Genomic DNA, 288,358 nt, shown 5'->3' with positions numbered 1-288,358 from the left:
AGGTGCTTGGAAACTATCTTCCAGATACAATAAGACTGACACACAGATGGACTCACAGAGACTGAGATGGCATGCATACCACCTGTACACCAGACAAAAAGTCCAGAACTGAAAAAAAGAAGTTGACATAAAGTCCCACTTCTACCCAAGAAGTTTTTGTGCAATTGATAGCTGCTGGAAAAGGGAAAATCATTTTTCTCCATGAAGTTTCACTGGGTCTATCAACTCATTCTGGGCAGGCCCTATGCTTAGCAGTAGTTGGCCAACACAAAGCATATTTCATGTTTTTTTTCCCTGTGGGATTTTTGTTTCCTTTTGGTAATTTTTGTTTAACTAATTTTTTGTTTTGACTTTTGCCGTTTTGTTTTTTGAGAGAAAGCACATCAAATTAGGTGGATAAGGAGGTAAGGGAAACTATGGGAGGAATTGTGAAAAGGAAAATAACATGATTGAAATATATGAAATGAAAATATATGTATGAAAAAAATTAAATAAAATTGTCTGATTATCTAGTTTAACAATTTTCTCACCTTTTTTCTTACATCATCTCCCTTACTCACTAGTAAGAATGACACAGTGTGTAGTCTGTGCTCAGTTGTCTGTGATCAAGCCTGGTGCTTCTTAGTACGTACAGAGCTGCTCTTTGGACAAATGTTGACTGTCAATGTATTAGGCACTTTCCCATTACTGGACCCTAGCACTTATGATCTTAAAAAAAAGGAAGGGAAAATGAGCTTCCGCTCCCAAATGCCAGCAACTAAAACATGACCACATAAATTTCTAAGGACAGATTTTTTTTTTCAGCTTCTTAGTCTTTGCTTTATCTGTCAAGATTTTCAAACCTCTGACAAGAAGCCACACCCTAAAGGATGATGGAAAGTCATGGCAGAGTCCAGTAACAACTCTCCCCCTAAATCCCTGGACTTCTCTCCTGTCTCTAGTTTTTCAGAGACATCAGCTTGATACACTTTAAACATGGCTAAGAACCAAAACTGGGGCCTGCTGGTGGATTTCTCATAGCTCCAGGCTAAACATCTTTAGTTATCTGACAATCAATATGCACGAATGTAATTATTTGTTTTCTAGGAGTTAGATGAGCAAGATCATTCTAAATTCCTGTTATTAATACATGGTAATGAAAGTGAAATATTAATGACTTAGTCAAGTGTATTAAGAATTTGAAGTGCTGTGCAAACTGAAAACTTGCATCTTAGAGGGGGGAAAAGCTCAAATGCACCAGATGGCTTGGTGACAGCCATTTTATGTAGTGCAGCCTCAGCAGATATGTTGATAGCCTTCAGGAAAGGCCAGCAACTGTGCAAGCGAGGGTGCTGGACCTGATTATCTGAGAGGGCTGTGCCCCAAAAAAAATCAAGTGGTTGGAGCTGAGCTTGCTTCTTTGTGTCCCTAGCCTTTGGTCCTGAATGAGATATGAAGGTGTCTCAAGCCATCAACAAAAGACATCTCACTACCTGATGTTTCACCTCTCCTATGAACTGAGATGTCCTGTAGCTGGCCCTAGGGCAATGATCTTCATATATCCTAGTATGTGATGGAGTCGAAAGTGTCCTTGACTGGCCATCAGCAGAACTGAGAGAGCTTCAGGCAGCCCAAATGTGGAGTAGCTAAATGGCCTTGAACAAGCAAGATCATAGCTTTGGGTCAAGTTTCTTCGTCTGTGACCTAAAGACAATCCCAACCATCTCTCCGCCTTTCTGAAACTACTGGGAAGGTTATGAGAGATAATATTTTATGAATAATAATAAACAGACTTGCAAAAAGCAGAAGATCCAATTGTTCGTGGCTAGATTTACTGCCCCAATTAAATTGTATTTATGCATTTGCTTTTGTCACACGGGAGAGAAGAATGCCATTCAATAATAGTTTCTTCTTTTAATCAATATTTACTCAAAAGCTGTAATCTTTGAATGACCTATACCAGGCACATATGTATTCAGATGTGTGTGTGTGAATTCTAACATTTTGATGCATTAGCCTTAATTATTCTGCCTTACAATTTTAATATTAAGAGTATAGAAGTACAATAACAAAAAATAAAAGGAAGATGATGTATACATGCATATATATGATAATCATTTTCCTCCCACTAAAGGAAAAAAGTTAATTAAGATATACATATTCCACTACTCACATCTGAGGCCACAATTGGCACCATCCTCAAACCACCTATAATGTTGGGTTTCCCTACTGCAAATGGAAAGAATTGGCCTCAGACATAGGACAGAGAATGGAACGTAAGAATGTTTGGAAAAATAATTTCCATTTTTTTCCCAATGAGCAACTGTGCCCTTTCCTTATACTCTTTATTATACTACCAACTCCATGGAGCAAAGCCATTGAATATCACAGCCATGAAGTTTCAGATATGAGACCCTCCCCCCCAAAGAGCTGACTTGATTGGGGATTCTTCAGTGGATGAAACCTAGTGAGTTCATGAGAAGATCCTGACAAATTCTTGTTTAAATACACATGCATATCCTAATTCTAAGAAACCACAGAACCAATTTAGCATTGGTTATTAATAAGCACATTTGAAAAATAGTATTTCTGCTTGTTCAACAGCTTTCATTTCCTAACTTGGGATTAAAGGTGTGCCACCTTACCTGGATCATTTTGCTAGCCTTTAATTCCCTTCTCTTCAATGAAATCTGCTTTTCACTCTGAGTGTATTTTATGTATTTCTGTATTTTGTTATCAGTTATTTCCACTGGTGCTGTTCTGCTGTGGATATCACTCTATATAAATAAAACACTGATGGCCAGTGACCAGGCAGGAAGTATAGGCGGGACAAAGAGAGAGGAGAATTGGGGAAACAGGAAACAGGAAACAGGAGGAGACACTGCAGCTACCGCCAGGACAAGCAGCATGTAAAGATGCCGGTAAGCCACCAGCCACGTGGCAAGGTATAAATTTATAGAAATGGGTTAATTTAAGATATAAGAACAGTTAGCAAGAAGCCTACCATGGCCATACAGTTTGAAGGAATATAAGTTTCTGTGTTTACTTGGTTGGGTCTGAGTGGCTGTGGGACTGGCGGGTGATAAGGATTTGTCCTGACTGTGGGCAAAGCAGAAAAACTCTAGCTACACTGTTCTAATTGTTTCTTTCTGTGACTGTCTCTACTTCCCTTATTTATCCACTCAGTAAATAGTTATGCAGAGCCCAAGACATATCAGTATGTTGGTCTTGGTACTGAGATAGACATGAGTTCAAAACCCATACTCTTAAAGATTTAATAATTAAGTCAGGATTGATATAGTTCAAACAGCTTTAATGGCCTATCTTCTCATCAACATATACAAATAAAATCAGTGTTCTGCAATAATCGCTATAAAAGTGTGTTTCAGGAGCTAGCAAAGCAGGAAATCAAGGTGACTTAACACAGTGAAGAATGTTCATTCATGTCACAATATGATACAGGTTTCATGGCCTCTGATGTCAATACCATAAAATAGACACAGGTTTCTTGTGATTTAACGGCATTGTCTCACAGTCCTTCATTCAAACCATGGAGCTATAATCTCTCTCTTGCTTCCAAGAAGAATGAGGCATTGTTCTTTCTCATATTCTATTAGTGTTAATTATTCACACTTCATATTACCCAACTAAGATGTACGGAGCCTTGGAAATACTGAGGATCACATAGATCTTCCTTGATGTTAACATTTCCTGATGGAGTCTTCTAGGAAAAATATGAACAAGCCACAGACTACCAACTTACTTCATATTTTGCAATATATTTAAAATATTAACTTACATTTATGAACTAATTAATAGCATAATATATGACATATATGAGGAGTTCAACAAATTTTTATGGAATATAAAAAATAATAAAGTAATAAATAATGGCAGTCGACTAATATTTTATATAAATATCAAGATATATGCCACAACAAAATGTCCCAAAATACAAGGGAAAAAAATTACATTATGTTAGAGCTCCCTTATTCTAAAAGCAAGTTGTAAAGATACTTACAAGACAGGAGCAATTACCCAGGGCTAGCATAGGCAAACATGTTATTATGTTTTGTTTTAAAATGATAGGAGCTGGTTGAAGGAGGAGTGAAGATTTAGAGAAAAAAAAAGATGATATCTACTGGAGAACTTTGTAAACAAAGTAGCAAATATAAGCAATGATAAAGTCTATATGAGAATGAGTAGGCCAAAACTTCTGATTTGGAGGTTGTGACATGACTGTAAAGACTTATTGAAAGAGATTCTAAAATTTAAGAGTAAATGACTGCCACACAAGGGTTTGGAGTAGAACAATTGCAAGCTGGAGATGACAGGATGTTCTAGCTCCTAACTTGCCATCAAACCCTTTCTAAATGTAGTCTTCATACCCAAGTCTTGTCTTCAAACAAAGCTTGAACCTAAGTGCAATGAAAGCAGAAGAAGCCCTGCACTCACATAGCAGAGGGTTTGCACATATGAAATTTATGGGAGCTGGTAGAAGGAGTAAAGACTTAGCCAAGGAAAAGGGGTTCTGACAGCAAACTCAAGATCTGAGTAAAATCAAGCCAAACCTATCATGGATGAGAAAGATGGTCATAAAGTTCCCCTCCTAGCTGAGAAGCTATTAGTGATGGCCACTGAAATAGGGAAATTTGATTTTCTTCATGGATGAACCCCTAGATTCTACCTATGCTCCAGTCAAAGTTTTATACCCATACAAATACTGGCAGTGCTGAGTGGACTTGCTAGGTGAGAACAACACAATTAAAATAACAAAACAAAACAACAATAAAAAATATCATGAAGTTAGAATGGAATAGTAGAGTGTTGGTTCTCTCCTTTCACCATGTGGATCCTGGGGAGCTCAGGTCATAATGCTTGGTGGCAAGTGCCTTTACCCAAATGAGATATCTTGGAGGCAACATTTCTTCTTAAATATGATGGGTTGAATTTGAAAACCTGTGTTCCCTAGCCATTTGTTGGAGCCGGATACATGGTTTAGTGGTTAAGACCACTTGCTGTTCCTCAGAGGCCCAGTGTTCAATTTCCAGTACCCACGTGGTTGGTGATAACTTTGTGAAATTCTGGTTCTGTGGGATCTGATGCCCTCTTCTGGCCTCTACTGGCAGTACATGCGGTGAATCCATACACATAAAATTAAATTTTAGAAAAAGAGGAAGAAATTTCTCTCTGAACTCTGTTAGATCTACCTATTCCTTCTTGACAGAAAAAGCAAAGTTGGGGTCAGTTTCACTTCATTTGTTAGACTTACTCTATTTGTTCCCCCAAAAAGAAAGATGTCTTTGATATTTTTCTTGTATGGAGTACAACTGAAACTCAGTTCTTTTTGGACACTGCCATCCTCAACTGGCTTCCCTCTCTTGACCTTAACTTCCCTGGTCCCATTCTGAATCATTTGTTCTACTCTCTGATTTCCTCCTGAGTCCTAGAACTTTTTTCTGATTTTTTTTTTGCTAATGATTGGGAGAGAGATGGATTCATTTAAGACCTTTGCAGAGGTAGTAAATGAGTTAACTGTCTCCCTTCTTTACTCTCTGTCATTTACAATGTGACACCAGCAGAGAGTTTCACTCATTGTTAGTCATCTCTTCCAGGGTTCTTTCACTAAGGAGTCTTGAATCTAACTTTCTCAACCTCTCACCTCCCCTACTTTATATTCCTATCTACTCTGCTGGAACAATTCTCTTTCTACGCTGTTCCAATTCATTCTTCACTGACCCCTGATCTAATTCATTCTCTCTAAATGTCCATTCTCTCTTAGTTCTCAAGGATACTCTTGGCCTTTTGGTAAATCCTTCATGTTCTCTTGCCTCACTTGACCTTTCTCCTTGGCATCTGTTCATGATTCTTGATTCTTCAATTTGAGAATGAAAGCCCTGTAGCTATCCTCCTTCATAAGTCCCTTCAGATTTCAGCAGAGTATACATTTTTTCTTTACATTATTCTCTATCAACCCCTTCCCTGCCAAAAAAATAGTGACCCAGTTTAAGCAGGGTTTTTATTAAGACAGCGTTTTTTTTTTCAGTTGTTGAAATATTAGCTACTTTCTTAGCAGTTATTTCGCTTTTTACAAAGTACTGAGCAAGATAGTATAATATGATAAATATGAATTCTCACACTATGATAATGAATTAAATGATGATTTGACCCAGCGAATTTTGGCATTCATAAATTTTTTTATTTATAAAAGGTAAACAATATTAGTTAGTAACTTAGAAGTTTTGTTACTCTTCTGGGCACTCAATGATTAGGTTTTGGCTATTTCTCCATTTCTGGGGGGTGTGGGGGATATGCCATAGCACCCTGATTACAAAGTAGGTCCATGACACTCAGAAAAGAATCACAGCCAAGCAAAAACAAGACAGAGACTTTTCAAATTCTTAAATTGTTGACTATACTTTCTTTCTCTCTACATGAGCTTTATTTCTCCCTTGTCTGTGTGCTATTTCCTTAAAGGTAGCCCTCTCATGTAACCCAGATCACTATTGACCTGGCAAAGACACATCTGGTAGCTTATTGGCTACCAGTGTGTTAATGACTTCAAAGTGTTACTGCTCTAGAGATGCTGATGGGAAACAGAGAGTAATGTTTAATTCGAATGTGTTACCTTTACTAGAAAAGTCAAGAAATGCATCAGTAAAAATAACAGAAGCAGGGGAGACTTGCATTGTGTGATGCATGAAGTTGATGTGTGTAAGATCACATAAATATGACCAAGAGTCCAATTTGCAAAGAGCTTCATTCATTTGCCTCTACCAAGATAGCCATATTCTAGAGAGTTTGCATTTCTTATTAGACATGAACATCCTATTTCCTGTTACAATTTACCCCTCTACAAAAATCCAAGAGTTACACTAATCCTATACCTTGGGTATAGTGGAATGCCGACAACAATCATTTACAGGATTTGACTAACATGTATTCTAATTATCAATTTTGTCATGTTCAATTATTCAAAAAATGTAATAAAATAGACAAAAGTGAAAAGGACATGAATTCTACATAGAAAGAAAGCAACAGAGGTTTGTAGGGTTTTGCAATATCCATGTACCATTAACAGTCAAGATATAATTTTACTGATGTAAGAAATTCTCAAAAAATAAATTAAAATACACTTAAAAAAATCAAGAACTGAATTTGTATGTTGTGATGGCTGGTTGGAATGTCAGTTTGCCACAAAATGGAATCATCTGAATAGGGAAACTCAGTTGAGGAACTGTCTTAATTTCCTCATTTGATGTGGGATGATCACCCCAAAGGTGGATAGTACCTTCCGGTAGCCAAGAATAAAAAGGGTATGGCAGAAGAAAGATTATTCACATATTGTTCATTTGGCCTTCCCTCTCAGGACCAAGTGAGTTTAGGCTGCTGCTGTTGCTGCTTCTTTCACTGATATCAGAACCAGTGTTTCAATGCTTCCACCATAGGTAGACTGAGGACCAGCTTTTGGCACCATTAAAAAACTGCTGAAAGCAACCAGCACTGATTTTAAAATTTATATATATATATATCAGTTCTGATCCTCTGGAGAACACTGACTAATGCACATGCCCTTAAGCTTATGCCAGAATGGCATCAGAAAGTGTACCTGGGATTACTAGTTTTAAATTCTGGGTGAATCACGGGTGCTAGCTGTACCATACTATTATTCCTCTTTAATAGAAAGTTTTAAGTATCTAGAATTCACAGGAGTCTGGCTGGCTTCTGTCCAGGACGAGAATGTAGAGGAGAGGTAATCAATATGCCCTAGCCTGTCCTGCAAGGTTTATTTTAAAGATTACTTTGAATTATGGTGGCGTCTTTGTGAAATAGATCATCCTTACAGGGTAAAGCATATCTATGGAGGTGTCCTGCATAGGTCTTCAGGGAACCAGAGCAAAATGTCAAGAAGCTCTCGAAGTCTCTGTTTTTATTTTGTGAGGGGTAGTGGGTCGATAGCAGTGATTGATAGAGCCCAGATGATGAAAAAGGTCTATAACATGGAGGATGCTCCTAGCCATGATTGGCAGAGGGACCAGACTGCAGCTTAGAGGCAAGAATTAAAGTTGCATAAGCAACAGGGGCTAAGCACAAACACTGGATAATCTAGAAATAGCTTTCAGATCAATTTCGGTTGCAAGCAAAACCTTGTTTAAAATTTCAACTTGCTATATACTAAACTATGATAGATTCTTCAATTTTAGAAAATTGGAGGCAAATTCATAGGAATACTCTTGTGTAATTGGCATGGTTGACTCCCAGGAAAGTAATGTATTGTCTGTGTAATGATGTGGAGGAAATTTACCTATAGTGCTACACTACGGTAGATTTCTATCATTACTCTAAAGGTTACTATTGTTAGGTAATGTCCACATTCTTACAAAGGTTTTTAAATAAACTCTGAAGCAGTTACCTTTCTGAGTAGTACAATATCTACTATAATAACAATTAATTCTCTCAGAATTTAGAGTTTTAGTAGATTAGAGCTTTTGATAGACGAGACGATATTCTGTGACAACTGAACTAACAAAACAATTATAATAGTTCTGCTTCAGGTGGTGAGAGAAGCAGATGGAGACTATTCAAATTCTATTAGATTCGTGATCCTGACCCCATACATATAAGGGATATGTATACAAACTTAATTTGAAACTATCAAAGTAACTGCCTCATGGAGAAAGTGTTTTGGTTCCATTGTATCTCTCATAGCATTTCAACTTGAATTTCAATGCTTCTTCTTTTCTGTTATATTAAAACATTTTATATATGTAAAGTATATTTACCCCTCTTATTCTCCTCTCTCCTACTTCTCCTGCATCCCCTTCATTCTCTCTTCTCTCAAATCCATGGCCTCTTATCTTATTATCAGTATTTCTTAATATAACACGCACATATCCATGCATATACATAACCTAATAATTACATATATGTATTTTTTAGACCTAGCACTTGCTATTGGATAAACAATTAACCAGTTGGTGGCTCATCCATAAGGAAAACAGATTCTCCCCTCTCTGTAGCCATTAACTGTCTGTAGCTCCTCATCTATGGGTGGGGCCTTGTGAGATTTGTCCTATCCATGTTGACACGCTAACTGGTGGTCTTGTTTAGGCAGTCATATTGTTGAGATTTCATGTATGCCTTTTTTTCTGTCATATATAGAAAACAATGTCACAGAAATGTCCTGGTCCTCTGGCCTTTAAAATTTTTCCATAGCCTTTTTTTTATGATGTTCCTTGAGCCTTAGGTATGAGTTGTGTTATGGATGTATCAGCTGGGGTTGGACATCTCCTGGTCAATTGTTCTTTGCATTTTGGTCAGTTGTGGCTTTCTATAATGGACTCCCATCTGCTGCAAAAAGAAACTTCTTCAATAATGGGTGAGAACTACATTGATCTGTAAGTACAAGGAAAGGTACTAATAATGCAGTTAGAGATTATACTGATTTAGGAAAGTGGAAGTAGCAGGTTCTCTTCTAGGTTTTATGGCACAGGTTTCCTCTTACAGAGCTGGCCTTAAGTCAAATTAGATAGCTGTTGGTTGCAGCCAAGATAGAAGTGCCACTATTGCATCACTGCGGCTCTCTTGCTGTGTTGAGTCATAGCTGAGTCAGAATATTAATTACTTTTCTGCATTGGAAGCTTAATAGCCTCTTCCTGTACTGTGAAAGGTGGACCTCAGAGAGGAAGGGGAGGAGCTTGTTTTTATCTCTCATTTTGCAAACTCCTGCCAGATCCTGCCACTCCTTCTTTGCAGGGGTCTAACTCACAATCTAGCTTGCTCTGATTTCAATTTCATCTGCAGTATAATTGCTACTCCCCTTTGCAACTCTCCTTCACCTCCATTGTTCCACAGTAACTAAAGCTCTCTAAGCTCACTAATCATTCCCTCATACCAATCTTTGAAAGTTTGTGTGATATGTAATGTTATGCTCATCCGACTCACTATTGAGAGCTGGTTCTTTTTTTTTTTTTTGAGACAGGGTTTCTCTATGTAGCTTTATGCCTTTCCTGGAACTCATTCTGTAGCCAGGCTGGCCTTGAACTCACAGACATCCCCTTGCCTCTACCTCCCAAGTGCTGGAATTAAAGGCATGTGCCACCACCACCTGGAGACAGCTGGTTCTTATCTAACCTCTACAATTACCTTTTCTGTTCCTTGCATAAGGCTTTAAGATGTCTTTCTATCCTTAAACCCCAGATATCAATCATGGGTTAGTCATTGACTCTATGAGAATTGCATTCTACCTTTTATTCTTCACAAAGTTCATCTAATCTTCAGCTGTAAACACCACCTTCATCTCCAAAATACTATATGCAAAACAACACATTGCATATGCCACTATAGTTAACCTGTAAGAAACCACTGATCATGTTCTAGGCTTACACACCACCAAAGGTGCCAAAATTCTTGCCTTCTAATCACTCTATTCTCATTTCCTTATTCTGTACTATTTTATACAAATACAAGAGGTTTTATTTCTTGTACACATGACCTGTTCCATGAAACACATTGTGTCCAATCTCTGAACAACAAGGTTTTCTGTTATTTTTCTGTGTCCTAGAATCTAGAATGTGCATTTAGGATTTATTATCTATGTGAGTCATCAGCCTCCAAAGACAGCTCCTTGTATGATTACACTCAAACAACATTTTCACAAAGACAAAACTGTCATATCAGTGTCTTCCAAGTGTGAGGTGAGAAGATGCTATAAAAACACAACACAGAGGGCATTTAGAGCTATTAGAACTGTTCTATGTTCCTACTATAGGGGCCATTACACAAAATAATCCATGTGTTAAAATGCACAGGCTTTCATGAATACAGTGATCTTGTGCTATGAATGCATGAAAATAAAACATAGGGTAATGATTTGACTCCTATAATCAATTTTGAAACTTTGGAATCAAAGCTATTAGCCTAACAGAGTTGTTCTGTATATAATGTGTTTAAAAATTACCATTTACCTCATCCATGTTTCTGTGAGGGTGTGAGCACATATACATTGGCCATAAACATCAAGAAGCATGAAGTGAATCTGAGTGCTGTGTTAAATGCTATTTAGCCTATTTAGCAAGCAGGCAAAAGCCGAACCTCTACCAAAGCCTTCCCATGGACTGCATGTATATGTTAATATGCCAGTCAAAAGCTGAAGACAAAGCAAAAGGAACAAATTATCAACTCTAGGAGTGATTACACTTGGGAAGTATCAAGAGTCTAAGTTCAGATTCTGTAGCTTTCCTGTGCTTTTATTTCCTAGCTTGTTAGAAAAAATTGCAATAGTTTTACACTACCACAGAGCAAATCCAGCAATGACTTGCATCATAGTTTAAGTGGTTGGTAGTCACTATTTGACACCTTGTCTTGTTTCAGGGTTCTAATTGATTACTTCTACAATTTAGGTTCTAATAGGGTGGGGTCTATGCCCAATGTATCTTCTGTGACTTCCTTATGATGCTATATCTAGGGCTAATTGCCTGACTCTGGCTGAGTTTTGCCAAAACCTCTCCATCCTCAGTTGCCTTGTCCTAGTCTCTCATAATTTTCATTAATCAAAAGTTACTACTTCAGGGACCATGCTTTCTTATCAGGTAGCTAGAATATGTACTTTTTGTTTGGTGGGATTATTTTGACCTTGGGCTTGATGGAACTACCTTCAAGGCAGAGGCAGTCCTCTTTACTAAAGTTATCTGCAACAGATTCTTTTATTGCTGAACACAGATGGGTATTTTCTTTCTGAAATGTAATCAGCACTGTAATAGCTTTGGCACAGTCATTGCTCCAGTGAACTCTTTAGAGGCTTGCAGCCCTTCTCCTTGGAGAAGAGTGGATTAAGAATAAGAGTTTATAAAACATCTACTACAATGTTCCTAGGCTTTCTTTGGGACACTTCAGATATTATGTGATAGGCACTTATTCATCCCCAAGCATGCCACCCAAGGATGTTATTTAAGCTTCAAATGCTTCCTTCCTAGGAACAAAAACCAGCCTTAAACATAATGCATTTGTGTGGAAATAGCATTCAATCAGAGAGCTAAGACTTGCAGAATGCCCTGTTCCAAAGCTTTGGCCATGGCAATCATGGTATTAAGGAATACTAAAGAGGTCCAATATAGCAACACTGCTTCCTTCTACCTCCAGTAGTACTATTGCTACATTTACACGTGGACACCATCTCTAAACCATCTTTTTCATCAGGTCTGTGTCAGTTGCTGAAGGATGACTTAACCACCTCCAGGGCATCTATGGCAGAGTTTAGCTCTACAAACCTGTTAGAGATTTGTTTTTTGATAGAAAAGACAGACAGCACAAATCTTTGGTAAGTTTTGGGATTACCCTTGACATCCCATTTTCATGGTGAATACTTTTTTACATTTGTCATACAGCAGCTTTCTGGTTCTACAGTGAGAAAAAGGAGCTTAGCAGTCATGGAACAGAAAGACTCTCAAATAGACTCAACTGGGGTAATAACTCCTGGGCAATTTCTGACTAACAAAAAATGGATACTTGGGCATACCATTTGTAGGGTCAGTTCTGAAGCATTCATAGACTCTCCTGGATTTCCCAGCTGCCTATGGTGGAAACCCACTTGTTTACTTATTGGTATCTGCTCTTCCATCTCTTATTTCCTCACTCCATTGCATCACTTCCTGAAGTAACAGACTGCTTGTACCCAGTTATTGCCATGGAACTATTTGAAGACTACCTGAAGTAATAGTGTTTGTGTAGCATTCACAATTGTATTATTTCAACCTGTCTGGTTTTCTTCAGGGTACACTTGTTTGAGTTATATTAAAAAATTATATATTAATTGTCTATTACATACCAGTCCTCTTTTTATTGTGAAGAGCATTGCATTCATGGAATTCTTAGACTAGAGAGATACATATAGATTTATCTTTGTACATGTGAATAAATATTATATATTTATGATTTCTATGTAGAAAGAGGAAGTCAAAGAACCATGATAGTGTTGAAGGAAGAAATTCTGAAGCTTTGCCTTGCAGTGTTAAAGACAATGGTGTTCTCAGACATGAGGAGGTGCATGCTAAGTAAAAAAGAATGATAAGAGATGATTAAACTGAGAAACCAGCATGTATAAAAAAGCAGTAGTAATTCCATCTGTTCAAAGTACAATATGGACCTGTAGAGATAGCTCAGTGTTTAAGAGCACTAGACATTCTTCCAGAGAACTGGGGTTCAATTTCCAGGACCCACATAGTGGTTCTCACAACCAACTGTAACTCCAAAGGCAGGCACTCTGACACCCTCTTCTGACCTCCTTGTGTACCTCGTGTATAGACATGCATACAGGTAAAACAGTCATATACATAAAAATAAATGACTAAATAAAAAATTCTTTATAAGTGTAATGCATATTGTAAAGAAAGATAAAGGTGAAAGGTTGACTATTGTCAGACCATTGGTTTTTCAGTCTATGTAATTTTCTGTGAAAGTTAAGCCATATGTTTGAAAACATTGAGGAGAAAATAGAAAGACATTGTGTTTCATGACTCAAGGTATTATCCGTCAAATCCACATCCCTTTACTTATTTCTCTCACTGTCCTACCTCTCACTGTATGAAGGCTACTAGCTTTGTTTACATCTAGGCATTATTTTGTGTTTGGCTAGTTTTATGTCAACTTGACACAAGCTAGAGTCATCTGAAATGAGGGAATCTCAACTGAGAAAATGCCTCCATAATATCCAGCTGTAGGGCATTTTCTTAATTAGTGATTGATGGAGGATGGCCCATCCCACGGTGGGTGATGATATCCCTGGGCTGGTGGTCCTAGGTTCTGTAAGGAAGTGAGCAAGCCATTAAGCAACACCCCTACATGGTTTCTGCATCAGTCCTTGCCTCCATGTTCCTGCCTTGTTTGAGTTCCTGTCTTGGCTTCCTTCAATGTTGGACTACAATGTGGAAGTGAAAGCCAAATAAACCCTTTTCTCTCCAACCTGCTTTTTTAATCTTGTTTCATTATAGCAATAGAAACCCTAAGACATTTTGAAATAATGTTTTTATTAATTTCTGTACTTAATTTTCTCTCCTTCAGTGATGTGAACTTCCAGACAATCTATTCAATATTATATATCCAGAGCTTTGTAAACAGTGTCCTCTAAAGAGTATGTGCTCAATTTAGGTTTGGTGAATAAATGAAGGCATGATCTTGTTTTCTTAAGGCTCAGATTCTTTATCTGGTATTTCTCTGACATAATAAAGCACATTCAATTGTCTCCTCCTTTGATACAATGTAGTCAAGTGCAAATAGAAACCCACAAGAGCTGTGATGCTGCACAGTTTCCAGAGCCACACAAACAGGTATGACTTTAATTGTGAGTATATATGACTTAAGAGTACACAAAAGACCTAAACAATTGGCTCTCATAGTCTAATCAAGTGAGACAGAGAAATTGGCTATTGACACTCTCTGTTTATCTAAAGCTCCCAACCTGAAAGTTCATGGCTATTGAACATGCAGAGTAGACCCTTCTAACTGGTAATGTTTCCCTTCAACCTCACAGGTGAACTTGAGTGAGGGAGGAAGCAGGGCAGAATCCTTCTAATACTTACATGCTTTTGGCTGCTATAGCCAAGCCTTTGGACCTATGAGTCCATATACTCCTTGAGTTAGATGCCAATGTTTGTGGTTGTCATACCAGTTTTTAATGCTAGAGACCGAGTGTGCATGGTGGACTGTGCATCCCATCTCTGAAATAAAGGATCTGAGTCAACCCAGAGAATAGCATCCCAAGCTTCTCCACAAAAGGAAGAAACTCTTGAGAGGACAGATGGTGATATGATCTGTGTTGCTCAATTTTCTTTTACTCTAGCCCCATGTTGGGCACCAAAATGTTGTTGGTTGTTTTTACTCTTTTGAGGGGCCCTCTACCCCGCTCCCAAATAAATCACACAAGGAGGCTTATTCTGAATTGTAAATGCCAAGCCTTAGCTTGGCTTGTTTCTTGCCAGTTTTCCTTAACTTTAAATTATCCCATCTACCCTCTGCCTCTAGCTTTTTTCCTTTCCTGGTTTCTGTATATCTTACGTTCACTCTTACTCCATGGCTGGCTGTGTGGCTATGTGCCTGGCCCCTAGCATCCTCCTTTCCTGTTGTCTTACTCTTTTCTTCTTTTTTTCCCCAGATTTTGCCTTCTATTTATTCTCTCTGCCTGCTAGCCCCACCTGTCCTTTCTCCTACCTCGCTACTGGCCATTCAGCCCTTTATTAGACCATCAGGTATTTTACTTAGGCACAGTAACACAGCTTCTCAGAGTTAAACAAATGCAATATAAACAAAAGTAATACATCTTAAAATAATATTCTATAGAGGTGAGCACAGGTCATTCCCCCATCATGCTGGATTGCCTATGACAAATTATTATATCATTTTTAGCCACCAGAATATGTCAAAAGTGGCAGCCCACAGACTGTTATCTAGAAATGTGACATGTAGAAGATGATGATCATCTCTACTCAGACCCAGAGTGACATGAACAGGAACTCAGAAGACAACCAGGATAAATATCAGCAGCGTTTAACAATGGGCATGAAAGAGAAAAGAAAAGATGAAGAAAAGCCCTCAAAAGACATGCTTAAATCACAGGAAAAGGACTAGAGAAAGGGGAAGGAAGAAGTAAAACCTTGACTTCATTCTGAAAATGCTCAACTTTGAGTCTCTCTGAAGCATTCCATCCTTGTCAGTTTCCAATTGTTCTGGCCCAGTTTTCAACTGGTTCCAATACTGTTTCTGATCTTCATTATTTTGAGTTCATAGTCCCAAGTGCTTCCCTATTTATCTGGTATCTTTCTCTCCTCCCTTCTATAGTCTGCATCCTCTCTCCCTTCGCTTCTTTTTTTCCTCCCTGTCACACCACACTTGTTAAAATTGTCATTTGCATATAGCATTCATAATAACTTCATATTCTAGCAAAGTGACTTGCCTGGGAAGGCTTTTGATAAATATTCATCGGAGTTGACTTTTCCCTGTCTCCTTTTGCTCCCAGCTCTTCACCCCACTGAGCCACAGAGCCATCGGTCTTTTCATAGGTAGCAAAATAAATGAAGTGCGAGGATTTCACTTCAAGAAGAAACAGAAACGAGGACTTTTGTCACTGACTTCCATGAACTGGGCTTCCAACTTTTAAATGTGGTGCATAATTGACACTTTGATACTTTTAGGCTATGGTGTATTCTCACACTCTCATAGGGAAAAAATACTTGCTGACACAATCAGGAAACAGATGGTGACAAAGATCTTATACTTTGGTGCCAATCAATATGTTTTACTTGCCACTACTAAAAATCTCATTTGTGGGACCCAGGAATTTAAAGGAATTTTTCTGTTCTTTTCCCCCCTATCCTTTACAGACTATTTTTAAGAATCTTCAAAGCTTGAAAGTTTTACTTCATTTTTCATATTCAGTTCTATCAATGCAGTCTTATGAAGGTTTTGGCTTCTATCTGTCAGAAAAAAAATAGTGAATTTAAGTATTTTGCTCTTCACCGACAGTGACAGAATTTGTTTTCCACACTCGCCCTTCAACATGCAAACACTATTATCGAGCATGGGCTACTCTGGCCTTGGGAAAGTAATATGGAGGATGAGGAGATTTGCAAATGTACAGTTAAGCTGGTGGCAGGAAACATTTTCCCCGTCCCTTCAAACCTTATCATTTACCTGACAGTATTATCAACTAAGCAAACAAAGAAATGTGTTTTAGAAAGAATAAATGGTAGGATTATTAAACAGGGTAAAAAAAAATGATGCATTCGAAGTTTACATGGGGAGAGAGTCAGATAATGGCTTCTGACTGAGAAAACCTCCACCAGACAAGAAGTGTCTGAGTGTCAGGGAGCACTCCTGCAGTCTACTTCAATGTTCCTACTGCTTGTCTACAAATACTGGCTGAACTAAGTCTCTTTCAATCAGGCAGATTGTTCTACACCTAAAAACTACCTTCATGTTTCTGTGGCCCTAATACATTTAGCTTGTGTTGATTTATAGTTTATATGGCCTAGAATGGATAAGTGAGCCATCTCATCCCATCTCTCTTGGCAACTAGAGAAGCCTACTTCATCAGTTGTCTTTTCTTTTATTGTACTTTTCATCCTCATGTTGAAAACTCCCTCAGCTCTTTCTCAAATAACTCAAAAATCACTGCTGAGTATGAATTCAGAGGGAGATATAGAGAAAAAATATATAATGTGTACTTTATGCCAAGAAGAGATAAGTGTTGTTTGTTTTTGACTCTTTGGCTCTTTTGAGGGGCCAGCCACCCAGCTCTGAAATAAATACATGGATGCTTTTTCTTACTTGTGAATGCCTTGCCTTGGCTTTTTTCTAACCAGCTTTTCTTATCTTAAATCATCCCCTCTACCTTTTGCCTTTGGGCTTTTGCTTTTCTCCATTTCTCTATGTCTTTTCTTTCTATCTTACTGGTTGTGTAGCTGGGACCTTAATTCCTCCTCATTTTCTCACTCCTGGATCTCTCTTGCATTTCGACCCCTCTTTTCTCCTTCCATTTATTCTTTCTGCCTTCCAGCCCCTCCTATCCTTTCTTCTGCTTCACTATTGGCCATTCAGCTCTTTATTAGACCAATCAGGTGTTTTAGGCAGGCAAAGTAACACAGCTTCACAGGGTTAAAGAAGTGCAACATAAAAGAATTCAGCACATCTTTGCATCATTAAAACAAATGTTTTGCAACATAAACAAATATAACATCTTAAAAATAATATTCCACAACAGATAAGGTATGTATAACCCCTGAAACATTTGTACTTGGAGATGTTATTATTAATCATATTTCACAAAGAGAAACCAAGAATCAGATGTATTAGCTGCCTAAACCCATGCAGATTAGTGTATCTGAGGTATATAATTCTAAAACTGGTGAGAGGCAATGTAGCTTTTCAATGTAGATTTTCATTCTGATTTCCTTGAGGAAATACCAAACCTGTGTAGTGTTTCTATGATCATAAACAAATTATTTCTGCAAAATTCTATTGGTTCTCCAGAAAGTTTCTCAACAAAGCTTTTGCATCTGACATCCTAAAACAGCTCTTTTGATGCAGATATTTTTTTTTAAAGTAGCAATCCTTTATAGAAGTTCACAGAGGGTCCAATTTAACTCTCATACATCAGACTTCTTGGGAAAATTTCTAAATCAAAAACTGGCTACAAACTTCACAGAAACAGATGCATTCTGTAAGTCTCACACTGTTCCTCTATTCAAAACCTTCTGGAATCCCTTTTGGATCAGAGGGTACATTCTCTGGCCTTCCACTGGCCCTTCAGGTGCTGCATTTTTGGGACTCTCCCCTCTTACCTCCCTGATACCCCTTCTGTAATTTTCTCCTTGAGCTATGCTTCTCTAGCCACACTGAGACCCCAAGTGTGTTCTCACATACGACTATGTACTGCTGTCCTCCTTCCAGATGTATAGTAACTCTCTCCTCCATCATGTCTATTTATTCATGTCCCTCTGTCTAACATAGCAACCAAATCTGAATTGGAACTATTCACTTTGGCCCCATGAAGCTCCTTATTTTATAGACTTTTTCATTTAATATCTCTCCTGCTCTCAACCTCCCTGCCTATCTATCTATCTATCTATCTATCTATCTATCTATCTATCTACCTACCTACCTACTTACCAACCTCTCTACCTATCTATCTATCTAATCTCCCCTTCTCCCCCCACATTACTTTTTATTTCAGGGCCAGAAATGGAACCTAGGGCCTTATGCATGTTAGGCAAATAGCCTATCACCAAGTCATATCTCCAGCCTCTTTATTTTTATTTTTAATCAGCTGTATGTGTGTGTTTGTGGGTGGGTATATGTTTGTACATGCGAGTGTTCACCTAAGCAAGAACAACTTTTTGGATCTGCTGAAACTAGAGTTACAGGTGACTGTGAGCAGCATGGTGTGGATACCAAGGATTGAACTCAGGTCTCCCATAAGATCTATCTCTTCATTCCCAGCATCATTTTATTGTAGATTTTATACTAGAATTATTTTTAGGTTTGTTATTTAGTGTCTATGTGCCATACTGGAATATAAACTTCTCAAAGAAACAGATTGTTTTATAGTTTGCACATGGCTAGGACTTGGAATGGTGTATCTAGATGCTCTACTCAGTGGGTCAATGTCCATGTCATACATTATATACTCTTAAATTCTAGAATTCTATACAGGCATAAAACCATATTAAAACTTACAGTAATTATATGGTTTATGAGTCTGTTTTCAATCCACTCTACTCTATATTTCTTTTGAGACAATAATCCAATGAGAATGCCTGTCAATTCAGTCAAAGATTGATCTCGCACACATTTTTTTTTTTTACTTTTTCTCAAAATTCATTCCAACACTATATACATTCTGGTTTTAGGAAGAAAATGACTTCTTTAAATGAGAGCCCTCAAGGCCCATATATCAGGGGAAAATGTTTTCAGTTAAACTTCTCAGAATTGTAAATGTAAATAGGTCACACAAAATTACTAGCCAAGCTGTAGTTTGTCTTTTCTCTGTCTATCTTGAGTCACAGCTAAGATTCCTGCCTCTTTAAGTCAATGGCTTTCTTTAAGATGCAGTGTTCTATCTCTCCTAGCTCACAAGGAAAACAGTCTTCCATCAAACATGGTGCTCTAGCTCAGACTTCCTTAAGCACTGCATCAGATTTATTGCTGGCTTCGTTACTTATCAATAAAACTGGCTTACACACCTTGCTCTATCTCGACAGCCGTCTCTCCAGATGTCAGCAACCAAGGTTTACATAGACTGCTGACTTTATCTGTGCACTGTGATGTACAATATCACAGCAACGACACATTTTCTCTTTGTTCTGAGGAAGCCTGAGCCACAATGTGCCAGACTGGTGTTCATGCGGATTGTGATAGAGAGCAGCATAGTCGAACATTTTCTCCCTTTTTTCTATTCTCTCTTTCTTCTCTCCCCTCTCCCTCTTTTAAAGAAACAGGTGTTGGCATGGATTAGAGAAGAATTACATCATCTCAAAGAGAAGAGGAAGAATGGAAAGGAGGGAAAAAATAGGGGGAAAAGTGGCAACCAGACCCAAATACATTTGCACATATAAAGCTGTTCTAATGAGAGCCAAATTGATTTGACATTCAGTGGCAGTTTGAAGCCAAGAAAAGCAAAACAGCCTACAAAAGGCCTAGCTCATTGTTTATGGAGTGTCATACTCTATCATCTGTGAGACCAATAACAGGGGTAGGAAGACCTTTAAAGGCAGGGTGTGTGCTGGGAAGGGCTGTGTAGATACCACTAATGTCAGATCTGATAGACGGATTGTACACAGCCCCCTGAGCTGAGACATTTGTCAGAAGTCAAATACTCTCTGCAGATTACACATTAGCCAGCAAATTCACAAAGTGTTAGCATTCTTTGAGCATGTGTGCTGTGCAGAGGAAGGCATATTTTGTGTTGGTCTGGGAGAATAATCTTCATAAAAATATTAGCCCATAAAAGAGCATAATAAATTATATGTCATTTGAATTGAACCACACGCATGATGTTATGAAGGCATCATTACCATCATGAATAAAGGATGTTTCTCCCACAGTGGGTAGCACACATTGCAGGTGTGCGCATGTACACAGTGCAGAAAATGAAGAAACTCATATTAAAATAGAAAAATTTTCCATTAAACTTATTTTTCAAGAGGAGCTGTATAAATGTTTAGTCATTTCAATAACATTAACTGGCCGGGGATTTACTATTCCTGCAGCTCCCTGTTTAAAATACCTGGAAAGGAATGAGGTGTTTATTAAATGTCAGCACATGACAAGATGGATTAAATAAGCCTTCCTAGAAATATGTAAAACTCTAGAGTGTTGCAAGCTAGATAGAAGGAATTTCCCTCCCTCCTCATCCTCTAGTCTCAAGCCTAGTCCAAGTATTCTTTTGATTTTAGAGTCTGTATAAAATTCAGTGTTTACTTTGGATTTTATGAAGGAGAACTGATTCTGTGGGAGGTTACTGCAGAACGAATTGTCCAAAATTTCATCCTCTTTCATTTCAATTTTGTAAGAATTCACAGGACAAATGATAGAATGTAAGTTTAAGTAATGTAGATCTCTGTGTCTCTCTCCACTGCAGATTTTACAGGAACAAATAAAGTCAGAGTGAATACCAATATGCAACATATCAATGCAAGGAATGACAGATATCTTATAAATTTAAAGATACACACTTTTAATAAAATTAGTAAAGATAAATGCAAAATTGTTTTTTAAATAGTGAAAATAATTGTGAAGATTGAAATTTATTGTTCACATTTATCTTATATAACTATAAAATCATAACTAAGTAATGTTTGGGTCTTTTCAATATATGTTAATGCCTTTATCCCACATGATGCAGAGGGTAAAACTTGAGGAAGCCCAATTACCTGTAGTAGTTCTTACATTCTCTATAGTGCCTTGAATGGACCATAGACACTTGCTCTGACCCTGAAGAGAATGTCTTGCCTCTGTACCCTGTGAAGGATGCAAGAATCTAGTGTCAGTCTGAATGGGACATACTGTTTGACTCATGATTTATCCCTTTCTATGCTACCACCATGATAAAGTCATCATCAATAACCAATTCTGAAAACATTCATTGCACTTACAAAGGCTTCACCTCCGTAAACAAAGCTAGTGCTTATGCTCAAGAAATTCAGTTGCAGCACCTCAAGCAGTCTTTGGGCATGTGATACCCCCACACTAATATCTGCCCTAGTGCTATGTGGGGAGATCACTCAATGCCTATGATCAGAATATCCTTAGTAGCTTTCTGATAGAACTGAAGATTCTTTGAGGAATCTAAGAAGAAGGTACAGAAGCTAACTTAAAATTCAGCCATTTTACCTATTGGTCATGTGGTCAAGGACAAGGAATCCAAATAGTAAGTTGTAATTAGTCTTGCACAGTGTTTGTTTTCTAAATTCTTTCACATATGAATTTGGTCATTTGTTGGGACAGCTAGAATAAGGATCAGAGGGATGAATTACATTACAACCAACCTAAGAGAAAAATTTGGCATGATTTGCCCCAACCCTCATAAAGAGCTCATCCAAATGCTGAAGACTGTGCAGAAAGCTCCCCGGAACTTTGGATGAGGTTTGTGTCATTTTTATATGAGAGCATAATTTCTGTTAAGAGAAATAACAAATTAGATGTTAAGTAAATTCTTGTCCACATGGATATTCTGGCAAAAATGTGATGAAAATCATAAAGATACTTATTAAAGCCCACTGATCTTACCAGAAATGGGAAATTTTTAATTTTTATTAGTATTTGTTTTCAGTGGATATTTCATGTAATTAAATATTTACATCTATTATAAATACTAAGTTTGGTTGTTTTATGCTGTTTTGCTTTTGGTTTTTATGTTTTGTTTGTTTGCAGTACTGGAGATTGAATAGAAAGCTCTACAACTGAGCTACATTCCCAGACCATCTAAACAAAATTATAAACTAATAGAGCTGAGGAGTTGGCAAAGTTCTTTTGTCATCATTTATACCTCTATCGTTGTCCCTGATACTGTTTATAGAATGCCATGGAGCATACTACAGAAAGAGGCAGAGTTTTAAATTCATGCATGAGCTTAGTGCTCTAGAAGAGAACGTTGAATTTGAATTAGCTGAGAGGCTTATGGCCTCCTAGCTGCACCACTCCTGTTTAGCAAGCCGAAACAGGCCCATCACTCCCGAGGAAGTGAAGGGGAAATCGAAATAGGTTACATTTAAACTATTTGAAATTTTTGTTCTCTGATAAACAATTTTATAACCCATATTTCATAGCACAAGACAAAATATGCATGTGTGTGAGCTGGGCATGGCAAACTCAGCAACTGGGAGGTGAGGGCAGGAAGATTTTTAAGTTTGAAGTCAGCTGCTGTATAATAAGATCCTACCTCAGAACAAAAGCCATAGGTTAGGGCTATAGCTCAGTGGTCCAAGGCTTGCTTGGCCATCCCCTGCACTGAAAAACAAATCCATTATTGTAACTTACACATTGGGAGGACATCAGAATATATTTATACTTGCCGTTTCTCTAAAGATCCTGGTTTCATTCTTTGTCCTAACTTCTAATTTTATAGTAGATTAGATTCAACAAAGTGTTAGGCGAAGACTGATATGAAAAGGAACACTGAGAGCACAAAAAAATATAGAGAAATAGGGAAATACACATAGCCTGATACAGTCTCACATGAGACTCTTTAGTGTTGGAGCAAACAAGTCTCTCATGAGTCAAGCTCCACAATGGTGCACGGACTGTGCAGTTATTCCTGACAAATTATGATCCGTACTTACAATGGCTATACTGCTTAAATACAATGTCTCAAAGTATGTTAACTGTGTTCTGAATAAGAAGGCAGTTTTTTTCCTAATTTATCTCAAGAAATGTTTATTCATGAAATACTTCAAATTTTGTTTTAGTTTCGATATTTAAGGAATAAGCAACAAAATAAGCAGTGAACTCACACACGAAAAGTTATATACTCCCACAAGGCTCCAGACTATTGCAGGTTTATTAAATATAATTGTTTTTGAAGAACCATACTGGCACATATGAACTGGCTCATGCCCTTAACAGCTCCCTCTCCACCCACAAACAAAGCTCAGGGCTTTCTGTAACTGCAGCTCTAATACACATTCCAGAAAATATCTCAAAGCTCCATTTCCCAGCTATCCTTCCAAATTTGTTAGCTTTGCCTTGGTGTCCCCAATCACTATTCTGTTGCTTCGTGCCTGTGTTGTGTTCCAATGACCTGCTCTGTTCATTCCAAAATTCTAGCTTCAGCACTGATACAATTCAGAATACTCTAGCCTCGTATTTTAGTAGTGTCTGATAAATAGAAGGTAAATGACACATGTGATATCTAGTAGCCACATTAAAGGTAAAGAGATAACAGACAACACGTTTTGTAGCACATTGCTTTTAAATCAATATGCTGAAAACAAGCATCAGAAAAGTATTGAGATGCCTTATTTTATGGTAGCATGGAATCTTTTCTATTTTAAACATAGAGCATAGCTACTTTTGGGCGAATTACAATTCAAGTACTCCTGGTTTACAGGGCAGCTCCACAGGCCTTCAACCATCACCTCTCCCAGCTAGTTCCCAGAACTCTAACCCTGGCTGACACATTGGATGCCCACAAAATTATTTGCTAGAGGTTCTTTATATTCATTTATGTGTATCTCATAATATCAATTTAAACAACTTTGCCATGTATACCTTTCCTGCCTTGACACTTTCAAACCTTCATTGCTTCTTTCTCCAATTAATACCCACATAAATTATTTAAGGTAGAGTGTAGAAAGAAAACAATAACCACATTGTATAGATGCAGAACCTAAAACTCAACAAAAGTTAGTGAGTTATTGAGGCTTGTCCACAAAGATGTAAGTTCAGTGGAACTTTTGAGATTTTTGGCTTATAGCTTTCATATGGCACCTTGTTATCCCTCAAAAATATAGAGAAGAAATCTATTTAGTCACTGCTGAATACAAGCTTAATAAGAGTGGTAAGTCTGGCCAGCAGTCCTGGTCACTCTTTTGAGCAATGACATCAGATAAAAAATGAAGCATGCAACTTCAATGTACAGATATCAAGGATAATAAAGTTCACATGAGATGTGGGAAAGAGGTTTTTCTTCACATGAAAGCAGAACTAACACTTGGGCAATGATTAAATCATATTGAGAAACCTCAAAGACACATAAAAAGGGAAATTCTTTGGGGGCTTGCAGCTTGTTTATTTTTTAGAAATGAAGTGATCTAAAAAGAGGACAAGCTAGTTCAGTTCGAGCTTTCATATAATTACCACAAACCCTAATGCAAATTAGACTGTAGGTCTGTTCAATGTACACTTCTGTGCTTGCCAAATTATGTTTGGCAATGTGGTCAAGCAAGAACAGATGCACACTGGGCCGAATTTTCTTGGGCTGTTCAATAATTAGGAGGACCATGTATTATAATAAACCACATCCCCTTGGCTAAGATTTGGATGCAATTTGCACACTAATTCACTTCCAAGTTTTTTGGAAGCTTACCAAGAGAGATGAAAATCAGGCATATATACTGTTTACTTCAGGAAATTTGTTTAAAACTAAATATGGTTCATTTATAAGAGGCATGGGGGAACTCCATAAGAAATGTAACAATAGCTTTTTCAGGTTCCACTCAGCAGGAATAAGGAAGTGTTAACATGCTGCTTTGAAGAGCTTTCCTGTGTTGTGTGCCAAATCTAACCATCTCCTTATGAATGCACTGGGAGAGCCTAAGTGGAGGATAAACAGCTTCCCATATCTGTAAAATATCACATTACTCAAATGGAGGGTGAAATCAGTTCAGTAAGTGAGACTTTGTCAACATTTTCACAACTGACAAGCAAGTAGCAGGCTGCCCCGTGGATCAGAGAGCAAATAGATTGAGACTGTTCACAGCAATGCCAAGATGCTCCTTATAATATGAGCCTTTGCATCAGTTTAACTGGTATTACTTAGTAATTCAAATACTGGAATATTATAATAGTAATACGACTACTTAGAATGAGCTATTAAAAAAATGTTGAGAGTGAGACCTGAAAAGTTCACAACACATGCTAGACTAATTGCATGTCTTCATTGACCTGTAGTTCATAGCCAGCCTTTTAGCTTCATTCTATTCTTAAATGGATAGTTTTGTAGACTTGTTTTGTTAGAAAGACCTGCACATTTTATCTCGGGCTTCCTCAAAATTCCATTTGTTTTACATTTATTCAGCTATGTTTGTATATGTATATAATCCCATGTAATTTTATACCTTGTATAAAGTCATGTGATCATTTTAAAAGGAAAGGTACAAAATAGTTACAAGAGAAGGACTCCAGTGCTACCTGACAGAGCAACAGCAACAATGCTTCCAGCTCCTCTACTGGATCCCTTTAAAACTCTAGAATGTCCTCCCTTGCTACAATTTTGTCACTTCAAGGCTGTAGATAACATGATATAACCTTCTGAGAGGACTTGTTTGCTCAGTTCAAGCACCCTGAGAGTTATTACCTGCTTACTTGCCCATCCACTGAAGAACATTTAGTCTTCTTGGTTTGGGCAACAAAGATAAACATGGTCTAAGCGCATGCTTTTCCTTTGTTATTGGCCAAAACTGTTTATACTGGGCCATGTGGTAAGCACATGCTTAGCTTTGTCAGAAAAAATACTCTACCATTCTACATTGACATCAACAATATTCAAGTTATCAAATTTTCCATTACCTCATCAAGGCTTGGTATTACTGCAAATTTTTGTTTAGCTAAATTTTGATTTTTAAAAGATTTTATTTTATGTGCACGGGTGTTTTGTCTACATGTATGTCAATGTACCAAGAGCTCACAGTGCCCACAGAAGCCAGTAGAAGGTATTAGATGCCCTGGAATTAGAGATATAGAAAATTGTGAGTTATTATGTAGGTGCTGGAATTGAACTCAGGTCTTCTTGGCCACTAAACCATGTCTCCAACACATAATTTAACATTTTGATAGGAATACATGGTAGACCATTGTTTTAGCTTGTCCTTCCCTGATGGTTAATGGTGCTGAGAACCTTTTCATGTGCTTGTATATTGTGGTATGACAAAATGTCTGCTTGTGTTGCTTTGATTGTTGTTTGTAATTTCCCCTCTTTCCAGTTAGAACATTTTGTCTTTTACAGTTAGATTTTAGGAATCTTTTCTGGTTTCTATACACAAGTTCTTTTGGCTTGTAAGCATATTCTCCACCTTGAGAACTTATATCTTTATCATCAAGTGAGTCCTTAACAGAACAAAGGGTTTAAATTTTTATAAGGTCTTATTTATCAGTTTTCCCAACATAAATTATACTTTTGGTGTTGAGCAATCAATTTTTCAATGTAACTTTCATTTCTAGAAAAATTTTACTTCTTAGTAAAGGACACATATATGACTAAATTAATTCAGTCTTAGATTAAAGAGAATTCATGAATTATTTTTAAAATGAAAAGCATCTAGCTTTATATATACATTTGCAAGTTAGGAAACATTAGCAAAGATAGCCAGAGTATGGCAGTAAACATAAACAAATACTTTATTATGGAATATTTATAGATTGTTGATTTCTTCCAAATTCAAAGAAATATATAGTCACTTTAGAAATGAAGGTATCCTTTATTGCATATTTTGAATAAATATTGATTTGTATATTTGTTCAAGTAATAGTGGAGTAGTTCCTGCTTGTTGTCAATCTTCTCATTTACCTTACTTACCAAGCCTGTGTGCTAGTGGTATTACTATTGTATTGAGCTACATCTCTCAAAAAGACATTAAGTTACAAACATCTAAGTTTTAATACATTAAAGACAGAGAACAATGTCTAGTTTGTAGTACAAAGTAGTGCTAAGTGTCAACTGATGAAATTATTTACAGCAAGGGCAATTCATATGTTATGTATGCATTTAACTAACTATTCTAATGTGGAAATTATTGTTTCATAGTCTATAACTGTTTGCAAGTAAGTTTTCTGTAAAGGAAAGTACACAAAGAAGAAGTTTGTCCAAGTGACTAAAACATGGCAGTTTTGAGATGGACAGAGTGAAGAGTGTATCCTAGAGCAAAATCATTTGTAAACACTGACAAAAAAAAATGAAGGGATAAGAAATAAAAAAAAATATTTCCCAAGTAGTTGAATGTTACAAATTTCTTATTCCTAAGGTCATCTATTCCTGCCTTTGAGTTTGTGATACGTCCTTTTATCGTTACAGTACATTGCTTAGTCATTCCTTATTAATTTAGTTTAGTAATACAAACTCTGGCCATGATGAAGTAGTAGATTTAGTAGTCTGGTTTCATAAGCATCAGAAAATTAAAAAGAATAAACTAGGAATTGGACACAGGAAGCACTGGACAATAATGATCCCCAAGGGAAAGAAGCAGAAGCTTCAATCCATCAGAAACATTATATTTACTGCTTAAAAACATTTTCCAGGTCATAGCAAAGGGAGAAGAACTAAACAAAGACTGGGGTTTTGATGAGTTTAGGGTAGAGAATTCATTGCAGAGGTCAAACTGGCTGAATGTTTGAAAGTAGAGTACCAGAGAAGAGAGAGCACTGTTTCTAAAGTAAAGAATGTACAGAAACGTAGCTCTTGATTCCTTGATTGTGAACTGGCCTATACTAGAGTGAAGCCAAGAATGGAACACCAGAAAAGAAGAGGCAGATCAATCTTGGAAGGTCTTACTGTTCCATAAATAGGCTTTATTCTTGCCAACAGGAGTAGAGAGACTCCTGATACATAGATAATGGAATAAAATTGTATTGCTTCACAAATGTATGATCTCTATAATCTCAGCAAATTGTTCCAGAGTAAAGATATTTAGATCATCGCTAACAAAACTGGAAATGATACTAATTTTATACCCAGCAAAGATATCTCTTATAAAAGGAAAGTGAAATAAAGGCTTATTCAAACTTACAAAACATGAAAGCTTTCACCTCTGTGAGACCAAATCTATAATAAAGATGATGGGAAATCAATCCTTAATGCAGAAAGAAAATAAAAACACACCTACAGAAGGAAATTACAATCACAAGTACAGTATGTCAAAATATGTAATTTTTCACTTTCATTTCACTTTCATTTTTCACTTTCAACTCTTTAAAACAAACAGATTGTGTAGCTTGTGGATTTAGAAGTAAAATTTATGACAAATACAATTAAAAGTCTTGGAGAAACAAAATGAAAACACAATTATATGTGAAATGATGAATTATTTGCAGCTAGACTGTGATATATTGAAAAATGTATAATTTAAATTGTATAATGATTATAGAAAATGAAAATATTACAAAATAAATTGGAAAATGCTCAGCTACCCAGACACAGAAATATGCAATTATCTATAAAATGTAGGAGGAACAATGCTTGGGGGAAAAAATGGAGCATTAAAATGGACATTATGATTAACTCAAGCTACTTTTCTAAGTTTCTACACAAGGAAGAAACTATTAAGCTGAAGTAAGCAGAATAAATGGCATACTAAGGATATAAAACCAATGCACAAATAACACAGAAAACAATAAAACAAACAATAAAATCCAGCAAAGAATGAAAAGAATATTGAATGATGCTTCCTGGACTCAGGACCTAGCTGAGAGAGAGAGTACTGGCCAAGCACTAAAAACATAAGTAAAGACTTCAGATGGCATCTCAGCATAACAATTAATTAATTAATCTCAAATAAGATGATCAGTGAGAAGGTTAAGAAATAAATATCCAATATCACAAATGAAAGATATCATTACAAATTCTACAGGCATTCAAAAACTAAGAAGACATTTAATGAGCTATATGCAAAAAAAGTTGACAACGAATGTAATATGAGAAATTGCTTTGAGTGATTTGACCTCAAATAAAAATGGTTAAGATGATTTGGGCCGGGCGGTGGTGGCGCACGCCTTTAATCCCAGCACTCGAGAGGCAGAGGCAGGCGGATCTCTGTGAGTTCGAGGCCAGCCTGGGCTACCAAGTGAGTTCCAGGAAAGGTGCAAAAAGCTACACAGAGAAACCCTGTCTCGAAAAACCAAAAAAAAAAAAAAAAAAAAAAAAAAAAAAAAAAAAAAAAAAAAAAAAAAAGGTTAAGATGAATGGATGACTGTTCTATCATTAGTGAAAATTAATTTGCAGTTTAAAAAAGTCATAACATAAATAAAGCATTATGCACATGCAGCTTTATAGTGAATTTTACCAAACATATAAGAAGAAATAAAATCAATTCTACATAAATGTATCAAAAAGATAGGAAGAAAGTGAATATATATTCAAATACATGCATGCATATATATTTTATTTCTCTCTATATATGTAGGTATACATGTATATTTTATTTCTATCTATCTATACAAATATATATCTATAGTGTGTGTGTGTGTGTGTGTGTGCATGCACATATGCACTCACACATGCATCTGGCTGAGTGTGTACATGTGTGCTATGGCTAGATTTGAAGGTAGACTGTCTCCTCTACCACCTCCCATCTTATTTTTTGAATCAGTGTGTCTCACTGATCCTTGAGCTCACAGATTGTCTACTATCTAGTCAGTGAACTCCTAGGATCTCACTGTTTGTTCCATTGCTGAGTTCTGAAAATCCAAACTCAAGTTCTTGTGTTACACTGAAAGCATTTTGTTGATCTAAAAGAATTCTCCATCAGATAACTTCTCTCTCTCTCTCTCTCTCTCTCTCTCTCTCTCTCTCTCTCTCTCTCTCTCTCTCACACACACACACACACACACACACACACACACACAAACACACACACGCACACACAAACAAACAAACAAACAAACAAACAAAAAACAGAAAAATGTAAAATTCTCCCAGACCTTTGGTTGCAGTAAAAATTTACTACACCAACACCTTTATCATGAAGGGGTGTTGGATTTGTCAAATTCCTTTTCAGCATCTAGTGAGATGATCATGTGGGTTTTTTTCTTTCAGTTTTTTTATATGGTATATTACATTGACAGACTTTTGTATGTTGAACCACCCTTGCATCCCTGAGATGAAGCCTACTTGATCATGGTGGATAATTGTCTTGATGTGTTCTTGGAGTCTGTTTGCCAGTATTTCATTATTTTTTGCATCAATGTTCATGAGGGAGATTTGTCTGTAGTTCTCTTTTCTTGTTGCATCTTTGTTTGGCTTGGGAATCAGGGTAATTGTAACCTCATAGAAAGAGTTTGGTAATGTTCCTTCTGTTTCTATTGTGTGGAACAATTGAAAGAGTATTGGTGTTAACTCTTCTTTGAAGATCTGGTAGAATTCTGCGCTTATTCATAGCATGTTTCCAAGGGAGGCCCTGAAAATGCGCAGTGTCTATTATAATAACTTAGCTTATAAAACAAGTTCTCCAAGCACAAGAAAATAACTCTCAAAACTTAAATTATTCTTCTGGAGAATGACCCTTAAGTGGTCACTTTGAAGTTGATAATAGTCACTTCAAAGTGCATTTGTTATGAAACTATCTGTTCATAGGTAGGATGCTAAAAAAATTCCTGGACACAAACAAATCATCTCCTTTACTCCCTTGAAAAGTTGTTCAATGTTGAAAAATGATAGCACCACAGTTTCCTTTTTGACAGAGTATTTACAACCTAAGAGTAGTAAACCATAATATTAGAATTCATGTCCCTGACCATATTTCAAAAATGTGTTTTTTACTTTATTAGGTTGAAGGATGCTACTCACAGATTAAGGAAAAATCAGAATGATAACCATCTCTTAAAAGCATTGTGATAGGGGATTTTTTTATATTGTGTATTCTAATCTCTAATTGAATATTAGAGACTGAAATGTGTATGTCAGAAAAAATAACTCAAAACAAGGAGTTAACAATTATTTTATTGCTGCAACATTGACTCTTGCTTATCTTTAAAAGAAGAGCTAAACATATAAGTTTTCATAGTTTTATGGCCCAAAGTTAATTATACTCAATATTTATATATAATACAGCTATTTATGCACCTACACACCAACACCAAAATGGAATATGTAGCATTTTTGTTCCTGAGAAGTAAACTAACTCAATATATGCCTACCACTGCTTGCCCAGCTGTTATGAAGACTAAGCCTCAACATGGTGGAAATAAATGTGTACTCCATAAGCAACATGAATGTAAAGTCCTGGCTGGAAAAGATTTCACATACATCAAGTCTGTAATTTGCAAATTTGGAAACCTGATTTATCTAACTACAACAATCAACAATCTGTCTCTTCTTATTGACAACATATCTAAACATGGAGACACCATCTTTAATGAAATGTCCTGATTTTACCCACAATTATCCACACTCAAAATTTAGAATTTCTATTTAATTGCAAAACAGATTATTAACTAGTGAGATGGAGGCAAGAGGTCTAAATGAGTCTTTATGTAGATTATTCAGATTCCTCATTTTGTTCTGAAACTCTTGCAAGACCTCAGTTGCTTGTGAGAAAATTCCATACAAAAAGCAACTATTATCATGGCTTTCTCTTGCAGTCCCTTTTCCAGGTCTGCAGAGATTCAAAGAATTAATAATTGCTAATTCTTTATTGGATCTGCCATTGAAAGTGTTGCCAATGTGGAATTGGAAAGAGAAAACAATAGAGCTTCCTAAGTGGAGCACTGAGTACAAATCCTGGAATTAGCCCTAATAATTAAGGCATCTTGTGAAGGGATTCAATGGTAGGATAAACTCATCTGTCCCTAGCCCAGGACCCATATCAATTACCATGAGCATGTAGGATGCTGGTCCACAACAAAGGAATCAAAACACAGACTGACAGTCCAGACAAAGCCTGACACTGGTCAAGGGCAAGCTCTCAGGTGTTATCTTTAAGCAAAGTAGTTTTAAATAAGTTTAAATACCAACAGGGGGTTAACTGGAAATAAATTTGATTCTATTTCTGAATTAATGCCTTTTAAAATCTGCTTTTGTAATTCCTACTTATCAAGGATTGCCCTTCTGGCATAAAAACGGAGCCAAGACTCAGTTATCAAATACTATGAAGGGTTCTGTTAATTAGATAGTTTATCAGTGATGAGCTGTTGACACTGAGATGCCGTGTGTTAAGTAATTTTAAAATATTCTGTGGGGCACTAACTTGGTGGCTCATAGCATTATTTTCCAATTTTTCAGACCCTGCTTTAAGTCAAGCTAGAATCTCTTAGTAAAAATTAATGTGATGGCTGTAGCATATTTCTTAAATAAAAAAATCATTAATATCTCAGAATTTTCTGTTTGGAAGAATAAATCTCCTGGCTCGTTATTAGGCTGCTATAGACCATTTTTGCTAATCCAGCCTCTATAACATGCTGGTTGGTCTTTAACTGCTCGGTACAGACTGCCAGGAAACTCATCATTGCTGTTATTAAACATAATTCTCGGGGTTTGCTCTTTTCATAGCATTTCTTACAAAAAGCTTTTGCTGATGTTTTTCCTTAGGGTTCTCTTTATTCCCCTTCATAGGAGAAACCCCAGAAAATGCAATGTTTTCCCCATGGGGTAAATGAAATCTCTTGCTCTGAATGGTTTTTCTGTCAATTTTCCTTTTCAAGTTATGTTTGTAAAAACAGAGGCCAAGAACCAATGGCTTGAAGCCTTAGGGCAAGCTGGTACCTTTGTATTTCTCCAGGAAAAATGTAGGTAACTATTTTTGACAAGACAAAAGCCTCTAATTTGCTATTTCTTTTTAAATTTCTTTCTGTCTTCCTTCCTTCCTCCCTTCCTTCCTCCCTTCCTTCCTTCCTTCCCTCCACCCTCCTTTGCTTACCTCCCCTCTTTCTTCTTTTAACATTATGGGGCTTTTTAAACACAGAGCTTTTCAAATGTTGGGGAAGCACTCTCACATTAAGGTGACTTCCTTACCTTTTCGGGTTTTTTTCTTGTTGGTTGGTTGGTTGGTTGGTTGGTTGGTTTTACATCCTGGGCTAGCTTCAAACTTATGATTCTTTCTCATTTTCTTAAAATCATACCCTACTTCATTATTTTTGTCTCATAGACTATGATCTTAAGACTTTAGTGTTTAATTAATATCAATACAGATAGTAGGAACATAATTTAGAAAAGATGATTCAGGGCAGTGAGCTCTCTGCAAAGATCCTCAAACACACCAACATAGTGCATTCACACCTAGTGTTATTCTACCTGTGTCCCCAAACACGTTGGCTGCATGGGTTTCTATATCTGTATTTCTAAGGTGCAGAAATCTGAATATATATATATATCTTTCCCATCCCCAGTACTACTATTGTCTCCATTGAAAGAACTTGCTTTAAGAAAAAACAAAAAATGTTCACATGCAGATATACTTGGCAAGTAGCTATACTGAACTCTTTTTCCTAAAGGGAAATTCTGTAGAAAACTAAAACTGAGTAGAGACTATAGGATGAAACTAAAGGAGAGAACACTGACTAAGGAGTGAGGGCTGGTGCTAGTCACAACATGAACAACTTGGTAATGAGGAAATAGCAATGACATTTCTGAATCCAAAGACTGGAGTTACAACTGAAGAAGTTTGATTTGGGAGTTAATCCACTATCCATCACAGTTAGACAAACAACTTAAAAAGAAGAAAGATGTATTGTAATTCAAATTTTCAGAGAGTTCAGCCCATAGTCCATGGACTCTGTTGTTTCTGTATAGAGCAGTTATTACAGTGTGGGGGAGCACAGGTGCTCATGTGATGATGGGCATAAAGCAGAAGCACAGTAGAAGGAAGAGGAACATGATAGCATCCAAGGATGTGCCACCAATGGCCCACCTCCTCTAATTAGGCTTCACTTCCTAAAGATTTCACAAGATCCAATATATGATCTTTATAAAACATACAAGGTTCAAACTATAATGATGTGTTTACTTTTAGTCCCTTTCAGTATAGAGGAGTTATGATCCCATAAAATGCCCCAAAGTGTATGGAGAACGACACTAGAAAACATCCTTTTACTAACCCTGGAATCTGCATTTTCATCCTGAATGGAGAAGGATGCAAAGAATACCTTGACCCAAACTACTAACTCAGAAACAAACTTACTCTTAGTGACTCTAAGCAAACACTAACAGAAGGCAACTTTCTGTGTCTGTAACTTGTTAGTTCTCATGGTGGCAAGCTCCCTGGTACCCACCGTGAGAGTGGAGCATTATAAATGGAAGATTTCCACATATTTCTTTTGTTCCTATTCTTGATTTATCATGTCAATCATGTAACAAAGAACAAAATTAAAACAGCTAATGAAAGTCAACCTATTGTGGATTTGAATGTTAGCCTTGAAAAATAAACATATAATTTAAAAACTCGGCCCCCTACTAAGAATGTACATTCTATTACTGCAACTCAGAATTATTAGAATATATGAAATTACTTCTTCTTACCCTTCAGGATACACTTCTAGGTCCTTTTGGCACACTATATCAGAACTGAAATTTTGCAAGCTTTCAATTCTCATGTATCATAGACCTGTAGTAGAAGAAATATTTTTGTTACTTTTCAAGCTCTGCTTGATTTAATAAAATTGAAAGGTCCAAGTTTCAAAGTGGGTAAATGGTGCCAAAGTTAAAGATACTAGGTAGGGTATTTTCCAGATTTTAATGATTTAGCAAATTAAAATATTAAAGTTGTTTTTTTTCCCCTTTTAGGACATCAAGTACTGGATACTACCCAAGGTATAAGTGCAAAAGCAGATGTTACAAACATATACTTCAGAGAATCAGTTCTCCTGCCTCTTTTCTGCCTTCTTGGATTAAAGCCAGAAGTCTCCCCTTTTCCTCTGGGATGCTGAACCTTCCCCCAGGCTGGACTTCTAATTTCTGCAAACCCTACCTAAAGAAGCAGCATATCCCAATATTCTTTGATTTAAGCCACAAGACAAAATATGTAGAGTCTGTTCCCAGTTGTTTCGTGGCCCTGATCTACTACCAGGGTCAAATGCTTTACCCTTAGCCCTTGCTTTGGGTTTCCTTTGATTTGTAAGAGAATAAAGGGTGATATTTAAATGTACTTATAGATACATTAGTAATTATAACCCATTATATTTAGGTCACTTAATTTATACTCAAGGCTTTTAAAATGAATAAACAAGAAATGTGTATTTTAATTTTCATTCACAGAAGTCTTGGTTCATAGCAACCAAATAACTTCCTGTAGCCTCCTACATAACCATTCCTTTTGAAATGAGAAACCAGAATAGAGGTTAAGGGAATTTCCTTAGGCTACATTCCAAATGTAGAGAATAAATTATGAATTCTTTGCAAAGCATAAGTCACTCACTTGCTATACATCTCTGAAAACCAAAAGATTTCCATTGTAAATTACTAAAATACATATTGCATCTACCAAGCATGGGGAATTTTTTTCAAACTGCTTATTATTTGGAAATAAATCATAACAGACTATGCTTTAAGGCCTAAAAGGCTCAAGAATTTCAAAACTATTCCTGCAAAATAGGCTCCCATGTTGAATGTTGAATGTTGTTTTCATGCCATACTCCCAGGGCCTGATACAGAATAAAGACTACAATTACGTATTACATGAATGATGAATTGTGGATTGCAATAAGGTAGCACCAGGAAGATGTGGAATAAAGTGAAATGGATCATCTTCAGAAATATTACAAAGGTCAAAATAAAATCTGATAAAAAAGAAGATGTGGAAAATACCTGGAAGAAGGGATGAGCCATGACTTATTTAGGAGACGAGATGATGTTATTCAATGAGATGAGAAACATGAGTGAGGGAAAGGTAGATGGATGAGTAGAAAATGAGCTCAAGATTTTATGTGATAAATAAAAAAGATGAGACACAGCAGGAAATTTACCTGGTGAGATGCTATATATGAGGATTTGAGCTTAACAGAGGTATTTGTGATGGGGGGGGCTCATTATCTTTTATATGATAAAGTTACATCAGTGAATAGGATTAACAGTGAGATGGTTAATTTAAATATTAGCCTGATGAGGTTAAGTGGGATTAGAGTAACTAAACAACAACAACAAAACGAAACTTGTTCTGGGAATGTTTGCAAGGGTGTTTTTACAAGAGATTGGCACTTGTTTTGGGTTCTTTTCACTAATGTCATCAAACACATTGAGAGTCTGAGTAGAAAATGAAAAACAGAAGAAAAGCTAACCATCATCTTGGGGCTGAGACATCCACCTTAAGCTCTCAAACAATACCAGTTCTTAGACATTGGACTTTTGAAACGGAAGAGTAAGGTCTCAGGGTTTAGAGCTTTGGGCTGAATATTACAGCTCTGTCCAAGTTTGCTTCTCTAGTCATGAAAGGGTTTATTTGGCTTAAAGATTACAGCCTATCATCTAAAGAAGTCAAGGCAGGAGCTCAAAGCAAGAACTGAAGAGAGACCATGGACAAATGCTGTTTACTGGCTTATTTCTACCTGGTTTGCTCAGCTGCCTTTCTAATGCATCCCAGACCACCTACGAAAGGATGCCACACCCCACATCAATCAGCAATCAAGAAACCCACAAACATTTCCACAGCCCTCTAGTTTGCAGATATTACACTTTAGACTTCTTAGCCTCCATAATTATATGAGCTGATTCCCATAAGAAATCCCTTCTTCAAATATATCTATTTTTCTATCTATCTATCTATCTATCCGTCTATCTATCTATCTATCCATCGTCTATCTATCTATCTATCTATCTATCTATCTATCTATCATCTATCTATCATCTATCATCTATCTATCTATCTGCCTACCTAATCTATATTCCATGTGTGTATCTACCTCAATCACATATATCTTAATTCATAGAATGTGTACAAATCCTCCTATATGTAACACTCTGGGTTTTTTGTTTGTTTTGTTTTTGAGGCATTGTTCACTATGTAGCCTTGGCTATCCTGGAACTCACTCTGTAGACCAGGCTGGCCTTGAATTCAGAGATACACCTGCCTCTGCTTCCAAAGTGCTAGAATTAAAGGCATGCACCACCACTGCCCAGAAATGTAACATTCATAATCATCCTAAATTTCTTATACTACCTGAAACTATGTAAATAAAACATGAATTATTTTCATAAAGCATTTATTAGAGAGTCATGACAACAAAACACTACACATGTTCAGTGCAGATGCTTTTTTCATAGTTATTGTCAATCTGTTGTTGGTTGAATCTTTGAATATAAAACTCACAAATACAGAGGGTCAAATGCGTGTCAGTATAATTTTAAATCAGGAGATATGATGACTCTAATTTTTGCTTTTCTTTTCAAGAGTGCTTTGATATTCAGTGTCATTCATACTTTCAAGTACATTTTAAAAATTATTTTTATTTTTATGAAGGTGTCATGAAAATTTTAGCAAGGATTTCATCGCTATATATTGTGTTGGATACTATGTACCTTTAACATTCTCTTTTTTCCATTTGCGATGGTTTGAATGAAATGTCCTTCATAAGTCCAAGCCATTTGAAAACTTAGTTCACATTTAATGGCTGTCTTGAGAGGATTATGAGGTATGGCCTTGTTGGAAGAGGTGTATCACTGGGGTGGGCTTTAAGGTTTCAAAAGCCTCTGGCCATCCCTAGAAGGTTCTGTTACATTCCTGTTTGTGAGCTGGGATTTGAGATCTCAGATACTATTCCAGCTTCATGCTTGCTTGCCTGCTGCCATATTCCCTGCCATGAAAGTGATAAATTTCTACCCCTTTGGAGAGCAACATGAGAGGTATGAAAGCCAAGTGTTTTCCAACCAAGACCATGCTGAGGAACTATCCCCATCCACACTTCAACTGCAATATTCTGAGAACTTAAATTGACCCGGGTTAGCCATGCTCAGACTCCACAGAACTTAGACAAGAAACATGGTTAAGTCTGTGGCACATTTGTATTTACTATTGTAAAAGTAACACAGCCTTCAAGAAGCCTATCATCTAAAACAGACAAGAAAACACATAGTTATTCAAACAAGAAAAACTTCAAGTATGTTTCTATTGGCTTTTTAAATTCTCTCTGTAGAGAAAAAAACTAGAAAGAAAAACTGCATTTTTACCAGTTATAGAACATAGGTATATAAATTGTATTAATGTAAGAATTATATCTGAGTGGATAATTTAAGTGATTTTTGTCAAGATTTTTATGCCCCTGTTTCTCCCCAACACAATCATGGAATTCACTCTTCATCATTTTAGCCTAATACTCTAATTTCTGGACATATGCAAATATTCATGAGAAGAAGAACAGTTTAAACTATTGCCAAACATGTTCATGTATAGAAAATAAAATTCTATTTGAGGACTGGAAAGGAGTGTAAAACTCTGTTAGTTTAGCTAGCATCATCCTTTTAAATCTCTACTCTTAACTCCATAAAGCTCCACGATTGCCTTACACTAGTGCTGATTCTGATACTCCAGTGGTAAATAGCTACTTATCAGGGACTTGTCCTGAAAACAGTGAAATTTTTCAGTGAACATCTCACAGAGTCAAGCTCATCATTATAATCCCTAAAAAGGAACTAGTACTCAGAAAAGAAAAGGCAAATTCAGGAAGACAATTCAATTTAATTTATAATGTTCTTTAAATCTGTGTGGTTCCTACTACATACACAAGCATATATTTGAATTTATGTTATCTAGTTTCTCTCCACAAAATCAACAGTAATAGCTGTGGGGAAAGAATTCAAACATAAAGTTCTTACTTTCTCATAATTTATATCAAAATTTATATAAAAATGACAATTTTATGGAAAATATTTTAAAAAATACTACAGGATAGCTCTGCTATATTCCAGGGAGAGGAAGGATTAGGTAGATAAGGCATAAAATACAATTGTATGATAGAAACACAGAATAAGAAGAGAGAAAGATTATTGGCTAAAGTAATCAAAGAATTGTTGGGAAAGGAGTTGAAACATTTCCTATGACCCAGTCCTTCTTCAGAACCACAAAAAATGCTTCTAGAAAAATGAAGAAGATAGTGATTCAGTCTAACATTCTTCAAATAAGATAATTAGACCTCTGGGTAGATAGACCAATGGTGACTTTAGATTCCATTGTTAGATAGTCCATTAGTTTGTGGAATTATTACATTTTTTAAGATGGTGGAATCAGTTATACACACATGAAATGGGGATGTTTTCTAATTTAATGGTTTCAACTATTGGAGATGACTTTCAATATCCACTAGCAACATGACACAAAGGGTACATGTCTACTACAACTTGAGCATGAAGTTCTTGCTCTGTATCTATTGAAAACTGGTATCCTTAAAATTACTGGGGTACTTGATACTGGATAAGTCTCTGATTTGTGTGAATCTGACCTGACAATCAGTAAGTTGGTGGAAAGTCAGTCTGTTTGGAGGTAATGCATATGCCATGTAGAGAAAAGACGGTAATAGGGATGAGGACGTAGAAATGGGTCATGTCAATATTCTTGGTCTAAAGCACTTCTCATTTGACTTCAGTTCACACACATCTAAAAGAACAATAGTAGATGATAAAACTCAGCAACTAAGTTGAGGACTTTGATTCCAGGTTTAGTCCTTGTCTTAGTTAGTATTCGTTGGTTGGAAAGAGACATCATAACCAAGGAAACTTATAAAAGAAAGCATTTAACTAGGGGCTTGCTTACATTTTCACAGGGTGAGCCCATGATCAATATAGCATGGGATGTACGGCAACAGGCAGGCAGTCATACCACTAGAACAGTAGCTGAGAGCTTACATCTTCATTTTCAGAAAAGAGGCAGAGAAAGAGCTTGTGACTGGACCTGACAAAGACTTATGAAACATCAAAGCCCACCTCCAGTGATACCTCTTCACCAACAAGGCTGCACTACCTAATCTTTCTAAAATAGTTTCACCCACTAGGCACCAAGTGTTCTAATATATGAGCCTACTGGGGGTGGGGCATTCTCATTCAAACCACTAAAGGCCTTATACTTAGATCTTTATGTGATGAGCAATTATGAATGAATATTTATGAAGAGAATTGCTGTGAATTACAGTGAAGGCTTGGGTAGATTGCTCCAACAGCTATGTCTAAGTAGCTTGGGAGCACAAAGAACTTCACATGTTGAAGCAAGAAACAGTCTATCACAAGGATTTTCAAACAAGATCCGTGCCCTCAGGTAGATCTGCTGGTCTAGTTCAAAATCTCTGGCAGGATTTTTGTTCTACTACTGTTTGCTCGTTTTTGCTTTACTATTTAAGAACTATTTTAAAGTCATCCTGCTCACAATTTTTAATGGATGTTAAGGATAAGCTAAGTAGACATATTATAATTGAATATTAATAAAATTTTCAGAGCTCTTATCCTATTTATATTTTGTATTGTTGTTATACTAATAACAATTTACCCTTTTGTGAACTAATAATGATGAGCTAGAAGAAATTTTAAATGTAAATATGTATTCATGCTAAAGTAAAGGCAAACATTTGTGTATTCATTTGGACATTTTTAAGTGTTGAGGGATCATAAGAACACAATATATCTCAGAGCATTTAGCCCAAAGTACAAATGAGTATTGCTCTTTTCCTTTTTACACAACCCTCCTCTGTTCCCTCTGCTTTGTGCTCAGGACCTATTGCTTCCTTGGTCTCTTGGTTTTTGTGGCTACATTCACCAAACGTGAGTCGGTAGGTTATTTTGCTGGCTTTCTCCCAGCAAGATTCCTGTGAGTTAATTATATCCCTCTAAAAACTCATAGTTTTCCTAAATTGTTCCTGTCCTATAACAAAAGCCATATTTTCTAAATTCTGATCATTATTTCATACACCTCTATGTTCTCACATAACGGTTCTTCACTATTATAATTCCTCCACTTTAAAGTCTTCTAACCTAGTATACACCTTGTCACATATTTACTTTATCAAATTATTGCCACATAATTCTTAAAAGTCATTATTTTTAGTTAATCCATCAAAACTCAACACACTTTACTATGCTCATATTTTAAGCATCAGTATGATTTAGCAAAGCAACACCATCTTTCATGTAAAATAAATGTGTTATTTTAAATCTTTTTAGTTTTACAATTATATTTGTAGTCAATTTAGATTTTTTTTAAAATTTTATACCAATACCTGTGATTTACTCAGAAATAATTTATGCTTAGCTTTGTGCTTTTATGTTTAAATAAGGAAATAATAATTAATAATGATAACAATTCCCTTCAACATTAAGTATGTCTTTAAAAGACTGTACTTTGAGGCAATGTTATATTCAAGTTTGTGAATCACCATTCTAGTATATTGCTTCCAATATGGATTCCAAAATATCTTTGACAAGCATCATAAAAGTTGTCAGTGTGTGAAATGAACAAATGATGGTTAATGCATATCAAATACCAGGAACTTCATAAAGTCTGTTAGGACTTCAGGAATCAGTGGGGAACATTTGCATACACTCCCACGAGCAGAGGGTTATTGAAAGATCTGTGTGAGACTGCAGCTTTTCGTAACGGCTTTCATTGAAATTCAAGATGGTAGAACTTCATTTAAAAATGTTCAAGGAAGTTGGTGAAGTACATTCATGACTGGACAAAGTGTAGGCACTTTGGACACAGCAAGTACAAGGAGGAAGTAGGGAGACACAGCTGAAGAGATTTTTTTAAAAACATGTAAAATGCTAACAAGGATATTCAGAATTTAAAATAATGAATTAGTTGACCCAAATTCATTAGAGTGAGTTAAGGCCTTCAGGTTGCCAAATATCAGATTAAGAGCAGACTAACAGTACGTTCAATTTTAGAAGCACATATACCCCACCCACATGAGGACCCAGAACCGCTTTCACAAACTGTTGCCAAAATCAGGAGAACATATACTGATAGACGCTAAAGAAGGTCTTAAGTCTAAGAATTAGGAGGGAAATAGCCTCATAATACCTGAAGAAACTGTCTTCCATCTTCAGGGATTAATTTTCAGTATTACAAAGCATTGTTAGGGTATTGTCTTTTGGAGATTAGTGGATATGGGAGGAGATGGGCAGCATGGTATGTTAGGGCAGGAGGTGACAAACAAACCTAAAACATCAGCAAATACAGTTAACAGAGTTTTATTCTACATTTACATCACAAGGCCACATGCTTCTCCTTGGCACCTGTTGTCCAAACATGATTTTGAAATGTATTATGATTTCAGCACTTTCTTAGTTCAGTATTCCCTACATTCATGGATAAGACAGAAAACATGTTTTCTACTCTGTCCTTACTAATTTGGGGGTGAATAATGGTGTGTGTGTGTGTGTGTGTGTGTGTGTGTGTGTGTGTGTGTGCCTGTGTGTGCTATATTAAATATTAAAATAAAACAGCAATGTATTGATGAAAGTACCTCAGGTGTCATTGAGGACAGAATTTTATTAATTAATTATTTTATTAATTAATTAATTAATTAATGTTTTTTGAGAAAGGGTTTCTCTGTGTAGTTTTGGTGCCTGTCCTGGACCTCGCTCTGTAGACCAGGCTGGCCTCAAACTCACAGAGATCTGCCTGGCTCTGCCTCATGAGTGCTGAGATTAAAGGCCACCCAGCAAGGACAGAATTTTTGATAGTAGGAAAAAAGGTTAAAAGTCCACTCAGTATTCCAGGAAAAAAATGGCTTTAAAAAAAAAAAAAAGGAATAAAGAGCAGTTTTTTTTAAAGTAAGACAAATCAAGACCCTCCTACATCAGTCTAATGAAGTTCCAGTGCAAATAAACCAGCAGGAGCAAAAGAGGGGCACTTAGTAGAAGGGATTTTGCTAAGAATTTTGTAGAACTTAAGAAAGGTGTTAAATATTGCATTCCAAACCTCATGATGATAAGTGTGAGCCCAGGTGAAAACCAACACTGAACTGACAAATATCAAAGTTTAGAAAGTCACATTTGAAAGTATAATAGAAATATTTTAGCTGCAGATGAATTTTAAAAAATTTTTAAAAATTTCACATCTAAAGCAACAAAAACCAAGAGATAATGGAACAATGTGTATGAAACACGAGAGAAAGATATTCACTTCATCTATTATATACTCTGAAATTATTGTATAAAAATGAGAACAAATATACACATTACAAGTCTGGAAATTAGAATTTCTGCAAACACACTCTACTTATGAAAAAATATTAAGGGACATGCTTCAGTTCAAAGAAGGTAATTATGCTACAAAAATGTGTGTAAACAAATCTAATAAAATTTGAATAAAGAAAAATATCTATTGGTCATAGACAAATAAAAATAATTACTTATGCTTTAAACAAATAAAAGTTTGGCTACTTTAACAAATGAAATAGATTGGTTAAGAACAATTAATGTATAGATGGTTCCTTACTTTGTTTTCAGTTCATACCTTGACATTTCAGTATTAGATAATATTAGAAGGTGGGGCTTGGATGCAGCACAGTAGTAGACAGCATTGTCTAGTGTCACAACTGCACACACACACACACACACACACACACACACACACACACTATTTATTTACAATAAAGCACAAATAGTAGTATATAAAAGGGACAGGGATGATAGTCTTATATGAAGAGCCAAAGAGGTGACTATGCTCAACTTTGAAAAAAGGTTGTTTTTATATTTGCCATGATATATTCCCTCAATCCTATTTGTTTTCCAAACATTGAAAGAGGAAAGGTATGACATGCTCTACAATATTGGAATCTTTATAAATGTTTACTACTAATAATATTTTAGCTTTTCATAGAAGGTATAAAGTATAAATGGATTTGAGTTCACATATAGGTTCTATGCTTCTTTTGTTAGGGAGAAAAACAGCTTCATTGCCAAGTTTGCTTCTTGAAACACACACACACACACACACACACACACACACACACACACACACACACACACACTGGACTCTATTGCCTGTTCACTATTGGTTGAAGGTCTTATAGAAACTGCCTGAGTCATGCAGGGTATCTTACTCAAAAATGATTTTACTATCGTAAGTAGTGATGAAAAGAGTCTAAGAGAATCCTTTTCCTGATTTAGCTTCTAAGGGGAAAAGAGTGTGTTGTTTTCAGGAAAGGTGGGGACTGCTGTTTGATATCGTCAGCTCATTATGAGCTTTAGTTTCCATGGTTTCTAGGATGAGTAATATCAAACTCTGGGTGTGGGTTTTTTTCCCTTGGCAAGGTGCTAGTGGTGATTAAAGAGAAACATCTTTTGTAGTCTCTCTCTCTCTCTCTCTCTCTCTCTCTCTCTCTCTCTCTCTCTCTCTCTCTCTGTATGTTTATAGAGGGCTAGAGCAATTGCATTGCATTCATCTGTAGCTCATTATAATAAGTAACAAATAAATCTATTACTTAGTGATAAGGAAAGACAAAATAATTTTTACATAAAAATAGTCCACATAGAGATTATTATGAGAGCATGCCTTCACCTAGACGCTCATTGAAAGTGGTAAGATTTGTCATACAGAAGGCCTTTTGTTGTAGAACTAGATATTATGACTATTTTAGTCCTCTCTGCCATATTTTAAGCTCAAATTAAGTAAGATGCAATAGTCAATTTCCTATAGTTATGTGGCCTGGGTCACAAGAAAAATGAAAAAAGTAATAAATTATTGAGCATATCAAAGAAATAGAGAACTCGTGGTCTGACAATGTAAAACACTTGGGAGACAAGATTTCTAAAAAGAACATGACTTACAAAAGTTGGGAACTTCTGGACTGATATCCTGAAGTTGGAAAAAATAGTATGTGCAGATTTTAATTCGTCTTTCCATCAAAGGATGTTCTTTTTTTTTTTAACAGAATAGAAATAGGATTTAAAGTATCTATGTAATTGATCATTGCCCTTGGAGTCATAATGTGGTTTCTTCTTGTGCTTATAATTTAAATTTAACACTGCCTAAGTGTTGAATTTTTGAGACTCAAAATTCTTAGTCATGTAGGAAGAAAGCAAATATCAGATTTTACTTTTCCCTTGATCAGTTAAAAAAACATCTCAACCAAATTAAGCTCATTCTAGTCTTCTCCTACTCACCCTATAAAACTGTCATAGGAGAGATTAACAGTATCTATCTTTAGTTGATAAGTGACTGCTTTTGCATTTAATGTTCTAAGGCATAAAGTGACCAACAGAAGACCACAAAACATACTGAGACCAGAAGAGAAGCCACATCTACACACCAGTAGGAACTGTAAGAAGATATCACAAGTCTATGGAAGAGAAAGCTAAGAATCCAAGAAAACATGGAGTTTAGACTCCAACACAAACATGCCAAACACCACCGGGTAGACTGGACTCACTCTTCAGCAGGCCTGTTGCCTTCATGCTTCTGCTTTCTGTTAAGATTTTATATGACTGTAGGCAGACGTAGAGAGAAACACAGTGCAAATTAAACACTTTGTGTAAATATAGTGTAATAGCAAGCAAGGTACTATGCAGTTAAATACTAGATCATGGGATTCAAAATACAGACCTGAACCTGTTTCACTTTCAAGAAAGGGTAAATGTTTGTTCTTTGGGCCCACCTGAAGCATACAATAAATTATGTTGTTTGGGGTATTGTTTCTTAGGAGGTAGGTATTATGTACAGACCAAAATTATGGTCAATATACCCTTGAGTTCTTGTCTCACCAGAGTCTGTTTACAATAGCAGAGTTTATAGATTTGTCTCATTTGCAATTATTTTTTATATTTAAAATTTTTGTATTTTACTGAGTATATCTTATCTAATTATATGTGTTTTTGCAGATAATCAGGAAAAACTTAAGGATCATCTTTAGTGACTTTCATTTCAGAATAGAAGAAACAATTGATGGGCATATTGGTAGTATAGTTTCACCTTTGAGACATGACTTTCTGTCTGTGCATGATCAAAAGCAAAACCAGCATTCTGATATTAATATAGGGCATTTTTCTAACTCAGCCTTAAGCTATTTCAGGCTGAAGATTCCTATTTTCAAAGACACAGAGTCTTAAGGGAAATGTATTTTAATCTACTAAGTCACATTGATTAATTTAAAATATATCTACCTAGGATGCACATCTGAAGCAAAATGCAAGGTAAAAAAAAAGATAGTATTTGTTGGAATCCAGATAAATAAACCCATTAGAATAACATTTTGAACTAAAATATAGGACTTCAATGAAATTTTTCTTTTCTTTAGAAGTCATTAAGCAGGAATAATAGAAAAGAAACTTTTTTCCCTTTCTCCTTTCCTTCTTTACCCCTCCTTCTCTTTTTCCTAAGTCAGCTTTTTTTTTCCTAACTAGCGTTTGTGTATTTATGGTTAAAATTGAAAATGTTAGCATTTTGAGTTATTATGTAATATCTGAACATTTTACTGAAGATAAAGAGGACTTCTGCTCACTGGCCCTTTAATTGCCTGTGATATAATATGTATTAAGTATTCATTACCAGTTTTGAAAAGGAAACATAATGCCTAATTACCTGGCACATAATGGCGTGGATCCTGGAATGAGTAAATTTTGTGTTAGTAAAACCACCTCCCTCTCTGCCTCATCACCTCTGCTCTCTTTTCCCCAAGTGTACACCCTACCTGTAATAATGACAATTTTCACTCAGCTAGAAAATGATACACCAGCAAAAATGAGTAGCAAACATACAACAGAGTGACCAGAAAAGTTAAGTCAGGTTTAGGTTACTCCTCAGTGGTTAACCTATAGAAAATAAGCTACTCAATAAATTCATTATAGAGTTTAACTTGTGTGTGTGAACACATATGTTTGTGTGAGTGTTTGTTTTTCTGTGTGTGTGCATACAAATGTTTGTGTGGATATTTCTGTGTATGTGTGCATACACATTTGTGTGTGTGTGTGTGTGTGTGTGTGTGTGTGTGTGTGTGTGTGTGTGTGTGTGTGTGTGTGTGTGTGTGTGTGTGTGTGTGTGTAGCTAGAGTTTTCCTGCCTTTCCCACAGTCAGGACAAATATTTGTCACCTGCCAGTCCCACAGCCACTCAGACCCAGCCAAGTAAACACAGAAACTTATATTGCTTACAAACTGTATGGCCATGGCAGGCTTCTTGCTAACTGTTCTTATAGCTTAAATTAATCCATTTCCATATTTCTATACCTTGCCACGTGGCTCGTGGCTTACCGGCATCTTCACATGCTGCTTGTCCTGGCAGCAGCTGGCAGTGACTCCTTCTGCCTTCCTGTTCTTTCTTTTCTCCTCTCTGTTAGTCCCGCCTATACTTCCTGCCTAGCCACTGGCCAATCAGTATTTTATTTATTGACCAATCAGAGCAATACATTTGCCATACAGAACATCCCACAGCATGTGTGTGTTTGTGTGTGTGTGTGTTGTGTATGTGTGTGTGTGTGTGTGTTTGTGTGTGTGTTTCTGTGTGCGCCTATGCACATAGATGGACAGACAAGGGTGCTTGGTGTCCCCCTCTAATTTTCTCTGCCTAACTTTTCTAAGCATTTTCTCCCCTAAACCTGGAGCTCACTCTTTCTTGATTGTGATGAAAGGCAGAAATCCTCAGTGATCCTCCTGCTTCTGCCTGCCTCAGAACTGAGGTTAAGGCCTGAGCCAGATGCCTAGTTTGTAACATGGCTGCTGGGATCTAAACCTCAGTCTATATTGTTGAATAGTGAACATTCATGGGCGCGGAGCCATCTTTGAGCCCCAATTTTAAATTTTTACCACATTAAAATGAGTTTTAAATTAAGTAAATCCCTAAAAATGCACACCACACTGACATATAAATGTCATCTTCAGAAAGCTCTTTTTAGAATTTGGACACATGTATAATCCTGTATTTTATAAAACTATATACAATCCAGAAGCAGAATTTGTTGTTTTCTATATCTCATGCTAGCATAATATACTTATTTGTTACAATGGGTGCATTATATTTCATTGGCTTTTGATTTACATTTTAAAATAATTCTTTTTAGAAATATTTGTTTTAAATTTTGCTGCACATCTGCATTGTAAATTATATACTGACTGATTTTTTTTACGTTTTATTTTGGGCTTAAGTTATTTTTTTAAAACTGCTATTTTTAAACATTTCTTTTGTTTGTTTGTTTGTTTGTTTTTGTTTTTCGAGACAGGGTTTCTCTGTGTAGCTTTGTGCCTTTCCTGGAACTCACTTGGTAGCCCAGGCTGGCCTCGAACTCACAGAGATCCACCTGCCTCTGCCTCCCGAGTGCTGGGATTAAAGGCGTGCGCCACCACCGCCTGGCTTATTTTTAAACATTTCTTATTTAGTCTATGACAATTTCATACATGTATCTAAGGTATTTTGATAATATCTGCCACTCGTCACCACCTTCTATTCCTTTCCCTTGGAAACTCATCTTCTCAAAAGTTTCTGTCTTACTTTCAGGTCCTTTGAAAAATTACTCCTGAAGTTTAGGTAGAGAGGCTTGCATGGTTCTTGCTGGGAAATTATTTACCAGAGCACAGTAGCACACCAGCAGCTACACTGCTCCAGTCAGAGGACTTAGCTTCCTCCAGCAGCCGCCAATCGCCAGGAGCTCCTCAGCCACAGGTGAGATTTTTTTCAAGACTTTGGATGATATAAATTCATGGAATTTTTTTCCAACCTTTTTATAACTGCATAAATGCACATATCACATTCTCCACAATTTCATCACTATTACATATTGTCATTTTAATATTTTGACTACTTTAAGAGATATAAAATGAGTTCTTATTGGAGGAATATGCATGTTTAAGATTCTTCATAAGGGGTTTTATTTTCTCTTTGTAAATTTCTTCTTTTTATCCTTTTCCCTATATGAGATCATCAGAGCATTGCATGTATTTAAATGAACTTTCTATAGGTTGTGATTATTAATTCTATCCTACCTTGAAGCTGGTTCTATTTTTCTAGATCTAACTCTACCTTACCATGTGCACGTATAAGAGCACAGGTATGGCCAGCCTCTTGTATTTCATCATTTTTGCCTTCAAGATTATTCAAGAACTGGGGAGATGTCTCAGAATGTAAGCACACTTGTTGCTCTTTTAGAGGATCTGGGTTCAATTCCAAACACCCACATAATAGCTCACAACCACCTGTAACTACTGTCATGGGAGATCTGAGACTCTCCTCTGGCTTCCACAGGCACTAGGCACGCACATGGTGCAGACATACATACAGGCAGAACACTCATAGGCACACACAAGAAAATTATTATTTAACTAAATAATTCAATAGTTCATATCATTTGAAGATACGGAGAAGAGGATCATTATCTAGTACACAATTCTTACTCAAGCAATTACATTCTGCTAGTACACAATTCTTAAGCAATTACATTCTGTTAATTGGGCCTAGCTACTACTGTAACAATCCTGAAGGATTCTACAGGACTGAGGAGCTTATTTGGAGGCAGGTAAGGACGATATGCTCCATATGGGGACAAAGACCTTTCTGTGAAATTCCTTATCCCTTAAGAAGTATTGGGAAAAACCTATTTATATGTACTATATTCATACTCACAGTTGTCCTAGGGAAGAAAGTTGGAAACTCTTACTAGTCTCTGGGGAAAACCTTACACCTGTACTTCTGTGGGAAGTAATAGGAAGACCAGAAGTGGTTAACCTATAGAAAATAAGTCAGACAGGCCAGGCAGTAGTGGCGTGTGCCTTGAATCCCAGCACTTGGAGGCAGAGCCAGGCGGATCTCTTTGAGTTCGAGGCCAGCCTGGCATGCAGAGCAAGATCCAGACAGGCACCAAAACTACACAGAGAAACTCTGTCTCGAAAAACCAAAAGAGAAAAAAAAAAAGTAAAAGAAAGAAATGAGACATTTCCCTTTCTGACACCCCTAGTCTAAAGATGCACAGAACCCAGGCTGACTTCTCAAGAGTTAGATCCTCTTTGAGCAGCATGAGGAAAGGGGGACTCAGATTACATGTGAGTCTGTGAGACCTTAGAGCAGGGCTTTCTGTTCCTGTGGCTGAATGATAAGGTCTCTCAGAGCCCTTCTTGTGAAAATCAAGGAAATTTGTCTGGGATCGGAGCTGCACACCCCAGTTGTCTCCCAGAAACTTCATTGTTGGGACGGGAGGCTAACAAACATTTCCCAGTAGCTTTCTACTGTGCCAAGAATGTTGGACCTGCAGGCAGCAAGGGAGGAACATAGATGACTGGTGTAGTCAATGTGTGTTAAAGCGTGTACTTTGCAGGTGAAGACAAATTGTTTTGGAGAGTATAAAGGCCTTCTAGGCACTTACAACATCCATGAACACCTACAACAACAGCCTGTATTGTTTCATTCAGAAACACCTTAGTCCATCCTCTTTTTAGTTTCTTAGTTTACAAAGGATCGGTTTCATTATACCTTTCTGCCAAACATCTTCCTACATTCTGTTTATGAAAGCTTTGTCAAAATGAAGAAATGATGAATCTGGGAAAAAGTCCAGAAGCTTATTAAAGGTTGAAGTATTTCCAACTCTTAACCACTACTAAATTGCTTACACTTCTCTGAACAGAGAAGTGCGCTCTTTCCTTATTCTCACAGGTCATCTGTTAAAGGGATCATTGTTCCACAGTATGTTGTCAGAATCCAAGACATTTGTGCTTCTCGCTTATGCCACTTGTGGTAAGTAAGAGAAAGCTAAGGTTCTTTGTTAAGAAAGACAGCTGACCACTGAGTGTCTTAAATGCTAAAGCTAAGATTCTATTGCTTTCTGGGTGTGGAACTCCATAATTTGAATTTGAGCACTCTGAAAGCAGAGACAAGATTGAGAATTCCAGGATAGGCTGGGGTAAGGAGCCAAACAAAATGTTTTCTTGCTCAAGATTATCTCCTTTAGGCATTCTGTACTTCCTGAAATCAGAGACTGGCTTTTTGCCAGTTATCTTATTAAAAGGTAAAAGAGTCCCCAGATGGGGCAATACATAAAATGTCAACTTTGCACATTTCAGTAATAACTTCTTGTTTCATAACATTTATGACAACTATTTATAAAAAAAAAATAGTTTTGAAAGGAGAAGTGAATAGAAATTCTCTCAGTAACAAGATGTCTCTAAGTTCAGGGCCACATGAAGGCAGTGACTTTCTCAACCCTCTAAGTTGTGAACATATCAAGAATATCCATGTATTTGTTAATCTTCTTTTAAATTATCATTTTTTTATTTATTTTGTGTATGTGTGTGTGTACAGGTGCCCATGGAGGCCAGGGGTATCAGATCCCTGGGAACTGGGGTTATAGACATTTGAGAGTGGCTGGATGTGGGTGCTAGGACCCAAACTCAAGACCTCTGCAAAAGCAGTATGTGTTCTTTATCCATAGCCATATCTCTAGCCCTGTTAACCTTATGAAAACTATAACTTCTGATTTAATTCCATCATGAGTAAAAGTTCTACCTTATAGAAACATTCTACGTTTGAACTTATTTTTAAAAAGAGTGCAAAGGAGCCCCACTCAGATTTGTGACCTACTAATTAAACGATCTCTCCTTAGTCCTAGAGCAGGCACAGAGAGTTGCCTGCACAGTATCTTCCTTCACTTTTGCTTTGTCAATAGGACTCTGGCTTTTTGGAGAGGCAGCAATCTGTCCAGCTAAAAATACTTGTTTTCCCAGACTCCCTTGCATCCTAATCAGGTGGCACAGTCCTGCTCTATGAGATGCAAGCAGACATCTGCTAGGATTGATGGGAAAGCTGTTGCTTTCCAGATATAGTCACCATCCATCCCTGCCTCCCTCTTCACTCCTTCATCTTTTCTTTATGTCTGCTGAAGTATTAGCATAAGACATGGCGGGCAAGCATCTTTCTTGGAATCATAAGATGCCAAGATTGAGGGCAAAAGCCTACTAACTGTGTGCGGAAGAACAGAAACATGGAAAGCATTTGGGCTCTTGGTGGCATGATTGAACTGTACACTTACCCTGTACTACCTACTCCCAATCTTCATATTGTTGGAGAGAAAGCCCTGCCTGTGGCAGCTTTGTGATATTTGCAGATCCTCTTTCCGGGTCCTATGGAAACATCGAATCAGAAAAGACCTTATAATGCCTTTTAGTAATACTTGTTTGGAGTTTTAGCCCATGTATTTCTATGCAGACACATACAAAGGAATAACCCCTGCTGTGGTGAAATGCAAATGCACCAATTGTTCGGAACAGTGCTTTCACTGGCATGTCAGAAAAATGTTTATCAGGCCTACATTCTAGACACCAAAAACACAAAATCTATCCATTATTAGGTTATATCTAGTTTCTTAAAAAAAAAAAAAAAGCTGTTTCCTAAAGGAGAATATGTATGTTTATTGATTACAGTGCTGTTGAATGAATACTGTGTTTTATCTGGTGAACCTGATACAACCTCAAATTCAAAGCATCTCTTCTATATAAATTCAAGAATATGGTTTCTCCTTGATGAAATGCCTTAAACAACATGTCCAGAACGCTCCCAGTGGGGCAATGCAGTCAACATGCAGACAATAAAATCGATGCTGCCAGAGGACAAGGAAAGACTGCACACCTAACCCCCCTCCCTTCTCTGCCCACCTCCACTTTAGGACTTATACATCCCTTTCTTTTATAGCTGTTCCTTACTTGCACTTCTTATAATAATCTGGCAGTGGTAATATTTTTTAAAATAGAGTTTCTAAAGTAGAAATTATAAGTCTGTGGAAGCAGCCTCAGAGGTAGAGTGCTTTGCTAGTGTGCACAGGGCCCAGAGTTCAATCAATAGTGCTGCAAAAGTAAAAATAAAATAAGTGAAAGATATCACTAAAGGTATACTGATATTGAAACTTGGAGTTCCAAAGATTAGTATTGTAAATATCCAATTTAAACATATATATATATATATATATATATATATATATATATATATATATATGGAACAAAGTCTTTGGAAACCTAGGGTCTTACTGCTTTTCCTCTGTATTGATTTAATCCTGCTATTTGTCTGAATAATTAGTGGAGATTAATAGACAGACTTTTCAAATGCACCAGATAAAGTGTATTCATACCCATGTAGAGAATGCAACAAGCTTGCAAGAGTTTAACTACTGAGTCCAGTCTTGCTCAGGAAGCCACAGGAGTGGTAGAGGAGGTAGAAAACAAGGAAGAAGAAATGAGAGGAGGACACACTGGTGATGGTAGTTCTGGCCCATGGACAAGGGGATCCACGAGGAAGGCGGTCCTGGCAGCAGTGTGCAACAGCAGACTCAGCAAGAGGTGGTGATGCCTGAGGGCACTAAGAGTCCCCAGGCTGGGGACAGGCTGCCTTTCCAGCACAACACCAGATTCACCCAGTCTCAGCTGCAGTACCTGGAGCATCTTTTCCAAGAAACTCGCTACCCCAGCTTGCGAGCAAGGAAGGATCTTGCAAGATGGATGGGTGTGCCGGAAGCCAATGTGCTGGATTGGTTTAGGACCAGGAGAGCCATTTTCAGGAGAAGCAGCAGACTGTTGGTGCTGTTCAATGTGCCACCTGGTCCCCAGAACAACAATTCCTGAAGATTTTTGAGCAGCACTTGAGTGCCACCTCTGTCCAGGAGCCAGATGTCCTGGAGCCTGCCCCTGCCCCCAGTGTCTCAGCCACCCATACTGGCCATGACATCCTTTTCTTCCCTGTAATTATTTCAGCAATAAAGAGGTGGATTGTCAGAAAAAAAAAAAGAATTTAACTAAATAGTTCCCCACCTTCAAGACAGCTTGAATTATCCTCCAAACGGCCAATGCTTCCAAGGGCTCTTCACAGGTAAACAGTTTTCAGACCTGTTTTTGAGAACAACATACTTTGTGTATTTGCTTTTACACCTGTGGGCACACTATTCTTAGACTGGTCCTGAATAGTCAGTCCCTTGACTCCATAGTAGATGGCCTCTTACACAGAGAGCTGACTTTGGAAGAAGCACAGTGTTCAATAAACACTATGTAAATTATAAGAAACCAGAGCAGAACCTAGGCACACAGTAAGTCATTCATGAGTAAACCTTAGTATGCACACAGCTGGATGCACTGTATTTTCGATGAGCTCAACTCCCTGCTGTGACTTAGAGCTAATAGGATACACATTACTTATTTGTCCTTACATTGACAACATGCTTATAATAAATTGTATTGCTATAGAAACATGGTAAGGAGCCACTGAATTAATGTTCCTGTTTGGTGGCACCAGCTTCTTCCATCCAAACACAAACGTCAATGGTGCTTCAGAATAAAAGATGAATATGTGCACACACATGTGCAGACCTGTGGGATATTTTTATTAGAAAATTAATGTTGTTCACACATCATGTACTCAAAATGGCATTTATGTAGACATAATTTTTGTGCCAGTTTAACCTTAGCATTGTCCACACACTACACAATAATATATATTATGTTTTCACTTTCTTCAAAAGAGTATATACTATCTATAAAGGAAGTTCCTTTAGAGACAAAACAAGTATAAATTGTCTAAAACTTGAGGTCTGGAAAGCTAACTTTCTATGAGATAACGATGATGAGAATGTACAAAGTTGAGAACAAAGTTAAGGCCCAGAGAAACATACACAAGAGTAAATATTGACTCTAATGTATTTTGCTAATAAAGTACAACCAACTGTAAATGCAATTTTTTTTATTATACTGTTCTTGTTGACACCAACACTTAGCATCTAAATCTGGGCCCAATGTTCTACTCATATAAAACAAACCCAATTTTTGACTATAGAAAGCATGTGGTCTAGAAGCCTAGAAGGAAAAGTACACCCTGCCTGATTTGACAAGAAAGATATATTCAAAATCTGTGCCTGTCCTACATTTTTGAACTAGCTTGAGGCCCTAAGTATTATTTGAATCACGATGTTCTAACTTCAAAACAAGTATAAAACATCTACTACTACTATTATTGGTGATGGAATTGAAACAGAATACTACATCCTTTAGAGGATTTTTGAGAAGTCTAAATGTAGGTAATGTCTTAGGAAAGTGCATGTTTCCATTCTCCACCCTTCACATAGAGATTCACTTTTACTAGGTAGCTTTAAAATTTACTAGTATCTTTAAAATTGTAGGTATAGGAAGGTGGATAATGAATACAGGAATAATTTTCAAAGGAAAAATATAAAAGGAAGAGATAATGAAACCATGCAGCTAAAACAATTCAGTTTCCCAATAGCTTCATTCTGTTTACAAACATAGTCACATAAAAGAACACAACTGCTGAAAATGTTGGACAAGTTTGTAATCCCAACACAAAACCTAGAGAGAGAAGAAATATAAGTCTGAGGCTGACCTGGACTATATAGCAAAATCTTATTGAAAATATTTAAAAATTTCCTTTTGACAATGTTTAGTCAAATTGTACATGTCTACATTTGTTTTTCGCCACTCTTAACACTAGTAAATGTACATGTGCATATGTACAGTTTCACAATAAGCCTCAATGTGATAAATGGTACACGCATCCATGATACTATGACATAAGTACTAATGACTTTGATGAGGTTATGAATAACACGTAAAAACAGGAAAGCTAAAACATTCTCCTTTCTTCCCTAGTGTTGTGCTTTGAATGTGAATGTTCCCTTAGGAAGTAACACTATTGGGAGATGTGGCCTTGTTGGAATAGGTGTGACCTTGTTGAAGGAAGTGTGTCACTGGGGATGGGTTTGGGAGGTTGAAAACCACTGCTCCAGAGGATGTACAGTTGTGTAATATCACTGGTGTTAAGCCTACTCGCATTACTTCAAGCACCCCAGATATTGGTTGAATTGTTTTGTATGTTACCTTATATATGGACCAATGTTCAGACTAAGGAAGCATGTACTTTCAATTGGGCTGATATAGTTAGTGTAAGTAAATAAAACTTCATAATAGACACTTTAGTTTGGGTCATAGATTAAAGTGATGAGCACTAAGTAGGTCTTTCAGTTTTCTTTGTTTACCATTTACCTTCTTCACTCTGCATCAAATTATCTACGTAACAACTCTGAGATAATTTATGATAATACCCAAAATTGACATATACAAATAAATATTCTTCAAATTATATAGCGATATCATAATACATAAATATATCTGATAAATAACAAACAGCAACAAACTTTTCCCATTGAAAAAATATAGATTAATTATAAATTAATATAATATAAATTATAAAGTCACAAAATGTCTCCATTTATAAAAACTGTGTATTAATTGACAATAGGAATATCTCCAAATGTTAGTCAAAAAACATTATTAAAGCCAGGATTTTATTGTGACATTAAAATCTACCATGTAGACTTCAATTTTTTATAGTTTATTTATCTTAGTCTTTCTAATATATCTGCTAAATATTTCTTTTCTTAAGAAATCCTCTCAAATTTGAATATGTTTTTCCACCCAGGAGTTTGGAACTGAAATAGTAACTCAGAAACAAAGCCCTTGGTGTTTCCTCTCCTTCCTCTCACTTCTCCTAGATGGGTCTGGCAGTACCTGCCTCTAGTTGGTGGAAGCCAAAAGATTCTGTTAAATGCTGCAAACTCCACTCCTCTAGAAGGAGGGGCTTCTAGCGCCATTTCCTAACTTGTAAAGATTGCACTCAGAATGCCACAAGAGTTGGGGTGGGAACTGACTCTTGTTCCTTTATTCGTTTCCACTTTTTACCCCCTCAGAGTAAAGAGAGTTTTGTTATGTTTTCTCCCCTTTGATGCTAAGCAAGGCTAGCTGGACTTTAAAAACTTGGCACTTTTTGTTAAGTTAATAGCCCTTTCTAGAAAGTTCAGTCTCTGTCGTTGATGGTAATGTCGATGCTGATGGTAAAACTTGAAGCATTTTAATGGTGGATTCTGTAGGTCAGTGATTTTTTTCCGACCCTTAAGTTTCACAGACCTGAGAAATAACTTAAGATAAAAGACTGGAAATTTTTCATTGTTTTCAACTTTATATATTCCTTTTCATTATTCCCCACATAAAGTAATCTGAATAAATAATTACTATGTTTTATTACCTTTGTGCCATGAAAATGTAACTTGACACCAAGGTAGAAGAAAATCACTAAAGAAAATTTAGCACTCTACTAAATCACATAAATTTGGATTAATAAAATACTACTGTTTTTGTGTATTTGCAAACTAATATGAACATCATCTCTGCCACCAGCTGATATTAGTCATGTTATAAGTATATCTACAATGATTAGTGTAATTCCATTCAGTTATTAATGGTCTATTACTATTTTCTTGTATTAAATATTGTATTTGTATATTTCAGCCTAGAAAGTTATTTGATTACAGAAGTCACTGACATTTTATGTTTCAGAAATAGAAAAGGTAGAATTTCAGTGGACTCCACTAATTGCTTATATGTTGACTTTATTCTGAGGATGAGAATACTAAGGTCCATGGGACCTGGTTACTAAGAACCACACAGGTAGGGCCCTGCATCTGCCTGTACCCAATGAGCAAACTGCTGAGTTTATATTTAACACTTTTGTGTGTAATAATTATCAAAAGCATTTATGTACTAGTCTAATATACATTATAACCTACTGTTGCGGGAGTCCCTTAATACAATTTGGGAAAATAATTTTCAGTGTAACTAGTCCAAGCAGCTAACATAGCTGTAGAATAATGGGAATAACAATTTAACAAGATGCTCTCCAAATTGATGGTTATTTTACATTTCCACACAGTCAGCTTCAAGATTTTACTGAGTGACTACCACGGGTTCAACACCCTGATAAACACTGCAGTGAAAACAGTAATAGCATAAGCCATAGTATCTTCTGCATTGTGAATTGTGAATATATTGTAGTTATTAAAGACATAAAGAGAAATATTCATTGGTGGGATTTGCTTACTTTTTATTCTATACCTTCATTTGACAATTATCCTATATATAGTACCTTCTACTACATACACACTCCCAGTCTAAAGAAATTAGTCACTTAATGTTTTCTACGAAATGTATTCAGTCTTTTCTAGAAAATTAATCTTCCTTCATTTAAAACACATTCTTCCAGCTGAAAGATTTCTTTTTATTCTTTTCTTTGTGTTGGGTGATTCATTTTTTTTTTTTTTTGAGACAAGGTTTTACTATGCAGACCTGGATGGCCTTGAAATCTCTTATGTAGACCAGGTTGGCCTCAAACTCACAGAAATCCACCTGCAGTGATCTAATTTCAACTACATGTTACTTGTCAGACAAGTTTAGCTGAACAAATAATTAGCACTAAAATATGGTGACTATAAGAGTTAATTCAGTAGTAGGTTAATAGTGACATTTGCTTAAAACTTAAAATATTTGGAGATAGAACACTTGAACCCATTCACTCAACTTTGACTATTTTGTTTCTTTTGAGAAAAGGTCACATTGTGTAATATTGGCTGGTCTGAAAGTGTGTATCTAGACCAGGCTGGCCTCAAACTCATAGAAATCCACTTGTCTCTGCCTCTCAAGTGCTGGAATTAAAGACATGCACCACCATGCCCAGCTTCCATTCACTCAACTTTTAAAAAGAACCTGAGTAGCCATTAGTTTTCAACTTTTTTAAAAAATATTTATTTATTTATTATGTATACAGTGTTCTGCCTGCATGTGTCCCTGTAGTCCAGAAGAGGGCACCAGGTCTCATTACAGGTGTTTGAGAGCCACCATGTGGTTGCTGGGAATTGAACTCAGGACCTCTGGAAGAGCAGCCAGTGCTCTTAACCACTGAGCCATCTCTCCAGCTCAGTTTTCAACTTTTTTATCACTTATGTACAGCTTTTATAATTTATAATACTTCAATAGCATCCATTTCAAAAATAGTTTGTTAATTAAGTTCATTTAAATAAATTTTGATTTTCCATAACATTACACAAATATAAATGTGATATATATATATATATATACCAATCAAAGAGCTGTCTGGTTATCTTTAGCAACTCATCTGCAATCTTATTTACCTGGAAGGACTCTAACCAACAGTTTAGAAACATCTTTTCAGGAGTCTGTTGTATATCTATCTGAAAAACAACAATAACTACTTACTTGAGGGTTTCACAAGTAAGAAATTTAACATATAAAATGTTCATCACAATTTTGTTCTTGTTTCATCTATTACTATTACTGAGGAGTAAAAGATGGAGACCATAAATATGTGTATATTTAGCCAGAAAAGTATCAGGGCTGAAGATGTCATTGTTTTGTTAGTGAAACAACAAATAGAGAAAAGACGATGGCAAGATGAGCTCAGCCACAGGAAAGGAAAGTTTAAAATGGGGTTCTGTGCAGTTTTGGTGCCTGTCCTGGACCTCGCTCTGTAGACCAGGCTGGCTTCTAACTCACAGAGATTGGCCTGTTATTATTTATTTTTATTTTGTTTGTATTGATGGTTTGCCTGCATGTATGTCTGTGTGAGGGTGTCAGATCCCCTGGAGCTGGAGTTACAGACAGTTGTGACCTGCCACATAGGTGATTAGGAATCGAACCCTCAGTTCTCTGAAAGAGCAGCCAGTGCTCTTAACCACCAAGCCAGCCCCATTTTCAAAACTATTTTTTGAGATCCTATTTATTTTTACTTTATGTGTTTGCCTGAATGTATATCTATGTACCATGTCAGAATCCTGAAGAGGGTGTTGGGTTTTCTGGGGCTGGAGTTATAGATGGTTGTGAACCACCATGTGGGTGGCTGAGAATTAAACCTGGGTCCTCTGGAAGAACAGTCAGTGCTCCTACCCTCTGAGCCATCTCACCAGCTGTACAAATCTTAATACAATGAAAACAGAAAATGCTTATTTTGAAACTATGAAATGCTCTTTCCTATAAAAAAAAAAAAAACTGTCTCTGTATGTGCGGTCAACCTTCTGGAGTTTGAGTTACCTGTGATCCAAAAATATGAAGTGGACAATTCCAGAAATACACTTATGTCATGAGTGTGAGACATAAATACTTTATTTATTTAAATAATTTAGGAAGGTAAACAAATCAAAAAGAGTATAGATACCTCTGCTTACAAACAACATTAAATATCATTATAGCTAGGAAAGGCCTAAAGGTTCCACCAAAATCCTATGAAAACTAATATACAAATCCAGAAAAGTAGGATACAAAACCAATATACATTGAGTTTCTATACACTCAAAGCAAATAAACTTGAAAGGAAATTAAAACTACATATCCTGTTTATAACAGCATCAAAGAAAAAGTTTTCTACCTCATAGATTTGCAAACAATATTATTAATGACAATGTTCTTCAAATTATCTATAGAGTCAGTGAACTCCTGTAAAAAAAAAAAAGTGGAATGTTTTACAGAAATGGGAATATAGGGTCAGTGAGAAGCTCAGTGGGCAAATTCACTTGCTGCTCAAGTCTGTTGACCTGAGTTCTATCCTTTTGAGTCATGAAAAGGTAGAAAAAGATCATTGACTCCACAAAGGGGTCCTCAGCCCTCTACATAACTGTCAAGGCACACATATGCCTGTCCTTACACACACACACACACACACACACACACACACACACACACACACACACACATCATGCACATGTACTAATAATGATTATTTTTGAAAAAAGGAAAATAATCCCAAAATTCATATAAAACCACAAAAAACTTGAAATTCCTTCCCCAAAAAGATCCCAAGAAAAGAAAAAAGCTGAAGGTTTCATATTTGCTAATTTCAAAACATTTTTTAAAGCTATAGTGATCAAAACATAAAAAATACTGATATATAGATAGACATAAAAAGCCAATGGGGCCTAATCATGAGCACAGAAATAATCATAGGCAGACAGAAACAAATGATTACTAACAAGGGTAACAAAAATGCACACAGGAAAGGGCAACCTTCAATAACTGATAGAGAGGACACTGTACAATTTCATATTGAAAAGGATGATGTGAAATTCTAATCATATACCATAACTAAATATCGTCCCAGCATTAATTAAAAGCATAAAAGCAAGAGTTGAAGGGGATTTGGGAACTCTGAAACATGCCTACAGATCCAGATACACAAGAGCCCAGGATCAGGAGATTTTCCTGAACCCATAAGTTTGAGATCATCCTGAACAATAAATATAGCAAGGACCTGTCCTTAAAAAATAAAAATAAGCTGGGTGGTGGTGGCACAGGCCTTTAATCCCAGCACTCAGGAGGCAGAAGCAGGTGAATCTCTGTGAGTTCGAGGCCAGCCTGGTCTACAAAGCTAGATCCAGGAAAGGCACAAAGCTACACAGAGAAACCCTGTATCAAAAAACCAATAATAATAATAACAATAATAATAATAATAAATAAAAAGAAAATTAAGATACTTTTAAAAAGTAAAACATGATGGAAATCTGTACCTTTGACACTGTGGCAATGTCTTGACTCTGATACCAAAAGCATGGGTTTAGCCAAAACAAGAATAAATAAGTCAGGACCACATCCAGGAAAAGACATCTACACACACACACACACACACACACACACACACACACACACACACACACACACACAGAGAGAGAGAGAGAGAGAGAGAGAGAGAGAGAGAGAGAGAGAGAGAGAGAAGTAAAGAGAAGAGTGAGGGGAGGATGTGCTCTTCAGAATGGGAGGGTGAATTTGCAGATCAAGTGATTGACATTCAAATGCAGAATGCAGAGCAACTCCTACAGTTATACAGAAAAACAAAAAGGAATCTGAATTTAAAACAGGCCAAGGACCTGAATTCAAGTTCTCCAAGGACATATGAAGATGGCTGGCAGTATATGAGAAAATGTTTAACATTACCATTCCTGAAGGAAATGCAAATCAAAGTATTGAACTATCAATTCATGCCTCTCAGGAAGGTCAACTATCATAAACAAAACCAAACATGACAGTGTTGAAAAGGATGTGAAGAATTCAGAACACAGGTCCACTACTGATGGCAATGTAAAATGGTGAGCAGCTATTGATTACTACATGATCTAGTCTTTCTTTTTCTGAGTAGGTATCCAAAACTACAGAAATCAGTGTCTGGAAGAATTATTTGCGTTCTCAAATTTATTACAACATTATACACAGCAGCTAAGATGAAGAAACAATATAAATGTTCATCAATAGATGATCAGAGTGAATATAATGAATGCATATCCTAAAATATAGTTCAGCCTCAAAAGGAAGGAAATCTGCCATGTGATCCAACATGCAAGTTCTTGGGAGACATTGTACTAAGTGAATTTAACCATTCACAAAACATATACAGCATGATTACACTTACATGGTGTATCTAAAGTCCATCAAACTCCTAAAAGCAGGAAGTAGAGGTAAAGAGGAGTCAGTAACTGTAAAGCTTAAGTCATACAAGACAGAAGAGTTCAAGAGCTCTGATGTATACCATGGTGCTTATGTATATACATCTTAAAGGTTTAGAGAGCAAATCTCATGAGCAATTACTACTATTTTAAACAGAGTTTCACCATGTAGTCTTTCCTGGCTGCCCTGGAATTCACTAGGTAGACCAGGCTGTCCTCAAACTCACATAAATTTATCTGCCTTTGCCTCCTCAATACTATTCCAAAATAATATTTTAAAAAAGAATTTAGTGTAAAAAATAGGAGTCAATAATATTTGGTAATTACAATTATTTTTCAAATTTATGATCCATATGTTTGTTTATTGATTGATTTATTGATTTATTTGCTTGTGTGTGTGTGTGTGTGTGTGTGTGTGTGTGTGTGTGTGTGTTATGTAGATGTATAGATGTGTAGATATTACTTGTAAAAGCAGGCATGCTTAGAGGCCAGACACCAAGTATCTTTCTCTATCACTTTAATACTTAATTTGTTTTGAGGTAAGGTCTTTCACTGGACATGAAGTTGGTCATCTGAGCTGGACTGGCTACCCAGTGAGCCCTCCAGATATAACAGTCTCAACATCTTCTACTGATGAGGTTACAAGCAAGGGCTTATATGCCTAGATTTTACTTGTGTGCTGGGAATTAAAACTCACATCCTTATGCCTGTACAGCAAGTGTTCAATCTACTAAGCCATTTCCCCAGTCCTAATACTTTAAATCTACATATGTTTCTTCATACATCCATCAGTCATCACCAATCTACCCATTTATTCAGTACATCCATTTGTTTACTGGCATTTATTAACAATCTATTGTGAAATAAGTACATTAGACAAATAGGGACTACAAAAGTATCTTGGATTTGCATAGCACTTTGCATTTGTCTGATGCTACTTGAAGAGATGATTCCTATATTAAAGAGGTTCCATACAAATTTAACCAAATGCTATAAGCATGGATTGATGGCTTATAGAACTGAGGATAAGCATTCACTCAAACTTGACTCAGTAAAATGGGTGTTCAGGATGAGAAACCTCAATACAGAAGCCTTTTCTTTCATATGTGTATTGGAAGAATAGGTTTAGGAAGTTGATGAGGTCCCAGTGGTTCAAAAATAAACAAACAAACAACAAAAAAAATTAATATGGGCAACTAGGAAAGGGCCCATGACAGCTGCCCACACCTCCACAAGCTCTTTCATTACCAGAGCCATGTATTTCACATATTGATAGATCTCTATCTCCTTCAAATAAGGAATGGTCAACTCCCCATTCAAATTATGTTTGTGAAACTTCTAAGGTTAGCATGAGGGGCCAACACTATGCCTTTTCAGCACAGGGCTGGAATTTTGATATAGCCACATGTACCTTCATTCATCAAGGATTGATTTTATAGTCATTTCATACCTTTGAGGGTATGGTCAGGTATGCCAAGTGTTATTTCCCAGAAAAAAATACAAAATAGGTAAAATGAGAAACTTCCACCCACCTCAAAAAAGAAAATGATCCAAGTAAGTACAATGCAGTAAGAATTTCAGGCTTAGTATCCCTTTCCTTTCATGGCCTCCTAAGTCTGGCCACCCATCGGGAGCCCTGCTTTCAGGTGGAATTTTTGAGAACAGAAAGCCACCATTTGCTCTCTGTACCCTGGGGCCCCCCAGCTGCCAAGTGATAGCTGAACAGAGGTGCATCAAGAGGCCTGCAGTCAAAAGGCAGTAGGATGGCCAATTGCCATCAATTTGAGCATCAAGTCTGGCATCTTGGCATCTTGCTACTCTCCCCCTCCCCCAGGTTAACTGCTAAGAGCCTCTAACTAAAGCTGCTTATACCACCAACCTCAGCCTGCCGCTCCTTTTCCCTGGCTTCTCTGCATGCCCTGATAATAAAAGATAGCCTCTCGCATACCTGGCTTTGCTTGTGAGGCCACCCAAACCCTAATGTAAATGTTTCTCTCCCCCGCTCCCACACACTCATGGGTAAAGGCAGAATTGCCACATTCCCCCTTGGACCTGATTGCTAGGCAACACTCAGCCATGTGAATTTGTCACTTCTGTTTGGCGCAAATTTCAATTTCACCTCCAACTGTAACAACACTGCTCGATATATTTTAGATGCCACTGTGGTTGGATGGCATCCCAGGAAAGATGTGAAGTGCTACTGCCAGGAATGAATGATTGGCATTGGGTAAAGCAATTCTCTGAACTCAGCCTTGGCATACCATTAATTGTTAAGTCTGTTCTGCTACCACCAACCTCTTGTCAGAAGCATGTCTATTGTAAGCCTTTGCAACAAGGGTCCAAATGGTAGAACTCTCTCCCTCTCTAAGACTCGAATCTTGTTGATAAGGAAGCAGTGGCTTTCTCAGCTCATAGTATATTACTTTTTCCTACTTTCCATCTATTGGCTGTAGTTCAGTGTGAAAAGAAAATGAGTTCCACATCTGAATATTACTGAGCTAAAAATCATTGCGTGCCAATTCAGTTTCTAGCCATTAATAGGAGACTCACCTTTCCCTTTAGTTTATTGGGCACAGTCTGTTTCCATTTATGATAACAAGCTGTATAATAAAGACATGAGTTAACAATGAAGATGATAAAATCAATGCCAAACATATTCTTCTGACAATAAATCTAATATCTGACATGTATAATTTATATACCAACATTAGGTCAGAAAACAGGTTACATGTGGGCAATCTCAATTTTTTAGTAAACACATACAATGACAAGCAAGATATAGCATTATAATCTCCAGAGTTTCCATCTAACATTCTATTATCCTCCAGCTATTATCTACTAGTATCATATTATTTGCTCAGTCATCTACTTTAAAACCTTTACTGTGTGATTGCATATAGATTCTATGTGTTGTGTCTTTCATTACTGTGATCTGTGCTAAATACTCAGAAAAGAATAAACATTTTGATTCCCCTTCAGTCCCTGTGTCCACCAAATTTTTAGTCACTTTCCCCCCCTTCAAATCAAAACCTCCTCATAAGGCTTGGAAATATTTTCCCAGAATAAGTCTAATTAAATAAAAAGGAATCTGTCAGTTATGAATGAGTAAAAACAGCATTTCAGACTTTGCGTGCAGCCTCTGACTCACTGGAAACAAAAGGAGTTTCTGTAACCATGTGAATGAACCATGAAGTGTGCATGTTCTTTTAAGAAAGGCCAAGGGTGTAGTTCTATTTTCTTAGCTCTGCTTTCATATTTATGTGTCTCATTTCCAGCTCATTGCTGATGCCTCAGTTGCACTATCCATCACCACTTTTATCCTCCTTGTTCCTCAAAAAGAACATAAAATCCTTTTTTATGTGGTGGTAATATTATTGCAAATAAAAGCAAATACCAAAATCTTTATTAGTCTGCCAAAATAATAAACTATTTAATAAAAGCATGCTGTAAAAATAAGGTCATTTGCATCAGTCAAGTTACTAGCAGGAAAATACAGAGAATTATTGGTCAAAAAAGTACAAACTGACAGCAATTATTTCTGCTGTTCTTCTGACACATTGTGCAATAGGGTTAAAATTTGGTTGGTACTTTGCATATTTTCTGGATTTAAGTGTCTTTAATTTTGCTCAATACTGATTGCATAATAGAAATAGAAAATAACCAGATCTTCATGAATTACTTGACTTTCTTGTAAAAAGATTTTTGGTAAGGAAAGAGGATTAATTACACTGATCTCTTTCACATACCTTTGCACAAATGTGGGAGCTGACCTTCAGATAACCTTGATGTTCCAAGATTTATGGTCTAAATATTTACCATCTTAATATCTAATATTAATGTTACTTGCTGTGGCTCTGTGCTCATGCTTCAGCTCCTCCCTTCTACTCACTTTTTGTCATTTCTCCATACACACCAATATAAGATGTTTTATTTGAGAAGGTTAGTTTAATAGTGAAAGTTAACAATAAATGTGCTATTTCTAAATAAATGTGTAATGTTTGCTCTTTTAGCCTATTGTAACATAAACCCAGTGCTTTTTCTCTTGCAATTTCTATACTTAGCTGACAGATCTGTAAATATATTATGATATGTTTGTAACATAGCAAAATCAGTAGCTGTGCTAAAGATTAAAATATCATTTGTGTAATCCATATATGCCCAAGAACAACCTAAATACCAATTTTTCTCCTTAAAAGGAAAATGCAATTAAGTCAATATTATGAATCTTTTTAAAATCAGATGTTCAATATTTCTATTACTTGTTCCATGATGACATTTAAAATTGAGAATGAGCTCTTCAAGCCCCATTTATTACGTTATCAAGCCTTTTGTGTTAATTGTTTGTTTGGGGCACAGCACCCCATTTCCAGTTTTATTGACATCAAGTTAACCTAAGAAAATGAGAATCATTTCCTATACTACATGAGGAGCTTATGAGGTAACTCAGCTATCTATAAAATTCTGGACAAGAAAGAACACTGTTAAGAGAAAGATAAAGGCAATTCAATTCAGACCCTATGTATTCTGGCTCTTACATCACACAAATTTCACATTTGGAAGTTCTAGATTCCAATTTCACAGACTGAGATTGCAATTGAGGACAGAACATTTAAATCAGCTATTCAACTTAAATAAAGTCATATGGGTGGGTCTTCATCTTATCTGGCTTTCGGACACACAAAGAAAAAGCAGGGCTGCATGGCCCAAAGGGCTTTTCACAGGATGGCATAACAGGGAAGTGGCCATCTGCAAGTCAAGAAGACAAGCCTCATAGACAACAAACCCTGACAGCCTCTTCATACGAAATGTCAACCCTATGCACCAGGAGCAAACTACCGTCTGCTGTTTACATATACTAATCTGTATTCTGTTACAGTAGCCCCAACCAACCAATATAAAAACAGCTTTTAAAGGAATCTGTTTGTAGCATCAACTCAAATATAATATTTATTTGGGCAAAGCCCACTCAAATGAATTGGAGATAAATGATACAACTGACTGTGCACAGCTTATTCTCATGTTGTTCTGTGTGTCCTTTGGACGGAATTTCAAAACCTTGCTCATAACCCTGAGTCCATGCTGATATATTATAGGCTGTGATTTCTGGCATTGAATATATTCCTTTTAATGAAAAAAAAAGTGTGTCATTGTGTTTCCAATGAAAAATCTAAATAAACCCACAAAGTCCACTTACTGTCAGTTGGGAGACTATGATAGCTGAGCCATATGTCACTAATCAACCATCAGCTTTGCTGTATCAGAAACCTCATTCTTAAGCTACTTAATGGATTTAAATCTCTGTGAAAAGTTGTATTTCACAGTTTTGTCCAGCTAGGGTTGCCTTGCAATTATCTTCCCTTGTCCTCTTGAGAAGTCCAGGCTTTTGCTATCTTCTCCTGACCTGAACACATTTTCAAAAGACAAACCATCTCTTTTTCCTGTTAATTACATGTTTCTAAGATTGTTTACTGGTCTGTATCTTCCAGGCTTGTAGGATCACATATATCCTGAAGAATTTGCAATATCGTAGGGTCTAAGGAAAACATTAACAAACTTGGTACATACTACTCTATAAGGAGAAGAGCCTGAGATTAAATTTCAATTTGGACCAAGTGCTGTGTTTTGGAATGGTTTATACAAGATCACAGCTCTTTCTTGATAGCATCTACAAAGGTTAAGAAACTGTCCTAAATACAGCTGGCAGCTTCCAACTAACAGAGGGGATTTGCCCGCTGTGAGTTTATCTAAATTATCCTTGCCATCTTCGTTCCCCATTCATCCAATTCAGTACTGGGGATTGTGCCCAGGGGAAAATATGTATGTTCGAGAGAATCAAAGAGCTGAGAGGTAAAATCTGTCCTGTGGCTTTGGTGCCTGGCTATCTACTGTCCAATGTACCACAGGTAAAGTATAACGCGGAAGGACATCCTCTACCCTCTGGCCACTTAACCCAAGATCCTATTCCAGCTATAGTCCCTAGATGGTTGGGGGTAGTTCTGAAAGGAGGACATGAGAATTAAATTCAGCCTCCATCAGAGGGGGAGGGGAGAGCTGACAGTGCCAGCAACTCCCGGGTGACTAGATGTCAAAGTTTTCTGTGTAGTTGGCAATTCTGCGGTCCAGATCAGCTGATTGCTGCTCCCTTATCAGGTAATAAGGAAAGCCTAAATTCTCAGAAACTTTTGATGATCTGAAATGAAAAAAAAAATCCTGCTACTGAAAGAAATGTGGATTTGGAGCATTATAATCTGGTTATAAATATAAATGAGACTTAATTTTTATCGCATATGGCACTGTTTATAAATTCCTATTTCACACAGGAGGAAGCTACAACCCAGAGATGATAAAGGTCTCAAACCTCATAATAGACCCAGACTTCAGATTTGGATGTACCAGATTCCGAATCCACTGCTTTTTCACAACACCAAGTGTTCCTCATCCGACCCTAGAGCTTCTTGCTGTGAAACATTTGGCAGGTCTCTAGGCTTGTATTAAAATAGCCACAGAAAAGGTGATAGCATCCTATCTTGATGAGTGAATTAAAGAGCTTTAGGTGACGAGAACAGGCACAAAGGTAAAAGTGCCTTCACACTAAATAATCACAGCTCTGCTTGAGTAGGTAGAGGGGTTATAGTGATAAGCAGAGAAGTGCCACCATGAATTTATAAAATTCAAACAAATAGTCAAAAACAAAATAATCATTCTTTCTTGTATCTATTTTGTTCCACATTGTCTACTTAAGATATAATTGATTAAAGAGACTATGTAACAATGTGTTATTTTTTTCCTGTGGCTGTTAAAATAAACCACCACAAACTCAGTGGCATAAAGTAAGAGACCCTGAACTCTCTTTGTTTATTTTATAAATTAATTTAATTTTACATATCAGCCACGGATTCCCCTGTCCTCCCTCTTCCCGCCCTTAACTCTCTTTGAGTTCTAGAGACCAAACCAAGATGCTAATAGGACTACAACCCCATGGTTGTAGGACTACAACTCCAGAAAAACATCTGGCTTTTCCCTTCTAGAGCTGCACTTCTTGCAATCATTGGCTCCTGGCCTCTATCAGCCAGTGCAGCTACCACATCTTGTTTGGGTCCTTGCTTTGCCATCTACTCTATTTTGCAGTCAAATCTCTCTCTCTCTCTCTCTCTCTCTCTCTCTCTCTCTCTCTCTCTCTCTCTCTCTCTCCCTCTCTCTCTTTCCTCCCTTCAAAAATATTTGTTATTCTGCTGAAGGCTGACTTGGATAATCAAGGAAATGTTCTGTCACAGAGTCCTGTTTAGTGATAGCTGTTAAATTATTTGGAAGAAATAAGTTATTTTCACAGGTTCTAGGAATTATGGTATACCTGCATACTTATAGGCATATTAGTTCCCTCCACATATTTATGCAGAATCTTTCCTTATTAAAGTGTCTTGAAAATTTGGAACAACTTTTCATATTTTTTGAGGATTAGTAAAATTTAATGGGGTAAGCTTGGACCACATAATTTTCATGGTTTTTGCAAAATATGTTCAGTTTTGATTTAGAACACAACAACGTAAATGTCCCACATGAAAAGCTCTATAACAAAAGAAAACAGAAATATGGGAAATCAATGATTATTTTTCTGTGTAAAGAATTTGGTTCCAAATTGTTCAGTTTTCAGAGTCAAATATATATATATATGATGGTGTCACCCAAATTGTTATTTTTTTTGGCTGATGTTGTCTAGAAAATCTGATAGAATAATAAAGAATAATCAAATCTGTATTCCTGGAAGGATAGACTGTGACCATACCAGATGGTCTTGCTTTGAAGAAAACAATTAACAAACAAGACATAGTACAAAAGAAACTTGTAAACACCAAGGGTCAGCAGAAATAGCCAGATTCTGGTGGGAGATCACTGGATAAGTGACCTCTTACCTAAGAAAAAAGAAAGTCACCTTCAATTATCCTGCACAAAGTAAGTGTCTACAATCAATTCTTCACAACAAAGGGAAATGTTACTATATGAGAAATAATCCCCCCAAACAAAGGAAGAACACTAAATATGGTAAGTTCCGGGGTTATGCCACATTCATGAAAATGTAACTGCTATTTATACAACTCTCCTTCTCCCATATAATCAGAATCAGGCTGTATGCTGGGAGCTTAATACCCTTGGATTAATTCTCATTTTAAAATTCCTAACCGTTTTATGTCTGAATTTTTCCATTTATTTCAAGTCTTGACATATTTATCCTCAATTTGAATCAGTGTCCATTTTCTACATGTCTTATTGAAGTCAAATGGAACTCAGTTGCTTCCACACATACAATGTGATGACTACTCTTTTCTACCCAACATTTGAGAGTGTCAGTGTAAGCAGAGGCAGGATACTCAGAGCTACACACTAAAAGGAGTGGGACATTTTCCATTTTCATAGACAGAATACAAAAGTAAGTGGCAAATCAAATTCATGAGGCCAATTCAGACATAAAGACTATGGATCTGCAGGGGTGGAGAAGTGGGGAAGAACAGGGGCAGCCATATTCAGAATATATTATATGAAAAATCTATTTTCAATAAAATAGAAAATAACAAATTTTTTACATTTACACAGGTTTGACTCATCTCTTTACTAGACAGAACCCAAAGAAAAGTGAATACCTGGGAATCAGTTATTCAAATGGCAGGCAAAATGTTCCTTTATAACAAAGATTTTCCTCCAAATTATTTCGTATTTTAAGCCACAGTCCCTGTGTTACTAAGAACACAATAACAATATTTATTAAATGATTACTTTGAGGCAGTCACAGTTCTAAATGTTTTTACACAAGTTATGTAGGATAATGGCAATAAAATAAACTCTGTCACAATAGTTTCTTTGCTAGTTCTGTATTTTTAATTGCAAAACCAAGAAAAAGAACATGAGATTTAACCAAATCTGCTCTAGATATTGTTTGGGTTTTAAAGAGACGGTTCAGCAGTTAAGAGCACTTGCTGCTCTGGAGAGGACTATGATGCAGTTCCTAGCATATACACAGTGGTTCACAACTTAACTCCAGTTCTACTTCTGATGTCCTCTTCTGGCCTCAATAGGTACTGCATGCATATGGCACATGTACATATATCAGGCAAAACACCCATACATGTAAGATAAAATATAAATATTTTAAATGTTCAAAGTAGCACATTCCTCTATCAAATTGAGTATAAATTATCAAAGTCCTTGAATATCATTTTTTCTTTTTCTTATTAATAAGACATTTTCTATTCACTTTACATACCTACCACAGATTCCCCTCCTCTTCCTGCCCCCCAGCCTCCCTCCCCATTCCCACCTCCCCCAAGTCAAGGTCTCCCATGGGGAGTCAGCAGAGTCTGGCACACTCAGCTGAGGCAGGTCTAAGCCCCTCCCCACTGCACCAAGCCTGTGCAAGGTGTCTTACCCTAGGCACTAGGCTCCAAAAAACCCGCCCATGCACCAGGGATGGATCCCAATCTCCCTGCCTGGGGGTCCTCCCGAAACAGTTCAAGCTAAACAACTGTATGGGGTATACAGAGGATAAGCCCAGTTCTATGGGGGCTCCATAGCTATTAGTCTACAGTTCATAGGTTTCCACTAGTGTGGCTGGTTGTCTCTGCACAGTTTCCCATCATGATTTCTTGACATCCCCTGCCCACAGAATCCCTCCTCTCTCTCTCATCGATTGGATTCCCAGAGCTCGGCCTCTCTGCATCCGCTTCCATCAGTAACTGAATGAAGGCTCTCTGATGACAGTTAGGGGAGTATTTTTATTGTCCATGTAAATATATGTCGTTTTTAGGCTTGCAGCAACAGCATGTTCTCTGTAGCAAAGTTGTTTTCAAAGTTCGATTTCCTTACTCTAGTAATCTTGCTTGAATGTGTAACAAATAATAAGAGCATGGGTCTTCATCCTCCTGCTAATATTGACCCTTTCAGTTCCTGACCACGATTCTTTCCTCCACAGATCACAAAGGTGAGGATAAGGTTGCACAGGAAAATAGGGTTTCTCTCATAATAAAGACCTGATGAGTACATCTTGGTAGGCTTTGGCATATATTCAGTTTCTCCTGTTATCTGTCATTTTGTTCTCTGAGAGTCTTCTCTTGTTTTACAATTCTTTTTCATGCCTCGTTTTCAATGGCTCCTTCCAGACTCACCGGTGGAAACCCGTTTAGCTTCTCTGTCTCTCTCTCTCTCTCTCTCTCTCTCTCTCTCTCTCTCTCTCTCTCTCTCTCTCTCTCTCTCTCTCTTACAAGGGAAGAGCAAACATAAACATCTAACTGCCAGTGAAGATTATCTGCAGATATTTCTTCATCTTTACAATCTCCCCAAACCTCAGGTATGGAAAAAAAAAATTGTTTTTAAATTTTCTTTCTGGTAATTTGAAACACATACCTTAAGTAACAAAAAGGTAAAAGTTTGAGGACACAAAGTTAAATGTGGCCTCAAACTCATTGGTAAAGATTATAGACTGCATATTGTTCAGAGATGTTTTCCATTTATCCCAACCATTATTATAGTTTGTTGTATTTGGGGCTATTTTCTTTCTCACTATATCAGACCATTTAATTGTTCGAGGCCTTTTAACTTAATAAACAGAATGATTCTATGGTGAATTTGATATATTATGTAAAAGGAAAGCAAACTTTGAACAGATTCAGGACTTTTAGCATCTCAATTCATGGTGGTGTTAATGGTTCTACATTTCTCCTAATCTCAGACAAAAACTAACACAATACGGTTGTATTATGCATGCACACCAAGGTTTCCAAAGGAGCCAAGAAATAGCATCTTACTGGTGACTAGCTCTGTAATGATTGAACAAGTGATATTTAAATGAAATCTATAAGACAATATGGGTTATATACATTTATTTCATATACAAGAATGTATGTATTTATGTGTATTTTTAAAAGCTGTGAACTATACTTAGAAAGGGGATAATTAGAGCAGGCAGTAAACAATCATTTTCTAATGGGGCATTGGATGTACATACATAAACAAATAAAAAGGGGGAATATTCACGAACATTGTTTTTAATACTGTAAGCTTGGAGTGCTTTATAATGCTATTTAACTTAGGAAATTATTGAAGAAGAAACAACTGAGATGGAATAGAGAGTATGTTCCTTAAATGACTTAGCAGCTTTCAGTAGCATCAACTATTACAGTGCAAACAAAGATTTCTAATCTTAGAACTTGGCAGGTGAGTGAGTAACAGATTTTCCAATATAATGTTTTTATTTTTGAGAAATAGATGGATGTGGATTTTCTTCTTTAGACTGTTCCACAAATACCATGGTTTTGAAAAAAAAATCATTGTAGTATAGTGATTAAAATATTTTAAAGCTATTTTCTTTATTAAATGAACAGTTCTCTAGATGTTTTGCTTCTTTGGGGCTCTTTAAGGTAACTTCAGTCTGCAAGTAAGTACAGCTTTGTTTATGCAGTTATGAGGACACATGTTATGAGGACATATGGAAGAGGGGACATAGCTAAGACATCAAAGATTTTAGTATTAAAGTTTCTTGTTGAACATTTTTAGTATGGGTCACCTACTTCAAATTTATTTTTTTAAATTGTTTTGTTGATTACAAGCACCAGGAAGAAGGCTCACTGTTTCAGATATTCTTATGCCTTTCAGCAAATCATCTCAAGTTTCTTGTTGTATTAATGAGAAAAGTTGTTGATGCTGTGGCATTAAAATCACCAATTGGGACAAGAAAAGGTACTCCTAGGGATTCAGACAAAGAAACAAACAAAAAAATCCTAGCAAACAAAATAAAAAATAAACTAGCTGAGTAATTGGCCTATCTAAAACTACATTTACAATGAATTCTACAGTGATACAGTGCTTTTGAATAGATTGGATTCTACCTACCATGCTCTTCTTCCTCATAGTTTCAAATGTTCCCATATTCACTTACCCGCTGCAAGTAACCATACAGATGTCAGGAGGAATTAAGAGTACAAATTCATTGCTCAAGAAACACACCCCACGGCAAAGGGCAGGTACAAAAAATATTGAGCCAGTCAATTTCGTATAAATCACTTGCAAGGCTGTGTAACACATTTTGTCGGCTGAAAACAGATGGTCTTTAGGATTTGCATCATACTGACAAGGAAATTATAACCCAGAACACTAAGAGGATTTTTTTTTTTACTATGGTGGCAAAGGGACACAAGCCAACATCACAGAAAATATGGTACTTTGCCCCGACAAAGTAAAATATGAAAATGCCAAATTTCCACAATATTACATCTTGCAGAGTAAGATAATCTAACTTAGTAAATACTTTTGACTGTCCTTTTCCAGTGGGTCACAGTCTCTTACTTAGTGTACATTATTTTTCAAATCACAGCATGTTTGTTTTAAGCATTTTATGAATAAAACTCACAAATGCTTTTAAATCTCAGTTTAGTTTCCCCCAATTATTAACACAAATTAAAAATTCACTGGTAATTTTTTTTTTTCACAGCACATGCAGTTAGAATCATCTCAGTTCTAGTAATGGTATAAAAGGAACAACACACTTTGGTTATACTATTAAGCTGATGTATTTTCCATTTTTGCTTTGATAACCTTAGTGATCCCGTGAAAAATAAATCCAGCATACTGTTAGTGTCAGTGACAACCACAGACCCTGCATGGGTCTGAGGTAAGTCTTCTGCATATATGTTATGGTTGTGCAGTTGGGTATTTTTGTGGGACTCCTAACAGTAGGAGTTGACAGTGGTTTTCACTCTTTTGCCAGCTCTTGGGACCCTTTCCTCCTTCTGGGTTGCCCCATCCAGCCTTGTGCCTAATCTTATTGTAACTAGTTATGCCATGTTTGGTTGATATCCTTGGGAGGCCTGCTCTTTTTTTCCGAAAGGAAAAAGAGGAGTGTATCTGGGAGATGGGGATGTGGGAAGAACGGAGGGAGGGGAAACTGTAGCTAGGATGTAATAAAGGAATTTTAAAAAATCTTACTGCCCTGATTTCAGTAAAATCCTCCTTTCTTTCTCTATTAAAAGAAACAATTACTGGTTTAAATTTATTAGTCTTCCATAAAGATAATTTAAATAGTATTTCCTTTAAGGTCTTAAGCAAAGCACAAGATGCATGTTTCAGGATGAATGGAGATTTTTCACAAAATTCAAAATCTCTTTTTTCTTTCATGTTATTCAAACAAGTTTCACTCTAAGCTACTCATCAACCATTTGACATGTCATGCCAACTATGTCAACCAGTAAGAGGTGTGTGTGTGTGTGTGTGTGTGTGTGTGTGTGTGTGTGTGTGTGTATTTGAGTGTTTAAAAAAACTTCTCTCTTAAACGATACACATTATTCAAGGTCTTAGTGCAGAATTTAGTGGAAGAACCATTTGTTGAGGTTTATGTCTTAGTTAAGATTTCTATAGCTATGAAGAGACACCATGACCATGGCAACTCTTTTTTTTTTTTTTTTAATTTGGTTTTTAAAGACAGGGTTTCTCTGTGTTGTAGCAGGAATCTTAAGAGTTCTTATTAATAAAATCAAACCTGAGGCCAGTTATTGGGGTCCATGCTGGTTGATCAGAGAGACAGAATAAGCCACAGCTATCTCACCTTGCCGGATCCTCAGCTGGTCTTGTTTCCTCAGACTGGAAGCTTCTGTGTCCTCATCTCAATGGCTCTCAGCTGAACTGCTGCTGGAAAGCCTGAATGCTTAACCAGCCACATGCTTAACCAGCCAAAATGCTTCTAGTTTCTGGTCCTCACGCCTTATATATCTTTTTGCTTTCTACCACCACTCCCTGGGATTAAAGGCTGGCTTTCTGGGATTAAAGGCGTGTGTCACCAAGCTTGGCTATTTCCAATGTGGCCTTGAACTCACAGAGATCCAGAGGGACTTCTATCTCTGGAATGCTAGGATTAAAGGTGTGAGTACCACTATTTTCTAGCCTTTGTATCTAGTGGCTGTCTGTTCTCTGACCCCAGATAAGTTTATTAAGGTACACGATATTTTGGGGAACACAATACCACCACACTGTGTAGCTTTTGGAGCCTGTTGTGGAACTCACTTTGTAGACCAGGCTAGCCACAAACTCACAGAGATTCACCTGCCTCTCTCTGTCTCCTGAGTGCTAGGATTAAAGGCGTGTGCCACTACTGTCTCGCCCCTCTGGCAACCCTTATAAAGGAAAAAAAAATTTAATTTGGTGGCTCGATTACAGTTCAGAGGTTAAGTACATTACTGTCATGGTGGGAAGCAAGGTAGCATGCCAGCGGACATGATGCTAGAGAAGGAGATGAGAGTTCTTACATCTTGATTCAAAGGCAAAGGAAGTGTACTATCTCATTGGGCATGGCTTGAGCACATGTGAGGCCTCAAAGCCCACCTCTACAGTGGCACACTTCTTCCGACAAGGCCATAGCTGTTATAGTGCCATTTTCCTTCAAACCACCACAGTGTAGGTAGAGGTGCAGAAATAGGAAGAAGTATGCATTACTTAGTTTTACATTGCTGTCAGAAAATATGGCCAAAAGCAACTCAATGAAGAAAGTTTATTTTGGTTTAAGGTTCCAAAGAATAGTCCAAAATGAGGGAGTAAAGACTATGGAAGGAGGTGGCAGAACACAAAACTGAGATATCGTATTTCTGTGAGCATTCAGGAATAGATAGAAAGAACTGGAAGTGGAGCAAGGATGTAAACTGCCAAAGCTTTTCCCTAGTGCCATACTTCCTCCATCAAGGCTTCACCTCCTAAATCTCCCCAAATAGTGCCACCAACTGAGGACCAAGTATTCAAATACCCAAGCCTCTGAAGGACATTCCCATTTAAACCATAATAGGATGTTAATGCATACAAGCACTGGAAAATCTAGACAACCGAGCCATCCCTACTCCTGGAAGTGAAGTGTGAGCGAATGGTTGCACTAATACTTGCCAGAACTGAGTGAGGGCTGGAGCTGTGGAATGAGGCCATAAGGCAGAAGCTGTATTCACAAAGAGCACAACCATTTCAAAACACTGAATGTAAAATAGAAAGAAAGTGAGGAAATAAATATGCTGATTTCTTTTGTTTCTTTCCTTCCTTCTATCTAAGTCACCCATCCACAAAAGCCAATAGAAAAGCAGAGGGACAGGGATGAATGTTGCAATCCAGATGGAATCCCTGTTATCACAGAAACAGATAAGATAAAATGGGAATAATAGAGGCAGCTTCTGTGTCAGTTCCCAGTAACATCTGCTAATATCCATTCCCTCATGTAACTTGGGAGAGTGAGCTTGATAGAATACACTTATGAACAGACACTGTCAAGAGAGAATATTACTCGCACCCATTTTGGACATTTCCATTTGCTCACTCATTTGCTAACTCTTGTAGAAGCCGGTTAGACTGTTACAAGCATTACCATGATAGAAATATCCAGCCTAGCAAGGGCTTCAGGCCACAGTCCAATGCTCCATTAGAAATAAACTCCTACCCATACATATGTGAGCAAGCTTGGAGGCATGTCTTTCATCATTCAAGTCTTTGTGTTTCAGTTCTATGAAAGAACCTGAGCCAAGATACCCAGGGAAACCTAGCCAGACTCCTAACCCCAGAACCTGAGCCAGGATACCCAGGGAAGCTCAGCCAGACTCCTAACCCCCAGAAACTGAGCCAATAAAAAAAGAGAATTGTGTTAGATGATATACTCAGAGTGGCTTTGATCTGTTACCTAGCAAGAGATAACTAATATAAGAGGGGAAGACAGGATAAGTATAACAATCTCCCAGTGTTGCCTCATTGTATACATTGCTCACCTTCAGTATGACAGAAGAAAAGTACTGTCACGTGTGAAATGTGACATAAAATCCTATCAGGAGGCCAGTAGTCACAGAATGATTTGTTTATTTACTTCTTTCCAAAAATTTAAGTGGTAACATTAAACCCCCATCATAACATTCAATATTTAGTAGCAGAGGAAGTAAGAAAGAAAACTGATTCTCAAGGTGGACTCCAGGGGATTGGGGGCTTTAGGTGATTAGCCTCAACTACTGTGTCTGTGCTTGTACAACTGTCTCTAACTCAAATCTTAGTCTGTCCCTTCTTCTCAACAAATACTCAACCTTTAGTGTAAGAAATGTGAAATCTAATTATGGACCTTAGAGTAAGCTGTCTTGCTTAAAAAAATCATAGAAGATTTGGTATAAGACAAAAAGTTTAGACTTTATATTAATAAACACCCACCAACAATCTTTGGGGCATGCTTTATCATCTCCATCTTCTCCTAGTTGGTTTCCTCCAGTTAACACTAAACAATGCTAGTCCAGTTATAGTGTGACTAACTCTTGATTATGCCCTGCAAGGAAATAATTTATGATTCATCTTATCTTCTCAACCAACTTCCACATGAGTCATTTCATTTTGTTGTGTCCAAATATGATCCCTCCCACATTGTTCCCAAATTACTTTAGTACTTAATGTTCTTCATAGGAATTCAGAAAGTGGTTTCTGAACTATTTAATGTAAATAGTAAAAGTACAGCCTGAACTTAGCTTCTGGATTAATTTGCTTTAGTACATATGCAATGTATTCTTTCACCCAATAAATATCTTCTAGTATGCCCCATTACACCAGGCAAACAAAGAGGAACTGAAATAAAAGGCTTATATGGTTTCTTATACTCTCCAGAAACTGTTCCTTCATCCTTTCTATGCTCTCTGCTCAAAACAGCTAGATCTCTGTGAATCAGACCAGCTAGCTGCTTTATCCACTGACTTTTGGTGGCATTTAAGCCAGTGGCAGGCCCTGGCAAGATGTAGCACAGCAGATGGAAAGGATATCAGGGGATTTCTTCCCTTGCAACCCCCATTTCTTGATGTACTTCTATGATAATGGCTGTGACCTTCCATAAATATAGATTTTATCAAATAGCCTTCTTTCATTACTCTAACCTCTAAACATGTCTAAAGACACTATTTTACCCTTGTCCTTCTAGACTTATGATACTATAGTCTTCCTAGTATTTATAGTTCCCAAGTGTCCTAACATTCCTAATGAGTCCTTAAACATACCTGCAACTCTATGAAAATTCCTTTATCAGGTATCCTTCAAATCCTATCCTCTTGCAATCAAGTTGACTGACATAGTAGTAAAAGATTTTGCATTCATAAAATTGATGATTATTGAGGAATACAAATAATTTAACATGTTGTAACATAAAGGTACAAAAAGGCATCTGACCTATACTATGGTATCCAGAAAGGATGTTTTTCAGTGTTAAAGATCAGGTTATCAAGATTAGAGAAACAACTATATGTACATTTATATTTCAGCAAGTTTAATTCTCTGTATTTTTGTAACAAAGACTGTAACTATAGGCAATTGAGAAATTTGCAAAATAAAATTGATATCTCTGTTCTTTATTAAGTTCTATCACTACTTTTTATTTAAACAAAGATATAAGAATATTTTATAATAATGAGCTTCTTAATAATTACTATGAATATTTGAGACAAATTCATAATATCCAATTAATGTCCATTTAAATTTTACAAAGAAATTTTTATTATAAAACACTTATTTTTTAAACTCAGAATGAAAAAATTAGCTGGGCGATGGTGGCGTGCACTCGGGAGGCAGAGCCAGGCAGATCTCTGTGAGTTCAAGGCCAGCCTGGACTACCAAGTGAGTTCCAGGAAAGGCGCAAAGCTACACAGAGAAACCCTGTCTCGAAAAACCAAAAAAAAAAAAAAAAAAAAAGAAAAAGAAAAAAGAAAAAGAAAGAAAAAATTATATCAGCCTACATAAGAATCATGATAACATTCATGTGTATAATAAAATGTGGAAAGTTTAAAGCAATGTTTATAAGATGCCAAGAAGATGGCCTGTTTATTTTGCAATACTAAAGATTGTGCACAGGGGCTGGAACATGTTAGGCAATTATTCTACTATTGAGCTCCAGCCCTGGCCTTGAAGGTGGTCTTTTTAATTCCTATAACATCAATATTAATTATGAAATAACAGTTTAAATATTATTTTTATATTCTCAACCAAACTACTCTATTATTTGATTTTGCATAGTATTATCTATTATTTTTATTTTTATAAAATATTTTTTAATGCCCCACCTTTCATGCTTCCAATTCAATTATCTATATCTTGCTATGCATTGGGAATTGTTGAGACTAGGCCTTACTCTGTAGCACAGAGAGGCCTTGAATTCATGTCTACTCTCTTGCCTCAACCTACCAAGTTCTACCAGGGATTACAACAGAATACCTGATTCATGTTTTACATTTTAAATCAATTTAATACTGTCAATTAGATATCTTCCTATTTATAGCATACTTATTTCTTAAATGCCATTTATTCTATGTGCTTGTGCACATGCTCAGACACATAGAAGAGAAATGAAAAGCTATTCTTAGAATCCTGTGCACAAAGAGTGCAAAATGAACACTGCAAAAAATGCAGTTTTAATCTATCTGTTTCTACAGAAAGTACAAAGCTAATGTAGGGAAATCTTACTAATGTTATGAAAACATAGATGAAGTGACCATAATTATAAGGTTTAGTCACTAACATATTACAATAAGCACAATGGGGGAAAAGTCTGCAAATGAATTCTCTTCTCATGAGCTTTTCCAATTTTTCAAGAAAATGGATCGACATTGAATAAAAATGAGTTTTCTATTGAAATAAACTTCTTCAAATATGCCTACTGCCATGGCTCCTAGATTTTATTTTGGTGAACTTCTGAAAGGATCTCATTTCTCAGAGACATGTAGCTGAGGGATGGAAGCTGTTAGTAAGCTTTTATAAGAGTCGGGAGATACTGCTATGAGTTAACTGCATGGTACCCATTTTCCATAAAGAAGGAGATGGTAGATGGTCATGGCATTCATTATGCTTTGGATATTTTCAAAGCTACAGTCTATCAGTTTGAAATAATTGTTTTACAGCCAGGACCACTGTATGTTTGGAAAACGTTTGAACATCAAAAGTTTGTGTACATTGAACCCAATTATCAGTCTTATGCTCATTTTATAGGGGCCTTCATTTTCTTTATTATTCATTCATTGATTCGTGTGTGTGTGTGTGTGTGTGTGTGTGTGAGCATGCGCACGTGCCTGTCTATGCATGTGTGTGTGTGTGTGTGTGTGTGTGTGTGTGTGTGTGTTTGTGCTATAGTACTTTGTGACAGTCAGAGGACAACTTGAGATCATTGGTTCTCTCCATCCACTATATGAAGCCTAGGAATCACACGCTTTAAACCTGCTGAACCATCTTGCTGGTGGTCCTTGTAAAGACCTTCTTGATGAAGATAATCAGTAGTTGAATCTGGTTGTATTTTCCATCTTCATGCAAAATATTCCTTTTTACTGAGATTCTTGAGAAATAAGTGTTAGTGGTTACCCCAGCTCAAGAAGTATGGAGTGTGTAAGAGTGAATTTCCTCATTTTTTAAATAAAAAAAGATAATAGATATGTGATTCTGAAGTTTATAATCCAGCTTAAAATGATGGAATCTGCGTTGTGGTCCCAGTGCTGACACTAACAAACTGCAACCAAAAAATCAATTATCATATATACATGTTTTCCTATTCTTTCATTTATAAATTGAAAAAAATATTTTCTTCAATGTATTTCACAAAAAATATTAAAGCACATGAGATAAAATATGTTAAATACTTTTAGCTTGTCAAAATAAAGAAACCCCATAAACCACAGTGTTATTATCCAACACTACTATATAGCCCGCCAGACATGAAACACATTTATAAACCCCAAGAACAGCAACTATAGTTGTTGAAAAAAAAGATGGAAACTTCTGAAATAGACAAAATTTTAAAAATATCGTTTTATCATTTGAAACATTTCAATTCTTCCATGTATAACTGTAGGGAAGAGAAACCTATATGGGAGATTAGAATTGAGATCAATGTTCAGCATTTCAATATCTCAAACAGATGACAATGAACTATATATTTTTTGTGATATGTCTCTATATTTCTGAGATACCTTGATAGTAGAATTTATGCGACATTAGTTACTGATTGAAAACATAAGGTGAAAAAAGAAGGTATCAACTATCTTAGATGCTAGTTTGGTATTATGACATATCTTTAAAGGTCACAAAATTAATGAAATTTTGCTGAATATGCTACAGGTGCAGGGATCCAGCATTCTTTAAATAGTATTCTGATCACATTTCAGAACCAAATGTGATTCACCTATACTTGTTAGCTACAATTTGGGAAGGTGACATCCTTGATGAGAACCTAAAAGTTTTGTTTTGTTTTGTTTTTACTATATGGACATTTTAAAAATGAGATAAATATATATGGAGTGACATAGAATGGTGCCATAGATACATCTGGGGAAACAAAGTACAGAATATAGCACACTCCCCTGGAGAAGTATAAAAGTAGTATATGCATACATATTCATAAGCTCATTCTGGAGAGATACAGAAAAATGTGCAATCAGAGGGGGGAAGAGAATAACTGTATTCCTTGTTCTGAAATGGTCTGAGATGCATACAGCCATTCCACTTTTACTGAGTAGCATTTGCATAGGATTTGTTTCTTCACCTCTTTGCTTTTAATATGTCTGTGTTTTCATATTTAAAGTGAGTGTCTTGGAGACAAAATACAGTTGGATATCACTTTCTTGTTCAGCCTATCTCCATTTTAGGTCATTTGACACTTATATCCTATAACTGATATTGGGTTTAATAAAATCAACTATGGTAAATTTTTCTGTCACATGTTTTCCTTTTCTTTCTGTCTTTTCTAGAGTCAATCTTTTATATGATTTCATAAATGATTTGCTTATGGTTCATTATTGAATATAAGTTGTTTTTAGAGTTTATTTTTTAAATGATTGCTTTGAGGTTTGAAAGTGTCAGATGCACTGATGGAATTTATTCCTTGCCTTATTCAGTAGGCATAAATATACTGATTTTACAGATAAAGGAAACAGTTCATGTTGAAATTACAAAAGAATTTTGTAAAACTGGAATTCAAACACAGATTTGTCTAATTCCCGCTTGTGTTTTGTAAGCTTAGTGAAATATTGGGACAATCTTTCAGCCTTTGACACAATCAACTGTCTATAAAGGAGGCATGATAGGAAAACAAAATTTTAATTATACTTTAAGTGACTGAATATACACATAAATATTATGAGTAGGTAAAGGCTTCAAATATAATACATTGCCATAATTTGGGAACAAAATAAAGAATAGAATACTGCATATCATCCTTTCTTAGAGATAATATTAGAACAATGATGAAGAAATTAAGGTAGTGTTTTTACACTACATTACTGATGATATCATTATTGGATACAAATTTCCTTTCAAACATTTATAATGATGATTGTGTTATTATAACAGTGTTTGAAAATTAAGTGTCATTAAAAACAGCTTGGGAGGATTTATATTTTATAAGTCCCCAATAATCTCCAAAAAATCCTTCAAAGACACTCATACTTAACTAAAAGTGTGCTTAATATAAGAATGCATTTTAGAATAGGCATCATTGCCTCCACTTTTAAAACATCATCAATATAGAAATTCTAGAACACCTCATGGGACAAAAAATCAGAAGAAAAGGATGCTCCTCCAATGTAGGTTGGTATAAGTGTCTCCTTCAAAGTCTAAAATAACCTGTGAACATATTGAAAACAGAATTGATGGAGTGATACTTTCTATTAGACAATTGAAACTGTTTTTATCCTCATGAAATAATTATTTGTTAATGTGGTATTAATAGCATTTAATAAAATTCCCTAATTTCAAGCACATAGTTGAATAATCCAAGCTGAATTTAGTCAGTTGCAAAGCATAGTACCACCACTACTACTGTCAAAGTTCCTCATAGAAAAAGTTTTCTCAAAGACATCTATCTTTAAAGGACCTTGTATTTTAACATCCCCTCTGTATCACTGGATATTTTACATTTTCTAAAACTTCATGTAAACATTATCATATAAAGCAAAGTGCTAGTGTTTGATTATTTTTTCTAGCATAATTTTGAACTTCATGCCTGATGCTAGACATATTGCTAATCAGTATTCTATGGTTATGCATGTACCACAAGTCATTTATTCAGTCGCCAACTAATAGAAATTTCAGCAATGATGCCCTATCACTCACATGCACATTTTGTAAGGACAAGTGTGTTCATTTCTCTGGAATGAATATCTGTGAGTAGAATTACTGAATCATAGGAACAGTGTCCTTACACTATATAAGGTGAGATAATACAATGTGTCAAAGAGGCTGTATCATTTTTGCATTTTTACAAATAATGCATCACAGTTCCATTTGGTTATCCTTGCCCACACAGCATTGCATTTCTCATGGGTGCATGTATTTCATTTTGGCTCTAATTTATCTAGCAAAGGTTTGATGAAGGAAGGAGCTATACTTCCAATTTGGGCTTTCCTATTGGCAAAGATTGGACTGACTTACATAGTACATTCTGTTTTATTAATGAGTCTTCCATGAATATGGAAGTCCCTTGTAGTCTGTTCTAGAGTGGTTTAAATCATAGTTTTGAAAAGTTCTGAAAAGTGCAGGATATACTACATATAGTCTGTCTTTATCATATCCATCTACCTTCTATTGCCAAGCCATGGCATCCTTCCCAGTACCTAGTAATCCCAATTCTACTTTCAGATTTTTTTTTAAGTTTCCACCTATGAAAGACAACATATGGTAGTTGTCTTTCTCTGGGTAATTTTGCTTAACACAATGTTCTTATTTCCTTCCATTTTGCCGCAAGTGGCAGGATTTCGTTTTTCTTTAGTGCCAAATATTCCACGATGTATTTCCACCATATTTGCTTCAGCCACACATGTTAGGCTAATTATGTATCTTAGATATTGTGAATAATGTCACAACAAACACGAACATTCAGACATCTCTTTTGTATGCTGACTTCTTTTTCTTCACATATATACCCAAGAGTAGGACAGCTGGGGCAGATTGTAATCCTATTTTTACTTTTCTGAAGAAGTTCCATAATTTTCATAGACATTATTCTAATTTACATTCTCAGAAAGAGTGAATCATTGCCTGTACCAATATCTTAAAGTATCTTCCTTTTATTTCCCTCCAATAGTTCCAGGTCTTATATTAAAGTTTTGATCTATTTTGAGTTGCTTCTTCCAAGAGGTGAGAGATTAGGTCAAGTTTCAATTTTCTACATAGAATATCCAGTTTTTCCATCACCATTTGTAAAGGTGACTCTCCTTTCTATAGCAAGTGTTTTTGGCTCCTTTGGAGAAACAGTTGGCTTTCAATGGGTAGGCTTATTTCTGAGTTCTCTATTAAGTTCCATTTTTGGGGGGTGTCTGCTTTTACTTGGGTGTTTGGTCACCACGACCAAATAGTATGTTTGAAATTATGTCAGATTCTGACAGCGTTCTTCTTTATTGCTCAAATTTGCTTTGGTTATTCAGGAATATTTTGCTTTCAAATGAGTTTTAAGATTCTCCCCCTAGTTGTGTGAAGAATGTCACTGATAACTTGATGAGGATTTCATTGAATTTATAGATCACTTTGGTCAATCTGGCTGCTTAAAAATATCTGTTCTGCTGGACGGTGGTGGCACACGCCTTTAATCCCAGCACTCAGGAGGCAGAGCCAGGCGGATCTCTGTGAGTTTGAGGCCAGCCTGGGCTACCAAGTGAGTTCCAGGAAAGGTGCAAAGCTACACAGAGAAACCCTGTCTCGAAAAACCAAAAAAAAAAAAAAAAAAAAAAAAAAAATCTGTTCTTCAAATCCACAGATATGTGTGCTTTTCCTTTTTGTATGTGATTGTGTGTATCTTCTTCAAGAAACTTAACACACTAGGCTGGAATAAATTTCAGTGCTTGTTTTGGGTATCCAGAGCCCTCAGTTCAATCCCCACTATAAATAACATACACAAGAACCCTATATATCAGTTAAAAATACACACAACTGAAAGGGAAATGGTGGGAATTTTTATTCTAAACCAACAGAATCTAAAGGATATAATAGAAATAGCTATACTTTCTGACAAATAGGCTTGGAAACAAAGTAAGAAGACAAAAGGGCAATTCATCAAAAAAGATATAATTATAAATCTAAATACGCAATAAAAGTACTCTTTCATTTAAGAAAACATTCTTGGAGCCAAATTGAGAGATGGGTTCCTATATAATAACATTGGAGGAATTCAATATTCTATTTTTACCAATAGACAGACTTAATATCTATCCAGACCAAAAAAATAATATCAAGAAGTAAACATCAAGTGGACCTTAGAGACACTCATAGAACATTCTATCCAAGGGTGAGATGAAAGATCTCTGTATCAGAAATTACAGAATAACTTCAATCATTTATTACAGATCATTCAACTTGATCATTATATCATTATATTATATATGATCAAGTTGGTTTAGTTTTGGGCATGCAAGACTGGTTCAACATATGCTAATTTATAAACACAATATATCACATAAATACAAGGAAAGGTAAAATTATATCATCATCTCAATAGTGATGGGAAAATCAGTTAATAAACTTAACAAATCCAAAGCCAATAGCATACTGAACAAGGAAAAAATAAAAGTATCTCTTAAAATTGAAGAACAGGACAAAGTCATTTACTATTACTTTAAGCAATGCATAGCAACACCTTCCTTAAACAATGGAAATAAGTCACTCCTTTTAGTAATCCCTAAATGAAGCCCCTCTTTTACTCAAAATATCCAGGAACACAGTCTAGGAACTAAATGTCATGGGCTGGTGGCCTAGATTGGAATTGGGTATAGCCAATAATGCAAAACTGCATCCCGGAATGATGTTTTGGGGAAATTCCCCTATTTATCATCTTATGTCTATGAATATTGGGTATGCATATGATTAAGATCAGATTCATTATGGGAAGGGGCATATACAATAAAAGAATATTTGTGTGTATACATAAATAGAGAACTACCCAACATCTCCCCTGATAACCAACACGTCCTTTTCTTGAACCCCACAACAGGAAGATGAAACAATGATAAGGGCCTTTGAGGACCTGCATTCAGGTGGCCCAATATTCTCTTACACTATGTTCTGAACTATTTTGTAGATTGGATTTGAATAACATTTCCTTGATATTCTCTGATCCGTGTGTGCTTTTATTTAATTCTTAAGTAGGAAGCCCAAGATCTGGAAACACCTATCTCCGACCCATCTACCTTCAACATGTTTATTCTTCTAGGGGGATTTATATTTTCACATCATCTTGATAGTAATTATCTTTCTTCAACTTTTAGGTAGAGGATTCCCTTAAATATCTTCTGTAGGAGTTATATGGTAGTCAGGGATTCCCCTTCAGTTTTTGCTTATACTTTGGAAGATTGTGTGTGTGTGTGTGTGTGTGTGTGTGTGTGTGTGTGTGTGTGTGTGTGTGTGTGTGTTTGTGACCTTCAACTTCAAATTATAACCTTGTTAAGTGCACTGATAATGGTTTTCAGATTTTTTTTTTCAGGATTTGAAAACCACCCTTCCATGCTGTCCTAAGTCTGTAGAATTTCTTCTAAGAAATATGCTATTAGTCTAGTGGGATTTTCCTTAAACTTCACTTAGCATGTTTCTCTGATTGAAGAATTCATTCTTGTGCACTTTTAACAGTTTTACTATAAAAGTTTTTGTTGAGGATCTTTTCTGTTCATATCTGTCTGAAGTTCTATAGTCATTGGTACCCATTTCTTTTTCAAGATTAGAAACATTTCTTTAATCATTTCTTCCCCTTTATGTTTGCCAATAATGCAGGAGTTTGATTTTTTAATGAGCTTCCAAGAGTAAATGATATTGTTACACTTTTCTTCTTTTCTTCATGTTGGAAAATGATATTTCAAAAGGCATGAGTTCCTATTGTCTGTGTTGCAGTTGTCTCCACCTTTCCACTAACATCAGAACTAAGCTTCTTTGGCTTTCCATTGTGGACTGACCACCAGTATTCTCTATAAATTCCCCAGGTCTAAAGTTTCAGATTGGTATTACTATGGCATCCTGCTTTGTAGACTTTGCAGCTGCAGATTCTTAGCCTCTCTTGTGTGAAGACAGACACTGTTTGGCTACCTAGACTATGTCATATATGTCAATCAACTAAATCTCCTTTTAATATATACTCATTTGACTGCTTCCATTCTCCTGGAGAACCCTAATACACTGACATTCAATTCTTAATCAAGATGAAGTATATTTGTTGTAGCCAAAACAATACACAACTCATATCGAAGATTATCAGCAATGTGTGATTAGATATGGTGTGAGAGCAGTGGGAAGCAAAACTGTATTCCCTCTAGTGCAACTTTGGGTTTGCTTGCCTAGGAATGGGACCTCAGACCCTTTCTAAACTGTGCACGTCTGGGGATGGGGTGATACCGTGGAACTTTTCTGTCCCAGAATTAGCCATGTTTAGTGCCTGGTAGGTATCATAAACAATCTAATATAACACATATGTTTGCATAATATAAAAATCTGTGTCTACCATCAAAAAAGTTTGCTTATTTGAAACATGGAAATAGTAGAGGTCATTGATGAAATGGAGGTCAATGATGAAACTGAATTTCCATATGTATCTCAAAGAACATGTAGATCTTTTCAGCAAGTAACTAGCTGCCCATTTAGATGGGAAATTATAGTATGGTAGTCAAGGGCTATCCCATCTGGATTTAGATCTTGATTTTGACACTTAATAGCAGTTGCACTTTACAAGGCTGTGTGACATTTTCATTTATAAATAAAGAGCACAGTGAATCTTAGCCCATAAGTGTGCTGTGAGGATTAAATGAGTTACTTGCCCACAGTAAACTGTAATTATAACACACATATTTATGTATATATGTGCATGTATAATATAAATAATATAATAGATAATATAATTACATATACTCACAAGTGTATGTCTTTAAATTTAAACTCCACATAATTATTTAATTTATCTATTCTCAGATGCTGAGAATTGAGCTCAGGTTCATGTACATGCTAGGCTAGTGCTCTGCCTCCAACCCATTAATGTCATCTTAAAAATAAGTATTCATGAGGCATCATTCTGATGACTTCCTGTTTGCTATTTTAGGGAAGATGCACTTAAATCCTTTTGGGGCTGCTAAGGAATAACTACCTGTAGCATTTCTTGATGTGATTATCTGAGTCTTTATCAATCAGTACATCAGTGAAATATACTGCCAAGGAAGCAGAATTCAGTGACAGCTTGCAAGCTTTTATTACCGGCAACAGTGTTTGGCTGTGGAGAGTTTCCTTAAGTAAACTGGCAAAGGACTGAGCTTTTTGAGGCAAGTTTTCTGTTCACCTGTTGTGTTGGCCCTACAAGCTATGCAGTATTCATTTGTAAGTAAAAGTCTTAGACTGTAGAGCATGAGCTCACAATGTGTTTGAAAGGTAGATCTCGAAGGTGGTTCAGTGAATTACAAAATAAAAACTGCTATACTGAAAGGAAACCTTTTAACTTGTTGACATTAACTGGGTTGAAGTTATCTGTATGGCATCTGTGAAGAAAGCTATGCATATAGGGGTCTTGCTAAATCAAGGGTTCTTGAAATTTGAGAAAATTATGTATAGGCAAATGGATAGTAGTTAAAAATAAGTTTTCTCTATTAACTTACGAGAGTTTTAAGAAACACTTTGCCAGGATCCACTATTAGTATGTTAGTTTGATCAACATTAGTACATGTGTTTGGAAGTAAACTAAAGCATTTCCTTGAAAATACTGTTGTTTTTAAGTTAGACATTTACAAATTTAGGTTGGCTTTCCTTCAAATACTATTCTTGGTTTGAATAAATTCCTCTCTGTATGTTCCTTGCTGGATCAGAGCACAATGTGAGAGTCTAAATTTCCTGCTGCTTCTTATGTGGTTTGGGGAGTCATTCTGTTTCATTGTGGCAGGCATGGAAGAGATGAGCTCAAGAGCTATTTTAACATCAGTTATTAAAACCACAGGTGATAGCCACCAGATGACAATCTTTGGATTCATCACAGAGTTCAACCAGGCCATACTTTCCAGCTTCTCCTAACCTTTTACCAGGCACAATAAATGTCCTAAAATCTGGTGTTGCTCTGTCTGCACTATTTCACATGGTATCATTGGCAGAGATCCATTGTAGGCATGGGATCCCACTGAGCAGAGCATCCACAAAAAAAAAAAAAAAAATCTTGCTTCACAGAAACGTAAGTAAAGAATTGGTCCAGACACACAGTATCTAAGTAGCACACATTGTGCTGTTTAGGGGAAGCTAGCCAACTGACATCACATGTAAAGCAGTAGATCAGACAAGAATCTGCAAGGGTGGATGGTCATGTCTCAGGATATAGGTATAAGTGATAAATCAGAGATCTCTACATAAGACACTCTTTAGGAGAAAACATGGATCTGGGAACCAAAGGTTGAAAGTAACAGTGGCCAAAGGTCTACTGGGAGAACTTTCTTCTTTGCCTGTTCCAAGTTTAGCCAAAAATATATTTCTAGGTCTTGGTTTTCAAAGCAGGCTGAGCCAGTATTCACTGAACTTCAGAATACATGGTCACTTTAAGTACTCTGTATGGAAGGACCATCAAACTGGAGTAACTGATTATGTAGAGGAATGAGGGTTTTCAATAAACTGGGGATACAGTCACCCACATGTGGAACTCAGGGGATCCACGTGGTGCCCTTGTCCAGGTGTATCTGTGAAATGACACATGCAGCAGTGCAAGACTGAAAAGAATCTAATGTACAATGGCTGAGACCCATTAGAAATGATAGGTAAACCAATAAGGAAGATATGCTAAAGTGATTACTGAGGCTGGTGGGGATATGGAGTGGCTAGAGAACAGCACAGGGAGGACCAGTGAGAACTGAGGTTAAATGCCTATCAAGGGCTGTTATTTCTCCAGTTAGCCTCCATGCTCATGTCTTAGAAAGACGAGATTACAGACATCACAGGACAGCTTGTCACCACCATTCTTATGGACAGTATTCGATTCTCTGGCCATGTGCTTTCAGATTCACTACAAAGATGGTACCAGACCCAACTTTCCCTGCACTGTTCTCAGAGTAAGCACAAATGAGATACTCTAGCTAATCCACTGTAGCTCAATTTGCAGTTCTTTTAATGGACAATTTTGGCTTAGAGTAAAGGTTTATAAGAAGAGACAATACATTTAGTACTGTATACTAGGATCAACCAGCAATTTCCATTAGTTGAGAGAACACTGGTTGAAAGTTTTGAGAAAAAAAAATTCAACGGGTAAAAAGAACAATACAAAGGATGATATAAAGGTGGTAGGAAGAATTTGAGGAAGCCCCTAAAAACTGGTTGACCTTGGTAAATGGCCTTACCATATTTTCCCCTTTATTTATAGCTATATAACATGAGGGTAACAGAGAGAAACAAAATACAATGCTTAATATGTAGCTTTAAGGAGAGAAAGTTATTTTTCTCACCCCCTCTTGAAAAGTGGCAAGGATTTTTTTTTTTTTTTAATACTAGAAAATATCAAATGAGTCGTTGGGAACTTTACATTTATTTCCTCAAAACCTCAACACGTTAATTACTGATAATTCACACAACCTTCTAGAAATAATGATAAACAGATAGGGTACTCTTCCTAATATTGCAGTTTTTCTTACAGGCTTTTCCTGACCCTAGGTTACCAGGCATCACCCTGACCTTCCAAGCTATCTTCCCTCCCATCAACATAACCTCTCAGAGTAAGCACTCTGGCACTCTGGTAAGGTCAACCTCTTGATGTCTTTGTTTTAAGATGTAACTGCTTCTTCTGTTTTTATCTTTTAAGCCCTATTCTATTCAAACTACCTTTCAGTCCAATAGGCTCAACTTCCAGCTATCTTGCCATATGCATTACATAAATTATTACTTGCAAAATTTTATATATCCGTACTATGAATGTTTAATTTGTATGTTTTATCTCTAACTAGACACCAACATCTCAAATATTTAACTGACTTTGGTCAATAATTACAGTCACAGAATTTTAACACACATGATTTTAAATACTGATACTCATATACAAATTTTCAGTGCCACAGTGACCCATAACAATTATTTTAGGCCAATCAAAACATTGCAACATGGCAAAACTGAATACCTATGTGTATCTGACATAATTTGAGGTATCTTAAACATACTACTTTGATTGTTAGCATTTCCTCAGCACCCTGTATCTGTCTGTTCAATTATGTTGGCTTTGTTTTTAAAACAGACCTGTTATCTTTTCATTTCTCATCAAACCCACTGTCTTGTTGTTAGGTCCCATCACCTCTCCTGGATCATTAATAGGTTTCTTTTCTAAGAGCTGTGTTTTCAACCTTGCAGTGCTTTAAAACCCATCGCCCACACAGGACCTTCAACCGTACCTCTGTTATAAAGTCTGAGGTGGCCCACAAGACCTTACATGATCGTTCCTCTCCACCACCTGACTTCATCTTCCATTACTCTCTGGTCACTCTTTTCTAGTCACAGTAATCGGCTTTGTTCCTCTGCTACAAATTTGGGGTTCACAACCTGTGCCCCAAGTCACATCCTTCCACCAATCTTCAATTACAATCCAATTAAGAGTCAAGCTCAGAAGTTGAAATCAGGAGAGATTTATTCAGCATGGCTACATGGATTTGGGGGATTCACTAGCTCGTGCTCTTTCTCTCTTTCTATTTTTTCTATTTCTTTCTTTCTCTTTCTATGTCTTTGTCTCTCTCTCTCTCTCTCTCTCTCTCTCTCTCTCTCTCTCTCTCTCTCTCTCTCTCTCTCTCTGTGTGTGTGTGTGTGTGTGTGTTTACTCAGTACTTTCCACTTTTTTAACATACAATTCCCCTTTAAACTGCATAGTGTATCACCTGCTTTCTTCACTCCTACACAAACTCCTTGTTCAGGGGTGTGGGTTGGGAGGTTAGTCTGCAGCAGCACCATTTTATCCCAGGAGCGCCGTACAGTGACTAGTACACTCAAGACCCTGAGTAAGTACTAAAAATATATTTGAAATTAGATTTTCTTTCTGGTTTATGGAGTGCAAATTTCTTAGTTTCTGTATTGGGGAAATGCTAAAAAATAGTGCATGAGGCCTAGATCTATATGTAGCCTCATTGGTTAACAGAGCTGAGTTGGAAGTCGCAAAGTTAAAAGTGTCCAGGTATTAATGGTTTCTTGGGTTGTTGGAAGAAAGGAGAGAGGCTAAGTCTCCTTCCCTGGACAGTGCTTCAAACTTCAAACCTTGTTTGTGACCTGTGAGCTTATTACTACCCTCAAGCTGCTTAACAAGGACCTTGCCCTTCCCTCGGCAGCTTCAGTGCCCTTACTTAGGTGGTCAGGTTGTGCCTAAACTTTATGCCCTCACCCCACCCCCACCCCCTCTGGGCCAGAATATCCATGTAGCAGGTAACAGGTGCTGAGACTACCTACTCCGTACGCCCGTTTGTTCAGCAAGGTGCTGAAGGGGTAGTAGGATGGTCGCGGACAGGCAGTGCCGCAGACACCCGGGCGAGGACCCGCGCGCGTCCGTCGATCGGCTTGGGGGGCCGGGGGCCTGAGGTCTGCGCCTGCCGCACGCACGCGCACTACACCCAGCATGAGGGTCGCGGCCCTGATCAGGTAATGAGGGGCAGGTCCATCTCCCTCCCCCCGGGAGAGGCTAGGTCCGGACTCGGCCGCTGCAGGCACCTCGGGAATGGTCCCTCGGTGAGCCGCGTGGGCGCGCCGGCGCCCCGGACACCGGAAGAGGCGGGACTACCTGCAGCTCGGGCCCACTGGCCCTGGCATGCGCGCTTCCTCTCTGGCGTCCTTGGCGGAGCTGAACGGCGCTGGTAGCGGGGGGCCTCCTCAGCGGTGGGCGCATGCTCACACATGTTGGACTTTCAGTCGCTCTGAACTCCGAGAGCCGCTGTTAACCTCGCTGACTTGTTAGCCGTTTTTTATCCTCTATAGTTTCCTCCAGTCTTAGAGATCTTTCCCAGGCTATCACTAGCCTGACACCGCTTCTGAAATCTACCCCATTCTCATCTCCTACCCCACATCCCTAGTTTGGCAGAGATGGCCTTAGGATCCCTAAATGGCTTGAGATTGCTTTGCTCATACGTATTAAACACCTACGTGGGAACAACCTACCCACAAGAGATATATTCCCTCAGGGCGGAGTTGCAACTGTGCTAGTTTAGGCTAGATGTTATTGAGCGTATGTTGGATGCAAAGAATTGGTCTTACTGACCTTGGGCAACCTAAGTCATATTGTAAAAGTAGTTTGAAATCCATAGTAACTTACTTAGAAGTCTAGATAGTGTAGCTGATAAGCAAAATGAGCCGGATCCACAGTTTCTATACCTGAAAACGATAAGGGAAATACTAGCAATGTTAGAGACAAAGTTTAAAACCCTTAAATACTTTGAACTTGAGATTTAGACCCCTTAAGTAAAGTGTAAGTTCCATTGCATTGTTTCAGTCTTTTTCTGAAAGCACAATAAAGCATACATAAACATTCTTGTTTAATGCCCTAGGTAACTGATGCTAGTTGACAATGTTTTATAAGACTCATAAGAAGCATATTTATAAGAGGCATATTTCAGTGCCTCTGTAGTGACAGGAAAAAAGCCAGTTCTGTTAATCCCATGCCTTCTTAAGGAAACTATACTATAATGCCACTGTAATTTAATACATTTTCCCATAAAGCGAATAATGAAGTTTTAACCATCATGATTATTTGGTGAAGAGATAACAGTTAAAAGTAGGTCAGGGAGCTAGTGACTGGAATTTAGTTCACAAAAAGTTCAACTGAGTGATAGATAGAACAAGTGAAACTGGAGAGGAGGAAAGACCAGTGTGGTCTGTTTCTCAAATACTCAGTAGCAAGTGTATTTGAGTTTGGTAATAAATAACTTACTGAATAATGAAGTGCTATTTGAAAAAATTTCCCACATTTTTAAGAACTGTATGTTAGGAGACAAGAATCCAGAGAGTAAATATACCTATTTTATTGTATATATATTTATATTGTGTATAACATGTAAATTGTGTATAACATGTAAATATACATTTAAGCTTCATTGTGATAAATCTGTTGGCATTGTGTATGTGCATGCATGTATTTGGATGTGTATATGCAACAATTGGTTGGACATAAGTGTACTTCAGGACAAAATGAAACACATTCTTACATATTACTAGATCAAGGGCTTAAATACCTCTCAGAATTTCACTGTTGAATGTAAACTTGAAGTATATCTAGGCAGGATATTTTAAATGTATACTGAAGCATATAAGCCCAAATACATGCGACTAAGCTTGTTCCTAGATTTGGAAACTAAAAATCTGTTCTGCAGGACTGTTCAAATGACACAGTGTGCCCAGGTATTTATGGGAGATTGCTTTTAGGACCCTCAGGGATACCCAAATCTTCAGTTACAAAGTTCTCAGTATAAAATGATATGTAGAGCCGGGTGGTGGTGGTGGTGGCTGGCGGCGGCGGCGGCTGCTGCTGCTGCGCACACCTTTAATTCCAGCACTCAGAAGGCAGAGGCAGGTAGATCTTTGTGAGTTTGAGGCCAGCCTGGTCTACAGTGAGTTCCAGGACAGTGTTACACAGAGAATTCTGTCTCTAAAAACCAAACCAAATGAAATAAAATGATATGTAGAACCTATATTCATCCTCCCACCATATGCCTTGAGCTATCTTTAGATGACATGATACCTGTAGAATATAATGCTATGTTTATAGCTGTTACATTGCACCTTTTAGTGAATTAACAATAAAATAATCTACAGTTCAGTACAGGTGTCTGTCCCTAAAACATTTTTGATTTACAATTAGCTGGATCCATAGATGTGAAACCCATTGCTATGAGGGTTGACAGAGGGGCTGACTGACCTTAGCTACTTTATGGAGTTGTAAGAGGAGAGTAAAGTTGTTGGCATTCATAAGATTCTTTGCCCTTGAAAGCTATTTGTTCTTTGAGTACTTGTTTTCTGCAGCACACAGCTTGGAAAATTCTTTGAAACCTTATTTAAAGAGTTGACATATTTTAAACCATAAAGATAAGTAGTGATTGTGACTGTTCACCCATGAATCTTCAATATATTTTACAACTTTGTTGTTTGTTTTTTGTCTGGGGGAAACATAGTAATAGGATCTGAAAGACCTACTTAGGAGCATATCTGAAAAGGAGGGTCCTGGGCTTTATAATACGCTTCATTGCCCTTTGCATTCTCTTCCTCTTGAGGAATCCTACAATGAAATTGTCTAGGTAGTGATGACCAAAGGACTGATTATACTAATGTTTGACTATTGATGTGTGTCAGCATTTGGATTTTCATTGTATAGAATTTAGAATCAAACATATCAAGGTCTATGATACAGTTGGACTGGGATTTTTAATATCATACTTTTGATGAGTATTGGTAGCTAGTAGTTAGTCTTCATGTAGTTGGAACAGATTAAATAATGTTTTACTTTATTTTATGTTTATGGGTGTTTTGCTTATATGTGTATCTGCACACTACTTGCTGACTTGGTGCTTATGGGGGCCATAATACTATTAGATCCCATGGAACTGGAGTTACAGATAGTTGTAAGCATCCATATGGGTACCTGGAGTTGAAGCCAGGTCTTCTGGAAGAACAGCCAGTGCTCTTAACCACTGAACCATCTCTTTACCCTTTAGATTTTTTCTTTAATTAAGAACTTTCATCCAAGGAATATATGGAATAAGCATTTAGCTAGAATATCATTTTGAATAATTTATTATGTTGCATATCGCTTTTTATCTTACATAAAACTGTCACAAATATACTTTCTTTAGGACATCTGTATTGTAGATGCATATAATTTCATAAGTTTCTAGAAGTAGCAGCGTTAGAAATTCAGATTCATGTGCTCAGTTTTCTTCCTATTTACAAATATATGTCTTATACTATAATTGTGAAATGGTCTATCATGGAGTCTGAAAAGCAAAGTAATAATGTGATCGATTTTGATGTCCAGTGATTCTGTGTTTAATGATGATCAGGAGCCTGACATTCATACCTTTCTTTCCACTGACTTGTTTTACAGTGGTGGGAAGGACAGCTGTTACAACATGATGCAGTGTATTGCTGCAGGGCATCACATTGTTGCTTTAGCAAATCTGAGACCAGATGAAAACCAAGGTAAGTATATGACTTTTTTTGGACCATTCTCTAAATGGCTGCAGCTCAACTTTATTATTGTGTTTGGTAAGAAACAATCTGATGCCTCATGGGTTCTTAGTTTACAATATATGTATGCCACCACTCAAAAGATGCCCTTAGCTCTCTTAGATATAACGAAGCATGTAAGGCTTCCCTTTGTACTCTCCAATAGCTTATGAGCCTCTTGAGAGAAGTCGTAGTATCTTAGACTTTCCTAAGAATGCTTGTCAGCTCTTGGAAGCTCTGTACCTGTAGTAGGTGTTTATTGGCAGACTAGTGAGTACTGGACTCAGTTAAATTAGCCAGTTTACTTATGATGGACATTTGAATAATTCTGAAACTGATGTGGAAAGATGGAAATTGGAAGTATTTTATAGGAAGAAAGGAAACGAGCTTACAAAGGACATGTGGGTGAATTTATACTTTAGGATTTGAGACTGGGCTCTGGTGATGAGTGAGCTAGGGTTATAGAAGTAAGGTTTTTCTGAGAAGGGCTCTCCAGTTCTCTGAAGGTGATAGGACTATGCTGTAGCCTTTTTTGTGAAGCAGCAAAACCTCCTCACAGACTGCTGTTACCAAAGGGGAGACCCCATCTGTCCCTTGCCTCAGGTTGGGCAAGTGAGTCTTTTTATCTGTCTTTAGAATTCTTAGTACTAAAAAAGTGTATGTTCATAGGATGTGTAATGCACATATGAAATAATTTCCCTCTCTTGAATTTCTGTCTTATGTCCAGCTTTCAACCTGGGCTATTTATTGTGGAAAAGATCATTGTTGTATAATCTTCCATGTATCCATTTTGCTGGGAGAACAGTAAAGTGACAAGCAAGTATATCTTTTAAGTTACATTTATTAATAGAATGGAAAGATTTATTAGAGCATTGGTAGTAATGAAAAATGCATTTAGAATATTATGAATTAAAAAGCTGGGGATATCAACTTACCCTGTGTAAGTGGTGCAGAAGAGAATAGATTGTTGTGGATCAACAATGGACAGGGTTTGGTAATATTGATTTAAAGTCAGCAGGATGTTGGAACTGTTGAGTGAGTCACCGAATGATTTAAAAAAAAAAAAAAAAAAAAAAAAAAAAAAAAACTCCTTAAATGCTCTGAAAGGAACCTCACTGAGGAACGCATGGCTCCATTGAAGAGCAAAGCTGGCTATAATGTATTTGCAACATATCACGTTTTTCACAGTATTGGTTTTCAGTAGATACCCTGGGAAAGAATTTTTTTCCCGTCAATGAGGATAATGTGCAGTTGTTAGAACCACCCCTTTATGTCTGGAGTAGGAGCTTTGGTGGTATGTTAATTGAAGTGCTTTAGGCAGCAGTGGAAACGTGGTTTTGTTTGCTCTCACACAGTTGCTGCTGTGTGGCTCCCACTCATGAGGTTGTTGTGGTAAGGACTACATGGAGCCCTAACGAACATATATTGTGTTTTGAAGCCATTATGATGTTTAGTAGTTGTACCACTTTCAGGATGTTTCTTGCTATGAAGCTTGTTTTGTGTAATAAATCAATTTGACCAATATCCTTTAGTAAAAATACATTAAAGACTCACTCTAACTTGGTAGGATGGAAGAGTGAAAAGGTTTAAGGTGATTTGACTAAATCTCTCTTTCATACTAAGTGAGGAGTAGACTTAGAGTAATGTGTGAGTATTGTTTTGTAGGAAGCCAGGCAGCTGAGGGCTGTCAGAAAACTGATGAGTCCAAATGAGATGGCATATGATGATACTACTGATTGTTGAAAAACATTTACATGGTTATTCATTCCCTTTAGTAGAATGTTTCCACACTTGAAAACATACATGTACACATGTGCCTGTCAAAACCACTTTGTAGTCTATTATTTTGTATCTTAATATATTGTAAACAGTTTCAATGGCACTAAATATGAGTCTCAGTATCCTTTCTCCTATATCTTCTCGGTATGAACTGTAAGTGGTATGAGGATCTTTTGAAGAGGTAGTTCATACTCTGTCCTTTTATTAGAGGAACTGAAAGCATATTAGTCTATGAAAATCTTCAACAGACACATCTACTTAGACTTATTTACATACATGCTTTTAAAATGCATTTGATGTATAATCCTTTTCCCCTATGTTGTAAACATTAATATCTTATGGGATTTGTATTCTGGAGAATACACTTTAGAAAGTGCATCAAAGACTGCATATCATTTTATTATATGACTGTAATATAGTTTTTAATCTGTTACAAATAATGCTATAATGAATGCTACCCATAATGATATGTGTGGAATCTTGAGACAACTGGTAATTATATCATGGATTAGATTCAATTTTCATATATATTGGTAACTGCTCTAACAAATATTGAATTTAGATGTATATGTTTTGTTGATATATTGATTATAAAACATACCAAGTATATCTAAATTTTTCTGCCAAATACATATTACTTACTAAGCCAGTATTTATTTAAGAAAAGTTTTTATTAAAAGTCTAAATGATTTTTTGAATAACCTGAATGATTTTAATAAACTTACGTAATATAATTTCTAACCAAGTAAACTAATTAAAAATTTATTCTATACATTACTCTTATCTTTAAATGTTGTATATAATTTTAAAAATATAAATGTAATCCTGTTAGTAATTAGAAACACAGATGATTAGAGATGAAGTGAACTTAATTTAGCTATAGACAAATGTTCAATGCTTATATATTACTTCACTTATAAATGCAGTGAGATATGGTAGGTTTTTAAGTTTAGTGTTGACTTCTTCAAGTGGTAAAAGTTACTTCTTAAAACTCGTTTGTTTTTTACTCTGTCTTACCAATTATTTCTATTTAACTATTACAGTGGATTCAGACGAACTTGATAGCTACATGTATCAGACAGTGGGTCACCATGCCATTGATCTGTATGCAGAAGCAATGGCTCTTCCCTTGTACCGCAGAACCATAAGAGGAAGCAGCTTGGAGACAGGAAAAATGTATACCACATGTGAAGGTGATGAAGTTGAAGATCTCTATGAACTCTTGAAACTTGTTAAGGTATGCACAGTAACTATACTTTTTGAACTTTGTAACTTTCATTTATTGAGTTATTTAATATTAAATACTTTGAAGATATTCTTTGAAAGGATATTTTATCTTTTGGGTGGAAGTTAACAAAAATTTGTTATGTTAGTATGTCTTTATATTAGACTATGGAAAAATAAGATTTTGGATATAGATTTGCATCTAAGCTTGTCACATGATTTTTTTCAATATTTTTTATTTTATGTCTATGTGTGTTTTGCCTTCATATATGTATGTGTACCATGTGCATACCTGGTACCTACAAAGTCCAGAAAAGGGAAATAGATTTGCTGAAATTAGAGTTATAAATGGTTATAAACCTTCATGTGGGTGCTAGGTACCAGCGCTTTTAACTGCTTAGCCCTCTTTCCAGCCTCCTTGTCAAATGATATTTCTTTTTCTTCGGCGTATTTAAACATAAGTATTGAATCTTTTTTCTTCAACAGATTTCATTTTGAATTCCTATTAAGCAAATCGATGAGTTCTGTTTCTTTATTAGATTACACTTTCTAGTTGCAAGAATAAGAGAAGGAACTGACAAACAACATGGCTGATGTTGAAGAGTATTGGGGAAGGAGTAACGCAATGCCAAGGTGGTAGCAACTGATAGCATGAGATAGCCAGGGGATGTATGGACTGTGTGTACCTCAGTGAGACCTCTCAGACAATGTTAAGGTTAGATAGACCCGAGACCAGAAGGTAGGAAGTCAGATGCTGAGCTCTGAATAAATTTGGCAGGATTATGAATGAAATATGCCATTGTTTGTATTATTTTGTTGTCCATCATTCATTCATGAATAGTTCCAGCACACAAAATTTTGGAGAGAAATGTAGGCTCATCTGTCTAGTAGATACTACTGTCAGTGAATGTTGAAGGAGATTATATTGAACAGTCATCATTGTATTCTCATTGATAATCAACTACTTGAGGACAGTCGGTATTCTTCCCAAATACAAATGTTTATTCAGTCACTATACATAGTCAGTTCACATAAGGCATACTGATGGGGAACTTAAGTTAGTGTGTATTGAATATCTCAATATTTTTACAGGGGAAAGAAAAAAGTTCCGTTCTTTCCTGCACCATTGCTTCTTCACTCTGTAGAGAAGTTAAGCCCTTTCCCAAGTTTTATAATGAACATTTTCTAATTGCAACTATAGGATATTAGTCAAAGCTTTATATTGATTAACAGTTTTGATTAAGAAAAATACGGGTACCTAAATACATTTAAAGTATCTCAATTAAAACAGTTCCTATTTTGTATGTCAGAGCATTTTTATCTTAAAAAGAAGCACAGGGAACGGTCGATTTGCAGCCTGCTATTTAGTTGGCTAACATATGAAGTGGATACTTTGCAGATACTGTTAATGGAAGCTGCATGCACATTATAACTACCGTGATTGCCAAACAAGGAGGAAGGAAATGACTTTTGCTCCCAGTGGTTGTCTCTCCAGAGAGATGCAGCTAGCATTGTTCACTTGGAGATGTAAAAACAGAATGTAGGTCTTATATTTTCACATTTGTTTTTCAGAATATACTGAAATTAGATATTAACATATCAGTATAAATCAATATTGCAAAATGGTGGAACTTGCTCTAGAAATAATTGGGTTGCTTAAAAATCACAAATGTGGTAACTTTGAAGAAATCCTTTGATAATAACAGCCATCCAGGAAAGGGAATGATAATAAATTACTAATCAGTTTAATTAAAAGTGAGCAGATTAGTAGTAATTAAGAAGAAATCCCCTTTCTCTTCATGCTGTCTTTGGAGAAATGGATGCTTTGCCATTATCTTGATAGTAACCGTCAATTATGACATAAATTAATGCTAATGTTAAATCTTGACAACTTCTGCTTTGGAATTTCATACATGATAATTATAACTATAGTTGAAAGAGATGTTATCAAGTTGTCTGGGACTAAATAGTTCCTTCTTTTCCTGTGTAAAAATATTAATTTTACTATAGGATATTTTAAAGACATGAATATCAGAAATATATTACTTTTATGAAAGAAATTGTATAGCTAAGCTTTTAAAGTTAAATCCATTTGTGAAACCCTGGTACAAAGATTCCAGTAGAGGTCTCATATATTCTAATGAATAATTGAGTAATTATGGAAAAAAAAACTAACTTAGAAAGGCTATAATTTTCAAGTTTGTCTCAACTCGTTCTGAGCAGAAGAACTGCACTTGAAGTTTTTGAATGTGAATGCAGTATTGAGCCACCAGGACTTACGTTTGTTTAAACTGTTCATTCCTAACAGGTTATACTCTTATAAGTGTTACATCTGTCTTTGGTTTTTATAATTTTTCCCCTTCAAACATGAGAGCCAGATTTTGTCTAGGGTGGGCTCCACTTTTCAAATAATTCAATTTATTTAAGTAGCAAAGTCTTAGAATTATAAAGTTCAGGAAGTTTAGAATTACAAGTTTCCTGTTTTGTTGAACTTGGGAAAACTAACAGAACTGTAACAGTCCATCATATCTCTTCAATTGTTGGGTAGCTATGAGTCTGATACACATATCTGAAGCTGTTTGTGAAATACTTGGTTTTTTTCCTTGTCTTTTATATTCTAGTATTGAAGTGTAACTGTGATGCTTTTCTAGTTTAATATGGTGTAACTTTCCTTTTCTGAAACCAGTAATTTATGAATTGTGTGTAAGTTTCTTTATTAAAGCATATTAAAAGATACAAATTAGCATCATTGTTTCTATAGAATCATGTTTAAGGATCAATATATTTTCTTTTCTCTACTGATTTGGTATTGTTTCTTTCTAGATCTGGGGTTTCTTTCCAATATCTCCATTTCAGTGGAATGTTTCTTTAATAAGATATTTCCAAATGGGAGATCCTTTCAAATTCTTACACTTTGAAAATGTTTGTATTTTGCCCCAGAGTTTTCACTGATCATTAACAAATGCTTTCCTGTAACTCTTCTATAATTGCCTAGTGATAGGATGTCCCTTGAAAGCTTGTCCCTGGTGGATGACAACCTAAATATCTAGCCCATTTACAATATGGCATTCTGGCTGTATTGACTGGACCAGGAATGGTTTGGTCCTAACAGAATAGAGCCAGTGGTAATTGGCAAAAGGTAAGTTCTTCCACTTGCCTGGAGAGATGTTGACTATAGGATGTAGATATTTAATAGCCCTTTGCTGTTTACTTTTTTTTTTAATTTTGAAAGAGAAATATTTAATGTCAACTATAACAGAAAAAAATGGCACAACCAGAGGACTTACAGTGTAAGGGCTCTGGGAAGTCCTCTTTTGATACTTGTTTGATAATTTTTTTCTTCTCGATTTTCTTCATGTTCTTTTTTCATCCCTGGTAATGCCTGGTCAGAAATTACACTTTGTAGAATGAAACTTTATCTAACTTCTATTTTTCCAAATATTTTTCATGTCTGTGTCATTTGTAAGGACAGGATGTTCCTTGGTGGATTAGAATGGGCTTGAATTCCTAGTCCTGTCTGTTTGTCCTGTGTGTGTGTACACCCATGTAGAGGGCAGAGGTTCACATTAGGTGTCTTTCTTAATGGTTTCTCCACCTTATTTTTTGACATGGAATCTCTGAATTGTCCTGGAGGTCACTAATTGGACAGAATACAGTATACCTGGCCATTGAGCCCCAATAATCTTCATTTTTCTGGCTCCCCAGCACTAGGAATACAAATAAGTTACTGTATCTCTTTTTGTCTTGTTTTGTTTTTGTTTTACCTAGATGCTGAACATCTGAACTCAGGTATAGCTTAGGTCTCATGCTTACTAGGAAGCATCTTACCTGCTGAGCCATGTCTCTAGCTCCATGTCTTTTTGTTATATATTCTTTGACAGTGCATTTGTAATCTCTTTTATTTTGGGGTTGAGTTTTTTAAAGCAGTATGTCTCCAGTAGCTAAGAACTTTATTTATTTATTGATATTTCTTTTTCCATATGGATGATTTTCTTTCTTTATAGTAGTGACATCACCTCCATCATTCCTAAAACATGAGTAAAAGATTTTAAATATTATCTGTTGCTCCCTCAACTACGACTGTTTCCTTTGGGTCTCTCCTATTGTATAAGAATAAGAGAAAAGTTGATTGTGAATATGTTGGTTTCAGTTTTCCCAGACTTATGGCTGGAACTTGTGAAGTTTGAGTTAATGATAGCGTGGCCTCACCTGGCTCCTTCTTGCTTCGTTCTCTTCCAGGCAACAGTAGATTATGCATTCTCTGCTGATTAATCAGTTATCATTCTTTTATCTTCTTTTTGTCTCAAGCAAGAAGTTGAGATATTCTGGCTCTGATAGCTCCCTCTTGTTCTTGTTTTTGAAAGATAGTACCTTTGTGTCATTTTAATAGAATTTCAGCATCCAGAACCCCATATTATCTTCATTCTAATGGAACATAGTTAACGTGCTTCTGTAACTTGAACATTCAGTTTCAGTCTTCCTCTTCTGACTATTGACACTTCTCATAGGCAAATTCCTTAGTGTACATGTATAAGTTAAGTGTGGTATGAGTAATTGCTTTTTTTTATTCTTAAAAATGGAATATCTATTGTTGAAAGAAGGCTAATAAATTAATGTTTTAGTTTTGTTTTGTAAAATACAATACAAAACCATAATATCTTCACCTTTGTTTTTAGAGAATGTCAGTTGCTGTGTTATATTCTCTGAGAATATATTTATTACAGGGGAGAGAAAGTCCTAGCCAATCACTTTTTTTTTCTTTTTATTGAAAAAAGATTTTTTTCATACAATATATTCTGCTTATGTTTTCTTCTCCCCAGTTTGTCTGATACCCTTCCTACCTCCCCTCCTATCCTAATCCATACCATTTCTGTCTCTTCTTAAAAGATAAACAGGCATCCAAAGAATAGTAATAAAATAAAATGAAAGAAATGAAAACAAAGAAATCAGAATAAGACAAAACAAACAGAAGAAAAAGAGCCAAAGGAAAAAGAAAAAGCATGAGAAACACATGTAGACAAAGAGACACTTGATAGCACACACAGGAATCCCACAAAACCACAAAACTGGAAGCCATAATATATACACTAAGTACCTATAAAGAAAAACAATGCCCTGATAAAACCTTATGAGACAAAGAACCTCCAAAGATGCCATTGAGTTCCTTTGGTGTTTGCCATCTACTGCTGGGCATGGGGCCTGCCCTTAAGAGTGGCTTGTATACCTGGTGAGACTCTGTGGGAGAGAACTATTTTTTCATTTATGGTGGTTATCAGTTGGAAATAGCTTCTAGGTTAAGGATGAATGCTTTTGTCCAAAACTTCTCTCAGTGCTGGGATTCCATGTGGCACTAGCCCTGTGCGTGCTGCCACAGTTCTCTGAGTTCATATGTGCATCAGTCCTGCTGTGTTTAGAAAGCCTTGTTTGTTTTCTGGGTGTCCTCCATTCCCTCTGACTCTTACAAGCCAGATCCTTCCCCCTTCTCTTCATCAGATTTCCTGAGCCCTGAGGGGAAGAGTTGACTAGAGGCATTCCATTTAAGACAACTGAATGTTCCTGTCTCTTACTCTCTGCATATCATCTAGCTGTGGGGCCCTAATTAGTTCTTATCTATCACAGGAGGAAGCTTTTATTTTTAAATTATTTTAGTGATTTATTTATTTTATTCTATGTGCATTGGTGTTTTACTTGCATGTATGTCCGTGTGAGGGTGTGGGATCCACTGGAACCAAAGTTGCAGAGCAGTGAGCTGCCATTGACCCCACAGCCTTGAGTTTGCAATCTGAGATCTCCATAATTAATTCATGATTCTTTGACTTTATTTTCCTGTAAGCATAGTGAACTTAGCAAGTTTCTGTAAGAACATTTCAGTTTTTATATTACCTTCTTAGGAATTTTACCTCATTACTCACATCAAAACCTGAGTCCCATTACTAAACTTGACTTTTTCTTAGCTTCCCCTTTACCTCAGCTACTACCACTAATTCGATCTCTGCAATCTGTTGCTAATACTTGGATGAAGTATAAATCTGACCCTTTGACTTCATTCTTGCCATGGCTGTGTGTCCATCGTATGTAGCAGCCTGCTAATGAGTCATTCACCCATGCTCCATTTAGCTGTAGCAAAGCGTAAGGTGCCTGCTGTTAAGAAGCATGACCAAAAGTCCCTGCAGTTCTATTAGTCTGATGCTGTAATTCCTATATAAGCCTCTAGGTTCAAATTATAACCAGTATCCACTTTAATTTCAATTTTTAAAAAAAATCCGCAGTCTCTGGCCTTTTATTATTATTATTATTATTATTATTATTATTATTATTATTTCTTTATTCTCCTGAAGAACTTCATCTTCATCCTTTGTGAAATCTGTAATTTTCCTTATTCTTGTGTCTCTCATGGTAACTTGTCTGTTCTTTAGTTGTGCCCTTGAACATGTGACTGCGATCATTTATATGGCCAGACTGGCTGTTGGACTGTGAGACCTTCAGCACCATGTGCAATGCTCACTCTTCCATTTTTGTATCCTAAGTGCCTAGGAAGGGTTTTATTAATATTTATTACATTTATACATTTATAATAATTTTACAATTAATAATTGTTGAAAAGGGTATATAAGTAAAAAAATTATCAAATTAATTTTTATTTAATGATTTATCTAATGCAGGAACACCATGGTATTGTTTCATTATGTGATATAAACCCCGTGATAAGTTTTTGTTGTCCATAAACTTAAGGGACTTGGGCATTATGGTGAAAGTTTGTAAAATAAGGCATCCTAGTATTGGCAGTGCAATTATTATCTGTAATAAGAGTGATTTCCAGCTGCAGAATATATTATACAAATGCTGAGCAGACACTTTTTCACAATATCTTTATTATGTGTTAGGAAACCTGCTCATAGTTAAAAACTACTTTGTGAGTCTTTTCACTTTAGATCCTGGGAGGAAATAGTCTAGAATCTTATGTGGCTTTGAGGTGAATCCTGAGTGTTTAAGTGGAAGAAAAGTATAATATGGCTGCAAGATTTGTAGGGAGGACCCAGACAGTGTGGATTAAACAGGCCCATAGCCCTATACAGATTGCTCCTGGCTCATCAGCACTGCACAGCTTGTCTCAATCATTGTCAGTCCCCACGATATTGGACATTAAGCCTGGTCTCTTGGCACAATGAATGTGTATCCTGTATTGACGCTGGTCTCTAAACAGGAAGTGTTGGCATTGTAGCTGGCCAGTGTCATTTCGCTCCCAGGTGCAGTGCTATTAAGGCTGGCTGTACAGTATTTGGCCTTTTAAGATGGTAAATTTGGACATGTGTAAGGAAATACATGATGATGTATCTCTTTAGGAAATAGATGTTGGATGATATTTTTCAGTTGATAGAGCTGCCTCACCTTATGACAGGATCAGACTTTTCCTTTTTCTTTCTTTTCACCCTGCCTCCTCCTCTGTATACTCCTGGCTGTCCTGGAATCCACTCTGTAGATCAGGCTGGCCTCAAACTCAGACATCCACTTGCCTCTGCCTCCTGGGTGCTGGGATTAAACATGTAGAGCACCACTGCCTGGCTTAGACTTTTTGTCTATAGGTTTTTTCTAAAGTTATAAAACAAGACTCCTTCATTTTGACAAGTTCATTATGTCTCCTCAGCTGTGGACTGTCTCCACTTGGTATTGCTTACAGTGTCTATATATTGTTGTGAGCCCTACCTAAATATATTTATGTCTTTTCCTCATCCAGTGACCCTCTTGGAATTTACCAATTGACTTTATTCCTTGTATTTCTTTCTTTATGCTTTCCAGCCTCTGGAATCTCTGTTCCATTGACTTTTTCCCTGAATGTATAACCATTTATTTTCAAAGAAACCTTTTGTGACACTCTGCTTCTGGAATTGTGTCATCTAGGATGCTAAATTTCTGTTTCAGTCCTCTAGTCTTTTCCCCACATGTAGTTTATCCTGTCATTGTCATGTTCACAATTCAATAAAAACACATTGCTGAGATGGATAAGAGTTCTTTAGTCTTCTATTGCTGTCCTTGATTCCTTTTCAAGGACAGGACTTTATTGTTGTCACACAACATAATCATAGATACTATAAAGATCTTTCTTTAAAAAAAAAACAAACTGGTTTTGATGTATGTTTATGTGTGGGGGTTATGTTCATACAAGTGAAAGTTTCCATGAAGGCCGGAGGAGTTGGATCTATCTGCAGCTGGAGTTCAAAGTGGGTTGTGAGCTGCTCAACTTTGTATCTGTGTGCTGAACTAAGGTCTTCTGCAAAGCAGAAGTCACTCCAGCCCTTAAAATAATTGTTTGATGATGGCTTTTGTTTTAAAATTTAGGAACATTATCAGAAAAAGATAATAAAGTAGTTCTAAGAAAGCAGTGATATATTGAGTACTTTTTTTTTTTTTTACAAGAGATGATTTAATAAAGGCTTTGTTCTATGTTGACATGTGAAGATATGGAGTAATCAAAGGAAATTGCCATTGATTTTTTCCCTTGAGTTTCCATTGGATACATATGTGGGATAACTAGATCATAGAATAGTTCTACATACATTTTATTTTTATTTTTATTTTTGTATTTGTGCTTTGGCATTGAACCCAGAGCTGTATGTATGTGTGGTGGTATATCCCCAGCTCTCTTTCACATTTATTTTGAGATATGGCTTTATCAAGTTGCCCAGGTTAGCCTTTAATTCACATTGTGATCTTGGCAGACTTTGAATTTGCAACTCTCCTGCATCAGTCTCATAAGTATCTAAGATTATATAGATGGGCACTACTAGGGCTAGCTAATTTAAATTTTTGAGTAACTTCTATATTTTTTTCACAATGGCTATACTCATTTTCATTTTTACCAATGATGTATGAGAGTTCTATTTTTTCTATAGCCTCACCTCAATTTTTAGTAATAGCTGTTTTGACTTGGGTATGATATGCAATTTTAATTTACATTTCTCTCATAGTTAATATATTGAACATTTTTTTCATAGAGTTGTTAACCACTTTTTTTTATTTCTTTTGAGAAGTATCTTGAATAGTTTTTTAAGTTGAATTATTTAGGTGATCCTTTTATGAGTTTCTGATGTACACAAGCTAGTAATCCCTTGTCAAGTGATCTATTAACACAGTTTCACTTGTTCTGGCTCTTGTTTTACATCATTGTTGCTTATTTTGCTGTGGAGGGGCTTTACAGTATACTGTAATTCTATTAGTCTATTGCTTTTGGTATTAAAAAACTAAACAGAATAAATAGCCTTTAGTAATGTCTTTAGTATCTCACTGTGTTCTTGTCTAGTGGTTTCCTGGTTGCTTTACTTAGACTTGGATGCTTGATCCATTTTGAGTTGTTTATTGTCCATGATGAGAGATGAAGGTCAAGTTCATCTCTATGTGGCTTTTCCGTACCCCCCCACACACCATTTATTGAAGAAGCTGTTCATTATTTCTCCAATATGTGTTTGTGGTACCTTAGGTAAGAATCAATGCTGTATAGATGAATGGACTTATTTCTTAGCTCTTTGTTCTCTTCTACAGGCTTGTTGTTTTAATGATACTACCAAAGTGTTTGAGTTACTGTGGTTATGCATTGTGTCTTGAAATCAAGTATTAGGATGTGTCCACCTTTGACCGTCTTGTTAGATTGCTTTAGTTGTCCAAGTTAATAAGTGCTTTCATATGAAGTTGAGGAATTTTTTCAGTTTTCTAAATACCATTGGAAATTTCATGAGAATGTCATTTACTTTATTAATTCGCTTTACCTACTATGAACATTTTTAAAATTTATTTTTATAATTCTTGTTTATGAGAGTTCCTTTCATTGATTGTGTGTATATGCTTAAAATTTATTCTTTCAGCATTTTATAATGTTCATTGTAAAGGTCTTTTGCTTCCTTGATTAAATTTACTACTTAAGTGTTTGTTACAGCTTTTTTGAATAAATTTCATTCATTATGTCTTTCTTGGCAATCTTATTGTATCAAAATGGTAGTATTTTATATATTGATGTTTGTATCTTGTAACATGATGAATTTATTAGTTCAGACAAATTTTCTGGTAGAAACTTTAGTTTTTTTCTTTATACAATATAATTCCATTTGCAGATAATAATTTCCCTTTTCATTTGTGTGTCTTTTTATTTGTTATCTCTTTCTCTTTCTTAGTTGACTGGCTACCAGTTTCAGTAGTATATTTAATATGTACATGCATATAATACTACATGTATTTATGTGTATGCAGCTACGGTGTTTGTATATATATATATATATACATGTATTTGTATATATATATGTATTTCTTACTGTTAACAAGTTCTTATAGTCAAGATTCAAATCCACTACTCTGAAGGGGTTGCCCAAGGAATGACAGACAGTTATAGAGTTGCAAGTTAACTTCAGAGTCACCTGTTTGAGCAATGTTAATGCAAATAACAGATTAGAGAAATGCTATTCCATAGGTAAGTTCAAGTTGCAAATGAAGATTTTGGTTAGCTGGAAAGTTATGTGGGTAGTAACCAGGCAAATAGCAATCACAGAAATGAAGGATGTACATTGAAGGGGGTTAATAAAGCTCTTTGGTGTGTCAGTAGTGACAAGAAGTCTGTTTAAGGTGCATGTTAAAGGCACAGTCACATAGCTAACTTACACAGCTTTTACTGGATAATATTCATAATCAAAGTCAATTATATAGCCATATATTATAAATATTGTGCCCTTAAATTTTATGACATTCTGTTTTCTCCTTAATCTTGGGCAGCATGGTTTACAATCTGCTTCATACCATTCTGGATTCATTTACTGAAGTTAATGTTAATAAATTTTTATCTTGATAGTTCTTTTAATTGAATATTTAACAATCTCTTATTAAGACTTTATGAAATATACATCACCTAAAATGTTTTGTCTTTGTTTCTTAAAAATAAATTGTATAAATTCCCAAAAAGATGCAGTGCGTGACAATAATGTATTTTATCATAATAACATACCATGTAGATACACGGTTCATAATAACATACCATGTAGACACACGGTTCAAATCACTGTTGTACTTATATATAAAAGTTATTCACAGTTAAATCAAGCAAAATAAGGAGTCACAGGTTTTGTAGCCCTTGGGCATCATAGCAGATCGAACCTGGCTTTCAGCCTATAAGGGAATTGCTACCTTTGTGCAGTGTTTGTGAAGTCTTTCCCATAGTTTACTGTCCATAATTTATTCTACAAACTCTCGTGAAGCTTGGTATTCTTTAGTGTGTCTAATCACATTTCTCTCCAGTAAAAATCATCTTTGCTACTGTGATGGTTAGGATCCCTGCAAAACAACTTCTAATTATCTTTTATCTCTAGCTATACTCCCAAAATGGAATTTCTGTTCCTCCTATTGTTTGGTTATGATTGTAAGTAACTTCAAAATTTGAAATTGTAGTATATTTACTTCTTATGAGACTCAACAGAAGTTCTGGACTAAAATATATATTATATTGAACTCTGTTCATCTTGAATTCCATCATTTTGTCTGCAAAATGTGGATCCTTCTTTCCTTCTGTTTCTCTGCTTTGAGAACATGTGTAAATACATCTTTAGTTTTTGTTGTTGTTGTTGTTATTTTATGTATATAGATGTTTTGCCTCCATATGTGTCCTTGTACAGTGTGTTTGTCAAGTACCTGTGGAGGCCATAGGACAGAGTTGGATCCTCTAGAATTATCATCACGGATGGTTGTAAGCTGCCATGTGGGTGCTAGGAATTGAACCACAGTCCTCTGAAGAGTAGTCAGGGTTCTTAACCACCGAGTCATCTCTCCAGCCCCATGCTGCCTCCTGAGGTTTCTAAAGCAAAGATGCTAGATTAATCAGGTTTCATGTTCCCTTATCCTTTCACCTTTGTGTCGGTCTCAGGTCTTTTTTCTCTTTTATTCCTTAATTCCCAAAATAATCCATTCAAGTTCTATAAAGTCCTTTGATTTCATTACATGCAGGTTCCATTGGAATAGTAATGTTAAATAGCTGTTGTTAGTAATACCAAGAAAAACTTAAGTACTGTTACATTTAGTAATAACTTATGCACAGGAGAAAAGAATGATAGTTATGGGGAAGAACATTTACTAAGGACATATTTATACTATAGTTTGGAGTGAATTTATCCTTATTCATTCTTCGCCTAAGGGTTTTGTCTCTCCTGAGTCTTCTTTAGTTTCTTCCAGTATGTAGTTAATCTTTCTAAAAACTTCTAAATTTCCTATCAAGTGTCCTATGTGAGTGAACTTATGATTGGACTATTTTCACAGGAGATATGGTGGGTTGAACCCAAAGATGGCAAAGGTCATAATTTAATGCTTTTTTACATTGAACTTTATTTTGCCATGTACTTTTAGAGAAATTTTTTGGATTTTCTTAGGCCTCATCCAAGTGCTTCTGACTTTGAAAGGCCATAAAACCTGAGCTTGATCACAGACATCTAGTAAGAATTGAATTAGTGGGCTTCAGTGTAGGACAGTGTGATGCTTTAAGGTAGGGTTTCTAAATCTGAAAGGTAAGAGTAAATATTATGTGGACTTTTGTATGTATAATTTATAGGGAGTGAGTTCTATGTTCTTATCTTAGGTCTAATAGTAGTCAGTTCTTTTTAAAAGTATAAAGCCAAGTTTTTAACCATTAATTTAGGGAAATCTTGGAACCTAGGACTATCACGACACTTTAATTGAAAACCAGTAGGGCTCTGATTATGTGTCTCATATTCTGCTCTCTATCTGGTGATAGAGTCATTCTAAGGATGGAACAGATAAAGATGCTGTGGATATGTCTAGAAACCATTATGATCTCACAAAGAAAAGATTAAACAGTGGTATTTTAGGTATGGAATAATAAGGACTACCAAACATAATTTTGGCTAAGACCTCTAGTCCCAATATTTGGGAGACTGTGGTAAGGAAGGTCACATAAGTCTGAGGTGAACATGAGCCTCAAAATCACAAACAAACAAAAGAAGTGATGTGTTGTGGATATCATTCTGTATGTTGTGAATGTGTTGCTCTGATTTGGTTGATAAATAAAACGCTGATTGGCCAGTAGCCAGGCAGGAAGTATAGAATAAACGGGATAAACAGAGAAGATAATTCTGGGAAGAGGAAGTCTCAGTCAGGAGTTACCAGCCAGACACAGAGGAAGCAAGATGTAAATGTACCAGTAAGCCACAAGCCACATGCCAACTTATAGATGAATAAAAATGGGTTAATTTAAGATACAAGAACTAGATAAGAAGCCTGCCATGGCCATACAGTTTATAAATAATATAAGTCTCTGTGTGTTTACTTGGGTCTGAGCGGCTGCAGGAGGGGTGGACACAGGAAAACTCCAATTACAGTGATGGTGCTGAGGCCTGTGGAAGGAGTTCCTGGCTTGGGGACCTGGTTGTTAGGAAGTAGCCCTATGACTTTATATATTAGAGGCTGAGCAACAGCAATATAAAAGACATCGCTCCTGACCTCCCCAATTGTTGTTTTTCCTTTGTAAGCTTCTGTATATCATTTATGTTGCTTTTGTGAATGGTTATTGTATTATACCATTTTTCATCATTATTTACATGAATAGCATATTCTTTCTGTTCATTAATAACTTTTAGCTAGAATTGCCTGTTTTTCAGCTTTGGGCACTCCTCCACATCCATTGTAATGTCCCAATTGTGAGAAATACTTAACAGTTTTTGTTATATGTTTACCCTAAGAATGTTCTTAATGATTTTCATCAATCACATAGTCAATTCTATCACAAATAAAGGGTGGAATTTCTCTTAGGACTTTCTGTTTGTAAACATTTTGCCTTGCTATAATTGTTGAGTACTTTTATTATATTAGCTCTGTAAATCATGCAGATCTCTTTCCCTTTGTATCATGTATTGAAAAATCCATACTTTTATCCCTACAAACTTTCTAATGTATATTCTGATTTGTCCATACATTATCTCAGTGGGGCATATTATCTTTAGTTTGCAGATATTTAAACAGAGATACAGGTTAAGTAATTTGTCCATAGTTATACAGCTAAAAAGTGGTAAAAACATGTCTCAGTTAGGATTTCTATTGCTGTGAAGAGACACTATGACTATGGCAACTCTTACAAAGAAAAACATTTAATGGGGTAGCTTACAATTTCAGAGATTTAGTACAATTATCATTATGATAGGATATGGCAGTGTGCAGGCAGACATGGTGCTGTAGAAGGAGCTAATACTCAGGCAACAGAAAGTGAACTAAAATACTGGGAATGGCTTGAGCATATAGGACACCTCAAAGCCCACTCGCACAGTGACATACTTTTTCCAACAAGGCCATACCTACTCCAACAAAGCTATCCCTCCTAACATTGCCACTCTCTATGAGCTTATAGGGACCAGTTATATTCAGAGTACCCCTAGGCTTGTAGTAATATAATGCAAAATGCATTTAGACCAACTTCAAAAGTCCCCATAGTCTATAACAGTCTCAACAATGTTTTAAAATCCGAAGTTCAAAGTCTGTTCTGAGACTTATGCAATCTCTTAACTATAATCCCCTATAAAATCAAAATACAGATCACATACTTCCAACATATGATGGCACAAGATATAAATTACTATTCTGAAATGTAGGGAAGCGAACATAATGAGGAAATACTGGACCAAAGCAAGGCCAAAAACCAGCTGGGCAAACTCCAAACTGAATTTCCATGTCTGATGTCAAAGTGCTTTTCAGATCTCAAACTCCTTTTATCTTTGTTTACTGCAACATACTTCTTTCTCTTAGGCTGCCTCCACTCCCTGTTGGCAGCTTTCCTTGGCAGGTATCCTACAGCTCTGGCATTTTGGAGTCTCCAACATTTTAGAGTCTCCAAGCAATCCAGGTTTCAACTTCACAGCTTTATGAATGGCCTCTCTAGGCCTGCATTCAGGGACACCCCTGACACATGCCTGGTCTTAACGGCTTTCCTTAGTCATGGAGGCAAATTCCATAACCTGTTTCTTCTATTCTTAACTCTAAAGCCAAAACCATGTGGCCAAAGCTGCCAAGTTCGGCTGCTTGCTGGGGCTGGAACATGGCTCCTCTTTTTCCTTTACATCTTCACCAGCTTTCTGTTTTTGATAGTCACCTTCACTGCCTAAGCTTGGCTGTCCTTAAATTTGCTCTGTAGACCAGGTTGGCCTCAGACTCAGAGATTTGCTAGCCTCTGCCTGAGTGCTGGGATTACAGGAATGCACCACCATACTGGGCTCTAAACTTTTCCTAAATTCCTTTCAGTCGGAAATTGAGCTAGGTAGGATCTTGCCCTGAGGTCACCACTCCCTTTATTCCATTTCTTAATCTGTTTATCTCCTTGAACACAGGATTTATCTCCACTCCACTTCCTGGTGCTCCTTTTCTCCTCAGCTTGCTTCTTTTCATTATATATCTTTATAAGCATGAACACTGGTAACAACAGGACAGAGTCTAGACTAGGCTTTTTTGAGATTTCCTCTGCCAATGGCATTAATCTGAATCTCTTTACTTTAGTCTAAGGCAGATTCTTTGGACAAGGACAAAAAGCAGCCACCTTTTTTCATCAAAATATGACAAGACCTCTAGGTAACAAACTAATGTTCTTCCCAACTGAAACCTCTTGAGCCAGCCCCCACACAGTTCAAATCATTCTTAGTACCATTGTCTTCCATGATCCTGCTAGCGTGGCCCATTAAGCAGTGCTTAAAGCGCCCCACTCCTTTCTTAACCCAAAGTACCAAAGTCCAAATTCCTCCAAACAAACATGGTCTGTTGGGGGATATTACTTTAATGTGTGTTACTTTTGTTTATTCTGTATTTGTTTAACTCTGTGAAGCTGTGTTACTGTGCCAGTCTAAAACACCTGATGGTCTAATAAAGAGCTCAACAGGATAGTGAGGTGGGAGAAAGGATAGGTGGAGCTGGCAGGCAAAAAGAATTAATAGAAGGAGAAATCTGGGAGAGGAGAGATCTAGGAGTGAGAGGAGGAGGACATCAGGGGCCAGCCACCCAGCTACGTAACCTGCAACGGAGTAAGAAAGAAAGGAATACAAAAATAGAGAAAGGTAAAAGCCCAGAGGCAAAAGACAGATGGGTTGATTTAAAGTTAAGAAAAGCTGGCAAGCAACAAGCCAAGCTAAGGCTGAGAATTTATAATTAAGAATAAGCCTCTGTGTGTGATTTATTTGGGAGCTGGGTGGCAGGCCCCCCAAAAGAGCAAAAACAAACAACAACAATGGTCAGGCCTATCTCAGTAATACCCCAGTCCCTAGTTCCACTTCTGTCTTAGTTAAGATTTCTGTTGCTGTGAAGAGACACCGTGACTGGCAACTCTTACAAAGAAAAACATTTAATGGGTGGCTTACATTTCAGAGATTTAGTTCATTATCATCACTGTGGGACATGATAGCATGCAGGCATACAAGGTGCTGTAGAAGGAGCTGAGATACCTACATCTTGACCTGCAGGCAACTGGAAGTGACCTGAAGCACTGTGAATTACTTGAGCATATATCAGACCTCAAAGTCCCATCTCCCTACACACACACACACACACACACACACACACACACACACACACACACACACACACTTCCTCCAATAAGGCCATACCTACTCCAACAAAGCCACACCTCCTAATAGTGCCACTCTCCATGAGTTTATGGGGGGCAGTTACATTCAGAATACCACAGCATATGTCTGAACTTGCATTAGAATATATTTATATCAATATGTGTACAATGTAAGCCAACATGCCCTATAGATTGACAGTGAGGAAGAGGGCAGTTGTATGACTTGGTAACAGGTACATAAGGTACTTCATTCAGTTATCACTATAATCTGTGTGTGTTTGATCTCCTTAGGCTCTCAGAATAACTTTGATTCTGACTCCTCAAAAAGATTTTGTAAGGACTAATCTGGGACTGGTGTGCTGATTCAAGATAAGATATATACAGAATTTGAGGAAAAGCACATGAACCTTTACAGTAGCTCCAATAGATAATTTTATATATTTGTTTAATCTATTAATAAAAATTTAACTTTATGCATTGGGTTTTCCAGTAATTTTATTTATATTATTTATTTTATTATGTTCCAAAAATGTATTTTTTTTTTTTTTCGAGACAGGGTTTCTCTGCGTAGCTTTGCGCCTTTCCTGGAGCTCACTTGGTAGCCCAGGCTGGCCTCGAACTCACAGAGATCCTCCTGGCTCTGCCTCCCGAGTGCTGGGATTAAAGGCGTGCGCCACCATGCCCGGCTACCCAAAAATGTATTTTTAAATCTTTACATTTATTTTATTTTATATTTATTTATTTGTGTGTGTGTGTGTGTGTGTGCCATAGTACACTTGTGCAGATCAGAGGCAATGGATAGAAGTCAGTGTTTTACTTCTACCATATGGATTCCAGGATTCAAACTCATTTGTCTGATCTGGCAGCAGGCCTCTTTTCCTGATGGTTATTTTTACATTTTACAAAACTGTGCCAGTTATGGTGGCACTAACTAGTAGGTTATGCTGGAGAAGCTGAGTCAGGAAGGTCTAGAGGTCCAGGGTAACCTGGATTACCTTTGGAACTGGGAGCATAGCTCAGGAGCAGAGGTTTGCTTAAGATACCTGAGACCTTGGATCAATTGCCATCCTCTATATTGAATTAACACATTGTTTTTCTTATACTTAGTATTTCTTCCCAGAATGGTGGATTTAAATAAATCATTGATTCATGATTAAAAACATGGAGATCTTGATATCTCTAATAAAACAATTAACATATTAAAATACGTTCACATCCTTTCGTGAAATAAGAAAAAAGCCAAAGAGAATAAGAAAGCATTGCTGGTGATACGACCTGGAGGTTTTTCCACTTAACAGAATGGGGAGGTAGTTTAAGTAAGATAATGTTTGCAATTCCAAGACCTTTTATCATTTTGCATGAGGTAAGAAATACATTTCTGTAATACAGACATGTATATGCACACATGCATATACACATATATGTTTAGATGAATTTCTAAATGGTGTTATTAAATAAGAAACACAGAGTCAAATACAGAGGTAATAGCCAAAGAGATCAGAGCAATAGCCACGACTAGCTTTAGCTTACCACCTGCAGTAGCTTCCACAGAGAGATCTTCTTTCCCTCTAACTCGTGTTTTTATTGCCTTCCTGTTCTGCCTTCTCATTGGTTCTAAGCCAAGCCACAGGACTTCCTTGTCACTGCCTGTCTATACAGACCTCCAGGTCTCTATGGTTGGTACTGGGATTAAAGGCTTCTGTCACCATGCTTGGCTGTGTCCTTGACCACACAGAGACTCTGCCTGCCATGTGATCAGATTAAGAGTGTGTACTACCACCCCTGACTTCTGTTTATGGCTATTTGACCTCTGATCACCAGGCAACTTTATTTATTAAATTTACTAACATACAAATAAAATATCACATTTCAGCACAAATAAAATATTACCACATATATGTATTAAAATGTGTTCACAGTATCAACTTTAGCAAGGTCTATGAATGCTCATATAATTCTCTTTAAACCATGCCTCATTGGTAAAATGAGAATTTGATGGAGAGTCTCTTGTTTATTTGTTTGTTTGAAAGTTTTGCAGCATGAATCCAAATAATGACACAGAGTAAGAATATGAACAGGCACTTGACAAAGAAAGAAATTCACATGGGGAAAAGAATATTCAAAACTACTATAGCAAAACAGAAGATACTGGTCTTGAGAAATGGGTGTTGTTATGGGTTTTCAGGAACCCTATAAATTGGCTCAAGTTTTCTGGAGGATAATTTAGCAGAACTCATTAGACATAAAAATGTGGTTCCACTTGGGGAATTTATCCTAAATAAATAAAATGTACTTGACAATTTACAAATGACTGGTAATCTATATTATGATGCATCTCTATGATGGAATGCTGTATGGCATCGAAAGTGAAGTTTGGAAAATACATCTATATGTATTACTCAGAGTGAAGAAACACATTATCAGTACTCAGTGTTATAATATTTTGTAGGATGCATTTGTACAGTGTATATGGAGAATAATACCTGAAGGGTATATTTTTAATATTTTTATAGGGACAGTACTAACAATGTTTGTTTTTGCATTTTTTGAACCTGTAATTTTGTCTTCCAAAAGCCATGTATTGCTGTGAGGCTTCTTTGTTGAACATTTGGCTGGTATTTTTAAATGTACAGAATGATATGTGGGAGAGGAATCCTAATAACCAACAGGATGTCAGCCATTCCCTGGCCCTCTGGAAGTCCATGAGGAGCCTGTTTTCCTTTTGGAGCTGGTCTGTGAAAGCTATGTTTGAGAGATTTTTTTGTTTTGTTTTCTGTGACAAATGCCTGTCATTTTCTAAACAAGAGAGCCAGTGTCCTAGTTAGGTGTGTGGAGTTATTTTCATTCACTCAGAGCCCTGTTGTGTTAATACTGAACAAGCACAGACAGCCTGACTGGTGGTGAAAGATGGTAAGCCAGCCTCAGGGCTTTTTCTGGTCAGTCCTCACCCTCTGATTGCCACGTTTTCCTAATTTCCCATTTCCAGGGCATCGCTAGAGTGACCTTGCTTGCTCAATATGTTGCTCTGAATCCCCAAGACTTTGACATGCATTTGGAAGTGGGCAGCCAGGGATTGTTTACAGGGATCCAAATGAACTGTGCACTCACAGCAAGTTTGATAAACACACATTTCCTCCTTTTATCAGTGAGATTGCAGAATGTGAAGTATGAGTTTCCAGTTTTACTCATTCCTCTCAACCCTCTTCCTGTTTAAAAATGTAGACATACTAATTGCATGCTGATCTGTCCCTGTTTTTCATTCTGCTTACTGGTAGTTGACGGTTTATCCTGATACTTACCTAGGCATAGTTTGGAAGGCCTGCAAAAATAAACTTTCCATGTATTCAGCTTAAAGGAGATTCATCCTAAGTAATGTAATGTGAGCACTAATTAACGGTAATGACTGCTAATCACTTTGCTTTTTATACTCCTTTAGGAGCACTGCTATTATCCAGTGTAGTTAAGTAAAATGGTTGTATATGAATCAACAAGGCTTCATCCTTTTAGCAGCTATTGCTCACAATCAAGCTTTGCATAAATTAGTTAACGAAAATTGATTTTAATATGCTATGTTTGTAAAATAGTAAACTAAAATATCTTGTTAAAATTCTGACTCTCAAAAGGGTATTGTCTGCTTGTTTTTCCAGACATCCTTGTAGATGAAGAACATCATTCCAAGTACACTGTCCACAGCTTGGTATAGTCTGTCCTTGGTTTCTTTGAAAACACATGTGGCTCATAGTCACAGCAACACTGATTCTGTTGAGAGCATTTATTTTATCAAATCAATGAAAAACAATAGGCTAATGTTTAATTTTTCTAAATTTGTGTATTGACTTCCTAGAGGATCTCAGAGATATTTAAAGTGATACAGTCCATTTATATAACCTTGATTCATGGGATTGCACATCCAACATTCATTAAAAGGGGTTGCTTTGTAATGTTTAGACCCCTATAAAAGCTTTCTGTTTATTTACATGCATTCAACACACCTACAAACTGCCTTGCCTCAGGAGGAGACTAAGTAAAACTCATAAATTAATAATTTAAGGGAGTATTTCAAGTAGCATTTTGGTTAAGCTAGTAAGTGAAAGCCTCCAAGTCAGTACCAGCAACTTTAACAATGCTTTACTTTTGACTTTTATTGGCTGAAAATAACTTGTTAAACTGGGGCTTTTGTACTAAAATGAAATCTTCATGCCATCTAAATCCCCTTCCCCTCTTTTTGATTTACGAGCAGGTTGACTTATTATTGTAGAATTCTTAACACTTTTACAGTTCCGAGCTTTGATCTCAGAGAAGGTGTTAATCTCCCTGGAAGTTGGAGAGTGACAGAATGTGTGGGACAGTGGATTTTCTAGGAAAATTTGGACTTTCTATTAGGGTCCAAGCTTTATGATGGTACCTGTGTAATGGTGTTGTATGTGGCATGGCATGTGATGGTGTGGTTTATGTGTGCTAAAGGAGTATTGTGTTATCTCTAGTTTCTTGGGGCATGATATCTATTCACTATGAGAATGGCAGTATGTTTCTACAGAGATTCAGTAATTCAGGATAAAATAAAATAGTGGTATAATAGGAAGCTTTATATCATATGTACTAGTTTTACTGTATATATTGAAAGCATAGGTATTAAAATTGGCACTGCAAGTAATTGAATTTTGCATTAAAGAATTGTGACAGAAATGATGTGAAATTTTATTGATTACTATCCATAGGTAAATACTAGATTTGTAAGGACTGTGGATAACATTTGCTTTAGATCATGGCACTATTGTCCAGTAGATGTTTATGAGAAGAAAACTTGCTGTTCAAAATTATGTTCTGATTTTGTGTATTTCTGTGAAATAAAATGTTTCAGAAGGTAAGGATTTCAGTTTTCAGTTTTGACTTTTTTCCAGTGTTTACTTTCATGTGAGAATGATTGATCTGGAGCCGTCATTTTACCCAAGGAGGGGACAAATGGAATTGGCCTTTTAGACAAAAGTATGCAAACAGGCTGCATTCTTCCTCCTGATAGAATTATGGAGGGATTGCACGAGGTGCCACATTCATTTTGCTATTGATTGTGAGGAGGATTCTGCAGTGGGGTGCTGTTTGCAGTGGATAAGGAGGTGCTATGATTAGTTACCTTTCTTGTGAAAGCACCACAAAGGAAAATGCAAAACACGTGCCTTGCTGTGTTCTCAGTTTGACAGTTGTTTTTGTTAAGTTTTTTCCCCTCATTGAAGTCCGGTCTATTTTAGAAAAAAATACATTTTTTTTCCTCCTTTATATTAAGCTTAGTAGATTTCCATGCATTTGACCCTTTCGAGAAATTCTAGTGTTTTTTTCTTAAGGCCTCCATTGTAAAGCTTCAAAGCTGGTGCAACAGTGCCCTCTATAGGCTTTTGAGGCTCACTGGATAAACGTGGATGATTTGCAGTGTCAGGTAAGAAGCAGGATATTGAACTTTAATTTCTTTTTGCAAACAAGAGATCCCTTTTTCCTGAGGAGACATTCTTGTTTTTCACTAGTGGCTTTACATTAAACAAAGGGAACAAAAGACCATTCTGAGTTTTCATGTAGAATTATTGGCTGCTTCTTGTTGCTAACCCAGTATTATCAGACATTTATCAGAGTAATTTGAGATAGAAGGAATCTTACAAGCTGTATGGCCTCTTCATAAAATACCTTTTTGAGGTTGAACTCCAATAAGAGTATTTGAAAATAATTTAATTCTTTAGTACTTGCTTCTTAATTAGAATCTTAGTGGGCTGCCTAGAACTTAACTTTTCCTTGTTCTGGAATTGGATAACCAAAGCTTTATACATGAGATTATTTAAATTCAAACCAAGGCGGTTACATAATGACTAAAGTATTTTTCCTTCATTAGCATTGATTTAAATTGTAGATTTCCTTTCCTTTCTTTGGTTACGCGTATTTGGTATTTGATTGTCTGTGTTTGAGTGGATAGCTAAGTCTTTCATTGTAAAATAGAGCTAGATGTGAATTTATTAATAATAAAAGCAGACATCATATTCAATATTTTTAGACAAGAAATATTTCAATAGATTGAATTTATTACACCTTTAAAGATTCTTTAATTTAAAAAAAATTTAACCTACATCCTAGATTCTGTATATGTTAAACAGAATTCCAAATATCTGAACTTGTTTTTTAATCTGTAAAATGGGACTAGCTTATCCTTTGAGGGTCTTGTAAAGGATTAGAGATACTGTGTATAGACTGGGCAGGTACTTTTAATTTTTCAAATGATAATTTTTAAATTTCTTACTGCAAAAGTAAATGGCTTTATTTTTAATAAGAATAAATTTTAATATGAAATCTAGAATACATTTAATGCACACTCTTTTTAACACTCCTTTCTTGAAACTTCTGGTGACTTATGTGAATCTGAAACTTGGCACAGAATTCCTTGATAATGTTGAATAGCAAAATTCAATGTGCATTGACTTTCAACTCCCTATAACTGTCATTTCCAAACATCTTAGACTAGCATATTTATCAACTGAATGTTAATAGATATTCACATACTTTGCAATACGTGAATGCCAATGATAAGTAAACTTTGGGTGATAATAAAATCGAAGCATCTAAGCATTTTCTCCTTAGAGTATTAGAGTTCTAAGGATGCCTTTCATAAACAACTTTGTTTACCACTAGCTGTAAAAACTACTGATAGGTAAAACAGATGAAAGTGTTTTGTCTGGTTGAAGTGGAGATGAGTGCCTAATGCCCCATTCATTAAAAGAGCAGAGTTTGAAATCCACAGGTGCTGTTCTTTTGTGTATCATTTTTGATAACTAACACTCCTTTTATTTTACATAAGGCTTTTGTCTTTCAATTTCTTTCAGCTAATATTGTATCAGGCATAGAAAAGATGCTCAGTTAAAGGATACAGCATACAGAATTTTTGAATACCAGTCTTCCTTATACATACATGATTTGAAATTCTACATGTGTAAATTGCACAGTCTAATATGCCTATGTAACATTTCATAATTATTTATCTTCAAAGCAAACACACATGCATTATAATCAGAAATTTGTTTTTAATGAATTATTTTAACTACAAGTAATAATAGAACATGAATAGCAGATATTCAGAGCTTGCTTTCAAGATCATGCTGATTAGCAGCTGCTGGATATGCACAGTTGGATTTCCTTGAAGATTTAGACATTATAGAAGATGACCCAAGGACAAAAGTAGTCTCACAGAATTTCTGAATTGAATCTTCTCAATGTTCAGTGTTGTTTTTCATGTAGAGTTTTTATTTATGTTTTATGGTAATTTTGAGTAACTTTAAAGTTTAGCATTATAGTAAGTAATGCTATGTTTAGTGAATAGATGGAGTTGAATTGAGAACCTTGAAAGTACCTATTTCATCAATACAATAAAAAAGCAATGTTACACATAGAGAAATGCAAATGATGAAGTTAATAAAATACAATAGTTCTTTTTAAAATCATGACCCAGTTGCATTAAGATGCACATTTAAAATGAAAGAGTAACTTACAAGACTAACAAGATGCTGTCTGCCACAGAGAGAGAGAGGCAGAGGAGAGATTTTTTTCCTGCAATGAGAGTACCAAATTAAGAATCTGCTTAATTAAAATAGTGATAAATGTAGATTACATTACTGAGGACAGTGAAATACAGCTGCTCTCCTTGGTGATGTCCTGCATAATTTACCAAGAGTGTACAAAGAAGCAATGGAGCAACCACTGCAGACTGTTGGAGAAAACGTCCTGTTTATTCTACATACATTTCTTTTTTTAATTAAAATGTCAATGATAATTTTATAGCATGCCTCAAAAAATCCATCTAAAATTTTTTCAAGGTGGTAGAAATGAAATGAGATCTTTACTGCTGCTGAATGAAACAGATTAAACCTAAGGAGAAGGTAGCATGCTATTTTTTTTATTAATTCGGTGTTTTTTTTTTAATTATAAGCTAGTATTGAGTTATGTAATTGTTTTTCCCATGAGTGTTGCAAGAGAGAAATGTGTCATAATCTTCGGCTATATATTTTATTTAAAAGTCTTATGAAGCACAAGCAAGGTTTGTGTGGAGCCTAGTGTAATACTGGTTACAAATAAAGGTATAAGAATTTGTGCTGGGAGTTTTGGGTGCTATTCTCCCTCTGCTAAAAACCTGGCTTGTGAGCCATGGTGAATGTGGTACTCTCCTTTAATCCCAGCACTAGAGAGGCAGAGACAGGCAGATCTCTCTGAGTTTGAGGGCAGCCCGGTCTACAGAATGAGTTCAGGACAGCCAGGGCTACACAGAGAAACCCTGTCTTGAAAAAAATAAAAGAAAGAAACAAACAAAAAATCTGGCTTGTGGTGGGGGACACTCCCATGAGTTGAGTGAGATCAAAGCACTGTCTTCATGTAAAAGTCGTTAAGAACCTGTTTAATTCCTTGAATGGTGAACAGTGAGAGATTTGCAATTCCATATATCTGAGAAAACCAGCCTTTTAGTTAATAAAAAATGTTTTTAAGTTTGTCTTTGTGTTGCATTGTGATTTTTCTAGTTTAAAAAATATGAAGGCACTCAAGGGTTAGAATTACTGTGTTCTAGGTGCCCCCAGTGGTCTGACCTTGATATGTTCAACAGTTCATTGGCTTTACTTTCATGTTTGTGAAGACTGATATTGTATTTGATAAGATAATATCTGTTGAGTCCATCATGTGGGAATCATCAGTAAAGGTAGCTGCTACACTATTTGTAACTTGATAAAACACTTTTTATTTGCATTGAGACCATGGAGTAGAGCTCATAGTACCTAACTTTGTGGTGTCATTGTTCTCTGTTGGATGTGTTTCCATTGTTTTAGGTTAGTTGGCATTGCTTCTGTTTCCTTGGGTATTGTTTCGTGGAAAGGCTGCTTATTTGTGTAATTATTTTAGTATTCCCCATAGGTTTAGTACTTGCGCACTGATGAGTATGATCACTTGGCTTTGCACTAGCTTGATACAGGATGGAATGAATTGAATATTCTGCAGGATTCAGTTTTTTAAAGTGATCTTTCAGGTGGTGATCTACTAAAATATTCTTAATTAAGAAAGCCTTGGGGGCAGAAAATGAATGTATCACCAAGAATTTGAAAAGATACACATAAGGAAAAATATAAAGAAGACCTTTTTAAGGTGATTCTTTTCTGTGTGGGTGTTTTTCCCTCAAGGGTAAATAAAATAAAAGGAAATTCTTTGAGGAGCCACATGCTGTAAAACCACTATTTATAGTACTCACATGCATGAACATCTTAGAATGTTAACATCCTTTTTCATTGTTGTTTTTGTCCAAATTTTGTAGTCTCTTGGTATATAGCCTAGGCTGGCCTTGAACTCATGATCCTCCTGCCTCAACCTCCTCAGTACTAGAAATACAAGCAGTTCCAGCTACATTTACTTTTTTTTTTATCTCCATATCTGGGCATTTTTCTAAGTGCTAGAGATGTGTCTGATTGAGGGATATGTAGGGATGATTGAGGTACATTGCCTGTCCCAAAGTTAACAGAGTTTTAAGGCAGAAAGTTCCAGCTATAAACTAATAACTTCTGGCCAGTGATGAAAACATGGCTCTTTGTAATGAAGTGCATCCTTTACATGTACTGTTTGTCTCACTCTACAGCCTGTCTATCTTGCTTGGTTGGCCAGCGTCACTACACACTGGCATTCTAGAAGGCTCTATGTTGCTTTGCCTGTTCCTGTTTAGAATTATGATAGTTCTTTTTAATTGGTTTATAATTTGAGCTATATCTTGAAATTATTTATTTATTTATTATTGACAAGCTTAGAGTCTTTATGATTCTTCGAGAAATAGAATAAGTTTCTCTGCCCTGCACCCCCTCAGGTCAAAGCACACAGTTAGATATTTACATTATTTTGAAGGACTTTCACCTAAATATGAAAAGGTGTTTAGCAAAGTTAACTCATATGGTTCAGAACTAAATTTGCATTAGGTATTAGTTATGTGTATATTAAAGCCATGGATAAAAGCTATTTGCTTCTATTTGTGTCTTTCATATAGTTATTATTTTTTGCTTCTTTAACATTAGCTGCCTTATAGAGCCAGATATCTCTATTTATAGAAGTATCATCGAATTAATCTTATTATTTCGTGTATTTTTAGAATTGTCATGGATAACATACACTAAGGTTTTAGGTAACATTCTGTGAACTTCAGTTTTAGGTTTATATTAAAGAACTTTGTTTTCAGGTGGAATTCTTGGACTTTTTATACTTAAAGTGAGATTTTTGGCTTTAATTTTGATTTTTTTCCTTCATGTCTTTTATATATGGTTTCTTCTGGACTATTATATGTGTACATTTTTAGAAAAAGAAAGACTAATTACTAATTTCTGGGGATTTTTCATAGTGATAAAATACCAAAGATAGATTTATACTTTCTGCTTTATGTTGAGCTGATTGTAATGAGTCCCTGATATGTAAAATAACTAAATAAAAAAATACAAATAAACTAATCAGTATTCATTCACTCAATTCCCCATTTTACCTACCAGATTTAGTATGATTGTAAAGTCCCACACCCTTTCCTTCAATGCTTTATCAGCTTTGGATCAACTCATTAATCAAACCATCTGTAATGGAAATATTATAAAGCATTTGCAACCAAACAAGCTTCTAAGTAAAGAGACGAGGAAAATGGTATGTTACACAAGACTTTAACTCATTAGCCAAGTAGCTGAAATATTTTTTGGTAAAAAGCCAATTTACTTGCATTCATATTTAAAGTGTATAATGTTCACTATCTGGGCAAATTAAACTTTTTAAACCGTAATTGTGAAAAGGGAAGAATATTCTGTCTCTTTCATAGTAAACAGAATTAGGATATGTAAAGCTTGTTGTCTTATGGATAGTAACTAGTTTATTTCCTTATAATCATTTCAGATTTAAAATAAGCTGCCTTTAAATAAGGATTGTATGTGTATATATATATATATATATATATATTATATATACATATATATATTTTATTTCTTCACTATAGGTGATATTTTTACACAAAGTGATGTTACCATTTGATGACAAATTTTGGGTTTCTTTGTCTAGTTACTGGGTTTTCATATAGACTATGTTTATCCATTATTTTAATTTTTAATTTCTTTGTGTATAACCATTAAGTCTTTTTGGTTTGGGGAGACAAGGTCTCCTGTAGTTTATAGTGTCCTCCAGCTTGGTATAACCAGGATGGGTTTGAACTCAATCCTTTAGCCTCTACCTCCTGAGTGCTAGTTAGGATTACAGTGTGCCACAGTGCTGAGCCCCACAAGTTCTTGACTTAGTGGATTAGTTTCACAGTAACTTTCTAGGGTCCTCATGCTCAGTCTTCATGCCTCTTTCATATGGTCTATATATTTCTTGGTCTTTTTTGTCATTTAGCACAATTTTGTTTTCTAAATTAAAGGCAATAAGTGTGTAAAACATATGGAAATATTACTCAAAAGCTAACCACTTAGAGTTAATATTTTGACATATTTTCATATATATTTAATGTAACACATCTATATATACACATGTGTGCATGTGTACAACGTTGTACATTGTCTTTTTTTAACCAAAATATAAAGGATTTTTCTATGCCATTAAAATCTTCATGAATATAATTTAATGCCTACTTAATATTCTATCACATGGCTGTATAATAATTTCTTTAATGAATCCCTAATTTTGTAAGTTAGGTTGGATGTAATTTTTACTATATAATAGCACATTAGTATGGGTGCATAAATTATTGCCATTTAAAAATTAATACTCTAGTATCTATTTCCAGACAGAATTGATGAATTAAAATTGTTGATAATTTCTAAGATCACTGATATATACTGCATAGTTGTTTTGCATAAACATTATGCCCATTTATATGTTGATTGTTTATATTTTGAAATTCTAAAGCATTCTTCACTTGAAAAACCTTACCTTGGAATCTGTTTTTATAGTCCCTAGGATTTGGGCGGTATAAGCCAGGAATAGTATTCTGCCCATATTTGACTTTATTTTATCCTAGAGAGATGTGTGTTAAAATTGCTAAGTTATGTGATTCAAAGCCTAAGAGGATCTCCCCCACTTTGTGAAAAGTCAGGTTCTGGTAATTTGATAGGACTACCTCTGAGAGATAACCATCTACCAGTAGGATGAATTTTAGTATACTACACACTATAATGTGCCCTGGAAGTGGACACAAATATATATACATGTGCATGGAAGTTTTTAAGCATTATAGGCATGATGTTACTTATACTTTGTTTTTCCAGTATGTTCCTTTTTCTATCTTATTTTCTTATTTTCTATTAGCATCATTAACTTCAAGACCATTTAGACATGATTTCTAATTTCACCTTAGTGAATAAATTATGGTGTAGTAATGAGTCAGTCATAGGAATCATTTTGAGTATGTGTGTTTTATATCAAATGTAACATTTTAGGGATAGTTAACATCATACAAATTATTACTATATGTTTAAACCATCGTTTTAGGTCCACTGCTTATCATAGAGAATAGTTTGTGCTTTCCCTATTTTCTTGTTAACTTTTATTATTAGTGTTGGCAGTTCTACCTTGACATTAAAAATAATAAAAACAAACCCATGGAGCCATTTTTTAAATTCAGTTCCTAGACTTCATCCTGTAATCATTCTTTTCATAAGAACAAATCAATGCTTTAATAACTATTACAAAATCATTATTTAAGTTTGGAACACACTGATGTATCACACACTTGATGATATAACTACCTTTGACTGTCAGTCTCCAATACTCAGAACTAGCTCTTACCATGTTTTCTTGTGTTATGCAACTAGAAAACACAGGCTTTGGAGACATGTTTTTAATAATGCTATTCTGAGTAGTTTCTTGCTTGTAATAAAAGTTCTACTGCTGTAAGACTTGACTGAGTAGGAATGCATCTCTATGTTTGTGAACATACATGTGTATGAGTAGGCATGTGAGCATGCATGTGTGTTGACCTGTGTGTTTATGTGTGTGTGTGAGAAAGTGTTGCTGAGAAGGGATGGTACTGCTTTTCTTCAGCTGGGTGACTGAAGAATGCTTTTTTTCTAGTGTTCTACTGTACACCCTTATATGTATACTTAACCAACCAGGAGAGCTCCATGCACCTCTTCTTCTTCTTCCTCTTTTTCTGGTTCTTTATGTCCTTTATTTTTCTTTCCTTTTTCATACGAGCATGTATGTGTACATATACACACATTGATGGCTTTTTAAGAGTTAAATATAAAGAGAGCATGGTCTTTGTTTAATTTCAGTGTTATAAAAGTGTTTTCTTTCATCACTTAAGATGTAGCCATCTCTGAGGTTTCTGGTTTTATGAGTACAGGTTGTTCTGATCCTGGCTGTTTTCTAACTCACAGTGAAGAGTAATGGGGAACCAGTTCCACCTCTTGACTGCAGTCTTCAACTTTATGCAGCTACATCGTTTGGAATCTTATTAAAATGTCAGTTTCTGAGTTAGCTAGTGCATATGGAGGATTTTTGACACATGCCTCAGTGATACTGCTATTTGTCTAAAACTTTACATTGAGAAGTCAGATTCCCTAGTATTAAGAATATTTGAGCTTAAAGGGCAGTTTATTTACACAATAGCTATGAATCCCAAGATTTACAAGGATTTTTTAAATACCTGATTTCTCCACCTCCTCGGGTGTCTACACTGTGGATAATGTTAACCATAAGGATTTAAAAATGAAATTGTGATTTTTGGATCTTCTGTGGTAAACCTGCATACAACTTCTTGAATATTCCACTGTAGATGATTGATGGAATAAAGTAGTGTTTGTTTTTTATAATTAGATTTTTATGGACTACCATCTTCCATTGATGGCTGAATACTTTTCTAAGAGTTGGAGGGGAAGATGGAAGTGAAAGATGGGAGGTAAGATAGGTAATTGGGATCAGAGATGGAGGTCCTGGGATAATCTGAAAACTAAGCTATTGAGTGGAATAGCTGTTATTCTTTATCTTTTCTATGGTTACGACCTGACGAATCACATTCAGTCATACTTAAATGAATGTCTGCTGAAAGTGAGATAGTCACCCAGTACACTTGCAGAAGCAGTTGCCCATGCTGTGCTTTTCAATAAGATGTCCTCTGTGTCTTTTAAATGGACATAGTTACAGAATTTCTTAATCAAACTTGGGCAGAACTTGCAGCAATGTATCAGAACCTACAGTATCATTAGAAGGTGCAATCCTTTCAGAAAGAGATTATTTGACCAAGTTCTGCAGGTTAGCCTACTCAGAGCAGTCTAATGGTCACGTTCAACCATCAGCAAAACACCTGGGTCTTTGATGTAAAAATATGGTTTACAATATTCATGAGAAAATAAATGAACTCTCCAGTGTGCCTGATATCTCACGTAGCAGATGAGGGCACATATTCCTGCTGTAAACTCAAGTAGAAAGACTTGGAGACTTTTATACCAGCAAGTGCTGTGCTTTAAGATTAATCGTATTTTAATTTAGAGCAAAAAAATTATCCAGCGTGTTTTTTTTTTTCTTTTCAAACCTCCTTTTTGAACTAGGTACAACATTTAAGTTATATTTTCAACCTTATTTGTCTCTGTGATTTCAATGAATATAGATTACCTTTTCTTTAGTCAGCCTACACTTAAAAAGCTCATGTTTTGCCATAATACAGTAGAATTATTTGTGATAATGTTACAAGTCTCTAAACGGCGTGAACATTATCCTGCTGTTTTATTGTTTTATAATGTAAAAGTAAATGCAGGCATTAAGAAATGTGCAGTGCTGTCAGGCTCCTTGAGGATTTAAGAAAATTGCCCTAACTGTTGAAGAACTGAAAATAATCTTCTCAGGTCGCAGAGAGCAGTTGTTACAATACTGCCTGGCATTTGCTGCTTTTTTTTTTTTTCTCTAACCATAGTGGTGATTTGAATCAATGCTGAAGAAATTCAGATTTTATTTGATTTCAGCAAACTGCTATTGCCTTGTAAGAATTACTTATAAAACACCATGGTTAAAATTAGGAAGAAAATAAAGGGCTCATTCTTAGCTCTACGTAAGCCTAAACCACATATCTGTTTCTTGTAATTGTACAGCCCAGTTTCTTGATCCCATTTGCAAATTTGATATAATAGACACATATACTAAGTGTTAATCACAGTGCTGTGAAATTATGTTATGCTGCAGGCTTTTCATAGAAATGAGAGGAACACAGAAGCAAAATCATCGAGCTAAAGCCTTCCCCAGAAGTTCTTGTGTGTCATTCTGGATTTTTAGAATATAAAGAAATAGGCATTCCTTTTGTCCTATCTGTTTTAAAATATTTCCATTTAAATGCAGATTTTGATTTTCCATCTGGGACTAGGTAGGAGCCATTCCATTATACTACTAAGAGAGTAATCCACTTTAACACAACATTTCTCCCTAAAGGGATGATCTTTTCTACTCACAAGAAATTCTATTTCTCAGAATGATATTAACATTCATAATGTGGTGATTTTATCTTGATTTAAAAGATGTTTCATTCTGGCAGTAAAAAGGATTAGGAGAACATTGTTTGTATCTGATTGCTAAAACATAGCCTTACCTTGCTTAAGATCAGGTATTAGTAATTTACAAAGTGGTTTGAGGTGCATGTTTGATTCATATTTTATCATATAAAAACTATAAACCTAGATAAATGGAAATCACTAGATTCATTAAATTGAATTCTTAAACCTTGAATTGTACAGTTTTGTTTTGCTTTATTTTAAATAAAACAGGTTACATGTTTAAAGATTTCTGAGCATTGTATGGCACTTCTTTCTTTCATTTTCTTTATGCCTTGCAAAGAAAGAAGCCTTTTGGGTAAGGAAAGTGCTAGAACAGCTAGTTACTCCATTCTGGGGCATAGACGTGATGATTTTCCATCAGCCTCAAAATTACTAAAACTGAAGCTAAAGAGAGATTACCTTAATTAAATGGCATATCTCGGTAGAAGAAGAAAGGCTCTGAAGGCCTTTCTGCTTTTTGTTGGGCAAAGTCCTGTCATGCAGAATGTAGCTATCCAAGGCCGAAGCACATTGGGACCCTGCGTGGGATGCCAGCCCCATGCCCCTAGGCACTCTGTCATTCAGCCTGCAGATTAGTAACCAGAGGCTGAGCAGTTTTCCTCAGAGCCTGGTGCTTTCAGTCAGCCCATTCTTAAGTCAGAAAATGTAAGGTTTTAAAGATTTTGAACAGTCAAGAAAGTGTTTTTGTTTTTGTTTTTCCTTTAACAAAATAAGAGGGCTTAATGACACTTTTTTAGGAACAGCTTCTTACACACAAATATGTGTTTATGTATTTTGTGTATGTATTGCATACATGAGTGATTTTAACAGATTAAAAACTTTAAAACCCAACCAGTATATGTATGACATGCATGACCTCTAGGGAAGATTTTCTAATACCATATATCCTTAAAAATTCCTAATTAATGGTTTACTAAATTATGTTGTCTAGAGAGCTCTTAATTATGGCTTAATGGTACCTAATTAATGTCAGTAATTCAGAACTATATAGTATAAATAGAATAGTGTTTTAAATGACGTACTTTTTTGAAATTTTTATTAAAAATTTTTTGGTGCTTAAAATTTGTTATGCTAATCTCTATATCATTGTTCCTAGAAATATTCACTTACTTTTGATATTCAGACATCAGTCTACAAACTTAGGAGATTTCTACAACCAACTTTACATATATAGGTATATTCTAGTTTGATTACTATGCTTATTTGAATTTTCATTAAGATTATTTTTATCTTCATCATAAAACATTTCTACTCATACGCACATAAAATATCTTGAGATGAAATTTTTATATGATAGGGTTTTGTTTAAAATCAATTTAAAAAAATTAACATAGCGCCGGGTGGTGGTTGGCGGCGCACGCCTTTAATCCCAGCACTCAGGAGGCAGAGGCAAGCGGATCTCTGTGAGTTCGAGGCCAGCCTTGGCTACCAAGTGAGATCCAGGAAAGAGGCGCAAAGCTACACAGAGAAACCCTGTCTCGAAAATCCCCGCCCCCCCCAAAAAAATAACATAGCTTGCCAATAAATCCATCTTTAGGGTGAGTACATTAAATTTATTTTTTTTGAATTTCAGGGTTTTTTTTAATAATTATCTGAAGTATCAATAGTTTATGGGTGATGTTAATAAATCTAATTTTTAAATTTAGTCAAGATACATGTTCACAAAATAACAATTGAACCTTAAAATTGAAACAAACAAGTAGATAATAGAATGCACTGAAGGCATATTCTTGTTTTTCATTTTTAAGAATGCAGAATACAGTTGTCTTTCCCACCCCCAACCTTTCCTTTTTCTGACACTGTCAGTTTTTTAGCACTCTCACTGGAATTTATTTTGTTGTAGTAAATAAAAGACAAGTCATTATTAAACAGATTTGGCGGTTAATTCAATGTATGATTACCCTTTGCCATAGGTACTTTTAAGGGCTTTTATCCAAAATAAAATTCATTAAAAATGCAATTAAAAAATCTATTGTTAATGACTGCTTGAGTGACTAGCTCATAATTGGCTCATTACAATAAAAAAGCAACTGTTTAAAAATGGTGACAATGAGCTACAGTACAGAACGAACGCTTCATTGTGAGGCCCTCTGTGATCACAGGAGCCTGAAGGTGAAGCAGAAGCCTATGAATGTGAGACTCCAGCACAACTTTCCCTTTTCCAGTACAGAGCGAGCTGAGAGCAGGTCATGACCTAGCATGGGTTGTGCAGTCAGAGCCCTTCTTATTTACAGTGTCCCAGGCTGAAGAGTAAACTTAGGTAATACAGTCCACTTAAATGCTGGCATTCAGGTTCTTCTTTGTTTCCTTTCCCCAGAAATCTTTTCAGTTGACTTAAATTACAAAGTTGTAATCAGGAAATCTTTAGTTCTGTTGGGGCAGCGCTAACAAAGACGATATTGTCATAGAAGCAGTCATTATTACCTGTTCCTTGTTAATGTGGGAAAGCATGGAGATGCTGTTTTTCAAACTGAAAATTAGTTTTTTAAAACACTCCTAGAGACTTACGTTTGTTTAGATATTTTGGTGAGTTAATACTAGTATTACTTCAAATTAATTAATTTTGATTTATTTTAAACCACAAGTTCACAGTAAAATAAAATATGGACTTAGGGGATGCAGAAAGAAAAGCGAACTGTACGTGTTGAGCTTTTTCCTTATCTAATTCCAGTCTTCCTTCCCATTTTATATTTTCAGCTTGCCAGTGATTTGACACACTATGTAAACTCTGCAATGTCAAACTTTTTGATGTCAGATGTCAGCTGTTCTCTTTATAGGATAAGATTATAAACTATTGAAAAGTATAAATGAAAATGACTACTAAATCTCTTCTTAGAGTTCCACATAGAAGGCAGAAATCCTGAGTCCTAACAATGGTTGAAAGGGCTTCTTTAATGAGCCCTGTATTTCCAAAATGCTTTTCCTGTTTGAGGCTAGAAAAACAGTAAAAGTTTAAAAGACCCAATGACTCCTGCTTTTGTTTAGTCTACATCAGCAAAATTAATGTTGCTTTGGTGTTTGGTGACTGACTCTAGGGTAATTTTTCATTACCTGTATTAAATGTTGAATTGTTTGCACTCTGAACTTGAGGCCACAGTCTGTGGGAATGCAGAGTGCAGACAAGGTGATGACATTCTGTTGAGCAATGTTGTCAAGAGGCTGAGGCAGGAGAATATAGTGTTTGAGGCCAGTATGAGACACTGAAACACACACACACACACACACACACACACACATACGCACACACACACACACACACACACACACACACCAGATAAGCTCAGTATAGATGAGGGTACTCAACAATTTGGTTTTGTTTTGTTTAATTTAACTGAGTTCTTATTTATAGCTTAAAATAGTATAGCTTCAGTATCACCTGTGCTGGCTTGCATTCTTCTAGACACCTTATTTTGAACCTGTGAGGGTTTTTTTTTTTTTTGTCTTTTTTTTCCTCTCAATAGAATAAAGAAGTGGCTGCAAAATAAACAACTGTTTATATCTTTGTAGAATTCACGTTGCTCTCTGGTTCAATTTTTCTTCAAAGACCTGCTTCTTCAGTTCTCTTTTACTCCTCCCAGCAAAGCTGAGCAGTGCCTTCTCCATACTGGTGGCAGGAAAGAGGTAGCAGGAGGTAAACAAATGCACCACAGGCTTGTGAGCCCTTGAGCATATGGTGCTATGGGATTTATACTTGTATAAACATGGCTCTTGGTAAGGGCTATCATTGGGCATACCAGTGCCCATACTATATAGTGCTCTAGACATGGGAGAGGTGCTGAAGCTGTGAGGCTCTTGATTTGAACACTTTACCCTTTGATTCATGAGCATATTGTGTAATATTTATAATATTTGTATGCAAACCTTGTAAGCTAGAGACAAATCTGACTTTTTTTTGCTTTCTTTTCTTTGATGTAGTTTATTATTATTTATGCAGAGATATCTTGTAGAAGACAGAGTCTTTTATTCCTTTTACGATGCTACTACATTCGTTTATAACAAGGAATATGTTGGTTTTAACTGTTGAAGAAGAAGTGCATACTTTCCTTCATCAAATGTGGTACATATGACAGCTGTCTTGACTTCTTGGACACGATTCCTAGATTTCAGCACCAGTGAAGGAATGGCCAGTTCTACGGGAACGCATCATCTAGATGATGAATGACCATATAGCGCCTAATTGTGGTGGTAGAGTTGTTCTTTTTCAAACCAGTGCTGTGGGAATATAGAAGAGTGAGAGATTGACTCAGGAAAGCACTTGGTGGGCAGTGGGGAAACACAGATGAGAAATGACTTCTCAAGAGAAGATGAATGACTTCTGTCACTGGCACTGCATTTTTTATGGGACAGAAATGTGACAATATGGTATATAGCTCTCAAGTTTGCTGTGACTAGACTGTATATAAGTACAAGTAGGAAGTAAGGGTGAGGGGACTTGGGAGTAGTTGTAAAAAGCTATGAATACCTTCTGAGGAGTCTGCAGACCTTCGCGGTAAGGAATGTGGAGTCAGGAAGCTTTTAAGTTAAGCAAACTTGATGGCTTTTTGTTCCAGGGACTGGGGTACTGTTGTGATAGTCTTGGCCATGCTTGTGTTTGGAGGAATGTGGACTTTGGGACTTTGTATTAGAAAAGCAGTTGAATGCTTTAAGTGGAGCTTAATGGGCCATATTAGTAGAAACATGGAAGACAGTGGTTTTGAGGGTGATTTGAACTGTGTGGTGCTTGGCTCAAAAGGTTCCAGAGGAGAGGAATGGTCTACAGACTGTTATTGTGATATTTTGACTAAGAACGTGCCTGCTTTCTGCCCTTGTCTGAAAGTCTGTCTGAGACTAAATTGAAGAGTTTTTAATTAGTTACATTGGCAGTGGAAATTTCAAAACAGCCTAGTATTGACTCTGTCCTGTGGTTATTAAGTTCATTCTTATGAAGATCTATAATGAAAAGGAACAAGCTGAGCAAGGAAAAATGCTGTGGGATGGTCTGTATGTCAAATTGCTCTGATTGGTCAATAAATAAAACACTGATTGGCCAGTGGCTAGGCAGGAAGTATAGGCGGGACTAACAGAGAAGAGAAAAGAAAGAACAGGAAGGCAGAAGGAGTCACTGCCAGCTGCCACCATGACAAGCAGCAAGTGAAGATGCCGGTAAGCCACGAGCCACGTGGCAAGGTATAGATTTATAGAAATGGATTAATTTAAGCTATAAGAACAGTTAGCAAGAAGCCTGCCATGGCCATACAGTTTGTAAGCAATATAAGTTTCTGTGTTTACTTGGATGGGTCTGAGCAGCTGTGGGACTGGCGGGTGACAAAGATTTGTCCTGACTGTGGGCAAGGCAGGAAACTCTAGTTACAGAAAAACACTAAAAGTATAGTTCAAGGGGCACCAGGAAGTGGAATAGAGTTAAGTAGTGTGTTCCACGAGATAAAAAGATTAAAGAAAAGCCTGATGTTAAATAAAATAAAAGAAATAGAGACCTTGGGGCAAGAACCCACCCATCTAAGCTTCTAATTTGTGAAAAGGAATTAAAGAAAAGTTTTACTCGGGGTGTGGTGGTGCATGCCTTTAAATTCCAGCACCCTAGAGGTAGATGAAGGCAGATCTCTGAGTTTCAGGCCAGCCTGATCTACAGAGTAAGTTTCAGGATAGCCAAGCTTAGACAATGAAGGAAACTATCAAAAACAGAAAGCTGGTGAAGATGTAATTGAATGAGGGGGCCATGTTCTAGCCTCAGCAGCAGTATTTGGCAGCATTGGTCATATTGCTCTGGTTTTAGAGTCAAGGACAGAAGAAAGGGGTTATGGGCATGTGTCAGGGGGGTCTCTGCATGAAAGCCTAGGGAGGCCAATGCATGACATTGTGAAGGTGAAGCCTGGATTGCCTTGGAGACCCCAAAATGTTGGAGATGCCAGAGCCATGGGATACCTGCCTAGGGAAGCTGCTAACATCGTTAACAGAACCAGTCCTAGGAGAGAGAGAAATGTATTGCAGTCAACAAAACTGAAAGGGGTTGGAGATCTAAAGAGCACTTTGACATCAGACATGAAGATGCAGAGTTTGGAGTTTGCCCAGCTGATTTTTGGTCTTACTTTGGTTCAGTATTTCCTATTTATGTTCCCTTTCTTCCCTTTTTGAATGGTAATGTATATTCTATGCCATTATGTGTTGGAGGTATGGGATCTGCTTTTTTGTTTTGATTTTAAGGAGATTACAGTTAAGAGATTGTGTGAATCTCCAAGGAGATTTTGGACTTTTAAACAAGATTGAGACTGTTGTAGACTATGGGGACTGCTGTGGGATGCCTTTCTGTACGCTGTGAATATGTGTTGCTATGATTGGTTAATAAAGAAGCTGCTCTAGCCTATGGCAAGTCAGGTTATAGCAAGGCAGAAAATCCAAGAGAGAGAGAGAGGAAGAAGAAAGGCAGAGGCGGAAGAGATGCCAGCCTGCCACCAAGGAGCAACATGCCAGCAGACCGGTAATGCCACAGCCACTTGGCAACATGTAGATTAATAGAAATGGGTTGAGTTAAGTTATAAGAGCTAGCTAGCAAGAAGCCTGTCCCATAGGCCATACAGGTGGTAATTAATATAAGCCTCTGTGTGTTTAATTGAGACCAAGCAGCTGTAGGACTCAGGTGGGAGAGATTTGTCTGGATCTTCGGGCTGGGCAGAACTGGAGAAAATTTCCACTACAGGGGACTTTTGAAGTTGGACAAAATGAATTTTGCATTATTATATGGCTATAAGTCTATGGGGCCAGGAAGTATAATGTGGTGATTTGAATAAAAATGACTCCATAGTCCATAGGGAGTGAGTGAGACTATAAGGATGTGTGGCCTTGTTAGAGTAGGTGTGGCCTTGTTGGAAAAAGTGTGTCACTGGAGGTGGGCTTTGAGGTCTCAGATGCTCAGGCCACATCCAGTGTGGCATTTCTCTTTCTGCTGCCTAAGGATCCAGATGTAGAACTCTCAAACACCATAGCACCATGTCTACCTGCACGCCACCATACTTTCTACCATGATGATAATGGACTAAATCTCCGAAACTATAAGCCAGCCCCAATTAAATGTTTACCTCAGCACTCAGGAGGCAGAGGCAGGTGACTCTTAGAGTTAAGAGGCCAGCTTCTTCTACAGATTAAGTTCCATGCCAGCCAGATCTACACAGAAAAACATGTCTCCCCCCACAAAAAAAGTTTTCCTTTATAAGAGTTGCTATGGCCCATTCTTTTCCCTCCTTTATCCCACACCCAAATCCCATTTTGCTCATGTAGATCTCATTTATTTCTCCTTCACTTGGCTATCTATGTGTTCCTCTTAGGATCCTTCTTGTTAGCTAGCTTCTCTGGAGCTGTGGGTTGTAGTCTGGTTATCCTTTGCCTTACATCTAGCATCCATTTATGAGTGAGTCTGGGTTACCTCACTCAGGATGATATTGTATAGTTCCATCCATTTGCCTGCAAATTTCGTGATATCATTGTTTTTTACTGCTAAGTAGTACTCCATTGTGTATCACATTTTCTTTATCCATTCTTCATTTGAAGGGTATCTAGGTTGTTTCCAGGTTCTGGCTATTACAAATAATGCTGCCATGAACATAGTTGAACATGTGTCCTTGTGGTATGATTGAGCATTCCTTGAGTATATGCCCAAGAGTGGTATAGCTGGGTCTTGAGGAAGATTGATTCCCAATTTTCTGAGAAACCGCCATACTGATTTCCAGAGTGGCTGTGTAGGTTTGCACTCCCACCAACAGTGGAGGAGTGTACCCCTTGCTCCACATCCTCTCCAACATAAGCTGTCTTCAGTGTTTTTGATGTTAGCCATTCTGACAGGTATTAGATGATATCTCAGAGTCGTTTTGATTTGCATTTCCCTGATGACTAAGGATGTTGAGCAGTTTCTTAAATGTCTTTGAGCCATTTGAGATTCTTCTGTTGAGAATTCTCATTAAGCTCTGTAGACCATTTTTTAATTGGATTGTTTGGTATTTTGATGTCTAGCTTTTTGAGTTCTTTATATATTTTGGAGATCAGCCCTTTGTCAGATGTGGGAATGGGGGATGAGAACATAAGGAAATGGGAGGGTTGAGCAGGGACAGGGTCAGTCAGAGTGGAAGAGCAAGGAAAGAGATACCATGATAAATGAAGATATCATGGGAATAGGAAGAGGCAGGGTGCCGGGGAAGTTCTCAAGAATCCACAAGGATGACCCCACCTTGGACTACTGGCAATGGTCGATAGGGTGCCTGAACTCGTCTACTCTGGTGACTGGTCTAGTGAATACCCTGTCATCATAGAGGCTTCTTCCAGTGATTGATGGAAGCAGATGCAGAGATCCAAAGCTGGGCACCAGGCTGAGCTCCGGGAATTCAATTGATGAGCCAGAGAAGGGATTCTGTGGGCAGGGGACGTCAAGATCATGATGGGAAACCATGCAGAAATGACACTAGTGGAAATCCATGAACTGTGGACTAATAGCTGTGGAGCCCCCATAGAACTAGACTAGGCCCTCTGGATTTGGGTGACAGTTGTTTAGCTTGAACTGTTTGGGGGGGGCTCCCAGGCAGGGGAATCAGGATCTGTCCCTGGTGCATGGACAGACTTTTTGGAGCCCAGTGCCTAGGGTGTGACACCTTGCACAGCCTTGGTGCAGTGGGGAGGGGCTTAGACCTGTCTCAGCTGAGTGCACCGGGCTCTGCTGACCCCCCATGGGAGACCTTGATTGCGAAAATGTGGGGATGGGGGATGGGTTGTGGGAGAAGGCTGGGGGGTGGGAAGAGGAAAGAGGGGGGAATCTGTGGTTGGTATGTAAAGTGAATAGAAAATTTCTTAATTAAAAAAAAGGAAACAAAAATAAAATAAAATAAAATCATCCTTCTGGAAAAGAAAAAAAGAGTTGCTATGGCTAGCCATGGTGTGTAAGACAGAAGTTGGACACACAAATAGCAGACAGTAACACTCAGAATGTTGAAATCAGCACTGTGTAAATTGATGGTGGCGATCATCATCAAAGAACCAGATCATCTGTTTGAGCAGAAAGGCTTACGTACCAAGATGAATCTGGACTTGGTCATGTAGTTGCTGAGTAATTTTGGAGAAGTTTTCTCATCTAGAAAAATGCAGATAAAACCATCTACTTCACAGAACTGCTGTGTTAGGAGAGTGCTATAATGGAAAAAAAAGATTGTCCCCCATGGAGTCTTGATAAGGAGGACATGACTAATAAGTGACTTTGTAAGATGAAAGAGCTTTAGATATGGTTGTAAACTGTGAAAGTTGTAAATTATGAGGAGTTCTTGGTGGTATTGATCAGAAATGTGAAAGCTGATTGAACAAGATCCAGAGGTTTTGGAAATAGCAAAAGGAAAGTCCAGTCAATGAGTTAGCTCTGGGCAGAATGTGGTGAATTTAGAGAGGAGAAACAGAAAAATAAAGGCTTGTCCCTCTGGCACCTGCAATTTTCCCCTCTCCTTGGAGGCAAGGTTTACTGTAAATGAGTGATGATAAGGAAAGGAGAGTGAGGAGGGTTGCTTGGAGTAGGAGCATTTTCACATTAGAGTTTCAGCTACAATAAATGCAAACATGTGACTTCTATAGGTAAGAGCGCTTTTTAGGAAGCACATTCCTTATTTACTTTTCATAGGTGTGCAATGATATATTTCATCAGTGAAGACACAAATAATGAATGTCAGGGATCATGATGGACTAAGGCAAGTTTCTGTGAGGGCAAGTGTCTAAGTTAATTTTCCCTGTAGATAAAACATGCGTGAGAAATTCCTAGGAAATAAGTTCCTGGCATGCCCAGGAGGGGTTATCTAGGAGTTTAGAGTAGCCTTTGGGCATGAGTAACCAAGATTATCTTGGTTAGGTTAATTGAGTTATGCCAACTGTAGATGGATGGAGGTCCAAGAGTGAATAAAAAGGGGGAAGAGAAGGGTGTAGCAACCTTCTTCTCCCTCTGCTTCCTGACTTTGATTCAAGGTGAGCAATTGCCACCATAACTTCCCTGCCACAATGGACTATTAACCTGGAGCTGTGATACAAAATGAAGTCCTTTCTCCATTATGTTGCATTTGTCAGGGTATTTCATCAAAACCATGTAAAAATAAGATGACTTTATATACTTTAGATAGAAAAAATTAGTAGAAATGTAAATGAACACACCCGTTTAAAGGTGACATTTTCAGAGCAACAAACAAAACATAATACAGTCATCTTAATGATAGTTTTCATAAATGTCAGTGATGAAAGACTACCATTCAGGAGAATGATGTATGGAATCAAAGCTACGACTTCTATATTGATAACAGCATTAAACAAAAGAGGTACCCACATTCATGCTTAAATGCATTAAAAACATACTTTTGCACAAGTACCTTTCAAATAATGATTTTTAAATAATTTCCTATTGCTTATTTTATTAAGCAATTTTCCCACTTGAATAATTGAAAAGTTTTATTAAAATACTCTGGCCGGGTTGCTGTTGTTTTCTGTTACAAAGGCTGTACTGCACCAAAGAGTTAATTGTTGACAGTCCAGTGTCCTGACAAAAGGAGCACTGGTGGTGTAGGCTCCCCAGTGCAGTCAAAACTCTGAGCAGGAGAGCTTGGGTTGCTTGCAGGAGCAGTGGCAAGCAGGAGAACCTGAGAGATGATGGCCTCACTTCATTCTGTGTTCCCTTCCTTGTGTTAACAAACAGGACTTCCCTGAATACTTCCATAGTTTCCTTCCTTAATGTCTGTTTACTTTTGACTGAAGAAGAATTTAGCATTTAGAAAATAGAGAAGATCGATCTTCACATGATCCTCTAACTTCAAAAATATTTGTCTTACAAATGTTTAAATTTGAGATGTATGAATTTGTGTAACATCTTGGTTTTGATATGACACTGCCTTTATCTATTTAAGTAATTGATGTACTTTAACTATACATATTTATGAAATACAATGTGAAATTTGGATATATATGTGCAATTAGGAAGTTTTAACCTAATCTTTCTTCTGTAATTCAGTTTGGATCCCCACTTTTAACACCTTCATTCCTGTCCTAGGCTCTGTGACCATTATTCTGCTTTCTACTGCTATACAACTGATTATCCTGCTTCCATATTTGACCAAGGGCATGCAGTTCATCTTTCTATGTCTAGATCTTTCTTTTCTCCTTAACCATATACTTCTGTTCCATGCCACAGTGACATTTTCATTCTTTTTTTTGGTTAAATAATATTCCACTGCAGTATACCACTATTATGTATAAATGCACATATTTACATTCACAGGTATAGCCATAGATATATAATGCTTTATTTAGTTTATGGTGCTAAATAAACCTGCAAGTGCAGACATTTCATTTGCTTTGGAAACATACCATGTAGTGGCATTACCAGATCACATGGTAGATTTGTTTTTAGTTTTTCAGGCCTTTCATGCTGTTTTTAATATTCACTGTACTAATTTGCATTCACACCAATTCTGCCTCTACCAGCTTTAGTTATTGATTAAATAAACTATAGTTTATTTGGGGGCTTTTTTTTTATTATAGCCATTCTAATTGAGGTGAGAGCTTGTTTTCCCCCAAAACTAGTGACCCTGAGCATTTTCTCATGTACTTGTTGACTGTCTACATATTTTAGAGAAATATCTATTCAAATAATTTCCCCAAGAATGGTCATATGTTGATTATAATCATAAAGAATCCTAGAGCAGCATTTAAAATTGAGTATTGACTCACATAAAGAGACATTCAATAGTTATCTCACCCCATGCTTTGAGCATTTTTAAACTGTTGTTTTGAATATTTTTCCAGTCAAAAATTAAAACATCATGATTCTAGGTCATTTAGCACAAAGCTTGAGTCAAATTATAAACATCTTCCAGCTAGATGATTAAAAGTGAGCTGCTTTTGGAGAGTGCTGGATCTGATCTTAAATTAGATAGGTTAAGGTCAGAGTTGAGGGCAGCTCTGATAAATTAAGTAGTCCTTTTTACTTTGGTTAGAAAAACTCCTGAAGTATAGCCACACATAAAAACATGTGAATGAAATTTAAATCAGAATAGCTTTCTACTTTTTCATTAAGATAAAAATTATCCAGTATAGTAATTTGTGTTTTTGAAGCTTATTAATGAAGAAAATACAATCAAAATTTTATACAGAGATATGTTTGCTCTGTTTAAAACAAAACAAAACAAAAAGTAACAAAAAAGAGCCCAGCAAACTGAACTTAACTTTCCAGTATTCAGATGAACTAAATAGCTTGTAAAGTTTTCATTTTCAGTAGGAAATTGAAGGTTGTAATACTCAAGTTTGTGTGTGTGATTTGTATATGATGATAGATTCCTAGAAGAATTTACATATATCATAAGTAGGTCCCATGTTAGTGGTTTTAAGAAATAACTGAGTGTCTGACACTAGAGCTAATACCCAAGAATAAACACTTGTGCAGGCAGGAGAGCTTCAGAATCTCTGGGTCCATTGGTGTTCTGCAAAGACACAGAACACAGTATTAAGAGAGAAAATGATAAAAATGTGAAAGAAATTATATAATGTTTTATCATATTACTATTATCAATTGTCACTATAGTATTGGGGAAAATAACTTACATATGGAAACACCTAAGAAGGGAAAGGGGAAAGGAATAACACTTCTAAAATGATAAAATCACATGACTAATCAAATCAAGTCCCATCTCACTATTTTAAAAATTAGCTTTCACAGAAGAAGTCTATTAGAACTTGGTTTGCAGCTTATTTCTAATAGACAAAAATCTGTATGATACAGCACATTTGAATGTGCATGGTGCTTTTTGGACAGCCTAGTTGTCATTAAATGAGTAAACAATACTAGGGAACAAAGCAATGGAAATTTAGCCATTGTGTGAACAAGTACACAGAGGCATAGCCCACACTGCTTATACAGTAATTGATTGAGCTATTATTTAAATCACAAGGAGCTTCCTGAGGTAATAGCATTCTTCTAACAGCAGTCTTAACCTTCTCCTTTTCTGTGACCACTGCACTGTCTGCCAGCAGATGCAGCTCTCAGGAAAAAGAGCAAATGTCAGATTAAACTGACTTGGATTATGGTGGAATCCTTGTTAGTCTCCCCAAAACACTGGCAATGTGAGAACAGTTAGTTTTCAATGACCCATTCATTGATTGTATCTGCTCATAGAAATGATAAAACTCATGGCTGATAAAAACAAACAAACAAAGAAACATAGCTTCTGATTAGTAGAGAATCTGTCAGCATCCTGGGAAAAATCCTTTCAGTATCATAGGGAGTAATTCTGGTGCTAATTATGTGGTGGCATCTCATATATTCATTATCCTGAAAAATGAAAATTAGATGGCTTGCTTAGACATTGAATGAAAATGTTCCTCATTTGGGCTGAAAATGACAAATATCAGACTCATCTATTTGTAACCAAATAGTTTCTCAATCAGAACTTGGTGCAGAGAAAGTGGGGAGGCTCAGTCCACTTTTTATATAAGTGCTAAAATCCTTGCTCCAAGACTATTCCACTGGCTTCTACTCGTAGAATTTCAAGTGAAATTGATAAGGCAACAGGAATTGCACATAAGTATAGGTAGTATGTACTATTGTACTATATAACTGGAAAAAAAGGAAAAACGTGGAGTAATAGAACATTGTTGGTTGGCTTTTTCACAGAACAACAACTGTTGGAACTTCCTATGCTAAGGGAATTAACTGGAAATTGCTATCCCAGTAAAACAGTTTTGTTGCAGCCTTAAGTTCTAGAATCAGTGTGTAAGTACATATAAGATACAAAATTACCCATGTGCTTTGAGAGCATTTAGCTATAATAATCATAGGACAAGAGACTAAATGAAAATGTGGCCAGATAGCCTGGGCTGCAGGAGTCAGTGTTAAAATGCACTGTGAAACTTTATGGTGTGGTTGAATGTGACTCTTCCCCTTAAGCCCATATTGAAAGGATCAATCCCTGGCTTGTACTTTTGAGAGGTCGTAGCTACTTTAAGAAGTGCAACTTAAGGTGAGGTCCAAGTTCCTTTGGGGCATGCTTTTGAAGAGGTTTGTAGGAACTTAGTCTCTTAATTTCTTTTTCTCTCTCCTTTTGTGGATGCTAGGAGGTGAACAGTTCTGCCCCACCACACACTACAGCCTGCTTGCTCCCTCACCACAGTGGATATTCAATAGGGTTTCCTAACCATGGGCTGAAAGGTCCAAGATGATACTAAATAAATCTTACCTGTTTTAAAGCTGATTTATACTGGGTATTTATAACAACAACAGAAAATTAACCAACAGACTTGATAGTAAAAATAATTAAAACACTTGAGAAGTGTCCATTATTTGGAATTAGGTAGGAATGAATTATCCCATAAAGGAAGAAGCAAGTGTTTTCTTTTGGTGACAGTTCCTTAGCTGCACTTCCTGGGAGGTAGAGAAATGTGGAATGGGTGAAGGGAAGGATTAGAAGAGTCCCAGGTAGTCTTAAATGTATGCTTCAGTGATATGTTCATAACCATATCAAAGCTCTGCTTCTTATGATAATCAAGGAACAAGTGAATTTAGTATGTCTTCCCAAAAATGGGTTTGGTTTGTCTAACAAAAGTAGAGAGAAAGGGGTGAAGAGACAGGGCAAGCAGAAACTAGGACCAGTATATGATTTCTGTTAAAAACAAATGACCCACAACAGAGGAGTCTTGTCAGCATTGTTGAATGTTTTATCAGCTCTGTCTATTTTAGACTATGTTTCTCTGAAAGCCCTCGGGCCCTTGACATAGCTAGGGAAAAGATTTGAGGAAGTATTAAGAGTGTTGATATTAAGCCGGGCAATGGTGGCGCACGCCTTTAATCCCAGCACTCAGGAGGCAGAGGCAGGTGGATCTCTGTGAGTTCGAGGCCAGCCTGGGCTACCAAGTGAGTTCCAGGAAAGGCGCAAAGCTACACAGAGAAACCCTGTCTCGAAAAATCAAAAAAAAAAAAAAAAAAAAAAAAAAAAAAGAGTGTTGATATTTTATCTTGGAACTGGTATAGGACATTGTTCTCCAGAGAAGGAAGGTGACAGTCATTAACATACTGAAGATACTCTGCTTAACAATCTTGAATCTGCTCAATTTATAGTCACTTGTGGAGGTTTGCTTCTAATATTGAACATGAATGAATATAGCTCAGTAACAGAAATTATTTTACAGATTAGTATTATCAACCATGTTTTAGATGTCTTATCTAAGCTGTAATAGGACTTTTACACTCTTGTAATGTTAGGATGCTAGAAGTTGTTTAAATATTTACTTTTAGCAAAATACCTGCAGAACAAAGAAACTGATAGTGTTTTTTGTTTCTTTGCTTTATTTTATTTTGTTTTTTAGGCATTTGTTTGTTAACTAGCACTAAATTAGCCATGTACAGAAATGTGTTTACTCAATTTATAACACACATATGACTATTTAAAAAACAAATGAAATATAAAATACTTAAGAGAAATACCAAGCAGAGAAGACTTAATGCAAAAGACCATGCTTTAGAGAATAGAGCTGATTCTTAACCCTACTGGATGATACTGTATTTTAATACCAATGATAGTTTGCCAAATATGTATGTTGTGGAATAATCTTTCTGTACATTGTGAATATGTGTCACTTGGATTGGTTCAATAAAAAGCTGAATGGCTAGGCAGGATTTTGGGGGCAGAGAGAATACTGGGAAGAAGGACTGAGTCACAAGGGGTCAATTGGACTCAGGAAGCAGCATGGGCAGTACAGAGTAAAAAGGTAATAAAGCCACAAAGTAGAAAATAAATTAATAGAAATAAGTTGATTTGAGTTATAGGAGCTAGTTAGAAACAAGCCTAAGCTATCAGCTGAGCTTTCATAATTAATAATAAGTCTCCATGTGGTTATTTGGCAATTGGCCGGCAGGACAGAAAAATCTGCTTACATGTGTAAATAGTTGTAAATTTGCTATTAAGAACCAGTAAAAATTGAAACTGTAGTATAAAGGGAAGCTTTTATGCTGTTTTATGGTTTGACTTGATTATCTTTTACTTTATTCATTTGACGAATGTTTGTTGAGGACTTACTGTATAATAATCCCTCTGTTCATTACTAGGGGGTGATAAGGTAAAGAGATGCACTGTTTGTGAGCATCTGCTTAGAGTCTAGTAATTAATGTCTATGTTAATTACCAATTAATTACATAATTAGCCATGAGTGTCTACAGACATTAATCAAATAAATTATCTAACATAAAATTGCAGTTAAGAGAATTGATCCAGCAAAAATGTAGAAGCCATGAGAATGACTTAAACAGCTCAAAAATTCCAGACGCTTCTGGAAGTTAGGCTTGGGCATATGAGGTTGTTCCAATCTGGTGACATCCTAGTAACTACCAGCAGTACATCTCTGTTTGAGAGATGGGTAGAACCCATCTCTACCAGGTGTCTACCAGAGAGAAGAGCTTAGTGTGAGTAGTTACACGTCTAGAAGAAAATAGTGGGTTTGTGATATGTACTGAAACTGAGCGTGATGTATAAGCAAGCTGCAAATGGGTAATGCTTGATGGTAGCTAAGAAGATGGTTCTATTTCTAGGTATTTGCAAAGTTAACACATAAATACTATTTTCTATGGATGTATTAATTCATTAGGAACCTTTGGATTGAATGTCATTGTGGCTCCTAATTGTATCCTGTAGATGATATCATGAACCTTCTTGTACCAGCTTCCTGTGACCACTGTCTCTTCTCCAAAGACACCTACTGTCCTGATTTCTGTCCCCATCATTTATTTTATCATGCTACTAGATTTTATGCAGTTGGACTCATAATGCTTGTAAATCCATGTTTGTTTCCTTTATGCATATGTGATTCTTCTTCCTTAGTATGTAGAAATACTCCATTTTAATTGTCATGTAGTATTTAAGTGTGTGAATACATTGGAATAACACACAGATGTTCATTTGGACTTTTCCAGTTTATAGCTATTAGAGAAACTATGCCTGTGAATATTTTTGTAGATACCATCACATATCATATCCATATGTTCTTGTTTCTGTTAAGAAGATACACAGGAGTCTGGATCAAAGTGCATGCATATATAGAGATGTCATAGGTACTGCTACATAGGTTTCCAAAACAAAATAGTATGCACTGTCACCAACAACAGAATCCAGTTGTTTCGTGACCTTGACAGCACTTAGCATTGCCAGTAAATCGTCTGGTATGACCCTGTGCATTTGGGTTTTAATTTGCGTTTCTCTGGTGATACTATTGCTTTTCTGTTTTATTTTACTTCTGGGAAAGTGCCTTATCAAGAGTAAACATGAGTTTGTTAAGATTACTGAGAAGAAATCACTAATGGGAAGTGGGAGAACAGGAACTCTATTGTTTCCATGTGGTCTTCTGGGTCTGTGAGCATGTTACCATCCTGTCTTCTTCTAAGGAGTCTAGTGATAGTGAGATAGAATCCACACCTTGTCCTCATTTTGCCTTGATTATCTATTTGGAAGCCCTAACTCTATATTGGTGGGCCTCATTTATCCCCTTACCATTAATTCACCTTTCACTGTGCAGAATTTCAATTTTTTAATTAACCAGAAGTAGAAAATTCCCCTAAATAAGCTATTTATGAGTTTCAAATTGCAAGCCATTCCTGATAATGTGGTGTAATCTTGTGTAAGTCCAGCTCTGACCCACCCTTTGTGCAGTATATCAACACTGTATACTCCACCTGCCTTCAGCTGCTTAGCAGCCATCCAATTTGTAAAATTTTAGAATGGATAAACTTAACTTTTACATCTTCTAAGAGTGCACAAAATGACTTCCCAGGTATCTGACAATATTCCATTCTACTTCTTTGGCTTCTTTTCTGTAAAATCGTTTCCTTTATTATATATTTATAATTGAGGTTAATGCTTTCTTGTGTTTAAATAGTTATTTTTGTTAATTTTACTTAATTTCTGGGTTTTAGCCACTACTTTTTAGTACTTTTCACAGATATCTCTTACTAAGTAGGCTAGTCTAGGAACTAGCCATCATTTAGTAAATTAGTATGGGGTTGAAGGTACATAGCTTAATGGTATAACTCATACTTAAATGCAGGAGTCACCAGGTTTACTCCATGAGAAACCCTCACCTCAAATTCTATAATAAAACCTAAAGAATAACATAGATTTGTGACTATGTTATTTTGTGTGATGATGTTTGCTTATATACTTCATGTAAAGCACACACGGACTGTTAGTTATATATTTAGTTGTTTAAATGCCTTGTCCAGGTTTTCTTGTGGCTGTGGATTTGCTTTTCAATCAAGGGGAATCATCTCAGTTTTTTTTCTTTTATTGTGAATGAGAGACTATTGATCAGTTAGCATGAGTGTAAGATGCTTAGACAAGTAGCTTTAAGATGGTGGTTTTCCCGGTAGAAAATAGAGAGCCATACCCTCTGTTACGTAAACGATAGCACTAAAAATAAGATTGAAGTAATATGTACTTTTGGCTCTGTATTTATAAGGTTTTATCTTATGCACAGTGTGCCAGAACAGAAGATTTCGTTTCTCTCCATGCCTTTGCTCTAATGTACTACAGTTCCAACATGACTTGGGAGCCACCTGCCAGGGTTCAGATCCTGGTACCATATGGTACTTAGAAACTGAATGTTCTCTAAAAAGTTGCTTTAGATTTCTGATTTGTTAATCAAAAGTAAAAAATACACCTTATATATCTAAAGTTCTTCATAAAGTTTGTTATTAACAACTCAGTGATTGCTCTCAAACCCAGAGTCAGTAGCAAATGGCAGAAATCATCATTTTGGAGAAGACAATGTTTCTGATTCTTATGAAATCCTATACCTAGAGATTACTATGACCAATAAAGAAGAAAGGAACTTCAATGAATTATCTTCTACCACTTGATAGATAATTTTCATTTATTAGCTGTTAGATATTTGAATGTATGAATAGAAAACTTGAAGGAGGAGGAGGAGAAGAAAGTAAATTATCTTTCATGATAGCTAATTTTTAGTAAGTTTTGTTGTCAAGTTGACACACCTGAAAAGAGGGAACCTAAATTGAAAGATTTCCTCCATCAGATTGGTGTGTAGCCATGTCTGTGGGGTCATTTTCTTGATTGCGAAATGTTAGAGATGCCAGTTCAGTATCACTCCTGGCAGGTGTCCAGGGCTTTATAAGAAAGGTAGTCAAGGAAGCCAGGGAAACAAGTCAGTAAGCAGCATTCCTTTGATGCCTCTGCCTCTTCTCTTGCCTCCAGGTTCTTGCCTTGAGTTCCTGCCTTGGTTTCCCTCAATGGACTATAATCTATTAGCCAACTAAACTTTTTTTCTCCCCAAGTTGTTTTTGGTCTTGGTGTTTATTCCTACAACAGAAACCAATAGAAAACTAATTTTATATGCCAACTTACTTTGAGACAGATAGGTGCTTTCTGTGCATGCCCTGTGTTTTTGATGACATTTATGAACAATATTATCATTTAATATGATAAACTGTAAAACATTACCCATTGTGAGTATGCATTATCTAATTCTTTAAAAGCCTGTATACAAGGTAGAGGGTTAAAAATAAATTCTCCCATCTCCCATCCCCTATCCCCACCTATGAACATTCTTGCCCTGCCCTTTTAGCTCCTCATTCTCTACTCTCTAGACTTGGATGAAAATCTACATCAGCTCTCTGATTAGAACAACCATTGACTCCCTGGCTGTCAGTGCTTCAGACTGATCCCTGGTCTTCCTTGGTTCCTGGCTTTTAAATGGTAAATTATGGAACTTATCAGTCTCTGTTATCATGTAAGCTAGTGTGTTACAATAAGTCACTTTATATATCTGTATGTATAGTAAATATGAATATGCACATATATATTTATGTTTATATAGACTTATGCTTGTGTACATACATACATGCACACATCCCATTTTTCCAGAAAAACAAATACTATGATCTTATATTTGTTGATCATGACAAGTCATGTCACATTGAAAATTACACTGGGAAAGTAGTTGAATTTGCTTTAGAAAAGTACTTAAATGGTCTACTTTGTTTCTTTATCTGTAAGTCTAGTCATTGCCCTGTTGACCAACCTAGGTAGCCAGCTAATCTTACTTGCTTTACTCTAGGTACCATATGAATATGCTGAATTAACTTTCTCTTGTCTATTGTCATATGGCCTTTTCCAAGTCTTCTTACACTCTTGAATGTGTGTGTGTGTGTGTGTGTGTGTGTGTGTGTATCTTTAAATTCCCTAAGCAAGCCGAGATAGCACAATGTGTTTAAGCAATGTGACTTTAGTCAGACATCACATTCTTCCAAATATATTTTTCCAAATGGAAAGATGGCTCAACGTTTTTCTATTATTATTTTAGATGAAATGTTCTGCAATATGTTGTTGATACCATACTGAAGTAAATACTGTATGCTTAAGTCTCTCAGGGACCTTCTTGAAAATGAGATGCATGTCTCAGGAGGCTATCTCAGAGAGGAGAAATTCTGAATAAAATAGCCTGAATGAAGAGGCACACATGAATTTACAACAATAATATATTCTTTTGTATAATCCTAGACGTAAAGAAAATGAGATGTTGCTACAACAGATTGCTATCACTATGTGGCTCTGTGTGGTCACATATGGCTTGAAAGCTTCGTAGTTCATAATTGTTCCTTTTTTGGTCAAATAGACTCAGGGAATTTTGTGTTACAATGAGTGAGTATAACACATTTCTGTGTCTTGTATCCTTATTCATTGAGTCTACTACAAACCTCTCTCTTTATAACTAACAATTCAGCTATTCTCTTCTGCTCAGCTCCCTCCCCCAGTGGAGTAGAAGGAGCCACAGGACTCTCAGACTTTGCTGCTAAGTGAAGTGCAAATTAAGACAAAGACTGACATGCAGTTGAAAAAGCACCAGTGAGCCTGGTATAGACTTAGGCCGAATAAGGAGATAATTACTCCGATAGTTTTCTTTTAGCCGTGGGCTCTTTTCTTTAAGTTTGGGTGCCCTTCTGCATAAAGGGCTTCCCTTCTGGGCTTAGGTATTTTCAGTAGGTTTTCTTAAAGTTTATTTTCCAAAAATACCTTCACTACTTTTTTCAGTGGTAGTCATTATAAGCTTTTAAATTCAGAAGAAAAAAACAATGAGCGATATGACTGGCTGGGAACTGAGGCTCTCTTGACACTGCTGGATATCATGAGAGAGTATCCCCCTTCATGTCACTCTGCTGGGAAAAGATCAAATTTCTTATATCATTATTACTTTTTTATTTTAAACAAAAAAGAGGAAATGTGGTTGATATATTGTGCGCCCCAATAAACTTATCTGGGGGTCAGAGAACAGAACAGCCACTATAATAAACATAGAGTTTAGGCAGTGGTAGCACACGCCTTTAATCCTAGCATTCAGGAGGCAGAGATCCATTTGGATCTCTATGAGTTCAAGACCACACTGAGAACAGACCTAGGCGTGGTGGCACACACCTTTAATCCCACACTTGAGATTTCTTGTCTTGCTTAGGAAAGACACATGACTTTAATCCCAGGAAGTGATGGCAGGAGGAAGAAAGGTATATAAGGCATGTGGACCAGGAACTTTAGCTTTTTCAGCTTTTAGGCTTTTAGCTGCAGTTCAGCTGAGATCCATTCAGATAAGGACTCAGAGGTTTTCAGTTTGAAGAAACAAGGTCACCTGAGAAATTGGCAAGGTGAGGTGGTTCTATTTCTCTGATCTTTCAGCGTTCACCCCAATACCTGGCTCTGGGTTTGTTTTTATTAATAAGACCTTTTAAGATTCGTGCTACAACAGTGCTCTATAAATGCTGTTGTTTTAAAATAAGAAACCACAAAGATGTCTAAATTTCTTCAAGTAATCATCTAATTTAGGTGAGACATTATTTTCCCTAATGTGGCTATAAACTTGGTGTCTTAAATCTACCCTAGGGGTAAAATTAGGAATTTCCAGGATTAACTTTTTTTCATTACCCACCTCCACCCATAAAAATTTCATTTTTCTTTTACAATTAAGGTTCATCAAAGTTTAATACTGATATATTTCAATCATTGCATCCCAAGTTAAATTTTATCATCTTAGTCCTTAAAAACAAGTAACATTTACTCTGTTGCTACAAACTGTTTTGTACTTCATTGTAGAGGACTTGGGACTCAGTAAATTATAAAGAAAGAAAATTTGTTCTCATAGTTCTGGAGGATGGGACACTGAAGATAAACGTGCCAGCATCTGGTAAGACCTTTTATCCTGTGTGACACAGTGGAGGGCCTCTCTCTTAGGCTGAGAGAGAATGTGAGAGAGGAAGAAAAGTCCAAGAAACTGCCTGTTGATAGCCACTCCCATCACAATGGCTCCCCAACACCTTTCAGTTCATTTTAGTTTGTTAAATTCAAAACCATACCAACTGTTTGGGAAGATATAGTGTATAACTCAATAATAAGTATATTATTTATATAAATGACCTCATTTTCTTTTGCCCAACTTTTTAAAGTGTATTTTATTGTGTGTGCGTGCGTGCGTGTGTGCATGCGTGCATGCATGTGTGTTTGAAGGCCAAGAAGAGGGCATCAGATCTCTGAAACTAAAAGCCTCCTGATATGAATGGAACTCCAGTCGTTTGCAAAGGCAAGTGCTTTTTTTTTTTTTTTTTTTTTTTTTTGGTTTTTCAAGACAGGGTTTCTCTGTGTAGCTTTGCGCCTTTCCTGGGACTCGCTTGGTAGCCCAGGCTGGCCTCAAACTCACAGAGATCCGCCTGGCTCTGCCTCCAGAGTGCTGGGATTAAAGGCCTGCGCCACCACCGCCCGCCTAGCAAGTGCTCTTAACTACTAAACCATCTCTTCTGGCTAATTTGAAAGAACAGACTTAATGTTGTTATTGTATCAAAATTGAAACTTTTTAAATGGAATTTTAAAATGTTTCTTCTAGTTATCATTTGTATGGCACTGTGTTTTTTTTTTATTTTGGCAATCTGTTAATATTGAAGCATATCTATGAAATTGTGGTTTGTGAAGAGAAAGCCTTGTGACCGATACTGTGAGGGATGCAGGTGTCAAGCAGTCCATTAATCATTAAAACCATGTTGTAGCTGGGCGGTGGTAGTGCATGCCTTTAATCCCAGCACTCAGGAGGCAGAGCCAGGTGGATTTCTGTGAGTTTGAGGCCAGCCTGGGCTACCAAGTGAGTTCCAGGAAAGGCGCAAAGCTACACAGAGAAACCCTGTCTCAAAAAAAAAAAAAAAAAAAAAAAAAAAAAACAATAACAACAAAAACAGCTTGGAAATTGCTAGTGGCAGCCTGAATCCACCACTTATTGACCAGTTGGATTTTCATTCCATAACCCAAAGATAGTTTAAAGTTACTGTTTGTTGAATTCTGATTTATAGAAGTCTTAGTGAAGTGTTAATCTAGCTTTAATCAAGGTTAAAGCTAGTCCTTAATAGATCACCATTTTTCAGAGTGTATACTAACGAGAATCTTGTTCAGAACAGATAAGAAAGGCACACCTCTTTCTCTGCATCTCAGAGACCTCTTGATTAAATGGTGACATCAGTGGGCCTTTGTTGATGCTGTCAGTGTGTTGAGGATCAAAACTTTAAGATGCAGTGCAAGACAAATTGCTAAATGGTCTTATAATAAAAAACCTGGAGCTAGATATTGGGGTAAAAACTGAGAGGCCAGGGAAGCAGAAAAAAGCCAGCCACTGTCTTACCACTAGAAATCCCCAGCCAAAAAGAGACCTACTTCCTGTATATCCACGCCTATATGCCTTTCTGTCCCTGCCCTCTTACTTCCTCTCTCTGCCCAGCTCTATCACTTCCTATTTGTCTGTACAGACCTCCATGGTTAGTGCTGGGTTTAAAGGCGTGTGCCACCACCACCTGGCTCTGTTCCACAGTGTGGCCTTGAACTCACAGAGATCCAGATGGATCTCTGCCTCTGGAATGCTAGAATTAAAGGCATGTGCTGCCACTGCCTGACCTCTATGTTTAATATAGTGGCTGGCTTTTTCCCTTGATCTTCAAATAAGCTTTATTGGGCTGCACAAATACAATATCACCACAATGCAGTCATCCCATAGACATGAATGTGAAGAAATGTGAAATTAGTCACTTTCCTTAGTTACTGTGAGTACCTGGTGGAGGAGCCTGTTTGTGTGTAATCAGATGTGCAAGAATCTCCTCTGTGATTGGTCTACTTACTGCAAGTTGCACTTGGTAAAGAGTAATGAGAATCTTGTCACAGCTGAAATGTTATCTGATCATAATAGAAGAGCAGAATAAAGATGGTGGGGTATTAATTTGAAACTTTCTTTGTCAGAGGGTTTAGGATTTCTGTTCTGCTTTATAAATTGATTGTTCATAGCTTCTGCCCATTATGTCTTTCAAAGATAATTTCCTATTCTTTTCAGATTTAGTTAGTTACTTGCAGTGAAAACTCATATATCAGTTTATAAAATAGCTGTCTTTTATAGTTAAAGCAATCTTAATTAGGAATCTGAGAATGCTTTAAAATTGTAATATTCTCTGAAAGTTTAAGGGTTTTTCAGAATCCAGAATTAGAGTAGGAGCTTTTCAATCCTCTTGTTAAAACAGACAGGATTTTGATAATGTACATTGTTTTATCTGGTAATATTGCAAATGATTCATTGTTCATTGTTGCAAGTTAAAACAATCTTAATTAATTAAAAGTTTTTGCTGTAGTTATTGTCTATTCCAGATATGAAAAAAAAAACTAATGGAATTATGTATGGTTCATTTGAGGTACTAGGAATAACTGTGCAGATACATGACCTTGAGTTCATATGTACCTTTTCTCAACAAAGTACTGATCTATATTGTGTAAGTGTTGAAATAGCCCAGTGTAAGAAACATTGGTCTGAAGTTCTTTAACAGGGAAATCTCACTGAGAAGGCTCTTTTAAGATCATTCATTCTAATCTAGTCTATACTTCCAATGTTTTTTATATTGAGTCATTTATGTATTTGTTACGTGCGTGTTTATCTATATGTATACATAGATAAAATTACCGTAGTCTTCTCTACATTACATATTTTCTTAAAAATGTAAAAGATAATTTAGATGTTGAGCGTAACGTTCTTTTCAGACATTGCTTCATTTGTGGGCAGCTCTGTTTAGTTCTAGCTTATCAGTAACCTTTGCACATAATGTGATATTGTCTGAATGTCTTACTTTGTTCAGGCTTCTCTGGCACTGATGAAGCCTAAGGCTGCTGTTTCTTTGAGTTACTGATAATTTTTTATCTGATTAACTGACACATTTAGTTGAAATCAGACACAGCCCTTAGGCTGGGCATGGATTTAATTTAAAAAGTATCAAAGGTTTACTCTGTGTGCTATTTAATCATCATGTTTATCAGGCAAAGAGAAATTACCGGAAGGACCATAGGGAGAGGGTTATCTTAAGGAGCAGTAGCTTGGGAAATTGATAATGGCTACAAGGTAATTTACTGCTAACTTTTACATTCATTAATATAACATTTCCCGCTAATAATTACAGTGTATGTAATATACTAATTAAATTGAAAGCATTATCACTAATTTTCTTTTTTGCTGAACCCTAAGATAGCTGGATAAGAAGTGAGAATGTGAAATTGAAGAAAGCCTATATAGTCACACCAATTTAAACAGTTGGATACTTGGAAAGATAAAATATTTTTAGAGATGGAAAATGAAACACTACAAGTCTTTAGGAGAATACATGTTATGCTGTGACAAGGAAATGAAATTTCCAAATGAATGAAATCACTAGGTACTGTAGGTTTGTAAAATATTACACTGGTCTGACCTGTAACAGTCATACATCTACTAGGAGCTGATGCGTCACTACCTTTGTTGAGGATAATGACACCACTCTAATGAATGAATATGCCTGCTTGATGGAATACACTGAGGCTGTGTGCCTTTGCAGTACCATGTTTTTTATATGGCTCTTAACACTGCAACATAATTCATTTTCTCCTTGAAAACCTCATGCTATATAACAAAGCATAGTATCCAAGCTAATATTTAACGAAAACCTATCTCCCTCAAAGATTCCTTAACTAAACACAATCAAATAATTTAAAAGTGGATGTATTTCAAATTTTATATAATTTGGACAATAAATGTTACACTTTGATGTATGGTTATATGTAATTGTACATTTTAATCTAGCAGTAAGCCTCCAGGGTTTCCTCCTACTTTCATTAATGATATGCATAGGGTAAAAGAAAATCTAAAATAATATAGTTATTTTTGCTTGTGCAATAACTAAAACCCATGTGAAGACTCATCTTCGTTGATATAAGTATTGTGCCACTTGCTAAATGCCTTTTGCCACAAATCACAAAAAGCATTTCTCTTATTTTTGGTCGAAAGTGGTATATTGTACTCATTCTTAAGACAGGAAACTTTACAAGTTTTCATGTAAAGAAATACTAAATATTGCAACAATAGATATGAAAAGAACCATAAACCCCTTATTTTCCACTGAGGACATTGGAATCTGGAAAAATTAGACATATTTTTTAATCTGCCACAGCTAGTCATTATCAAAAATATATATGTAGCAAGGATTTTATCAGGAGACCTGAATCAGTCAAAACAATATTGCATTTATAGATTTTATAAAGTTTTCATAATTTGAATTACCTGTACATTTTAAAGCATTTAATTAAAATTTAGTAAGCCTTAATCTATACAAAGTATTTTTGTTTTATTTGTTTTATATAGTTTGTAGTCAGTCATAGAAATGTTTGCTTATTTTTCTAAATTTTTTGTCACTTAGTACTTTTTATTATTACAGGTATATTCATTTATTTTAATTCAGCTACTTGAGACTAGAAACTGTGGCTTATATTGCTTTTTAACATTCTTCCAATTTTAATTTTGTTTGTGTCTGTTTGCACTTGTGGGTGAGTGCATGTGTATGTATATAAACATGAATGTGGAAATCTGAGGACAACCTGGGATGTCATTTCTCAGGGCCTCCCAACTTTGGTTTAAGACAAGGTGTCTCATTGACCTGGAACATAACTGAGTAGGCTTGGCTTCCTTTCTAGAGAGTTCAGGAATCTGTCTTTGCCTCCCATCTCATCTTAAGGGAGGGATTACAGGTGTGGGCTACCACAGCAGGTTTTTTACATTGGGTCTAAGGATCTAAACTGAGGTCTTCACACTTTCAGGGCAAACATTTTACTGAGTTAGCTATCTCCCAGCCTCCTCCTAACATTTTTGTTGATTTGCAGTTTCTTTTACTTTTGCTCTGCCATTTTTAACCTCATTTGTTAGCTTTCTTACTCTTTTTCATCCAGTCATTTTTGCTTAATTTTTGGTCCATCTAATATTAGATGTTATAATGGTAAAATTTTAATGTAAGTAGCAGTATACAAAGTCTTTCAATGCAGCACCAAAATTCCATTTCTTTAGTAACTGCAACAGAAAGTCTGTTTTTCCATAATTGACAACAAAATATTAAGAGCTTTCCCCAAAAACTACATAATTCAACTTAATATGTTCACATCAGCATTGAAGCCTCTTTAATTGGCATGGGCTAGTTGGCTGGTCATTTTAGTCAATGCTTGCTCCTGAAAAAATTTAGCAAGAAATTGGAAAAAATAATTTTGATAATTCAGAGGAGCTTAAGATACATTGGAATACAAATCTTCTGTGGTGTTTTGAATGAAAATGGCCCCAAGAAGCTTGAATATTTGAATATTTGGTGCCCAGTTGGTGGAACTGTTTGGGAAGGATTAGGAGGTGTGGCCTTGTTGGAGGAGGTGTATCAATGGGGGCCGGCTTTGAGATCTCAAAACCCTATTATTCCCAGTCTCTTTCTCTGCTTCCTGCTTGTGGATAAGGATGTAAGCTCTCAGCAAATGCTCCAGGACCATACCTGCCTGCCGGCTGCTGTGGTCCTCAACATAATGGTCATAGACTATAACCCCCTGGAGCTCAAAGCTTCAATAAACTCTTCTTTAAGTTGCCTTGGTCATGGTATTTTGTCATGGCAATAGACAAGTAATTAAGACAGCTTCCAAAACCATCTTTGACCCTTGAACATATTTCTATATCTGCGCTATAGCTGATACGTGATGTTGAAACAAGCACAAAAACCCACTTCAGCAAGTGTCTTGATCTCTTGGCTATCCCCACAGCTTAACTAATTGAAAGAAGACCTATAAAATACTATCTCCATACTTTGTTAAACTCTTAATCCACACTGGTCTTTATTTCATACAGTATCACAGATTTTATCACATTAGTGGATCTTAAATTTTATATATTAATAAAATAGTATCTATATTATATATATATAATATTATATCACATTAGTGGATCTTAAATTTTATATAATAATAAAATAGTAATATATATATATATATATTATATATATAATTAAATAGTACATACACACACACACACACACACAAACGGACGGACTACCAGTTGCACAAAATGAGCTGTCCAGGGAGGAAAATACTAATTGAAGAGTGTGGGAAAAGCAAGGAGGTGAATGTGCAGGACTCTGCACTGTGTAGTGCATTAGTGATGCAATTATATTAATCACAAAAAAAACTAAAAAAATAAGAATTTTTAAAAATGGTAATGACAAAGTCTTATTTAGAATAATAGAGTATGTATCTTATTCTCTGTCTTCTTGTGAAAACTATGTATAAAAATGTATTTTCTCAATTTGAAAAATAAAAGTAACCTAATAGAACACTAAAATATATTGATTTTATGTTAAAGAATAAAACAAAGACTACCTTTAGGACTAATTTGACCAAAAGTGAGTCCAGATTTTATTTCTCTACTTCTCCCTGTATCTTACATCTCTCTGTAGTTTGTGCTACTGGCCTATTTGTAGTCTGCTCCTGTTGAAAATCAAAGGGCTTTGCTCTGGATTCATTGAAATGTAGAGAAAGCATGACTTAGAGAAAGTGAGGAAGTCTTTACAGAAATCTTTAACAGAATTTTACAAGGGGAGAAGTCGTTTTACTGACACAGTTGACTCAAAATAACAAACATACACTGTGAAACTACATCTGCACATCGCTTCCAACATTTATGGGGGAATGTTTGTTGGATGTTTCTTTGAAAATATTGACTGCTTTTAGCAAATAATTATCACAACACATATGTACACCCATACATTACCCTGTCTCAGAGACATGGAAGAATATAATACTTAAGATTAAAGCTATGCATTAGCTTAGGTTGTAAAAGCTGATTGCATGGGAAATCCAAAGCATAGTAATTTGGTTGTTATAGTATTATCTTAAAGCCAAATTAAACTTAAAACAGAAGGATAGCAGGTTAAATATGTAGTTGTAAGTGATCTTGAGATGTATTAACTTTGCTGTGAGTTCTGTCGAAAACAGTCTCCTAATGTAAGAGATATTTTCATAAAATTCTGTCACTACAGACATTAATATGATCAATGTACACAATACGCTCAGGTGAAGTTGTTTTTATGAAACCTATCACTATGCACAATGAATATGCCTTAATAAAAGGACTTATTGTTGGACTAGCAAGATGAGTCAGTGGTTAAGAGCAGTTGCTGCTCTTGCAGAGGTGCTGGGTTTGAGTCCCAGCACCCACATAGCAGCTTACCATACCTAACTGCAGTTCCAGGGAACCTGATACCCTCTTCTGACCTTTTCGGGCATCAGGCATAGTACTGGAACACAGACATACATGCAAACAGAGCAATCATAAACATAAAATAAAACAAATCAGTCTTTAAAATTGCATATATTCATTAAAAGTATTTATTGTTTGGCTATAACCAAAGTCACTATACTTGAAAGAAAATTTTTTATTGCATCAGCAGTGTATATATTTAAATTATGAAGTCTAAAAGAGGTGTCAAATCAAGGATATTGTGATGGTTTATGTATATTGTGAACTTTACAGAATCTAGAATCACCTGGGAGACAAATCTCTAGGCACATCTGTGAGGACTTTTTTAGATTAGGCTGAGGTAAAAGACCTATCCTAACTGCCAGACTAAATAAGAAGGAGAAATCAAGTTGGGCAACTGCATTCATTGCTCTCTGCCTCCCAACCACAAATGTAGTGTTACCTCACACTCCTGTCACCATGGTTTTTCCACTGTGATAGACTGTGTCCTCAAACTGTGCACCACAATAAACCCCTCCTTCCATGAGTTATCTTGTATATAATTCTTGATTTGATTTAATTAATCACATCTATAAAAGAAACATTTATATGCTGTATACAATGTCCTTTCCTTAATTTCCATTTAATAATTTATTCTGAAGATTATTTAATGTCAATAATAGAGTAATGGTGGAATAATAATACCTTACGTGGATATGTGATCATTTATTTAACCATCACTAAGTTTAGGCTTTTCCAATCATTTGCTATTACCATGAATATCAGGGTAGTTATTTTTCATGTGTGTAGAAATAAACTTTCTCTTTGTTATGTTTTGTGGCTGGGGAATCAAATTTAGAGCATACCTAATTCATGCTGTGTGGATGGAATTTGATGTCCAAAGGAATAGGTTTGTTATATTAGAAGATACTCTCATAATCTGAGCTCAGGACTTCTTGAGGGTTGTGCCAGTGTACATTTCTTATCTATTTAAAATTCTTTCAAGAAGATATGCTATGTTTTGATACTTATTTTATGTTTGACATAGCATTTTTTTCAAAATCTTTATTTATACTATGAAAGTCAGTGGCCCTCCCCACTAATTCCTCCTTGCTCCATTATTATCCATTCCCCCTTAGTATTACCTGCACTCTATCTCCTCTCCCTTGAAGCACTCTCTGTGATGGCCCTTGCCCATCTTCTGTCTTCTAAGGATAGTTTCATTTAAACCTACATATCTAAGATTCTGTTATCCACATATGAGAGAGATCATGTAGTCTTTGTCTGGATTATCTCATTCAGAATGATTATTTCCACTTGCATCAATTTTATTACAAATTTCATTTTTGGTATCTGTATACTATTCCATGGTATACCACATTTTTATTGTCCATTCATCAGTCAATGACTATATAGTTGTTTCCATTTGGCTACTGTGAATAGAGCAACAATGACTGTGGAGGCTGGTGTCTCTAATGTAGGATATTGAGGTCTTTGGGAATATGCCAGGAGCAGTATAGCTGAATCAAATGGCAAATCTGCTTCTAGCTTTCTGAGGCCCTTCAACACCGATTTTCATAGTGGTGGAACCAACCTGTACTTCTACTGATGATGAATAAGCCTTCCTCTTTCCCCACCCCACATCTGTTGTCATTTGTTTTTTGTTTGATGACTTTATCTCACCCATTCTTACTGGGACAGGAGGAAATCTCAAAGTAGTTTTAATTTGCCTTTCCCTGATGGCAAGAATGTTTTGTTTTGTTTTGTTTTACTTTCACGGCTTGTTTGTTTGTTGTTGTTGTTTTACATCTTTTCCTTTCATTGAAAATAGATTCTTTTCTGATTCAAAAAAAAAAAAAAGAAAATAGATTCTTTTCTCATGTAATGTATCCCTATTATGGCTCCCCTACTTTCACTCATCCCAGTTCTTCCACACCTATTTTTCTAAACTGTTTCTTAGCCACTGACTTTCTTCTTTTGAGAATTCTGTTCAGTTCCATATCCCATTGTCTTAATTATTTTTATATTGCTCTGATGAGACACTATGCCTAAGTCAACTTATAAAAGAAAGCATATAATGTGGGACTTATAGTTTCAAAGTGTGACTCTATGACTAGCTTGGTAGGGATCATGGTGGCAGGTAGGCAGGCATGGTGCTGTAACAGTAGCTGAGAGCTTACATCAGATCCACAAGCATGAAGCAGAGAAAGAGAGAGCTAATTGGAAATGGCTTGGGCTTTTGAAACCTCAATGCCAACCCCTAGTGACACACCTTCTTTATCAAGGCTACATCTCCTACTCCTTCCCAAACAATTTTACCAACTGGGAACCAAAATTTTATTCAAATATATGGGGGCCATTATCATTCAAACCACCACACCTGTTTTTAATTGGTTTATTTCCTCAGTGTTTAGGGTTTTATTTATTTATTTTTAGCTCTTTTTTTTTTTTTAAATTATAGACATTAACCCTCTATGAAATGTCTATGTAGTAACCTTGTTTTCCCATTCTGTAAGCTGCTTCTTCACACAAATGGTGATGTCTTTGGCTCTTCACAAACGTATTTTTTTTTTTTTTTTTTTTTTTGGTTTTTCAAGACAGGGTTTCTCTGTGTAGCTTTGCGCCTTTTCCTGGAACTCACTTGGTAGCCCAGGCTGGCCTTGAACTCACAGAGATCCGCCTGGCTCTGCCTCCCGAGTGCTGGGATTAAAGGCATGCTAAGAGGCCCCATTTTGATATAGATATGATAGAATGAAAGGGTAGATTATTGAATCTACTTTTAAAGAGCAACTTGTTTAAAATGTTTTACATTGCTATGGATTTTAGTTTATTGATACAAGTTTAAACTTAATTTTGTTATACTGTATATATACATATGTATATATATATACATTTCTATTCTCATTTGAGGTATTATGTTTATGTAACTCATTTAGATTGTAATGGATAATTAAGAAATACACAGTAATAAGTAGTCTTCTATGATAGTCAAACTTGTAGCATGTTAGTTAAGTTTTCTAGGTATACATAGATATATTTCAAAAAGACAGGCAATCTTCAAACAATTCAAAGACCTACAGATTATGGCATTTAAAATATTTTCAAAATATTTAGACTTTCTGGACAGTGAGACATGTCTGTTCCTGGCAGCACTGATTTACTTCAGAGAGGAGGATGGGCATCAAAGACACTCCATATGGAGTTTATCTTCACCTTGGCAAAAATAGCCATTTGGGCAAGAAACTTTTCTTGGCTGGACTGCTTAAAAAAATGTATCGACTGGACATGCAGGACCCATAGGAAGGTGACCACTGAACTTTGCTTGGCAAAATGGTCCTTCAGGTTCCTGCTTTGCAGAGGAAACTGCCAGACATTCTACAGTACACTGAGAAGAGTGACTGAGAGACTCTAGACCTGTGGGCTGAAGACAGATGCCTCAACTTTACAGAGGAACTTTGGATGACTGTCCAGGCTACCAGCTGTCTCTGTCTACTCTTGCAAGACTCCCGAAAGTTGCTTGCATCCTTTTCCCATTTCTCAGGTAATAGTATATCCTTTTGAGGTCTTTGATGTAGTTGAAGACTAGAGTTATAATTTCCTTAGTTATGATAAAAGATAAGTTAGATATGAAACCTTAGACTCACAAATATAGGATGGATAGGATACCTTCTTTAACTCTACCAAATACAAATAGACTAGATATAATAAATAGACTATATATTGTAACTGTCATTCTTGCTTGATAATTATTTTGTTATATGTAATTTTACTATATGAAAGTTAAAACCTTCCTTTTTGGAGAAAAAAAAAAGAAGAAAAGGGGAAGTGCTGTGGATATTGCTCCGTATAAATAAAATACTGATTGGTCAGTAGCCAGGCAGGAAGTATAGCTGGGACAAGCAGAAAAGAAAATTCTGGGAACAGGATGGCTGAGTCAGAGAGACACTGCCAGCCGCTGTGAGGAGAAGCAACATGTTAAAATACCAGTAAGCCATGAGCTATGTGGCAACTTATAGATTAATAGAAATGGGTTAATTTAAGATATGAGCACCTTGTATTTCAAAGCTGATCTGTGGATGATGTTTGTCAGCTTAATGATATTATTATTGTCCACGTGGAATTGTTGTTGTTGTGGGGCCCCATCTTCTTTCTGGAGACTTCAGTTGATGTTAGGCCTGGCCGTGATTTCCTGCAGAAAACTGATAAGAGACTCGAACACAAAAACATATATATGCAGCTAGCCTTTTTTCTAGAATTAGTTAGTACTCTATATGACCATTCATATCTTAACAAAGTTTAAAATGTATATATATATATATATATATATATATATATATATTAATCTTGTAAATTTTGATATAAAATTTATACTTTAAGAAAAGTTTAAAGAATCAGAATAGAATCAAAAGAGTTGAGATTAGTAATAGAATAGTCTCTTAATTAATTTTGCTTTTGTCCTGTACCATAGCAGAAGATGGCTCTTTTATTCTGGCATGATACAGGGAGTTTGCATTTTCCTTTTGACAACATGCTTGAGTTTAAAGAAGGAAAGAGCCATTCTCCAACTCCAAAGTCAGCTTTAAATTTTAATTGAACTGGGACTATTAGAAGACCAATAGTGTTAAATCTTTAGAGAAAAGCAGAAACAAACATTTAGGAAGACATAAATTTTTTTAGATAATATATACCCATACACCGTTTCACTCTGTTTCTTGGGATAGATGATTTGTCCCTTTTCTTCAGTTGTCTCATTTGTCCAGTGTTCTTCAAATTCCTTAACCTTCATTCTCCTAAAAGACAAAAACAAAAACCTTTCCCCAAGACTAATTTTGGGGATGTTCCTTTTTGGCAAGTTATTATCTGATTAAATGAAAAGGCATGTGTTACTGGTACAAGTTAGTTTAAATTGGATGTTCATGCTGGTTGATGAACTATCACCTCCTCAATTAAGAGGTCTCTCTTGTTCAAATCGAACCTTTATCAATTTTGATGGTACCCACAGCTTATCTTCTCCTGTAGAAACAAAAGCAAAACCTCGTCCCCAACGTAATACATACCCTGGTTTCCATTCTGAGGTCAGCACATCCTTAAAGTATATAGGCTGATTTAATTCTGTAGTTTTTTCTATTATCCAATGTCTCTCTGCAGCTGTTGTTCCTTTCTCATTGGCATTCAGAAAATTCAAAGTTAGAAGAGCATTATGCAGTCTATTTCTGGGGGTTTTTGTTACCCATTTCTGTTTATTTAGCATATCCTTTAGAGTTCTGTTTGATCTTTCTATAACTGTTTGACCTGTAGGATTATGTGGTATGCCTATAATATGCTTTATATTGTAATAAGCAAAAAACTGTTTCATTTTAACAGAGACATATGATGGAGCATTGTCAGTTTTGATTTGTGCAGGTATACCCATGATGGCCATAACTTCTAGCAAATGAGTGATTACAGAATCAGCTTTTTTAGAACTCAAAGCAGTTGCCCATTGAAATCCTGAATAAGTATCGATAGTGTGGTGTACATATTTCAATTTTCCAAATTCTGCAAAGTGAAACACGTCCATCTGCCAGATCTCATTTCTCTGAGTACCCTTTGGGTTACATCCTGCTGGTAATGGCGTTTGATTGTAGAAGGAACAAGTAGGACATTTCTTTACTATTTCTTTGGCTTGTTGTCAGGTTATGGAAAAATCCTTTTTTAAACCTTTACTATTAACGTGATGTTTTTTATGGAATTCTGAGGCCTCCAGCACATTTCCTATCAATAATTTATCAATCTTATCATTGCCTTGTGCTAGAGGGCCTGGCAGACCAGTATGGGATCGAATGTGAGTTATATATAAAAGATGGTTCCTTTTCCTGATTGTATCTTGTAATTGAATAAATAGTGAAGTTAATTCTGAAGCATCAGGGATAAATTCTGCAGTCTCAATATGTAACACCACTCTTTCAGCATACTGAGAGTCAGTTACTATGTTGAGAGGTTCTGAAAAATCCATTAATACCAACAGAATAGCATACAATTCTGATTTTTTAACTGAATTATACGGACTTTGAACCACTTTACTTAAATTTTCTGATTTGTAACCTGCCTTTCCTTCTTTGTTGTCATCTGTATAAAATGTACGAACTCCAGATAGGGGTTTTTGCCGTACAATTCGAGGCAAGATCCAATCAGCTCTCTTTATAAGATCAACTCTATTGCTTTTGGGATATTTGCTGTTAATTTCTCCAAAAAAATTACTGCAAGCTCTTTGCCAAGGTTCACTTTCTGTCCATAATTTTTCAGTGTCCTCCTTAGTTAATGGTAAGACAATTTCTGCTGGGTCTATGTCTGCTAATTGACGAAGTCTCAATTTTCCTTTGTAAATCAAGTTAGAGATTTTTTCCACATAAGTTTTTAATTTTTTTATTTGGTTTATTTGGTAAAAATATCCATTCCAATATAATATCTTCCCTCTGCATTAATATTCCAGTAGGAGAACGCCTAGAAGGTAAAATAACCAAAATGCAATCCATCTTTGTATCAGTACGATCCACGTGTCCTTCATGCACTTTCTTTTCTACCAAGGCTAATTCTTTCTCAGCTTCAGGTGATAATTCTCTTGGACTATTTAAGTTCTTGTTACCTTCTAAAGTTTTGAACAAATTAGTCAGTTCATCATTTTTTACCCCAACAATAGTTCGTAGATGAGAAATATCTCCAAATAATCTTTGAAAGTCATTAAGAGTCTGTAGTCTATCTCTCCGAATTTGCACCTTTTGGGGTCTAATTTTTTGTAGCTCTATTTTATATCCTAAATAATTAATAGAATCTCCTCTTTGTATCTTTTCAGGAGCAATTTGTAATCCCCAGCAAGGTAAAATTTTCTTTACTTCTTCATTATTTCTAAAGTATCTGCATTTGAGTCAGCTAGTAAAATATCATCCATATAATGATAAATTATAGATTTAGGAAATTTTTTACGTTTCCAATGGCTGTTGTACAAAGTATTGGCACAGAGTTGGGCTATTCAACATTCCCTGTGGGAGGACCCTCCATTGAAACCTTTTAACTGGTTGAGAATTATTATAAGTAGGCACTGTAAAAGCAAATCTTTCTCTGTCTTTTTCTTGTAAGGGTATTGAAAAGAAACAGTCTTTTAAATCAATAACTATGAGAGGCCATCCTTTTGGTAACAGAGTAGGCAAAGGCATCCCAGATTGTAGAGAGCCCATTGGCTGAATTACTTTGTTAATTGCTCAAAGGTTTGTTACCATTCTCCATTTACCAGATTTCTTTTTAATAACAAATACAGGAGAATTCCAAGGGCTGGTTGATTCTTCAATATGCTGAGCATTTAACTGTTCTTCTACCAACTCTTTTAAAGCCTGGAGTTTCTCTGTTGTTAAAGGCCATTGTTGGACCCATACAGGCTTGTCTGTTAACCATTTTAAAGGTAGAGCTGTTGGTGTCTTTGGAAGATTATCAGTTATTGTGCCCTGTTCTTGTATAATATGGATGGCTGGTGACCACTCATTAGAATAATATCTTCTAATATTTCTCTCAGTAACATGTGTTAGTTTATGATTTGTTTCTGAGATTGGAGGGATGTTAATCTGAGTATTCCATTGTTGCAACAAGTCTCGACCCCACAGGTTCATAGTTATGTTAGCCACATATGATTTTAATTTTCCTCTCTGTCCTTCTGGACCTATACATTCAAGCCATCTTGCACTCTGTTTCACCTGAGATAATGTCCCAATTCCTAACAGTTGAACATTTACCTCCTGAAGAGGCCAAGTTGGATGCCAAAATTCTGGTGTAATTATGGTAACGCCCGCACCTGTGTCTACCAGACCAGACAACAAAACACCATTTATTTTTATTGTTAATTTTGGTCTTTGTTCATTAATAGAAGTTTGCCAAAAAATTTTCTTTATGTTTTCTCCTGAATTTTCTATTCTCTCTGTTTCATCAACCTGACCAGCATGATTTATTCCAGTAGGCATTTGGTTATTTAATCTCTCTCCAGAGCAGGGATTTCCTCTATGGCTGCAGGAAAGGTTTGAACTGGATTTGCACTGGGGGCCTGCGCGAGGCCCCTCTGGGAGTTTCCCGAAGACTGAGGCAAAGGATTACCCTGTCTGTCCTTTGTTGATCTACATTCGTTGGTCCAGTGTTTTCCCTTACCACACCTTCTGCATACTCCAGAAGGAAGGGGCATTCTGTTGCCATTGTTCCTTGAAGAAACATTGTTTCTGGGAATGACCTGTCTACAGTCCCTTTTCAAATGTCCTTACTTTCCACATCCAAAACATCTAACACTCCTCAAACCTTTTGAAATTACTTCTCCTACCCATGTATCATCATGCTCATCAGCTTCAACATTAATTGTTTCTCTAATCCAATCTTCCATAGGTGCAGATCTTGCCCTTAATGGCCTGATTATTCTTTTGCATGCTGCATTCGCATTCTCAAAGGCCAAAGATTCAATTATTGCCTTACCAGCTTCTGAATCCGAGACCATTCTCTTTACTGCTGAAGCCAGTCTTTGTAAAAAATCTGTAAAAGACTCTTTTGGGCCTTGCATCACCTTTGTAAATGACTCAGATTTTTTTCCTGGTTCCTCAACTCTGTCCCATGCATTCAAGGCTGCCGTTCGACATAAAATTAGGGTTTGGACATCATATAAACATTGTGTTTGTGCTGAAGCATATTGGCCTTCGCCAATAAGCTGATCCTGGCAAACTTGTATTCCTTTATCCCTCCATTGTTTTTCTATGTTTTTAGCCTCCTCCTTAAACCAAGTCAGAAATTGAAGTCTCTGGCTGGGTTCCAGAACACCTTGTGCAAGGTCCCGCCAGTCCTGTGGTACTATCCTATTATATGTTGACCAAGAGTTTAACATTTGCTTTACATATGGGGAATGCATGCCATAAGATACTATTGCCTCCTTAAACCTTTTTAAATCCAACATTTCAATTGGAGCACAAATATTTTGTGTAGCCATTTGATCAGGCATCTGCTGTACGGTTACAGGATAAATTAAGGGTGACTGTGTGAAAACAGGCTTTCTTTTTGCAACCTTATGATCCCGACTTGAAACAACTTCACTGTTAATTTCTTCTGTCTGAATTTTTACAGGTTTAACAAGTTCTTTTAAAGCTGTTATCCTGGCACTTAAATTGACTATCTTTTTAAATATTAAAATGTGGATTAGCATAGTGATAAGGTGCATAATTCCACCAATACTAATATTATATAGTTGTTCCATTGTCAGACTGTCTAAAATTTCGAACAAAAACCAATTTTCTTCCAATGTACACATAAAACCCATTTTTTTTTTAATGTGGAAAAAAATTCTCTTTTAGATAGTTTCCTTTAAAATATCTGATATGTTATGTCTTACCAAATCTGCGTAGAACAGTAGAAATCCGAGGGGATTTTCAAAACAGCCACCTAGTGTCCCAGGTGTAGATCCAGAGAGAGAGAGAGAGAGAGAGAGAGAGAGAGAGAGAGAGAGAGAGAGAGAACAAGAAAGCATAGCTGGCTAAAGCTTAAATGCAGCCACGTGTTCCCTTTTGTGCCTAGTCAAGGCTTGGGTCTGGCTTCCTTAAGCTCCGACCACGTGCTTTGGCTTTACAGGCAGGGCCCTGTTCGGCAGGGCAGGTCTGAGTTGTTTGTAGCACCTGTAAAAGCAGCTTTAAGCAAGCTGCTCACAGACCTAGGCTCGGGCTGGAAGCTGCCGCTCGGACTAGGAAGCCGGCAGCTCGGACTAGGTAGCCGGCAGCTCGGACTAGGAAGCCGGTAGCTTGGACTAGGAAACCGGCAGCTCAGACTAGGAAGCCGGCAACTCGGACTAGGAAGCCGACCGCTTCCTGCCGCCATCTGCCGCCGCCTGCCGCCCTTGCGGGAAAGTGGACCTGCCGTTAAGCCAAGCGGTTTTTAATGGATTCTTGTCACGTTGGACGCCAGATATTGATGTAACCAACCGTCTTATTAAATTAGAAACACAGAAACAATGTAAAAGAGAAAGCCGAGAGGTCAGAGCTCAGAGCTAAAATCTCACCCTTCCGCCTGCGGTGTCCCAGCTTCCCGAAAGAGACCTATTTCCTGTCTGTTCGTCTATTTATAGTATTTTGTTCTGCCTTCTCATTGGTTGTAAACCCAAACATGTGACTGCCTCGTCACTGTCTGAATGTACAGCCCCCTAGGTCTTAAAGGTATATGTCTCCAATGCTGGCTGTATCCCTGAACACACAGAGATCTATGGGATTAAAGGCGTGTGCCACCACCGCCACATTCTTGCTATGGCTCTAATAGCTCTGACCCCCGGGCAACTTTATTTATTAACATACAATCAAAATCACATTTCAGTACAATTAGATTACCACCACAGGTATGTTTCTATGCTTATCTTTATCTGTCTACACTAAATGAAGAATTAGCAGTTTAAAGAAAAGGCATATGATACTTACCCAGCCATATTAATATCTAGTTTAGTTATCTAGGTCGCAGAACATCATTGACATTCATAAGGATTTCTTTTTTACTCAATAATGGTATGTTGCCAGAAGTCCAAATATTGCCACTTAGAGTATAATGCAAGAGTATGTCTTTAATGAATGATTCATATTAAAAATGTTAGAATGCCTTTCAGATGAAAAACACTTTAAATTCAGCAGATCATTTTTTTTCTCAACAGGCAAGAACTCATTAGCAGAATAATACTGATAACTGAGGCATTTTTCAAAGAAAACAATATCGCTGATAAATGTAAGATGCATAACTTCTCAACTTAAAAATAATTAGGCCTCGTTTTCATCTACAAAAAAAAAAAATTGGTTCCAATTCAGAGGACTTCATGAGCCAAATATTCAACATTCAGTCAAGTGAATATTAATGAACAAAATCTTAACTGAGTTTTAAGTTTCTACCTTTAAGCCTGCCTAGATTCTGTTTAAGATTATAACTATTGATATATGATCACATGTATTCATCATTGTAATCCCTGTCTAGAGCTTTGTATATGAATAAGGACATACAGCATTAGCTACATATCACAGAAGAATCCACATCTAGCCTTGAATGTGGATATTCTTGGTGTACTATTGTTGCTGGAGGGCTTCTCTCCAGGTTCTACCAAGCCCTGCATTCCCACAATCCACGTATAAAATAATCACTCAGACTCTCATATTACTTTTAAACTGTATGGCCATGGCAGGTTTCTTGCTAACTGTTTTTATATCTTAAATTAACCCATTTTTTAAAATCTATTCCTTGCCACGTGGCTGGTGGCTTACTGGCGTCTTTACATGTTGCTTGTCCTGGCAGTGGCTGCAGTGTCTCTCCCTCTTTTTTTTTTTTTTCCAATTGTCCTCTCTCCTTGTCCCACCTATATATATACTTTTTTGTCTGGTCACTGGCCATCAGTGTTTTATTTATATAGAGCAATATCCACAGCACTTCCCTTTTTCTTTCTGCCGTGCTCTTCTGTACTCTACCAAATCATGTTCAGTAATAAACCTCATGTCCATATCCAGTCTGGTAATATCTATCTATGAATTTATGTGTATGTATATATGTATGTGTGTATATATAAATATATATGTGTGTGTTTATGTGCGCGTGTGTGTGCGCGCGCGCGTGTGTGTGTGTGTGTGTGTGTGTGTGTGTGTGTGTGTGTGAGTGAGATAGGACACATTAGAATTTTTAAAATTGGTGTTGGTAAGCATGTAATTTTGCCTCCCAGCTTGCTAGGACATACAATAAAGACATAAATATGTATATACATACACACACACACACACACACACACACACATATATATATATATATATATGTATGTATCCACATGTAAATTTTGAGTAGTTTTCCTATGATTAAGAAGTAATAATATGATGTTTGAGGAAGTATAAAATTTAAATAAAATGCAAAAATGAAATATATTATTGGGAAATCATTATTATCATCTTATCTATTTCTTTCTCTATATCCAAAGATTTTCTTACTCATGTGTTTTTTCGCTCCATGTATATTTCCTTGAGCTAATTTTCAGTCATAAATAGTTTCACATCTTTATATCTTTGGAAAATATGTTTTTCATGACTGCTTTGATTTTTCTTCATAATATATCATGATTCATTCAAATATTTTTATTTGGGACTAGGATTTTCCAATTTTTGTTTAAATTATATGTACATTATAAATTTGATGGATATCCTCACAATAACTTGTTTATAGTTACTTCCACTTGCTATATTTCTTGATATAAACTTAGAATTGTAAGGTTTGCAAGACCAGGATGATACACATTGTGAAATTATCCTTCAGAAAGTCATGTGTTAGTAACTAACTCAACACTGTTGTTTAATGATGCTAATGCATTTCTCATACCCTCTTTGGCTTTGGATGTTGATTATATTTTAAAAAACAAATTGTCTTCTAACTCTTATGTTTTTCCTGCTCCCCTTTTCCATGTTGCTCCTTGAGCATTACACATCTATAACCTCTTCTTCTGTGAATTGTTAGCTGCGTTTATAGGACCAGGAATGGATTTCTTCTTATGGAGCAGACCTCAAAACCAATCAAGGAGCACTTGATTGCTCTTGTAGCATGCATTCCATTGTTGTATTAATGAGCAAATCTTACCTAGTGGGTTAATATTGTAGTTCATAGGTTTTCATCTTGGTAAGACTATTAATGCCTGATACTATAAACCTGGTTAAAAACCTGTAGCTGATGAGATCATAGATGTGTGGGGTGGGTAGGAAGGTACTTAGTTATTATTATTGACAAGCTGCTTCTAAATACTTAACTTTGTATTCATAGACAATTGCAACTCTCAGTCTTAATTGGCATAACTTCTGTTAGCAATGAAAGGCAACAGATCCAGAGATGAATGGCTGCTCAGCCAGAAAAAAGACATTCATACTATCCCCTCTAATGCTTTCTGATTTGTTATTAGGTCTTCCCCAGCAGTTTGCATTGTGTCTTACAGTACTATGTAACCTGACCACCAGGGAGGAAGCCTCTAGTTCAGTTTTAGTGTTCTGTATCTTTCATCCAAGGTGTGTAGTATCTTTAGCAATGCGGTCTGATCAACTTGTTCAGGTGGACAGCCAAGAGGAATGACAAGAACCCATATAATTTTGGGAGCCCCTTGGACTTACTTGACTAACAGCTCACCAAGGGGTATCTCATACCTGGCACTGGAATTTTGAGTCAAAAATGCTTATATGACAAACATATAACCAATATCCTAAATGGAGAAAAACTCAAAGCATTCTCACTAAAATCAGGAACAAGACTGTCCATCCTGCTTATTCGTGTTCAATATAGTACTTGAAGTCCTATCCAGAGCAATAGGACAAGAGAAGGAAATGAAAGGAAGAAAGGAAGAAATTAAAATATCCCTATTTGAAGATGGCATGATCCTATACACGAGACCCTAAAGACTCCACCAAAATGTCTTAGATTGATAATCACTTTCAGCAAAGTGACAGGACACAAATGAACATACAAAAATCAGTGGCCTTCCTGTATACTGGTGACATTCTCCCTGGTTTCTGAAAGCTGTTATTTCTAGCATTTGATAACTACTCACACACAGTTCTCTACATCCCCTTAAGCACTAAACTTGCATTCTGTGTGCAATTATAGTCTCATCTTCTTTAGATAGTATTTCAGACTTTATCCTGTAACCACAAAATTTCCATGTTGAAGTTCTAACTCTAAACTGGTGAGCCATCTCCCCAGCCCTCTGAATGTGCGTTTTAAATATATGCACACTTTGTCCCGTATTTTATGACTTGATAAAAGAAACCCTCCAGAGATTGGCTCTCAGTTGGCTTCCAAATATGGCCATAAACTGAACTTCATTTTTGCAGTTCTTAATATATCCTAGATATTAGTTCCTTGTCTGAAAATAGCTGGCAAAGTTTGCCTCCCATTCTGTATGCTGCCTCTTCATGGTTGGTAGTGTCCATTTCTGTACAGAGCCTTTCAATTCCATGCACTCTTATTACCAGTTCTTGGGGTTTTTCTTCTGCTATTGAAGTTGTTTACAGAAAGCTTTTGCCTATGCCTATCTTTGTTTCCATAATTAACAGAGTGTTATCACATGTATACAAATATGCAAAAATAATGTAAGGTGTATATATATATATATATATATATGTATTCCAGTGCTACAAAATTTATTAGGTTAGAACTTCAGAGATAAGTTAGAACTTCAGAGATAAGTTACAGGAAGAGAATAAAATGTTGATCTTTTGATTCCTTTACTACTATATTATCTATTAATGAGAAACATAGTGCCTTGACTTTTTCTGAAGAATACACTGACTTTATGAAAAGAAAAATTTTAGGAAGGTTAAAAAAAGGTTAAAAGCCTCACAGAGTTGCTGATGGGGAAATAAAGGAAATACCTCTTTTCCTGAAATGTTATCCATCAGGAATAATCATTTTATTTTGGGGCAGTTGGGGAAGATATTTTTCTATAATTTTAGTGGTTATATTTTAAATTCTCCAAAGGCAGGAAAAGTCCCTGTTGCATAATTCTTTGTTTATTTACTATGGTATACTTTTAGGGTACACTGTTATATCAGCATGTCAGGATTATTTCATTGTTCCTGGAAGCATGATTTGTTTTCTTTGAAACACTATTACTTCTATTGTCAAGTTACCATGGTTGGTAAACCAGTGTATTACCAAAAAGACATCGCTCTGAAGTGATTTCTTCTATCAGCCTTTATGCTAAGATGCAAGTATTCAGAGAATTTCTACTCAGGACATATTAGTAATTTCTCATATTCACTCCCTTCATATCTATATCATAAATGACATTTCCCTGATTCATATCTATGGTGTATATTTTTCTCTCTTGGTTAAGTATATTATACTTCTTTATATTAAGTCTCATTTTAGATCAGTTCTTTTAAATTCCTCAGTTGTCTATATGAGTCTTTGTACTTGATTGATCTTTACCTTTTGATCCACCCTAGCCTTGGGCCATCTGCAAACATGATTATATGTGACTGTACATTCTCCTTCAGTTCATTCATGAGTATGCTAGACAAAGTCCGTAGCCCATTGGACCATACTGGTGCTCTCACTTGTGACTGTATTGATGAGAATCCATTCCTTCTATGTGTGTTAGGAGTCTTTATGTACTGTGTTTTACTGGGCAGTACCTCAAAGTTTTCTGCATTCTAGATGCCTCTGTACTGCTCCTCTTTTTCTAGGATATGGATTAAAAACCATTGTGTAGCATATCTGTTGATACTACTGTGCAAATTTTAGAAATTAATCAATCTAGGAAAATATTATCTTTGGTAGAATTTCAGTATCATTAAGTATATAAATGTGAAAACACCTTGGAACTGCTTCCAAGTTTTTTCTTTCTCCATGAGTGTAGGTCTGTAGTTAAAATTTAAGTAGAGGAATAATTACTTTCCTTGCCACTGGGAGAATGATTACAATATATGTACAAATAATTTTCCAAAGTGTGTATTTCTAGGAAATTACTTTGATTTGAAGGTGGCTTCTTAGATAACATGCAGTTCATGTATAATTTTCAGAGTATGATACAAACCACATGCCTATTCTTTTAATTTATATGTTTTTCTTTTATTTTTAGGAAAAAGAAGAAATAGAAGGGGTATCAGTAGGTGCCATACTTTCTGATTACCAACGTGTGCGAGTAGAAAATGTGTAAGAGAACATCAATCTAATATTTAAAAAAGATAAATAATTTAAAAATCAGGATTGAGGACTAAGCTTAATGTCAGAATATACAAGGCCTGAATTATAATCCCAACCTCCTCCAATGGGGAGGACCGGAGCTTAGACCCCTAGCAATAGTGGCTAAGTAGCCTGAATTGGCTGCATCTTGTGACCAGATTGGTACCTAGCCCAATTGTCATCAGAGAGGCATCATCCAGCAAATGATGGAGGCAGATACAGAGACCCACAGCCACACATTAAGTGGAGTTTGGGAATCTTATGGAGGTGGAAGAGAAAGGAGTGTAGGAGCCAGAGAAGTCAAGGACACAATGGGAAGGCTCACAGGGTCAACTAACCTGGGCCATAGGGGCTCACAGAGACTGAACTGACAACCAGGGAGCCTACATTAGACTAATCTAGGCGCTCTACATACACGTTACAGTTGTGTGTAGCTTGGTCTTCTTGTGGTATTCCTAACAGTAGGAACAGGGCCTGTATTCTGACTCTTACTGGCTTTTGGGACCCTACTTCTCATACTGAGTCAGCTTGCCCAGCCTTAATACATGAGAAGGTGCTTAGTCTTACTGCAGCTTGATATGCCATGTTTTATTAATACTCATAGGAGACCTGTCTTTTCCTGGATGGAGACAGAAGAGGAGAGGACTGGGGAGAGGGGTGGATGGAGAAGAGGAGTTGGGAGAGGAAGTCTGGGGTGGGGGAGGCTGCAGCCAGGATGTAAAATGAATAGATGAATTTAGAAAAATAATGTGAAAATAAATAAATAAATAACATTGTTAATGAATAGAAAAATAAATAATTGTACTCAAATCATAAGCACATCTGTTATAGATGCTCTATAGAGCTAAACATGTTTACCTAATTAACAAAAGCCATATTTGTTTACTATTTTTTAAATTTTTGTCTTTGAGAAATTTATATGTGTATACAATAGACATTACCATAATCCCGCTATTTTCTGCTACCTCCTCTCCTGAGAACCCCACAAGTCCCCCTCCTCCTCCTCTTCTCTTCAGTAGCACGCTGAGTCTGAATAGTGCTGTCTATGTGCACATGCTACATGCTCATCCACTTGAACATGAGCAGCTTTCCAGTGACCATATCCCCTAGATATGTCAAATCACTCTTAGAAAACTAAGAATATAAATTAAGAATATGAATTAATAATACTTTTAATTGGTGGCTTAAGATATAGGCAATATATCTCCATGAGCAAATCAGTCATCTAAAACCTAGTCAAACTGTTTGAAAACACTTAGGAATGTTTCACCTCCTCTTCCGCATCGACTTTTAGTGGATGGAGATTCTGATAAACTTGTAAAATGTGAGATCATCACATCTCTGCCCACACAATTGTACCTTTCTTTAGACAAATTTCTAAATGGTCTTATTTATAAATAAAAAACACTGAGCTAAATATAGGGTTGAAAGCCTTAGGGATCAGGGAAATAGGGAAAGCCACCAGCCAACCTTACCTCACAAACTCTGCAACTTCCAAATGGGAGCTACTTCTTGTCTTCCCATGCCTTTATATGCCTGGCTTTTCTGCCCTCTCATAGGCTCTTAGCCCAGCTACCTCACATCCTTGTCACTGTCTGTACAGACCTCCAGGTCTCAATGGTTGGTACTGAGATTAAAGGTGTGTGTCATCAAGCTTGGTTCTGTTCCCTAATATGGCGTTAAACACACAGAGACCCTTACTGCTAAGTGATCTGATTAAGGGTGTGTGCTGCCTGACTGTTTACTTAAAATGGCTGGTCTTTTCCCCCTGATCTCCAGGCAAGCTTTATTTATCAAAGCACAAATAAAATATCACCACACTTTTCTCTCTTTGCCAACCTATGGGAGTACTGAAAATGAGAATAATTATTAATTGTCACGGTATGCTTTTTGACACTTTTTTCTAAGCTTAAAGCTTTACTAAAGTTGATGTTTCTAGTCTTCCTGGAGATTAATTTATGTTTGGACATAGTCCATAAAAAATTAAATGTGGCCCGGCGTGGTGGCGCACGCCTTTAATCCCAGCACTCGGGAGGCAGAGGCAGGCGGATCTTTGTGAGTTCGAGGCCAGCCTGGGCTACCAAGTGAGCTCTAGGAAAGGCGCAAAGCTACACAGAGAAACCCTGTCTCGAAAAAACCAAAAAAAAAAAAAAAAAAAAATTAAATGTGAAAAGGAATTTTACATTTTTTCCCATTTTTTTTCCTTTGTGTTTGTGAATGTGTGGATATATACATCCCATGGTGCATACATGGAGTCCAGAGGACAAATTGTGGGAGGTGTTTCCTCTCCTTCCACCATGGGATTTGCAGAATTGAACTCGGACAGCAAGTACCTTTATCCCCTGAGCCATCTCTCTGGCCCCACAAGACATTTAAAAAAATAAGAGGAGGAAGAGAAGAAGAAAGAGCATTTTAAATGTTAAAATCATTGAAAGAAGCATTATGTTTAAAATCAGATTGCTAGGGACCCTAAAATAGAACAAAACCATATCATTTATTTTGTTGTTTTTGTTCTTTTTCTTTTTACTTTGTAGATGTAAACGGCTTAATCTACAGCCTTTAACTTACCTTTGGCAGAGAAACCAGGAAGACTTGCTCCGAGAGATGATAGCATCTAACATTGAAGCCATTATCATCAAAGTAGCAGCTTTGGGTATGTAACCAAATTTTCCAAGCTGTTGTCTACTGCCATATAGATAATCTTAGGCCACTAATATGCACAGAAGAAGGGTTGATGATTTACTTACAGATATGTGGAGTCACAAATGAAATAAACACCGTGCGTGTGTGTGTGTGTGTGTGTGTGTGTGTGTGTGTGTCAGAGAAACAGAGTGTGTGTGTGTAAAAGAATGTATGTGTGAGAGAGAGAGTATGTGTATGTCAGAGAGAGAGTGAGAGAGAGAACGAGAGAGGAACATTTCTAAATCACCCTTTCCATGTTTGCCAGAGAGAATAGTAGTGAACATCTCATTTTAAGTATATACTTGACGATAAAAAACTGATGTTGTAATTTTCCAAATTTCTGTATAATTTGGAAGTAAGGTTAATGTAGAACATAATATATAGGAATTGTTGGAGGTGGTTTGTTTGGTGTTTGTCTTTTTGGAAGCCTCTTAAGATACATAATTAGCACCAAATATTTACCTTGTGTTTTATCATTATGAATAATATTAAAACAGAATGCTTTTCTCTGTGTTATTTTTAAAAGAGAATTGTTTTTTGTCAAGGATCATAAAAAAATCACATCTGAGAGTTTTATTTGATATATGTACACAGTGAGTTTGTTGTTTTGATTTTATATCTTTGTTTTCATTTTTGAGACATGTTTGAGACGAGTGTATTTAATCCATGAACCCATTACAGAGAATGCAATGAAGGTGCAGGGTAGCAAAGCCTAAACTGTGTATCACACTTCCGAGTGCTCACCTTACCAGTATCTGAGATGATTTCAGGAATAGATTCATATTGTCATGGAGCATTTAAGAAAGGGTGAAGAGTGTGCAGCACTTAACATTTCTTGATAAACATTGCTCTGCTTTTTTGCTGAAGTTAAAGTTTGGAGGGCTTGGTTAGTGAATGGACAGCCATTCTCTTTAGCTGCAAAAATGAGAATGATTGACAAGATTTTTCACTTTTCTGAGTAAAATGTCTACTGGGCATCTCTTCAATTAAAGTTTGCACTGGAGCTATATTTACTGCTGAGGTTCTATGTGAAACTGTGCAGACTGCTCTGTTGCTTTCCAGGATTCTTAATGTCTCCTGGATTTTCTAAGATGATACAGTGCTGTGCTTACCCCATATCATGCTGGAAGATAATGTGTCTCTTTTATTACCAGATCTTACACTGTATTAGGACCTCATTGGAAGGACAGAGCCATAGAATTTAACATTGCCCCCTTCATGATAATATATAACTAGTGTTGTGTGTCTTTATTAAGTTTGGGCTTCTCATGGGGGGAATACAAGTGGTGAGTAAATGCTTTTAAACCTTTTGTAAAAATACAACTGAATTAATTTATTTGTCCTATGTGTCTACATAACAAAAGTTTAGATCTGATTTTAACATGTATAACATGTGATTTCTGTTGACTACCTAAAGATATGCACGTGTGAAGTTTATTCTAACACTATTGAAGAAAACTTTCCTGAGGACTCACAGTCTTTTTGAATACATAGAAGCATATACATGATATAGCATAGGTTTCTTATCCACTTTTATTCATTAAAATTATCTGAAAAAATAAATAAAACTCTTTTATTGTTAAAAAAATCCATTTTCTGCAGAATGATCCCATGGTAGAAAGACTCAGTTCTACATGGACATATAAGATATTCCCGATAAATAATCTGTATAACCTTGGAGTCACTATTTGCTAAGTTTCTGTTGCTGCGTTAAAGCACTATGATGGAAAACAAGCTATGGAGGAAACAGCACATACCGTAAGATTCTGTCATAGAGGGGCGGCATGGTGGCAGAGGGCAGGCATGTGAACAGGAGCAGGGAACTGGAGGTCATGGCAGGAAGCAGAACAGATGGGCAGTGCGGAATTGTGTGAATTCTTAGTACATCATACATCTTCTAAGGAAAGGTGGCTAGGTGTTTTGTTTTAATTTCCCTGGCTAACCATCCCCTTTCCCATAGCTACAAATGTAACTGATAATTTGTCATCTCTCAGAATTTTTATTGATATATTTATAGAAATACTGTGCTCTCTTTTTGTTGTTATATGAATTGTATCTTTTCCACATATTGATCTGTAGCATACCCTTTTTGCTTTGCATTTTATGTAAGAGTTTTTTCCATGTATATAATGTAGTTCTTCTTCATGTTGTATTCTTTAAGAAATTTTACTGAAGTATAACAAATACAAAAATACATCAATGCTAAGTATTACTTTGATCAAATATAACATAACTGATCCAAACTCCTTAATTTAAATAGTAAGTATTATTATTGTTCTCAACGATACTTGCTCTTCCAAAGTTAGCAAGTCCCCTTACACCTAATTGTGTTAGTTTTTCTTACTTTTAATCTTAAAACTTCTGTGGGGAAGGAATGGAGGGTGGGTCTCCCACATGCTAAGCTAGTACCTTAACTGAGTCACACTCATAGTGGATTGTAATGTTTTATAAACAGATGCATACTGTATTCTCAACTTTGTGAGTTCTTTGGTTCAAAATGTGGTTGATGAGTCATCCACACTTTGGAGACAGTAGTGTTTTGTCCATTCTCATGACAAGATGTTGTTTCATATAACAATATAATTTAACTGTCTTAGTAGTGACACTGGACTAGTCATTCCCATTTTGCCACTATGACAACAGTGCTGTTTGTATCCTCCCAGTTTTTTCTTCACTTTCCGATAGTACACTTTAACACAGAAAGCTTATACAGTTTGGTAGAGGTTCGTTTTTGTAAATTCGTCCTTTGATAGTGTGTGTAAGAAATCGCTGCCTCTGTCTTTCTGAACTTTAAGAGCTTCATACCTTTAGCCTTCATGATGTCATGTTCTTTATCCGTGCCCACTTGTATCTGACTTTTCTTTTCATCTGTTGTTTTGGTACAGAGGTACTTGCCAGTGCAGGGGCATAGCCCCTAATGGACATAATGCATGTGAAAAAATTTAATAATTCTTACTGTTATTTTTGCTATTAAGATGTACTATAAATTCAATTTCATTTAATTGCCTTTAACGAAAAGACTATGTGAAATAATGTTGTGAAGCAAAAAGCATTGAACCAAACATTGTGGACCTGGAATCTAGAAAAACAACTTTTGTCAACTCCATAACTCTTGGAGTACCAAAAGAGAAATACTGAGCAGTTCAGGGAGGAATGTAAATGTCTGCTCTATAAAGTCACCTGGAAGCTTCTTTGCTGTGCTTTCTGAATGGACCTAGTCTAGGTGCTCAGGAGTTCATAACAGCAAACTGTCCATAACAGAGTTGTATTTGGTACACATCAGTTCACAGCACCAAGAAACTACATAATCGCTGTTGTAAGACATGTGGCCCCCTGGCAGTAGGATCAGAATCCAATCCTGGTGCATGATCAGGCTTTTTGGAGCCCACTACCTATGATGGGACCTCACACAGCCTTGAGGCAGGAGGAAGGGCTTGGACCTGCTTCCACTAAATGTACCTCCCGACAGGAGGCTTTACCTTCTTGAAGAAGGGAATGGGGCCTAGGTTGGGAAGGAGAGGCTGGAGGGGTGGTAGGAGGGAAGCGGGGGATCTTTGATTGGTATGTAAAATGAATAAAAAAAATTCTTAAAAAAAGAAAGTAATTAATCTTTAAAAAAAAAAAGTAGACATACATTGTCAAACTGTTAAAGCAATCGTTTACCTACTTGCTTTCAAGGAGTCTTAAATCCAAATTCTCATTTTGTTGATTGGACAGTTTGTGACCATTCTTTTTACACATCTCTACAAAACTAAGGTAATTTTCCTCAGAGAGCATTGTTAGGAAATAAAGAAGGATTCTATAATTCTCGTTATTTTTGTAAATCTGTTAAGATCACCTTGCCTACACTGCTGGGGTCCATGATAATGTCTCTAATGAGTCAATTTCTCTACATAGTGCTTGATTAATTTGCTTGGCCCTATTTAGAACTTCTCCATTCATGTTTATAAGAAGACTGATCTAGAATTTTCTTTCATAGTAGTGACAGGTGTGGGTAATATGGCTTTATAATGCAACATTTGAAATGCTTCCTCTTTTTCTGTTGCCTGAAAGATTTTCTGTGAAATTAGTAGTAATTCTTCCTTAATGTTCCAAAGTGTTGGTTACTTAAGACATCTGGACATGGAAATTTCCTTGGGGGTAAACTTTCAGTAGAGATTCTTTTTCTCTGTTAGTTTAGTCTTCAACTTCATCAGTGTTTATTTCTCTTAGCTAAACTAAATTTTTCTAAAAAAAAAAATGTGTTTCTAAAATAATTTCTAACTGTTGAAGATTATAGGGATAAGTAAGTTCCAGCCAAGCCAGAGCTATAGAGTGAGCTCCTGTGTAGAACAAACAAGACCGAGACCAATCTCCTATTGATTGCACATGGCTTTATGTTGTGGGAGACTATCCCTGTAGAAATCCTGTTGGTTTTATAAAATAGCTCTTCATTTTCAAAGTTTTCTGACACTGTTTCTGACTGAACGAGCTTTCTGTTGGGGTTTTCATGGCTTACTTCATCTTCAGCTGTCTTCTGCTCTACACTAATCTTGGAAGGATTCTGTAGTTGACCTTTTGTTTGTTGATTTCAATTGCATGTGGATTTATATAGTCAACTTCTATTTATCTGAATTATAAAAGGTGTTTGATATGATTTTCCTCCTTTTTCTTGACTTTTATTAATCTGTTTCCATTATTACATTTATTAGTTAACTAATTAAATATTATTTTCATTCTTGTCTAGTGGTTACTATACATTAACTTTCCTTCTTTCCTGGACTTGTTATAGTTACCTTGCATTTTAATCTACACATGTGTCTATCTTTACAGTGTATTATTTTCTTTCTGTAACATTTATGTATATTACCTGTATTCTCCCTCTCACTATACTGTATTCTCCTTTAATGTACTTGTTTAACTCTAGTATAGCTTCCTACTGCCTCAATAACTCACTTTAATATTCTTCAATATAGCTTTGCTGGTGAGAAATGCCTTTCCTCTGTATGACTAATTTTTCTTTCATTTGAAATCTATTTTCATGGTACTATGGAGATCACAGCATTTATCATCATTGTAACTATATTTTACCTAGCACAAGCCTTGAAATATTTTTGACTCATCTGCCTCATGATTTATATGCTATATATTAGAAATGTTTATGTTTTAATAATCTTTTTATGTCAGTTTTATGTGGGGGAGTGGAGTGTCATATGCTTGTATGTTTGTTTGCTTGCTAGATAGCTTACTTGTTTGTTACCAGGCCTTAATAACAGGGTCAGGCTGTCTCTGAATTCATAGTCATCCCCCGGTCCTGGGATTAAAGCTACATATCGCATTGTTTTGTTTTAAATGTCACTAGTGGCTCGATTTTATTTTGATTATTGCTGCCTGCTTTATGTAGATAATCTATAGATTTCCTAAATCTTAGTTACAGTTCTGGCTATCATTCCTTGTAGTATCTCAGATTTTCCTTTTGATTTTGACTGTGGTCTCGGTCCTACCCATTGGTATCTCTAGAGAGGCTGTCCAAGAGAAGTACATAAAGGTTTTTCTTCTTTTTTTTTTTTTCTATTCAATCCTTTTTGTTTATTAATTTATTGTAGATGAGCTGTCTTTTTGATACATTTATAAAAGTCATTCCCGCCGGGCGGTGGTTAAACCTTGGGGCTTTGCCCTTCAGTCCTTCAGTCCTTCTCTGCTTTCTGTACTTGCCAGCCTCACCGTCTCACTTGCTTTGCTAGGATATTTCTGATAAGATGTAGTTCTCTGTTCTAGGAAACCTCAAGCTATTTCTAAATAATATTTCTAAATCATAACATTTTAAACTAGCTTTAAAATGTTAAACTTGAAAGATGTAAGAAATGCATTTGTGATTGACATTGGTAATGGCTTACATTGGTTACAGTAGGTTTTTAGAAGGAAATATTCCCATCAGACACTTTAAAACTAATTATGATGTTTCACAAAGCCCAGCTTTTTAAAGGTCTTAAAGAGCAAATACAACAATAGTTTTAGATAGTAATTGGATTGGAAATCACTGATTTCATTTCATTTCTTTTTTAGCTCCAGTATTTAAAAAAAAAAAAAAAAAAAAAAAAGATCTTATCAGGATGCATTTCTCACCTGCCTTGGTCAGGTGTAATTAGGCACAAGCAAATTGAATGGAGCCAGTGTGCTCTGGGGCCATTCAGCTGTGCTTCATAATTGCATTTTTTTTTAAGTATAAAGGTTGTTTAACATATCATGTGGCAAAAAGGAAAGTTAAAGTAAAGGTTTCCTGTTTATCTTTAGGTAAATTGCCACTACTGTTTGCTTTAACACACAATGGACTGCAGACAGGAAGAAGGGAGGCCTGCTAATAGAGTGTAATATTCGGGTCTTTCTTCTACATTTGTCAGCATCCCAGGGCTGCAGACTACTTAAGTTTTTTCCCCCTTAATTCTCTTTTACTGAGAAAGTTCCAGTTTCACATAAGCAGCAACATATTTGAAGAGATTTGAAAAATTTGAACATGTTTGAAATATTATTTGTGATCATTTTCAATTCATTTCCAAATTAAAAAGGTTAACTTACTCTTAGAGTCAGTTCCAAAATAAATATTAATCCCTAACCCTGTTCTTTTCTCCAATAAAGTGACTATTTTGGTTTTATAGTTGTAACTTATTAAATTTATGTACAAGAAAATATTTCAGATTGCATTCTCATAGTTTCAGTTGTGAACCTAGCTTTTAACAGCTGAGCCAGCCCTCAGATTACATTCTACTGCTACTGAAAATGTGATTTAATGTGCTTATACTTTTCAGTGACATTATCCTATGTGAGATCAGACTGTGTACCTAAAACATATAAAAACAAAGGAGCCAGTTACTTACGCAAATGAACGTAATAGGAACTTGATAGGAAGTCAGTGTCAACTGTGGAAGGCCCCATGATACTAACATCATTATTTCTTTATATAACCCTTCTTGCTCTTCAAACAGTTATTTGAATGTGTGCTTGAATTTCATGCTCTTTAACTTGTTGATGGCTTAGTGGTTGTTGAGATTCTAATACTTTTGATAATAGAATCAGTCCTGATTCATATTCATTGGATAAATCTAGCTACCACATCTGCCCAGAGAGAGTGCAGCAGGTGTGTGTGTGTGTGTGTGTGTGTGTGTGTGTGTGTGTGTGTCTGTATATACATACATATATTATGAAATAGATACTGTTAACTGTTAGCCATTGAGAAACAGCCTTAGCAATTTTCTGCACTATGTTAATTTGTGACAGTTGTTCTTTGAGGTGGCAAAGAGGCTAAGCACATTGGCAGGGTGGAATTAATAAGTTAATGTGGAGTGTTGTGTTTTATGTGTAGTAGTTACCTTTAAGATTACTGGTCTGGTAATGTAGGGGCAAGATGGTATAAACAGTTGGGTCTTTTCAGAAGGTATTAAATTAAAAACACCACCCTAAACACAGAGATAAAAATACATTAGCAATAGAACTTTCCAAAAAGTATTAACATGAAAATATTAAGGTTTTTTTTTCTGTATTTCCTTACCATGATTTGAAATTGCTTCTTCAAGAAGTGTGACTGTTTTGAAAATGGCACACAGAAACACCTATAACTCAGTGAGCAGAGAGTTTCCAGAACAATGGAAGGACAGCAATGGTACCAGATGAGCATTATTGAAGGATTTGTGTATTTAGCCTGAGATGGAGGCAGCAGTTTACTATGCCAAAGAGAATAAGAACTTTTAATAGCAATCTACAATATTTGAAAGGCTGTTGGTACTTTTTGTGTCTTCGCAGGATAGTGCTAAGAGCAAGAAAAAGTTACAGGTGAGAGAAGTCTTGGTTTGTTCTGGGAGCTTTCTAACATTTGGTGCAGTCACATAATGGCACAGAAGGGTGTCCCAGGTTTTTGAATGGATTTCAAATTTCTACTTCTGGCCCTTGCTTTTTCCCTATATAATTGTGCTCCTTCTTGAGACAGAAATGGTAAACAGAAGTTGGTAAACTGAAGGATGAAGACTGGCTTCCCTTTTTTAACTTTTGAGTACTATACTACTGGCTTCCCTTTTTTAACTTTGAAGCAATATAATACTGGCTATGAAGATGGTTCTAAAGAATTATTTTAAATAACCTGGTCATGGGCAAATAAGTATGTATTATTATTCAGTAAATATACTGTTGGAAACTGAGTCCACTGAGGGAGACAGTCCTAATTTGATATGTAAAATCAGTCTGACTGTACTAACAGCAATGCTTGTTAGTTCCCTTTTAAATCTGTTGATTATACTCAGCATACTGATAAGAAACTTAGAGTGAATTGGGGCTTTCAGATTCCAGTTCACCAATATAAACATTGTTATCTGCTTCTTTCCCTGTTGCCTGATGGACTTTTGTTTACTTCCTGGATTTGGGAGCTCAGCTTCCTTCCACACTATCACCATGCCTCTTGGCCCTGGTAAAATTCTTCTTTTCCTAGTAGGAAGGAAATCTGTATTACCAGTGACATCCATTTTCTTTCCTCAGATTTTGAATATACACTTCAAGTTTTTCACTCTTTTGGCTAACATTAAAAGATGCCTATGACCCAATGCTAGGGAACAAAAGAGAAATTGTCCCTGAAACTTTGTTTTCCTTACTTAGCAAGTTTTACAATTAATGGCTGAAGTTTCTCCTGTGGCCTCTCTTCCTGAAGATTGTGCTTATTTATTTCCCCCAACAGTCTCATGTGACCTTGTTAAAAGCTTCTGTAATTCCCAAATAAATTACATTTACTGTTTTAGTTCTATCTAGTATTTTATTGACATTTCCTGATAAGTTTAATAGGATGGAGAGAAACAGTGTTCTCTTTATAGACTCAGTAGGTGATTTGACCTCAGCCAGTTAACCTTATCCTGATGTAGAAGGAAGCTATTCTTAATTAGACTCTATCAGTTTCTCCATTATCAACCCAAGAGCTTCTCATCTATACCTCAATAAATCTTCATTTTATTGTTGCTCTTTCCTAAAGAAAGCTTTCATATTAGCAAAACAGCACTGTTCAGAAACAGTTGCTGGTTTTCGGATGCTCAGCCATGTCACACTTTATTTCCTTCAGAAACTCTCAGTTGAACACCATCTGGCTGTGGTGATTTATTGCTGTGGAATTTCTCCAGTTGCTCTCTTCTTTCCCCCTAGGATATTGCTCTTTGCTACTGCTCCACTAGTTCTCAAAGTGCCCTTGGAGTAGTCCTTTCCCCCCTGGCTGCACAGTTGTGCCGAGCAGTGCAGCACAGACCCAGTGAAGTGCCCTGCTGCCCTCCTCTCTGGTTGAGTCCTCTTCCTGAGCAGCCCAGCGCTTCCACTCATGCACCTGTCTTGGCTTCCTGTTACTCTTTGTCCTTTTTGTATCTCAGATTCTGCATTTCCCAACCATACTACTCTGGTTTTTGATTTTTAAAATACTGTATTATAAGATGATATAGACACTTTCAACAGAATCAGGAGCAGTTCTGTGGAGCTGTTTCCAGTTCTTCTTTTGGCTGTGCACAACCTTCTCCTTTGACCTTTCAGATAATGTCATGATGCATAATCACTGGTAGCTACTGTGCTCCTGTTTCTTTTGAGTAGCTTGAATTGCTTTTAAACTCTTTACTTCTCTCTCAAAAGACTGCTAACTAGAATTTTCTTTCCAAATTTACTGTACACTTTTTAGTCTCACCTTTTTGGTTCACAATAAGAGATGCCCATACTAATTAGACCATGTGCTTTAATTGTGTGGCCTTACCAATTGCTAGGTTCCACTCCCACGCACACTCACTTGTGGTAGTTCTATACATTACCTTAATCTGATTCTGCATCTAACTGCCCAAATAAGCCATGCTACGGCATGTTAATTATTGCTCCCTCTCATTGTACTCTTCTGCCATTCATTTGGATAATAATGGACATAATTAAAATCATGCATTGTAATAGCCTTTCTAGAAAGAATGCTTAACAGCAAAGGTTAAAAGCAATTTATGTTATTCTTTTATATTCTATAGTTAGCAAATTTTATACCTGGACTTGGTTCAAATAATTATTTTGTTAAAAAAGATTACTTAATATGATTTAAAGTATAGTTAATTGTGATTTAAATATATTCTGTCTTCACTTAGAGTAATTTAGTACAGATTTTTTTAAAGCTTCAAAGTTTTACCATACCCAGCTGTATCATAAATTATTTATAATTTTCAACTTATGAAACAAAATTAAGGATTATATCTCAACTTTTAAGTAATTTTGATATAATCTTCAGTTTGAAATTCAAATACAACTAGTCATACAGCTGGCTATCTCTGAATAGAAGCATCATTTTCTTAGTTTCATAAGTGGAGTTACCGATTATAACAGCAGGGAAAAGGAATGCTGATTTGGTTTATTTTAATATTAGCTCATTGTTCCTTCATGTGAGGCAGGCTGTTTTAACAAATGTTAACCCTGTAATATCTGATTCTGATATGGATATGTTCCTTGAACTTTTTAAATAAATTGAGATTCCATAACCAAAGTACTTTGCCCATATATATTCAAATATATGATATATAGGAATATTTATCTTATTTATATATGTGTATATAGGGATATTTGTACATATACAAACTTCAAGAAATGTCTACTAAATAGTCATACATTAGATATGTGTGTTCATGTGCATGTGGATACTTAGCTGTATGTGGATGTGTGTGCACAGTTATGTGCATGTGTATTTAGGATGGAGAAGAACTGCAGTGTCGTCTCGTCAGGAACAGCCATTCACCTACTTTAAGGAGCAGCCTTTCATTGCCCTAGATATGACCAATTAGGCAAGACTGCCTGACAAGGGGGCCCCGTGGATCTTCCTGTCTGTATCTCCCAACACTGAATTAGATGTGAATCCCACCATGCCCAGCATTTGTATGTGAGTTTGGGGAATCAAATGCAGGTACTATTCATACAGGGTAAGTGCATTAACAACTATGCCACCCCCTCTGCCCTAAAATTTAAAATTGAAACCTGTCAGCCTTCACCTCCCCCAATAGTTATCCCTCTTAAAATTAAAAAAAAATACACTATTCACAAATAAATATGAAAGGACCCTGCAATAATGCATGCTACTCTAAAAGCTAACTCTCTGTGTCACACATACAGATATGTCAGATAGTTTGCACTACAACAATGTCCATGATAATATGTAGTAAATTGAAAACTTCTTCTAAAAGAAGTCAGCTAGTCATGTTTTTTGTCTCTGTAGCTTATTATGACTATACAAAAATTTATGTTTATTGTTTTCTATGATCCATGATAGATAGCATGATGGTTTGAATGAAAGTGGCTCCCATAGTCTCATAGTGAGTCGCACTGTGGCCTTGTTGAAGGAAGTGTGGCCTTTTTAGAGGAAGTCTGTCACTGAGGGTAGGCTTTGAGGTCTCAGAAGCTCAAGCCAGGCCCAGTGTCTCACTCTCTCTTCCTGCTGCCTGCCAATTCACATGTAGAACTCTCAGCTCCTTCTCCAGCACCATGTCTGCCTGCTTGCCACCATGCTTCCCACTGTGATGATAATGGACTAAACCCCTGAATCTGTAAGCCATCTCGAATTAAATGTTTTCCTTTATAAGAATTGCTGTGGTCATGGTGTCTCTTCACAGCAATAGAAACACCAAGACAGGCAGGCAGACAGACAGATAGATAGTAGATTAACAACAGAACATCATCAAATTGGGTACTCAAAGCATCCGGCAGATATAGATAGATAGACAAGGCACTCAGCTGGAGTTCCTGATAGTGTTGGGCAGAGCAGAATGAGCACTTGGGTAAGACTTCCAAGTAAAACAAATAACAGTAGAAAGTTAGCAACATCAAATCAGGCTTACAAACACCCAGCAGAAATCAAGTGAGGATGTCAAGGCACTCAGCTGGACTTCCAATTGAGCTTACTCTTCATGAATGTACTTCCAGTTTTCTTTTATACTGTAGGCATTTTTGTATCATGGGATAAACAATAGGAACATCTGTTAGAAATGGTTTACCTTCAAGCACTTGTTAAGGACACAGTGTTTTAACTCTGGCTGTTTTGCTGTTTTTTCTCTACCACAGAGTCAGTGAGGCCAGCCCATCTCCAGGGGCCTTGGAAAACACTTTAGACAAAAATGTTTAAATGAAAAAAACGGGATCTTGCAGGGAGACTCCACTTCGAGAGTCAGCTTTGCAGTAAGCTCAAATAACAGTGATGATAATTTACCAGTGTAATATACATAATATAAATATTCCTAATTTGGAGGGATTGAAAATGAGCTATCCCATTTTAGCTGAGATCACAATATAATGTATTAAAACTATAGATCAAAGTTGTTTTATAACATGTATAGGACTCTTAACATACAAGAGGTATTTTATTGTTAATCTCTCATCTTATGCTGACTTATATAAGTTTAAATACACAGAGTAAATGTACATAAGAAGCAAGTGAAGTCTTATATATCAGGAGGAAAGTTCTGAGGAAAACCAGTGTTTTCCAGTTATGTGTGCTTCATTTTCTAGCAAGTTATTCTCACACTGTAGAAGTCATAACTAGAGCCCTTATAATTTCATATTCTGTATTCCATAATCCATTGAGGAATGTAGGATAGTAAAGAAATTTACATGATTAAATGCTAGTGCTCGTATATTTATCTTGAAAAAGTGTAACAAGACCACAATACAAGTCAAGGCTGCCTACTCTTACCATGTCTAGTCAGCATAATACTAGAAATCTTAGTCAAAGCAATTAAATGAGAAAAAGAAATAAAAAGCACAAAGTCATAAACAAACCAAATTATTTCTGTTTGCTAATGGTATCCTGATCAAGGACAGAGAAAACTCTAAAGACTTAACAAAAAGTTAAGATTAGCTACCCAATAAAACATCAGCACATAAAATCAGCATACTAAAAAGCAATTGTATCTCTACATACAAATAGTGAACTATCAGATAATGAAATCAGGAAAATAATCCCATTCAAAATGGAAACATGAATAAAATACATAGGAGTAATCTCATCTCAACCAAAGAGATGAGAGTTTTGAACACTGAAAATTATTTTAAAAACTGGAAAGGAAATTGAAAATAAAAAGAGAAATGAAATTGATGTTAATGATTCAGAAAAATTAAAATTGTTAAAGTGTACATATTATCCAGAGTTAATGAACAAATTCAGTGCAACCTTTATTCTCCATTGGCATTCTGGTTGATGTCCATTGGAGACCTACCCTTTTTTCAATAGAAATGGAGGAGGAGTGGATTGAACCAGGTTTTTCCTATTATTCCACCAACCAGCTCCCAAATCATGACATGGAGACTTATTATTAGTTTTGAATGCTTGGCCTAGCTTGGGCTTCTTTCTGGCTAGCTCTTTTAAACATAATTAACCTGTTTCTCTTTGTCTACCTTTTGCCTTGGGGCTTATTACCTTTCTTTCTTCTGTATATCTGTCTTACTTTACTGCTGATTCTATGTCTGGCTGGTGCCTTCCTGGCTCTGGCCTCAGGACTGTACCTTTCTTTCTCCCATATTCTCTCCATTCTTCTGTTTCTCTCCTCTTCTCAACCCGAGATTTCTCCTATTTATTCTCTCTGCCCAGCAGCCTCTCCTATCCCTCCTCTGCCAAACTACTAGCCATTCACCTTTTTATTAGACCAATCAGGTGCCTTAAGCAGGTCAGGTGAAAGAGCAACACATCTTTTCATAATTAAACAAATGCAGCAAAAACAAATGGAACACATCTTTAAATAGTTAAATGTATCACAAGTGGATGCAAGCAAGAGGGAGGTGGGGAAAGGGATTGGGAAGAGATGAGGGAAGAAAAACATGGAATATAAAAAAATAAATAATAATTATTATTATTACTAATATTATTATTATTTAAAAAGAAGTAGAAAAAAGCCCCCAGAGTCATAGGAAAGCACAGAAGATCAATAGCTACATCCAATGTAAGCAGTAATAAAGCTGTGAATTTTACTTAATGAGTCCAAATATAAATCTATGGCATCTTTTTACTTTATATTATTTTTCAATATGATGTTACCATTAAAAATCATATAGACCTACGGAACAGAGTATGAAACAAAGAACCCAGAAGCAATCCATGGCTCTGTGATCCACTCTTCAAGGGTGCCAATAACACACAAGAGAATAGACAATATTTTCAATGAACAGTGCTGGAAAAAGGAGAAAGACAAATACTACTTGACCTTGTTTATACATAGAATCTACAGATGTGAAAGGGGGAGTACAAAACAGTTAAGGAAAGAGGGTTTGCATTGTGAGTTTTACAAAACAAGTAAATTCTGGGGATCCCATGTGCAGCACTATTACTTTAGCTAATAATACTGTATTGTATACTTGAACTTTCTAGTGTTTTTATAGTTTATTAACTTTCAGTTTTTATTTTGGGTAATGGTTTTAACTTTATATTATGATTAACCTACCTATAAAAACTCTGTGTAGATTCATAAGTTACAGAGGGTAAATCTTTACTTTTCAGAGGAACAGTTGAAAGTGTCTCACCTTGTTGCCCAGGCTGGCCCCAAATTCAGTACATAGCCTAGGATAGCCTCAGATTTGTGGTACTCTTCCTGTTTCAGACTCTTGAATATAGGATTACAGGCATGGACCAACATACCTTGTTCAGTAGGGTTTTTTATTATGTTGAAAATCATTAAGTAGGGCTTGGGATATGTAGGCCAATGGTAGAACACTTGCCTAGCAGCAGGAAAGCCTGCTTTCACTTCTTAGTACCCACTTCCCAAATAAATACTAGTTTTGTGAGGTGATAGAAAGTTAATTAGCTTTCATGTGATGAATACTTAAAAGTGTATACATATGAAATGACTAAATTGAATATATAAGTATACATGATTTTAAACTGTCAAATATACTTCAATAAATTTGGCAAGGAGGGAAGAGAAAATAACTTGATCAGATTTGCATTTTACACTGTTCATTCTTACTGTCATCATTAAAATTTCTATTCCTCAGGCTCTTTCCTGTATTTTTTTTGACTCACATTGAATGTTGTCCTACAGTCAGTTCATCTCACAGCTTCTGTTTCTATTTCTGTATCTCCAGTCCAGACCTCTCTGCTGGGCTCTGACCCCATTTACCTCAATGCCAATTAGACTTCTCTTCTCTGGTGAGTCTTAGGAAAATGCAGCATACTTCTAGAATGATATTTACCCTGTATTTCCCTTCCAAATTTTGCATATGTTCTGTTGCTTTGCATCTGAAATAATGGTAGCTGGTACTATTATCATTTAACTTGCTCCATACTGAAAGCCTGAGAATCATCTAGACCTTCTCTCTCTCCTACATTGCTACTACTACATGTACTGTCTGTATCCTGCCTACCATGTGCTGCTCTCAAATTTGTTCCCTTCCTTTCTTAGCAATGCTTTTGTTCTAGTACAGCTCCCTCACTTACACCACTGTGTGCCCAGGTCGTTCATTTTCCATCTCATCTTCAGTCATGTTTCCAGGGAAGGAAGTGGACTGAAGCTAGAATGACCTTTCTAAATTTCAAATTGGATCAAAGGTCCAACTGAGTCTTCCTGCAGTCGGCTAGAATCTGTCAGTCTTCTGTAATTCAGCCAGAAACCCTCACAGTAAAAACTAAAGCCATAAGGACCTGGCATTTATTTATTTACTTATTGCATCTTTAACCTTAGCTCTTTGCTTTCCTACAACCTCTACCCTTACCTGGCTTCCAGGTTCCAGTAGTCCTCATGTTTAAAACAATAACACTTAGGCAAATGTTCTTAAAGAAATATTTCCAGGAGCCCCTTTCTGTTGTTCCCATATCTTTCACTTTTTATTTGATCTTTTCCTCTTCAGAACTGCACAATATTTTTAAAGTAGAAAAGAGGAAAATTTTGTCCATCACTAGTAAGTATTGATTGCTATAACTGCATAATTATACTCAATGTGATTTACTGGCTATTCATTTAGTATATACCATAGATTTTAAAGTTATTCCATAGTCTACTTGATGTTAAAAATCTCAGTTTACAGATTTAAAAAAGAAGACCCATATTAAGACAGGCCTTGACACAGTGATTAAGATAGTTGAGAATTTGGTGGCCTAATTAGAGAAATGGAAATTATAAATGTTGAAATAATGTCCTTGCTCTAGTATTCACTTTCACATGTCAGCTCATTTTTATTTTAGAGATTACATAACCAACCTTTTTTAACCTATCTGTCATTTTTAACAAAATTTTTTTCCAAAATGCTCAAATATGTTATGATTGTGTAGGTTTTACATCTAGGAACAACTGAATGTTACATTTATTTAAAAAAAAAAAAAAACTTTACAAAATGAGATTACTTGTTCTGGTAACTCGTGAACATGATAGAGACAGGAAGAGATTATGTGGTGTGTGTGTGTGTGTGTGTGTGTGTGTGTGTGTGTGTGTGTGTGTTTTAATTGTGAAGTTATATCAGATTCTCAGTTCCTGCTTGCAATGGATTAAATGAAAATTATAGGCAGACCAGAAATTGCTTCTCAGACTGATTATGCCTTTTCTAATATCGGTAGTGATTTTCCAGTTAAAAGTGTACACTGCTAAAGTTAAGATGGGAACAAAATTCATTTCCTTGGACTCTGTTAAAAATAGCATTATCAACTACTTTGTGATGTTTCCCTCTGCATATATTGGGCTGTCCTGAAGAAATAAACCTCCACTTGCTTTTTTGACAGCAGATAATAAATTGGCTGATATAATTCAGTTGAGATGTTGAAAACTGCATTGAAAATAATGGGGCATAACATTTTAGGGTTAACATTTATTCATAGATGATGCAATTAAATAAAGCACGCATTAACTTCAAGGTCAGTCAGTAAAGTAATAAAATTGAATATTTTAATTGAATTGTAATCGTTTCCCATTGATACATGCAACTAAAGTAAAATGGATGTCAGCTCTGCAAATTATAGTTCTTCCTCCTAATTAATTTCTTAATTCTGCATGGAGTTATCCAGTGCCTAGGTCTTGTTGTGGGTTTATTCACCCACCCAGCTTCCATCATGGGATGTCTGTAAGATGTGATTGAATGGTTAGATGGCAGGATTTACAGTAAATCTTCTCCCCAAGTTTGGAGAAAATCTTGTTAGTGGCTTAGAATAATCTCATGCCTGAGTATTAAAGCATGCTAGAAATGAAATGGGTCCTCCATTCTCTGGACTGTTGTCTTCTTTGTTAATATGTTATTTCTTGATATCACTGATTATATCAACATTAATAAATGGCTCAATGACTAAAGTTTTTAGGCGACATGGGTCCATTGAGAGAGCTTTGCATAGCTGACTGTTGGAGAAGATAAACTAAAGAATTTGGTGAGATTTCAGTGAAGCACAGTTTGTGTGTGTTCACGACCCAGGCTTCACTGGGTCACAGTCACAAAATGGAATGAATCCAAACAAGAAATGTCTATCTGGAGGAAGGAGATGAGTTGAAGCCTTTGGATAAAGTTTGCACTAAAGAGTCCATGAGCTATTCTGTCTTCTTCATAATCATCTCAAAGTATTTAATGTAGCTTTACATAAAATAAATGAGAAACATGTAATCACAAAGATGTTTTCAATTACACTGACGTTGTGTTGAATATAGATACTATTTTTTAAGGAGCATATTGTACCTTTTAGACTAGATGCATTAGTTGTTAAGTAACTGCTTGAATTTTTTAAAATTTGACTGTATAAGATGGATTTGAACATTACCAAATTCTCATTTTTAATATACCTTCAAATAGTTCCACATAATATAATCCTTTTAGCACAAACTAAGCTGTGTATCAGGACTACTGTTAAGTTGTCCCCTCTTCCCGAAAAGCTAACAAGTTAAAAACTCAGAAGCAATTCTTACTTTCCAAAGTTCGTATTTAATTTGAACTCAAACATTGACTTGATTATTTTAAAAACTTCTAAAGAATTCCAGTGAAGAATATATTTTATTGATGCTAATCTCACCCTGGGTGTCAGTTCTCAATTATAAACATTCCTGAATATCAGAATTCTCTGTGAGTAACATCCAGTTAGAAATTCCTAAAACTTGGAAGGAGTAGAGGGAGAGGAATTTGTAATCAGGATATGTTGTGTGAGAAAATAATCTATTTTCAGTAAAAGAAAAAAATCATGAACACACACTACATATTTATTGAAAATTAGATGATAATTTAATACATTTAAGGGGATCCATTTTAGCAAATATTTATTTTAAAGACATTCTTTGTAAGCAAAAGTAATTATATACAAACTGCACATAAAATGGTAAAATGTTTCTGTATAAGCAAAATTTAGAAAAATACTTGAAACTGTAAGAAAATTAAGAATTCAATTATATTGGTTTTCATTTGCATGTTATTAATAATTTATGGAGTCATTGGTGCTCTAGGAATTAAGAGTTTATTGAGAGCTCTTCTGCATCTGAATATTTTGGGGGACATAGGACAGATAGTCTTTCTATTACATCCACAACTAATAGTGCCCCTGTAGTGAAGCCTGGGCTGATTTAAAGTTAACAATAATGAGAGGCTTAGGCCATTTCCTTCTCAAGGACATTAGTGTCAATCCCTAGAGGTCTCTGGCTCTTATCCAAGAAATGTTTTGTAAAAACAACCTGAAGTGTACCTCATATTAATAGTAATCATGAGGTCCCTAATCACTGGTCACTTTCTAATGAACAGAAAACAAAAATGAAGCAAACGTGGAAATGGCTCTGATAGAGTTCTTTGCCAGGTGTGAAAAGCAAAATTCCTAAGTAGGCATTATTGAGGACAGTGCAACATATAAGCCAGACACAGTATTACTAATGTTTACTACTGTAGAAAGATCTACTCAGAAAAGTACTTAGATTACCATATTGAATTGAGACACAGTAACACATTAATCAGGATTTTTTTGGTAAAGAAGTATAGTCTATTTAAATAGACATTGTTTTGATAATAACTATGATTTGATTTCTTAATACAAGTATATCCATATTGTACTATTAAGTGAACTAATTTTATAGGTGTAACAGTCTAACATCATTTTATTTTCTATTCTGATTCTATAATTTCATTTAAAGTTAAAATAAAATAAGAATAAAACAAATTCACACTGTTGTCTTTGGTGGTTGGTTATTTTTTTTCTTTTGGGGACCCTGCCACCCAGCTCCCAAGAAAGTCACACATGGAGACTTATTCTTTTTTTTTTTTTTTTGGTTTTTCGAGACAGGGTTTCTCTGTGTAGCTTTGCGCCTTTCCTGGAACTCACTTGGTAGCCCAGGCTGGCCTCGAACTCACAAAGATCCGCCTGGCTCTGCCTCCCGAGTGCTGGGATTAAAGGCGTGCGCCACCACCGCCCGGCAAGACTTATTCTTAATTATAATTTTTTAATTAATTAATTTATTTTTTATTTTACAGCACCATTCAGTTCCACATAATAGCCACAGATTCCCATGCTCTCCCCCCCCCCGCCCGCCCCCTCTTCCTCTCCCCAGCCCACCCCCATTCCCACCTCCTCCATATCAAGGTCTCCCCCGAGGACAGGGATCGACCTGATAGACTCAGTCCAGGCAGGTCCATAAATGCCCAGCCTTAACTTGGCTTGCTACTTAACTTTAAATTATTCCATTTACCTTTTGCCTTTGGGCTTTTACCTTTCTTTTACGTCTGTAAATCTTACTTTCACTCTTACTCCGGGGCTGGCTGGGTGGCTGGCCCCTAGCATCCTCCTCTCCTTCTCTCTTGTTCTTTCTTCCTCTCTTCCCGAATTTCTCTTTCTATTTATTCTCTTTGCCTGCCAGCCCCACCTATCCTTTCCCCTACCTCACTATTGGCTGTTCAGCTCTTTGTTAGACCATCAGGTGTTTTAGACAGGCAAAGTAACACAGCTTCACAGTTAAATAAATGCAACATAAAAGAATGCAACACATCTTTGCATCATTAAATAAATGTTCCACAGCATAAACAAATGTAACGCATCTTAAAATAATTTTCTACAACAGTCTCTAAATATAATAAGCCACAACTAAAATGCTGAGGTTTTGTACTTCCTGTTTTTGAAATTATACTATTTTCATCTTAATTATAATTCCCTGAAAAAGAAAGTCAAATTGAAGGAAGCATCTGCCTATTGATGCAACTGAAATAAACTAAAAATTGTGTTTTAGGAGTAAGAGAGCAAGTTATCTCAGTGAAATAGGAAAGTAAATGCTGGCAGAGTACATTTAAGTTGAAAATCAAAACAACTTAAGATACATATGCATTGCTTTCCTAGATGAGGAGGGATCAAGGGAAAGGAAATGTGCCTTTACAGTTTTAAATTTACCCTTTCCTGACAGGCTTAGATCCTGATAAGCATCTTGGGAAAACCCTGCATGAAATGGAGCCTTATCTTTTTGAGGTAAGAATTTATGCTCATCTCCAAAATATCAGTATCTGAAAGAGGAAAATAATACCATAGCATAATGACTGTAACAATGATTTTATTTCAGAAAAATTTAGATGCATTCATTTTATGATTTGTGAAAGGGTTAAACTTCATAGTATATGTATGTAGAAGTGTGTTTAAAGTTATATAAAATGATAGCCAGTTTGTGGAACTCATTCCAAACTGAATGCGTCTGTAATTGCAAGAGTAAGTAACCTCAAAGGAAAATTCTGTGACAACATGGTTTTTTTTTTGTTAAAATAGACAGCATGTGCTGCATGAATATTGATTGCTGTATTACTGACACCTCTGCAGTGTCTCTCTCTGACTCAGACTCAGTGTCAGGCACGGGAGTGGGAACTTCTGGAACTTACTGAATCTGGTCCTTTTTACAAAGATGAACAAACATTCCAAGAAGCAAAGGAATTATCCCAACCATTCAAATAACCTCCTTCATCTTTACCATTGTCAAGTCCAAAGTGTGTTCTACATACTAAAATAATATTGATTTTCATTATTCCTTCCTATTAATTCTATTGATTTGTATTTGAGATTGAGAGCAAATGTTGGCTTTTATATAGCACTGGTTCAATCACTGAAGCAGTGTGATTGTTAGATTGTGAGAAGATTATTAACCTACAATCTAGATAGAGATAGACGATGACTGTTTCTGTGGAAGAGCATTGAGTTACCTCAAGCTCAACTATCAGAGACAGTGAAGCTCGTGTAGTGGGGCAGAGTGAAATCAGCATGCCACAACAGCTTCATACAGAGAATGGAAGCACACAAGGATTTAGTCATTGACTTTCTGCAGCACACTGACAAATAACAAACCTACGTCCTCTGCTGATCACCACCATTGCACTTAAGTCTCATTGGTTAAAAACATTTGTCTTCGGGTTATATGTTATAACATAAAAGCTAGTCTGTTTAACATCAAGCTTGTCTTGGTTTTTTCACTAAACCCTGCTGCCTTCTGTAATAATAAGTGCTTCTGATTTCCTTCATTGTGTGTGAATAATTGTTGGTTCTTCATTTTCCAGCTTGTGGAAATGTTGATGCCAATGTCTTTTCATCTTACTATCACAATATTTCCATATAATGATATCACACATCTGTTTCCTATAAAAGTTTCATGGACTTCCAATTTTTCCTCTCCTAATCAATGAATACTGCTGCTAGACTATATTTCCTCACCTTTCTTGTAATAACATGAATCACTGTTGAAAAATCCTCTGAATCTTATTATTTATTATCCTAAATTGTCTGGCCCATCCCTGAAGGCCCTTCAACTGCCCTATGTTTCCACCTTACCTTTTCCTTACCAATCTATCAACACCAGTTTAATTTCATTTAGATCAAGTTTCCTCCTGTCTTTGTGTGCCTTCCTGCTAATGAGTCTTCATTCATATTGATTTACTTTGTGGCCACTGCCCAGATAAATTTCACCCATTATTCAAATCTGTTTAAGATCTTTTATCAGCTGCACCAAGACCTGTGGCCCTATTCTCTATAGCAGCTCCTGCCTGTACTTACATTAGGAACCAGGTTGCTCTTATCTGATGCAGGTTATTAGGGTTTTTCTTCCCTTACTTGCTACAGTACACATTCCATGAAAAACACTAAGTGTTCAATTTGTTTTCTTCCCATTTCAGCAGTTTGCACAGAACTGGTAACATGGGTTGATTCTGAAAATACTCTATTCAGTTCTACAACTACCACATGACAATCGAGACCAAGAGCTCATTTACAAGATATATTCAGAAAAATGTGAGGGCCACAAATTGGGACAGCTGGGAACTTTTATGCTTCCCTTTAAATACAACAACCAGGTACTGCTGGTCAAACTACCTATAACAATTGTTCTCCCTTCCTCAGAAGTCTTCATTTACTCAACAAACAAGTATCACTGATCAAACTACTTACGATAATTTTTCTCCCTTCCTCGAAAGTCTCCATTTACTCCTCAATATTTAGATAATTAATCCCCACTTACTTCAGTATTCTAAACATTTCAATATGTGGTTTTTATTTCCCAGAAAAGCTTTGGTTAAGATATACTCCAAAGAAAGGAGACTAATGGCTGAAAACCAATTCTTCTGCCTTATGTGTTGGAATATCTAAAATTCTAGGGACCATAAGTGTTTCAATTTTCAGATTTTATTTTCAGTTTTTGCAATCTTTGTATATACATAATGAAATATTCTGGTTTAAGCCCTAAGATTAAACATAAACTTCAGTTTCATATATATATCATAAATACACATGGCTTATAGGTCATTTTTGTATTTGAATATTATATGGCAATACTCGGGTTTACCCATAACCAATTTCTTGACACTTCCTAAAATGTTATGTGAATTTTATTTTTCTTACAGAATTAAAAATACCTTTTAAAGAGAAACATGTAATTGGACATACTAATGGGGTGTCATATAGTACTTCAAAATATGTATATATCATGTAATATTTTAATTAGTATAAACATATCTATCTTCTCAGTTAGTTATACTTTTATGTAAAGCATTAAAATTCCTTCCTTCCTTCTAGGTTTATGAAATACACAGTACATTACTAGTATCTATAGCCACCCTACTTTATTGGTTTTTCTACAGAGTCCTTCAACTCATAATGTCAAAATCAAAAGAGGGCTTGTAAAAAAATTCTTTTGTCAAAGCCACAGTCTCTCACTTCCTTTCTTTCACTTTCTAAAACTTGACTTCATTATATATCAATATTGCTTTGGGAGAGAGATAATTTCAATCTGGGGCAGTGAGTAGATAAGACTACAAACAGAACCGTGGCCATAAAACAAATGGTTGCAAGATGCTTATGTGAACACAGAAAGCAACCAAATAAAAACTCAAATGACACCAATTTCTCTACATACCAAACATAATATGTTATAAGTTGTGGTGGCATTGTGTTCCCCAAAATATTGTGTACCCTAATAAACTTATCTGGGGTCAGAGACAGAACAGCCACAATATTAAACATAGAAGGCACATGCCTTTAATCCCAGCAATTGGGAGGCAGAGCTAGGCAGAAATCCATGTGTTCAAGGATACCGCCAAGCATGGTGACTCACGCTTTTAATCCCAGGAAGTGGTGGTAGAAAGCAGAAAGGTATATAAGGTGTGAGGCCCAGAAACTAGAAGCATTTGGCTGGTTAAACATTTGAATGGTTAAGCTTTTAGGTTTTGAGCAGCACAGTTCAGCTGAGAGCCATTCGGATATGAGGACACAGAGGCTTCCAGTCTGAGGAAACAAGATCAGCTGAGAAGCTGGCCAGGTGAAGTTAGCTGTGGCATGTTCTGGTTCTCTGATCTTTCAGTCCACCCCAATACCTGGCTCAGGTTTGATTTTATTAATAAAACCTCTAAGATTCATGCTACAATAAGTGTATACTCATTCCACTTTTCTTTTAATCTTTACTATGTGTTTGTCACATAACAAGAAGTGTTTAGTTTTGTTTAATCAAAGAAGGAATTAATATTAGGGACTATATATATATATATATATATATATATATATATATATATATGCCAAAGGACAGTATGAAACTAATAAGTTATTGTGGAGAGCTGCAACTCATGCCATAGTGCTCTCCCTGACAACACCCAGAGACACAAGGAACTGAGCTATAGGACAGGACACTAGGCATACCATGTGCTAAGTGGTCTTCATGCATGACTAGTTAATTATCTAACAAACTTATGAGGATGCTAGTATTAGTGTAGCATTTTCAGTTGAAGCATCATTTCCGAGGAGGACTTTTCCAAACTCACATGACTAGGGAATATCAGAAATAAAATTCATGTCTAAGTATGGCTGATTTCAGAGCATGCACTGTACTCTACTCCTAAGTTATTTTGAGGTATAACTAAAATAAGAATATCCTTGCCTTAGCTATAGAACAAGTAGTATGAACAGTAATATTAGCAACAGGAGAATGGCATCAGCCATGGCGGAATCCAGGAGATTCATTCATGTAAGAGGGAATAACTGATAAAAAGCATATTACAAATAGATCCATCAAGAAGTGTGTGTAACTTAGGAACAGCAGTAGGAAAAAGAATGAGAAAAGAGTATCTTCAAAAATACAATAATACAGAAGCCCATGGAAGGCTATTGGAAAGACATGAGAGGTGAATAATGTTACAGGCTCATAATATGGAAAACTATAGAGTAATTGGGTTCTGGCAACAAATTGCTAGCAGTAAGTAGACTACTATCCACTGAGTTTCCGAATGTAGAAAGGTGGAAATTTTCCTTATCCAGTAATGCATGCCATTAATCATTCATGCTGATGGCATTCAAAATTGATGTCTCAAAACAAGGCACCTTGACATTTGAGCAGCACCAAAGGAAGGTCACTCTGACCTTCTTCGCCATTGTCCCTAGAGCAGGCAATTAAGGAATGCTTTGACCTTCCTCTAAAGTAAACATGAGACTTTCATTGCGCATGTGCCATCTCTCTATCTGGAGGAAGAGAACATCACATAGAAGCACAGGAGAAAGCCTGAATAGACAGTCAGAATGCTGGTTTTTATAGGATCTGTCTGTCTGCTCACACTGCACAACTCTACAACTAAACCACTGGTAGTAGATACCCAATAAATAAGTAAATCCTCTGAATCTATTTATGCAGCATGAAATGATATGTTCAAAGCACCACTTATAAAATGAAATTGTGGTGCTTTGTATAAACCTTGTGGTCTTCTCTAGGTGAGAGGGTGTGAGAAGAAGTCCATTTGATTGGGCTCCTCCCATCTTTGGTTTTAAAATGAATAACAGATAAATTATATTTATTTTAAAAACAAAAAATCATGATTTAATAAGAAAGTTTTACAGTTAATGTTAATACTATCTGTTAAGGGGATAAACATTTAAACCTGGAGATTATAAACCCCTTAACATTAGTTCTGTAATTACTCATCTACAAATAACATTATTGTAAATGTGCATATGTAAGTAGACATGCCCCAAAACAAATTCATATAAGTCATTTCCTTTTCATATGCAGGGAATTCAGTTTTAAAATGCTGAGCTTCAAGAGTTTTTCTAGAAACCATGAATAGGTGACATCATGGAATAGGTGATGTCACCTATTCACTTCAACTCTCAAAAACTAGCTCCTCTCTTGCTTTCTATATTCACCTTCCCAATTCCCCAACCATGTTATAACCTTACTAACTTTCCTTAATACTATATGTACAGCAATCTTCTGCTCAAAATCTTGGGTGGCCAATCATTGCCTACTCAGTAAAACTGAACTATTTAACTCAGTAAAACTGAACTATTTAACCATGAATAGGTGACACCACCTATTCCATGGCTAGTTAAAAAAAAAAATTGATTGTTCTCTGTATTAGATCTCCAAAACTGGAAAATTTGTATCCTGTACCCAAGGTTAGGATGAAAGACATCAGTGACTTCTTAGCCTTGATAGACAGGGGCTATTTGTTTCTGGTTCAAATTGAACTTGTCAGCGCATACAAGTCAGACTTTTCTTATGGGGCACGCTCACATCTGAACCATAGCAGGAGGGCAGTTGATTGTTGAATACTATGCGTGAGATAATGCTCAGAGAGCATGTGCAAGTGTCCAGAAAATGTAAAAACATAGAGTCTAGTAGCATAAAAAGCCATGCATGATAAACTACATTCCAGAGGTAACATAGTATTGAAATACAGAAACAAGTCTCAAAGCAGACTAAGGTACCACGGCCTATTAAGACTGATTGTCTATGTTGAGGAGAAGGAAACTCATTGGGGCTTATGTTCATCACTTCAAATTTTACTTTATAAAATTACCCTTTTAATTTTCTCAAGTCAATCACGGTCTTTCCAAATCTGCTAATCAATCTAATGACTACACTTTCATGTGTAGGACAGAAAGAATGCTGGAAGCCTTTGGAGCTAGTTTTTGAGAGTTGAAGTTCAAAGTTGTCATCAGAGCCTTAAAATGGAAGATATGGTGCATTCTCTGCCTTGTTCATGGCTGTACTTTTAGTGTACATAATAGAATCTACAACTACAAAGTTCTGAGGAAAGAACTGTTCCTAAATGAGTTAATGAACTTAGAAAATTAACCTGCATGTAGAACAAAAGCACAGAGTTAATCTCTACACTTGTATTTCAAGCCTCTTTTGCATTGTCATATTTAGAGAATTGGGGTGCAGGGAGCTAAGAACATTGTTTTATTCATATTGAATTTGAAAGAATGTAAAGGAAAGGAAAAAGTAAATCTTAAAAAGAGATGGGAAAGTGTAGCCAGAAATGTCTCTGTTCGTGCCTAGCCCTGCAGTCTGGATGAATCTCCCACCTGCAGTGGCACACAGAGGCTTATATTAATTACAAACTGTGTGGTCATGGCCTATGGCTCAAGCTTCTTGCTAACTAGCTCTTAAAACTAAACTCAGCCCATTTCTATTAATCTGTATGTTGCCACATGTTCCATGGCTCTACTTACCTGTGTGCCATTACATGCTGTTCCCTGGATGGCGTGATGGTGTCTCCTCTGCCTCTGCCTTTCTTCTTTCTTTCTCTCTCTCTTGGATTCCCCACCTGGCTATAATCTGACTCATCATAGGCCACAGCAGCTTCTTTAATAACCAGTCATAGTAACACATATTCACAGCATACAGAAAGACCATCCTACAGCAAGAAAGAATAACAAAGTTTCATCATGAAGCTAAACTAAAGAAAAAAATCATTTGGTGTTTTTCTGACAATAAGCTGACAAAATCTTATTAAAGAATAATTAAGTAGAGCATATAATGATCCCAGTTTTAAGATACAGCCAGACCCAGAACTGCAATGTATGAGGACCGTTGCTGCTTACTGTGAACAGTATAAACATGATTTACAGGCCTTAGAAAAATAAATTAAAAGGTATGCTGCATGAATATTTCTCTGGAATGTATACTTTTGGATCCTAAACTTATGAAAACTTAAAGATAGTGACATTTTCTATACTGTGCATATTTCTTGCTTTTATACTACAAAAGTCTTATGTTTTAGTAGCGTGCAAATTCACTGAACAAAGTAGATATGATTAGCTTTCACCTCTGAAGAAGATACTACCATGTTATCAAGAACCTTGCAGCTGACGTTTGTGTCTCACTTATGTTATAGTATGCGCTTAGAGAAGCAACAGAAATACCAAATTTCAGTAAGAATCCTTATTCACTTGTCAGTCTTAAGGACCATTGTAACTTTTATCCAAATTTCTTAACTGGGAACCTATATTTCCATACCAGTAAATTAATAATAGAGAAGGAAAGGAAGTTCTAAATATTGGTTAATATATGCAACATCACTGTTTAATCATTATTTTGTGGTACTACAACATGAATGCATAATATTTGGTTAATTTCAAGAACTGAAGACATTGTCTTGATTATCTTTTCATCTCTTAAGGCTGCTCAATAAATATTTGTTGAAGAGATGATTGATAGGATAAATGAATATTAATATTTTATGTAAGCTAAGGCTATTGCACGGCATGCACAGATGACTTTGTGTACCTCTTAAAAGCAAATGTTGAATTAACATAGCAGCTTATTTTACTTTACATGGAACTAACAGAACCACTTCTATAGGGTGTAACAGCCATACAAACTTTAACACTCCAGTTATTCTTTGTATTACAAAACAATAGAGAGCTTCAATGAGACATTTACCAGTAAAGAAAAGCTAAGTATTGATTGTATATACTTTCCACATAGACTGGTCATGAGTCATAAAGGTGAAATTAGAAGGTCCAAGGTGAGAAGTTGTTGGAAAGTCAGTAGAACGCCAATTGCAAAACAAATAAATACACTGAAATCCATATCTCATTATTATTGCTGTGTGGTTTTTATTGTAGGAAGGATATTAATTTAATTTAGTTTAATATGACAAAGCAGTTCTGTCCTATTATTTGGTCCCATAGGGACCACCTCTCATAATTTGGCCTTGCAGAGCCTCTGCTTTATAACCCAGGCAAAAGTTCATCTATCTTGCCCCTTGAAGCCCTTATAGAAAACACTATCCAGTTCTCTTTCCCACACTCTTCCTGCTGTTTGTCTTTACAGTCTGTCTTACTTAGGGTTTTTATTGCTGTGAAGAGACACCATGACCATGACAACTCTTATAAAGGAAACATTTATTTGGGTGGTGTAGTAGAATATTTTTAGTTGTGTTACTTTTGTTTATATTGCATTTGTGTAACTCTGTGAAGCTGTATCATTGTGCCTATGATGGTCTAATAAAGAAGTGGCCAATAGCAAGGCAGGAGGAAGGATAGGTGGGGCTGGAAGGCAGACAGAATATATAGAGGGAGAAATCTGGAAGAAGCGAGCAGCCAGAGAAGGAGGAGGACTCCAGGGGCCAGCCACCTAGCTACACAGCAAGCTATGGAGTAAGAGTAAGATTTACAGAAGTAAGAGAATGGGAAAACCCCAGAGGCAAAAGGTAGAGGGGATAAGTTAAGAAAAGCTGACAAGAAACTAAGCCAAGCTAAGGCCTGGCATTCATAATTAAGAATAAACTTCTGTGTGTGACTTATTTGGGTGCTGGGTGGTTCCCCAAAAAGAAAAAGAAAAACAACCAACAACAGGATGGATCACTTACAGTTTCAGAGGTTCTATCCATTATCATCATGACAGGGAGCATGGCAGAGTGCAGGCAGACATGGTGCTGGAGAAATAGCTGAGAGTCCTACATCTTTCAGACAACAGGAAGTCAACTGAGACACTGGGCAGTATCCTGAGCATAGGAAACCTCAAAGCCCACCCCCTTAGTTACATATTTCCTCCAACAAGCCACACCTCCTAATAGTACCACTCCCTATGAGATTATGGGGGCCAGTTATATTCAAACTACCAACCACACAGTGTCATTCACATCACTTTTGACTCTCAGTATGAGGAGTAGAATGCTCATAGATCCACACTGAAGCCATGTAGTCAGAATAGTAGCACAACTACAAAATTCTCAAATAATCTTGTAACTACCAAGGAAAGCTGAAGCCTTAGGAAGCACGCACATCATTGGCAGTAAGAAAAAGGAATCCCTCCTCTGAGCTGAAAAGATTTGAACTTGTGGCACCTATGAGTGTGAAAAGCTATTGCATTCTGAATCATGGAGCCATGGACTTGTGATGATAAAACTTACACAGAGAATCTGAAAGATCAGTATGAATGACAGCTTGTGCAAGTGACATCAACACTGATGCCCATGGTGTAATCAGCCAAAGAGTTTTCACTCTCAGTATGGAAATCATCACATAATTGCTTATAGTTAAAACAAATAATACAGAGGGTTTTGTTTGTTTATTGTTTTGAAGTTTTTTGTTTTGTTTGTTTTCAGTTGCTTGCTTTTTTAATTGCAGATTTTATTAGATAACTTTGTAAACTGAACCTTATTAAGACTTAGAACCTTTTAAAGACTTTCTACAACTTTGAAAGTTAACTGGTTTTTAGTATCCTATAATATTCCTTAAAATAATAGCCTCTGCTGTGGGATGGTCTGTATGTCAAATTGTTCTGATTGGTCAATAAATAAAACACTGCTTGGCCAGTGGCCAGGCAGGAAGTATAGGCGGGAAAACAGAGAGGAGAACTGAGAGAACAGGAAGATGGAAGAAGGCACTCCCAGCTGCCGCCAGGACAAGCAGCATGAGAAAACACCGGTAAGCCACATGGCAAGGTATAGACTTATGGAAATGGATTAATTTAAGCTATAAGAATAGTTAGCAAGAAGCCTGCCACGGCTATACAGTTTGTAAGCAATATAAGTCTCTGTGTTTACTTGGTTGGGACTAAGGGGCTGTGGGACTGGCGGGTGACAGAGATTTGTCCTGACTGTGGGCAAGGCAGGAAAACTCTAGCAACAAGCCTCTAGCATGATGTATGCGATTTCTTTTTGTTTATAAACCTAAAAAAAAGACTTTAAGTTCCTTTGTCTGATAAATTGACTAATAACAACATTTTTGCCCCTTCCAAGTCAAAGGGTAGGAGGTGTATGGTTAGGCCTTGTCTGTTCTCATAATAACTTAGCTGCCTTTGAATCTAAAGCAAGCATCAATGCTAAAATTTATCTTATCTTTAAGTTTTATTCATTTTAAATAAAAATTCTGATTCCCTGTAACTTTTTAACAAGAGTTTGAGATTATTGTGGTGATTTATGGAAACATTTTTCAAATGACCTCTTTAGACACATGTCTTAGGCAAAGGTAATTTTGTGTAGCCTACAATATATTTTAGAATCAGTATCCTGCATCAGTTTTCAGTAGAGGATAGCCTGCTAAGTGAGTATTTTGAAGGTATCATTTTAATGTTTCTTTTTCTTGGTTTTTCCTGATTCTCAGCTTTCTAAGAAGTATGGTGTCCATGTATGTGGGGAAGGTGGTGAATATGAAACATTCACTTTGGATTGCCCTCTATTTAAGAAGAAAATCGTTGTGTAAGATACCATTTCAGTGTCTTTCTTTTTCTTAAATTTAAGTGACAGAAGCAACTCAGCATTTAGCTTGAGGCAGCTTTGGTTGGAAGAAATAGAACATGTCCCTTAAGTTCACAAACACTCAATTTGTTTAATCCCAAGGAAGTCGTGTGAATACTTAAATCAATACCTGACAAGACGAGGCCTTCATAGAAGGCTGTAAACTTTTTAGACATTGCACTTTCGTTTACTTGCTGATTACGGCCTGCAGTAAAACTGGTGCCTACACACTGATACTTTTATCCTTTCCTGAAGTGTGAATTGCCTGTATTATTTATCTTTCACTCTAGCTATGTTTGATAAACTGCCACATCAGTAGCCTATGGGTTCCATTAACTCTATCCTCTTTTTCCTCTTTCTTGGCTTTAACAAGTTAGAATGATGAGACTAGACATTTCTCTTCAGTTATTGGGGGCAGGGGTGTATTTTTACATATAAACTTTGTTTTGAAGCAGATTCAGTTTATGGTGAGTAGTGTGGTACCTCTGCCATAAATTGTAAAAATTAGTATAATGGAAAAAATGGGAACTTCGTGTAGTTCATCATTTTATTAACTGTGTTCTGCATTATGCCACACTTCCTGTCTCCTGGAAGAGCATTTCTTCTGTTGTTTTGTTTTTGTTTTTGTTTTCTTTTGTTTTGTTTCTCCTAAGCTCATGCTTCTTGAAAAAGTTTGTCAAAATGATACTTAATTGAATGAACAGCTTTGATCCTTTTCAACATTAAGCTGGGCAGTGGTGGCACATGCCTTTAATCCCAGAACAGGAGGCAGAAGCAGGCGGATCTCGTGAGTTTGAGGCCAGACTGGGTGAGTTCCAGGACACCCACAGCTACACAGAGAAACCCTATCTTTGAAAAAACAAACAAACAAACAAAAAAGACTTGAATTCTTTGAACAATTGATAATGGCTAAGGGAATAATCTGGGACTTTAAAACTAAAGCTGTTTCATTCCCAAATCCAGTATTTGTTAGTCTTGCTTTCATATTCTCTTAACTTCTTTTGCATTAATAATTAACATGTCACTAATTTATTGAGTGCCTGTTCTTTCCATCAAATTCTGCTGGTCACTATTCATGCCCGTTGCTTTGACCTTTATAAGCTTGAAGTGAAAGCATATCTGTGCATTAACTATGATAGAAGATAGGAAAGTTATTACCCAGAAGTTTGTAGATGGGAGAATTTTTTTATGGCTATGCTGATCACAAAAGGATTTTGTATACAGGAAATGTACTTCCATGAAACAGTGCTGCTTATTATTAAAGAAAAAATTACGTATTTGGGTAAACTTAGAGTGTAATTGAAAAACTAGGGATATATTTACTTATTAACACAAGATTAAGCACAAAAGAGAAGAACAACAAGCAAAAAATACAAAGTAATAATACTCCACCTGCCCATCCAACAGATGGATGCCTGAGCACCCAGAGGTCTTCATAAAACCTCATTGTAGGAAGTACCGCTTTTCAGTTTGTTACGAAAGGATCTCAGCATCCTGGTGCTTCAACAGTGAAACAGTTCAACAGCTTCATTTTGTAGCTCTAGAAACTCAAGCCTGATGCAGATGATGGCACAGAGGATCTTAGTCCTGCCATTGAGGAATGGTATCAGAGAAGGTCTATTCAACTGGACCCTTCTTCCTGACAAGTGTCCCTTCTGTTTCTCAGTGTATCTGTCTGTGTGTCTCTGTCTGTGTGTCTCTCTGTGTGTCTGTCTGTGTTTGTCTTTGTGTTCATCTCAGTCTGTCTGTCTGTCTATGTCTGTCTCTGTCTGTGTTTCTGTCTGTCTCTCTTACTTACTTGTACACTCTCCGTCTCACCCACTCATTTGTGCTCTCTCTCTCTCTCTCTCTCTCTCTCTCTCTCTCTCTCTCTCTCTGTGTGTGTGTGTGTGTGTGTGTATGTGTGTGTCTGTGTCTGTGTCTGTGTATATATTTGTATGTTTGCAAGATAGAGAGATGTAGAGAGGGTATACAAGCATGTACAACATGTGTGGAGACATCAGAATAACCCTTCTTCCTGTGTACTTTGTCCTTCTCTGCTGTCTCTCCGTCCCATTTTATCTGGAAGCACCTTTGTGTTGATGGAATCTATAAAAGCTAGTTATGCCTTTTCATCAAAAATCTGATTCTTTAAAGGGTCAGTTTGTATAAGTTGCTTGTCTTCCAATATTGTCTTTTTAATGTTACTTAATGCAAATATGCAAGATTCATATTTGATAGTAAAGATTCATGAATATATATTGAGTTTTTAATCATCATATATACGATTTTAATATTTTTTACATCTTGCAAGTGAAACAAACATTTTTTTTTGTGAAAATTTAGTATTCTGGACTCAAGTATTTTGTGGTTCTTTCTATTGACACTGCATAACTTTCTAATTAGAAATACCTTATTCAAATATGTTTTAAGCTAGTTGCAAAGAGTTGAAGAGTCTGGAGAGATGGCTCAGTTCAGATGTTAAGAGCATGTACTGCTCTTACAGAGGACCCAAGTTCAGTCCCCACTGCTAACATCTGGCAGCTTACAGCTGCCTGTAACTGCAGACCTCCATAGGCATTGCAATCACATGCAAAAGATTTCACAAATTTTAAAATCAAGTAAAATCACAAACATAATTTGAATTTTAAAAAATTTAGAGTCAAAATAACTGGGCTAGTGAGATGGTTTAGCAGTTAAGAGCATTTGCTGCTCTATCAGAGGAGCCAGATTTGATTTCTAAAACCTGCATGGTAATTCAGAACCATCTTTGACTCCAGTTATAGGGGATCCAATGCCTTTTTGTAGGCTCTGTGGGTACCAGGTATGTACATAGTATATATATGCAGACTAAACACTCATACACACAAAATGAAAATAAATGAATCTTTTTTTTAAAAAAAAAAGACTTAAAGATGAGCTTTCCAATCTTGCAATGGCTGGGTACTAATATTAATATACCCAATAAAGGTAATTCATGAGAAATTAAAAGAGACATGAGGAATTTCATTTTTACATTTTTAGTTGAAATGCAAAGCATTGTTGATGTCTTAATAAACAACAAAAATCACTAGTAGTTATATATCACAGAAAATCTTGGTTATTTATAAGTTCTTTATAGGGTATATTTATTAAAACTTGAGTAAATCTACATGTTACCCATATGGTGGCAGCAAGCAGTTTATACCATGTTACCTGCACGTGGTGATTACCCTGTCAAACAACCAGTGTTGATAGTAGTGATCTTACAGTCTGAAGAATTCAGCCAGAACCTCCCACCACAGCAGCTTGCTTTTGTGAGGGATAACTTATCTGTGTAGGAAGCACTGTGTCTTAAAAATAAAGGTGCTCTGAAGACCAAGCAATGGCATTTAATGTTTAATAAAGCTCACACCAAGCATATTTATGAAGAGCGGTTGAACAGCCAAGGTCTCCAATCATTCAGGGATTTGCAGAAACTTGGAGTGTGAACTGTGGGTCCCTTTACATAGGAAAAATGTCAGTGTCTCTTAGTTTGGGAGGATTTCAGGTCTCTTCTCTCGGCAGCAGGGGTAATTAGCCACAAGGTATGGGTTTGGTAAGTACACTAAATTCTCTGTGTTGCAGGGACTCCTCCGAAGTAGTCATCCACTCTGCTGATGCATTTGCACCTGTGGCTTATCTGCGACTTTCAGAGTTGCACCTGGAAGAAAAGGTAAGTAACTGTCAGAGGTCTAAGTTCTGTTGTGTGATCCTCTAACAGTAGGCAATGGAGCAGAGAAATAGATTTATTCAGTCAACAACTAATATTTTACAAATACTTAAGAGTTTTGAGGATGTTGCGTAGCACAAAGGGCTTTACATTCTGAAGAGATTGAAGGTTAATTGAAAAAAGAATGATAGATACTAAGAAGACAAGGACAGTACCTAGTATGATAATCGGGTTGTAGTGCATAAGCATTTCGGGAAAGACTCGATGGTTAGTTGGATTTTTAATATACAAGTGTTTCAAGGGGGATAAAAGGAAAGAAAATTTTTCCGGAAGCTATAAATGAAAGAAATGACAAAAAGATGGAAAATTAAACAAAAATGCAGTACAATAAAGCAAAGAGTTTTATTTTAAGTACATTGGTGATCAGGATGGAGCACATGCCTGCTCAGTCTGCCTTTGAGGGTAGGTGAAGATCTGTATTAGATGTTTGTATGAAAGACCTAGAGAGGTTGGTTACCCTCTGTTTTCAGTGAAGTTATATAAGGAAAAAGAGAGTCAGGATAGAAAATACAAATAATAGGAAAAGGTCTTATGTCTTGTCTTCTTGCCCCCTTTCTGAGGAACACTCATAGTTGTCTGTGTGTGACAGGGAGTCATAGTGATGTTTTCTGATTAAGGCAGCATCTCTAAAAGTAGAATGAAAACAGTGGTCCCCAAATCTCAGGATGAGTTAGTAAGAAAAAAGTACTTACTAGGGCCAGCAAGATGATTCAGCAATTGAAAGATTTACTGTGAAAGCCTCATTATCAGACACACACACACACACACACACACACACACACACACACACACACAAGTAATAATTATGCTTATCAGTCTCCCAAAAGAATTAATGATGAACAAGATTGGATACCTATAGATCATTGGACTGGGCTGAAAGTAAACATTGGTGACCTGTTATCAAAAATCGTTAACATCAAAGGGTGGCATTATGTAAGGGTCTGAGAAAATGCAGACTCAAATAGTATACAAGAACAAAGAGTGTTTCTTTTACCAGCATGCAGGGTCGAACACTGGTACAAAATGTCCACAACCCTGAGAGGACGTACAGGTCATCTCAAACATAATTGGTCAAGCAAGTAGCAGTTACAATAGTATATTTTTAGTTGGCTGAGGTTCAGTTTTACCATTTTTGGACATACTTGAGCAAATTTGGGCAAGTCTAGAAATGACTCAGAAGGAGGTAGGGATTTACAGGATTTGCCCCTGACAGATTGTAGGGCTGACTCAGGCCTTGTGCTCTCTCCCTCATCCCTGAATGTAAGAGTGTTGATTAATGCTCTTTGTTGGTGGAGAAACCTGTTTCGCCCCCTCCGAGAATGGAACCCTAAATTCTGTTGTAAAAGTGGGAAAGTTTAAACCCTTCAATTTTTCCGTCCAAATACCTTCCAGATTCAATAAAAGAACCCCGTACTTTAGCCCTTTTCTACTTTTGCTCCCACGAGCACAGCTAAGACTCTAAAACACTGAACTCCTTCCTGAGCATTCCTCCCTTCTCAGCTTAGCTTCACCTTGTAGCTCACTAGGGTTCTCTTGGTGTTTCATTGTCTTCACAGGCCATTAGCTCACTCTAGACAACCATTGTTTCTTTGAGATTTGATATTACTGACGTTAATAAATATGTCACATTTTCCTTCTCTTGTTTCCTTGTAGGTGTCTGCAGTACCTGGGAATGATGAAACAATTAATTATATACACAATTCTTGAAATTTATGCTGCCTTTTAAAAATCATGACCAACTTTCCTCATTAAGTTTTTGTACTTCTTCAAAAAATATAATGGGACCATTGATTAACTGGAAGAATTTCAGTGAACTCTTCTCTAATATTACCAATTTTCTCAACTTTCTTTCCTTTTAAAAAAATAATTTCTTTTATTTTTTGAGGTTATAATGTAATTACATCATCCCCCCACTCTTCCTCTAAACCCTGCACTATATCCCTCCTTGCTCACTTTGAAATTTATGGCCTTTTTTTTAATTACTGTTTTTACATACCTCACTCTTTCTATGTCTCTCTGTTTCTTTCTGTCTCTGCCTCTCTCACTGTCTCACTCTACACACACACACACACACCCCCCAAACACTTTCCTCAATACATAAATACAGCTTGCTCAATCTGTATAACGTTGCCTGTGTGTATATTTTCAGGACTGGCCATTTGGTATTGGATACCAATTGGTGTTCTCTTCCCTGGGGAAGACAGTTTCTTCTGCTCTCCACATTCCTTGGTTGCCTGGAGTTCTTTGTGCAGGGTTGAGGCCTTCGAGCTCTCTTGTCCACTTCAGCATGTCTGTTGGTGTCCTCATTGTTGAGCTCATGTTTAGGCAGCCATGTTAATAAAACTTCATGGGTGCAGCTTCTGTGATTCTGGCAGAAGGAAACTCCTTGATCCTCTGGCTCTTACAGTCTTTCTGCCTCTTCTTGGCTTTCTTTTTTGGTAACAAGTATCATGACCTTTTTGTTACCTGTCTGTATCACCCAGCTCTCTCTTTCTGACATATCTTTTTACAGTTGTTTCCTCCCTTTCTTTCATACCCCATCTCATGGAGAAGAGACATCAGAAAGGAAGACTCTATCTAGACAATCAAGCTTACTATAATCAAGTGTCACCAAGTGATGTATATTTTTTTAATTTTTAATATAATTATTATTCAAACTTTCAACATTAATGGATAATGAGAAAGAATATCATAAATGGCTGGTTATTTTATTATTAATTTTTTTGTGGTGCTGAATGTGATTTGATGAACTGTGGGTGCCTGGATCAAGAAGTTCCAGAGAAGAAGAATATTAATATTTGGCGTAGCAATCACTCTTGTGATATTTTGGTGAAGAATGTGGCTGCTTTTTGCCCTTGTCTAAAAGGTTTGCCCAAGGCTAAAGTGAAGAGTTTTGAATTAATTCCCTTGGCAGAGGAAATCTCAAAACAGCTTATTATAGACTCTGCTATGTGGTTACTAGTGTTAACTCTAATGAAGATATATAATGAAAAGGAGCAAGCTGAGCAAGGGAAAATATTTGGGGAGAAAATGAACACCAACTAAGACCTGTGTTCAAGGAGATGAACAGATTAAGAAAGAGAATAAAGGGAGTGGAGACCTCAGGGCAAGATCACACTTAAGTTTCCAGCTTGTGAAAAGGAATAAAAGAAAAGCTTAGATCCCGGTGTAGTGGTACACAGCTTTAATCCCAGTGCTCAGAAGGCAGAGGCTGGCAGATCTCTGAGTCTGAAGCCAGCCTAGCCTACAGAGCAAGCAAGAAAAGAGAGGGAGAACAAGGAATAGGAGACCATGGTAAATGAAGACCACATGAGAAAAGGAAGAAACAAAGAGCTAAAGAGGCCCACAGAAATCCACAAAGATACCCCCACAAAAGACTGCTGGCAATGGTGGAGAGACAGCTGGGACTGACCTACTCTGGTGATGGGATGGCCAAATACCCTAATAGTTGTGCCATAAACCCCATCCAAGGACTGAGGAATCTGGATGCAGACATCCACGGCTAGGCCCCTGGAGTAGCGCTGGGAGTCTAATTAGTGAGAAAGAGGAGGGTCTATATGAGCGAGAATTGTTGAAACCAAGGTTGGATAAAGCACAGGGACAAATAACCAAATGAATGGAAACACATGAACTATGAACCAAAGGCTGAGGGGCCCCCAACTGGATCAGGCCCTCTGAATAGGTGAGACAGTCGATTGGCTTGATCTGTTTGAGAGGCATCTAGGCAGTGGTACCAGGTCCTGGGCTCGTTGCATGAGTTAGCTGTTTGAAACCTAGGACTTATGCAGGGACGCTTGGCTCAGTCTGGGAGGAGGGGACTGGACCTGCCTGGACTGAGTCTATCAGGTTGATCCCAATCCTCGGGGAGACCTTGATCTGGAGGCGGTGGGAATGGGGGGTGGGCTGGGGGAAGGGGAGGGGGGCAGGAAGGGAGAGAACAAGGGAATCTGTGGCTATTATGTAGAACTGAATAGTATTGTAAAATAAATAAATAAAAAAATTAAATATTACTTTTGTATACCTTATGCATTTTTAAAAAAAAGACTTTTTCTAGAATAATTGTATATTCACTGCAAAACTGAATGGAAAAGCAGAGTACCCATATATATTTTCTGTCCCATAGGAAGACAGCCTGCCTCATATCAACATCCTACACAAGACAGGTAATTTTGTTGTAGGTGATAAACCTACTTGATAGATCCTTATCATCAAAGGTCCATAGTCAACTAGGAGAGGTGGCTCCCTCCTATAATTCCAGAACTTGAGAGGTTGAGGCAGGAGGAATGGTGTGAGTATGAGGCCTGGGTTACCTTGTCTCAAAAACAAAGAAAAAGATCATAGTTGACATAAAGGCTCACAATTTTATATTCCATGGCATTTAGCAAATATCCAATGATGTATATCCATAATTATGGTCCTATAACACAATAGTTTTGCTATCATAAAAATCCTGTATGCTCCACCTATTCATCCTTCATCTGATTTAGATCCTGACAACTACTGATCTTTATGCTCTCTAGTTTCACATTTTCCAGATAGCATGTGGTAGCAACCCTTCACTTATAATTAATATGCATTTGGATTCATTCATGTCTTGTTGGGGCTGTTGTACTTTTTGGTGACTATAAATAAAGCTGCTATCAACATTGATGCACAAGTTTTGTGTAAATGCAAGTGTTCAGTTTATTTGTATAACTATCAAAAAACATAATGACTTGATTGTGAATGTTCCATGTTTATTTCCATCGCCATGGTAAATATTCTGACAAAAAGCAACATACTGGGGAAGGATTATTTGGCTTACAATTCCAGGACATATAATCTGGAACTCTGTCAGCTAGTCCCATACATCCCCAGTAAAGAGCAAAGAGCTCCTTTATATTGCACTTCCGTGTATCTCTTACAGCATCCCATACTCCCTTTTACAGCTGTGTCTTCCCCAGCCTCTTCTGAGTTGCCCTTGCTCTTTGACTCCTCATATGAATTTCGCTGCCATGTTGCTTTCCCCTGTAGCAGTGGTTCTCTACCTTCCTAACGCTGTAGCCCTTTAATACAGTTTCTCATGTTGTGGTGACCCCCCCCCAACAACATAAAGTCATTTTTATTGCTACTTCATAACTAATTTTGCTACTGTTATGAATCATAACATAAATATCTGTTTTTCAAAGGTCTTAGGTGACCCATCTGAAAGGGTCCTTCAACCCCAAAGGAGTCGCAACCCACAGGTTGAAAATCACTGCTTTCTACTGTTTGCTTCCCACAGTTGTACTTGTTTTCTACATTAAGGAGATCATCATCTATGAACTGGAAGCCATGTGTCATAATGTTGTAAGGTCTTTCATCAGTCTTGGTCTCAGGGCTCCCTGTGAGCATCCTTGCTTAGTCAGACAGAACCATTTGATACTCCCTTGTTTTGCCATAACCTTCCTTGACCTTTCTTCATCTGCCTTAAACACTTTATATAAAAATGATAAGCGATGCTGGTTACCAGCACTGGTTACTGTGTGGAAAGGTCACAGTCATGACAGAAACCAGTATCAGTATCAGAGCTTTATTAGGAGGAAGAGAACCAGGCCTGGGGAAGGAGCTTGTGCAAGAGAGAGAGATGGGGGGGCGGGGGGGGGAGAAGAGGGAACAGAACAGAGAGAGAGGGTGGGGTCTGAGTCATGGCTCTTTAAGGCACCGGTGGGCTTACAGAGTTATGCCACATGTGCACAGATTGCATGACCGTGACGCGTGTATGTAATCTTACCAGTGCACACTGATGACATAAGCCGGTCTGGTGGTGCGCACGCCTTTAATCCCAGCACTCAGGAGGCAGAGGCAGGCGGGTCTCTGTGAGTTCGAGGCCAGCCTGGGCTACCAAGTGAGTTCCAGGAAAGGCGCAAAGCTACACAGAGAAACCATGTCTCGAAAACAAACAAACAACAACAAAAAAAAGACACAATACCCCTTGTCTAGCTCCTGAACTGTGCATATGCAGTCATGCAGCTGGAGCGTGGCAGAATCCTAACACTTTGCATTCTTCTTTTTTTTTTGAACTGTTTCCTTTCTACCCATGGAGCAATATTGAATTCAAATACATAACATTTAACCACACAAGTTAAATTGCTCCAATGCTTTTTTCTCTTTCTGTGGCAACTTTATTCAGCTGTTTTAAGCACTTATCATTTCTACTGTTTTACAAATTTCTGTGGACTGGTCCTTTTCATCCTATTGTCATTTGAATCAGCTATTAGATCTGAAAGTACCAGATAGAACTTCAAAAATAACTTTTAAAATGAACTGTCATTTTCAAACCTCATTTTTTCTTCATTAAAAGTTTTATAGATCTTTCCATTACGTATCATATACAAGTTTATATCACTTTCCTCTGTTATTATTAGACAGAAATGTCTAAGAAAGATGTAGTGCAAAATCCAAATATAGAGATTGGTAGTGAACATTTGAAAGATGATATTTAGACACCTTATATAAAATGACAATTTACTTAAATTTCATGTTGTTATATCATAAGTTATTGATTTAAATATTAAAATGATATCTGTCAATCAGACATGAGAACCCAAACAACAAAACTAAATAATGGAAATACCTGAGCTAAAAATTGAGAAATCAGTAATAAAGTTTCTTTGGATCCCTGGCTTTATTGCTTATGGCAACTTTGATGCTAAAATGTACCATACATCACACAATGACAAGGTTTAGTAAATGAAAAGTACAAAACTTTACATAAATCAACTAAAAGATTACATCAAAATGCCAAAAATTTAACAGAGTCAGAGCTTTTACTTGTAACTGTTCAGACAACCATCTCACATAATTGTCTCAAGACCATCACCTCTGTGGGAAACAGTATTCAAATTGATTTTTGAGAAAACAATTATACTTTAAACAAAAAGAGGTGGCTTAGCAGTTTGAAGAGCACTCCTCTTGCAGAAGACCTGGGTTCAATTGCCAGCACTCACATGGCAGCTCACAACCCTCTGAACTTCAGTTCCAGGGGATCCATTGCCCTCTTTTAGCCTCTACTGGTATCATGCACTCACCTCATACACAGACATGAATGTAGGGAAAACAAGCATACAGTTTAAATGTAAAAAAATTTTAAATGGTCACAGAAATTTAGTCTCAATTTCATTACTTTCTCCCAAGACCAGTTCATCTTTTTTTGGGGGGGGGGCTTCCTGTAAAAATACCCTTTTAGTACTAATATATATGTTGTCATTTAATGCTTACCTTTTTTTTTTTTTGCTAAAAAGATCTCATGGGAGCAAATTGTGTTTTATGTAATTATAAGAGCTCCTATTCCAACATCTTGTAGCTTTTCACGACATTTGCATTCTCAGTCTGACTTTGCTTTTTTCATATTAATGTTTGGCATTATTTCAACTATATCATCAATTATCTCAAAAGCATTGTAACACTAAACCACTGTGTTAATTTTTCTCTTTAATGTATCTCTATCAGTACTTTGCTTGGCAAAATTATTCTGGCTATATGACAATCACTATAAAATATAGTCAAATTGCAAAATAATTCCAATTTAATATTGTGGTGCCGTTACTGTCTGTAATCAATACACACATTGCTTTTTACAGTGGCAGTCACTACTAGGTTAGCCAGTCTGAACTTAACATGGCCATGGTATACTGTTGTTTCAAAGTGAAGAGTATTGTTTAAGCTCTAGACCTGTTTTTTCTTAAATAGGAATGGGAATAAAGAGTTATAGATGCATGTATGAATGAAGATAATACCCCAAGTATCTTAGCCCTAGATTTACACTGTATTGTTCAGGAAGATCGAAGCAGATTAATTCATTACTTATTATAAAGGCTTATTTTTAATTTAAAATAATTAAGAAAGTTACTTGGAAGCAAAGCAGTATAGTGTATTCTACTTCTTAATACATATGTCATACTATTCTGTAAATTTTAGTTGTCTCAGTCAAAAAAGACACAGAAGAGCCCCTTTCAACTTTAACTAGACCTCAAGTGAAAACAGTTCCCACTGGAGCCTGAAATTTCATTGACTTTGAAGTAAAGTCTAAGGAAACACCTATGGGGAGAAACTGTTCTATATAAAAGATGATGAAGATTTTAGAAAAGGGGAAAGATTTGGGAAACGATCCCTTTCAGAGAGGGACACAGTCACAGTTGTCCATGACCTCTCGAGTATATTTCCTTACAGACAAGGTAAAGATGCCCTCACCAGCTTTTGGCTTAGCACACTTCCTTACTCCATCCCACTTTCTTCCAGGCTAAATAGCAAGATAGCCATTGAGCATGGTACTTAGAGTCCTTAAAACACAAACCTATAAAACTAAGTGAACCAACTACTTGTGAAGTAGATCACTCAGGCATTGAAATCACCCGGGCTTAGAGCAGCTTCCCTCGTGTGTGTTCCTAGTCAGTAACCATAAAACACCAGAGTTAGGAAATCTAGACAATTAATAAATGTTTATGTGCCCTGGATATAAGAAAGGCTTATCAACTAGGAAAAGGAAATAACAAAAATATGAAAGTTGTTTTCCTTCTCTTCTTTCTCCCCAACCCCCTTTTACTCTGGTTATGCTACTACATGTTATTTTGTTGTTATTTTAAGAAATTCAGGTGTTTTATATTTTGTTGGTTGGTTTTGGGTATTTGAGACAGGGTTTCTCTGTGTATCCCTGGCTGTTGGGGAACTTGCTGTGTAGACCAGGTTGGCCTTGAACTCATACACACACACACACACACACACACACACACACACACACACATTCATGGACCATCTCTGTCACTATTTAAGCACTGGATTTACAATAGTAAATTAAACAGCCAAAAATAATTACCTTCAGGGACCTTGTATCCTGTGAAGTAAACCAGGCAAATAAATCAAATAATTGAGATAGATGTGATGGTGGGGAATTTGCCTTAATGCCCAAGCACATGATGATTATTTTAGGAAGTGAATGTGATCCTCAAATCCTAATCTGGTTATGGTACCAGTTTTAAACCAAAGTGAGAAAAATAATACCAGTCTTCCTATTCTAGTCATGTTGGCAGGTGGTAATTTTGGTCTTTCAGTACAAGAAGTGGGGTAGAGAAAGGATTAGAGCATTACCAGGAGCCTGTAGAAAAAGCCAGAGGGAATCAGTGAACTGCAAAACTAAGAAAAAGAAAATAATCAGTGGCTGGGGAAAGTCCTCTGTAAGCAAAGTGTGCACCTGATAAACATGAGTTCAGTCCCCAGGATCCACATCAAAAGACCAGGTGTGATGTCACACACTTGTAATCCCAGCCTTGGAGAATCATGACAGGAAGTTTCCTTGTGCTCATATTGTCATCTAGCCTAGCCTATTTGACATTCTCCAGGATACTGTTTCAAAAGAAAGGTGAAAAAGTACCAAGGAATGATACCCAAGATTGACTCACTCTATCCACATGCACATACTTGTATGTTCATACACATATACATACATAGACACACACATTGTAAGACTAATTCAGCTAAGTTGCAGAATACAAAATCAGCAAAAGAATCTATTCATTTATATTAACAATGTATACTGTAACAACACAATGTACATAATCAATGAATACTATAAAATGAAAAGTAATAGAAAACTCTTGTTTTCAATAACATCCAAAAGAATAAAATATGTTTCCCATTTTTAATGTGGGAAAAACTTTCTTTTAAGTAATTCCTCCCTTTAAGAAATCCCATTGACTCACCAAATCTGATGAAAATGAGATTCAGATGATGGTGTGGCAGCGGCCTGAGGAAGGGGCCCAGAGAAAGCCACAACCCCCTGGGAGAGGAAAGAAGCAAAAGATCCAGCTGTCTGAATGGGGAAAGTGTGCAAAAGTGGCCATTTTTACAGTGGTGGGAGTTTGGTCTCTGTTTGATAATATATTAGACAGTATAAAAGTAGAACAATTAAATGAGACAATAATTAATGGTATTTATGTAATGTCAATTATAAATATTATTTGATCATTTTGGTTTTATCATTTATAAAGTTGGTTAATATGAGTGACAAGATATAAGTTTTAGAAAAACTTATTAGAACAGATTATAGAGATATTCAGACCCAGACAGAAGAATTTAAAGATGAATCAACCTCAGCATTACATTATAAGGTTACAGAGAAACAGCCCAAGGCATTGAAACAGGCAACATTAATCTATCCAGTAACCTTACAGGAATTACCAGTGATAGAAATCCTCAAGGCTATGTAAGGAGCTGACTGGACTCCTATGCAAATGTTAGATTTAAGAAGATTCAAAGAAGCAATAGTCTCATATGGCATCCATTCATCTTTCATGAAGCAGATGTTAAACTCATGGTCAACTTGTAATAGAATTATCCCCCAAGACTGGAGAGATTTGGTTACAGCCATCTTAGAGGCTGGTCTCCAATTACAATGGAGGAACTGGTGGAAAGGTGAGACTAAGACCATTGAACAATGAAGTAGGGCTAGAGGTATGGAAAATTGCCAAGATCAACTTCCTGGAGAAGACAGTTATGCTGATATACAAAGACAATCTTTGAGCCAGGAGGTGGTGTCGCACACCTTTAATCCCAGCACTTGAGAGGCAGAGTCAGGCAGATCTCTGTGAGTTGGAGGCCAGCCTGGTCTACAGAGAAGAGATCCAGGATAGGCACCAAAACTACACAGAGGAATCCTGTCTTGAAAAAACAAACAAACAAAAAGACAATCTTTATATGATATCACACCCTGGCTTTATGTGGCATGGCAGCCTTGAATGCTTGGGATAGAACTGAAGAAGTAGGAAAGAAAACTGAGTCATTTACAAAAGTTATACAGGGCCCAAAAGAAACCTTCACTGATTTCTTACAAAGACTGACTTCAGCAGTGAATAGAATAATACCAAATTCAGAAGCTGGACAGAAATAATTGAATCTCTGGCTTTTGAAAATGCTAATGTACAATGCAAAAGGATAATTGGGCCATTAAAGGCAAGATCAGCACCCTTGGAGGAATGGATTTGTGATACAATTAATATTGAATCTCATGATGATGCTTGGATAGGAGAGGTGATTTTTCAGAGGTTTGAAGAAAAACAGTAATGTCAAATGTTTCAGTTTCGGTAAACAAGCTCATCTAAAAAGGGACTGTAAACAGGGCGTTTCTAGAAATAATGTTTTTCCAAGGAATAAACCCAACAGAATGCACGCTCCCTTCTGGATTATGGGGAAGGTATGGAAAAGGTAGACATTGGACTAATGAATGTATATCAACAAGAGACAGACAAGGTAATATTTAGCCTTTGCCATCAGGAAATTCCCTCAGGGTCCTCTTGCAGACCCCATGTCAAATTCGGTTCACTCATTTCCTGTCATTGTGGAGGAATCTCCTTCCCAGAGAAATTAAATAACCAAATACCTATTGTAAAAAAAACACATTTTTTTCTCAAAAACTTTTTTCTCAGTTGACCAAAGGCAGATAATTGAAGTCACCACTTTAGAAATAAGATTTGCCTCAGAAGTACTTGCTCCAGACCAGTTCAAAAAGTAGCTGAAATTCAATTTGAAATAAGATAAGGACAGCTATTTATGTGTATTCTTTAACACATAATTTAATATGCAAACAGAATTTTCTAGAGGAACTGCCATAACCTACTTTTATTTGGTTATCATATGCTATTTATTTTTTATTGATCCAATCTGACATCTTCCTTTATTTATTGGACTACATACATGAATATCTAATGAGAAGACTTTTTTAATTTCTAAGTTACATGTATAACCCAAACAAATTATAAGCTAAAGGTCATTTCTATATAATGGGGCTTTCTTCTTGGAGCAAATATTTGTAAATGGCAGAGTACATTTGTAATTGGATCTAGGACCCAGGATTAGAAATTCATTTTCTTCATTGTACTTCCTGCCAACCCATCATCTTTTTAATCTGACCTCTTTATCACCAGTGGTACTGATAACCAACCTTATAACTAAATAGAGACTTGATGCTTCATACTTAATTACTCCAGGTAATAACCTTCCTTAAACACAGTTAACTATTATTAAAGATAAAGGGTACTGCATGTCTATCCAGGACCAAATTAGGTTCATGAGTTTTATCTCACTGGTGTTACTTGAGTGGCCCTGGCATTTCTTATTTATTACCCAAGGAAAAAAATGTATTTTTTCACATGTGAAATAAAAGTTAAATATTTTTAAATTTCCCATTTGTTAAATTTTAGAATTTATGTGAATCTTCTTTGGCATATTCTTACAGTCCTATCAGACTAAATTAAAAACTTCACAAAAGGAGAGATTATTTTTCCTATTGACTGCTAATGTCAACAGTATATATGTCATACAGAACAGTGCATTTAGTAGCCAGTCAATAAATGTTTACTATATTAAGTTGAATTGGCTTAGCCTTTAAGTATGTCAAAGGATAAATGACTTATCTATGAACCATCTCTGAAAGTAGTCTAGCATTCTACCTATTCATCACTACCACAGATAAGTAGTTAGTGGAACAAGAGGCAGTATGTGATAAGAAGTGGAGAGTCATGTTTACTAGCAAGATGTCATGGACTTTGGTGTGGTGTCCTTAGAGCGAGAGCCAGCATCACCCTTTTTTATTTTGTGTGAGTATATAAATAGAACTTAGAGGTACTTATTCATAAAGGAATCCACTAGAGCTAGTTCATTTGTAAATAGAAACTCATGGTGTCTGAGTTCTTCTGACTTCTTAATAGAAATTAAATCCATTTCTCCTATTTTGGTTTTGTTTAGTGTATTTATCTGATGACAATTCATGTGGAAACAACATTCAAACAATTACTAAGTGAATCTTAAAAACTAAGGCACATGTACAGATTAGCTATGATTTTGCTCTGAGTACTTGAAATTGAATATTGTTTGATATGTCTTATATACTGTACTTCAATCAATTTTGACAAAAGAATTTATTGAATACTTTAGGTATGATAGTAAGATTCAGGTTGCATAGAGAAAGAAAACCTTTTCTTACTAAGATAAATTCAGATGGGCACTGTGAGATGGGGAATTTTTGTCTGCACAGTTGCAGTAGGAGTAAGGGAAATGGTGAGAGGGCAGACAGATTATCCTTGAACAGAAAGTTAATAAAGCCAGCTGGTAGCAGGGTATATTAGTTCAGTTCTCCTGTGACTGTGTTCAGGTATGAAGGAATTCAAGTAACTTAATGAATTACTTAGTTTCCACTTAAAAATACAGAGGAAATCCTGATGAACAGGAATTAATCATCTTTATTTTTCTACAATATTTAACTTATCAACTAGTTTTATAGAAAACATTTAACATTTTCACTAAGATTCATGTTATGAAAACTCACATAATAATAATATATTTTGATGGAAAAAATCCTTCTGAAACCCCATTTAGAAATTTCTTTTAACAATGGAGAAATTCTACTTTATTTCACAGTTATACAATATTTATTTTCAAAACTGTCTATCAACCTATTTGAAACCCAACTTTGAAGTTTGGGCTTCAAACCACGGCTCCATGGTAAAGAAAAGAGTACTCACTGCTCTTAGAGAAAGGACTGGAGTTCCATTCCCAGTATACACAAGATGGCTCCCAAATGCCTCAAATGCAGGGCATCCAATGCAACCCTCCAGCCTGTGGGCTCCTTCATGCACATGTGCACATAAACTCATACAGGCATGTACACACATGTATATAATTTTTGTCTTTAATGCAAAAGAATATCAAAGAGTTTGTTAGAGTAACTGATGAAAGTTACTCTATAAGGTAAACTAGTTTTCTTTTTTGAAAAATTGTGTCACTTAGTGCTGAAGTTTAAAGAAAGGAAAATGTCCTTTCCCATTACACTTTTAAATACAAAATTAATCTGATGGATTAAAAATAGATATGGCTTATCAGTTTGTTGACTATTAAATCCTAATGTTATTCCACTATCCATTGTATCATGCAACTGCTGATTTATCCCGATTGATATAAACTTAACTTTTTTTTCTTTTTTTTCTTCCTGTCTACCCACGCCTATATGTCTTGCTGTTCTATTCTCTCATTTGTTCTCTCAGCCTAGCTACATCACTTCTTCTTTCTAGCCAGCTCTGGCACTTCCTCTCTGTCAGTACAGAACTCCAGACCTCTATGCCTAGAGCTGGCATTAAAGGCATGCATCACTATGCCTGCCTCAAGTGTGGCCTTGAACTCACAGTAATCCAGACATATCCTTGACTCCAATAAACTTAACTTCTTAAGATATGCTCTGTTTGTTCATTTGTGTTTTATGTTACCTACTTCAGACAGTCTGATTAATGTATGTATTAATTCATTTATACAATTATACTCATTTTTAATGGTGTTATCCTATAATTTTTCTAAGATAAGGTCTCACTATGTACCCCAAGCTGACACTGAACTCACTCTCTAGCCTAGGTTGGCCTCAAACCCATAATCCCCCTGCCTTAGTCCCCTAAGTGCTGTGATCATATGCCTGCTCCACCACAGTCATCTGGCCCATGACTTTTTAATGGTGAGCCACTTCTGCTTGACCAACATTCTTCCTGTTGCAATGATTTAAATGATGTGCTTTCTATTTGTCTCTTTTGTCTTTAATAGCTATGATATTTTCTCCTCTTCTTTGAGTTGCACAAAGCCTAACTCCATGCAGTTAGAGTATGCTTTTGATCTTTGTGTGATGGCAATGTACTGAGAATGTGTGTGGCTGCAGTATGACTTCTAACATTCACATTGCTCATTATTCATTTGCATTGTCAGTATTTACTTGTTTGCCATTCTCAGATAGCGAGTTTTACTGACTGGATAAGCCTCTTACTTCTGCTTTATATTTTACTTTGAGTAGATGCAAATTGCTCTTACCTGTCAGCTTCCTTAAATTTCCTGATTCATCATTTGTTATCCTGCCCACTGGCTTTTTCTTGGCTCTTGGCATCCTCAAACAAGCTGTTCATGAGTAACTGCTCATATGAAGTGAACTGTATTGAAACTGCACATTTAATATAAAAAGATTGCTTTTGATTTCCCCATCATGATCTTGATGCCCCTTTCTTATAGAATCCCTCTTCCCTCTCATCGACTGGACTCCTGGAGCTCAGCCTGATTCTTGGCTATGGATCTCTGCATCTGCTTCCATCAGTTACTGAATGAAGGCTCTATAATGACAGGGTATTCACTGATCTGATTCCTGGGGTAGCCAGCTCAGGCACCCTCTCCACTATTGCTAGTAGTCTAAGCTGGAGTCATCCTTGTGGATTCCTAGGAACTTTCCTAGCACCAGGTTTGTTCCCATCTCCATGATGGAGACCTGGCGTTTTCGGAGGAGGGGATGAGAGGTGGGTTGGAGGGAAGGCTGGGGAGAGGTAGTGGGTGAAGGGATGAGAGGGGAATCTATGGTTGGTATGTAAAATGAATAAAAATTTCTTAGTAATTGAAAAAAATAGAAAAAGACTGCAATGAAATTCTATTCTTCCATATAAAAATTATGGACTCCTTTTGTAAAAAATAATGGAAATTTTACTTATATGTTTATTATGTGTTTGGATGTTGTACTTACAAGTATGTCTGTGCACCATGTGAATGCCTGGCTCCCTCAGAGACCAAAAGAGGGCATCCTTCCCCAGGAACTTGAGTTACACATAGTTGTTAGGCTCCATGTAGGTTCTGTAAAATCAAATCCCATTCTTCTGGAAGAACAACAAGGGTTCTTAACCTTTGAGATCTCTCTGCCCCCCCTTATATTTTATTTATTTCTTTATAGTATAGTTTTATTCTAAAGTTGCTGTGGTTACTTCATAATTCTTGTGGAATATTATCAGTAATAATCATCACTAAAAATGCTCACTATTGGGGCTGGAGAGATGGCTCAGTGGTTAAGAGCACTGACTGCTCTTCCAGAGGACCTGGGTTCAGGTCCCAGCACCCACATGGCAGCTCACAACTGTCTGTAACTCAAGATCTGATATCCTCACACAGTCATACACACAGCAAAACACCAATGCAAATAAAAATAAACAAATTTAAAAAAAATGCTCACTATTTACAATGAGATAGACACTTGTCTGAGGGATTCAGAAGTGTTATATTTTCAATCTTAAATGAAAATCACTAGCTATGTTATTAAGCACTGTCATATCCACTGTTTTGCACTCCTTATATGTTGTAAACTAGGAACTCAAATACAAGCATCTGACCTAGACATGAGCAATTTTAACCATTGTGCTATATGGGCTTTTAATATTTTTGTGCAATTTTTTATTTGTGTGAATGTGTGTGTGTAGGCATGCATGTGGAGGAAGTCAGAGGATAACCCAGCATAATGGTTTCTCTCCACCATGTACATTCTATGAATTGAAATCAAGTCATCAAGCTTGGAAGCAAACCCCTTTACTCACTGAGACATCTTGCTGGCCTCAGGAATGTACTTTAAAAAGATACATCAAGGTAATGCATTTATGTACCCAATTAGAAGTTTTATTCCTACTGAATATCATTTATGTTGCTAGAATGGGCTATGCATACTACTTGAAGAGAAAAGTAATCATCAATATCACACAACTACAAAACCTGTGACCTGCAATTGTGACCTTCCTACAAGATATCCTGGTATAATAATGGTATAAATGTTATCATAGTAAGAAACCACTTTTTTATTGCAATATAGGTTCACTCCATGAAATGAAACCCACACCTGGCACTGATAAAATTGCCAAGAATGTGAAACTAGATGGGTAATGGGCCTAGAGGAAAACCTACTACTATTATTCTGCCAAAACAGTGGCTCTCAACCTGTGGGTGGTGACCCCTTTGAGGGTTGAACTACCATTTCACAGGGGTCACATGTCAGATATCCTGCATATCAGACATTTATATTATGATTCGTAACAGTAGCAAAATCACAGTTATGCAGTAGTAACAAAATAATTTTATGGTTGGGGGTCACCACAACATGAGAAACTTTTCTTAAATGGTCACACAGCATAGGAAGGTTGAGAACCACTGTGCTAAAGGAACATAAGAGAATGACTAAAAATGATGTGTTTTTATACCCTTAATCACTATATCACTCAACTCCAATCAAAGAATCTTCTTGCTAGAGATAGTAATTATAACAGAGATCACAACTGGACAATGTGCAGAGAGTGAGAGACTTTGGAGTATTCAGCCTAAATGGAATGTCTTTATCAAACCAGTGGGGTGACTCCAAGGAAACAGCATGTTCCAGACAAAATAGGCCTGATGAACATATGAGCTCACAGAGACTATGACAGAATGCACAAGACCTGCATGAGCTCAAGCCAGACACATGGAAAGGAGAAAATGAGTACAAAGTCCCAACCCTAAACAAGAAGCTATTTGCAATTACCTACTAAAAGAAGGAAAATCAGTTTTCCAGTGAGTGACACTGGGTATATTAAACACACTCCATTTGGCCCTTGATCAGGAATATTTGACCAAGACAAAATAGAGTCCATAGTTTTTGTGTGCTTTTTAAATTTTTGTTTGGTTTTGGATTTTTTGTTTTTGTTTGTTTTTATTGTCTTTTGTTGATTGTTTTGATTTTGAAGGGATTTTGTTTGAGAGAGTGGAGAGATAAAACATGAAATTCGGTGGGGAGGGATGTAGGGAGGTTCTAGAAAGAGTTGAGGAAGGGAAAGAATATTATCAAAATACATGGTGTGAAAAAATATTTTTCCAAAAAATTGTTGTAGAAAGAAAAGATAGTGCCTTAACAACATTAAAACAGCTGAAAATGGTGCAAGTAATCTAAACCAGACCATCCATTGACTACTTTTTAAATTTAAATTTGTCTTATTCATCAGTTTGTCTAGTATTAGCATTATATTCTTATTTTGCACATATATACTCATGTGCCCTATATGTGTATATGTGTGTGCTTTGTCTGTGGCATGTGTCTGTGCAGCTACACATACTTTCATGTAGAGGCCCGAGTTTGCAACATGTGTCTTCCTCCATCACTCTCCACCTTCTATATTGAGGCAGAATCTCTCTCTCTTGAACCCATAGCTCTCCATCTAGCCAGCTTGCTCTGGAGGTCTCCTGTCTTTGCCTATCTGTCTTGAATTGCAGTCAGTTTCCACACTTCCCAGGTATTTATGTAGATTCTGAGGACCCAGCTTCCAGTCTTTACCTTATTTTCTCAGCTCTAACATTTATTTCTTCTGAAACCCACACACATTCACATATAAAAAATACATTAGTTGCACAAGTATCAGATTGGTTATATAGATATGTGAATTGTTAAAATGGAATTGTTTTCTAAGTAAGAATTTAATGACACTTAAAACATTAGATTTATGAAGAGTCCTACCAGTCTCCACCCTAGGGAATTATTCCCAGCAGAACAATGACAGCTTTCACAAATGTCTTTGCATGTAAGCACCAAATTCAGTGTGTCATCAGATGCTGTTCCCCACCTTAGACCACATACTTGGCCAAATGAGAATTTCCTGCCATAGATTTAAGCTATTCATTTCTCTTTTCCTCTGCCTCTGGTCATTCTCTGTAGTCAGAGGAACTCCTCAGCCTCTTCCTGTGTTGGGGAAATTGGGAAGTTACTAATACTCTCAGCTATCCTCAACAATTGTAGATGGAACAGAAATTTGGAACTAACATATAATTCTATTATAGTATCCTTCTGATAGGCATGTTTGGAGCACATACTACAGAATCCCTCGGTGACTCCTTCATAATGTTAACCAGTGGTTCTCCTAACCATGAGCCAATTTCATAAGGTTTTTATAGACTTTTCCTTCTCCATCTCACACCCTGTGCCTCCCATTTGCATTGACCTGGAATTATCTCCCAAACAAATAAGTACCCATATCCAAGTACTGGTTTTAGGCATTCTGGCCCAACCCAAACTAAGGCTGGAACTTTAAAGAGAAACTTCATTTACCTTAGAGAGATATTGTAGTTCTTTTGGGTGGTGCTTTTTAATTTCAGAGATCCACTAAAACTCTTTCAGCTCTGTACATATTATATAATAGCATTAGTTATCTGTTTCAGGAAATGATAGGTTTATGTTTACTTTATATGAACATTTCAGTATTTAAATCTACATTTAAAATTAAGTTGTTTGAAAAACATTTGTTATTGTACAATTATCACCTCTAACTATGCATAATGTACTTTTTTTATTTTACAATACTATTCAATTCTACATAATAGCCACAGATTCCCTTGTTCTCTCCCTTCCTGCCCCCCTCCCCTTCTCCCCAGCCCACCCCCCATTCCCACCGCCTCCAGATCAAGGTCTCCCCCGAGGACTGGGATCAACCTGATAGACTCAGTCCAGGCAGGTCCAGTCCCCTCCTTCCAGATTGAGCCAAGCGTCCCTGCATAAGTCCCAGGTTTCAAACAGCTAACTCATGCAACGAGCCCAGAACCTGGTACCACTGCCTAGATGCCTCCCAAACCGATCAAGCCAATTGACTGTCTCATCTATTCAGAGGGCCTGATCCAGTTAGGGCCCCTCAGCCCATAATGTACTTTTTAAAACCTTTGTTTTGTAGGGTACACCCCTACACAACTTCAGGGGCTCTATCAGAACACATTAGGGCTGTGTTATAAAAGTGTTAATTTGATTCCTGTCAATATAGATTTCATTTAATGGACTTTGATATTTGCTTTTTTTTTCAAAATTAAAAAAAGGTGTTCAGAAAAACCACATGGTAATTCCTGGTAGAATAATGGTGCCACAGCCCTCTTCTCCTATAGAATGAAGACAATGCCTTCTTACCTCTTTTCTTCTCTCTAATGTGCTTCATGTTTAGTGAAGAAGAAACTTTTGAAATACAGAGAGTTAACAGGTTCACATATTGTGCATTTTATCATCCCCTAAACCTAAATTTATGAATAGCTGGTATTAAATGACCTTTAATGATTAAAATAGACTTTCTGGTGATATGCCTTTATTTGGAAACACATAAACATGAAGGTTATAGAGAGCAAAATATTATAGATTTGAATTATCTCTGAAATGTATTCTATAGCTTCATGCAAATGGTTGTGGCTCCTTCTATGTTCAGGTCTCTTGGATGCATGTGTGGATGTCTGCCTCCTAAAGTGCTTTTGTTAACACCATAATTTTAAATTAAGTTTTCCAGAAAGCTGTTTCTGCTGTACATTGTGGCATCTAAGATTAGGTCAGTAGCCATAAATCTCATTTATGTACTTAATGCAAAGGAGATACAACTGCCTTGGGAATCATGGAGCCAGATTCCTTGCTTTGCCCCTCTTACAAGATATTGACATATAAAACAAAATGCTCCCATTTTGCTTTGCATCTCTCTTCGTTTAAAACTTTAAATAAAGAATGTTTATGCAGGGTTCTTTTTCATTCATAAAAATGGAAATCACCCTTAGTGTCTGCATGAGTAGGCTTGTATTCTTGTTCACGAATTCACATGATAGATTGGCCCATAAAATCTTTACGTTTGGCTTGTGCAGCTGAGTTCATGACTGAATACAGAATGATAAAGAAGTCTTAGCATTTTGTAGAAAGCAAAGAAATCATGCCTTCTAGATGGCCCTTAAGCTAGCTTTTAACTGCCTGGAAATCAGCTAGAAATGCATAATCAAACTTGCCATTAAAGGCACAGTGTGTAGCATAAATCTTTAGAACATAATCTGCAAATTAATGCAAAGGGGTTCTTGCCCATTCATTTGGTTTTCATTATATTTGCATGGAAGTCTGCCAATCCAAACACATATTTTTTTTTTTACCTTTCTATCCATCAGAAATAAAAATAGAAATGATGGATTGTGTCACTGGCCAGTCCAACAGCCTGGTTCTTTCAACGCATTACTGTGTATTTACTGGTTTAGGTATATTGTTTTCAATTTCTGGCAGAATCGTTGGGTTTTGATCCTTGGTAGAAAATGTCAGTGCTCACATTTCCTGTGGGGTTTTGGCCTTTTTGTGAAAAGGTAGGGAGGGCTAAATGAATTATGATGCTGTCATCTGAAGAAACCACAATATATTTCTTTGCCAAATTTTAGCAAGAACATAGCTGATCATCTGCTCGTACAAGTCTTTTGCTGAACTCTACCAGCAGTTCATGCAGGCTGCTGCCTGTTCTCTTCCATGCTGTGAGAATGTAGCATGCACAAGTCCTTTTAACCTTCCTTTTGCAAGGTTAATGGATTTAATAACCCCCATGGAAGATATGTTTTGCCACAGGGACTTAGGAATCTAAATTTATGAATTTAGAATTTCATAACTGAGCTTAAATAAAACTAACACAAAGTTGCTTCATAATGCAAACAGGATATGGAGAATGCACTTGTCTTTCATTAATTTTTGGAGAATGGGCACTGATCTCATAATTTTCAACTCAGTATCCTTATGTTCTATACAGTAATACATATTTCCTGGCAGCATTTGTGCATCTCAGCAAACAACACATTTCTGAACATTTGTAAGAGTGTATGGGCACTGCAGCCATAATAGACTGTATTCTACAATACTTAGATATTCCTCAGTAACAATCAGTGCATATTACATAATTGTTTTTACTGACCCCCTAAGGGAATGTCTTTTATTGGATTAGCTTCATTATTTTTCAACCAATTCATAACATATCATAGCAAAAACAATCTTAATTTTAAGGATTGAGGTTCCAAAGGATTGTTTAGTTTTATTTGTTATACTTTCTCACTCTAATTTTTAAACCACTTTTGAATATTTTACTGCATATTATCTTTATTGAATAATGTTTAAGTCTCTGATTCTTTTGTGGTTTTGTTTTTTTTATGTTTGTCTCATTATTTCCCCCCTTTGGCCACCCATAGCCTAGAGTGTCTCCTTTCCATGGCATGAATATAGCAATCTTTTTTGTTGCCTGCTCTATGTCATAACCTATATGCTACATGTTAGTTTTAGTGACTAAGATGAAGTACACTTATTTTTGCACTTACATGGTTTAATGTCTTGTGGGATAAAGGCATATAATTATAATATATAAATAAAATGTAGAAAAGCCGACATCCAGACTGACGGAGAGTGAGAGAAACAGAGGGGTGCATCTTGAACTTTTAGATGGACTTTTACCTGTCTTTCAGATAGTTAGGGAAAGGCAGTAGAAATATGGAGGAAAATAGTGCCTGTCAGGCAATACGTGATCAGGGCCAGTAAGTGGCATTGTAAGGTCTAAACGCAAAATGGTATGATAACATAGATGACTTGACGAAATGAAGGCAGAAAAATCAGTCATGTAAGTCAGCATACAAACAAGCATTGAGCCTATGCCATGTGTTCCTCTGTGTTGTACTGCTGGACTGGAGAAATGCCTGAAGAGCAGGGTGCACCCTCGGAAAACTTGAAATTTACTGGCAAAGGGGCCTACAACTTCTATTTAAGGGCTAAGCTAGAGTATAGTTAGAGGAAAATAAACTCTGAGGACTATTCAAGAAATACTTTTACTCCATGAGCACTCTGAGCCACAACACCTACCTTGACTTTAATCAAAAAGACAAATGATTACAAATTATTCCATATATGTTTAAACCCAGACATGGCAGCCTCTACTTGTGGACACTGAGGAAATTTGAAACTCACTGCCTCTTTTCATATACATTTGCCTAATTCATCCAAGCAGATGGAAGTCATGGCACTTCCCAGGGTAATGGAATTGAAGGTAGTGAAGAGAGCAGCCTTTTGTAACTGGAAGAGAATTTAACTAGACACAGCATGACCATCACTTTGTATGTCAGGACTGTGAATTTTTTCAGAGTTCAACTAACCAGTAGATCAGCAGATAGCTAAGCAGGGAAATGATCCCACTTGAAGATGGCAGGTTTTAGGGAGCCTAAGTAGGAAGAGACAAAGAGTAGGGTGGTGCAGGTTCAGTCTAAAGTTACTCACTCTGTTCCCCGAAGAAGTGTGGACTGACTCCAGCCAATCCACCTGTTCCTTATCCAGTATAAGAAATTCAAGGCCTGGCAAAGTTAGAGATCAAAGTCTCACAGCGAATGGGATGGGCACAGAGATGAGTTGAGAACACATCCTTTGTTTTCACAGACTCTCAACATTGTATTCAAAAGTATCTCTGTCCATCTCAGGAACTTGAAGGTAGACAAGGCTGCATCTCCAAAGCTACAGCAGTAGATAAAGTGCTGGCTCCACTGCTGCTGTAACTTCTAAGAGATAAGCTGCTGAATTAACAGCAGGGACCAGCCCCTAAGTCAGATGCTGAAGGATGAAGTGGGGATGCACATACTTTTCTCATATTCCTTGGCTCTGAAGTTTTAAGTAATAAACTTACAGGAAAATGAAGCAATATAATTTTGATAATAATTTCTCAATACTAATGCTTATCAAAATCCTATTTAGATTCTGATTCTGCATTCAGTTTATAAGAAACTAAAAATATTTCCCCGCCATGTTAAAAAATGTTGATGATGGAATAACTTTAGAACATTAATCCCTAGTTGTAAGTAAGTTCACCTTGGGTGAGCAATGCACAAAGATAGGATGATACAGCTTTGGGTAAACAATGGCCTTTTATTAAATCATCTGAATATGGCAGGAACTAAGGAGGTCATTGGCAGCTGAGCTGCTTTAAAAACTACTGACTTTGGGAGCAAAATGATGCTGTCAGAGTCATCTCTAATGTTCAGATATGGATATCTGATGACATCCTGTGTTCTCTATAAACAAAAATAGCCCCAGAACAAAAAAAAAAAAAGAAAGAAAGAAAAGAAAAAAATCAGTGCCCCTCCTTTCCCAAGTGAAGCATTCTCTTGGCTATAGTCTCACAAATATGTTCATTGAAACAAAACCAAAAATGTGTTAAAGACAAACCAAAAACCAAAATCGCCTTCAAAGAAAATTGCGTCAAAGCCATTTGTGGGAAAATACTATGTCCATGGCCTCCAATAAGTCATTGTCATCATCTTTCAGGAGACTTTTAAATGCAAACTTCAGAGGTTGGTCTGCATCTTTAAAATCCATTGTGGCCAAATTTCTAAATAGTCTTATTAAATAAAAAACACAGAGCCAGAAATTTGGGTTAAAGCCTTAGAGAGATCAGGGAAATGTGGAATGCCACCAGCTAACCTCATCTCACCAACTCTGCAGCTTCCAAAAAGCATGACTTCCTATCTATCCAGGCTTCTACACTTGCTTTTCCGCCCTCTCATTGGTTCTTAGCCAAGCTACTTCACTTCCTCTTCCTACACAGCTCTGTCAATGTCTATCTGTACAGACCTCCAGGTCTCTATGGTTGGCCCTGGGATTAAAGGCATGTGTCACCATGCTTGGCTCTGTTCCCTAGTGTGGCCTTGAACACACAGAGATCCTTCCTGCTAAGGGATTAAGGGCATGTGCTGCCTGACTTCTTTGTTTACTTAAAATGACTGGCCTTCCCCCCCACCCATCTTTAGACAAGCTTTATTTATTAATGCACACATAAAATATTACCACATTCAAGAGAATTATCAGCTGAAGCTGAGAAATGGCCTTGGTAGAAAAGAAAGTACAGGAAGACCATGTGGATTGTATGGATCCAAAACTTGATTACATTTTGGTAATTTTGCCTTCTACGCATTCTCTTACAAGAATTTTCATGCAGAGGCAAGATATTATATTGGAATGGATATTTCTAACAAATAAACAGTAAAATATTAAAAACTTATGTGGAAAAGATCTCTGATTTTATTTTAAAAGGAAAATTGAGACTTTGTCAATTAGCAGGAATAGACCCAGCAGAAATTGTAGTACCTTTAACTAAGGATGGGCAGAAAGTTAACCTTGGCAAAGAGCTTGCAGTAATTTTTTGGGAGAGATTAATATCAAATATCCCAAAAGTGATAGAATTCAACTTATAAAGACAGCTGATTGGATTCTGCCTCAAATTGTTCAGGAAACAACCATATCTGGAGCCCATACATTTTTTATAGATGCAAACAAACAAGGGTAGGCAGGTTACAAGTCAGAACATTTAAGTAGCATGGTTCAAAGTCCTTATAATTCAGTTCAAAAATTGGAATTGTATGCTATTCTGTTGGTATTAATGGATTTCCCTGATTCTCAGTATACTGAAAGGGTGGTTTTATATATTGAGACTGCAGAATTTATCCCTGTGAGTCAGAATTAACTTTGTTATTTACTCAGTTACAAGATATAATTAGGAATAGGAAGCATCCTTTATATATAAATCACATCTGATCACATACAGGTCTGCCAGGCCCTCTAGCACAAAGTAATGATGAGATCGATAAACTATTGGCCTCAGAATTTCATAAAAAACAGCATGTCAATAGTAAAAGTTTAAAAAAAAAAAAAAAGGATTTTTTTCCCATAACCTGGCAACAAGCCAAGGAAATTGTAAGGAAATTTCCTACTTGTTCTTTTTAAAATCAGACTCCACTACCAGTAGGATGTAACCCAAACGGTACTGGGAGGAAGGAAATCTGGCAGATGGATGTGTTTCACTTTGCAGAATTTGGAAAATTAAAATATGCACACCACAGTATTGATACTTATTCAGGATTTCAATGGGCAACTGCTTTGAGTTCTGAAAAAGCTGACTCTGTAATCATGCATTTGCTAGAAGTTATGGCCATCATGGGTATACCTGCACAATATTCCAGCATATGTCTCTGGTAAAATGAAACATTTTTTTTTTGCTTATTACAATACAAAGTATATTACAGGTATACCATATAATCCTACAGGTCAAGCAGTCATAGAAAGATCAAATCCAACTCTAAAGGATATGCTAAATAAACAGAAAGGAGTAACAAAAAACCCTGAGAAATAGATTACATAATGTTCTATTAATTTTGAATTTTCTCAATGCTAATGAGAAAGGAACAACAGCTGTGGAGAGATACTGGATAATAGAAAAAAAACTACAGAATTAAATCAGCCTATATACTTTAAAGATGTACTGACTTCAGAATGGAAACCAGGATATGTGTTACGTTGGGGACAAGGTTTTGCTTTTGTTTCTACAGGAGAAGAAAAGTTGTGGATACCATCAAAATTGATAAAGGTTGGATTTGAACAAGAGAGACCTCTCAATTAGAAGAGGTGATAGTTCATCAACCAGCATGACCATCCAATTTAAATTAACTTATACTACTAACAAATGCTTTTCATTTAATCAGATATAACTTGCCAAAAGGGAATCTCCCCAAAGTTAGGGTTGGGGAAGGTTTTTGTTTTTGTCTTTCAGGAGAATGAAGGCTAAGGAATCTGAAGAACACTGGACAAATGAGACATCTGAAGAAAAAAGACAAATCATCTAAAAAATGTTCCAAGAAAAAGAGTAAATAGGCCTATTGGTATATCACATATAAAATTTCATAAGTCTTTCTAAATGTTTGTTTCTTCTCTTCTCTACGGACACTTAACACAAATGGTCTTTTTGCAGTCCCAGTTCAATTAAAAATTAAAGCTGGCTTTGGAGTTAGAGAACAGCTCTCTCCTTCTCTAAACCCAAGCATGTTGTTAGAGGGAAAATGCAAAATCTCTGTATCATGTTAGAAGAAAGAGCCATCTGATATGGGATAGAAGAAAACCAAAAAATTAAGTGACTATTCCATTGCCACTAATCTCAATTCTTTGGTTCTATTTTGATACTTTAAACTTTTCTTAAATGTATGAATTTTATATCAAAATTTATAAGATATATATATATATATATATATATATATATATATATATATATATATATAAACTTCTGTTGTGTTATTACTGGTCCTATAGAGTACTAAGTAATTCTAGAAAAAAAGGCTTCATTTAGCTGCCTATACATGTTTTTGTGTTGGAGTCTCTATCAGTTTTCTGCAGGGAATCATGACCAGGTCTAGCAGCGAATTTGAAGTCTCCAGAAAGATGATGGGGCCCCACAATGATGATTCCACATGGACAATAATAATACCACTAAGCTGACAAAATCACTAAAAGATCAGCTTTGGACTAAAAACTGCTCAGGACAATTTTGAGATAGCTAGCTGAGATGATCCAGCTTCACAGACTAGTTGAACAAGGACTTGAGATAAGCCCTACATGCAGAGACTGGACAATAAATGATACAGCTACCTTTCCCAGGACTTGACTATTAACCCAAAATTTTTCTTTTCAGCATCACTAAAGATGCCTTTGCCCACCAAGAGCAGGAAGTAATTTTAAGAACACAATGCTCATATTCCCAAGAGGTGGGGTGGGTGGTTTTGGTCTTTCAATGGGTTTTGGGTTTGGAATAATTGTCATTGTTTAGGATGGTTGGTTACAAGTTGTTACAAGGTTACAAGGAAAGAGGCTAAACAAAGGAGATTAGATTTAAGGTTCTTGCTTAAAAAAAAAAGAAAGAAAAGAAAAGAAAAAAGAGGATATAGATGAGGTAGATTATTGAACCTACTTTTAAAAAAAAGATAAAAATGATAGAATAAAGGGTAGATTATTGAATCTACTCTGAAAAGAAAAAAGAGAGGATATGGATATGATATAGACAAAAAAAAAGGTAGATTGTTGATTCTACTTTTAAAGACAACTACTAGTTTTAAATATTTTACATTGGATTGGACTTTTATATAGTATACAAATTATATATATTGACATTGATATTGTTAGAAAATGCTGTACATATATTTCTAATCTTGTTCAAGATATTGTACCTATACACCTCATTTAACAATATAATGCAATTTGCTAATCCTTGAATGTTATTATTACCAACTACTAGGATATAAAGACATGAAAGTTAGTAGTTAGACATTACAATCAAACTTGTAGTCATATTAGGTATGTTTTCAAGGCCAAGCAGAAATATATTTTAGATAGACAAGTCATCTTCAAACCCTTCAGAGATCTGCAGAATATGGCATTTAAAATCTTCCCCCCCCCCCAGCTGAGGACCGAACCCAGGACCTTACGCTTGCTAGGTAAGTGCTCTACCACTGAGCTAAATCCCAACCTCTTAAAATCTTTAACTAACATCGATTTTTTTTCTTTTTTTATGACTATGAGACATGTCTGCTCCTGGCAGCACCAATCTACTTCAGAAAAGATATGAGCATTGAAGAAACTGCATATGGAGTTAATTTTCACTGTGGCAAAAGTTAGCCACTGGGCAACAAGTGCCCTTGCATCAACTGCTGACAGGATGGTATCCAAAATGGACAAACAGAACACTAAACAAAGGACTACCGATCCTTGCCAAGACAAATGTGGTTGCAGCTTTGGCAATAGGCATCTTCTGAGGCCAGGACAACATGGCACCATTGCTGAAGTGGCTTTGTAATTCAGAAAAGGTACAGTGCCCCTTTCTTAGAAAGCAGCTGAACAGGCAATGGACCAATGGCTCCTGGTGTGCAGTGGAACAGCAGCTGAAACAATTATTCTTGAAGGAGTAACTAGGCTTATGGAGTCTAACCTCTTAATGGTACACTGGAATTTAATAAAGGAGATGAAGCCACCACAAGCCAAGAAGAATGGGATGCGGAGAAGAATGGGATGCCGAGATGAAGCCACCCAAAAACTGAGAAGAATGGGCAGCCTAATTCCAAAAACACCAGCAGTTTCCAGAATTTAAAATCCTGAATCATGACAGGATACTGGCAGAATTCAAGTTTATACGGTACATGGAATACTCACACTGATGTGAGGTCCAGCTGTCGGCTTTGTGTACATCCTACTTCACAAATGAGTCTGTCAGATATGCTAAGGCTGTAGGCTAAAGATGATGCCCCTACATGCAGAGAAGCTGGCTGTTTCTGTCATAACTCATTCTTTAGAAGTTGCTTGTTTGCACTTTCTGTTTTACTAGGTAATATTATTTCCTTCTTGAGTCTCTGGAGGAGCTGAAGATTAGATAGTTGTAGTAACAATTTTCCTTGTTAAGAAATTCAGAAAAGAAACTCACTAAGAGGTGTTAAGTGTGTAAGTTTGAAAGACATCATAAGATAGTTTTCTTTTGGTAATATAAGTTAGGATAGAAAATGAATTAGGTACATTTTGGATTCACAAAATAGGATAGATAATGGGATATTTTCTCTGAATTTGTCAAATGCAAAAGGACTAGACATTGATGTATTTATGGCTTGTATATATTGCATATAATTATTGTACTTATTGTATATGATTTTTCTTATATTATAACTTTTTTAATTTTTATTAGATACAAAAAGGGGAAATGTGATATTATATTTGTGTGTTAATAAAAAAAAAAAAGCTTTCCTGGAGATCAGGGGGGAAAGGCCAGCCATTTTAAGTAAACAAAGAAGTCAGGCAGCACACACCATTAATCCTTTAGCAGGAAGGATCTCTGTGTGTTCAAGGCCACACTAGGGCACAGAGTCAAGCATGGTGACACATGCCTTTAATCCCAGGGCCAACCATAGAGACCTGGAGGTCTGTATAGACAGACAGAAAGTGACAGAGCTGTGTAGGAAGAGGAAGTGAGGTAGCTGGCCTGAGAACCAATGAGAAGGCAGAAAAGCAAGGCATAGAAGCCTGGATAGACAGGAAGTCATGCTTTTTGGAAGCTGCAGAGTTGGTGAGATGAGGTTAGCTGGTGGCTTTCCATATTTCCCTGATCTCTCTAAGGCTTTAACCCAAATTTCTGGCTCTGTGTTTTTTATTTAATAAGACCATTTAGAAATTTGGCTACAAACCATGTTAGATATTTGAGAGGATTTCAAATTCCTCAAATTCATCCAGGAACATTGCTTTTGTTATTTTGATTTTGTTCTTTCACTTGTTTACAAAAGCAATGTTTGAATAAAAAATATTTAGTATTTAGTAAAAAGTTAAATGGTTCAAAGACAGCATAAATTCATCCTGAAATCTATAGTTTTCAGATTAGTTTGGAAACCTGCCAGCAAGTAGATATGATCTGAGATTGCAAAAGTTCTTATGACTTTCCTATATCACAGTCATATGATATAATTCAAACTGGAAGAAGGAGTGGAGAGACTCAGATAACTTTATACCAACCAAGAAAGTGTCAAAGAATATGAAATAGGTGTCTATACCTTGGGAGAAAAATCTAAAAGTTAGCCAAGATGTAGAAGGTCCTACTTCGAAATAAAGAAGGCACCAAATAATTTTTTTAAGTAGAACACTGGGATTTATTTTTTAAAGATATGATTCTTATAGCCATTGTGGTTGTCTTACCAATCCTGCACAAGATAAAGCCAGAAAACATTCTAGCATGGAGTTGGAAGGGATACATGGAACTCTTCTCCTAATGGGCTCTGATGACAGTTAATGGCTTCTAGGGTGGCAAGGGAGTGGAGGGAGAGAGCATCACCATGATGGTAGAGCTCCATTTCTGCTTTGCCCCTATGGGGAACCATCCCCCAACTTTTCCAGAGTTCCTACAAGGAAAAGAAAGAAATGAGGAACTTGCAGAAAGAATGATAGGCCTAACTAATGAGAGGAAGAAGAAAGACAGAAACATAGGATAGCTTCGGGAGGACCTGGCCCCTTCTATCTCTTCTAAAGGGCTTTTTAAAGGAATGCCAAGGGGCGGGGCAAAAGACCTCCCCTTGCTAGATCAAAGCATACCACACATCCAAGTGCAGACCCTTCCAGACACCTGATAACCATGCACATGTTCAATCTTCCCCTTATGCAGCCCTGCTGGGTAAAGCAAGCTCAGATCTCACTAGGAAACCTCTGTGGGCTCCCAAATGCACCCTTGCTTTTCACCATCCCTTCCCACTCTGTTGGGAAAAAGTACCACGATCGTCATAGTTTTGTTGGGTTTTATCCTATGTTCACAAAGTATTTTGTATCCCTGTGAATCTTTCTCTTCTCCTTACTCTGAAAATTGCCTGTGGTTATTTACGTACTAATCTATGTCGTCATATGAATGTTCACGTGTCTTTATTTTTCTGAGAATTATTCCATCAAATGACTATATGACAGGATATCCATTCTGTGGAATACATTTGGGTCTTTACAAGTATTACCAATAATGTCACAGTGAACATTATCCTCAGATCTTTCAGGCTATGAAATATGAATTTTTTTCTGATTAGAATTATTGGCTTTTGTAAGATGTTTAAGCAAATTGCACTATTAACCCCGGTATCTTAGAATTCCCCTTGTTCCATTTCTTCACTAACATTTTAAAATATCTATTTTTTTAATATTTGACATGGTAGTGCCTTTTAAAAATCTGTCATGTGTCTATGGTGTATGTATGTAAGCATTCACGTTGCACAAGCCCATGTGTGAGGATTGGAGGACAACTTGCAGGAGTCACTTCTATCCTTCTCACCGGCAAGTTCTAAGGATCAAACTCAAGCAGTCAGGCCTGGCAGCAGGTGCATACAGTCTGCTACGCTGTCTCCCAGCCTCAAACAGATTCAGGCAAGTTATCTTAATATTTTAATCTGCAGTTTGCCTAACTTTTGGTTATTTGAGAATTCCTTTAGAAAACTACATTTTCAAGATTCTTACACATTTATAGGATTGTCTGCCATAGTTTTAGTTGATTGGTAAATATTTATTAGTATTTAATACTATTTTAATTGATATCCAATTTATACTAATTTAATTAAGACTTGGTTTTACTAATCATACTGATAAAAATCAATGCTATTTTAGACATGAATGCATTGTCAGATATATGTCTATACTGTGGCTTGCCATTTCTCTCTGTAATATCTTTTGATGAATTTGTGTATTGTTTGTCTTAAAGGTAACACTTTCCACATTTAATTTAAGGAGAACCTTTCCTTGCATCAAGGTTATGGAACCATATGATATTGTCATTTTTTGCATCCTAAATATATACTGTGAACATTTTGTTTAGTTTCCCCCTCAAAACAATTGGGCCAATTTTGTCTAACACTAAAATGTGCATAGGCATTTGTTTAACTTCCATAACTTAACTCAAAGTTAAGAAATAATAATAATAAATAAAAAATAATAAGAAACAACTCAAACTGTATTTAATTACTATTTTTCCTTTTACCATTGTGATAAATGGAACAGAATTTGTTGTTGAAATTATTTACAAGATATTCTAAGTGTAAAAATAATGGTGTATTTTTTACTTTAATTTTTTGAGATTATAATATAATTCACCATTTCTTCCTTCCCTTTCCTCTCTCTGAATAGTCCCATATACTCCTTGCTGCTCTCCTTCAAAGCAATGTGAGTTTCGCTCTAATGTTTTACACACATTTCTAATGCACTATGATCATATTCATCCTATCATACTCTCCTGTCTCCACTTACCCTTCTGATGACCCATTACTCTTCCTAAATAGTACCATTTCTACTTTACTGGATTCAAGATTTTTTTTTTTAATTTTAAACTGAAACATTATGTGGAAGAAAACTTGTAATACTTATCTCCATAGGTCTGGTTTATGTGATTATCACGGTGATCTCCAGTTGGTTTCATTTTCCTACAGATGACATGGTCTTATTCTGCTTTGTGACTAAAAATACTCTATTGTGCATACATGTTTTTCTTTTCACCCATTAATGGGCATGTAGGCTGACTCCATATCTTGGCTATTGTGAATATTACTGTAGTAAGTATGCATCTAGAAGTACCTCTATTATATGCTGATGTAGATTCCTTAGGATACTGACTCAGGAGTTGCATGCCTGTACCATATAGCAATTACACCTTTCAGTTTTTGAGAAACCTCCATTTACACAGCAGTTATCAACAACAATGGATAAGAGTTTCCTCTCCCCCACCTCTGTACCAACTTCACAGGTTTTGCTGTTGTTTCCTTGATGAATTATGCCATTATGAATGTGGTGAGAAGGAATCTCAATACAGATTTGACTTGAGTTTCACTGATGGCAGAGATATTGAACAACTTTTAACGTACCTATTAGTCCTCCTTCCATTGAGAAATGTCAATTCAGTTGATTTGACCAATAAATAAATGGGGTTATTTATTCTTCTGATGTTTAATGTCTGACAAAGACTTGTCTCTCATTCTATAGGTTGTCACTTCACTTTACTCTGGTGGTTTTCTCCTTTGCTGTGAAAAGGAATTTTAATTTTATGCTATCTCATTTGCCAACTCTTTTTACTCTCCTAACTACTGGAGTCCTATTCATAAAACCATTGCCTTCATCTCTTATATTTTCCTATAGTGATTTCAAAGCTTGGGTCTTTTGCCCAGTATTTGGAGCCATTTCGATTCCATAAGAATTTTTACAATCTTTTTCCTGTGGGAAATATCATTGAAATTGTGATGAGTAGTACATTATTTTTGTAGAATGCTTTCAATATTATCAGTGCTATATCTGCCCTCTCACCTCTCAAACTCCTCCAGTGTCCACTCCTCCCATATTCATGGTCTCCTCTTTAATTATTATATAACATGTTTACACATAAATATACATACATAGACACACACACAAACACACACACACACACACACACACACACACACACACCACTAAATTCATTTGGCATATGTGCATGTGTCCAGGAATGACCACTTGGGAGTAGACATTCTGTGTGAGAGCTCATCCCTGGAAGAAACTTATTCACCTAATTCACTTTCTTTGTTGACCACCTATAGCTCTTCATCTCTGGGGTGGGGCCATGAGGAATTTTCTCTTTCCATTTTGGCATATCAACTGGTGTTGTCATTATACTTATCTTATCAGGCTACCATATTGTTGAGAGTTCATGGATATATTTTCCCTGTCACACCTAGAAGACACTTTCTAGCAAACAGACATCATGTGTCTCTGGCTCTTAGAACATTTTTTACCTCTCTTCCATGATTTCCCCTGAGCCTTAGGACACTCTTCATGTTATTTCTCTTTTTTTCCTCTCTCCCTGTACTAGCTACCCTTCTCCTCCCATCCCCAGTTAAAATCAACCCATCTTTCTTATTAGATGATTTGGAGCACTTGTCTTCTACTATCTCCACCTCTCATCACCCATAATTCCTTCCAAATTTCCTGGCTTCTTCCAATACTTCAGATTTACATTGCCATTCATAGCTGTAAACTTCCTTCTTAGAACTAGTTTGCTGGTTTCTTCTAAAAAAAAAAAAAACCATGTAATTAATTCTGATAAAATTTCTTTGGAAAGCAACTTAATTGTCCAGTCCTGCAGCCCTTAGCAGTCTCTCGTTCTGAACTTTGGGAATTTATATATGATGTAATATTAAAGAGACTATTATGATTGTGTCTATTTGTGATTCTAAATGCTTCCTGTACTTTTTGTGGATTTGGGTAATGTGCTCTAATAACTTCACTGAATAGATTTTTCTCTGCCTTAAGTTTGTATCCCAGGCTCTTCTGCCCAGGAGTCTCCTATTGATTCTCCTTTCTGTGTCCCACCCAGAGTTCCTGAAAGCTGTGGTCATTGTTACTCTTTTTTCCCTTGTTGTTACTTAATTGTACTAACTCCTCAATATGCCTCTACTCTATGATAACTTTCTTCTGCTTGATCTCATTCATGGGAAAGCTTTCCATTGTCTTAATTTATATGACTTTTGCTTTGCTGTATTGTTTTCAGAACCTCTGTTTGCTAAGTTTCTTGTACATGCCTTGATTTCTTTACTTCATCTATCTGTTAATTTGAAGCTCCTTTAAAATAATTCATCATTTAAAAAAGTAAACTTGTGAAGTCTTTGTTCCATATTTCAATCATTTCCTTACCTTTTGGGCTAGTTATGAGGCATTATGAACAGATCTTTAGATCTATGTCTTTGATGGTATTTTTTTCTTTCTTATTAGAGGGGCACTTGGGTAATTTGTCTTCTCAAGTCTCTCAGTTGATTTTATAAAAATAAATAAATCATGTTTCCTGTGGCTAGTTTTTTCATGATCTGATTGATTTCTTCTAATCTATTTCCATCCTTATTTTTAAAGAATATCTCTTATAAGTAGCTTCTAGTATACTTTTAATCCAGTCTTGGTGCTATTTCCCTTTAAATTGAAGCAATTAAATGTAATATAATTGCTAATATGTTTATGATAGAAGTTTATTGAGATATATACACTTTTGCATCTTGGTAAATGCTTAGTGTATTAATAGAACTGTGTGGTGACTTTTTAATTGCAAATTCTTTACAATAAAGTGATTTTTATTAAGAAAGAAAAAAGTAAAGTAATTATTTACGTTGTCTCATTTGCATTATATTCATTTTCCCTTCTTTTATCATTTAAGGTTAATTTAGATATATTAATCCTCCCCCCTCTCTGTAGGGGATAGAGGGGGAGAGGTGTCAAGGTCTCCTGTACCTAAGGATGGTCATGAAATTACTATACAGCTAAGGACAACCTCAACTTCTAATCCTGCTGCCTTTACCTCCTGAATTATGGGATTATATGTATGAGCCACAATACCTAATACTTGCAGTACTGAGGATTGAAGCCAAGGCTTCCTTCATGCTTGGTAAGCACTTGACCATCCATCTGAAGCACACCCACAGCTCAATTACACCTTCTGCCATGTAGCTAAGTCCATATCCTCCTGGAAACAGCATGCTTCCAGGACTTCAAATCTTGAACATCACATATTTTCATTTCCCAGACAACACTAGAAATGCTACTGTTTTCACTCCATTTATCGTCATCCCAATAGTCACTCACTTTCTTTTCCTTTGAAACTATATTTATTTGGGGGAGTGTTTTTGCTTAGTGTAAAATTATAGAAGACAGTTTTCATTCACAATCTTAAAAATATCATTCCATTGCATTTTACTATTTCCACTGAGAACTCAAATGAAAATTTGTATTGCATACTTTTTGAGTTAATATTATTTTTATTCAAATATTTCTGAGTCTCTCCTTCTTTCTTCTCTCTCTCTCTCTCTCTCTCTCTCTCTCTCTCTCTCTCTCTCTATATATATATATATATATTATATATATATATATATATATTTCAACAGCTTTACTGTAATAGACCCGGGAGTGATTTTCTTTTCCTTGCCTTTTTTTACCTTTTCTTCTTCAGTTGATTCTGTCTCCTACATTTGCTGTGCTGGAACTTCAATTAGGAATATCTATGGAAGAGTCTGATGTTGCTCATAGAAAAATCTTGCTAGCTAAATTTATCACAAATAATTTCTAGTATTTCTTTCAAACCAATAATCCTCACATCAGCTTGCAATAGTCTGTGGAGCCTACCATTTGGGCTCCTGCTTCAGTTTTTGCATTTTTATAGCTCCTTAATTTCTACTTAGTTCTTCTTTTTATGAATCCAAGATATTTTGAATTTATATATTTTCTACCACATTATCTATTTTTAAGTCTATTCATCATAGCTCTTTTGAGGCAGTTAGATATTTTTTGAAATGTGCCATTTAAGGATTTGTTTCCTGTGTTATTTTGTGCCATACTTCCTATTTTTTTAAAACGATGCTAAGTGTTATATTTATTAACATATTGTATTTGTTAACCTGTTGTGACTCTGAATAATGTTGCTGCTCTCCATGGGTCTGCTTGGTCTATGAGTATTGGTAGGTTACCCAGTTGTAATGCTAGAATCAACTACAGAATTGGTAATGCTCAATTTGTCCTTTATTAAGTCTAATTTTCTCATATGTGGACACCTGAATTCCCCATTGCGATATGGTCTTTTTTATCTTGTCAGAATTCCTTCCTCTTGGAAGTTTCTAAACTGTAGATTTGGGTTCCTTAAGACTGTGAAATAGCAAAATTCTGCTCAGTCCTTCATTGGCTCTCTGCCTAGCTTCTTACTCTCTTGTTTTATCCACTTAAGTAATTCATTAAGTAACTTCTTATTAGTCACTTAGAGAATCCAGTTTTGATGTTGTTGTTTTTTATTTTCTTAACCAAACTTCAGGCATTATGTCATTAGTTATTCCCATTTTTAGTCATGAGATTAAAAAGTTTAATGTTGGAAAGGACTTAAGACATCATCTCTGTTGGCTCCCCTCCCACACAGTGCAAAAAAGCTTCCTGCAGCATCCTTGGCATATGCTCATCCGGTCTCAATTTGGATATCTTCAGCAAAGGAGCTCATCATTTCCTGAAACAATCCATTCTGTTGGACAACTCTATTTTAAAAATCCTTATGTTGAGTTAAAATATGCCTTTTTGTAACTTATACTCATTTACTCATTGTTTCAACTTTTCCTTCTGGAATTAGTCAAAACATGAGAACATTTCAGATAGCTGTATTTAAAGCAGAACTAAATGCCATTTCTCTGTGTGTATTCCACTATTTTAGTGCTTTCTTTTTTCAACTCATTGAACTTAGACTACTGAACTTGGATTAATAATCATAAGGACATTTGGTAGTACTTACAATACTGCCTTTGTAATATACAAATTCTTCTTATATTTTGAAGGTAAAAAACTTCGTGCATTTATCTTGAGTTTAATATATACATTTACATGTACATTTTAATTTTTTTAAAGACTGGTCCTCCTAGCTCAGGCTATCCAGGGACTTATAAGCTTCTGCTTTAATCTCCTATTGTTGGAAGTGAAGTGTTGGTATGCACCCCCATCCTGAGTTGAATTTATTCATTTTTATATAAAAAAGGAGGAAGTTTACCATATGTTTTCAAAGATGATATTCCATAACCACTTGTAGATACATAAAGAAAATGAATCTTCATTTGCCAAGATTCACCAGAATTTCAGAGTGTATGTTTTTTCTTAATTCTTATAGATTGTCTTTAAAGCCTGTTATTAATTATTAGTAATAATAATCATATAGCAGTGTTTATTGAGTACTTACTAGATGTCATTCATTTAATTTGCCTTTTCTTTGGTCTGACTTTCTGCTCAGTTATAACTCACCTTCCCTTTATATAATTTATTATTTTCTAACTATGGCACTGACAGTTGAGGGTAGTGCTGTAAGTAGTTATATTGAGACAATACATATAACTATCCTGGCAGACCTGCACTTACAATCTTTCTTTTTGTGTGAAGGTATACCACTAGCTTGTAGTTACATAAGGAAGCAAGGAGGAGGCTTGGGATTCTCTGGAGGTGGAGTTACAGGAGGTAGTAAGCCTCCAGACATGGGTGCTAGGAACCCAGACCAACCTTCCGGCCCTTACAGTCATTCATTTAGAAAGTGGTCTCTTCTAGTTGTTGCTGTCATCCAGAAATGTAGACATAAATAGATAACAAATTGCTTCAAATATCACAGAACAGCATACTCCATTACATCCTGGCCTTATCATTTAAGTTTCTGCTTATATCCTGTCCATTTTTCACATTTATACACAATGCAATTTTGTGTGTACAATTTGTGCTTTTTTTCATAAACTATCAAGAGTGGGAAAACAAAATGAAAATCAACCAAACAAATGAACAACAAAAAACAGACACAAAACATTTGCCTTGCTCTATCCTTCCTCAGCAGAAATGGAGAACAGTGTGAGTTAGTGAAGGTCAAGGCCTGCTGCCTCTCACAGGACCTGCACTCAAGCTATGAGTAAAGGTAGAGTTTAAGGAGTCAAAGCCCCTTCAGTGATTCCTCTCAGACATCCAAAGTTCAGATAAAGACCAGAATGGGGAGTACCCAGTTTTCAGTTACTTCACAAAACACCACTTTTCTAAAACAAACAACACAGTCCCAAAGGATTGCCCATCATTATTCCAAGTAGCATCCTCAGCATTGACTAGGCAATCAGTGAGGTGGCCTGCCTTTCAGTCTGATCAACTTGAGTTACAAGATACCGGTTTACCAGGGTTAGACATCCTCTAATAACCCAAGCGTGTGCTGAGGTTGTGTCACTGTGCAGAGGCTACTATGACAAGAGAGAAAAATCCTCCTAAGCCCCAGAGTTATGACTGCAAGTACTGGCACAAGAGAAGTACCACTGTCAGCTAAGAAGGTCACACAGTAGGACCTCCAAGATTTCATTGATTCATACACTCAGAGCAGCAAATGGCTGAGACAAAATAGGATCTTTTAACCAAACCTTGACACAAATCACCGTGATTAAGATATCTACTCATGGAATGAAGACCTTGGTGGGTGATATTCAGCACCTTCAAAATTACACTAAAGCAAATGATTGAGAAAGTTTTAGGGAAAATGTGTGTGTTCTTTTTTTGTTAGTAGAAGAGGAAAGTAGAGTACAAATGTTTGTTTTTCCTTGTTATTTTCCTTTTTATTTAAGGAAAATGGCCCAGGAAGTAGATAGAACTCTATTATTTGAGATCAGCATAGTATACAGAATGAGTTATGGGACACCAGGAATACATAGAAACCCTGTCTCAGAAAAAAAAAAAACAACAAAAGGAAAGAAAGAAGAAATGAAGGAATAAAAAGGAAGGGAGGAAAAAGAAAGGAAGGAAGGAAAGAAGGAAGAGAATGGGTTTTTGGCCCTTAGTATTGATCCTGTCTCTAGGAAGACAAGGTTCACAATGTTTTTATCTCAATTATCATTAGAAGATCACCGTAGAATAATACCTTTCACCTTCCCTGCATGCTGTCTACTGTCCTTTCTACAGCTCAGCTGAGCTTTCATTCCTGCATCTTATCTGAGCTATCTTTCCTAAATTTCATCCTATGCTATCTTTCGTCTCTTAGACAGTATCATGATCAAACCATGTACATGAGACCCTCACACACACATACACACACACACACGCACACGCACACGCACACGCACACGCACACGCACACGCACACACACACACACACACACACACACACACACAATGGGAAAGGTTGAGGGAAGTATTTTTTGTTTTTACCTACTTTACACCATGATGTCATTTTCTCTACTACACCATACCATTTTCTTTGTATCCAAAAGAGAACTGCCAAACTGTAATTAACACATTAATTAAGTTTTCATTTTCTAGAATGAAATGAATCTCACATGACTAGCTGCTCAGCTCTCATACCCATCTCAGGCCCACAAACACAAAACTGTCAGAAAGCCAAACTACAATCAGCCTTCAGTTCCAAGTTAAAAGTTTCCTCACACTACCCACTCTGTAATGAATAGTATGGATGAGCCTATGCACATGACTTCAGTTCATAAAAAGTTTACAAGTGCAGTTGGAATGCTTAGCATTTGATTGTTACATAAATATGTGTTTGAGAACACATGTAAGCTGGGCAAGGTTAGTACCAGATGCTCCAGTAACACAGTAATGTACTTTCAATGCCCATCTCACTTTCAGCTGTCTACTTTGGTGGTGGATCTTAATCTGCTTTCAGATAAGCAGGTATTAACTCCAACTCTGATGTTCATAACCTCATTGTTTTATTCATAGTAGTTATTATATTTAGTGTCCAGTGGTATAAATAACATAGGCCCTGATACAATTTTTTCCACATGTATCTCCTTAAAACACAAGACATTTCAACTCCTAAAAGTTTATAGCATAAGAAGAAAGAATTTTCTATAGGCATAAGTATGTACTCTGATGTTGATAGAAATTGATTTCCTAAATTATAGTTCATTTAAGTTTTTTCTTGCCACTTTAGACTACCAGGCAGGCAAAAGTTTTTCTGTCTAGAACACAAATATCCTATCTTTCTCAGGTCCAGCCCTACCCATAGATAACTGTATCTATTTTATTGATAGGATTGTTTTATTTTGCTTCTACAGTTTTCAAATAGCATTTGTACATATATGTGTTAAATAACATGTAAATATAAAAACATGCACTTAAACTATATATATATGTGTGTGTGTTTAATTGTACATAATGTGTATATGCATGCTTAATTGTTTTATATTCATATTTTCTTTGTGTTTGTATTTGTTTAGGGGTGCACATATGGCATGGCACATATGTGGAGGTCAGAGGAAACTTGCATGAGGCAGTTCCCCCTTCCACCATGTGTGTTTTGGGGGGTAATTCAGGTCATAAGGCTTTGCAGCAAGCACCTTTTACAGCTGAGGCATCTTGTCAACCCTAATTAAATATTTGTAGAAAACATATTTAGATTTTAGAATGAGCAAATCCATTAGCTGGTTATATATATATATATATATATATATATATATATATATATATATATAACATACTTCTTATTTTTCTTATATATATATATATATATATATATATAGCACATACTTCTTATTTTTCTGAAAAATTATAGAAGCCCCTAATGTTCTAAAGTAGTTTTTTCTTCATAGTTTTACTTTGCAATTAATTATCTGAACAAGCTATGCAACACATATGGAATGTGTATATTTCTGTGTTCTCCTCACATTCACTATATTGAAATATGTCTCATTTGCTTTGTCAGATGGATACTTGTCACTCACTGCATATAGATATGGTCAGAGTACATGAAATTTATGTATAGAGTTATGTATATGCCAGTACAGCCTCCAGAAAGTTTTGAAAGTTAGCTTCACAGCCAATAACTCCTATGCCCTTCTGAGTCTACTTCCTAAAATTATGAATGTCTTACATAGAAGTAAATTTAAAAGTGACACTATTTCTAATTTTCCTCTGTATTCTAATTTAGTTTGTTGACCCAGTGGTACCTTTTATACCACTATTTTCCCTCTAATATAAGGCTCATCTTAGGATAACATTTTACATAATCTCTTTGGTCTCCTTTATGATGGAAGTTTCTAAGAAGCCTTTCTTTGTCTTTGATAGCACTAATACTTTTTAAAACTATAACTCCATTCTTAACAATAAAAAGCCTTTGCCTTGGTTGTGTGGTATTTCCGAATGAGTCTGTAGCTATGTGTATTGTTCCAAACAGTAAGTAAATACAACTATGTTCTTCTCAGCGTCACATGTGGAGGCGTCCTACACCTACCACTCCTCAGTGCTAATTTTAGTCCAATAACTCGGATAATTACTGAATCTCTCTACTGTATGCTTACCAGCTTTTCTCTTACAAGAGTACTAAGAAATCTGTGAGGAAAAAACATAATGCAAATATACTAAAGGAATGATGTTTAAGTTACCTGTGTGTACACACATACGCACAACACACACACACACACACACACACACACACACACACACACACACCATCCTCTATGGTATCTTTCCCTATCCTTTAGCATTCAATGCCTTGTGGTTGAATCTGCTCATTTCTCACTTCCAACTCTTCCTGGTCTGGGTCTTCCTTTGGCAGCAAATGCAACAGATTGAGTATATTCTCTGCAGGAGACTGTGGAAGCAATTATGGGCCTCAAGGAATCATAGGTGGCCCTGAAGTTTACTGAGAGCAGTAACTTATTTAGAGGAAAAGTTCAAAGCTGGTCAAGAATGAAATCAGAAGTTAAAGACAGATAATCATAGGTTTAATGAGGCTCCCACGGGGCAACAGAAAGACTGAAAGCCTTTCCTAACAAACTGGAAGGCATGGTACAAGTGTGTTACAGCAAGAAGTTCAGAGAAAACCCCAGGATGAAACGAGGTCTGTCTTCATGGGAAAACATCACTGTAGCAGAGAAGCTACTCTATGAACTTCAAGGAATTGGAGTGACAAAAGAGAGCTTGGCTAAGCAGCATGACCTCAGGAGGGATGCAGCACGAACCAGGTAAGGAATATCACATTGTAACTGAATGTCCTCAAAGGCCCAGATCCTGGAAACTTGGTCCCAAGGAGCTGCTATTGAGAAATGGTCAAATATTTAAAAGTGGAGCTCAGAGAGAGGATCAGTAAATATGAACATGACTCCTTCTTTCTCTTTTTCTTCCTGACCATGAGCTGAGCAGTCTCACACTTGCCAACATCACCACCCAGCACTCCTACCTACTAGGAGCCGAAATAAACCTTTCATTTTTGTAAGTTGATTATCAGATACCTCTTGTAGTTAGTGGGAACATCTCAATGCTTGTAGGAAGGAGAAGTAGATAAAAGGAATGATCGCAAGAAGGAAGTGATTTTTAGTCTCTTGCTTCAGGCTCACAGCTGAGATGCATGGCACAATTCTGTTATAGGACATCCAATTAAATTCACTGCTTGAATTGTTTCCCATGATGAGGAGTATGTTTTATTTATATGCAATATTATAAAACTTATTTTAGCAACACACTGTATAATAGACTTCAAGCTCACCTCCAAGATATAGAGAAATAAAAAAATGTTCATGATGTTAGTAAGAGTAGTCTAATTAGCATTCTTATAGAATGAGCTGTAGATTTACTAGAGACTTACTGAAGAGAAAAAATACCAGCGCCACAGACTAGCACATCAATCATTTGAAGCTGTCTGACATACTTGAAGAGGATATCCTGGCGCAGAAAGTACATAGCTGTCTTAAGGCTGTGGCCCTGGGTCAGAGCATAGTAAGAAGAAAAGATGAGCAGTTTTGAGAGGAACCAGCTGGCTAAGGTGATCCAAAGTGCACAGATGTTAAAGGCTTACTGTTCCAACAATATCATCACCCAACATAAGAATAACACAATAGCTATTAAAACATCGTGGAACTTGATTTACTGTGTTGACCCTTCAAGTATGGTTATTTGTGAATTCCTTTTTATTTTTTTCACGGCTAATTTTTAACTTTACACTTCCATTTTAATTTTGTATTCTGTGGAAAATGACTGTTAAAAACTGACTATCCTATAAAAGTTGAAAATTAAAATCACAGTTTCTCTTTGTAAGAAATGTATGTAGAAATGGGTTAATGTTAATTACTTAGAAAGGGTGTGTCTGTCTGTCTGTCTCTGCATGCATGTGTGTTAAGGCAGTGGTTTATTTATCCAGGTGGGCAGAGGATGAACCATGTGCTTTGTTTATAGGTGTAATCAGACTCAGCTCTTTCATAGGCTTTTTTAAGTGATCTAAAGCACAATAACCAAGATTTTGTAATATTCCATGACTTCCTCAATATTCTCAAGCTCTGACACAGGAGCTGTTGGGACAAGTAGAGAGATGGTAAGTCTGAAGCCAATTATAAACTCCTAATGTATGATTTAATGCAAAATGGGTGTTCTAGAACTAAAGATGTGAATGGTCTGAGTCATGGGAGTAAGCAGAAACTAAATACAAAATTGGCCTAGAAAACATTAATTTTGTAGTTACAGGGCATCTGTGATTATGTGGTTGAAGTCATAGAAAATAGTTCTACTTTCTTTAAGATTGCAGCCATTATATTCACTACAAACACTAAACACTTAGTGACTATCAGGAATGTTACCAACAATTGCACAAAGACATTATACACCCTAGAAAAGAATTAATGTGTCCTTTAAGAATAATTAAAATAAAACATCATATACTATAGAGTCAACAGCAAACTGTCTCAAAAATATTCAAGTTTGTTTATTCAATAAATGTTCTCAAGCATTTGAAAATATTTATGCATAGCTCTTTAGCATTACTGAGTACACAGTTTGGTCACATGAAACTGCATGGTATGTACAGCATACCAGGGGGACATTTACAACTTCTCATAGGAACCTGTGGAAACAGTAATACCATAAGTGACCCTCTGTGAATAACTTGTTTCTATTTTCAATTCTAGGACAATGATATGGTATAAAATAAGGAGAATTACAAATCTGATAATCAGTCTTTGTAAGTTTGTCTGTTTACGTGAAATCTGTAGTCAATGGATGTGAAAGAAACCAACTGAGCTGCAGCTTGATTCTTTTCTTTTTCCTTTTTTAACCATCAAAATAGCCTCATAGAGATGAGCTTTGAAGAATGCCTTAAACACACTCTTTTTTCTTTTCTCCTTGGGTTAGTATCACTTGAAAAATCAAGATGGGCATTCTTACTGGAACATCAGAAGTAATGCTGGGTATGAACAGGCTTACACTATACTTAGCCACAGTAATCCTTCCCAACACACACAGAGACCGATTGATAACCAGATTTGGCATTTCAAATATTTTTTACCCAAGGCAAAAGCTTTAGGGTGTTTTCTTGGAATTAGAGAGTTTAGAGATGAAAAGCATGTCATTTATTATTTTCTCTTTCTGTCAGCTTAGTGTGTCTTTTCAAAATCCTGTCTATAACACTGAGCCTATCTGTTCCTGAATATCTTACCTGTTGAAGGATGCTCCATCATAAGGTGTTCTCGAATCTTGGAAAACATGCACCCAAGTTCTTGACCAAATAATAGGCAAATAAAACCAAGTAATATGTTGGAAGAGGAACTTTGATTCAGAATCAGAAATCCTAGTTCCAGTGAGGACTATGCAACAAAATACTGAACAAATTTCTTTGTGTGACATGTGAGAGATTCCCTAGATGATTCTGCCTGTAGATAATCAGATAAATGGGTTATTTCTTCAGATTAGTCAGGAGGGACAAAAATACTTGAACAGTTTATGTAGAACTGTAAACATCAGAAAACTATATTTTATTTCTAGATATTCACCTTCTTTATATTTGTATTATGTGCCAAGTAGTGACAATTTAAAAATCTCTTTGACATAAGAAGAGGAAATAGTTCACCACGCTGTCATCTTTGATAGTGTTTACATATGAACTTGAGTATAAATTCTAAAAATGAAAAATTAACATTCAGCTTTTTCTATCAGCTGTTTTCTATCAGCACTTAATGAAGACAATGACTGACCTTTCTTATAAGGTGATCCCCACCTCATTTCTCAAAAAAAGAAAGACAATATTCAGTCAGATAAGGTGTCTCTTGCCTTTAATCCCAGCACTTGGGGAGGTAGAGGTGGGAGGCTTGTGAGTCTGAGGACAGCCTGTAAGATATTATATGGCCATGTTTTACATAAAAACTGTCCCTTCACCAAAGAAACAACCTAAATTCTCAGGTGGCCTAAATAGCCATTTGCTATAATTTGGATGTGGGTTCCTTATCAAAGGTGCACATATTTTGGACAGTTCACTCTCAGTGTAGCAGTTTTGTTTTTATGCAGCCTTAGGCATTTCAGTGTAGTAGGAAAACAAAACAAGATTTCACTGAACCCTTTGATTTTCTTACTTGAGAACCTACTGATCTGAATAGTTTATATGTGTCTGACACTGTTAGAATATTTTACTTTACCAGTGGGCTATTTCTGATTACAAAAACATAATCTTTGGTTCAGTGACAGTGAAAAACGTACAGAATTTTAAGCCTGGAATCTGGCTTCCAGAATCTTCTCTACCACCACTACACACAATCTCAGTGTTTAAAATCATTCTGCCAATAACTTTTTGACTTTACAATAGTATGAAAGCAAGGAACATTCCATGGAAACCATGTTTCAGTTTTGAATTTTGATCTAGTCCAAGCCTATGGGTATATAGCATAGTATATTTGTATGCTTCTGGACAGCACTTTGTGTGATGCTAGACAGCAAAGTAGAACACAGCTCCCAGTTAATTTTATGGTTGTTGGAGACAACAGCCCTCTTCAGAGCATTGTGCTGTTTAGTGTTCAGCAGATGAGCCATATGAAAACCCATTTCCAGCCTATGGTATTTTCACCATAGCATAAATTTATAAGGACTTAACCTCATCTTAAATCAAGGAGCATCTGTGAGATATGGAAAAGCCTGTAATGTCTCTGACCCTCTATGATTTTATTTTTAACAAAGTGGTAGCAATAATACCTGCCTTTAGAGTGTTTGTCAGGATTTGATTCAATAATGAATGCAAATCCCAAAGCTTAGCATGCATTATTGTTAACACCCGTTCTTTTGAAAATATTCTAGAATCTTTTGTATTTAACAAAGTATAGTATTTCCATATGACTACATGCAGATAACATTGTACATTTACAGAAAGTTTTATAAAATCCGAATTTGAGGATGTGGCTCAGTTGATAGAGTGTTCCTTTATCATGTCAGAAGCCCTAGGTTTGACCTCATCATTACATAAGCCAGGTATGATGTGCATGCCTGTAATCCCAGGACCCAGGAGGTAGAGGTAGGAGGATCAGAAGTTCAAAGTCATCCTCAACTACACAGCCAGGTCAAGGATAGCCTAGTGTACATTAGACCCTGTCTCAAAAAATAAAAACCAATTAAAATAAAAATAAAGTTTTAAAATACAAAATGAAAGGTTGAAGAAAGGAAGAGAACTAGAACCAGTATTTCTCAAGTGCCCTGCCACAGTGTTGTGGTGGAAAAGCCATACAGTGCCCTTGTTTATTATTTATTTATTTATCTATTCATTCATTTATGTACTATACTGTTGAACTCCTTTGTCAGAGACAGGGCTTCCATATGGTACACCTTCGTCACTTCTCCATAAGAGACAGAAGCTTGGCATTTTAGGATACTGCAAGTTGTGAAACAAAGAGGAATTATCCCCAAATAGAGAAACTCTAGCTTTTGTCCTCCCCACAATTAATCCAATAAAACTCTCAGATTATGTTTCCAAACTTCATTTTTACATAAACAATTCAAAAATGCATAGTTTACAAAGACTGGTGTAGTTCCACACCAAGCTGTGAGCCAATTTGTGTTCAGAAGACTGCTATTCAAGTTTGAATGCTGGTGAATATTTAGCTGAAATGTCACAAGGGGAAAAAAAGAAAAGGAAAAGAAAAACCTCCTTCATTATGAATATGAGATAATTACTTTTCAAAAATCATTGCAACCCCAATCCAAGAAGGGGCCACAAGGTTTAATTGTGGGTGTGCTATTTACAGATTAATTGGGACATTTAACTTCATTTTTTATACCACAGAATTAATCCTATAAAAATTAGTGATCTCGAAGGAGTCAGTTGTCAAGTCTGACAGGATCTCTTTGCCATAATCTATTAAAATGCTGCTTTTATCTTGTCTTGCCTGTGTCATATTTTATGGATTTTTTCATAAACACTGCCTATACTTCATAAATGTCTCAATTTTCTAGTCTATTAACATTACTTCAAAAGCAATTGATAAAAGAGTAGGGCATGCATGAAATAATACACCAATAATGTGAAGTGCTAGAGGCAAGAACAGTGGGTAGGATCTGCACAGCTTGTGAGCTGGAACAATGAAAGGAGGTCTCATCCACCACAATAAAGAAACAAATGATCATTTTGATAGAAGAAAAAAGATTGCTAGTAATTGGGCAGATGAAAAATGTGTTACGCAGAAAATATAGCACACTTTGAAAATGATAGCTGAAAATGAGAAAATAAATACCCCCAAGTATATATTTATATTAGAGGGGAACCCTTCTTTTTGGTTATGAAAGATGTGGTATTTAATGTGGTTTGGCTTAGTTCCAGACAATAGTCGAATGCTATATATTAATTTTATTTTTGTATGCATATATTTTAACAAATGTAATATCTGTAGATTACATCTCAACTATATGTTTGAATTAATTTTCTTGAATCTTTAAATTTTTATTATTTTCTTCTGTTATCATTATTTATTTCTTCAAGTTTTTGTTGTTTTAGTTTTGGAGACATGCTTTTGGATCTATAGCCTCAAACTTCTGTTTTACAATTGGGAGGAAGTTAATTTATAGACACATAACTGATCAAAGTGCTGAGGCTGAGTGATTGTTGAGTTCTCATTCCTAAACAGAATACCAATGTCACCCCTTCCAAGGCTCAAAGAACAAAGAATATCATGGAAGAGATCTGGAAAGGGTGTGAAAGCTAAAAGATGGGAAGGAATACTGTTTTCTGTGTATAACAAGTCTGTTGCAACCATGAACAGACAGCAGCTGTGAGTACCTGCCCAAAACCTGGTAAAGCTAGGCCCACCAACATTCTATCACGTGGAAGGTGTTACTAAGGCTCCAGCCTTCCCTGAAGAGCTCTAGGCAGCTAATGGTTGCTTGGAGAGGGTCGGGATAGGAGTCATGTTCCAAATGGTATGTGATTTAGTTATAGTAAGTTGCCCTTGATGAGCTGAATAGCTCCCCTCCTACATTCATGTAAGAAACCATATTTAAGCCAGGCAGTGGTGGTACACACCTTTAATCTCAGCACTGGGAGGCAGAGGCAGGCAGATCTCTGTGAGTTTGAGGCCAGGATGGGTTACAGAATAAGTTCCAGGACAGGCTACACACACACACACACACACACACACACACACAGTAGTAAATGAAGGGGAGGTTGTTGGAAAGTAGAGATTTGGCAAGAGAAGAAAGAGAATTAAGAGAGGATAATTCAAGAAAATATTATCAAAGTACATTGCATGTATGAAATTGTTAAAGAATAATTTTTAAAGTTTCTTTCTTTAAAACCTGGAAGCAAGACATTTTGTGGTTGCTCACATCAAGAAATAATTTTAGTAACTACAGTGTAATAATACAATCATGGCACATAGACAGCAGATGATTTCGCTCATATTCTGAGAGAAGATGATGGATGTCTTAGTGATTCTACCTAATTATATTCTGTAAGGTGGGAATCATGGCGGGGTAATATTCAAGACAGTACAATGGCACCATCATATGTGTCTGATCTCTCACAGAGGCACAGGAGAACACAATCAAGGGCATGCTTTGTTCCTTAAATGTTGCAGATAATATTTGAAAGCACTCTCCCTTGGAAGGGACCTAAGGAGATAGTCACTAAAGCTATGTGAGAAATAGCCAGACCCAGCACAGGAGCATAGAAAATACACTATGCGAAGGTATGTAAACTAAGTTCATCCCCACACATCCTTTAGACCAATTTATTTCTTCTCCATCTCAGGAAACAACATAAATAGTCTTACATTTCTCAAGCCAAACACTGGAATTTTTTCATATTCCTTCCTTGTCCATTGCCTCCATCAACACATTTCACTCCTTGTGTTCCATAATTTGTCCATTTCCACCTTCCTGCAGCTTGTCATCTCCACTCACACAGTCATCATCCATGCTGCCCTCACTGTTCTCTATGGTGTATAGCAAGTCTGTGGCCAAGTCTCCATTCTTCTTTTTTTTTCTCTCTCATAATTTATTCTCCACATAAAATTCACAATTACCATCAAGTAATGAAAATCTGATCACACAATTCAGTAGATCCCACTAAATTCACAATAAAATTGAAGTTGTTCTGTGTGGTTATAAACAGTATATGATAAACCTCTGCCCCACCCAAATAACTCACTGCCTACTCTTCATTTCTTCTCTCTGTACTGCAGTCACAATACATTTTACCGGTCAAATGCATAGAACAACTTATCATAGGGTTCCCAGACACAACAGATAAAACTACAACTTACCATAGGGTTTCCAGGCACAATACATACAACTACAACACAGTTCCCTCATCTAAGGCTCAGGGAAACATCTTAGAAGAAAGGGTAGAAAGATTATAAGAGCCAGAGGACCAGAAAATCTTCAATGAGATCATGTGTCCTGGAAATCACAAGGAATCTACACCCATGATAGCTCAACAATGCCAGTAGACATTCTATTATGGAAGGGGGATATCTTACAGGTCCCCACCCTTAGACTAAGAACTATAGACAACTAAGGACTTCTGAGAGAGGGAGAATTTGTTGTTCCCATTGATGAGCCTCTTAATTATCCAATTCCAAGTGGTCAGCCCTGAAATAATATACATACAAGCAGCATTAAACAGATGCATGCAGGTTGTGCATATATAGTTATGCAATATATATGTATGTATATATTGTATATGTATACATATATATATAACAATAACAAAAGTGGTCATAAATTTGAGAGAGAGCAATGGTAGAGGGAGACACAGAAAGTGTTGGAGGAGGAAAGGAGAAGGATGGTGTAATTATATTTTATTTAAAAATAAAGATATGTGTTTAAAAAACAATCAGGTAGTGGGGAAGAGTGTTCTAAATAGAAAAAGATGGTGACAGAAACTGAGCCCAGTGGTTTATAAAGGTGTACAGAGAACTCAGATCAGCTGTAGCTGGGCAAAAAAGCCTGGGAGATACCATTCACAGTAGAAGTGGGAGGAGAGACAGTAAATATGGGCTCTGACTTCAAGGGATTTGATATTAAAGGGAGCTGAAATATTGTCTCATTGACAGAAGAAATTTGGTATGAGAAGTAGAATAAGAAAAGACTGTTTTTAGGATGGGGTGATTACAGCATCTTTTACATGTTAACAATTATAACCCTTTCCAATAAAGCAATACACAGGGTAGTAAAAGAATAGTTTCAGAATAAAAGTCTCTATGATGTTGAATAAGTGGGAACTTGGAATGGAATGATTAGTTTTAGATGGGAGAAGAATGATTCTACCATGGTCTACAGGAAGATTCAGCATGATGGGCTATCAGTTTTAAATTGTTTCCTGGGAAATAAAACAAGAAGCTATGCTATCAATTTTGAGAAAGTAAAATATAAAATGGTTGTTAAGAGAGTGAGAAATTTTAAATGCTAAGTGCAGTGGCTAACGTTAACTGTCAATATCCCCTGAGGAAAGAGTCTCAATTGAGTAATTAACTGTTTTTATAAGATTGGACTGGGGATTGTGTGTCTTGACTGTTAATTAATTTAAGAGGGTCCAGCCCACTGTGAGTGGCACCATTTCCCAGGCAGGTGTTCCTGGGTAGTATAGGAAAGTCAGCTGAGCTGGAGTCTAGGTAAGCCAAAGTGTAAGTCAGCAAGTAGTGTCCCTCCATAATTTCTGTCTGAAGGTTGTTGCCTTGAGTTCACACTTACATGTAAGCTAAAATAATTCCTTTCCTCCCTAAGAAGCTTTTAGTCAGTGTTTTGTCACAGCAACAGAAAGGAATCTGGGACACTGGGGAAATGTAGTGGGATTAGGTAGCAGAAATTTGTAATCAAATTTAATGTGATATCTGTGTAGTTGTTTTTCTCTCAAATTATTCAGTAATAGAAGGTTAGGTGTAGTTTTGAAGAGCTCTGCATCTACTGAGGACTTTGTGCTACATCATAACATGACAAAGGGCACCATGTGATGAGACTAAGCAAGAGTGCTAGCTCAGGGATCCATTCCTGCCTCTTTTTACCTTTTGTCTTTGTATCTCTTCCCCCTTATATTAAGGCATTGGGACTCCACTATTATGATTTTATCTCTTCCTAAATATTCACCAAGTCCTATTAACATATCAATTTGTAGATTAAATTTCTATCAGGTGAACTTTGGAGGAACCCATTCAAATCTTGTCAGATTATCTGCTCACATGTAGAAGCCACCAAGCATGTTGATAAGTTAAGTCATGAAAGCAGTGAGACAGGAGTTAAATGAGTCATTGAATGAGTATAGTACCAAGGGGATAATACCTGACAATATCAAGGGGGAAGTGGTGGCTGTCTGGTGGCAGCTTGAGTTGCTAAGAGGTTAGAATTTCTAAAGAAAATGGAAAAACTACAGGTCCTAGGTCCTAGAATATGAGTAGTAAAGAAAAAAGAAACATCTATTTCAAAGAACTGAGGAAAAGATGCAGAATTAAAGCATAAGTTGGTTCTACAATAAGCAAAAAAGTTAGCCGGGCGGTGGTGGCGCACGCCTTTAATCCCAGCACTCGGGAGGCAGAGCCAGGCGGATCTCTGTGAGTTCGAGGCCAGCCTGGGCTACCAAGTGAGTCCCAGAAAAGGCGCAAAGCTACGCAGAGAAACCCTGTCTCGAAAAACCAAAAAAAAAAAAAAAAAAAAAAAAAAAAGTTGTGGAAAAGCATTGTGGATATGGAAGTGAGATGTCAATGAGAAATTTTGATTTCTGTGGGGCCTTAGAAAAGGTTTTGAAAGGTCAATGACAGGTACAAGTGAAAATAAAGTGGGAAGCTTAGACCAGGAATAAAGGTGGGCCTGGTTAGTCCTGACAATACAGTAGGGAACAGAGGGCACTAGGACATATTTTCAAAGATGAGATAGTAGCATTTTAGGTGAGAATGGGTGGCCACTTCTGGAAACCTTCCTTCAGTCCTAAAGTAGCTGACATAGCCATGTGGCCAGAGTAATGTCACTGAGCTCTTGGAATTCACTGTACCATAGGACCCTTGCATGCACTTCTGTATAGTCTTTGCCCAAGGCTCACCCTTTAGGAATGCCCGCTAAGTCACTGACCTGGCTGAGCTATACCCTTACCCCATATGACGCTGGTGTAGTTGTCTTTGAGAATGTTTTAGCAAGTTTGACTCCTTTACTACATGAGACCTATGCAAAAGGAACTATGCACACTTTGTTCCCCATTTCATCTTAAGCATAGTGTATAGTAAGTATATAGCATAGTGTATAATATACAGCAAGTACTCAGCAAAGATAGTGATGTTGATAATACCAGATCTTCAAACATCAGTAATGGGAGGAAAGGCAATAGAGGCTTAGCAACCAACAGGAGATACTGTGGAAGTACAAAGAGGGCTTCTTTCTCTACTTTCTCTATTCCAGTGTCTTTTGGTATTGTGGCATGATGATGTGGTCTACAAATGATTTGGATTTCCATCATAGCAATCCTGGGAGGCATACTGCCATGGACCACAGGTTGGACACACTGGCAAGACTCCTTTTGAAAGTCTATAGCCCTAATCAATATGATCTCATTGAGCTGATCTTGAAAGGACAATACCAAAGAAGCTATATGTAGAAGCAGAAACTGTGTAGAATTCTATTAGTAACAGCGATCTGTAAATAGGGCTGAAATGGAAATTGGAGCAAGGAGAGTCTAGAATAGTAAGTAGTTCTCAACCATCCTAATGCTACAACCCTTTAATACATTTACTTGAGTTGTGGTGACCCCCAACCATATATTATTTTTGTTGTTACTTCATAACTTTTTGCTACTGTTATGAATCATAATATAAATATCTAATATGAAAGATATCTGATATGTGACCCCTGTGATCCCTAAAAGGGTTGTAACCCACGGGTTAAGAACACTAGTCTAGAGGCAAGAGCAAACATAGCGTCTTCAATAATTTAGTTATGACTAAGGATATAAATAATATGTCACCTCCCTGGACTTATGTGGTAGGGCAAGGTAGAACTTGGGAAGAGGAGAGGATTGGGTAAGAGGGGATGAAATATAGAGGAAGGTAAGAGATAGTGGGACAATAAATGCATATCCTGAAACATAGAAATAATTTGCTATATTTGAAGTTGATTCAAGAATTGGAGCATGTTTAGGATATGACTGCATCAAAAACCCAATGACAGCTTGTGGTGATATATTGTGTACCCCAATATATTGTGTAGCCTAATAAACTTATCTGGGGATCAGAGCCAGCCACTAGATTTGACAGAGGCCAGACAATGGTGGCATACACCTTTAATCCTATCACTTGGGAGGCAGAGATGCATCTGGATCTCTGTGAGTTCAAGGTCACACTGGGAAGAGAGCCAGGCAGAGTGGCACACACCTTTAATCCCAATACTTGAGATCTCATGCCTTTTCTTGTGAAGCACACATGCCTTCAATCCCAGGAAGTAAGATGGCAGGGCACAGAAAGGTATATGAGTCATGAGGAACTAAGCAGCACTTCAACTAAGACCCCCCAGGGTGAGGACTCAGAGGCTTTCAGTCTAAGGATTCATGGAAACAGAATTGGCTGAAGAGTTGGAGAGGTGAGGTTGGCTATGGCTTGTTGTCCTTCTCTGATCTTTCAGCTTTCACCCCAATATCTGGCTCTGGGTTGTTGCTTTTTTTTTAAAAGACCTTTTAAGATTTTTGTTCCATCTGATGCCCATATCTAACAGGATAAAATTTCATAAGTCTTCCTAAGTGTTTATTTCTGCTGTTCCCTACAGACATATAATGCAAATGGCCTTTATGAGTCCCAGTTCAATTAAAAATTAAAGCTGGCTTTAGAGTTGGAACATGGTTCTCTCCTTCTCTAAACCCAAGCATGCTTGTTAAAAGAAAATGCAAAAATCTCTTTTTCATGTCAGAAGAGTCACTTGATATGAAGCAGAAGAAAACCCAAAATTAAAGGACTATTTTATTTCCACTAATCTCCTAATTACTTGGTTTTATTTTGACTCTTTAAAACTTTTCTCTTTTTTTTCTTTTTTTTTTGGGGGGGGTAGGGGTTTAGAGACAGGGTTTCTCTGTGTAGCTTTGTGCCTTTCCTCGAACTCACTCTGTAGCCCAGGCTAGCCTTGAACTCACAAAGATCTGCCTGCCTCTGCCCCCTGAGTTCTGGGATTAAAGGCCTGTGCCATCACTACCTAGCTAAAACTTTTCTTAAGGTATAAATTTTATATCAAAATTTATAAGATTTATATATATTAAACTTTTGTCATGATGTTAATGGCCATATAGAGTACAAACTAGTTCTAGAAAAAAGGCTTCATCTAGCTTCCTGTACATGATTTTGGGTTTGAGTCTCTATCAGTTTTCTTCAGGGAACCATGACTATACCTAACAGTGACTCTGAAGTCTCCAAAAAGATGATGGGGCCTCACAACGATGATTCCATCATGACAGAGATAATGCTACTAAGATGACAAACACCACCCAAAGATTGGATTTGAACTACAAACTGCTCAGGACAATTTTGAGATGGCTAGCTGAGATGATCTAGCCTCACAGACTACTCAAGCAAGGCCTTGAGACAAGCTCTGCACTTTCCCATTATACAGAGACTGGAAAAATGATACAGCTAACTCTCACAGGACTTGACAACCCAAAGAAATTTCTTTTCAGAATTCCCTAAAGATGCTTTCACTCCCAGACAGCAGGAAGTAATTTTAAGAACATGACATCCACATTCCCAAAGGTGGGGTGGGTAGCTTTTGGTCTTTCAAAGGGTTATGGATAATGGTCATTGTTTAGGATGGTTTGTTACAAGTTGCTAATTGATAATGGTCAGGAAAAAAAGCTAAGCAAGGAGATTAGATTCGGGGTTCTTGTTTGAAAAAAAAAAAGAAAAAGTAAAAAGAAGATATAGATAAGAGGTATTACTGAATCTACTCTTTAAAAAATATATAGAAATGAAAGAGGGAAGGGTAGATTATTGAATCTACTCTGAAAAGAAAAATATAGATATGATAAGATAAAAGGCAAATTATTGAATCTACTCTGAAAAAAAATATAGAAATAATAGGATAAAAGGGTAGGTTATTGAATCTACTCTAAAAAAAAGAGGACATGGATATGATAAGATAAAATGGTACATTACTGAATCAACTTTAAAAAAGCAACTAATAGTTTTAAATATTTTACATTGGATTGGATTTTTGTATATTTTATACTAATTATGTATATTGATACAAATTTGAGATTGATTTTGTTATAAAATACTGTACATATATTTCTAATCTTGTTCAAGATATTGTTCTGCCGGGCGGTGGTGGCGCACGCCTTTAATCCCAGCACTCGGGAGGCAGAGGCAGGCGGATCTCTGTGAGTGCGAGGCCAGCCTGGACTACCAAGTGAGATCCAGGAAAGGCGCAAAGCTACACAAGAGAAACCCTGTCTCGGAAAACCAAAAAAAAAAAAAAAAAAAAAAAAAGATTTGTTCCTATACAACTCATTTAACAATGTAATCCAAATTGCTAGTCCTTGAAAGCTATTATTACCAACTATTTAGGATAATAAAGAAATATGTTAGTATTTGGTCATTACAATTGAATTTGTAGTCATATTAGGTATGTTTTCAAGGTCAAGCAGAAATATATTTTAGATAGACAGGTCATCTTCAAACACTTTAGAGGTCTACAGAATATGGCATTTAAGATGTTTTAATAACATAGATTTCTTTTTCTTTTTTTTTTTTTTTTTATGACAATGCTACATGTTTGCTCCTGGCAGCACCAATCTGCTTCAGAGATGACATGGGTGTTGGAGAAACTCCATATGGAGTTTACTTTCTTTGTGGCAACATTAGCCACTGGGCAAGAAAATGCCCTTGCCTCAACTGCTGACAGTATGCTGTCCAAAATGGACAAATAGGACACAAAAGAAAGGACTACCAATCCTTGCCAAGACAAGGTAGGAAGGATCTTTAGAAAATCCTGCTTCACTGATTAGTCTGTCAGATATGCTAGGCCTATAGGCCAAAGATGGATGCCAATGTTGCAGAGAAATCTTGGGTAACTGTCCAGGCAGCCAGTTGTTTCGGTCATTTCTCACACTTTTTGAAAGTTGCTTGTTTGCACTTCCTGCTTACTCAATTTATATTATTTCCTTCTCAGGTCTCTGAGGGAGTTGAAGATTAGCTAGTTATAGTTTTCCTTGTTAACAAATTTAGAAAAGAAACTCACTAAAGAGGTGTAAAGTGTATAATTCGAAAGACATCCAAAGATAGTTTTCAGGTGGTAATACAAGTTAGGGTAGAATGTGAATTAGATACAATATTTTGTACTCACCAAAATAGGATAAATAATGGAGTTTTTTGTTTGAATTTGTCAAATATTAATGGAATGGACATTGTTCATGTAATTCTTGACTGAATATATTGTATATACTTACTGTACTTATTGTATATAGTTTTTCGTATATTAGTTATAACCTTCTTTTATTATTTTAGACAAAAAAGGGGAAATGTGGTGATATATTGTGTACCCTAAAAAACTTATCTAGGCATCAGAGGACAGAGCTAGCCACTAGATTAGACATAGAGACCAGACAGTGGTGGCACACACCCTAAATCCCAGTACTAGAGATCTCATGCCTTTGCTTAGAAAGCTCCCATGCCTTTAATCCCAGGAAGTGACATGGCTGGGTGGAGAATGGTATATAAGGTGTGAGGGGACAGGAACTAACTAAGCAGCTGTTCAACTGAGATGCTCAGGGGTGAGGACTCAGAGGCTTTTAGTCTGAGGATTCGTAAAAACAGGATCAGCTGAGGAGTTGGCAAGGTGAGGTTGGCTGTGGCTTGTTCTGCTTTTCAGATCTTTCAGCTTTCACCCCAATATCTGGCTCTTGGTTTTTTTAAAATAAAAATTTAAAAAAAAAAATTTAATTAAAAAATCTTTTAAGATTCATGCTGCAACAGCTAACTAGGGAAGTATAGAGTTAGCCAAATTTGGAACAAACAGCTGGATGGTTGAGATGTGGGACTCTTTCCCCCAAGCAGAACTTAGAACCTAGAGGTTAAATGCCAGAAAATTGGGAATAATTGTGCTGTCCCATTTAATACTAAGAAAAAGCAAGACATAGCAAGACAATATCATAGAATTAAGTCATCTTGAGTTTTTTTTTTTAAAAAATCATAAATTTGAAGAATGACCACTCGGGAAGATTTCATTGAGCTTCCGTTTTAATTTTGTAACTTCCTTTCCCACCCAACACTCTGGGTATTTACTGTACATATTCTTCATTTTCCTTGTTAAGACTTGCTTCTAAGAAGTGACTTTCCCCCTATTTCTGGGTCATCATTCATAGAAAAGTAGGACATTCCTGAACCGTCATTGACTTTCATTTTTCTGTCACAAAGGAATTCAGTGACTCACCTCCAGCAACTGCATTAACTACTCCAGGCCAAGAGGGCACAGGCCAGAGTTTCAGAGGAAGTCATTTACTAAATGGTGCCCTTGTGGGCAGAAAGGCTTAGCAAACATAAAAGAGAAAAACCACAGATTCCATTTCTCTTCTTCTGAGTGTTGGAAACAATTAGGATTAATTATGTGTTTTTGTGTGCGAGTGATGATATGAATTTCAATGACATATATGAAAACGAGATAGGCCTATTTTTAAGTGAAATAGTTCTGGTTTAGGTCCATTATAGCTGCACAATGCCAGGATGAGATATGAGGAGATAACTAAATTATTCATATTATAATTTTATTTGTGTTCTATTCTTTATTTTTCCTGGAAAATGTCCCTATTTGTTATTAAAAGTAGCATGTTTTATAAAGAGATTTATGTTAATTACACAGAAAGATTCCTTCCTCGGAATTCTATAGTGGATTTCAGAGTTTTGTAGTGTGTGTTCTGTGTGGTGTAGAATATTTCTTGCTAATGGTTCATGCCGTCTATATATCTAGTGATCTTTGAACTCTGAGTTCATTATTATGGTTATAGCTATACACAAATGGCAGCATATTATTAAAATATGAGGTAATGATTGAAGAAATGAGATATAATTATGCCTGTAAAGAAAAACAAGCCTTCTAGGAGTAAGTTTTTAGAAGGCAAAATAATACCTTTAAAATGTTATACTCAAAGTAAACACATTATGACAGATGAGAAATGCCAGGGTTTCAAACAAGGCAAAGGGGGAGAATGCAGTATCAAAGGCTCACTCCAAAATGTTGCTCACTGCAGAAATGTATACTTTTTAGAATGGTCAGCCTCCTGGGATTTTCTTCTGGTACATTTGAATATTTTATTACTCAAATAATGAATACAAAAGTCATTTTTATTTTAGTCAACTCTAAAACCTTGATCTGACCCATGGATAGAGTCATAGCCAACTCTGCAGTAGGCCCATTTCTGTGGATTGAAGCCTAGGCACCAGACAAAATAACTAGCTCCTGCTGCCCACTGACTCAGTTCTGCTACAACTTTAGCCCTAAACAGTGTGGGAAAGCAGGAGCTCAGAATGAAAGCCATGCCTAATCAGTGCTCAAAATAGACCACACTTGAGGATTAACCCTACACTGGAAGGGCTGCTGATGGACCAAGCAGAGATTATTGATAAACTGAAATTCTCTAGGGCAGCACATAAATTCTTTGTCGGTTAGGACTAAGTAGACAATGTATATTGAGCACACTGTTAATGTAAAAATAAATTACTAAAAACTGAATGTATCTGAGTGCATTTAGGTTGGGTGCAACTATAAAGGATATATTTTAACATGATATTTTTCCTAAATATTTTTGTAATCAAATAAATTATTCATGAAATCATTTGGGATTATGTGAACATTTAGATATTTATATTGGCTAGGCTTATGCTAATACTTCAGGCTTGATTTTGTAAGTCCCTTTAGAAAAGTAAAAATGAGCTTATGAAGAAGTAAAAAGCTGATAATGAATAGTGTATTAAGAGAAAGGAGTAGCAGTGACCAAGATCATAGAGGAGATGAACAAAGGGATCTGAACACAATGTTGAAAGAAAAAAAATGCTTGTACATAGGATTGGAAAATGAGCCCTGAAGAGTGTCTCATAACAAAGCACAGTGTGGGAGGGTACACACATCATAGAAAAGTACCACAGTCACCCCCAAATTTCCATTAATCTCTGTACACATACCACTCTTCACATCTATGTAGTGTTACTCATAAGTAGACTTGACTGAACTATCTGTCTTAAGCCCTAAGATATCACAACATCATCTTGTATACTTAAAATGCTGGAAGTGAATCCTAGAAGAGTGTGTGTATGGGGTGGAGGAGGACACTAAAAAATTATGAGTAAGTTTAAGGCATTTTTCTAAGTGACTTTCTCCTTCTATAAAAAGATCTTATCCAAATAAGCTAAAAATAAAATGAGAAGGGAGGTTCATAGAACAAAATGCAACTAGTCTCCAAATATAGAGACAATGTAGGAGGAGTATGATGTAGCATCTCACTGTAACATAAACATCTATGGTATGAACTATCTCACAACCACATATCCTTCATGATAATTCACTTAAAAAGCTAAATAATTTATGCTTCCTATATATTCTTGGTGGCCAGGTTATGGGAATATAGGATTTTACTTTAAATTCTAATTAAATATAAATGCTTTCTTTATAAAAGTAACAATATAGTGATTTTTTACTCTCTCCTGCTTTCATTTCTTTAAGGGTTGGCTCTGTTTACTCCCAATGGTTTTGGGTCACAGGTAAATAACTTCCCTTGTTGTCTGGTATTACCTTATATGGTAGACATCATTTCTTTTATAACAAATTTGACTTATATTTGGATTAACTACATGAGACTGGGTTGGGTTTGATTAATTTACCTTCTAAAATCTATTATAGTTAATTAGTAAGGATTCTATGTACTTACAAAAAAAAAGTTTTACATCAACTGACAGTAATCAACACCCCCAACCTTAATGGCAGGAGCAAAGGGTGGGTACTTTAAGTAACAGAGGGAGCGGTGGAAGTAGGTAATTATTTGTAGCAATGCTTTTGCTGTTGTTCAAAATGAGACAGACTAACAGTGGCAGCAGTCATTTTGCTGAATCAAAGTCCATGTTAGTCACATTATACACTGCCACAAAAGGTTGTTAAGGCTGGTATTAGCATGTACCACTGAGGACACTGGAAGGACTCGATCTGTCACACTAAATCGCCTTCTTGCCCTCAACCATTGAAGTCTCCAGCTCCTCTGACATGTTCTTTCATTAATGGCCTGGCCTTGACAACTGATCCTAATTGCCTCTGAACCGCACTTCATGTATTATTGGTGTCTGCCTGCCCTGGTTCATGTCAACAAGCCACAGCATGCATAGGGTGTGCCCACTGCCTTTGCTGAAGAGACCTTCATATCGTCATGTTACTCTGATGGCCTTGAGTCTCACTGGGAGGAAAGCAGAAAGCTGAAGATCTTCCTGTCTCCTCTTAGAAATCCTTTAATGTTGATTTGTGCTGTCTATGGATTAAGTTTGCCTAGTGACTCACTGGAACATTAGAACAATTATGCAGCATTCCATTAAGGCACAAATGCAAATGCCGACTTGAATTTGCCCTTATTGTAGGGAAGAGGTAAACTACATGCTCATTGTGGAATCCTTGTCAACATTAGCCCAGCTTACATTTCTGTTCAACATTAGGATAGTTTACATTCCTTTTTGGACTATGCATAACAATTTCAATTTGATGTATGATAATGGCATAAAAGAACTATAATACTCAGTAATTTCCAGTTAGAAATATGCATTAGACCAGAACTCCCCAAAAGAAAATTATTATATGTGTGAATAGGATATTTTAGTCTTAACACTTAAAAACAGATTTATTGTACTACATTTTCTAGAAGTAGCTAAAATAATCAATTTTAGTGCATTACATGCGTTAAAAAGCCTTTATTTTATTCTGACATTTCAGGAAGCATTTATAAAGGACAAAACAGTTTAGACACATTTTAATTTATAAGGTGAGTTATTTGCTCACAGAAATATATTTTAAAATCCAAAGCATCACACTAGTGATATGATATTTACCTGATTTTTGGAAGTGTTTCATTTCAAATTTACCTGATTGCTCTGACAATTCTTCACAATCGTCTCTCTGAACGATGCTGTGAGCTCCTTTCACACTTTTCATCTTTTTGAATTATCGAAGGTAGTTTTCTGGTGAGCCTTTTAAACATGTAAGTTCTACCCATGATCATAAAAAATAAATCACAGAAGCTCTTCAATGCTAGGTATCATTTAGCTTCATCTAGACAGTGACATTTGGGCCACTAACAGCATAATCATGGTTATTGCTACAAATTGCTCCATGTTTGAGTTTTAATGTTATAAGTAAATTATGCCACTGGATAAAATATATGTTTCTTTGGGAATTAAACATGTTTACTTCAGCAATGTAGCCATGGATTAGAATAGAGACTTTAAGCTTCTTTCATGTAGCTTTACTGCCACCTTCTGAAGCCTAGGAGAACTGTTCTCAAGAACAGCTCTCTTGTTCTTGAAGAGACTTCTCAGGTGACCATTTGCAGCGACCCAGTATCCAAAACTTCAGCCATGAGACCCTCTCATTTTGATCGTATATATTGTAAGTGGATTGTAACCCTTTGTTTTAAGTAGTTGCAAGTGGATGCAAGTATCCAACAGCAGATAGAAGTACAATTTCCCCTCCTCATTTTATCGCCAGACATCTTTTATTTTTTGATATATCTTTACTGGTAAAGTGGAGTTTTTGTCAAAAATCTCAGTTGATAGAAAACTAACTCGGGAATGCAACTTACACAGTAGGAATAGTTGCTTGGCAGAAGTGGGACAGTGGTGGCCACAGCTGGGATCATGAGGAGGGGACAAATCTTTTCCTATCATTCAATCAGACAGTGTGCCCTTCAGCAGAACAGCAAGCCCCCCCTGACTCTTCAGAATTAGTGAGATTAGCATGAAGTACATAATGCAGGATGATGGAATTTGTCATAATTTGCATTGTCCTGGAAAAATGCGGGTTGATAGAGCGATGCATCTTGAAGCCTGTCATGTCCCACGGGCAGGTCACAGAGGAAGCTTGGCAGAAATAATTTTGTGATATGTGCATCAGTTGCAAGTGCTTCATAAGCAATTTGTCAAAACAAAACAAAAAACAAATAGGAAGATGTTAAGAATTCAAAGTCAAGTCATTTAAAAGTATATCAAAGAATTGGCTATGTCATCCTCTGTACCACATGCACCGTATTTAATTAATGTATATAATGAATGGCTTAGTTCTCCTTTTTGTTCAAAATCCCGAATGCCCTACAGGTCTTTCCTTTTTCCATGGTATGACTGTATAAAACACTGGGAAATGTATATGCATTTCCTCAAAGATTATTTATGGACATCCTTTACAGGAATGGTCAGACATAGCCCCATTAGGGAAGGATTTTTGAAAGATTGCTTCTGACCTTGCTAATGTTCCCAGACTTCACGTAGAAAAGGATAATCGGTGCCTGGTTGACAAAATGAACATGACAGTGTTACTTATCTGCAGCAACATTTCTGGAAATGGGCATGAAGAATTCCGACAAGCAAGGGAGCGTGCTTATTTAACAGAGCATCCCAAGAATTAAAGGTCCAGTGTCAGGTACTGTACAGGCCTTATTTATGGAGCACCTGACAGTAATGCCACCAGCTTTGATATTTAAGAATTTCTTCACCCTAAGAACACTGTAACTAGTGTTTGCAAGTTCTGTTATTTATCATTTCAATATCTACTTGTGCTGCAGAGACATTTTGTGATGCCTCCTTTATTTGTCTTTATACATCTGAAACAAAAGATTAATGCCAGCAGTTCAGTAACACTGATCTTTCATGACAGTTGAACATTTGTAGGTTGAGGGTTTAATACGGAAAAAATTAAGTATGGAGTTTAAGGAATATGAAAACAGAGCCATTTGTGACAATTGGGCTTATAGTAAAAATGTTGATTCATTCTACAGAATTAGATAGGAAGAGTACCCTTTTTTTCAAGTGGTTATAATTGTGAAATTAGCCTTTATGAAAACCAAAATTACTCTGAGGCACAGCTCGATGCAAATAAATCTTTCAACACTCAGTATCTGGAAACATGATACACATGAAGGCAATAGCGAACTACAGTTACAAGCGAATCAGGACGAGCTGTGAAGTTTTTAAAAAGCATTATTTATTGAGTTCTATGACATGAAAGTGACTCCACATGATGTTAGTGCAGACCATTTTAAATCATTTGTTTGCAAAGTAATAGCTCTCTCTCTAAGCCCCACGTGTTTTTAAGCTTGCCCTCCTGTCTGTATGCTCCTAAACTGGTTGCTTTCAAACAAACTGTTTTACTAATCAAGGATAATAACTGCTTCACGGCACCAGTTGTCAAAAGCTTGTTTTATGAACATTATTATTATTATTATTATTATTATTATTATTATTTGATATTTTTGAGACAGGGTTTTTCTGTGTAGCTTTGCGCCTTTCCTGGATCTCGCTCTGTAGCCCAGGCTGGCCTCGAACTCACAGAGATCCGCCTTTATTTACCAGAGATGTCGTCTCTTAACTCATGAGATTGTTTTGAAATGAATGCTGTTTGCTCATTTGTACTCCCTTAGCACTGTGGCTTAAGGAGCTGGCCTGTATGTTTGTTCCTTTATAATTTGGAATTTGGGACTACATTTTCTTCATCTTGTGTTATGTGTGGCTATTTTTTTTTATTGTCCCATTTTTTTTTCTGGATACTACTCTGCAAACATAATAGAGATACCTGTTGACTTGCCTGTGGAATTGCTTCCCTACCAGGCATGAGCATGTAGTGCCAGACAAGCTGCTTAGTGTATGCTGAGCATTTCCCCCTACATAGATAAGCTATATCTCTTTCAATCATCTTTGGTGAGAGAAAAAAATACCTGGTAGCCTGTTTTGAATTGGGGATGGGTTGGTGGGGTGGGGGGGGGGTGGGGGAGGGGAGGCTGGAGGGGGTTGGAAGAAGGAAGAGGAGGATCTGTGACTGGTTTGTAAAATGAATAAAAAACTTTCTTTAAAAAAGAAAATTATGTTAGAGGATTTTTAAAAAGAGAAGTAAAAGGCCTTTTCCCTTTCAATACTTTTCACAAACTTCTAGTAACTAGATGATTTAAAAAACAAAACAAAACAAAACAAACAAACAAAAAACACTTTTAATCCAAACTCTTCTAAGTTGAATAGAGACATACAGTACTAGATAGACACACTCTGAAGTGCCTTTATAGACCATGACCTCTAGCCTAGTCATTCTAGTTTTCCCCTTTGTCTTGTGAACTTACTCAGTCATCTGCACACTCACTCACTTTATGCTCCCAAGTTGATGGAACTGCATCTGTGTCCTTGAAGGATGCCATGTAAGAGCTTATTTCCCAGAGTGACAACAATTGAAGTAAACAGGGAAGACCAAATCAACACACAGGATTAATTGCTATTTACTGGGCTAAGCATCTTCTCCAGAATTAATGGCACTGACACCCTGCAAAGAGCCTCAGAAAATGAAGAGATAACAAAAGATGACCTTACTAACATGTTACCATCATATCTGCATCTGTCCAATTCTCAGTGTATTCATGGAAAAGTCATCCTTGCTGTATGGTCAAGGTACTTGGGAATCCTCCTGGAGATGCAGAAGCATATAGTTTATGGTCTTTCATTCCTGGTCTATGATGCAACTCAAATTGCTAATCCATTTGAGAATAAAGTTGTGGATTTTGCATGGGCAGTTGCCTTGATGCAGTACACTCTGTTTGTTTTCTGTTCTGCTTTAACTAACTTGTCTTTAATAAATGTGATGCCTCAGAGATGATTAATGATTCTTGCAAGCTTTGTCTGTGTGCCAAAGCTTCTGTCCTGCTTCTTTGATGCTCGTCCTGATTTTAATGCTGCGTCTTAGGATTATATAGACTAGAAAGGAAGTCTGAAAGTAAGCATATCAACTATAAAATGATAATACAGCCCTCCATAGATCTCACTAGGAAAATTATGCCATAGAGATGTCTATTATATATATTACAGGGCAGGTGGGTAACTGCTTTGAACAAAGAAGAATGTCAGCTTAACATGTGTCTATTGAATATGATGTGAAGTATTTATTTCCAAACAGAGGGGATATTGATTAAGAAATTATTTATTTATTATTTATTAAAATTACATATAAGAAATTGCTTATTTAAAACTCACTAATTTGGGGGTGAGGGAAATGACTCAGCTATTAAGAGCACATGTTGCTCTTTCAGAGGACCTGGGTTCAGTTCCCAGCACACACATGGTGACTCACAACTATCCATAATTCCAGTGCCAGGAGCTCCAATGACACCCTCTTCTGGCCTTCCTGGATACCCAGGTATGTTTGCACATCGTGCATTTACATACACATGCAGAGACACCCATGCATACATTTAAAAATTTAAAAATCATTAAAAATAATTATTGTTACTTTAAAATATCTGGTTTCTATAAATATTTGAAAAGTTTGTATTCACAAATAAGACAAAATAAAGGGTAGGAACAAAATATGCTTTTTAGTGATGTGTATTGGAGAAATTATTTTGGCCACTCCACGTAGTTAAAAGGATATTTATTTAATGGCGAACTCACAAATTAAGTAATGGTAGTCGCAGGGTCTGGGAAGGTGTAATGCAGTCCAACGGTGTTCTCCGGAGCTCTACACAGTCAATCTGCACTGGTCAGCGTCCCGGCACGAGAGAGCGCCAGAGCGACGCTGGCCCATCCAGCTCTCGGTCCCCAGGCGCCTCCCCTCGCCCCGCCTCGTAGGCGTGACAGTTGCCAGAGTCTCAATGGGGTTGGAACTTCCAGAACCAAGTTGGAATGGCTACCCACTACATCTCCCCCTTTTTGTCTAAATAAGAAGGTTCTAAACTAATACAAGACTATATACAAAGGAATGGTTATCAAATATTGTCCAGAAATAATGAGAGATAATGACCTAGATAAGATGTAACTACAACCAATGCAAACAATATCAAGCAAGAAACACATACTAAAATCCAGAGAAGTATAGAGCATAGGTAAACAGCATATTATAAAGATCATTCAAAGGTGTCCTATCCTAAAGAACCTGAACCTAATACTTAATAAGTTCTATCTAAGATATTATATATACTAAGTTGTAACTATAACTGCTAGTCTTCAATCTCATCAAAGACCTGAGAAGGAATATAACGGTACCTGAGAAATGGAAGACGGATGCAAGCAACTTTCGGGAATCTTGCAAGAGTAGACCAAGACAGCTGGCAGCCTGGACAGTCACCTAATGTTTCTCAGCATTGTTGGTGCATTCAAATTGGCTACAGGCCTAGAGTATCTGACAGACCATTTTCAGAAGCAGGATTTCTGAAAGACATCTTACCCTGTCTTGGCAGAGTACAGTGGTCGCTTTCCTTGTGTCCCGCTTTTCCAGAAAGGAGAGCATTGCATTTGTACTGTCAGCCATCAAGGCAAGGGCAGTTCTTTGCCCAGTAGGCCATTTTGTGCCAAAAGACAAACTTCCAAATGGAAATGTCTTAGAAGCCCAACATTCTCTCGGATCAATTGGTGCAGCCAGGAGCAATTGTGTCTCACGTCAACAGAATTCTAAGTTATTTAAATGCCATATTCTCCAGGTCTATGAAGTGTTTGAAGATTACCTGCCCATCTAACCTATGTATCTGTAAATCTGGATAACCTAACTAACGTAACTATAGAGATGACATAGGCGACTATAAATCTATAAATCTTATCTATCAAAATAACCTAAGGACTAAGGCTTCACGTAAATAAGGTAAACAGTCTATAAGCAAATGTATGGTGAAGAACGATGACTTCAAAATTGTGACAATACACAAGATATTTATAACAGAGGTAGGAATATATAGTGCGATATGCAATATGACAATAATATTAAATATATATCAATATACCGAATATCCTAAACAGAAGTAGAACATATATAAAGTATGACAGATATAAATTTACATTTGTATCAATATAAAAATGTTTCAAATAAGAGTAGAAATATATGTACATTATAACAAATATAGTTCTGTATTTGTATCAATATACAAATTATCTTAAACAGGAGTATAAAAATAGTCTACATTTGTATCAACATATAAGATTCTATAGCAGTACAAATTACAGTGCAAATTATCTAAGATTGCTATTTTACTAAGTTTGTTTACTAGTATATACAATGATTTACCATCATATCTTATACCTATCCGTTCCATTTCTTCTCCCCCCACCCTTCTTTTTTTTTTTTTTTTTTTACAATCCTGAGTTAATATTTCTTCCACCCCAACCCTATAACGTCATCCATAACCTGAGAATTATGAAACCTAAGGAGAAGGGCGTCGTTTTCTTAGAATTGCTTCCTGCCGTTTAGGGTGATGTTATCTCTGTTGGGTACTGTGAGAAAGCTCAGATAGTTAAATCTCAGTTAGACTAACTGTAGGTTCTGCAGCAAGTTTTAGAGTAATGGGTAAGATTGTCTGAAATTCTGGCAAGAAGTGTAGTATGATGATGATTACCATGGCATCATTCTGGATTGGGTAGAGTTGTTGTTGTTGGGGCCCCATCTTCCTTCTGGTGACTTCTGAGATTGCTATTGGAAAAACTTATTTGTTATCAAAAATGGGAGGTTTGGATTTAAAGAGGACATAGCATGTAAGAAAGGATACAGATGTGCTTTCTTTTTTCTACATTAGTATAGACATCTCTAATGTATCTAATTCATAAATTTTGGAAGATTCATCCAGAAACTATCCCTTCACATTTGTCATAAGTTTTCATATTTTAATATAAAAATTATTTTGTTCATGGCTCAACTCTGCCAAACAATCATAAACTCTTTTTACTAGGATGATGAGAGGGAAAGTGTTTCTTCCATTATCTAGTCTTACTAGGGCTTTGTTTGATGTGGAATGACTATATACATATATATATATATATATGTGTGTGTGTGTGTGTGTGTGTGTGAGTGTGTGTGTGTGTGTGTGTGTGTGTATCCATGTAATGTATTTTTGAAGTGATAAGGTAAACATTGAAAACAAATTCTCTCTTTTCATCGTCCTTAATTTTTTAACCCATGTTTTTATACCTATTGTTTTCGGGTTATGGTAGCTGTGATGAAACACCATTACCAAAGCAACTTGTGGAGGAAAGGGTTTGTTTCACTCACACTTTCATATAACAGTTCATCATCAAAAGCAGTGAGGACGGGAACTCAGCAAGTCAGAAACTTGGAGGCAGGAGCAGATGCAGAGGTCATGGAGGAATGTTGCTTATTGGCTTTGTCCTCATGGCTTGTTCAGCCTGCTTTTTTACAGAACCCAGTAACACCTTCCCAGGATAGTATTGTGTGATATTTGTACCACTATGTGAATATGTATTGCTGTGACTAGTATAATATAAAGCTGAATGGTCAATAGCTAGGCAGGAGTTATAGGCTGAATTTCCAGGGAGAGAAAGGAAGAGAAGGAGGAATCTAGGCATGCAGGAATACTAGGAGACTCAGAGAGAAAACAGGAGGTACAAGATGGAAGAGAGGTAATGCCATGAGATAGAATATAGATGAATATAAATAGGATAATATAAGTTATAAGAGCTAGTTAGGAATTAGCTGAGCTTTCATAATTAAGGAGTCTTGGTGTCATTATTTGGGAGCTGGCTGGTGGGACAGAAAAAGACTCATTATCGGATGACATCACCCACAATGAGCTAGGCCCTCCTCACATCAATCACTAATAAAGGAAATGCCTTATAGGCTTACCTACAGCCAGATTTCATGTAGGCATGTTTTAATTAAAAGTTCCCTCCACTCAGATGACTAGCTTGTGTCAAACTGACATAAAACTAACCAGTACACCTATATATACTTTTTCCTCTCTATTAGTTCATTATGAACACAAGGCTCCATGGGATAATTCAGGGTAAGATTTTTGCCAAATGATAGAATTTTACCTTAATCAAGAAGAAAAACATTTTGTATATTTATGGGTATTGCTTTTATCACTGATGAATGGATCAAGATTGCCTCGCATTCAGTTACCTGGGAAAGGTGGTGTTCACAAATCCATGATAGGATCAGAATGTGCTGGGAAGTTTGAAATGCTGTCAAGTGCTCAGTTTCTGAGACTGTATGTCAGTCCCTGAGTGAGAACACATCATAAATTAATTATTTGACTAAGTATCTAGAAAACAAATATTGTTCTGATGTCTTGGCTCCCAGATATGCTTGAAAAGTAATGAATTACTTGGATTTCATGGGTGCAGTTTCCCTATCATATAGAGAAGACAGATATAGAGATCATTTGACTCTTAGAATCTTTCTTCCTCATTTTCCACAGCATTCCCTGAGACATAGATGTAGGGGTTGTATTGTAGAAATATCAGCCAGGGCTGGGCACCCGATGGTCAGTTGATCTCTTCATACATGCCAATGTAGATGAGAGAAATTGCACTTGGCTCCACCTCTAGATTAGGAGCTATAAGCAATTAATGACTGCTGAGAGAGAATCAAGCTTTCTCAGGAATGAGCTCCAAAGCATCCAATCTCAAGTGGCTTGCCCCAAAAAACATGTACATACAAGCTATAATAAATGGACTCAGAAAGTAGAACTTATCATATATATGTAGCAATGATCATTAAAGAAAAAGAAGCCATGAATTTGAGAGGAAGTGAAGGGTGTGGAAGCAGTTGAAGGGAGAAGGGGGAAGGAGGAAATGACATGAATATGAATATTAAGGATTCTATATATGAATTTTTAAAAAAGAAAAAAATTGTCATGGAATATTAGTTTAAGATGTATTACATTTGTTTATGCTGTGGAACATTTGTTTAATGATGCATTCTTTTAGTTGCATTTGTTTAACACTGTGAAGCTCTGTTACTTTGCTTGCCTAAAACACCTGATTGCTCTAATAAAGAGCTGAACAGCCAATAGCTAGGCAAGAGAGAGAAGGCTTTCAGGTAGATTGAATAAATAGGAGAAGAAATGTAGGCTCAAGATAGGGCAAGAAGGGAGAAAAGGAGGAGAGGAGGATGCCAGACACCAGCACCTAGCCACACAGTCAGTCACAGAATAAGAAGGAAAGAAAGATATATAGACTAAAAAAAATGTTAAAAAGCCCAGAGGCAAAATGTAAAGAGAAATGGGATAATTTAAGCTAGAAACAAGCTAAGCTAAGGCTTTGCATTCATAAGTAGGAATAATTATCTGTGTATTTTTTGGGAGCTGGGTGGAAGACTCTCAAAGATTAAAAAAAAAAAAAACTACAAAAGAATAATAGATTCTAGGACCGGGAGCTAATACAGGAGAGAAAGGATCCTACTACCATACTTAAGGGAGGGATAAAGCACACCTCCACCTTATGAAAGGAACAGAGCTACAGAAATTACTAATGTAAGTAACTTGCAGAGTCATCTCTGCCTACTATAAATTTATGTTACTATACAATATATCATATATGCAGAATGTCAAAGACAGTTTTCCAGGCAGTTTTTAAGTTACCTAAGTGTGTGTGTGTGTGTGTGTGTGTGTGTGTGTGTGTGTGTGTGTGTGTATATACCATCTTCCCAAAGAATAAAAGTCAAGTACATTTTTTTAAACTAAAAATGTTAGCCCATGATTGTACATTAGGTTGAGTTATTTTGGCATTGATGATGGAATTCTAGAGTATCCAATCCTGGGCATGAAGAAGAGGGAAGGACCATGTGCATAGTGAGGTTTCCAGGGACACAAAGAGAGCTGGTAACAGTTAGACATATCAATTTTGCTTCTGATAAGGAAAATGAGCTTATGTGAGAGTAAATGGCCCAAAATGATGGCATTCCCCTTCAAGAGCTCAGGAATACTGTCAGAGAGAGCCCTGGATGTAACAAGAGAAATATCCAGGGCAGTCTGATACACTAAGAACTGCAGCCACTCTTAAGTGCAAGGTGGTCCAATGACTAAAGGCTGGTTGGGAGTCAACACTCAAATCAATGGAGACTTAGAATGTTCTTCACACGAAAGACTGTAGTTTGTCACGTAATCCTCATAGTCATCCTTTCAGAGAAAATTAGTGTCCTCATTTAAGGAGTAAGGATAGATTCAGAGAAGTTATGGAATGTGTCTGAAAGCACACAGCCAAAAACTGGGGGAGTAACAGTATCAACATGCTCCTTAAGTTGTGCTGGTTTAAGGAGATTAATTGCTGACTTCATGCTTGATCTTCAGTAAAAGCTTAAGGATGAATGACTGAATGAATTGAGTCCTTTCCTATCTAGTATTCATGACTATCTTCCTACAAAGAGTGGTACCCAAACAGAGGACTGATACATTGGGCAAAGGAGTAAGTATTGAGAAGTCATGATTTTGGCAAATATCATAGAAATGAAAATGAGTTTCCTGACTTCCCAGCCTCCTGCTCAAGTCAAAAGGCAAATCTCTTTTGATTATTTAACTTTTTTAGTGAAAATTTGTTATTAGCACATGTTTTCTAATTTCAAATAGTTAATTGGGGGGTCAAATGTATCAAGACACATTTAAGCCGGGCGGTGGTGGCGCACGCCTTTAATCCCAGCACTCGGGAGGCAGAGCCAGGCGGATCTCCGTGAGTTCGAGGCCAGCCTGGGCTACCAAGTGAGTCCTAGGAAAGGCGCAAAGCTACACAGAGAAACCCTGTCTCGAAAAACCAAAAAAAAAAAAAAAAAAAAAGACACATTTAAATTACAATATTTAAATAAATTTTAGACTTTTTTCCTTGGAACTTTAATTTTCTGAGCTATGCAAGCAGATATATTCTGGTAAATGTGTTTCAAATGGGCTAATTATGTTTACAGAAAGGAGTGATGAAATGCAACCTTGAAATTCATAAAGAAATGTAGGCTTTAAGCCAGAAAGATCCAGGCACCCTTTTTGAGTCTTAAAAGACAGTCCACACAGAAATGTAGTGGGAGTAAGGGTTGGTAACAATTACTTATCCTTTTCAGTATTACACTTATTTATTTATTTATTTATTTATTTATGAATTCATTTGCTGGTAGGAGGCATAGAAAATAATA

General features: G+C 36.5%; 1 protein-coding gene and 1 pseudogene across 2 annotated transcripts; both read left to right on the top strand.

Annotated features, from left to right (window-relative positions):
- The first annotated feature begins 53,416 nt into the window (after positions 1–53,416).
- On the top strand, positions 53,417–53,895 carry LOC114697531 (annotated as a pseudogene).
- A 40,136-nt stretch (positions 53,896–94,031) lies between these two features.
- Dph6 (diphthamine biosynthesis 6) lies at positions 94,032–217,700 on the top strand. 2 transcript variants are annotated; one of them, XM_028875769.2, is made up of 10 exons: positions 94,032–94,205; positions 97,654–97,748; positions 100,598–100,791; positions 169,369–169,392; positions 178,156–178,229; positions 180,794–180,912; positions 201,272–201,333; positions 211,717–211,811; positions 215,436–215,523; positions 217,234–217,700. In XM_028875769.2, the coding sequence occupies exons 1-10, from the start codon at positions 94,183–94,185 to the stop codon at positions 217,285–217,287; spliced, it is 828 nt and encodes a 275-aa protein (XP_028731602.1). In that variant the 5' UTR covers positions 94,032–94,182; the 3' UTR covers positions 217,288–217,700. The 2 variants fall into 2 exon arrangements, with proteins under 2 accessions (XP_028731602.1, XP_028731603.1); XM_028875770.2 differs by lacking the exon at positions 169,369–169,392 and having other exon boundaries at positions 94,035–94,205.
- Positions 217,701–288,358: the final 70,658 nt, after the last annotated feature.

This window comes from Peromyscus leucopus, chromosome 4, assembly GCF_004664715.2.
Source record: "Peromyscus leucopus breed LL Stock chromosome 4, UCI_PerLeu_2.1, whole genome shotgun sequence".
Taxonomy (NCBI): Eukaryota; Metazoa; Chordata; class Mammalia; order Rodentia; family Cricetidae; genus Peromyscus; species Peromyscus leucopus.
Note: the sequence above shows the minus strand (reverse complement) of the source record. Positions and strands in the feature narration are given on the sequence as shown.

Coding starts and splice junctions, on each gene's coding strand:
- Dph6 (XM_028875769.2), top strand. CDS start 94,183: ATGAGGGTCGCGGCCCTGATCAG. Junction 94,206..97,653: donor AGGGTCGCGGCCCTGATCAG/GTAATGAGGGGC, acceptor CTTGTTTTACAG/TGGTGGGAAGGACAGCTGTT. Junction 180,913..201,271: donor CATCAAAGTAGCAGCTTTGG/GTATGTAACCAA, acceptor CTTTCCTGACAG/GCTTAGATCCTGATAAGCAT.